Genomic DNA, 225,307 nt, shown 5'->3' with positions numbered 1-225,307 from the left:
GCGCACAAGGCTCCAGGCAAGTGCTGATCTATGCCACATGGAAAGGCCGCCTGTGCCCGTCAGTGCATCCGAAATCCTCCTTTGGCAACTTTAACCAACACTGACCAGCTGAGAAACTAAGAGTCTTTCTATTCTTTCTTTGGGATTGTCCTTCCTTCTTTTTCCATTCTTGCAGCATGCTTTCTTCGGCCGCCTTGCAGGTACGCCATGTTTGAGATCTTGCCAATTTTCAATGAAAGTCTGTGGACTGCAATGGCCATTCCAAAACCTACAGTCGTCTTTCCTGGAAGTACTTCACCCTTGGTTTCGAGTTGTGCTTCGGAACACCCCGCCTCTCCTCAATGTCGCTGTTTTGACTGACTCTTAAATATTTCTTAAATATAGAATCTCTAGATACTGTATGTGATGGAATGCATTCTTCTCAAGGTTCTCCGTTACGTGCTTCAGACGCTTAACTTTCTGTTGTCAGTCTCGGCATTAGTAATAATCTTTTTTTTCTTATGTAACACTGAATAATATAGAATGAGTCCCAAACTTTTACACAGGGCCTTTTTCCTTTTTTTTTATTATGCTGAAAAAAAAAATCTTGGTTTAAAATTTGAACGAAGGCATCATGTTTAACTGGTTATGGTTTAGAGGTCAGAAAACATGCCAATTGGACCTGGGGTGCCCAAACTTTTGCATCCCACTGTAACAGTTGCGAGACACTTTGTCTGAAAATCTTAGATTTTGTTCATTTGTCTTAAAAAAGGGTTTTTAAAATTATTAAAATTAACATCAACAGAAATACCATTCACTTCATTGGTGAGGGTGAATTTATATGTTTTGATTAAAATAAAATTCCCAAAAAATTCTAATGTATAACAAAAGAAATCTAGAAAAAAAAAAAAAAAAAAAAAAAAGAACCGTGGATGCAATGGGGGGCCGCGAGCCCTAGTTTGGGAACCCCTGCTGTGGCAAACTGAAACACGAGGACCGTAACAAGCTATTTTAACTATTTGCACGGCACACTTTAAACTTTCTCCTTCCCCTCGGGGCCGGCTTTGAAGACCGTAAAACCTCGCAAGCGTGCCATTTATCTCTCCACGGCATGGACCCTGCCATTAGAGTTACACCTGCACCACGGACACAGAGGTGTTTTTTCTTCATCTACGTCTTAATTTTAAATAAATATATCCTAATTAACACAGCAGCTATTCATATTTCTGTGACACCCACATGATTGCATGATAATGCGTCAGTGCAGCTCAGACAGTAGATGCTGAGCGTTCCTCCGTCAAGAAGAGCAGGGCGTCCTCCGAATCTCCACAAACATTTTTTTTTTTTTTTTGTTATTTCGAAAGTGAAAGGAAGGGTGGAAAGGGAGAGATGAAATAAAGAGAGATCAGTGGGATTGTAGGTCTTCCATCCATCCTGGATGACATCTCTGCATTCCTACGCCCTAATACACTGGAAATAGACAGTGAGTCATTGCAGTTTTCCCGTTCTGAAAAAAAGCTGGCACAGCGTATCATTAGGCTTGCCAGAGGTTTGGTGGAGTGCTGTTTACATCACACACACACAACCAGACACACACACACACACACACACACAGGAAAATAAATCCAACGGCAAATGGTTGGTGAATTTGCACCGATTCGACCAGAATGTACACAAAGATTGGACACACGTGAGAAGAAGTGAAAGGCAGCCACGATGAATTGGATAAAACATACTTTGGAGAGAATAAATTGGCCGTACTGAACCCAGATGTTTCAAAAGGTTTCCGTTTTGAATGGAATTCTGGGACTTGTAGTGTAATCCACCCAACGCAGACGATGCCATGGATTTGCACTTTAACTAAAAAGGTCATAATCCTTATTTTTCATCTATGTGGAAAATAAGACTTTAAGACTACTTCAACTGGAGGAATTCTCCAATGAAAGAGAATAGATCTTTGAAGGAAGCATCACAACTGCCCAGGAAGATCCCAAGAAGCGTTTCTCTCCTGGAGATGGTAGAGCAAGAGCTCAACTTTAGGAAACAAAAAAAAAAGCCGGGGGGGGGGGGGGGGGGGGGGGGGGGGTGCTGGGGGGGTTGAAGGGATAGCGGAATAATTGGAAGTGAGCTGAAGCCGACAGTCTTCACCTCTCAAGGCCCCGTCTCTTCCTCCGGAGATATTTCAGATTGGATGTGTAATTAGAGCTTAAAAAAAGGCCAATATCTCACGACTGTATCTCGCTCTTTGAAGGGGAAGGTTTTATCACACGAGACGCTTTTCGACTTAGCATTCTAGGAACGTGGTCCCGAAGCCTCCGACAGTGAAAGTTTTTCTCCACGCTGGGAGCAAACGCTTCCCCAGATGCACGACAGTGGCAGAAGTGACCGGGACACGTATCTGCGTCTCTCTGGGTTTCATGGATAGCAGCTGCAGAGCGGCGGCAGCCAGAGTGGCGGTGGGGGGGCGAGGCCGCTCAGACACACTTCTCAAAATCAGACATTACAAGCTCCACTGCAATGAGACGGAGATTGTGTTTTCGCAGCTCTTTCAGGCCAAACCTTTCACAACGTGTTTATTAAACCGTCAGGCATTTATCACCATGGCCGTGGCATATTTTCCAAGTCTGTGACCCCCCCAAACTTAATTAATTCAATTTTTAAGACCTCGCAATTGGGAAAGAAAACCTTTATGCCAGTCACAATTAAGTATGGTAATATTAGACTTTTTATTGTATATCAAAAGTTTATTCTTTCTAATTCTTATTTTAAAGGGTATAATTAAGAACGACGCCAAGAAGCCAGTGTGTGAGGAAGGTCATGGCTCGTGGGTGAGAGAGCATCAAGGGCCTTATGTGGCAAGAAAGGTTTTTTTAATTATATTTCAGAATGACAAAGTTAAGGACATGACTTTTTTTGTCTCAATACACAAGCAAAAATGTTTTTTTATGGACAATCGTTAGAGCTAGATGAAACCAAATAAAATAATTTGTACACTCATATCTTACAATACATACTGTAGCTTGTCACCGGGCTAGAGCAATATGCATTATGCAGGAAACTATTGCTATGGATATAGTTCAGCTACTTACAGTTAACATGAGGAAAAAAATATGCATAAAAATAAGTTATTTAAATATCAATTACATATACAGAATGTGCAACTTTAGTTAAGCATTTCATATATGTAATCAAACATTTATTTTGTTTTTTTAAGGACTGCGATAAACAAATTTTAAGTCAGAAAGTCATGTGGAACAGGTTATTCTGAGGATGATTATCAACATTTGTACATTGACTTGGCAACGGGAACTCAACACTAAAGTATCACCCGCTCACACCTTTAACTTTACATTACATTGACAAAAAAAGAAAAATGTCCTTTTAACGACATCTGAACAGAACGTAGCCAATTCCGCCTGTAAAACAGCTCGATTTACCTTCTAAAGTGCATGTACAGTGTCAGTTTAGTCATTTTTTACAAAACACGTCTTGAAAAGTTGGGTCTTTACCTTTTTTTTTTTTCTTTTTCTTTTTTTTTTAAATCGTCTCCCATTCTCACTAACACAGAGCACCACTTTGATTGAAGAGGGAAAAAAAGGCCTCAGATATCTATCGATTAAAAGAGTAAATGTATGTATGTAATGTAACACTCGTTTGTAAATCCAGGCGATATTACTTGAGTTGGATTATGGCTATCATGGACACACCTTTAAAAAGCAATGACAGAAAAAACACCAACAAAGGGTTATTGTAAAATTAGGGATGCACCGATTGAAATTCTGGACCAATACCGATGTTTAAAATAACAATCTGGCCGATAGCCGATGCCGACGTTTTCTGAGTTCCCTTGAACACAGCATCACTTAGTTTTCCGAGTTCCCATGTGAACGCAGCACCACTTACGGTTTTCCGAGTTTTTGTGAATGCAGCATCACTTCCTACTTGGAACGCTCCAGAGAGCCATGTCCACGTCTTCTAAAATCGATCACGGATGGCGTTGTTCTCTCGGACGGATATAAAAAAAATTAAATAAAAAATGCTAAAATAGGTTGCCAGCGGCCGTTAACATACGTCGGTGGCCCACCCAAGTGAAGTCTATGTGAAGGAAACACTTGATAAACATCGGCCACTGCCATCGATGAATGTCACCTTATTTGCCGATAAGCCGATGGCAGTCAGGGCGAATATCGGCTGATACCGATGCATGGCCGCTAAATCGGTCCATCCCTATGTAAGATAGTTATGTTATGAAAAGTGCACAGCAGAGACAATTTGTATAATCTCATGAGCTATGATAGGTCGACAAGAATAGCCTTTGACTCAGTATCTTATGTTGAAAAAATAAATTAAAAATCGGGTTGAATCCATAACTTCAGCTTGATGCCTGTTTTAGCTTTAGCTTGCAGAAGGTACTGACTGTGTTTGAAGAAACACGGTTTGTGTTATTAACTGAGGTGTCAATTTGGCAGAAGTTTGGACTAGTTTTAAGGAGATATATATATATATATATAAACCTTGGTTTGACATTTTGACTCTAAATGCTTCAATAATTGCACTGTAGACTACAAATGCTTGTCATATAAGTCCTGTGTATGTATACGTATTTGTATATTTAACCAGTTTGCATCATCTGCTTATTACCATCACCACTGTCTTTTTTTTCTTGACACATTCATAACAGGAAGGGTTTTGGCACATGGCGACCGGTTCAAACTCGGTCGTAAAAGGGGGGAATGCTTGATAGATGGATGCAGTGTCTTCTGTTCATAATGATAAGGCAACTTAAAATGTGATGGAATATACAAGGAAGATACTCTGCGGAATAATAAATTCAACACCTGTCGCCATTAGTGGATTAATATGGAGCTTCCTTTACACCTCGGTCGAATACGTCCTTTCAAACCTGACGTACGGAATATAGAAAATCATTGTGTTTTCCCTTCCCGTTGAGAAAATGACTGAGAATCTGCCTCAAATTAAGGCGATAAACATTCAAGAAGAAAAAAAAAAAAAGAAGAAAATCCAAACAGTATAATATCCTGACGTATAAAAACATCTTGGAAAGTAAAGAGTACGCGGTAAGGTATATTACAGAAACATGATATAAAATAAGATGTTTTAATCGCACCACAAACACGCTCACTTTAGGATTTAAAAAGTCCAAACACAAACTTTTAATGTTTTTTTTACGGTAGAGATGGATGTGGATCGTTGGGGTTTTATAGGAATGTGGGAATAAAATCACTTTGGCCAAGAAACATCCTTCGAGAAGCTCACGCCCACTTCAGCTCGGCTACCAAAGAGGGGAAACAGTGATTAACAGTCTTTCTTTTATGAAAAGGTCCAACCTAGAAAAGAATGTGCTATCTTCCGTAAAGGCAGCTCCACGTCTTGAGTTTTAAGACCCTTTGTTTGCAGATTTTCGCCAAACAGAAGCCGCCCCGCAGAGTTCAAGTCTAACAGTCTCGTATAAAAGGCATATCTCATATTCCGTATCCGTCTTCGTGGGTTGGAAACGACAACGGAAAAACGATGACTGCTCAACGCCGTAAGCATTGGTCCGGTCATAATGGATTTAGCCGATCGGCTAAAACCGATGTCCGTCTACAACTGAGCGCTGAGCAGCCTGCCCTCACTGAGAAGGCGGCGGGCGTGCCTCTCATCGTGCACGCCGGCGTCGCGCAGGCCGCTCTCCGTGAGCACCGCCACGTCGCTCAAAGAGTCGCAGCCGGCCGTCTCCAGCACCGTGGCGTACATGGGCAGGCCAATGGCGGTCAGCCAGTCGGAGACTGAGCAGACACCGCCACTCGGGGACAGGGGCTTCCGGCATATCTCCATCCGGCCACCAGAGGGGATCTGAAACACGATGGTGCAAAACAACGTTTCTTTAGAAATGTCACCCTGCTTTGACTTTGGCAAATAATTGTCACGCCAACGTGGACTTACGGCCATGCGGTGCTGCTTGCGAAGCTCCCTGACGCGGAGCTGGTCCATGGTGGATGCAACCTCCTTGACGGGCTGCTCCAGGTCCTCAGAGTAGCGCTGAACCAAGGGCTGGGGGATCCCACAGCGGCCATGCTGGAAGGTGGAGGTAAGAGAGGGGTTCAGGGCTATTGAAGACACTAAAGATGAAGAACGTGGTGGGCCGACGGGAGCTCTCCAACTCATAAGGATCTTGAAGACCTTCTACCCCTCCATTATGGGAGTTTGTTTCATATAACCAACCCCTGGCCCTATTCATCCATATGCCTGTGGGGACTAGGACTCCAGAATTTCATTGAAACTCTGGTCGGTTGGACTTCTACGAGTGTGTGTATTTCGTCTAAGTCGCTTTGCATGAAACCATCTGCTCAATAACGTAATTAAATACAATGACTGTTGAATGCATTAACACACAAACATGGACACATGTACTTTGATTTGGTTTGGATGTGCATCAAAGTCATAAAAGGGTTTCTGAAGTACTTTTGGAGTAGCAAAGTTTGGAGACGCATGCACGTGTTTCCCCATCAAAACACACACACACACACGGATACACACACATGTACAGTATATTTAATAGCCAGTCTGTAAAAATTCTTCTCATTCTCAGAGTCACTTAACCAATTACGATAAATCAAGTTTTCAAAGATCTCCACAGCAAAGGAAAACAAACTTCTCAGCATTGCTGACTGCTATCTGTTCAAGACAATAAAGCCAACTTTACAACATGTATTGATGACATTATCCCTTTAATATGCTTTGTTAATTCAAGTCTGTATAAGAACATGGCTTACGCCATTTATCGCAGAGGAGTGTTTGGACTTTATGAGCTCATTTTGGGACATTATGCCCGAGAGCCAGAGTTGAGAAGCTCGGGTCTGGTTGTTTCTAGGTGAAAAAAGCAGACTTATTTTGCAGGCCAAGATAAAGAGAGGATATTTGCCATATAATGAGGACAAGATGATAATGGCTCTCATGGAGATTGAGGCAAATCAGGGGGGAAAAAAATCCTCACAAGATATCACATGTGCATCACGAAGTCAAAACATAATTGAACGTCTCGTGATCACCGTCTGGGAGGAGGAAAGGACTAAACACCCTCTCTCCTCCTAAAATCCTGATAATCCCCCCTCTCTACACCCCCCTTTTTCTTCCCCTTTGCTTCTCCTCTCGATTTTCCTGCTCTCGCTCCCCGTCTTCAGACACCTGGAGCAGTGGCTGGTCTCCAGCAGGGAACGGTCGGGCCAGCCAAGTCGGACCGGAGGTCTGAGGGTTGGGTGGAGGTCGAAGAGAGAGGGAGGGATGGAGGGTTTGGGAAGGAATGGAGAGCGCTGTCCGCACAGCCAAACACCCTGTCTGACTGAGCGTGGACCTTTGGGGACCTCTAGCCTCGCAACGCCCATTAAGCTTGGATGCCGAAGTTTCCAGTCTTTATAGTGTATAGTCATTTAACATAGGGTTCACCTATATACAAATAGGAATTAAGGTCGAAGATAGGAGCTGTATTCCCCAACATGGTGTTATTACAGGGAGTACAACTCAGCCTTTACTTTTTCAGAATATCTGTGTGTGTGTGTGTGTGGCTGTGTGTGTGTGTGTTGTGCGGTTGTTCTGGCAGCGTCGGGGGCTCCGCCATGTTGAAGGGGCCCAGCCCGGGGTCTGGCCAGAGGCTGCGTTTTACAGCCTTGTCTGCCGTCGGTTATATTCAGCCTGTAAACGTAACAGTCTGAACCGCATCAGAGTAATACCCAGCCTCCCCCTCACCCCCCTCCCCTGCCTTCTCAGCAGGGATTGTATTTAAATAATGATACAAAAAACAAAACGCAAGGGTGATGGCAGACAAGGTATATTCAGGCATGTACATTACACAAACACACACACACACACACACACACACACACACACAAGTTCTATGAGCGTACTCTATTAATCTGTTTGCCACTGATGTTGTTGGCCTAAAGCCAGGGAGCCATTTGGATCCAAGCTCAAGTGAAATTATGACGGGGTAAAGTCAGGCATGTTACGACGCAAAACCAAAAGAAGTTGACGCCAAACAAAACACACAACCTCCGGGTGCCTCCGATGTCTTGTAACAGCAGCAGCTAAGTTTACCATGGAAAAATGACTTAATGCCTGTGTTTTGTTCTGGGTGAGCTCTGATGCGGCTTTTAATGGTTATTTCGCAGCTCATCACCAAACCACTGTTTGTGTTTGCAGTTTTTGTGCGCAGATGTTTGAGCGTGTCAAATAAAATAAACTACAATTCCTATTGGCCAATAAATTATAGTAAAGATGTGGCGTTTGGTTTCAACTGCACTGAGTAAATATTCTCACGGTGGTGGTGCATTACATATACTAGATTCAAGAGGTTTATTTGTCACATACTGTATATATACATATATGCAGTGAAATGTCATTGCAACGCACCCGGAGATTACGGACATTAAGCTATAAAAACACTAAATTGTGCATAATTGACACGATGGCTTGTGCAGGCGATCGCAAGGGGCTGCGCCACAACTGCAATTCTGGGTTCTGTAATTATATATTAGTATTGGTTGCCTGTGTTAAATATACATTGAACTCAACCTAACCTAACACTAACCTGAAGGTAACCTAAATTAACCCAAACTAACCCGCACCTGAAAGAAAACTCAAACTAACCTAAACGAACTCTAACCTGAAGGAAACCTAACCTAAACTGAACTAACCCTTACCTGAAATATACCAATAATTCCACTTTACCATTGCAGTTCTCATCCAGAGGAAAAAACACTCTATTGATCCATATTGGGAAACTTGCCCTCTGCATTTTACCCATTCTAATTATTTAGGAGTAGTGTGCAGCCATAGCACAGCGCTGGGGGACCAACTCCAGTTCTAGAGCCAATGCCTGGGTCAGGGGTATCAGCAGGGTCCAACCATAACCCTGACATGCATATCTTTTGGGATGGGAGGAAACCCGAGCACCCAGAGAAACATGGGGAGAACATGCAAACTCCTCCACTCCTCCAAGGTCCAAACCCAGAACCTTTTTGCTGTGCTAACCACTGAGCCGCCATGCCATCTAGGAAACAAGTCATGGAGTTTTTTTTCAACTTGACTGTTGACAAAAGGCAACTTACCTTATCCGAGTAGGGCTCCTCAGTCAGATCGATGCTCTCTGCCTCCAGCCTCTGTTCGAGGAGGGTGAGCAGGTCAGGGCCCATCTTGGTGTGGGAGACCTTCCTGGCGACGGCCATCTTGGTCCCCAAGTCTGACATCCAGGGTGGCAGCACCACTGGAGGGGTGCCTGATTCCTCTCCCGTGGACGACGCCGGGGAGGTGGCCCGGGGGCTGGCGGGGGTGCTGGGGATCTTGGCGGGCAAAGCTGGGACCACAGGGCCGGGGCTGCTACTGCTGCAGCGGATAACTGGGCTGACTGGGTGGGAGCAGGTGAGGGAGTGGGTGGGGGAGGGCGAGGAGGGCAGAGAGAGGGGCGGGTGGCGAAGGCCATTGGCCAGCCTCTCCTTCGACTTCTTGGCTGGAACCGGCGGAGGAACCGGTGGCTTTTTCGGGTGTGTCCGAATGATCCTCTCCCCACTAGACTCGGGGGGACTGGGAGTAGAACTGGACAGGGGCTCTGGAGGGTGGGGGGCTGGGGTGGTGGGGCAAGGTGGGCGAAGAGGAAGCTGGGAGGGCACTGGTGGCCTTGATACTCTGGGGCTCACCGGTGGGGGAGTGCGAATACGAGCTGGTGAATCACCGTCTCTATATGCCTTGATGGGGCTGCTGTGGCCCGACTGTGATCCTTCGCTGCTCGGTTTAAGCTCCACGCTGGAGTCCTTCTTCTGCGTGCCGGCCTGCTCCCACTGGAGGTCTCCCAGCGAGTGGGAGCGCTTCCAGGTGGTCTGCGAGGGGCCGTCCAGGTCCTCGCAGCTGCGGCTGGCTGGGATGGGAGAGTGATGCAGAGATTTGCGGAGCCCCAGCAGGCTGAAACCCTTGAGGGTTGGCTTGAGGAAGAAGCTCCTGGGAAACTTTGCGCGCTGGTTCTTGCTGCCTTGCTGCAGGGCCTCATTGGAAACGGTCATGGGCAAGGTGGGGTAGTCTGGGGACTGGAGGCCCGCCGAAGAACGACTGGAGCGGGAGGTCTTCCTGTTCCTGCCTGCAAAATAAACCCATTCCCAACTTATATATACACGTGCTTTAATTCAGATACAACTTCATTGATTAACTATAAAGTCTGAGATGTCACACATGGAGAGAAAGCTTTGACATGGAATAAGGGATGGGGTGGCTGGAAGTGGGCTTCAAGACCCTTGAGACAGTACCTGTGATAAATATCTAGACAAAGAAAACTGATTTGACATGAGCTGGATCTTCTGACCCCTGATCCGACCACTCTCATTAGCAGTTTTCATAAACCAGGAATATAAATATCCCAATGTAATACCACAAGAGGACAGAGCCCAACTTACCATCAATCTTCAAACTTAGGAGCAAAAATGGATGGAATAAAGTGGTGGAGCGTCGTGTCGTATGGCAGGCCAAAGATTTTGAATGGCGTGATGACAGAAAGAATATTAATTAAAATTGGAAAGTTTTTAGAAGAGTATGTTTGAGCTTGCCCATAACCAATAGAGTTCCAAGCAATTAATTCTTTTATTTGTCAGTTAGTATTGAAGATCTGCGTTTTTAATCAAAGATATTAATATTAATTTATAGGTTTGAGACAAATTGGGTTAAATATTGAGCACAAAATCAATTACACAAGTATTGGACTGAGGAAAACAGACATTTAGAAAAGAAAGCTATTTATAATGTTGCTTTGGACAGTGTCTGCTAAATGACATAATGTAATGTTGTACTTTTTGTGCAGACTAAAGCGAATTATAATTATTAATTTCCAATTGTTATACTGGACAAATTGTGTTACATTACGATTTAGAATTACTTTTATACTAAAACTGCAGTGAGGTCACCTTTAACTTCTTAAAACACTGGAATTTGATTGGTTTCATAAAGACCGAAATAACACTTAAAATCAATACCGTAATAAAATATAGCTAAAATACACAATAATTTAATTATTTTGTGATGTTTCCTTCCTTTTGTCAATCATTGACAGCTTTGCTTTGTTCACATCCTGGTGAACAGTGATTAGTAGTTATTTTCTAATCTCCCCATCGTACACTACGCAAAAAAAAAATAAAAGTTTGAAATGGATGAAAATGTCTCATAAAGAGAGGAAAAGTGTGTATGAGCAGCCACACATAAAAAAAGATTTATTGATCAGAACAGACGGTGCTGGGGTATCCGGGGCTCTACAGTGAGTCTTCTAAAAATAAAATGGGAAAACGGCGAAAGAGATCAATAGTCAAATTAACTTTCAATTCGAAATCTGAATTTATGTTCATTTGAAAGTAGAGTGTGCTTATCAATTTTGTAGGTAAACTGAAATAAGTGGCATAAAATAAACATGTGAAATGCGACACTGCAGAGCCCAGACACTGCGAGAAGAGAGCGGGATGTAAACTCCATGTTAAGCGTGGTGTGTTTAGTGGGATGGCAGGAAAAATAGACACGCAGAAAGGAAGGAGACAACAAAACCAAGCAAGCAAGGAGCACAAGTCCTTCAAGTGTGTTATTGGAGTGGTCTTTATTCCACAACTTAAAAATCTCTACTGTGGCAGATTGCAAAACCAAACTGTTTCTCGCACGCACGCACGCACGCACGCACGCACACACGCACACACGCACACACACCAGATTGATAGAAGGGAAATTGAGATAAGCTATGACAAAAAGAAGGGGTGATTCTATGAGTTATGGAGGTCTCAAAAAAAAGTTTTGAGGAAGAAAATGAAGTCTTTCACGGCTTGAATACCCCCAACAAGAAAATAAAAATCACAAATAAATGTTTTCATAATTCCTTAATCACAAAAATAGCAATTCCACAGTTACAATCTGTGCACTACAATTAAAAAAATATTTTCATCTGAGATCTTTTTTTTTTTTTTCCCTTCTTTTTTTAGGCACATTTGATTATTTGTGCAACATGGTAAATACAAGCACCCTGAGGTGACATCTGCAAATGGAAACAACGATTTTGATGGCACCGTCATTTAACCCCATAGCTACAACCTCCTGACACCACCAGCACAGCAGCAAACCAAGGCCCAAACCCCGCCCCACCCCGCCCCCTTAGCAGAAATACTCTCTGGTGGTGCTCTCCTCCCCCTGGTGTCCCGCTAAGTGTGCCTGCTCTGAAGCTGCTGGGAACCCGTGTCCGGGCAGCGAGCCACTTCCCAGCACCACAGTCCTGTGCAGGCTCTCTGCACGGGGCCCTCGCAATGCGGGGCGGACCGGGCCGATCGCACTGCGACACTGGCGACACAGAACGCCTACAGGGATAGAGAAGAGTGGCGGGAAGGGTGGAGTGAAAGGACAGAAAAAAAGATTAAGAGTAGTCGAGGTAAAGGGGCCGTGTTACTGGGTAGCACCAGAAGCTGGAAGAACAGGAAAGGGTGAAGGCAAGCAGGGTGGAGATATGTGGTCACGGTGGAGTAGCTTGACGGGTCCAGCGGAGCGACATGAGCAGGGATTTAGGTTGCTCGGGCATGGAAAGAGGATGGAGCGGGTGGAAGCCTGGACAAGGAGTAGCCGCCATAGTGCTAGGCTAGGCTAACGCTAGGCTAGGCCAGGCTATCATTACCATTTTCCAGATTCTCGTTGCTCTCGTAGCAGCCCGAGTCGCGCGGGGAATCTCCCACCAGGCCGCGGCCCTCGGACAGGAGCTTCTCTTGGGAGCCCGACAGGCCGCCGCGCTCGGGGTCGCTGCTGCCTGGAGACGGGGGGGGGGGGGGGAGAAGATTCGTTACCCAGTTTTTGAAGCTGTAAACTCCTATTAAACAGGGCTGAATCGCTGGTTCTGTTGCACTCACTGTCGTACTCCTGCAGCAGCTCCACGGCGGTGAGTAGCACGGCGCGGTGCTGTGGGTCCCGGATGTTCAGCTCGTCCAGGTCCTCCTCCTCTAGCAGCTTGAAGGTGTCCAGGTCTTCATAGCCGTTGAACAGGAAGGTGGGCATGTGCTCCTGCAGGACAATAACAAGGACTCAAAAAAAAGACTCTGGCCCTAAAAGAAAACATCCTATGGGGGAAAAAAAACGTTAACAGCATGACCAGGCCGCGGTCTTGAAACGTGATACTTTCCTGGTCAGAGTATTTACAGTAGGAGTTAGTTTGCCGAGGTGGTAGTGAGTATGTGAGCTTTAAGTTCATTATTTCCTGACCACAAATAAATACATCAGGTACAGAGAAAGCGATTTAGGAACTGCTATTAGACTCAAGGTGTCATTGTCTGTACATACTCAACGACCCCCTCTTCAGATCCTTCTATGTTCTCTCAAAATGACGAGGGTGCTCACACCAGCGATCAAAATGGAAAGACGGCTGGCGGTGAATGAATATCTTAATTTCATTTCAAATCTCTGCTGTCCAGAGACTGGAAACCCGCACATACTTAGGAGCTACTAGGGCTTCTCCTGCTTTCAGCTCATCCGTCTCTGTGTAAAATAGAATTTCCCACATAAATTGTGGGGCAAAGGAAGGATTACTGTGGAGGGCTCCATCGAAGGCTTTTTTTGAACGCAGAAGACAAAGGACACACACACCCACCCACATATCTTAGTCATTCAGGCCACAGTGGTGTATGCAAATTGGAGCCTAGAAAAACACACATGTATTCATCTATAAATATGTAATGTCAAAGTAAACTGATGCTATCATTAAATCCCTTGGATCGGGTTTGAGCGCAGACGACAGGACGTCACCCTGGCACTTTGGGAAGGAGAAATCATAGACTACGTGTCACCAGCGAGAACCATCAAACTTAGAACAGTGGATTCTAGTGTCTCCACTCAGTTTCTGTTTGGGAGAATGGAGAGCTCATCTCCGCCCTCTCCCACAACGTCTTTTGTCTTTTTGGCCGAGGCAACATCCAAACAATGTGTGGAAGCCAAAACAATGTTTAGCAGAAGATTTGAGCGAAAAGAAGGAGACGCGCTGGGTCGGACATCACGGGCGTGTGGTCAGACTTGCAGAACGTAGGACGTTCCTCGGACATCCCATTTATTCTTTTCCACTCTTAACGTGTCATTTGGTCATATTTGTTATCATGGACTTCTCAGGTTGCAGCTCATTTGCTGATTCAACCGACCACGACGGCACAAAACACAAAGTAAATGTGAGCGATTGAAGAGGCTGAAGAGGTGGATGTCACATGCGCAGCGTCAGCGGAGGCTGAATCTGTGTTTCTTGTGAACGTACGCGTCATTAGAGCTGCTGAGAAACAGCTGAGGCTACACCGTGGTTCTTATCGGTTGGAAAACAACTTATTAAATACCGTTAAAAATAACTCAAAATACATTGCAGCAGCGATATGCAAGGAGCTTAAAAAGGAATATAAACAAAAGGAAATAAATACCAGCTGAGTGTCAGTTTGGTGAGGCCCAAGTTTGACTCATTGTAATTCAACCTGCATACTGCTGAGGAGATAAGGAGGAGCGCCGTTCTTGGTGGCAAGATGTTGATTAAATGGCTACAAGTCATTAACATTGACCTGCAGCTACACCTTTCGGTAAAATATGGAGTGAAAAGAGCCTCAGCTTGTTTATCATTAAGTGTTCAATGTAGATAGGAGGTTAATTACCCACATTAAAGGGTTAGAATGTAAAAAAACAAACAAATAAATAGCAAAAATGTTTCTTCCAAGTACTAAAGGTTGCTGACACCTGGCCTAGGTCTTTAGGCTCTAAAACATTCAAAACATTCCAATTCTGTACAACAAATGTAGGCATGTACCCATGTTTATAAGTGCTTTTTGCCTGTTTATATATGTCATTTTGTGTTTTCACCCTAAGGTGATTATTAAAAGGAAACCACATTTTTTTTAATCCAAAGCGTATTTTTCATCTTCATTGGGAGTCAACTTGAGTGACTGGCATCACAATCTTTTAAATCGATCCATTCGACTGTAGCTAAAGCAACATTTGTTTTATTCTGACTGAACTTTTCCTTTGAGTGAGCCTAAATTATTAATATTTCCGTAACTAAAAACTCTTCTTTTTGGCATAAAAGCCTTCCAGGGCTGCGTCCAGTGCAACAGCATAGCGTCTGCTCCTTGTTATCCTACCTTGAGGTTGATACGCTCCAGCAGGTCCTCCACGGAGGTGGGCTTGGGGGGTCTGCCCTTCCTCCTCCTCCTCGCCGGCCTCTTGGGCTTCTCCTCCTCCTCGTTCAGCACGTCAACGTAGATGAACTTGAAGGTGCCAACCTTGTTGTTGAGCAGGCCCATCCACGTGCCCATGGGCGGCTTGCTGATGATGTCGATCACATCCCCGCGCTGGGAAGGAAAACACAGACGTCGTCAGAATGGACAGTGATGACGACCATATATGGTAAAAGGAATAAGAATTGGTGAAAATATCTGTCTGTTGCCCACAAAAAACACTTTAATTGCACTTGGAAGCTATTTGAAGGAGGCCAGCAGCTGTGATAACATTTTATTTAAAAATGAATTTAAGCTTTAAAGTTATCAAAGGCAGTCTATCTGGTCTGAATTTGATATGCTGTATGCAGAATTTGGTGGGGTCATTTTTTAAAACATCGTAGTCAGGGCCTCTACCTTCAGCTTGAGGGAGTCTGTGTCGTAGGGGCTGGGCGTGAAGTCCGTATGGACCCGGGCGCGGCCGCAGAAGGGTCCCCTGTAAGGGAGCTCCTCATCGTCGCCATCCTCAGACTTCACACTCTCCCTGTTGCTGGCAGATGAGTCCGTGGTGCTGACCGTCTGCCCACCTGCGCACACACACTTATATTCATTTTGCACTGAGATATTTAGTCCCATGAAACCACGCTGTAACTATCTGTACAAGTCAGTGGTCAGTGGGGAAAATGATGACAGCACCATCTTGTGTTCTCGGATATGCATTGCTGATCTGGTTCTATTAAAAATATTAAAGTTATACAAAATATTACAATAGCGCTCTCATACATTACTCGTAACCCTGCCATGCTTTAAGACCTTGAAAAACATCTCTCTCATATCTTGACATTGAAACAATGAAATAGTACTATACTACATTAATATCAATCTACAGTATAGGGACTATTGCCCTGGTGAATAATAACAGCCCAAAATGTATATCTCTAAGGTATGCTTTCCCTTGCCAAACTTGTGTATATCCGAATTCAAACCACAGTGCTCCTTCACAAGGGTATTTTAGATCTGGCCGTTGATCTAGCGAACGTCCACGTCCAAACACTTAGAATAACCCCCCTCCCTGACTCACTCATGGAGCTCTGGCCGCTCAGGGAGCTCCGCAGACTCTCCACTGAGCCGCCGGCCTTGAGCTTGGGCTTCTCCAGGGAGTCTGTGTCCGGCTGGGGTGACTGGGGGGAGCCGGGTGTCCCGTCTGGACTCGACTGAAGGGTGTAAGGGAGGTGGATGAAGAACGGAAATAGAGCAAGAAGAAAAAGAAAAAGAAAAACAGAAGACAGACATGGATGTTGGGGGGGGGGGGTGTGTGGAAGAGAGTGGTTGAGAAGGGGAAGAAGATAGATAGATGAAAAGAGAAATACAGGGAGGAAAGACGGGATGAGACAAGGACGGGAGTAGAAAGGGTAGGAAAAAAAGACAAAAGTCAATATATAAGTGTTTATATAACGGCACGACTCATTAACTGTTATATTTTAATGCTATGAGGCTGTTGACCACTAGGTGGCACTGTGGCCTGTAAAAATTAGAAAATTAGACCAGAGTGACCATATGGTGAGAGCTCATATTCATCCTCTCTTTCCACAATGAACAGCGCCGTGACTCACGCTCGGATATGTGGGTCACGGTACAGAGGCCACAACAATGAACGTTTGTCAAAGGTTTTGGGGAAACTTCTCGTGCGTGACACACTCCGCAGGGCGACACCGAACCGTACATTTGGACTTAGCTGATTGGTAACACACCCCCACACGCATGTTCGCAGAAAAGAACACACACACACACACACACACACAAAAAGGCAAAGTCCCAATTTCCAAAGTACGAGCTTCAGGGAGACTTTCATCACTTCATGATCTCAGCCTGTAAAACACTCCGCCCAAAAACGCTGGGCCAGGGAGCGGACAGCTGAGAGATAGAGTGTGTGTGTGTGTGTGTGTGTGTGTGTGTGTGTGTGTGTGTGTGTGTCCTGTGCGCCTGGTGTTTATTCTGTAACCAACACAAACACTCCCACCCACTCACAAGCTGAGGAGGCATCTTACAAGGAGAAACATCCTGGAGATGTTTGCACAATAGCGCAGGGTTTGATTTCCTCCACGGCTGTGCATGGGTCAATATTGAAAGGATTATAGACATAATACAAATATGTGTGTGTGTGTGTGTGTGTGTGTGTGTGTAGGTGCTCCATTTTTAATGCGGTTTCAATTTGTTTTGGGCAATGTTTTGCCGGTGAGATTTGAGTAGAACCCAAATAAAGCAATTAAAGGTGTTTGTGTGTGTGTGTGTGTGTCGGACCTGCTCGGACAGGGAGCTGCTGTACTTCTTGGACATTCGTTTCCTCATGGTCTCTTTGACAGACTTGACCTTCTTGCCCAGCGAGATGCGAGACGTGGTGGGGGACTTGACCACCTCTCGGTAGATGGCCTCCTGGTCCTTGCTCTGGCAGGGGGGCGGTGTGAGGAGGGGAAAGAGAAAGAGGGATTGAGAGGGGTGGAGGAAAGTTAGAATATATGAGATATAATGGAATGAGATGGAGAAGAACCAAGCCAATAAAGCTTTCACACTTTTCCACCGAAAGACCCCTTTAAAATACTTACGCTGGCATCTGAGCCTGCGTTGACAACATGGAGGGAGCGGTTGGATAGGTCAAATCCTCCGAAACTACAGGTCCTCTGGAGGGGTTAAATTTAAAAAAAAAAAAAAGACAAGAACCAGGTCAGATCTTGAGAGCAGCTGACTCTGAGTTGTTTCAATTCCCTACCAATGAGTAAAAAAGTCGCAAATGATTCATGCTTGGCAGCAACGTTTCCAGCAGTTTGATTTATGTCCATGAGTATATGGGGCTGTGTATGTTGAGTATGTGGTGGTATGACCTCATTTTCGGTTTCAGGACAGCCAACAGACATGGAACACAAAGCTGTTTCTTTTATTTTTTTTGTTAGTGAGCAACTGTGCAAGTTGAAGCCCAGAAGGCTGCTCTAGGCTCTGATATTGATGACTGAAATGAGGCTGTCGATGTTAACAAAGGGGTTAGGGCTTGAGAGCTTTAAGCTATGGAGGGCACATTTGGGAAAATCAGATGAGGTTACTTAATGTAGCTGAGTTCGATTTTCAAATTATGGCTTTTACATGAAATTTACCCCAAACCCCAAAGATCAGCTTGCGGTTAATAATGACCAATGTGGTGAATTATGTTTAGTCTGGGGACACGTGCATCATGTAGCTTTTAGCTGTAGTTTAATTCTGAAAGCCTTCAAGACTAATGAGTGTGGCAATAAGCAGATATATCAAAGAGCAGGGGTGGGGACATGTTTTTCAGAAAATGTATAAATATACAACTTGGAGAATACATTAAATTAGCTGTCAGAGCGCTGGGGAGGGGCAGTGCTGAGTATAAGGAAAGATTTTCTCTCTGAACATAGTTCGAGATCAATGCCAAGATTAATGCAAGCATTAATCGTCTAGGAATGGGACATGGGCATTGAACCTCTACCAACCTATGTTTGAGATCATACACAAACATCGACTTGTGCAGAAATGCACCCATGCCTTCAAACAGGCTCCTGCCTCCCAAAACACACAATGGGCCACAATGGGAATCTGCATTAATCCGTTAAAATAGGCTGAAACTCTGGTCCCATGATCGCCAGTGTCATAAGTTTCCTGTCATCATCGCATTCATGTTCATATTTCTGGAGGCGTCCACGGCTGCGTCCCAAGTCATACATTTCGGAGGGTGTAGAAGAAGAAGAAGAAGAGAGATGTTCGGTCAAAATGTCCAAAAACAACTCTGAGAATGAAAAGTGATTTTCAATGGAATGGCCATGCATCCGGAAGAATTCAACAAAAAAATAAAAAATAAACTACAACCAAAAAATAAATATATCATCGGCAACCATAGAGAGGACGAGCCAATGAAGAATAACACGAAAAGCAACGGAACGGAAATGGTGGATTGAAAAAAATATCGTTGGATGAGAGCAACCTTGTGATGTCACCGCAGGTTAGGAGCCCGGCTTCCTCAAAGCTGCAGAATAGCTCGACAATATGACGACCTGCTGCTTATTTCCTAGAGACACAAGCACAAGAACCTCCTGGCGTTTACTGAGAGAAATTAAACTCTCGCTAACAGACTGTACGCCGCCGTTTCAGCGAGAGAGTTATCACTTCTAACCAATAACCATGGTGCAATATAATGCCAGGTATGGTTGGGAAAATCGTTATAGTCAACGCTAAGACTCTCGATGTTGTTACTGCAGGTACACCTGGTGATGCTAAGACTCGTGCCATTACTGCGAAACATTCTAAGCCACATGCTATCCCGCTCTGAGGACGAGTATGTACTTCCCCTTTTCACCGGAACAACCTTTCTGGATAGTCCTGGATGTGCCTCGCAGGACTGACATTAATAAACGGCACTTGTAAGACCTTTATTGGGAGGCGAGATATTCAATCACCATCACATATTGTACTATGATAATAAAAGGCTCAAGCCAAAGGCACTGTTACGGTACCAACAGATGACATTTCTACGCCAGCTAGTTTGAGAGATAGATATTCTCTTACTAGCGATTATAAAAGTCTGGTTTTTGATTAATTGTTGCTGTCTAGCCTCAGTTTCCACTCTCTTTCACTCACTTATTACGCGAGCGAAAGATAACCCTTTCCATTCGTGACTGAGCTGGTTTGTGAGCTATTGTGCAACTTTGAAGTAAGCCGAGTTCCCCCCGCCAACACGAGGAGATGGAGGGGTCCGTCTGAACCCCAGGGGCCAAACTCACAGACTTCTGCTGGATGCGCAAGAGCACACGCTTGGTGCAGCGGTCTACGCTGGCCGCCCACTTCCTGTCCCCCTCGCGATCCTCATCCAACAGACAGCGGTGCTCAGCGCGACTAAGGGTGACTGGCCGGACCAGCTGGGCCCAGTTCAGGTGGCCGTACAGGCTCCGCTCCACCACGTAGGTGATGTTCAGCTCGCTGACCGCGGTGCGACCGCGCAGCCTGCGGGACGGGAACGCCCAGCTCCCGCCGCTGCACCCGAAGCCCTTGGACTTGGCCAGATCGCAGCGGGCGGGGGAAGTGGGCGTAGCGGACAGAGGCGACATCGGCACCTTGGCGTTGCGAGAGCGTTGGTAGAGCAGGTGCTTGGTGGAGTAGGCATAGTTGGGGTCGGGCTTGCGGTGGGTCCAGTTGCCGTAGAGCCTGCTTTGTTGCTTGGGGCTGCCCTGGGTGGCGTTCTCCAGGGACACCAGGAGGCGGGACTGGTTTGGGGGTTTGGGGCGGGGCTTGGTGAGGCCGTAGAATGCGTAGAGGCTCTCGTTGTTACTTACCCCGTGGGAGATGGAACTCAGGGCCTTCCGCATCTCTCCGCCAGTGGTGGAGCGCGACAGCTTCGCGTCGTCGTCCAGTCCGCAGCCTTCCAGCTCCGAGAAGGAGGAGCCGCTGCCGCTCACCCCGGCGGTGGAGTCTCCTGGGCCTCCGGAGCCGACGGGGGCCCTCCTGGGCGGCCGGATGAGGCCGTGGGTGCTGGAGGACTTGCTGAAGGTCTTGACCAGCTTGTGTCCCGACCAGGTGTCCAGGCTGCTGGAGGAAGGGGAGGTGGTCAGACTGTCCGTGTCCCCGTCCAGAGACAGCTGGTCCTGGGTGAGGGATGGCAGGGATGGCAGGGAGGCGTCCTGGGGCAGGGGAGGCTTCTTAAGGACCCCGGTGTACAAGGCTGCGTTGTCTTCGCAAATGGTCGACGCCTCCAGACTCAGAGAGTCTGCAAGAAAGACGAGAAAGGTGCTCAGAGAGAAGCCGTTGCTTTTAACATGATAAAAACTATTTCCCTTGTGATGGAGTGGTGATAACCAACCTTCTGAGCCATGTTTTTTGCCATCCTCCACCTTGATCAGTTTCTTCCTGACACGGCGGGTGGAGTTGACCAGCTTGTGGAGCCGTTTGAACTTCACAGAGTCCTCCGACTGCTCGTCGTCTGACTGCTCACGTGACTGGTGGAGAGAGAGCGAGAGAGAGAAAGAGAGAGCGAGGGGGCGAGCAAGAGAGAGAGAGAGAGAGAGAGAGAGAGCGTACAGTCACAACGTCCAAGGAAAAGGCAGTGATAGGATGCACCTTGCAACAAGCCATAAAACATACATAAATGAGACATTAGCTCAAGTTGGACACAAAAAATTGGAATAGATGAATGGTAGCGTCAGTTTTTTTAGGTGGCGGGTCATTAGTTAGTGAGGTGAGAACATGGATGACTTGAGCAATGGCTTTACAAGGCCACTTTCATTGTAGGTAAAACAAAACAATGGATTTGGTTAGAGAATGACACTGGATCACAGTGAATGGTCCTCAGGCGTTGTTACCCCCTGTGTTTCCCACAGAGGAAATGAAGGTCAACTTGTCATGTCTTAGTGTCCAATACGTTAACCTCAGGAATGGGGGGGAAAAAAAAAAAAAAAAAGTTGCGGTGCAGCGGAGTGGGAAAGAGGGGAAATAATGATGCCATCAACAGCTTCATTAGTTTTGCATCACTCACACATGCTCATCTTTCTCCCAAACATGGACCGCAACCCACATTGTCCCAGTTTTTCCACGTAAACACACACACACACACACACACACACACACACACACACACAAAAGAAAAACCTGCATGACAACATTTACCGGTAACACTGAGGCTTTACTGTGTAATGTAATGAGTGTGTGTGTGTGTGTGTGTGTGTGTGTTTGTGGTGGCGGCTCCCTATGGCCACCATGATGATGATGATGATGATGATGATGGTGCTGATGATCCCAGCTTTGGCAGCGGGTGAGCGTAGCGGGGACCGCGGTCCTCACGATGGAGCTCAACATGTTTCTATTTCCCACTGGTTTCCAGGGAAACAACGCTGGCTCCGGTCCCGCCCCGTCCGTTCCCTCAGCAAGGTCAAATACACTTCTACAAACTAACGCAGTACAGAAAATACTGTACACACTTATGCAGGCTTGTATGCAAGATATTGTACCAACTCTATGATAATGATGATAGTTAGACACTGTAATAATATACTGTAGAAATAACAGTCATTTATACCTACACCTCAATTTTTGACTGTATTATTGTTTACATATTTATTTATGTTGTACAGTTTCTCCATTTATATTTTATACCCACAGCCATACTAGTAACCATGCTGCCAATTAGCCTCAGCCACTGCCTTTTAACCACATTTTGTATATTCCGTTTTTTTTTGTAGATTTGGCTATTTTTGTTTTCTTCAGACTGTTAACCTTCTTTTATACTTCTGCTACTGACTTCTTATACACACACACACCAAATGGAACTCTGCAGCTCTCATGCATCTGTGTATTGTGCCGCTCTAACTTAATAAGGAGGAGGTTGCTTTCTCGCTGCTGTTGGGGTTAGACGACAAGCGCCCCACACACACACACACACACACACACACACACACACACACACACACACACACACACACACACACACACACACACACACACACACACACACACACACACACACACACACACACACACACACACACACACACACACACACCTTGAGGTTCACTATTGGTGGTTGGTTCACCCTGATTTCCACACTGGTGATGCGTTGACCAAATCACTGCCGGATCACCGCCCCTGAGTGTGTGGGGGCTCGAGCAGGAAATTTCCCATAAATCAAGGTACCGTCCTGCACCCCCCGAGTCAGGGCTGCTCACTCGACACCATCTTTCTGTCATCGAAGTGGCCAAGCTGACCGAACGACCCTCGCCGTTGGCTGCTGCCAGCCTGTTGGCTTGTACGCACAACCACAGGACCGGGCCCCGAAAAGCAGCCATAACTCTACTGTCTGTCTGCCTGTCTGTCTGCCCTCCCCCAACTGGCTCCAGCTCTCGCTTCCATCACTTTTCCATTCATCCCTGGAAAGACAACGGAGTGCATTGGCTGTAGAGAATGCGGCGTAATAACAGGTCTGTGTCGGACAACATTGAGAGAAGAGACGGGAGGGAGACTGCAAAATGAGCCAGGCCGCCAAGCACCTTGGATCCTCTTGAGCGTTCATTATGTTCTTGAAAAGGCAGAAGGAGAAGCAGTGTTGTCTCCCATGAAGTCACCAAGACCGATTATGTGACTTAAGCCTTGAGGGATGACGGCAGGGAAACAAAAAAGTCACATTAGAAAATCCTGTGTTATTTTGCTTGCCCCAGCAAAATCTCCCAACACAATGGAAACAGTGAGCAGGACGGAGAGAAAAGAGAAAAAAAGGAGAAGGACGAAAGAAAGAAAGCCCCCTCTTTCCTTTACACCATGTGAAAGAAAGGAAACGGCTATTAAAAAAGGACAGGGAAGGGGAAAATAGAAGGAGACAATGGCATATAGGTCTCGAGTAAGACCATCCATGCAAATAACCAGAGAGAGAATCTATCTCAAACACACCTCTTCACCTTTGCATAGAAAGAAAAAAGGAATAGAGCATTGGTGGCCAACCTGCAGCCAATGGACAATGAAAAATAATAATTAATTCACAATAACAAAAATACAATATTTTTTCTTAAATGTAGTTTTTATTCATGAATTTCCTTTATTATATTGGTCAAATAAGATAATGAACAAATTCCAATTTTTGCCTATTTTGGGATACTTTGTGGCTGCGGGCCGCACAGTATAAAAGAGATATTCCCTGTAGAGCGAGAGGGGGAAAAAACCCACAATATATGAATCAAACAGCACTGAAAGGCTGCAGTTAGTGGCAATGTCACAGCAAAATAATTTAAAAAAAAGAAAAACTTGAACGCCATATTCACCCTTCAGACTCAAAGCGCTTCAGTAATCATAGCCTCACTCTTGGACGTAGCAGCGCAGCTCAAAGGAGCGTACGACATCCAGTACAACTCTTTCACACCAACGTACCGACATTCAAACCCCAACTGCAACAATAAACTTCTTAAATCCACCCGTTACTCACCGCTTCCGGTACCCGCGACAGCAAAGCGATTTTCCCTGCGTCGACCTCCTGCCAGCTATCATAAGCTGCTTTGGCGTATCCATAGCACACGATGCAAAATAAAATCAATTCCCAGCACGAAAACACACGCGCGCATGCTGTAAGACAGGGATGCAGTGGAAGAGACGCTGAGGAATGAGGCTGGCTTTGGAAGTGCCGGGCAGCCAAGCGCCACGGAGAAAAGGCGTGTTGTGCCGCGAGAACAATCCCTGCGTTTGAGCCCCTCTGACCCTGCCCTGGCCCCCACATCTCTAATGGCCGGCCCTGGAATGTGGGCTCTGATCGCCAGGGGAAGACAGACGGGAGAGAGAGACAGGATAGAGGGGTGGAAGGGGGGGTAGACGGCCAGCAAACACATAAAGCATTCAAAGACAAGTGCAACCACAGCCTGGATACATGTTGTGTATTGTAAATCCGCCAACTCACATGTGAGCGTGTGGAAAAATATTAAAATATGATGCTTTGATGCGGAGGGGATGGCCGAGGATGCGGCTGTGCATGTGAACGCACACTTGTGCGACTAACAAACTATTTGAAGTCGGGAACGGCCTGGGTCCATTCATCAGAACAGACTGTTTTGGACACTTAGGACAGGGGTTATTTGCAGAAGATCCCCCTTCTCCTCCTCCATGGGCTCCCAGGGGCCTGGGGCTAGTGAGCGGTCTTTGTCTTACCTCTCTCCCCCATTTCCGTCCAGCAGTACGTCTGTGTGTGTGTGTGTGTGTGCATGCACGACTGCAGCACTCTAAACACAAGCTTCAATTTCTCTGAAAACGAATCCTTTCCAGTCATCTGTGCATCCTGTCTTTCGCTGTCAATGTGTCTCTATCTGATTCACTTCCAGAGGACAGAATGGGCTTCTGCTGATTGAAGGGGTAAACCAGCACTCCAGCACTTATAACATATACCACATTAAAACAGCCTACCTAATATTGTGTAGGTTACCCTTGTCCCGCCAAAACAGCTCTGACCTGTTGAGGCATGGACTCTACAAGACCTCTGAAGGTGTCCTGTGGTATCCAGCACATCCCACAGAAGCTTGAGCAGATTGAGATTTGGGGAATTTGGAGGCCAAGTCAACACCTTGAACTCTTTGTCATGTCCCTCAAATCATTCCTGAACAATTCTTGCAGTGTGGCAGGGCGCATTATTCTGCTGAAAGAGGCCACACCACTGCCATCAGGGAATACCGTTGCCATGATGGGGTGAGCTTGGTCCGCAACAATGTTTAGGGAGGTGGTACGTGTCAAAGTAACATCAACATGAATGCCAGGACCCAAAGTTTCCAAGTAGATCAGCGCCCAGAGCATCACACTGCCTCCATCAGCTTGCCCCTTTCCTATAGTGCATCCTGATTCCAGCTCTTCCCCAGGTAAACTATGCACATGTACCTGGCCATCCCCATGATGTAGAAGAAAACATGTTCATCAGACCAGACCACCTTCTTCCATTGCTCCATGATCCAGTTCTGACGCTCACGTGCCCATTGTCGGTGCTTTTGGCGGTAGACAGGGGTCAGCATGGCCACTCAGACCAGTGCGTGGCTACACAGCCCCATCACAGCAAGCTGCGATGCACTGTGTGTTCTCACACCTTTCTATCACAGCAGCATTAACTTTTTCAGCAATTTGTGCTACAGTAGCTCTTCTGTGGGATTGGATGAGACGGACTAGACTTTTCTCCCCCTGCGCATCAATGAGCCTTTGGCGCCCATGACCCTGTCGCCGATTCACCAGTTGTCCTCCTTGAACAACTTTTGGTAAGTACTAACCACTGCATACCGCGAACACCCACCAAGACCTGCTGTTGTGGAGATGCTCTGACCCAGTCGTCTAGCCATCACAATTTGGCCCCTGTCAAAGATGCTCAGATCCTTATGTTTGCCTATTTTTCCTGCTTCCAACACATCAACTTCAACAACTGACTGTTCACTTGCTGCCATGATGAGTGCCATTGGAATGAGATGATCAATGTTATTCACATCACCTGTCAGTGGTTTTAATGTTGTGGCTGATTGGTGTATAATGTAATAAGTTAAGCAAGAACATTTTTCTGGACTGTATATAAGCCATTGAAATATATATTTTTAAATCAACGCAGATTTTCAGGATAAAAACCACATAGGAGAAAATCCAAAAGTACGAATTTGTACTTTGCAAATCAGACATTTCCATATCAATTTCCGCCATCGTGATAAAACTGGATGCCCTCTGAGTGAATCTTTAAGCCGGGCGCTCAAGGCAGCGCGATCTAACCTCCTCTTGCTGGAACTACAAGCAGATAAATTAAGTGTGTGTGTTTGCATGTAGCGGTTATGGTTCAAATGCCAGAGATTGTTTTTGGAAGATGTCACAGCCCCTGGGCGGCTCAGAGGAAAAGGGTTTGTTAAGCATGGGATTAGTGGTTTCGCATTTCCCAAAGGATACACGTGAAATGCATACGCACGGCATAATTACGGGGGAAAGTTGGTACTTTAGTGTCGGGACAAAAACTGAAGGCACTTCTTCCTGGAAGTCAGCGTGAAGTTCGTATCACATGCAATGTCTGAAGAGATTCCCCCACATCCAGGATAAATAAAAAAAATCGAATTAAGAACATCCAACTTTTAAAGCAAAACAGCTCACAGCATCGCTGCCCGAGATCTAGTCCACAACACTGAAGTATCTTCAAAAAGTAACTTAACTCTTTATCAGATAAATACTGGAATGGTAGGGACTTCCTTGTCTGCAGAATACACCACAACAAGGCATGGACCACTTCAGTAGTATCTGCTGTAAGACATCTCCACCAACACCTCAGACTGAAATAGCTGGGTGGAGGTCCCATTCATCCCATGGTCTGCTTAGCAACCAAAAACTGACAAATGGGAAAAGGCTTCAGCTAAATGCCCATTAGCTATTTCCCAGCCAATTATGACCTCTGTCCACGGAGGATTTAACACTGGATGCCAAAGACCGTATTTTTCCATCGGGGAACAAAGATTGAAAGGGAGGTTGACGGCACCATAAAGCCTTGTCATGGTAAACTTATGAAGCTGGCCCCAGAAGAACCAGTCGCAGTGACACCCGGCCCACCCAGGTGTCACCCACCTGTCCCAGCCAGGAAAACGGTGACCTGGGTGGGGGGCTGGGGCTCCAGTCGGGCCCGTTTGCCTGACATCCATACAGCATACACCCATGTGATCACCCAAATCAACAGACTTGTAGATCCAGACACATTTGGCATCGAGCAAACATTTGGACACAAGATAGAAAATGCCACAGAGCAGCAGATGAAGAGATGAAGACCTGGGGAGGAGAGACACATAGGAGAAAGGACAGCCGGGTAGCAAAAAGGGGGCCGGTTGACTGTGGTTATGGAAATTTCTGGAGCGTATTTAAGCAACAAAGCTCCAAAAACGTCTGATTTGACCTCACATAACCACAGAGTGCGCGCACGCACACGCACACGCACACACACACACACACACACACAAACAACAAAAGGCAGCTCTTCTGGACCATGTCCTATGGGATGATTATGATTGGTGGGCCGGGTCACAAAAAAAAAAAAGGTGAGAGCGAGGTCAAGGTGGAGGTGAGAGGGGGGCGGATCAGGGGAGGGAAGGGGGGTTACTTACGTTGCAGTTCGAGGACTGGTTTAGATTGGGCGAGGATCCGTCAGTCCACTCTGCAGTGTCAGTACTGCTGGACTGTCTGCTGCGCTCATACTCCTTCAGCTACATGGAGAACGACAGTTTAGAGACGGGGGGTGGACGACACTCTCACCCGGCCAGCCAGATAGCGCACACACACTTAGGTAAAGACTGGACACAAACTGACCAGACAGTACAGTCACCATAGGAGTGCATTTACTCAGCGAGTAGACACACGCTGAAGCAGAGAGACACATTCATATAAAGACAAAAGTACCACACACACACACACACACACACACACACACACACACACACACACACACACACACACACACACACACACACACACACACACACACACACACACACACACACACACACACACACACAGAGAGAGAAAGTGTCGAGAAGAACTGTAACGATTAATAGGACGACACTGGTCAGTGAGATACAGAGACATCACAAAACGAACACCACGTTAAGTCAACACGACTGTCTACAAAGGCCGGGAAGTGATTCCAGAGTCTTGGTGGTTTCAGTGGCTGTCATTCCAAAGTGCAATGGGGGAAAAAAAATAAAATAAAAATTAAAAAAATTAACGATGTCGTGATCAATCAAGGCCAGAGATCTGATAGGTAAAAGGGAGCTGAGCGATAATCAATGTCTGCCTTGTGGAGAGAGGCCATCGAGACATGCTACCCTTTAGCATGACGTTAAACAAAAGGGATAGGGAAAGGGGAATGAAAGAAAGAAATGTGAAAAATTAAAGAAAGAAAATAAACAATGAAAGGGGGAGAGCAAAATAGAAAAAGAAGACCAAAGAACCAAAATGTCCACCAAATCAACATGAGCGCAGCGGAACACTGACAGCCAGCAGAGGGCGCTAGTGAGTTACCATGTTCCCCACACACACACACACACACACACACACACACACACACACACACACACACACACACACACACACACTTTCCAAGTACCCACCCCTTCCTCTACTCCACAAAAGCCCTGGAACACTCTGGAGTGTGTGTGCGAGCACGTGTGTGTGTTCGTGTGTGTGTGAGAGCCAAAGTTCAAATGTGATGGGGTGGAGAGGCAGCATGGAAGTTAATCAGGGTGAGTCATATTAGTAAGCCACAATTACGGTGTGGGGGAGACATCTGAAAAAGGATGTCTGTAAGTGTGTGTGTGTGTGTCTCTGTGTGTGTGTGTGTGTGTGTGTGTGTGTGTGTGTGTGTGTGTGTGTGTGTGTGTGTGTGTGTGTGTGTGTGGGGGGGTTAGTTAAGGAGGCATTTCCTAACCCGAGCAAGCGCTTCCTCCACCGTGATCATCTTCTCCTTGACCATCATCATCAGCTGGATGCGCTCCTCGTCGCTCATGGTGATCTCGCTGGCCACGTAACCAATGTCCTCTCCTGGACACAATATTACATCATATTGCCTTATTATGATAGATGATATATTATAATAAAGTGGACCCAGTTTCCATCTTCTCATCTTAAACTTCACAATATGTCTTGTTGTGTTTGACAGCACAATTAAAAGGGCCCCACCAGGTTAGAGTCAAATGTCATTTTTTGTGATATTCTGCATTTGTTAGTTCCATGTTAAAACCATGGCACTTCAGCCGTTTCAAATTGAATTAACAAATAAAAAATTTGGCAAAATGTGTTACCCGAATTGTCATCGGGACGTTAATCACCATATTGTTAGACATTTCCAAAACCTCAACACAGAGTCAACATTAAAAATCGAATAATTAGCTGTTAGCGGTCTCAGAATTGACACCGAGATGGCCCTTTAAGGGATAAAAATCAAAGCTTCTAGGTAGCTATTTGAGAAGCACGCTGCTGCTGCTGCTTGACAATCATGAGAGGAATCATTAGAGCTGTGGGCTCATTGATTCAGGGGGAATGAGGGACAATTTGGAACTGGAAACTGGAAGCAATTTTCAATAACAGGCCGTACAACAGAACCATACCAGATATCAATAGTTGTACCCCAAAAAACATCATGACAGAATGTTACCACCCTACCTTTGGAGGACTGGCGCACGACAGGTTTGTGCTGGGACTTGCGGAAGTTCTGCCAGAAGGATTTGTTCTTCTTCTTGTTGTCCCATTTTCCTGAACAGAGAGAAACACATTGAGGAAAAAGGAAGATCTGATTCAATAATGAAGGAGCCTGAGAAGCCATGACCATCTCTTGTGTTGTCGCTCTGTTGTCATTGGGAATCTTACATACATATATACATACATGCATAAATATATATATTTATTTATTTAACCTAACCCCCCAAAAAGAGTCCTTTGGTTGCTTTCACACCCTACAAAAGGAACCGTGGAGGTGATGCAGCTCAGGAGGGTGTGGACACCCAAAGTGCGACCCCAAGTTCCTCCAGTGGAAAGAGGTCTAAGCTCCTGAAACTAAGTTCCTGGTTTGTGAAATGGACACGGGGCTCGTGAATCCTACGTGAAAGAGTGGAATTGGAGCTAAGATTTGTAGGACAGTAGGGACTGGACTGGGCTCTCTCTGGAGATGCCACAAGCATGCCTGAGGTTTGGCTCTGACTCACTCGGTTTAAAGATTTAAGATTGACGTCAGTGCCGGTTCCCAAACTTGAGTAAAAATTGTGACGTGCTAGTATTTATTTTCTTATTTCCTGTGCCAGATATGCACATAATGCAAGGGGACTTCCACTAGTACTCACTGGTTTTTTTCCCCCCCAAATAATTTGGTGTTATTGCTTTGCCTTCACACTCAAATGTCACCGTTTTCAGTCACATTGTTAACGATAACTTCCACTAAAAACAATAAAGGAAACATAATCAAAAGCAAAACTTCGAAACATACCTGATCCGTCTTCAGAGCTGGACTTGTGCAGGGGCATTCTGAGAAAAGAAAATGTCAAATTATTGAGAGGTGAGGAACCATTAGGACCACATTGAAAGATGGCGTGTCCTGGTACGTTTCACATAATCACACAATGGACTGGGAAAACACGTTGAAGGTACACCATGTGATGTGTTTTGGGGGTTTTTAAGGGCTCAGTTCTGCACTTTCACCACCAGGGGTCAGTGGTGGCTTTTGTGACAGCGAGCCGAGCTGAGGAGAAGTCTGCGAGAAGAGCGGAGGAGAGGAGGAGAGGAGTGAGGAGAAAGTGGGGAAGGGAGAAAGTGAAGAGACGCAAAAAAAAATAAAAAATAAAGGATGGAGGAAGAGGATGAGGCAAACACAAAAGGAGAGGATGAGTTTGAGGAAGAGCGGTGGGAGCCTGGGAGGGAGCAGGGGGTGAAGGGGAAGTCAACTGGATGAGCCACGTACATACAGCATGAGGAGCAGGGGGAGGGAAACTATGTCAGGGAGGAAAAGAGGCGTGGATTAAAAGAGATGGAGGAGAAGGAGGGAGGGATAGAAAGTAAAAAACCACAGGGCAGACTCAGCCCGTTTGTGCTTCAACTTCTCTCCGCAGGACTGGGAAGTTGCCAGGGAAGACAGAAAAGTGTGATGGAAAATAACTGGTTTAAAAAAATAAAAAATAAAACATTGTATGGACATGAATGGCCAAAATAAAATGGCGACGGGAGCCACACAACTTTTTCTACAGCGACGAACATAAAATATAGCACCCCCCCTAACATAATATATACAGCCCCTCCATCTATAGAAGACCAAAAACCACATCAGTGCCTTGTTCCGCTTCCTGTATTCAAACGAAAAGACAGTTCATGTTCTTACTGGTTCCTGAACACGTCAGGAAAAGAGAGAGAGACTGAACTACGAGACCCTTGGAGGAAAGCCATCTTTAAAACACACACACACACACACACACACACACACACACACACACACACACACACACACACACACACACACACACACACACACACACACACACACACACACACACACACACACACACACACGTTTGAACCCCTATGCACATTGAGACGAGTGTGTGACGAGATCAAAACAGGATTGAACAGGTCGCTTGTGCACATTCCCTCAGACGTGACAAGCTCTCTCTCTACGATGGGAAATCACTGTGGAGCCGAAAGCCCGGTTGCCATGGCGACATAATGAAATGCTAATTGTATGGAGGCCTGTATGGTTGAGGGGCCCCCACCTCTATGCTAGGCTAGTGCCAAGGCTAATGCTCATAGGAATCGAATCACTCAATGGGTCTCCTTCTGTGGAAAACGTTGCCCCCTGCTCCACGCTCTATAAATTAACCTCCCGTGCAGCGACGCCACACACACACACACACACACACACACACACACACACACACACACACACACACACACACACACACACACACACACACACACACACACACACACACACACACACACACACTTTGCCTGGCAACTTAATTGGTTTAGCCTTAAATCAGTGGCATGCCTTTCTATTTCAGCTCTGTTCCTCGCACCGAATAGAATGGACTAACTCTATTAGCCCTGCTTAACACAACGGAAGAAATAAACGCTCCTACTGTAGGATGACCTGTACTAGGGAACTAGGTGCCCACACGGGGTGTGTGTGTGTGTATGTGTGTACTAGTATGACAATGGTACCTCCTAAAACTCTCCTCTCTGGCCAGGGTGTGTTGCGTAATTAAGCCGTTCCTCCCTTAATGAGCATACGTTAGGCTGTGGGTGTGTAAAATACATACTCTACAATGGCCATCATGTGGTTTTCTGGAAACACTAAAAGTCAAACTGTAAGCACAAGCACACACTGAAACACACCCAAACCAAAGAGCAAAAACCACAATGAAAAGAAATCAATCAATGGAAGGAAGTGCTGCTGTAGGGCTTCAGGAGAGAGCGCGATGACCTAATAACTTCATTACATAAGCGGCGTCATGTGAGGCTGCACGGACAGTCTTCAGCAGAAATGGCCGGAGATTCTCCTGCTTGACAGTTGGGGTGTGTGTGTGTGTGTGTGGGGGGCACATTGTGTGTGACTAATACACACACACAATGTACCGTGAGTGTGTGTGCGTGCGTCTGCGTGGTTATGAGGCCGACCACCTGGAGTGAGGCGGACCCCGCCGCTTTCCGGTTTGGGACAATGAAAGCCAGCAACCCCTCGTGTGACGGAGGGTCCAGACCACAGGAAGAGCTCTCTCTTGACCCCTCCCCCATGCAAGATAAGTTAAAGGTCAGAGGTCACAGGGACATCCTTGACGGGGAAAAGTGATGCAGGAAAACACACACTGCGCACACACACATTGGTACACACCCCATGTACCGTAAACACTAGAGAACATTTCCATGAGGGCGGAGCAGCTTGACTTCAGATACTGCTGACTGAGCGTTATTTACCAATTTTAATTTTCCAACACGGTACTGTCGTCCCAAACAGAATCACAGGCATCGACATTGACAGAAAGACAAGAAATTGTTAGAAATTATAGGCAACCTGCAGTAGCTGATACATTGAGTTAGTTAATGTTTTTCAACTGCACCAGACATTTTTGGCAAATAACTGATTTTAGTTCAAATGTCAAGCTCGTGTAAAAATGACTAAATCTGTCACCATGTGTGGTTCGGAAATATGTCATTGCCATTTCATTTGAAAAACTAGGGAGTTTTGGTCTGATACGCTTTATTGTACCAAAAAGATCAATGGAATTGACCTCAGTTAGATTCTGTAACATGGACTTTGAACCCATGAGCACATGTGAAATCGACTAATAATTGATAATGTGTCAAATCCCCTATTATAATTAATATAAAGTTAAACTTAAATCAAAGTTTCTTCCACATTCTTAAGTCCTAAATGCACATTCATTCTTTCCAAAGCAAGTAATAGAACTGGATGGAAAGATTTATTCTTCCGTGCGTGTTGGTGGTAGTGAAGGGCATAAACCTGTTGCCCCTCTGTCCCTCTCTAAAAATGACCACCAATCACTCCCCTTCTAAAACAGGAAGCACTAAACCTGAACCCTCCCCTTATCGTTCCTCCTCTGTCATTGTATTCCCCTGTTGCCCCTTAAACGCTGTGCATCATGGGAGCTGTGGCCACTTCCTCCCCCCAAAAAAAGGGGGGGTATTGTCAAGAGGTGATGATGGGAGCGCGCGCGTGCGTGTGTATGTGTGTGTGTGCGTGTTTTGTGTGTGCGTGTGGCGGCGTCTTGTGTTTGTGCAATGTGTTTGAAGAACGGGGGCCAGAGGCCTGTGCAGAGAGAAAGGGGGTGTCAGTGCGTCTGCACATGATAAATCACTATACCTGAAATCTCTGTTCGCTGGCGTGGAAAGTGCACAACAGAGACTGTGAGAGAACAGTGAGCGCAGAGAACAGAGAGAACGAGCAGAAAGCTAGAGAAGCAAAAGGAAGAAGAGAATATCTATGAGCAAAAGAGGGGACTGGTCGCACTGTGAAAAAGGAGAAAGAGTCCCAAGTTGAAGAGGAAGTAGAGATAAACCTAATTGGGGAAGAGATGATTTTAGAAGTCAGAGTGGAGTTTGAGGACAATAGAGCAGTGGTTCTCAACCTGGGGTCAGGGACCAGCGCCAGAGGTCCTTCAAGAGGTTCCAGGGGTGAGATTATCATGTATTTAATATGCCATTATTTCATTTATAAGACATGAGAGAATGTACAATAATGAGTGTTTTGATGCTAGATTCACTGTTATCTCCCTAACGATAGTAGACAGGTGTGAAAGTTTGGAATAAATAATATCTTGGGCCCGTGGCCGACTGCATATCAAATTGGTCCTTGGCGTGAAAAAGGTTGAGAAACACTGCAGTCGAGACTTCAAATTGCCACATGAGGCACCGCACGAGAGTCCTCTCCCAAAAAAAGGGAATCATTGACAAGGGACAAGAGACAGAGCAGTAACAGGAGGCCCTGCGAGGACCCTGCCCCCCAACCGGTCCCCAGCCTTCTCCGAATTGGCCGGGAGATGTCATTTTACATTTTGGCATCTGGTTCCTATCACCGCTCTGCTTTTGTCGAGAGAAGAGATCATGTCTGTGGTATGTGCTTCCCGAGCTGCACGTGGCCCTCACATGAACATGACAATTCCACAATGGTGGGGTGAATGATGTAGAATCATTAACAAAAAAATAAATAAATAAATAACAAGAAAATGACAGTGACAGTAATGAAGTGGAGTTATCTCGTAAAATTCCTGAAAAGTCATAGACGATGGCATTCGACTTTGGCATCCCACTGTAGTCTAGTATTTACAAATTGTTATGATTCCTCAATTTGGTATTTTAAACCAGTCTAAGAAATCTGGCAATAATTAGAATGTGCATTGAGTGCATCCAAATTGTTAAAGTTTCCAAAGTTCAATGTCATTTGATTGCTCTTCTGCAATTGGTAGAAATGTATTATTATATTATGAGTTTATACTATGATAGTGGCATAAAATGAATAAAATAAGACAAAATGTTAATTGTTGAATTGAAAATTGCAATTATATGTATGACAATTACATTTACTTTAGACTAATTAGTTCAGAATACAAAACTGTATCACAATATCTTAATATCTGGATGAACGAACCACTGGAAGTCAATAAACCATGACATTTAAATATTGCCCAGCCCGATTATGAGCGCATGTGAAAAGCCAAAGTAATCACACACCCACAACCACCCACACAGTGTCCCGGGCTTTTATTTGAAATTTGACTTGATTTTATATCCAAAACCAAATCAAAACGCTCTTTAAATCTTAAATCAAACTTCCGTCTGGGTGCCAATGCTCCTCAAAAGCAATAGATCTAAAATAAAAACAGGTGAAGCAAGAGAAAAAAAAAAATCCACCCCAATTCTGAGTTAGCTTTAAGTTTAACACAATGAGTGATCCAGAACAGTAATCAGAATGATTACTGAATTACTGATCAGAATGAGTAATCGATTTTTATTTGAGTACAGGTTTTTATTTGAGGAAATACGGTATTCCTGAACTTAGCTCAGAGGCACCGGCGAAAGAGGCTCCCTGCCCTCGGTCCGTCTCATCCTGCTCTTTCATTTATGCCTCTTAACTGTAATCATTTGGTCGTCGGCAGCCCCCAAGCGGACACAAAGGCAGGAAGGAAGTGCTAAACAGAGGATGGCGGCCTAAGCCGCCGGGTCAGCCGCAGGAAGCACTCAGCGAGCTCGCTTTGACTCTGGGTCGTAAGGCGATCAGATATACCCTGATGATATAATATATTTTATTGTATATATACACACAACCCTTTTTATCCCCAATTCAAAAAGATGTTACATCCAGTCTGGAAAGGAATTGCTGCCCAAAATCTTAAAACAAGAATTTTACAGATGTGTGACAAAGGGCCAAGGATGGGTTAATACCAACAAGCGTGTGTTCAATTCAGTTAACTTGTTATGCCAAGTGCCCATTCTTTTTTTTATGTTGGGTGGGCGTTTTATTTGGGAGCTTTGCCTTCAAGTAGAGAAACAAAATGTGTTCTAGGTTCAAGTCGCATGAAGTAGCTCGGTGCTATGGGCAAATGTTTCTACTTCACACAGTTTCCCAGAGGGAAATAACAGACTTTCTGTCCGAGCGAATGTCTTTCAATCACACGAGCTGTCCCTGTTGAAGGATAAACCTTTCTCCAGACTCCGACTGTACGGCTCAAACTGAAAGTCTTGATTCATGGCCCCTCCATGCGAGTGCGTGCGCACTTTAGTGAACACTCAGTGGGCAGCGTTCAGTCGAGTGATATTTCATGACTCCTTGGCAGCGCCAACACGGGTCGGAATCAACAGATGACAAAGTGACTTACTTTCTGTCCGTCTCCGGCGTCGACACCTCGCTGCTGAAGCCTAATGACTCCTGTGGGCACAAGAAAGAAGGAAGGGTCTCAGACTGACATCCAATACAAAGTGTGTGACAACCAATACTGACATGCTTTGTACGTAGATTTCATTCACATGGACTACATTTACACACGGCAGTTTCAAGAGAGGGATACACACTGAACATGTAATTTTTCCCTTTCTTTATTTGTGAAGTACCGAGGCTGGTTCTGATTGGTGCACAAGTTGGCATTTCCTTGAATTATATCTAGCTCTTTCAAAATGAGCCTTAAAGTAGCTTGTTTTTCAACCATGCATTTTCTAAACGCATTCACTACTTTCATTCATTGGACCACCAAATCAAATAAGTCGAGCCAAGCTGTGTGGCTGTGGGCTCTTTTAGTGCTGGAGTTTATAGGTTTGTATCTCGATGCAAAAGGGACAAGTTAATGCCAGAAAATATGACGTCACTGACCCATAGAAAGTTGCTTTAACTTCACTTTAATCGAGTCAAAGTTCTCACCTGTATCTCCGAGCGAAGTTGAAGGGAGTTTATACTGGGATCCAGTTTTTCCTGGACAAAAAAGGAGGCAAGGAGAGGGAGGGGTCAGCGATTGAGGTCGCAGATTTAAATGCCACGAGGAAATATATGTTGTGAATACAACAATGGAGGGAGAAAAGGTTGACATGCACACTTTAATAGGAAAACAGGCCAGTTGACAAGTGAAACACAGTACAAATGGCCGTTTGTGGGAAAGACCTTCCAGCAGGTTCATGGAGACACACCTGGGCGGTAAACACAAATGGAGTGAGACCACGTGTGTGTGTGTGTGTGTGTGTGTGTGTGTGTGTTGTGTTGTTGAGATAGCTGATATATGTGAGCATGTCAGGCGATGTCGGAGATATTCCCCAAACCAGCAAGACCTGTTATGAGCGACTGCTCAGTCACAGCTGTCGAGCTGACGTTGACACGCCCCGCCCTCGTACCATATCTGCGTCACACGAGGTGGACCTGCACAATTTCTTTGGAATCCTTTAGACTCAAAAGACCAGCATGGTAGACCATATTTGAAAGGGGGAAGAAAGAGCCTATGCCTAGAAACGCAGAGGAAAAAAAACCCAACAAAAAAAAAAAAACACCGAAAAACAATGAGCAGATAATGTAAAACCTTTGGCTTTTTGAAGTCTTTTTTTCTGGCCGTCACAGAAGAGATGCAGCATGTCAAAGACACAAAGAAGGAGCGGGAAGGGGAGCTTCTTTAGTCTATGTCCTCAGCAGGTGTCCTTGTGGCCTCAGACACAGCTGTGCTCACAGTTACTTATTCAGATGTTGCCTTAGACAAAATCCTTATCAACGGCAACACGCTGGGTTGCTGATGCTCCACGTTCGAGGTGTCCTCCTTAAGAGTTACAGTGCTTTACACAAACTGAGATTTAACCAATTTCTTTGGGGCATCTGAAGTTGCAGCATTTTTAACCCTGAAGCTATTGCACTTTCATCATCATACTAATTAAAGAATGAGAAACATTAGGATGCACTAATGCTGTTATTCCTTTTTTTATATTCACCTAGATTAACCCGATTAAAAGCATCACTAGAATAACTTGAAATAACTAAATGAAAAACAAAATAACTAACTGACAGCAAATGACTTGGCTTACATGCAGCATGCTTTAGAACAATTACACAGGGCACATTTAGGACAAAGTCCATAAGGATAGTGAAATTGAAAGAGTTTTAGATGTGTTTTTTAAGCCCATTTAGAGGAAGGGCTACTTTCTGTTTGAGTTAATAAGGGGAAGACCAGAGCGATGTCTTCTGATGGGGTCGACAACTACTTTTTGTCTTTTCCCATTCACTTGCAAAAATCCTCACGTACTGATTTATTACACAACAATAATGTAAAACCCAAAGATGTGAAATTGCGATATTATCTGCTGATATTTTTTTATATGTAATAATACAATGTATAATAATGATTGTAATTGTAATAATTGAATGTATGATAACAAAATACATTTTTCAATAATAACTTAAATAAATTGAAGTTTAAATAATTAACTCAAATAACAGTTACACAAATGATTATTATCATAAAAAAAAAAAGCACTGGCTCTCTGTCCTTTATGGCATAGTACAAACACATTTATTTAACAAATATAAAATGAAAATGGTATTTTACTTTAAAATATATATATATTTATTATTTTTAAAATCCTTCATCGTAATTTGTTACTGTTGTGTTTTTGTCCGTCTTCCTAAAAACAATTCCAGGACGGATCCAGTCGGGCCCGTTGCTGTAAGACATTTTGTTGTGGTAATGTAGGAGGCCTGTTTGCACATGGCTAGAGGAAGATGATGGCGAGATGGCTATGAGAGCCAATACACTTGTGTGTTATTACATTATTCTCTTGTTGGAAGTTCCCAACAATGAGGATTCCATGCAAACGCACTAAACACTGCATGTGAAAGCCCTCAGAGATATTTCATCAACTTTATAAACATTTTGGGACTCGAGAGGTGCCAGAGCCGTTGCTTTGGGGCTGCCAGCGAACTCCATGTGTGAGGACACAAACACAGAATACGTTTTAGACTGACTTGGGGGTGAGATGTCAAAATAAAATTTTAGGGCTAAAACCCCAGCAGGGATGAATATAATGTTATAGCAGGTCTATCCCCGATGGTTCTCCACCGTCTCAGCTAGCTTACTATCGACACCGAGAATCACCTAAAATCAAATGTCCAGAGACGAATATTGACTTCATTCAAGATTTAGTTACAGGTACATTTGAAACTTGACTTCTTCTAATCATGGCTTTCTTAATCTGCTCATGCATGGCACAACCATTGGTAGGGTATAACCTTTACCAGCACTATATAATTGAAATTTCAACCGATAGTTCTTCGGAACCCAAATATGAGCCAATATTATCGGCTATCGATATATCGGTCGGGCCTGAGTATAGATACAAGAACCTCAACTCTATTAAACAAAAAAAAAAAAAAAGGGAGGGCTTTCGATTGGCTGGTCTGCCTGACTGGTCCTTAAAGTTCATGTAAAGCGGGTAACGGATAGTACAGGACATCCAAAGTACAGGATAAATGAGAGAGCAAGACTAAGTTAGCTTGTCAAGGCATTTTGAGTTTAGACTAGCTCTTGAAGAAACTGACTTTGTTGGATTATAGTGATGTAGCTGTAAAATGGTTTCTTCATGTGTCGTCACTACAACCACATATTCAGGAAAAGGAGTAGCGGTGTCAGGAACTGTCACTAGACCAGTTAACGGACTTGGCTCGTCATCTTTGCGATTGACACACTTCGGAATGACTGTTTAACGCTTGAACTTGAACCTTTCCACTTCAACTAAGCTTTGGACTCGTACTAAAATCCTCCCTCACCGAGTGACTGTTGATAGCTAAGGAGACTTAGTCAGGATTGACACACCCCGCTTTAAAGAGTTGTTGAAGAGCCAGTAGCCAGAGGGTCACAGAGAAGTGCTGAGAAGGCTAAAAGCCTCCAAATGAGCCTACACTCTGCATGTACCATAACAGTAATCAACAGCAGCTAGCTAGACGGTGCCAATGCTAGCCAGACAACCTGGCTGTTCCTAGAACATTAACTTCAGCTCCACCTAAGCCACTAGCTCGTAATTCAGCGTCCATTTCTCTGTTACATCACTCAAGCAGGCAAAGTTAAGGGGTCCGGAACTTTTCTTTGGGGTGGGGGGGTGGGGGTAATTCAAGAGATGTCGGAAGTCATGCTGAAAATTTTGTACATCCAAGGGAATTGGCAATTTCCCATAAGTCAAAGTGCAGGTAAAGTCTGTAAACTCATTAAAAAGCAAAACTCGTATTTACAGAAAGACCCACAAGACTGGGGTTTGTATGGCGTTCATCCACACGGCACTGCCGTGCACAGGCAAAATCTGCGGCCGAAGCTGAATGCCTTTTCGTACGGAGGAAGAGCTTAGGCCAGACAATGAAAGAATACATCGACAGCAATCCCTTAAGTAAGCAGAGCTTTGGCAGTCAGCTCTGGCTAAACAATTGAATTGAAGAGTAGAATGCCCGTGCACACACGATAACACAAAGACGCAGAGGCGCCATGCATGGAGGTGGATGCCCATGTGTGCGCATGCGCACACGCACAAAAACAAACAGACTCAGGACACACACACACCGCCTCCATTTGCACAGATAGAGCTCCTAAGAGACAAGTACACAAAGCGGCCCTCTGTTCTTCCTACACTCCTCATCGCCTCCTTTACCTAGTCTGGCTTAGGAAGTGGGTGGGAGGGCAAGGGGAAAAAGAGACAAGGATGGGATCAGGAAAAAACAAACACCCCCCCCCAAAAGGCAGGCGCGCACGCACGCACGCACACGCACACGCACACACACACACACACACACACACACACACACACACACACACACACACCTCGAGGAGCGGTTGTGTGAGAGCTTTCCCGAGGTGACGTTGAGTTTCTCCCACAGACTTAAAGAATTGCGGCAGGCGAAGTAACGGATCAGGAGGAAGAATATTTTCTGAAGTTCAGCGGGGGGGATAGAGTTAGCGCAACTGACACATTTGCTGAAGGAGAATATCAGACTGATGAAACTGTGTTTGTTTCTGTGCGAGTGTGTGTAGCTCTGACATACACACTCCCACAGGGGGAACGCTATCCTTTGCGTGAACTTCTGAAAACCACCAGCATCAGCTGAGATACTGCCCTACTTACTCTAAATTGGCACGTGTGCATTTATACATGTCCACGGGGCTGTTTGTGCACATACAATGTTGAAGTCTGAATTTGTGTGTCTGTGTCCAACACCCTAATTGCTTGTGCGTGACTATATTTAATAAAAAGGAAAAAAAGGGGGTAGAGAGAGAAAGAGAGAGCTTTGCCTAATTAGGATGAATGTCTGGATACACACACGGAGAGCTACCCTTCGCATGAAGGCTAAACTAGGGCACCCACACACAGACACACAAAACATTTGGGATTTAAACATAAAAGACCAAACCAGCCCGTGTATCCAATCATTAATGCCCAAACTACACTTACTACAGTTATTCAATTTAAACTTCACAACAAAACCCAAAGCACATAAGGAGAAAAAGGCAATTTCTGCTGCAAAGAATGTTTTGGACATTCTTTGCAGCAGAAATTGCCTTTTTCTCAGCAATTTTAGTTCAAAACCCCATTGAAGAGCACACCAGGAGGTACGGGTACTGCAGTGGCAGTCTGCGTATGTGTGTGTGTGTGTGTGTGTGTGGTAGGACTCGGGAGAGCAGGTGGTCCGGTGGCGTATATGCCAACTGGCACGACACAGTCATGGTGTGTGTGCAGGGTTTGAGGCAGGTCGGTGGAGAAAGGACAACTCGCACTGAGGTGGTACTGTGGCACCAGGACCAACCGGAGAGGCCGGTGGTGCAAGGCCTAGCTAGCCGTTAGTGGACGAACAGGATATGAAATGAGCAATCCTGTAGATCCTGTTCACCATGAACATATCATAGAACAATACAGAGCGAGAGAATGACAGACACAGCAAAGAAAGGCAGGAAATCCTGGTTTTCTGTGGGTAGGGTTAACCACGAACCACCATGCCACCCATGAGCTGCAGTGTGACTGAGTCAATTTATGGGAAAGGCACACAGCGCAGTTACATACGCCAACACCTTGACTCCTTTGTCTCCAGAATGGGTGTGTGTGTGTGTGTGTGTGTGTGTGTGTGTTTGTGTATGTGTGTCTAGAAACCCATAAGAGGAGGCATTCCAAAGGCAAACACCCCTTGTGGATTGCCATAGTTACGTAATAAGTAAAATGCCAGAGCTCCTGACAGTCAAAGTCTACAACATTATTCGTTAAAGAAGACATGAAACTAAACTTACAAATAAACTTGTTGGGGTAGGCGAACATAGCAGCCTGGGCCAACATGGAGAACAATCTGAAAGCAACAAAGGCCGTTGTCGGTGCACACTAACTCTCTAGGCTGCTATGTAAAAACAGTCGAAAGGACAAATAAGCCAGCGAGCTGGCAGCGGTTTGCAGGGGTCCAAATCTGTACGACTGACCCACTTTGATGGATATACTTCACCAGGCCATTAGCCCAATAACAGCACGTTGCTCACTTCACATTGTGGGCAAAACACAAACACGGGAGCGTGTCCTAGCTCGCTTTCTGGTCCGCAGCTGACGGGCTTGGAAAACCATTACCCGGCATTCCAAAGGCTAGAGGATCGACCCAACGGTGGCTGATTTGTGTTCCCTGTCAAAAGTGTTTATCTTCATAAAAGGAGACTACACTAACCAGCACCTGGAGGATTTGGGTCAGAATGACAGGCGGACTGTAATCTTATAGACGGTTGTCTGTTGACCCCGCATTAACTTTTAATCCCCGGGCCACGAAATGAAATGTGCCAAAAACACAAAATTCCATAATTATATGTAATGATTTATGCATTTGATTTATGTTTTTCTAACTGCCCCATGTGTTCTTCTTCTCACCACGACTCTATGGTCTGACGGTAATAGTAATATCAAGTTTGATGCTTCCTCCAAGGCTCTTCCATCATCCAGCCAGGAGTAAAAATGCCTCATTCCTCAAAGCCAAAATTCTAAATCAAAAAATCAGTTCCTGCAGAGACTTTTATTGCAGAATTTGTTTTGTAGGGTCAACTGAGTAGAATGAAAACATGGATTACATCTTACACATTAAAGCTTTGAGTAAAGTGTGCACTGGTGCACAAGTTGATTTATTTAAGGAATTAAGGCCAGGTATCCAGAATGGAAGAAAATAATGTTCACCAAATGAAAATGGGGCTGCAAATGGGGCATTAATCAAACTATTTCCATGTTTCGCCAAATAAGTCTTTAAAACTATCACTATCTACTTATGGCGAAAAATACTGAGCCAGTCTTTGTTCATGGTGGATTTTTTTAACATGTTAAATAGCAGGGAAATTATATTAAGAATATGAATTTAATAGGGGTGTAACGGCTTCATGAAATTCACAGTTGGGTTCGATACGACAGGGGTGTCACGGTTAGATACGTTTTTGAGCAGCAAAAAAGCAGAAATGCCAGAGAAATTTCCTTAAAATTTTTAATTTATTAAAACCAACATCCTATAGTATGATCTTTTTTGACTTTGATAAAAAAAAAAAGTGATGTATTAATGTAATTATAAACAAATACAAAAAAAAGAAACTTGTGTTTTATATGGAACTCAGTGTTTTTACCTAATTTAATAAAAATCTTTTAAAAAGTTAACACGGTTGGAGCCGTGGTAAACTGAGCCTTTTGCAAACGACAAAGTGACAAAACGAAAATGTTATATTTATAACAAACTGCTTAAAATGAATTAACAATGTGTGACTGTATATATTATTTAAAGTAATGCGATTGTTTTTCCCAAACCTAACTGTGTGCACGCTGTAGGAAAAATACGTTGAACAAATACTGACGTCCACATCAAGTACTCGAGTACTCATGCCCATCCCTAACATCGTCAACAAGTCAGAATATTGGCATTATTACTATATGAATTTTTGTTTATCACATTAAAAATAATACCGGTATTATCGTGAACGCATTAGTCCAATGAATCGTTGGGTTTGTAAAGCACACTGAACCGAAAGGCTTGAACTGAACGGTGAACCGTTCAGTATGCATTTGCATATTTTTACACCCTAGAATTTAACTATACAAATTGATACTCGCCTAACTGTGCTGTGAGTTAGAAGAAAATTCTATTTACAGTTATTTAAAATGTATAGCCTCATTCTCACAGCCTTAGAATAGCCATGGAATCATTGTAAAGTTCTCTTTTATTGTCCCTCAATTCCAATTAGAATCTTTGCCTCGTTTTTTTTTTTGTCTGTGTGCCTGAACTCCGCAGCCTGTCAGTTGAAACAACACAGATGTATTTAAGCTGCCGAGCACTTAGCTTTTTGCAATACTTTCCATCGCTTACAGAAACAAGGCTCCTCTGGCAGCCGGCCATGCATACAGTGAGAGCCCAAGAGCTCTGGGGAGCTATAGGAGAACTGACTGGACTGAGCCTCGGAGACTAATCCATAGGTCTCATTCCTAAGGAGGATGTTTGTACAACCCTTTGTGTCCCCGCTACACATAACACTAACATAAAGACGCTGATGCCTAAATCCGGCGGAGATCAAACCGGAAACTGGTACCCAAGATCGCCATCGCTGAGAGAGCCTCCATCACCAGCTCTCAGTCGGTCCACGCTGAGAAGGGCCCCTTCGAAGTACAACAGCGACAGCCATCACTTAGTGAACAGAGTGGCCCCTTCAGAATAAGGAGACGTGTTGGGAAAATTAAAACAACTCCAAGGATGATGGCGGGTGTCACACTTTTTTTTTTTTTTTTTTTTTTTTTTTTTTAAACAAACTGTCAATGTTGCAAGAAGTTCTTTGAAAAAGGAAGCGACACCGAGAAAAAGAAAAACTGGAGTTTGCCTTGACCTCAAAGAGAGCTGCGGTGAAAGAGAAATATGATGACCCTTTTGATTTGTATGTTGTCATTCTGGCTGAGAAGCTCTGAGGAGGGAAGGGGTTTCTTCTGGAACCTTTTTAAAGGGCAAATCCCCAAATATGCGGTCAGCCTGGAGGCGGTCACTCCTCCCACGTTAACCTTAGGGCCCTCTCCGTGTGGAGCCCCAGTTCCCTGCAGCCCACGGTCATGTTTAACTTGACATCTGTCTTCCCCGTTAGCCTGTGCCCTGTGGACAGAGTGGCTGCGTTGACCAGGAAAGGTCTCTGCCGAGATGACTTTTGACCTCTATGGTCACATGCCTTCTGGACAGAGCTGGCCTGGAGTGACTGCTTGGTCTGTATTAAGGAGGAATGAGTGGAAGCTTGTGTGAGGGTTTAAGCTTTAACGGTCCAAAAATAAAAACGATTCAGCCATTAATATGGAGGGAGGAAAAAATATTTGACGAAAGAAAAGAGAAGGAAGACAATGACCGGAGTGTGGGGTGGTGGGGGTTAGGAGACTATCTGATAAAGCCAGCACCCTTCTGTAGCCTTTAAACAGTGACAGGTACTTCCCTAAAGGCCACGTCCCTCAGGGGCCCTGCTAGCCAAATGCCACCCTATCAGTCTGGCCCTTTAGCATTGTGACCTTCTCTAACCAGCTGTTATCGATCCCCTGAGATGTGGAGACTGGCTGGCAGCCACAGCCCTCAACACATACCTCATCAGACACGATATCCATTCCCCAGTCTCTCCATCATGCTGTATTTCGCTGTCGCTCTCTGTCCTTTGGCATCCCTTCCTCTACTTGTGCTCCCCTCTGTGTGTCTCGCTTTGGTCTTCCTCATAGTTTTGTTGCTCCAGTACTTTTCCACAGTTACTGTGCCATAGGCTTTTAGAGAGTGGATGCCAACAGTCTGGAGATGATGGAGCAAGCAAAGCTGGATGGAAATCTGTTCATCAACACCTGTCGGTGATGTGATTTAGCGACAGTAACAGCATTGGGATTTGGCAATTACCTCAATTTCGTAACACTCAGAAAAAGACAACACCTGAAAATTTCCTGACAAAAAAGTAAAAATAACTCTGCAGTGAAGGGCAATGTCTGCTGAATCGTTCTAGTTTGTGGTGGTTTGTCCTTAAAGTGCCTGTAAAGTGACTTGACTTCACCATTTTTCTGGTCCGGATTTTTTGGTCGTGGCTAAATTATGACCCAACGACGTATAGGAGGTCATGCGTTGCATGGCCCCGCCTCCAACAGTATGTAAACACCAGTTCGGAATGTCGGAAATGGAGCATCAGTGGTGAAATAAGCTAAGCTAACAGCCCGTAGTTTGGGATAAAACGCTGTTTTAGGAATAGACACCTGGAGTAAAAGGCGTCTACAGGGAAACCGTGAACTCATGCCGGGAGCATCTGCCCCCCCTTGGGGTGAGCAACTAGAGACAGGACTGGGTTCAGCAGAACATTTAAAAATGGAAGTTACTTACTCTAATGAAATTGTTAAACACGATTGGCCGTGGTTTGAGCATCTTCAGAGGACACACCCCCAGTGTGGCAGAGCAGAGAGTACTGCCTTTTTCTTTTTTTTTTACCCATGATTTTAAAACCCAATTTTATTGACATGCCAATTTTTTTTAATTATTCAAATTTGGCTGGCTGGTTAATAACGCATTGTTCTGTGGTGTGACATTTAGAACACAACTTTATTTTCACTTTACGGGTACTTAAAGCCTCCTTGTAAGATCTAAATAAGCTGCTGTGCCCAGGCATCTTTGGTTTCCTCTTATTTTCTTATACACTTTTCATACGCCCCCTGCCAGACTTTGCAGGGGGGGGGGTTACGACAGCTGCAGGTTCTCACGTTCTCCACTGCCACTTTGGCCATTCGTTTCAGCTTCTCTCTCCCATCCTCATCCTGCTGGAGTACTGTGCGCCAAGTTCAGCGTCCAGTCGGCTCCGCTCCTGCCCTCTGTTGTGCAGCCTTTAAAAATAGGCCTTGATTTGTTCTTTTTGCTTCATTCTCCCTTCTCAGAGCAAAATCCATTCAAACAAGCAACGTGCAAGGGAGACCCACATTCTGAGAAACACACAGTGTATGTGTGTGTGTGTGTGTGTTGCAGAAACAAAACAAGCACAAAAGTCATATGCAGAAGCATTTCTCTGCAGTTATGACATTCCCCTTGGCAAAAGCCTTTTCTTTCCCTAACAAACTGTGAGAAAAGTCTGTCGGCCAAAAATCATTAGGGCAAAAAGCGCCATAAGTCACCTATACGATCCTCGTCTAAGCCCTACATGCCAAAGAAATCAAAAGCACATGGCTGCCTGCACAGAGCACAAGTTCATAAGCTCCTGAGTGACTTATCCACCGTAGCCACCACCTCTGTGCTTTACCTCCCAATACAACCGAGGAATCAGCAATGACAGACAAAGAGAAAAAGATAGAGATTTAAGTTGCTGGTGCATGAATGGCACTCGGCTAGAATGAATACTTGAGGATATTTTTTCTCAAGCATGAATACTTGAGGATAATTTTTCTCAAGCACTGACCTCATAATCCCAATCACTGCTGCCTTTACTATGGGCAGCTGTTGTATTCATCCATGAAATATGGCATAAAAAGAGTAGTGTTTTATTTAGGATGGAACATTCGAAGAGCCCTGTTCAGAAGTCTAGAAATGCGAGTAATTGCAGCCTAAGCTTGTCCCTAGGGGGACAAAAAATATATAAAGTTAATTGAAACACAATATATTGTGAAAAAAAAATGTAATAAAAAAATGTTTCAGACTGTTTCAGGCAATTTATAGATTTTAATTCAATTAAGTAATTATGAAATTAATGTTCTGGGTCTTCGCTGTGTGTGCGGATGGTTCTGCATTGGCACGCTGGATTATGTGTGCCTGCACAGATCTCAGCTCGGCACCAGCAGCATTCTTTCCCACCTTCGCCTGTGTCTTGGCAACCAAACGGGGTGCCCCACTACCCTCGATCCAAGTGAAGGGATCCCCCAAACCCCCTGTGGACCCCCAGAACACAGCTGCATTCATGTCCACAGAGGGAATTCCGCTGTCTTGGAATACGCCATCGTACAATGTTCGTCCATTTCTCTGTTTTATTTTTTCCACCTTTAATTCATTTATTGGTAAACTTATTGGAATGAACACATTATAATGCTTTGAGAACATTCCTAAAATGGGGGATCTTTGCAGCGTTGCAATCATTACAAAAGGGTTTACAAGGGGGAAAAAAACAACTAAAAAAACCACACTTTGCCCCTATGTAATTGCACATATGATTTTGTGAGATGATTTTGGAACAACAAATGTCACGGCTGTCACTTTATATTACGATTAAAATCATGTAGTTAACAATGGAGTTGCCGTGGCTGTTTTCCTCTGTGTGTGTGTTTATAATCACCATGTCAAGCTCCTGGGAGACACGCCTTTTGCGTAGCTCCTCCATGCGATCGCTGACGTCGCTGAAGCAGGTGTTGTAGTACTCAGAGTACTCCTGGGCCAGGTCATCTATGTTGCCCAGGGAACCATCCTGAAGGGAGACAGAGACAGGGAAAAAGGTTAGCAAATGTAATAGCCGTACACAGTCGGTCTAACAGCAGTCATAACATTAATAAAAAAAGTCTGATCATCATGACATCAGACCTGCCTTCAATCATTTTTGTTCACAGTGACAAATCCAAAAGATCAGTCTTATTTAAAAAAAATGGAAGGAATAAAACCTGCACACAGCTCAACATTAACGCTTGCCCGGAGCAAGTAAACTCTGTGTTCGGGCAAGTGGAATGCCTCATGCAGTTCGATCGGGCAAGTGAAAAATGAATGTGATCTCATATGTAACTTTATGTGAAAATCAACTGCGCACTACAGTGTATATCGCTGAAGCAGAGCTTCTCCAGCTGAGATGCGTGCGCGAGTGGGGAGGTGCAGCACTTCAGTGAGCCAGATTAGCCAGTTCACTGAAAAGAGAAGGCTCATATGGCTGCCAAGCATTTCTTTTGACCATGAAAATGTATAAAATATTTTGTTAATATTTATTCCACTACAATTTGTTTTTTACATTATTTATAATGATTGAATGTGACTGGACTCAATTAACATCCTCTAAAGCAGATTACATAATTACAATGAAAGCAAGGCATTCAATTAAAAAAAATCCTATCCTATTGTTTTCAATAAAATTATATTCCCAATATTTTTCTTGCTCCATTGTCTTCTAACAGAGTGAAGGCCATATGAATAGTTCAGTCAGAATTCTCATTTGGCCTTGCTCACTGGAGCAACCTACCTCTAAATAGTTATTTAGGGGGGCGTGCAGGTGATACATCACCCTCAATATTCAGAACAGTAGCATTTGTACCCCCTAATAAAAACAGTTTTGTGTTTTCCTTTACAGAAATAGACATTTCAACCATAAATTGATGCAGAAAAGGCACAAATTGGTGCATAAAAATTCCCCAGACTGCGGGAAATTAAGTGTTGGACACTCAAATAAATAAATAAAAAAATAAATAAATAAAAAAATAAATCACAAAATCACTCCGCCCCTGTGCACCAAACATGGATTTCTAAAAGATGGCAGCTGTTTGGATAGAGGACACATTGTTATTAAATACTTTTTTTTATGTTTAAATATTTCAAAAACAATGTGCACGCTTCCATGCATCCGCGCGCTATCAGACGCTGAGCAGCCGCCATCAAAATATTTAATCACAATTAAATTCTAATGTCAATAATAATAATAATAATAATAATAATAATAATAATTGCTAAACAGAGAATAAATTATAAATGAATAAAAACAAATAAATATTTCGTTCCATGTCGTCCATGCTGGCATTTCACTGGTGGGTGATCGAGTAGCCACGATTGGACTATATGAAAATAGAAACAATCACCCAACCTGTATAAAATACTGTGTATATATACCTTATTTAATGTAACCAGTAATGTTACCATTTAATTGTATGTTTAGTTTTTTAATAAATTATAATAATTGTCTTGGTTGTCTTGATTGTGCCTGTTGGTTCTATGCATCTTTTAATAAACCTACATTTTCCATTTCGGATATAAATTTGGCTATTGGGCAATTAAAACATCTCAGTCTCAGTGGCTGAAAAAAGCTTAATGTCAAGCCCTGCTGCATTTGACTTTCTGGGCTGAGCCATCCAACACTTTGCTTGCTTATACTTCTTCAATCACCTACAGTGCTGAAGGGCAGGTCGGCACCAGGGACCTTGAAAAAGATAGCGGCTAACAAGGCCACTGTTGCATCAATACCATCGTCCGTTATTGATATTCTTATGAAACCCTTGCCGCTCGTAATAATGAGCATAAATGCCGTCTTCTAGAAGATCAGAAGTAGATGATAGATAGGCACCAGATATACACAGCTGCCGAGGCTGTCACTCTTGGCAGAGAGCGAGTTTGGGACTGGTGGTTGTAGAAATGTTCTTTGCAGGATAGGAAATGTTACCCTTCCAGGGTGGTAAGCTTAGGAGGTGCTTTCAAAACACTACATTTGTGTGCATGTCTGGGTGAAGCTATGCTCTACTGGGCCATAGCACCCACACACCATTAATAACCAGACTCCAACGAGAGCAACCCAAACAAACATAAAGACGTGCACACACGCACACACACAGAAGTTCAGGTCGATCTATGTGCAATACAAACATTGTTTAAAAGCCCCAAAAGGTGGTAGCTGTGTATATTTTCGGCCTTCATTCAGTCTTATCAAATCCTGCCAAAACAGTGACTTTGGTCAAACATATTCTTTGCCAGGGTTTGGTCTTTGTTAGCGCCATGTAAGGGATGCTATTTGCCTCCTTTGACATTCTACGAAGCCTAAACAAAACACTCTCTTCCGCCTTGTTATAGTTTAGACCGGCACAGTTCCTGTCTTTGTGTGGAAGACATATGCTAGGGATTGATGGAGGAAGCTCTGCCCCAAATAAGAAAGATCTTACTCAACTGGAATGCACTGTACATAATGCTGCTGCAGACAGGCCTTATCACATTTAGAAATGGCTATTCATTTGTATAACCTTTACCTATTGCACTATTAAAACCTTTGTAGATTCACCATGAACGTTCTGCAGCAATAAATATACTTTGCTATGAGCACCTTTTTTTATACAACTTGAGGTTGAGGAGTGACTCCCCAACTCTTGCCTCGGTGAAGATGCAGCAGTGATGGTTATCTGTTGAATATTCATCAGTGTTTATCTAATCTGTGCCAGGCAGACAGCAAGCATTGAGTCACTGTGCAGGGTCCAAACAGCCTCCCTCAGTCTCTCTCCCTCTCAACAGGACTCACTATCTTAGTGCCAGGCCACAGCTGAATGGAGCACTGTGGACACATCACACAAACACACACATAGACTGCACACAAATGGGTAGAGGGGTGACTTTCTGAGATCTGTCCATTTCTAGAGAGTACACACATTGGTATGCAAGTACACACATACTCACAAACTGGGTATTCAGAAACTAGACTCATTGGCGTAAAACAGAGGCGATAAATAACATTCATTCTGAGGCCTAAAAGTCCAGTTCAAATGACTTGTCTGACTGCCGTCCAGCTCCTCTGTCCTCTCTACTTGAGACGTCCAGCTATGTCCACACACATATGGTTTGAGATGACCGACGTCCCAATGGGAGCCCTGCATTCAAACACATGTTTTCCCTTTCACTCCTCACACCGCCTGAAAGCATGCTGTTATTAGAAAAATCCAGAATGTTTTAATCCTCTGTACCAATGCCAGGACTGCACTGATCTGTTCACCATATCCAAAAGAAGGCAAGGAACCCCATCCTAAGAGTACGCCCACTTCTGACTGACTAGAGACCACCCGTATTAAGGGTTCACAATTTAATGGTGGATCAGTTGGGGCCAATGGAATTTGTCTGCCGCAGCAGAAATTGTGATCTATGCTGGTTCAACCCAGGACTCCCGGTGGGAAAGCATGTGGACCTCAGCGATGCCCAGGTAAGGCATCCTGTGGGCCCCATAACTGTCCATTGGATCTGCTTACCGAGTCACAAAGTTTACGTAAATGTCTTTGAACCTGTCTGGGATTCCTCCGCAGGCGTGAGCTCATGGAGCGGCTGCACAGCTGGTTCCAGCTGGATGCGCTGAATGGAGGGGCCCCTCAAGGCATCAACACAAAACATGGACCATGAGGCACCCTGTAAAGGAATACGGCATAAATCTATACATCCATCTGTGTGTGTGTTAGAGATCCCACGTGAGAAAAAATGAAGAGTGTGTAACTGCCTTCGAGAGGAACCGATTGAGTAAGAGGGAGAATATGAAGAGGAATCACAAACGACGTTGTGTCTATGTCAGATTGATTGTGTGTTGGAAGGTGAGAGATGAAGTGTTTGTATTGTAGTGTGAATCTGCCCATAGGAGAGGGCCGGTGCGGGAGTATGTGGGGGCTGACAGCAGTCCACATGACAAACTCGGGGAGTGTGTGTGTGTGTGTGTGTGGGGGGGGGTGATTTGTGGGTTACAGACTGGGGTAAGTGTGGGGCAAGAGGACAACATCTGCTGTCTGGGATGAGGCACATAAGGGAAGAAAAAAAAATCTAGGACAATTACGTGAATGATCTGGCCCGATCAAAGTATGGGCACACCTCTTACAGAAAAACTTAAAAGAAAAAACATATACAAAACAATTAAAAGTAGCTCTTCATAATAGATTGTTTACACAAGTAAGGGAAATTCTATGAATTGAGACTGAGGGGCTGTAACTTCTCGCCCACCCCAGATGTGCACTAGACCAACACCCAATTCTGACTCAAAAGCAATTCCATACAAGAGGCAATATCTGATTTATGATTACACTACATGAATAGTATGCCAAACCCAATATTAAGTACATGCATGACACAATGGCATTTTTAATTTCCTGTTTGGAAGATTATCAACAACATTGCTGGCCACACAGTCACGCGGCGGCACGGTTCAGTAGGGGATTGTGGAAACTGCATTAACACCTAGCGACCCTACTTGCTTAATCAATTAGCCACAGAATTCCTGCCATTTTTGCCACTGTGTGGATTTGCATTCAAAGGCAAAATTTAAGCACTTAAGTAGAGGACACTGGCTACAGAAATGCAACTCAGAAACGTGCAAGCCCTGTAGTGGCGGAGGTGTGTTGCATCGAATAGAAATCCTGGATCAAACATTTGGTGCGGGAAATTGTTTTGCAGGAGTTCAAAGCTGTGCAAATAAGGATTTGTTCTTTTTGGGGCAAATCTAGTGGAACATAGTTCCTCTGTATTCCATTTCAGCCAGTCCACTGGAGGGTGATTTGTTTTACCGTCTCCTGCAGTGATCACTTTAAGTTCCATAGAACAAACAGTTTAAGTTATCAAAATATCACTTCTAGCCACTTTAGATACAGTCCATGCCAAAATATGTGGACAAACAGCTTAAGTTACCATTTCTTCCAGATGGAAATAGAGCACTCTCGGGTAAAGTTATTAAGAAATTCCACAGCAAGCATGTGGGTCAAAAATCTTGGGTGCTGACATATTGGTTCCCCTGGCGTGCTTAGAAATCGCTGCCAAGTTTCAGTGCTAATATCTCAATCGAGTTATGTAAAATTCACGTTTTCCACGGCATGCTAGATGTTACATGCCCTTTATAAAGCATGTTTGTTTGTCACACCAACAAACAGAGGCATTCCTAAATGTTAGAAAGAATTACCCACAGGCCCGGTATGTTCAGCCTGGGCAATCATTTAGGTGCACATTCCTGGCAGTACTGTTTGGCATAGTGGGGCTTGTCACGTGGGCATTCATTTGTGGAGTACATGGCAAAAGCCATTGTTACAGGCACAGCCTTGTGACTAGCCGTTCTGTAAGGGAGGAACAATGACAGCGGATGACAATAAAGTCATCCATCTGATGTAATGCAAGAATGTCACAGTACGATCACTTTCACCTGATACAAGAACTCAGGACAAGAGCTGCGGGTTGAAATTCCCCTCCCCCTCCATTGTATTCCCTTGTACTGTTGTCTCACTTGAAACAATAAAGGAAACAGAATTGTCCTGTTTCTCTCCCCGAAGATCAGTCATTGTCATTGATTCGTCAACTCAAACCCTCGCCACATGACCGCGTGTCCAGAGGTCCCCACAGATTTTATAAAAGGAAGAGTTAAATATCCCCCACTCCACCCATTCCTCTATCATTCCATCCCCTCAGGTGTCAACCTAGATCTAAGACTTACAACGGTGGACAATAGTTGCAACGATGTGCGTGCATTAGGGGGCAGGATAGGAGGCGGTTGACAACACAGGCACGACAAAAAAATCTCTGATAGGTCCTAGACCGCCTCAGAATTCTGAGAAAGCGAAACTCCGTAAAAAAAAAAAAAAAAAAAAAATCAATAAACAAAATGATTTTTGATTTTAATTTTTACTGTTGATACGGAGAACCCACCAACAGCAGGTTGATTAGTCTACACATTTTAACATCCCTACACAAAACACTGTTAACCATCACTCTACTGGTTACCATGAGAAATGGTGGCAACAGAGAAATGGAGTACGTCACAGAAAATTTTCAAGGGCTGAGTTGTAGACTTGAGTAAATTTTAGTCAAATATACCAGCCAGGGGGGAAGACTGTTGAGGAAGTGGGGGCCAGGGGCCACAGCCCACCACCTCTAAAAGGGCTTCCTGAGGATGTCTGTGGGTCTAAGGGTACAGTGCAACACAGCATTTATATAGTCCACATCCCTTATAACGATGAGCTTGATCAAGAGAGTCGGACACAACAGACATGATTTGACTATGATTAGCTGCGTATAAATATGAGTTAATGGCAGATTGGGCTTAGTCACAAACTGGCCTTAGCTTGTCTGGAAAGGACTGATGTCGACAGACTCGCATAACAAGAGTGAGTTCATTTCATCCAACCGTGGTTTCTGGACGCAATGTACGGTCATGTCTGGAGGACACATTCAAGCATTGGCTTTAGAGATTCAAACAAAGTGTACAATATAATCAGAGCTTGTCAAATGGACATGAACTCACTCAGACTCTGTAGAACACTACGTAACAGTCTGAAACAGCAGGCACGTTGAATGATGCCATATGCTCAAAATATACACCTCAGCAAACTTGAATGAGAGCATTCTATAGGTAGAGTAGAAAAGGAATACGTAGTATGACTATCAATGGTTTCGATATCTGATCCAAAAATCTAGGTTAAACAGAGGCAGAATTACAAGCTTGCAGAGCTCAAAGGCATGTCTGGAAATTCTCCTTTCAATTCTCCTTGAGGTTATGTTGTGAGAGACGTACAGATTCCACATGAAGGTGTGTGTACGTGAGCCATTGAGGAGGAGCAGTTGGGTGGACTCACCTCAAAAGCTCAATTCAGCATATGTACACACGTAAATAATGTTACACGATAAGCTGAGAGGCAAGATTCTGTTTAAATATCTGTACGGTGGCTCAGACAAACCAAATTCACATTCTCGAGCTGGAGAACTTGGGTAAACCTCATGTCTAAAAAAAATGGGTTGGGTAGTGATCAAACCCTTCTCAGACATCTGTAAAGCCGAGCTCTTGCTCTAGCACCATACGTTCCTAAACTACTTTTAAATCTTAATTAGCTTGAGGACTGTTTACTCCGTTTCAAGCACAAATAAATGACTGGCCCACTTCGGTATTCTCATTAAACACATTCCTCCTTCGACTGCTGTGTATGGTTAACCTCAGAGACGGACACTCCTCGGAATAGCACTACAGGCCACGCACTGTGACCTTTGATCTACAGCCAAACACCCCAAAATATTGTTAATGGTGCACAAGCTTATACAGATGATGTTACACAGGACACAGAATTCCTCATAACTGCACTCACACTTGAGGTACTAAAGGGTTCATGCATTTTCTCGACATGTTGAATCACATGCAGCGGAAATTGAATCATGTCAAGTCCCATGCAGTATCGAGCCGGTACCCATGTGGCTTGTCCTGATGTGTAGGTAGTATGTGTAACTTAAGGCTGAATATATCTGCACATCTCAACATTCGCACACTGGGCCCCCGGCGAAACAAAAGCCATTGAATACACGTTACATACTACAATGGCTATATATAGCTTTGCCATTTGGCCTTCAGAGAGGTAGGACATATATTGTGCTGGGGTCTTTCATTACACAAATGAAACAAAGACATGACTTTGTCAATATGATTTTTATTTGACAATATTCTAAGAAAAAAAATGATTCATATGTGGTGTGATGCAGAAAGCAATTTTGTAGAAATGAATATGGTGCATTTTAAAACGCGGCCATTGTTTTTTTTTTTTTTTTTAAATAAGTTTCAGAAATGAGTGCATTGGGGTACAAAAAAAAAAAAAAAAAAAAAAAAAAAAAAAAAAAAAAAAAAAAGGCATCTAACCACTGTACCAATTTGGCCCCCGGGGGTCAGTCCAAGGACAGAATTACACCGTTGTGGACAAATTCTTTGGTTTAAAATGTCATCATCATTTGAAGTAATCTTACAGGTTGGTCTGGTATCAGGACACCATCATGCTCCCACATGAGCATGGTCTGAAACATAAGAAAAGACTTTATGAAACGCCTGGGGGGGTTATTCAAGACAGAGAACATGCTGGCGTGCAGGCGTGACGCCAGATGTAAACATGTCAAGTCCAAAGCAAAAGACCAAGGAGATTTGAATAATTATGGCGTGAACACAAATGGCAGTATGATGCGTCATCTGGAAATAAAAAGGGCATGGCTGGCATGCCATCAGTTGACATAGGAGCACAACATGACCCTAGACCAGCTTCAATTCCAAATTGAATCGCAACTCAGAAAATCACCAATTTAAAAATGATCTGCGGAGATCATTGTTGACGTGCGCGGTTTCTAAATAGTCCTGTAAAAAGTTTGTTTGCTATTGCGATAACTAATGTACACTTTAATCAACAAACATTATTTTGCAAATTAACCGTCTGAATGATTTCATTGAGTGCTAAAACTTGATGAGATATAGTGATGAGAATATTTAAAAGATGAAAAGTCATGAATATTATACAGGTAGTAAGAGAATTCCAAAGCTTCTTACATGTCCTTCCTATGTATGATGGTATGTGCGTTTTCCAGCGGAAAGATGGCAAAGATAAGCCACGGCTGGGAGACAGCCGCATGGAAAGCAGTAAATCGGTTTAAATCCCCGGGCTGCAGAGCCAGAGGTCTCTCACACGGTGTCAGGGGAAAGGAAAGCCCCATGCCTCTCATTCACACACACATTTAGTGACAGACTAAACCAAATTAACACCTCTGTCTTTTAACACTCACGACTGGAAGTGACCACACACACACACACACACACACACACACACACACACACACACACACACACACACACACACACACACACACACACCTGATCAATCAAGTCCAGGGGGCCGCGAGATGAGGATAGATTCCCTTGCATTTTCCCAACAATACTGCATAGAAACACACTGCAAAACACACCCAAACAACAAACAAGGTTCTCTGAATAAGAAGTACAAAGCAGCTAAAAACAACCTCAACCAACTTGGCACTCACAACTAACAACTTGAATTAAAACACCAACACTAAAAAAACAAACAAACAAACAAAAAAAAACGCCTCAAGCAAACAAATCTATAAACCGAAAAGGTGGATTGGCTTTTCAAGTTTGGCAACTTGTGAAGTTGTCATCGATGCAACCTTTGAAAACAAAATTAAAGTTAAAGCACAAAAGTAGCACCCAGCAGCTGCAGCTTGCATGGAGGCCCGGCGTTGTGGCGCCATGTCCTCAGTGCCGCAAAGGGTTAATCTTTAGAAAACCCTGCAACATACCATATTGTCCCTGGATTCCAGCTTGCATTCAACTCCACCCAAATTCAAACATGAGCTCCTCTTAAAAAAAAAGAGAAAAGAAGGGGGGAAAAAAAAGACTCAAATGGCCTGAATCCTAAACCAAATGTTATGGGATTGGATTGAAAGGTTGTTTAGATAGGTTCCTGGTGTGCACGCACCAATGTGAAGGGGCCAATCAGGGGCCCACGGGGAGGGGGGGGGGGGGTCTTCCTCAATGAGTCTTATCTCAAGGGGGTCCCCGATCTGGGGTCAGCAGCCCCCTAGGGGTCCTCAGAGGAATGGCAAGGGGTCCAAATAGAAATAATAAATAAAAAGATATTTCTAGAGTTATGCATGTATTTGTATTTTTCATCCCCCCCCCCGCACAAAAAACAGTCAATCTCTGAGATGGTATTGATATTGTGACTTTTAGACAGCAAGGTTTAAGTTACATATGTGTTGACATGTAGACAGAGCTTGGTCTACCATGGGGGCCCATGGCACACAAAAAGAAAAAGTTCGGGGCCGCCCGGGTCTCCTTTCCTACCATCCCCCAAAACACCACCACACTCACCAGCATCACCATCACATCGGTCCACAGCTGGGAGAAGCTGTCCGACATGGTGGTGTCCGTGCCGGGCTCCGTGCAGGAGGCAGCGGCCCCCTGGTCCTGGTCGTGGTCCCCGTCCCCCTCCATGAGGGGTTTTTTTTTTTCTGATGATGCTGCTGCTGCTGCTAATCTGGCCCCGGGCGTCAACGCTTCAATCCTGGCGTCGGTTCTCCAGCGGCGGCGTGGTCGCAAACACTGGCCCCGACCTCATCGGACGAGTCGTGCAAAAGTTACCGGGGCTACGACTTCGGAGACGTAAAACACCAGCGGACATCGTGTTGGGATCCTCTGCGACGAATTCGTCGAACGCACAGACGCGTTGCAATGAATTTTAAAAAGTTAAAAAACAGAACAAAACACAAAAAAAACTTAAACCCCCGCGTGAGGTCATTAGAGCCGGGGTGTTCCCTCCTCTGCGGCTCAGCGGACCGAGTCCCGGCCGCGGGACCGAGGCGTTTGAGTCCGCGGCGAAAACCGAAAAACTAAACTCAAACGCGAACCCACCACACACACACACACACACACACCCGCTCGGTGTCCGAAAGAAGCCAAGTCCAAACAACGGCAACGAAGGTAACAAAAGAGGTAGAAACGAGGTGCGGAGCTCCGACCTTGTGCACGGGCAGTCACTCCTCCAGCGCCGAGCTCCCCCCTTCTCCCCGCAGCCCTCGCAACTCCTCCCAGCAAAACATTACAGCAGCACCACGTTGGCCCCGTGTCAGACGTTTGGAGATGCCTTCCCGGGACAATCTCACTTCCTCTACCAAAACTTATTCTCATGAGCTACGTCGGAAAAGCCCGGGAGATGCCAGACGAAAACTGATTTCTCGACAATATTCGGTGAAACCCGAAAAAAAAAAAAAAAAAAAAGTGCACGGGAAAATGTTTTTAAAGTGGCCTATGTTGCAAAATCTGCACAGAGAAGGAAAGAAACGAGAAACTGCGCAACAATGCTTTCTACTTATTGAAACCATTGTCAGAGGGAAGTTTATTTGTACAGCCTGTTTTCATACACGAGGTCAATTCAAAGTGACCCACATGGGACATCAAATGCATTATATAAAAAAAAAAAAAAAAAAAAAGCAAAGAACATTGAAAGCAGAGAAATAAAAAGCTAAAACCAGATTAAAAAAAGACAGTAAAATCAGAAAGGTAAAAGGTTTGAAGTGAACCTCGAACCTGCACCCACTTTGAAAGCTAGGACTCAAATCCAGCGAGAAACTCAATACGGCTGTTGCCACACACTTCAAAAAAAACAACTGACAAAAAGACATAGATACGACATTAAAGTGCCTTTTTAAAACAGGCTGATTATGCGGTGAAAAGCAGTTGCAAATCACATCATAAATACAGGCTACTATTTGCACTTCACAACACTGCGACCGCCCAGCTAATTTAAATAACAAGCGGAATAAAGAAAGAGACGAGTTGAGAAAAAGTGAGGGATGTTCCACGCGACGCGGGCATGAAATCGCGCGATTAGGCACCGACGGTCTTCGGGGCTCCACCAGCGAGCACGCCATTGTAATGAAGAAGCCCCGAGAGTGTCACCGTCTCACCCAGTTGCCAGAAACACACTCGGGAGAGAAATGCATCTAAGCGGCAACAGCTGCCAGGTCTAATGACAGATGCCAGAAGGACCAGGGAGTAAGAGACAGAGAGAGAGAGGGAGAGGGAGAGATAGCAGGAGAAAGGGAGGGGGGGGGGGGCGATAAATAAAACAGAGTTCATCCTTCAGCTTCACCTGCCGTGAACCAACTACCCTGCCGACTCCGATCAGGAATCTATTTCACGTGTCCGGACAGAACATGACGGGAAAACACAGCATAAACACCACAGTCAATGTTGGTTACATGTTTAAGCCTGACCCAAGACAGAACACAAAAGACCCCAAAGCCGTAAATAATACCCGTCGCCTAGGGCCATGACATCACTGTGCAATGTCCCACGCAGAAGCAATGTGGAATCAAATGGGATTTCAAGGCCTTTCCATTGTGCTGGACTGAAATGCAACACTGCAGAATACTCCATGATTTGACTACTTCTTTGGTGACGTTCCTAGTCTAAAAGGTCTAGCACAAGGAAAGCAAAGTTACGTATGTGTTATCATTGTGTGATGATACTGGTCAGTCCGCTATGTGTGTGTGTGTGTGTGTGTGTGTGTGTGTGTGTGCGTGCGTGCGTGCGTGCGCACGGTAGCTGCACGGTCAAGAACGACTTTCACAGGACTAGAGTGAGCGGCAGCTGCTCAACGCTATCCTGCTTACAGTGTAAACACAAAGAACACACTCGCTCGCACAAGTGCAGCTTTGTTCGCCGGCGACCCCCCTAGGCCCAGGGGTCTTCCACCGCTGACCCCTCCAACACCCCCCCCCCCCCCCCCCCCCCGAGGACCACCCCTCCCCGGGAACGTCTGCCTGTGCCCTGGGGGTGTGCGCGTGGCTGTTAACTACCCTTACGTCATCCATTGGTCCACGGCGTAAATCTTCCTCTGTGTCACACACACACACACACACACACACACACACACACACACACACACACACGCGCACACACACACACACACACACACCCTCCCCCCTTTCCAACATGGTCTGGCCCCACCTGGGGTGGCTGAAACAAAGGGTTCAGACGAGTAATCAGAGGAGGATGCAAGGAGGAAAAGCCTGTTGACTTAGTGCACACTCATCAAACACTGCTGGCGTATTGGTGTGTGTGTGTGTGTGTGTGTGGGGGGGGGGACAGAGAGATGGAGAGAGACAGAGAGAAAGCAGATCACCGTCCCTCCTCTCACACCAATTAAAAATGAAGGTGTCACGTTGTCAGACAAGGGGGAAAGTGACTAGTCAATTAGCCGCTGGCTTTGTGTATTTCCTGCAGCAGACCTCCCGCTCGCTGCACAAGACACCGGGCGCTCGTTGAAATCTGCAGAGGCCTTTTGAGTTAAACATTTTCTCCTGAGGGAGCATCTCGTTGGGAAATGCTCAGGAATGGGGGCAAAATGTGGATCGCATAAACGCGTGGAAGATACACCTGCAACCAATTGGCACTAAACGTGCACGGAACCTTGCGAGCGCATGGGATACAAGCGTCAAAATGATTTCAAGGATTTAAAAACACATGGGTCAGTTTGTGAGGAGGGAGCGATGATGTCATGAATGTCAATCTCGTACTTTTTGACTGCACCTTGGAAAGATTCAGACCTTGGTCCAAGATGTTCCACCTACTGACAGATAATTTAGGACACTCTTTCCTGCGAGCCCTTTTTCTTAGAAGCCGTCTTTTAACCCTACTTTATTTTAACCTTAAATTCTATGAGAACCCTTCAAAATCCAATGATGAATGACACTGTTCAACTCTTCCTGTTGTGTGTCTTCGCTCGTGTGAGTAGAGGCAAATGCGTCACACACGGTGGAGCCGTAAAAAACAGGCCTGGCTCACATAATCTTGCCCTCCCGCTGAGAGAGGAGCAGGGACAATCTCTTTGTGTCTCTGGAGAGTGTTAGCCCCCTACGGACCCCCGCGAGCATTCCCTGTGTACAAAAACACATTACAGGGCTCTTACATCTCTAGGGGCAGCTCACCTCCCACCTGAGTCCATTCATTATCGCACAGGCTGACAAAAAAAAGGTCTTTCCAGGCAAACACTCGGACACAAACTGCCTTTGAAGTGGAAGAACGTCCACGCACGTGCGCGCCTGGGAGGTATAGGCTAACCCGTAAACTCCAAAACTTTTCATGCCCGGACCCCCTTGTAGGTTTACGTGTTGGCTTTAGACCCACCAAAATAGGGAGGGAGATTATGCTGGATATTGGATTTTGGCCATTGTCAACAGTCTTGTGCCGTCTGGTTCCCCGGTTGTCAAACAAACTGTTAGTAAAACATGTTAAATGGAACCAAAAAATGATTTCTGTGAATTAATATGTTCCCCTTTCTCGATTTCACTCTCCTAATATTGAACTATGGGTACCAATTACTGTATACAGGATCATTATCAGTCAATTACAAAATGATTTAAATGTGCGATACTACTGGTCTTGGCAACCAAGAGCTGATGGAAGGTTGGCAGCTTGGCAACCACTTGTAAAAGTTAGTGTTGGGCCTCGGTTGGTTGACTAAAAATGCAAAAAACATATAAACGATGAACTAAAAAAGATATCGCTCCAGTGACTGTTCCTGTTAAAGATCTGTATTCATGTGTCCATCCTGCCCCCTTTTTCACCCCATATACCGACCCACCAGTGGGTCACAACCCGTTGTTTGAAAACCACAAAGTATAGCGTATAATCGTCTGTACGTCTGTACGTCTGTACACCCGGGTTGTGAGTGAAAACATCTGAGGAGCCGGTCGGCCACGTCTAAACAAAGACGGTCTAAATGAGGAGGAGAAGTCAAAGGTTTGGAGATAAGGACCTCTCCTTATCCTTACCAGTAGGCAGACAGAGGGTAAAGATAGAGGTGACCAGTGGAGCACTGGGGCCGATGGGGAGAGGAGAGATTAGGCCCCCAGTAGGGGAGAAAGTTCAATAGAGCCAAGAATAATGAACAGCAGAGGAGGAAGAGAGTCGTTAGAAAAGGAAAAAAAACAGCGGAGAAACGACAGGAGAGCAGAAAAAGAGCCATGGCAACAGAGGCAGGACGACGGCGCTCGGAGCCGCAGACCTCCCTGCCCTGATAGGGAGGTCCGAGGGAGAGCGACCTTTCTGGAGTCAGGGACGTCCAATTCCGTAAAACTAACCTGCCTTAGAGGAGGGGGGGTTTCACGAAGGTCGATAAACACCACGGCTATAGGCACAAAGGACGCCCACCCCTCCCCAGAAAAAAAACAAAAAAACAAAAACAGGCTTGTAACAGAGATGCTATTACATGATGTACACCACAACAATGAAACGCGGGAACTACCGCTCGCCTTGGGCTGGAAGACTTTCCAAATGAAAAATAAGACCTCCATTCCATTCATGCTGGATTCAAACATTTTTTTTATTGATTTCTTCCATCTGTGTTAAATGGTTTGCGACGAAAGAAACGAATTGTTGTAGAACCCTGCATCGACAGGCCAGTAAAGGCCTTGAATGGAAGTATGGAGGTCTCTCGAGCTGCCGAATCCACATCTTGCTGCTTTTATTTTCCTTTCTGAGCAGCTAATCGGGATCAAGGTTGCATTGGTATTTTACAAGCGTGCGGGTCATCGGCCGTGGCCGCCCCTCGAGATTCCCAATGAACCGTTTGCATTTGTTTTCCTTACTCATGCGAGCGGACGTGTGTATTACGACGTGCGAGGAAGGCGGCCGTCCCCGCCGCGCTTCACACGCCACTGAGTCTTGCGTGGGAGTTATCACACAAAGCCAATTAGCACAACAGCCAATTACTGTTTTCTTGCCACCCCCAACAAACTCATTAAATTAAATCAACACACTGCTCTTTCCGCGGAGAAGCGGTGCTGCGGGGAGTGGGAACGAAGACGCCCGGCATCTGATGTTTGTGTTCGGCGGGTGTTACTTTTCAAAACCTAACACCGGAATCTTCTGGAAAGTCAGACTTCAAATACTACGACATAAGAGGGAAATATTGAAAAACGTGTGTGTGTGTGTGTGTGGGTGTCGGAGATGAGGTTGCAGATAAAAAACTGGAGAGAGGCGGCAGACGAAATGAGGAAAAAAGAATGCCCTGGTTGAAAAACAAGCGGCGGGAGGAAGTGCACGCCGTCGGCAGCTGTGTGGGCCCCACAGCACACGCTATTAGGTACCGACTGAGCGGTATGTCAACATCAACAAACAGCGCAGGAGCCGCCGGTTCAGAGAGGTTGCCGGGCGCGCATGCCTCGAACCGTGCGGGGGAAACATTTAGATAAAAAAGGATTTGGGCCGGTGCTCGGGGCCGTCTGCACGAGAAGCCTTGGAGGAGAAACGAAACGCAGTCATAATAACGAAATGTGTGGATGACTGGGACTTATGAGCTTTTATGAACCCGGAAATGGCGTTTTGTGAAGTATTATCCATGTGTACCGTTTTTGTGTTGTGTGTAATGGCGTCAAGTTTCAAGATTCACAGTTTTATGGGGGTCAAATGCTGGACAGTACAGCTGGTGTCATGTAAGCAACGAAATGTTTAGTCTTTGAGCTAGTCCCAAAGATGCAAGAATGAAGAAAAAATAGTGGGTTGAATAGGTAGAATTGTTTTTTTTTTTACAAATAAAAATATATATGCAAGATATTTTCCAATTGTTTTTTTTATAATATATTTACATAAAAGTAAGCATATTTGAATAAAATTAACGAATAAAATAAATTAAAATAAAAGTGAGGCCTGCATGAGATAATGTGATGTTTTAGCAGGAGCTGGCTGTAAGCCGGCCGTATTATCTTACCCCGCCAACACGCTCAGGCATTTCCGACTTGCCTTCACCAGTAATTATCACTGCACTCGCCAACGCACTGGTAAGCATCACTCCTTTCATGAGCAACGAGTAAAGAAACCCCTAACGCAAAAACCAAAGCATATTTCCACTAAGCCCTGGATTTCCAAATTCTCTGTGCAGTGCGAGCCCCGCCGGCCACGTGACGGGTGATAGTGTTACAGCTGTGTCTGCGTGTGCTCGCGGGTCACTGTGCATTTTTTAAAGTGTGTGTGTGTGTGTGTGTGTGTGTGTGTGTGTCCCTGCGAGCATGTGAATTGAGATGGGAGGGCGTCGTAATCAGGCGAAACCGAGAGGACAGATGTTGTTTTGGACATGAGCGAGCTCCCAGAGGTATGAGCAGCGGCGTGTGAAATGTCGAGATCTCGTAATGAGCACATTTTTGTGCGTTCGAGCTCTGTCGGTGGGTTTGTGCACGTCTGCGAGTGGGCGAGCACGGTGGTGAAACGAAGCAATGAGGTATCTGCAAAATACCGATGTGTTGGCATTGTTCAACTGCAAAAACATTTTCTGTGTTTTCACCTTAAGGGAGTCTGGGAACATGCACGATATGCTAAAGGGTGAGATGTGTGATGGCCTCTGTGTGCTTGTGAGTCCACAGGTGCAGATGGCAGAGATGTGCTGGTCCCACCGTGCCGTGCGGGGGGTGGGGGTGGGGGGGTACTGAGGCTAGACTGGCAGCTGCGTTGGCATCAGGACGGTGGCGCCAGGCAGACAGCGCCTCAGTTAACTTCGAGCCATAAGTCAGCCTGGCCTCACACTGCCAATTTCACAACTCAGAAAACACCATATTTGTCATTTAATCTTCCAATTTGATCATATTTTGGTCTCTAAGCACAGTACTGGGTGACTTTTTGAAATTGATTTCTAATTCTTAATTATTTTTGATTAAAGTGATCAAAATTTTTCCTGGAGCTCGATGTTAGTACATTGCTGCAAGCTATTTATTGCCACTGTAAACCTTTTAAATGTTACTTTATAATTAATGCAAGATATTTTGTATAGTGCCTGATATTTTTATGTATTTTTTTTCCTATTTCACCTTTTTATTCGTACATATTTCTCATTCTGATGTGACACTTGCTGTTCTGTTATGCACATGAGAAATAAACTTCTTGTACTAAGAAATTAGCATTTTTTGATATTAAAACACTATAATAGCCAGACATTTTTAATTTTGATGTTTTCACTTATTTTAGGATATCATCTTTCCATTCCCTCCCAAAAAGTTAAATGGTTGCTCCCATGCCGTGCTCCAAATCTTTCAGCTGTGCAGTGGTTGGACCTACAGTAGTGGCGCCCCCTTCTGTTTGTCCCTTATAAAGACAAGTAACATAAAATGTGACTTGGCTGTTTGAACCATGTACCATGTGATGTCAAGGGAATCAAGCACATGGTTGGCTTCTGGCCTAAGGTACAGTACAGCTAAAATAGGTTAATAATAACCACGTGTGCTGAAAAAACACTGGATAATTATTGCCTGCATCCATTCTATCTGTTAATTTTATGATACCTTCCACAGGTTTAACACTCAGACACACACGTACATGCACACGCACACACACACGCACACACACACACACACCCTACTGTAACAGTGCAGTTCCGCTGCTAGATGCTTTATAGGCCTGGCAGTACTTAAATCGTTCATCCGAACACTCTCACCTGCATTCCCTTGAAAGCACAGCGATCCACAACAAGATCAAACAGGATTTGGAAACATAGCTTCGTAAACCAAAATATGTCCATATTATCTCTCTGCACCAATTTGGTATTGCGGTCGAAATCCACACCGCTAATGTGACTTGGGAAGCTGGACATAGTTGAAGAAAAAAAATGTTATGTGGATGGATACAACAAAAATGATGGATACAAAATTAATTTCTGGTTAGAGAAATGAAGAGAGAGAGAGAGAGAGAGAGAGAGAGAGAGGCGAGATGGTGGCGAAGACAGAAAAATAGGGTAGGGGAATTTCCTGTGTATATAATTACTGTGGTAATAGTGGCGTGCCAGCTCTGGAGGTGCCCACATGTCCCTGGCATCTGCACGTAAACAAGTGCACGTACACGCGGACATGCACTCGCTGACGCAAAAAAGAGTTGCCTTTTCTGCGCAAGCCCCACATCCAATCAAATAACACCACAAACCCATGTCATTCGTAATGTTACTGTACACAGAAAGGGTTTCACAGCTGCGTTCGACAACTTGGGTGTCCCTTCGACTGACACCTAGAGTTGAGATTTATTTTCGCCAGCGTTGCAAGCGGCAGACACGGCTGACATTTGGTTGTGTATTATAATAACTTGCTCTCTGGCTGCTCTGCGGTGCGGCCTTCTGTAATTACTGTCAGTATTCGCGCAGCCCTCATACATCTCATGCGTGGCCCTCGACACGTGGGCTGACACGCATAGCTGGCCATTTGTGCTTTAGCAGCAAATAAATGGTCGCATTAAAATACGTGTCGACATGCGAGGAGTGACGAGTCTAAACCCGATCCGCTGAAACAAATGCACTTCGCAAAAGTGTATGTGCAATGAAGGAGAGCTTTCCTGCACTCCACACTGACACCAGGAGAATTAAGATAGTAGGCCACATTTCCACTTATTCACTCCTGAATAGCCTCAGTCTATAGGCCATATACTGTAAGTCTTCATTGTCTTTTCAAAGACCCGGATCAAAGACCTTAGGCGGAACTTGAAGTTGGACGCTTGAACACAGTGTTTTTTATAAGAACATCACATTGATGAAAGCGGAACTGAAACTCTAAAGTTCCCAGTGAGAGAGCTGCGGTCCAGAGTTGCCAGTTGCTGACAGAGTGTACTGTACTGAGCTCGGGAGCGAGGCTGTTATATAAGACCTCCCCGTTGACCTCATTAAAGAGATTGGCCGCCGACCTTGACCCCGCCACCTCTGCTCTGATCTCTGTGAATCCGTCATTTCCTCCCAGCCTTTAGAGATGGAGAAGCGGGAACAGAGCTCCAGACCTCCAACTCTGGCATGTCTGCGGTTCATATTTTGTTAATGAACGCAGCATTAACCGAGGTCATTTGAATAGTAGGCGATTGCTACCACCATGCCCTCATACAGAGTTCATGCTTTAAAAATGTTCAAAAAATGGTAATTATTCTTTAATCTGGTGAAACCGCCATTGGAGACGACCTTGAGGAGAAGAGTTGATGACTGGCAGGCGTCCCAGCCAACCCGATTCTGCCAGGGAAGTGTCTCGCATAACAAACGCTTTGGCTGCTATTTAACCCTGTGTCTGTTCTTATTTGTATGTCTGCTTATGCATGTGTGTCTATCTGTGGGTGCATGTAGCAGAGTCTCCATCTGTGTCCATCCGTCTGTCTGTCTGCCCGTCGACACAGAGCTCAACCACACAACACACAAACATAGTGCAGGATCAGCTCAACCACTGCGGCCCTCCACTTTCACAGGAATTTCCCTCCCGATTGCGGATCCCGACTGCTTACGCCAGCAGAATAGAAGCCCGGTGGCAGCACTTCGGCCACAAAATCACAAAACAAAACAAGAAACTGGTACGTTTTCCTAATTACTAAAACAGGGGACAGCCCAGATGATGTTTTGTGAGATCTGGACTGAAGGAATGCTCACGCGGGGTTAACTAGGGTAGACTACGCCGTCCAAGGGCTTCATCTATGAGTGTTTGCTGATGCCCTTATCTTCAGACGGCTCCAAGAACTGACAATGCTAAGTGAAGACAATTATACACTAGTCCTTATCGAGCCATCAGCCTACGTCACCGTCAATCGCACCATATCTGGGTTGCGCCTGCATTTCGTCAAATGCCCCCCTGTGCCATAATTGGCTGACACAGAATCTGTGAGGCATGGAAAGGGGCGAGAGGTTACTGTGGCAATGCCCTGATGCGTGGCGTAACCCATCACCATGGATACTCCACGCCGGAAGAGTGATCATTATTGGCCTGGCTGCGGGGGGGGACTCTGGCCCAAACCGTCACTCTTCAGAGCAGATTAACACAGCTCGCCTTACTTTTGTTTTTTGGGCTACCTTCCCTATTCCTCTATCCGTCTCCTCCCTGGCCTAGTCCGTGTTTCATCGACCACAAGACATACACAATGTGATGTCAAGCCAACAGATAAACACCAGGTCAATCGGTCAGCAGTCAGTGTGCCATTAGCTTTGAGTGTTAAATAACCTTCTCCCGACACCCCGGGACGAAGGCCAGTCAGTCTCCCAGTGGTAATTAGCCTCCAATTCCCCCCTACAGCTAATACCCCCTTCCCCCAGATTGTCCAAAGATCTGTTGCTCCATTGGAGCCAGGAATATTTCCCAGCACCATAATAAAGGCAAATGGGTTTATGTCCAAGAATATATCCCCAAGATTTGGGATCGCGGAGGTAGCTTTTCAAACAGGATGTTCAAATGACGGATGTCATTTCAAGTTGGCAGGTGTCAAGTAATTGACGCGTTTCTCTTTAGTTCCACGGATCCCGAGTGTGCTAGACACCGAGAAAGTGCTGGCGGACCAAGAGGTGATGCGTCAAATTTCTCTGACAAGGTGCCAAACATGGAGGAATACGAACGAGGACCACGGTGGAGTGGCCGAGGGCAATGATGGTTTTGACGGGGAAGGTGAAGGGATGGGAGAGAAATGCAGAAATAAGGCAACCAATCCAGGCACACATACAAACACCAAGAGCCTGTGGCGACATGGCAGCAGAAAGACACGTTTACCACCTATCGATTAATCTCAAACTGTCTGTCTGTCTGTCTGTCTGTCTGTTCTTAGCTTTCAGGAGTACGCAGAACATTACGACCATGGCCAGCTTAAGATTTAGGGATGAGTCTTAAAACCCAAGTATCAGCTAATATGTGGTACCAATCTGAGCCATTAGTGTTACCGAGCAGTGTCAGTACAGTACAGACATAGACCATCGGTTTGGGGACATTGCAACATAATGGCTGACATTATAAACCATTTTTTCCATGAGAGACATTACACATGCTTCTATTTCAAAACTGCTTCTATTTGCCAGAAAAAGCAGAAAATCAAGTCGCTTATCTTTTGAATCGGACGTGTCTGATAACTGATATGGTTCTCAGTATTGGTGCCATTTTTCTGTTCTCCTGGTATTGGATTACCATCTAATATCATGTACGTATCAACCCTACTGCAGCAAATAAAGTCATCTGCATAATTTTCACTTTACTTATCTGTTCTCTCTCACTCTCTGGCAGGAGTGGATGATGTTAGACCGCTGAGTCCATTCATTTGAAAACAAAGTGTATGTGTTGGGTTTAGACGGGACCCACATCTCTGGCACAGGGCCCAGAGTCTAGGGGGATGTGGCGCAAAGCAGATGTAGGAGGACTGACGTAACCATAACAACCGCGCCACAACAACATTTTATTTACCAATCCGCTGAAGATTCCTTTCCATGAGAGAGAGGAGTTCCGAGGGCTGGGAGGTTATTTCTGTGGACGATCAATCAAAGACCACTTCCGATATATATTTTTTTACATTTTTGAATGTCTTTCTAGGGCACTCCCTGCTCCAATGCCTCAATTCCATGGTCACTTACATACAGAAAGACAAAAAAAAAAGCTCTTGTTAAAACTTGTTAGAGCTTCTTGTTAGAACTCATGACAACAGCAAAAAACACATTGTAGTTTTGTGAATGAAAAGTGGGACAGAGTGGGTAGAGAAGTACACGGAAGAACCAATGAATGTAGGGACAGGACATATTAGCAGGACAGGACAAGAGGGGAGTTTGACTCCACTACTGGAACAGCAGCGCCCCCTGGGGCCAAACCGGGATAATCCCCCCCCCGCCGTTTATCATGGAACATGGTTATTGCAAAAAATAACAGAACAAAAAACAAATTTAATCACTCTGACAAAGGTCACTAAACCATGGTTTGGAATAAAGAATATGAAAGCAATGTTTCCTCGTGAAGGATTTTCCTCATTTTGTTTGTGGAAACACTCACTGGCTATTTAAGGAACGCATCACACACTCGAATGCACTCCTGTAACCATTACTGTGCACATTAATCTTACCCTCTGCTTTCTCTCGCTCTCTGCCCTCCTCTACCTCCTCTCACACGCACTCATATTCACCTCGGCCCTTTTATGTGTTTACTAACCTTTACTTTTACAACAGCCATTAAACGGCTACCTTTAGGTGAGACAATAAACCCGGCACTGATTCAGAGAAGGAAACCAATTTGGCGTTGATTCTTGATCCCACCCTGGCATGCCATGTTTCTACTTTATGAAACAAAAGTGGGCACATGTGCAAGGACATGCACGTCACTGCACAAGTACATGCACATTACTGCCACAAGTACATGCACATTACTGCACAAGTACCAGCACATTACTGCAACAAGTAAATGCCAGTACTGCCACAAGTACATGCACATTACTGCCACCAGTACATGTACATTTGTGCCACAAGTACATGCAGATTACTGCAAAAGTACCTTCACATAACTGCCACAAGTACATGCCCATTACTACACAAGTACCTGCACATTAGTGCACAAGTACCTGCACATTACTGCCACAAGTACATGCACATTACTGCACAAGTACATGCACATAACTGCACAATTAGATGCTCATTACTGCACAAATATGCTCACTCAAATACACACAAACACACACTTAATCACTCATCAGCACATACTCATATATTTGTTCACCACACAGACGTGCACACATCCCCACTCGCTGTGTAGGATGGCTAAGGTTAGCGTGGCTGTTATTATTTTTCCATTCGTGGCTACTAGCGCAGGAAGAGGGAACCGCTCCTTTGTGGAGGCACTGGGGCTAATGTAAGAGGCGAGGAAAGAGCTGGATGGAACCCTCCTGGCCTTACCAGAGGCCTGCTGCCATTTTGTGTGTGTGTGTGTGTGTGTGTGTGTGTGTGTGTGTGTGTGTGTGTGCGTGTGTGTGTGTGTGTGGGTGAGTGTGTGTGTGTGTGTGTGTGTGGGTGTATGTGTGAGTGATTGAGTGTGGGATATAAATTCAAGTGACAACACATCCCCATGACTGGCATGTGACAATGCAGGAGATGATGCCTGTGGATATATGGAAGTTCACGCTGCTGGAGACACAGGGCACATGGGGAACATGGATGAGCATACATAGTGTACATGTACTGTATGTTGTCCCCCCTTTGGAGGAACGGAATTTGGGGAAATATGTACAAAGAGACAAAAGTGTGAAATAATATGGGCGATATATCGATATCGTATAATATCGAAATTGTGATACGACACTTAATACCGTCTTGGATGTTGTGATATAGTTAAATGTTGTCCTTGTGGCTTCGTTACTTGCCTGGGTACGGACCTTTGAATCCGCGCACTCCACCGAGTTGACTGTTTCTTATGGTCTGGCATCATGACATGCACTGTTGCCAACTTGACGACTTTGTCGCTAGATTTAGAGGCTTTTCAGACCCAACAAATGTAGCAACTTATTCAGACCATCAGGCAAAAGGTGAGAAATATATTATTTTGTAATTCATTGCCATGCATCATGCTGCTCAGAGTCATCGCTGTCCATGGCTCTTCGGCCAACAGTGCCGGTGTCTCTCCCGCTCCTCTGGGCAGTAGGTGAGGGTGTGTCGGTTGCAGTGCGCAATGACGGCATCAATTTTCAAATGAGCGCATGATGCCATCTGGCAACTTTTAACGCTAGTGCTAGCTACGGTCATTGGAAAAAAGTTGGCAAAACTGATGACATGAAACAGCGGTTTCTCGGTTGAAAAAACGATCGGCCCAATGAGCGCCGCGGGCTGGGCTAACGAGTAGCCAATCAGCGCCACGGGTAGGACTCGGGCTGTTGTCAAGCTGTGCACCGACCGGAACCAGGGAGGAGTAATATCAACAATGGCAACCCACAAGGTAGACATTGCTATTGAGGCTGTTCTAAATAAATTAAAAGCAGAAATCACTTTGAAATCCAAACAGTACATTGCTTTACTTTTTTTGCTCCGCTTCACTCTTAAAACCCCAGCAAAACCAGTATGTTGGCATGGCGGAGCACCAGTGGCGACTTAAAATCACGTTGTTTTTGCTGCTTCAGGCAGATAAGTTGGTCTCTAGTGATTGATTATGGAAAAACAAATCCCCCGCCCCCACCGAAATTGGTTTGAGTGGAAGCAACGTAGACTAAAGATGGGAACGGACTGGGAATTCTGTCTGAGATCAGGCGACTGTGTTATAGTACTGTAGTGACATTTTCTGAATTGAAGGGGATTGATAAAATGTTGCTTTTTTTCTTATCTTAACATCCTTTATGGCATCTGAGAGTGACCGTTTCACCTTTTATTTCCCCGTGTGCACGCTTACATGTCAGGGGTGTCTGGCACAGGGGAGACTCGAAATACTGCTGGTGTGGGTTGTGGGGTGTAGGGGGGGATCTGGGGGTATTGGGTTCGAGGGTTCAGTCTGGGGAAACGGTGCAGAGTGTGAGAAAATCCTCACGCCGAGCACTGGCCCGGGCTGATACAACTCCCCTGGGACTCCCCCAGCGTGGTGAGGTCACCAACCCCACCACCTCCCAACCACACACACACACACACACACACACACACACACACACACACACACACACACACACACACACACTAGAAGTTGTACATAAACCACATGACATCACTGCTGCAGAGGCCGACTAAGCCATTGCCATGTGCAACGTAAAGGGGAAAAATCGCCTTTTTTTAATGCAAACATCTTGGTCCAAATGCAGGTCGTCAGACTGTACAGCTGCTGCATTATACGCATTGTACTGTAATTTACATCATAATACTGTGAGGAACAATAATACCGTAGAAATTTAGCCAAAAGTCCAAGTCAATCATGCATTGCATTAGTGCACCCAATGCACTAATGAATACACAGCCTGCATATTACACTGTTCATTAAACCCCAGGATGCATACTTAAAAACATTGCTTTGAAAAATGGGAATCAAATGTCACCATACCCTTATAGGACATTTAGAACTTTTAGAACTTTTAGGCAACAAAAGTTTAGCCAGCCAAGTCTCTGGCTTCTGTAATCAGTGTGTAAACAACCATGCAAGCTTGTGTGTGTGTGTGTGTCCTGCTGTGCCAGAAGGGGCTCAGCATCCAGGATAGTGCGGAGGCAACGCCAGTGGTAATCAGAGCTCATTGTATACACACACACACAGTGCTATAATCAAGGAGTGTTCTTTTATAACATCTAATAGCTGTAATCTGCTCTCTCTGATACGACAGCCGACCTGAGTGGCACCCCCACCCCCACCACCACCCGAAAAAAAAAAAAAAAAAAAAGGATTTCCGCCTGGCAGGCTTTATACCTGGCCTCTAGACTCTAATGAGCTTTAAATGCCAGATTTTACTCATGTGTCATACCTAAAAATAGAGCAAAATAGAGGGGGGGTTCAGAGCCGGTTATTAGATGACAAAATATGACACAGAGGGGGTTGTGCGGGGGTGTGGATTTGAGAGAGACGGGAATTGAGCCCTTCCCCAATTGTAGCTATGAGTGGCTCCCTGAGTGCTTTTTAGAAGCACATTTCTCTCTGCAATTATATTTATTTACTGTACATCTATGCACAAATCCGCCCAGCTGCAGTGGGTGTAGACCGTATACCACCGTATATACACCGTACACACAGATCAGGATGGAAAGTCCATTTCTGACTCTGATTTCATCTGGATAGAAAAGATGCTCGGGAAAGGGAGGGGGGGGGTAGCAGCTTGTGTAGTGGCAGCAAGTGGCATCTACTGCAGTGCAAATTGGCCCACGCAATCCAAGGTAAATATGGCAGAAGTGATTTTTGAAGTGGTTTTGCCCCGTGGACATTATGCAAAACAGGTCATTCGTGACACGATCCGAACTTCATCCCATCGTCCCTCTGGTCCCACTTGACGTGAGCGCTGGATTGACGTTGCCATTAAGACGGCATGTGGTCTTTATTATGAAGTCGAGTGGCACCATCGCACCTTTTGAGTGATCCTTGACCTCTATTCTACTGTGCGATAGAGTTCGACGTCTGAAGCGGCTGGAAACATGTAGAGGACAAAGACCAGAACATTGGGACCCAAAACAGAAATGTCCCCCGGGTTATGTCCATGGAGAGGAAACTCGAACTGTGACTGAAACCACCTTCATACAATGCCGCACCAAAGGTCTCGTTCTGATGCTGTTGGAAATAAGATTTCCCAGTTTGGAAAGGACCAGTCTCCCACCCACACCCACACACCCACACACTATGCTCAGTCCTTTATGGTGCGTCAGCTCCGAACGGTCCCTCCTGACCCCTCAGGTAATCAATCAAGCTCTCGGAACAGCTGACGGCGAGGGGGCGTAAGAACAGACGGCGATAAAATAATAATAAATAAAGAAAAATAATAAAAAGTGAAAACCGGAGAGGGACGAGCTCCCGATGCTGTAGTGGAGACTCATCTGTTCCGATACGAAAGAAAGGACGGATGAATGAGAGACTTAAATGAAGATGTGTGTTAGTGTAGTAGAGAGCGAGAGCGAGAGAGCGAGAGAGAGCGAGAAAGAGAGAGAATCCTCATCTGTGGTGGATCCTGCTCACTGGGCTTGGAGAAGCCACACGTCTGAGGCGTTTCAAGGTGGTTGCGTGTATAATAAACTCCCACAGATGGCTGCAGTAAAATGTACGCTGACCCGTCCATTTGGCTGAGTGTCAGTGGAATTCATTGATATGCTAAAAACTGAACCCCCCCCCACCTCTCCCTTGACATTTCTACCCTGCTTTTTTTTTGTCCACGAGACAAGCTATGGATATGGCTACGCACCTTTCACTATTTGTTGTGATTTACATATCTGCTCAAATTACAGTTTCTTCATACGCTTCCCAGCAGCGGAAACATTGGAATGATCAAACACAGAGACAATTTTTTTTTCTTCCTGGAGGAGAGAGACAGACTCTGTCATTCTATTGCGTGACTTATTTAATGTGGACCGAGCATTCGGGGAGGGGGCGCAGACAATGTCAAGCATTCAACTTGTTGCTATTCTGTGGTGGTTTCTTTGCGCTGGTGCTGCTGGTGCTGCTGGTGCTGCTGGTGCCTCTTTTACATTGTTGAACATGATGCCTCGGTTCATTACTGAAGGAATCCCGTCGCCCTGAGCCGTGACAAACCAGCTCCCTTTCACCCAAACACACTGACGCACGCCAACACGCCATTCTCCTCTATGCTCTGATTCACTGGCTGGCCCGCATACCACCACTGCCAAATGACACTGGCTCTCTTGGACCGGGATCTGAATAGAGTAAAATGGAATATAATACAATAGAATAGATTTTCATGTCGCTCTTTCACAGTCCTTTGCTTTTTTTTTTTTCCACCAGTGCTTTCCCTACCCAACACCACCCACTGCAGCTACATCTTCCAGATGTTTCTGAGAGAGCCAACAAAATGTTCAACCATTGAGTCAAATCAGTTAATGTGTTATAGTAATACAATTTCTAGCATTGGACTGACTGCTGCAATGGCTGCCTATAGTTAGTCAGCTGTCGATTAATTGCAGTTAAAGTGGTAACCCATGAAATTATTTTGTGAAAATAAATCCCATGCTACTTTTGTAAAGCTGGCACTTAAAAGAAAATGAATAAGAAACAGCCGTTCAATGTATTTACATTATGCATGTTAGAAAAAGAGGAAAACTTTACAGTTTTGTATAGAATTCTGGGACGATAATTATTTTATGGATTTCCACTTTAACAATGTGATCGACTAAGCACTACTCATTGAGGATTTTTGGAGTTGCGAGGTACGCAGTCAGTTCAAACTGAATGAGCCTTTTTTCAAAGGCCGTCACACTAATGCTGCCACACTACCAGTGTTCTGGGTAATTCACTTCCAGGTACGTCTTCTTCCATTCAGGAATGCTTTCCTGTTTAAAGAAATCCTTTACAAAACCTTTATTTTGCATCGTACATGGGAGCAGCGATCAAGCAAGGCCACTGCAGTCTCGTCCGCGGACCACCAGCATGTATTTGTACACACATAAGCCGTTTGAGGGAAAGTGTGTACACAGCACTGTATACACACTGCGTCTTGTCAGTGCCGACCTCAATGACGTGAGGGTGTGAGACGAGCTGTGATGAGGCGACAGTGCTGACCTCAGCTTCGCTCAGACCTCCTGCGCCGTGACATCACCATTGCTTTTGCAAACCACACAGATACAGGCACCAGCACCACGAAGGTACAAGAGGAGAGAGAGAGGGAGACGGAGACAAACATACCCCAACTGCAGAGTGGGAGAGATGCTTGGATCACACATGCACATATGGCAGTGCCTGTTCCTGTGAGGATACCAAGAAAATCAACACAGCTCTTTAAATGTGAGTTATAACTGCTGCGCGTGTACACGTATGCACACACACACACACACACACACACACACACACACACACACACACGCACGCACACACACACACACACACACACACGATTCCCCATAGTTTCACATTCGCCTAACAGGAGAACCGCCGGGGCAGATGTGATGTGAGGTTATTTTCCTCTGCCTTAACATTTTAAACACACATGTGCTCATACTTTGCCACGTCCAGTGCGCCACACTAATGATGTCAACATCCACCTGCTGTCATGACGCCCTGCCTCCTCGCCCCGCCTTGGCACGACTGGAAAACAGACAGCGTCGCTGGCGTGCGAGCGCAGCAGCTGGTCGCTGCAGTTCTGACTGGTGTCTGGCAGAGTTAGGAACAAGGAGCCAATGAGAGTGAGAGAGACATCCAATCCAAGCCAAGATGTTCTCTCTTCGTAGGGTTTCTAGTTTTGGAAGGTGACTTCACATTCAGTGCCAAGTTATTGGACTGTCAAGCTGATATAGCTGAGGTGAGAGCTCCAAAAAGCCCAAAACAGACACTGAGGTAAAAAAAAACCTCTCCATTTTGTTTTGTCACCTCCTGATAATCCACTCTGGGTTCCAATATCGCTGACATTTATTCATTTTGTGTGATTGTGAGGGTGTGTGTGTGTGTTTATCAAAATGACTTGAATGTGGCTGTGTGTTAATGTGAGTCTGTTTGACCACATACAGTATGTGTGTGGTCAAACACACACATACTGTGGTGTTTTATGTGTGTGTGCTTTCAAGTCATGCATTTGTTTTCTCGCTGTGTATGTGTGTGTGTGTGTGTCAGTTGCTGCTCAATGTGTACAATGAGCAGAGGAAACACACACACAATGACATTGTGCTGTTCATATTTTTCTGCAACGCAAAAGCTAAATCGACAAGGGGGAACTTCTGGCTGGAGCCCACTGCCCTTCCTCCTATTTCCACCCCCCCCCCCGCTCCATCCGCTCCCTTGTTTCTTGTCAGCTGGTGGAGGAGATCCAGATGTGATGGGGGGAGACAGAGAGAGAGAGAGAGAGAGAGAGAGAGAGAGAGATAGAGAGATATGAGATATCCACATCCCCATGGTGATAGACTTCATTGTACAAGACTCGAGCCTTTTACACACATGCACACAAACAATTATACACACCGAACAATGGAGCTCCTCCGGAGTACAAGGCCTGATTGTGAAAATGTGTGTGCAAGTATGTGTGTGTGTGTGTGTGTGTGTGTGTGTGTGTGTGTGTGTGTGTGTGTGTGTGTGTGTGTGTGCATGTGTGTGTGTCTGGCGACAGCAGGAATCAATGAACAACATCTTGTAGGAGATGCGGTGTTGATATTTGGCCCGGGCTTATTCATCAGGGGGGGTCTCGGCCCACACCGTTGTTCCCGACCCGGTGACCAGAGACAAGCAAAAATCAATAATAATAAATATTAATCATGTGGGATTCCCTTCGTCTTTCCACCTTTCTATTCCCCTCTCTCTCCTTTCCGAAACAAATGAGTGGTGCCCTGCTGATACGTCGTCATGTACAGTAGAACCAAGAATGACCCATTTCAATGGAGGAACACGCACAACCTTCTAGACGTGAGGACGTGAAAACATGTAGAAACCTAACACACACACACACACACACACACACACACACACACACACACAGACACACACACACACACACACACACACACACACACACACACACACACACACACACACACACACACACACACACCCTGAGGTCAATGGTAGTGGTGCTAGCATCCAGGGACGCAGGAACTTGCCAACTGTACCAAACACACTTTGGCAAACTGCCCATGAAGAAGCAATCCAACACCGGACTCTCTGACCAAAACCCTTCCACTTAACAAATGAATGAGCAAACGATAGCTTCCCTCGAGAACTCCCCCCCCCTGAAAAAACAAGTTAGTATTTTACTTACTGCGAGCTAGCCCAAGTCGTTCTCTCCCTCAAAGCGTCTCGAGGTCTCAGAGTGGAACTTTTTTGGGGGGGAAAAGGCAACGGCAGCAACGGCAGCAGCGGCAGCAGCAGCAGCAACGAGCAGCGGAGGAACTGAGCCTGAGCAGAGCGGACGCACAGTGAGGGCCAGTCATCAGGGCTCCTGCTGGGACGGGGGTGGGGGTGGGGGGGGCGGGGTGGGGTTACACCGCCACGCGAGCTCGGACCAGCTCGCTATTTGGGTTTGAAAGGAAGGAAGGAAGGAGGGAAGGATCCCCTCCTCCTACTTCTCCACCTCCACCAACACATGTCTTGCTCCGGTTCTTTGTTGACAAGACCTTGTTGTCAGACTGAGACGCTTCCAATGGTTTGCTTTTCTGTCGCTCTCCTCGTCTCCCTGTTTTTTTTTTTCTCTTTAACACACTCTCTCTCTCTCTCTCTTAAACACACACACACACACACACACACACACACACACACACACACACACACACACACACACACACACACACACACACACACACACACACACACACATCGGTGTGGTTCCACTGTGAGAGAATAAGTGTTTTCCTGTTCACAATAGGGAGCTCCACCTCGCCCCACACACACACACACACACACCCATGTTGCGTGCACACACACACGGCCAGCTGTCTCACAGCAGCTCAGAGTGAAGGACTCATTTTTCTTTCATGGTCATGCAAGCAATCATAGAAGCAGAGCAGAAAATTACAGGGCTACTCAAGCTCTCTCTCTCTCTCTCTCTCTCTCTCTCTCTCTCTCTCATTTATCCCTCTCTCGTTGTGATGTCACACCATTTTTCCCTCTCGTCCTCCGGTTTTACTGAAAGGCCCTAATTCACAAATGGCCTAGATACCACACCGGACTGGAGGGGGAAAGGAAAAGAAAGAAACAGATTGAGAGAAAGGGAGAGGGAGAGAGAGAGAGAGAGAGAGTGTAACCTGATACGGCTAAAAGCAACAATTATTTGAATGACTCACTCAGCAGTTTGGGGTATTTCAACGTTAAATTTGGAGCGAGCGGACCAGAGTGAAAAACAAAAGGGGCGGTTTGGGAGACAGAGCGAGGACTCCCCGAGGCCGTGGGAGAGAGGGAAGGAAGGGAGAGAGGTTGGGAAAAGAGGGAAAGGAGCAGTGGGGGCAAAGGAGGACACGAGGTCGGGGCTGCAACGTTACCGGAGAGAGCGGCTGATTTTGCTTGTCCCTGTCCCCGGGCGCGGCCAATGGGAGACAGCCATGTTGAACGGGACGTCAACATTTCATAACGTTCGCCGTTCAACAAAACAAAGACTTGTTTGTCGTTTCAACTGTTTACCAAACAGAACTGTAGTTCTAAATAAGAGGAAAAACCGGCGGTCGAATAATTTGTGGAAAGTCGCAGCGCCCACAAAAGAAAATAAAACGCAGGAAGAGTACAAAGTTGGCCTGACTGCGGCTTCACTCCGACATGGAAACGAAGTGATGTTTCCATGTCACAGGACCTCTTCTCCAGACCAGACTGACCCGTGCCTACCGCAAAAGCCCTTATTTACAGCCTAGTGGCCAATCCGGGAAATACATGATAAAAAGAATGCAGTGGAAAATTCAAAATAGAGTAAAACAGCAAACTAACAAAAACGCAATCAGCAAGTAATAGCCAAATATAGTCCATCAACAAGTAACTAAATGGTTTTTTTAAAATCGCAAATCCCCATGGTAGTCACCCCATTGCAGAATAGATGAGTGTGTGAATGCTAGAAATGCAAATAGCATGAAGTCATCATCCAGTCCAATCATCCATCGAATGACTCTCTGCTACAATGGGAAATTTTGACGTACGTTCAAGATCTATAAAGGATCTCTCTGCGGTGCGTAGAGAAGAGAAAGATGAAAATCCGGGGCCTCAGAAATTTGGAGGCACTTTGGCGTACACACACACACACACACACACACACACACACACATACACACATGTGGTGGAACAATGAATAAAGCTTTTAATTTGGTATGGTGGACCCATATCTTTTGTATAATTACGCACAAAGTGGCCGCACCTATAATTTCCTTGAGGTACAATAATGTTATTTATATTGTTCGGCTGCATTGCTGTGCTTCTCAAAGTCCCCTACATCCTCTGTTCAATGACGACAAAAACCCGGTCGGGAATTGCTGGGAATTTTTTTGAAATTCCTGTTGGTTTTTTAGGGGATTCCAACGTTTGGTACATTCATACATCCAGCACGTGGACTGGATCTATGGCAAAGTACATTTTAAATGTTTCTAGAATAAAGATCTCCATGCAAATCTCTCTATTGAGCGTGACCCTCCATCATTATTGCTCCAAACAGATAGAGACCGAGTTCAGTGGTACGACGTGGTTCAAGGCTACAATTTGTTTTCATGGTTTGTGTGAATAGCGAACGCTTTTTTTTTTTTTTTCCCTTGAATCATCGGCATGCATGGTCAACTCAACGGAAAAGATATCAAAACATTCTCCCTTCCTTCACTTTTCATCCGTGCACCAAGGTTTTCCACAACGTCTACTGCCAAGCCAGGATTAGTAACACTGTCTCAGATCTGCTCGTCCTCGTGGTGCTGAGAGCCCAAGCATTCCGTCTGAAAGAAATGTGCTTCGCGGCTCCACCTGATCACCCCGAATGAGCCACATCCGCCAGTTGCTCCGTATCAGGCTGACCTGTGTCTCCTCCGTGTAAACTCAAACCTGCATCCTGTTTAGCCGCGCCGTTACAACATCCTCGAAAAAGGAAAGAGATGCGATGGTTTGTGTAAATGTGCAGACGGGAGGAATTATAAAGAAAAAAACAACGCACAGAGACTACCTCAGAAAAAAACACTGAAGAGATGAATGTATGACTCAAGTGTGTGGAAAGGACTATTTCCTGTACGCAGAGAAATATTTATTTAAGGTTGGTAAATTCTGAACAAAATGTCTTTTAACAATAATTTCTTCACTATGTAAGTCACGGTGGGACCCAGCCTCTCCCTTTGAGTCACGCCAGCCCAGAATGAATGTAGTAAAAGCCTCACACTGCACACATTAATGCTCAGATGATGTCTTTTTGGGAGTTAATTTATTACATTATTACATGTTTATTACATGTATGCACACACACACACACACACACATAACGTCACTGTGAAATGCAAGCCTCATTAAATTAAAAAGGCAAAGTCAGAGTGTTTGTTTCATTTGAGTGGATGGGAAATGTTGACGTGAGAGACAAAATTGATGTAAAAATAGAAGAATGAAGAATGAATTTCAGTCAAATTGGTTTTCATCCAACATCCAAGTTACACACACACACACACACACACACACACACACACACACACACACACACACACACACACACACACACACACACACACACACACACACACACACACACACACACACACACACACACACACAAAGCCATAAAATATTCCTTTTTATTGTAGACATCTGTGCAATAAAAAGCCTCCTTATTGGCAGACGGTCTCCGATAGCCCATTCCTGCTAGAGGCTGACTGAGTGGGTCCTACTGGACCAGCCGTGTGTGTGCGTGCACGTGTGTGTGCGTGCACGTGTGGGTCAGTCCGCTCAGAGAAGGAGTAGAGACGGCACCAAGCCTGTGACGGGGGAGTGGACCAATGAATTTGAAGCTTAATTGGAAGACGCTCAACTGGAAGTTTGCATCAGGTGCTGCAGAACGTTAACACATAATGACCTCAGGAATGTATGTGCTTAATGCAGCGCTATTTATTGACATGATTCACTTCAGATGTCAAAGTGTTCTGCCTCGTATGTCCTTGCGCTTTAGAATAAGTGATTGATGGAGGCTCTCCTTCCATTTTTCCATTCCCCCTGCTCTCTCTCTCTCTCTCTCTCTCTCTCTCTCATACAAACACGTGTAAAAAGAATATGAAAGAACACCCATCTAATCCTCAGAATCACTTAAAGGATTTTAAATGGGACATTCAATTACTGTGAGCAGGCAACACCGTTCCTCTTTTTTCTTCTTTTACTTTCTTTCACTCCTGAGGGAAACAAGCTACCTGCGGACACAAATTATCGCCGAACAAGAGCACTTGTCTTAAGTCTTATCGCCCGCTAGCCAAAGCTGCAAGAACAAGGCAGCGTGTGTGTATGTGTGTGTGTATGTGTGTGTGTGTGTCTCTGTCTGTGTGTGAGTGAGTGAGTGAGTGTGTGTGAGTGTGTGAGTGAGTTTGTGTGAGTGCGTGGGTGTGCATGAGTAAGTGTGTGTATGCCTCGGCGGGATATACACAAGTGTATTTCTTATACTTCCAATACTTCCCAACCCTCTGTGTGTGACACTGCTGAAGACATTGCACATCCTCAGCCAGGCCAGACAAGACTTTCCAAGTCAGTGTTCAGGCCAAAATATTGTCGGAACTGAGACAGAGTGACGTAGCTATAGCCAAGTCATCCCAAAAATACAAATTGTTAGACTCACATTTCTCACAAAAATAAAAAAAAAATCATCAGTCATGGCGGCAATTAACAAATTGTCCAACAAAGCATCATGACACTCTAGTCCATTGATTTTGTTCTGCCCTCCGCATTGGGCGGATATTTCACAGAAAAAACAATGGCAGCAGTTCAAGTCTATTCAGAGATGTTTACTCGGCCCTCTGGGGGGGCTCCATGCTGGGATGGATTACTCAACACAGGGATTGGGGACATCTGTGTAACAAACTTCCTGCCACTGGACCAACACGCACACGCACACGTGCGCACACACACAGACACACACACACACACACGTGCGCACACACACAGACACACACACACACACACACACACACACACACACACACACACACACACACACACACACACACACACAAGCATGCACGCACACACATATGCACGCACGCACGCACACCACACACACAAATAAAAGTATATATTTTTTTAAAAGTTTGCCAGGATCATCTGCCGGCAAAGACCAGGAATTAAGCGTTAAGAGAACGAGTGCACCGATGAGAGATGAAGCCGAAGAGACGATGGGCTCACACCTGGGGATACACACACATGTGAACACACACATAAACCTGCTGCAATTTTAAACACATAGCAGGTATTTTTCTGACAGCTCAAGCGTGTCTGCAAAAAAAAAAAAAAAAAAAAGGAATTTGACAGCGTTCATGAATTTTAAACCAGTGGCCGTTGAGGAATTTAGCGAGGACATCATATTTAAAGCAATTTATATGCAAATGTGTAACAAGTGGCAGTGCACAGGGGATTGGAGAAGAATTAGCACACGCTCATTGACTTGAACTGACCTGCTCAACAAATATAGACTCTCGCTAACAAGCTTCCAACTTCACTCACACACACATACCATCATGCATGGACATAAACACAAGCACACACGTGCACAGGCACGAGCACATGGCCTACACACACAGAGACATGCAGATATGAACACACACACACACACACACACACACACACGCAGACATGCACACATACACAAACCAACCTCTCTTTTCACAGGAACTGATTTTTTGACCACTAGATGGTAGCAGAGCTCTGGTCTGTACACCCCCCCCCCCCCCCCCAGACACACACACACACACACACACACACACACACAAAGACGCACACACCCTGGCAGAGAAGCCAGAATTGGGAGAGAGCGTGATGAAAGACCACAGTAAAAAGCAGACAACCAGACTTTACCACAGCGCAGCCAGGACACAAAGTTAGAGACGCACACAGCAGGACTAGGCTTCCCACTCACAGAGTCCCACTACATACCACAGTGCACAGCTCCAAAAATGCACAAGCAACGCACATACCCCTTCCTTTAAGGGATGGGTTATTTTTTGCCGATCAAGGCCAATAGATGAGACGTTTGGTTTTGGGAGGGGGTTCTTGTTCTTCAATTAGCCAAACCTCCTGGTTTGGCTAATTGGCTCGAGATCTAACTGAGGAGCCAGGCTACATGGATAGCGTATTTACATTAACCATGTTGCAGTGCTTGTGTTGAGTAATGAAAAGGAGACGTGCAGGAGGGGAGGTCTGAGGAGATTGCACCCATGGGCTATGGAAGCCATCGGGCCACGGCCCTCTCACGTTTATCTGTGACATAGGGGGAATTTATTAGCAGGGTCTGCGCTGCAAAGGTGCAGTGTAACGTAGGGCTCAAAGTCCCGAAGTGGTTTAGACCAAAAATAATTCATCCAGTTGGGGTGAGAGTACGCAACTACTGACCCACAAAACCACAAGAGTGAACTGGCTTGTGAGAGTTCTCTAAACAAACACACTGTGGAGCAGCATTCACGAGTAAAGGGAGAGGGTAACCAAGGCCAGTGCTGCCGAGAATTCATTATGGGAGGTTCCCGCAATAATGGGAACAACCAATGCATCCTCCATCCATACTCCCCCATGTTGCGTCCAATCCAGGCTTCCATGAAATCAAACACTCAAAGATCATAGCCCAGGAGAAACATGATGGGAAGAGCAGTCAGAAGGCCTCATCCAACATCTCTTACCCCACAGTACAGACTTTGCCAGATACGTTATCTCCCGCCCTGATAACTGACATTGATATATCCCTGGGCGCAGGCGCTTGAAATCACCATTACTGGCACCATCATTATCATCACCCTCAGCCTCTGTCTGTCCTCCAGCTCTCTCCCGCGTCGCAAAGCTCAGGATTTTGAGGGGAATTCTTTGGGGGCCAAGAAAGGCCAGCCCACAGCAGCAGCCGATCTCCCAGTAAGAGAGAGAGAGAGAGAGAGAGAGAGAGAGCTGGTGATTGCTTGTGATTACAGTGCTGTAACCCACCCCCACTCCCTCTCCCCTACATCCCCCTCCGGGTTCATCCAGTTCGAGGGTCTCGCTATGAGGAAAGCTCTCCGGACTCCCAGTCATTAATGAGGAGAGACATGAAGCCGGAGAGCGGAGCCACCAGGGATGTGCCGACACATCTCCTTCACCTTGACGCTGTCTGAAGGTCGCACCTCGCAGTAAAGTAGGGCCCTGGGAAGCGAGAGCCGCGAGAATAGAGGGTTTCTGAAATAGAAAGATCTTTCTGCGTGAAGGAACCCTAAATCCCCCTGTTTAAAGCTGAAAGTTATTGAATGCTCCCTGAACTGTGAGTGCAAGAAAGTGTGTGTGCGAGAGAGAGAGAGAGAAAGAGAGACAGATACAGAAAGTAGAAACAGGAAATGCGTAACTGGCCTTGTATTGCCCCAGCAATACAACCCATTGCTTTTGACCATAACACACACACACACACACACACACACACACACACACACACGCACACACACACACACACACACACACGCACACACACGCACACACTAGCCAAAAGCTGTTACTTGTTACAATGCCATCGCGACTGACATGGACAGAATGCTCCAGATACACCTGGAGCTGTCCACTCTGTCCGGTCCCATCATCTATCAATACTGACTATGTCAGCTGCGAGCCCAAATCAAATGGCGACAAATGAAAGTCATGAGACGCCGAACCCAACACGGTTATCAGATTTAAATTTGGTTCACTTCAAGGGGAAGCCATGTGCCCTGATCCAATTGAATTGTATGCAATATGCCTACATCCAAATGATCACATTTTGAAAACATGCACCATCTTAACTCGATAGCTTTATAGGCGAGGGTGTGTTGCCCTGGAGGTATTTGGAGGTGAGATATCCTCGTGTATGTAACGTGTTTGATCCGTGAGCGTGGGTGGTATCATGCGCTGGCAAATTGCTGCTGTTGTCCCACGGTAGTTTATTCATTTCTGTCACTCAACGCGCAGTCAAGTAAGAGACGGCTGCCTGTGGCACTTGCTAAATTTACCCCGCGCTACCTCTGAGGGGATGCCTGTGATCTCTCTCTCTCTCTCTCTCTCTCTCTCTCTCTCTCTCTCGTCTCTCTCTCTCCTGCAGGCTGTTTAGGTAGGGTGATATTGAGCTGCCGGTGGAGAGGCTACAGGTCGTTGATGGCTGTGTGTGTGTGTGTGTGTGTGTGTGTGTGTGTGTGTGTGTGTGTGTGTGTGTGTGTGTGTGTGTGTGTGTGTGTGTGTGTGTGTGTGGTCCTAGGGGTGGCAGCCTAGCCAGCCGTGTGTAATTAAAAGAGCATAAAGACGGATCACGCTCTTTCACCGTTCAGGACGCCCGCGGGCTGAATCCACCACATCACCGCGATTTACCGTCGAGCGTCACCGGGCTGATTGATTCACACCTCCTCTGATTTTGTTGTGGATTTTGACGAAGCTTGCGGAAAAGTCATTGAGAATTCCCCTTGAGTAATATGTGCGTTGTCGAAAGTGAAACAAAAGAGACGAAAACTAGGGCTGTCAGATAAATAATTGCGATTAACACTCTTATTAAAGCTTGTTAAACCTGAACAAACCTTATCAAAAAGATAAGGTTCAATTCACATTGAACATTAGAACATGACAATTGGGAAACACAGTTCATTTGTCTAAGTCCAACAGATAGGAATGCACCAATGGTTTAAATCTCGATCACGTAGTAATGGTGACAGCCCTGAGAAATCCACTGTAAAGCACAGAATTTGACATTAAGAGATTTACAGTCCTCAGCACAGGAGGCATAAAAGTTATTTCAGCGCTGGATCCGGTGCAAACCCGCTCATTTGCATCTTGATGCAACGCATTGAATGAATTACCACTTCTGCACAAGTCGGAGAAGACAATTTTATCAGTAGTAGGTCTCAATTTAGTGATTGAGTTTCTCTTTGCGGGGGAGTAGATGAGGGGTTGTTTTTTTTTACACCGCAGAGCACTATAATGAAACAAAGGTTCAACAATTCAATTCACGCCTTCGTCTCTCTGGCTGCGTTCTCGTTGCAAATCTGATTACCTACTCCCACCACGAGCGCTACGAGCGAAAATATCCGCACTCGCTGCGAACCCGCGCTCCGCAGCTGCGAGTGGAGGAGGACGGAGCCGGAGGACGACGCCCCAAAACTCCTCAGAGGCCGAGAAAAAACCCCGGGTAAGACACAGTTCATCTCCCGGAAAACGCTGACTCCGCCAAAGACGCCGGAGAAGCACTTCCTGGCTGTCAGCAGCTGAAAGCAGTACGTGAGGATCCTCCAGGCCAGAGAGGGGGATTGTTATATTGAATAATTAGGGTGCACCGCAGCTAACGCTTAATTTGTACATTTTTGTATTTCGAAACCACGGACCCAGGTCCGGAGGGCTATTTGATTCGAGCCGCAGGAGAACCGGTTATTGGGCTCCACTGGGGTGTGACTGACATTTGGTTTTCTGTTGCACAGCTGATGGTTTAGAACTCATACAGGTCCAAAAATCACTGGAAAACTACAACTGAGAAAAGAGGTTCATGGTTTCAATTGGTTTTGGGCTATAAAAATTATACCATCATTTCAAATTTTAATAGGATTGTGAGGTTGAAATTGTAGACCTGTGTGATATAGAGATCTAGATTCTTTAGAACTGAGCAAAATCGCTGATTTATAATTCTGTGATTATGTGTTGATGGCATTGATTCAGGACTTAAAAGTTAATACCATGTTTAATACCATAGGACATTCCTCACTTTTTCAAATCAAATAAATATCCTGTTTAAAATGAACTCTGAGAGGAGCCGTTAGACGTCAGATCCAAATTCATAAATCTGTGGGTGTCAGCTTCCCGGCGGTGCCAAAACGAATTATATCCAAGGATGTATAATCAATGTATATTTATGAGCTTAACGCGATAGGCATTTAAAATAATCAATATTTACCGCCTTACTGATAACCAAGGCTGCTTGGTTATGGCGGTTCAGCCCTACCCTTGAGACGCCTGTTGGAGGCTTTGTGTCTCAAAGCACGCACACACACACACACACACACACACACACACACACACACACACACACACACACACACACACACACACACACACACACACACACACACGCACACACACGGCTGCTTTCTTACATGTATATCCCAATATACACATGCAAATACAAAATCCCACATTTACTTTGTATATGTACGTGCAAGCACTTTGACAAAGACACACACACACACACACACACACACACACACACACACACACACACACACACACACACACACACACACACACACACACACACACACACACACACACACACACACACACACACCTCAGTACCGCCGTGTCGGGGACCTCATTACCGCCTCAGGTTCCAATCTCGCTGAATTCCCAGCACGACCAGCCCAGACAATGGCCACGCATGGGGTTACACTTACAAAAAACTGGCATTTACATTTTCCAACACAGGGGTGGAGTGTGTGTGTGTGTGTGGGGGGGATGGGTTAAATTTGAGGTTCATGACAGAGTGTGTAGCGGCGGTGAGTGATATCACTGGATCAGTGGAAGAATCGACCCCACGTGCCTACCAGTGCATCTCAATTTTGCATGGAGAAAGTCTATTCTCAGATGGGAGTCAAAACCTTGTTTTTGGCCCTGTGAAAAGACCTCGTCCAGGTTCACGTCATAGAAGGCGGGATGGTTCTTTTCCAAATTAAAGCTGGCCTGAGCCGAGCCCCCCTCCTGCTCTGCCTCCCCTCCAGTCGCAGTTCTCCTTGGCTGCCTTTAATTACAGATAGAGGGATAATCCAACGGGAGCGACGGAGGGCGAGACCGCCAGAAATACGAGGAGCAGCAGCAGCACAGCAGCAGCGGCAGCAGCAGCAGTCGCAGCAGCAGCAGTCGCAGCAGCAGCAGCGGCGGTGCGGCTAATGGGGTGGTGGCCATGGTGGTAAACAGGGAGCGGGAATCAGCCACCTGTGAGGGGCGCTGGGGGCAGCATCGCCCAGAGGTTCGGCGTGGGCGTGACAGGGGTGAAGTGTCCAAAAAACAGCACACTTCAATAGTGATGGATGGCCCTGTCCAAACACAAAATGGAACCGAAAACAGGTCCGGGGACGTCTTGAGATGAGATTCTGGGGGTGAGTGGGTGAGACCGCTTCCGTTTATTTTTTTAAAGATATTTTTTAGGCATTTTCATGATTTATTCTACAGTGACAGTGCGGGGAGAAAGAGAAGGCAGACAGATAGAAGGACATGCAGGGCCTCAGCATTGAAAATGGTGCGGAGAGCATTTCCCATTATTGTAAGCTCTCTGTCCTTTTATATCACCGCGGCTCCTCTTCCTAACCTTCTCAAGGTTAGTTGACAAGAATTACTTCATTGCAAAGCCGTGAGTTTGCTGTAATAAAAAAAAGAAATAAATAAACAAAGAATACATAAAAAAAAGAGAATATATATATATATATATATATATATATAAAAATGTGAGTTACGAGGAGCGAGCTTCAGGTACGCCGCCGCTAGTTGGCGTGGCGAGCAAATCCGGCCAGCATCACGGGCTGGAACGGATTAATGGCATTTCAATTCATTTCAATGGGGAAAATTGACTTGCTATACGAGCAGATTGAAATACGAGCTCTGTCACAGAATTAATTAACCTCGTAAGTCAAACTACCACAGTGTGTGTGTGTGTGTATATATATATATATATATATATATATATATATATATATATATATATACACACTGTATGTGGCAGGATGTTTCCCGACAAGCCCTGGAGCAACCCAGAAATTGGCCCAGAAATTCCAATTAATAAAGATTAGCTCTCTTTCTCGCAGACCTCATTCTCCTCCTTAATTAAAAGGAGAAGATAAAATAGGAATTTGGCGGGCTGCGACTATCAGAAAATATCCCCAGGAATTCCGACACAAAGCGCGGCTCGGCGCTCACATGAAAGGCTGCGGCTAATGCATATTTAATGCCGAGGGGAAATAGCTTAGATCAGTTCCTTAAAGCGGGGAAACTTTAAAAATATATATTCTCGCCGTAGTCCTCCTCGCACTGCTTATATGGACGGATATGCGTGTGTGTGTGTGTTTGTGGACAGGGGTGTGTGTTACACTGTGTTACGCCTGTTAAGTCTACAGGGACTTAGTCCGGCTGTCCAATCATGCATGTAGAAATCCAACCCAGATTCACACACACACACACACACACGCATACTTGTGCTGGTATCAAAGTGAGTTCTGAGTAATACACCTGGTAAGTGAGGACCCATGTCTCTGGTGCACCTCTAAACCAAAAAATAGTAAATTCGGTCCTCACAAGTATAGTAAGACAGACAGACAGACAGACAGACAGACAGACAGACAGACAGACAGACAGACAGACAGACAGACAGACAGACAGACAGACAGACAGACAGACAGACAGACAGACAGACAGACAGACAGACAGACAGACAGACACACACACACACACACACACACACACACACACACACACACACGCTTATCTTGAGGCATAACCATTGCTAGTTTCACTTAGTGTAGTAGGGTTCTATTACAGTGAGTGAAAGAGGGAGAGAGAGAGAGAGAGAGAGAGAGAGAGAAAAGGTGGAACATTGTTAATTTGTGTTTATTGAGGATGATTTTCTCAAAATGTAACTTGTATTTTATCTAGTGTTTAGTGTAGTGACACTAAAATCGAAGCGTCTTGTCACGGGGATGAAGTTGAATAATTTTTAATAATAAGTACACTGACATCCACGGTGGAAGTGTAATATCCCTTCAAATCAGTAGGTAAATGTGTGCCATCAAGTAAATTACAACTTTCCCAATAAGGGAAAAACTGCCATTCCATATGCAGTATGTGTATGTGTTCTCCCCTCATGCCTTTCTGTCGCTTCCTTTCCCTTCCGTCCCTTTAATCTGCCCTCCTTTATTTTTGACAAATGGGTTGCCATGACAACAAGGGTGTAAGAAGCCAGTCTGAAATGTGGAAGGGGGAAGGAAGGATGGATGGAGGAGGGTGAGGGGTAGAGCTCAAATACAGAAATGTTTCTTCCATTACATTTGGGGTCAAACTGGATGTGGCAACCGCTCTGTGATAGAGCGATCGGTCATATTACCCTTCTGTTATTATCCAGATATGCAGTATCTACACATAACAGTACTTCGATTTACAGTATGTAGACATAAAGTTCCTATACATACAGTATCTAATAATACAGTACCTATACGGCATGTAGATATGCAGAACCTAGATATATAGTATCTAGATACAACAGTAGTGATATATGCAGTACCTAAATATACGGTATCTAGATACAACAGTATCTACACAAGTTGCACCTAGATATACAGTAGCTAGACATGCAATAAATAGATATGCAGTATCTAGACATACAGTCCCAAGATAGACAGTTTGTAGATATGCAGCAGCTAAATATGCAATATACAGACATACATTACCCAGATATACAGTATGTGGATAAACAGCATCTAGATATACAGTACTTGGATAAACAGTAACTAGATATACAGTATCTGATCCTGTTTGATTGATGTAGTTCATATGATGCCAGTGTCAGGTTACTGAAGCCAGGCTTTGAGCGTTTGGTTCCACACACAGTCTTCTATATAATTCAGACCAAGGTGCACCTGCACCGGAGCCTCCCTGGCAGGTGTCTCTCTTTACCCCTGGGGCAGTTATCAAGATACATGGCTGAATATCTGCTGGTGGGTGGGGGTGGGTGTGGGGGGTGTTTAGGTGCACGTGTGTGGATGGCATGTACATGCAACACCAACCCACACACAGACCTGCATCCACCCTCCTCAACACATCAAGGCGTCCAATCCACCACAGTGGCTTTTACCCCTGAGAGGGTAAATGAAACTCAACTGCAACACACCACCCGACCCCAAAAGAAGATGGAGATGATGCAACCCCACAGATCATTTCCCAAACCTTCACCTTCCATTTGAGTAAGATTGAGAAAAGCACGTCGTCACTGTCAAGAAACGATGTTCATGCAAATCGAAGTAGAAATCCGCCTCAGGATCCAACCTGACAGTCGCAACGAAATGAGCTGAATATGAGTCAGAAAAACGTATTATTTATTGATACAACCCTCATAAACCTTAATTGTTCATGAAGTTAGCGCAGAGATTTGTCACTCACACAAAAACTGACACTTTGCATTTCCTTTCACTAGAGACTCAATCCCAATCGGAGTTCCACCAACGGCAGTTTCATAATTCAAAATTAGAAACTCGTTAGTAAAGTAAAATGATGACCTAATTTCATCTGGGTTGGACTTGGGGGTCATTGGGTGCATGTGTGTGTGTGTGTGTGTGTGTGTCTGTGTGTGCACAAAAATCTTGATTGAGAATATTGTAGATAATGAATGAATAATGGATTGTCTAAAATGTACTCCATGGGGACAGTGATTATGAGACAAGAATAGCGGCTGAAATGGCTGCGTGGTGTGCGGAATTTTTCTCATAAATTGGAGGCATTTGAACTGCACATATACAATAATAACATTTGACATTTGTAGCTCGGTAGTAGCTGAATATATAAAGAAAATGTTACGAAATCAAATTACTTCAACAAGCTGAAGAATGTACAAAGAAATTGAGAACCAAAGTTAGTGCTTCCAGACATGAAATGCGGGGAGTAAAAAAGGCACATAATGAATAATAAATAAAAACAGCATATCATCACTTTTACAGCTTAATGAGGGAAAAACAAATATCAGAGTAAATACAGATGTTCTCGGCTTTTGCATATGGAGTGATTTATTTTTGTTTTTTAGCATGTAGTTGTTTTAACTCCAGGGTTACAGGGTTCCCATTGTCATTTGCGTAGCCAGATCTGCTCTAGACATCCCTGCTCTAGACATCCCTGATGGCATTTTGCACAACTTACTCTTGTGGACAACTGAACGCATTACATTTTTATCCTTGTGGCTGTCAAGACAAAGCTAATTAAATGAATTTGTTCAGCTTGATTGATGTGATAGAACAATGAAAGATGATCAAACATTGGTTAATTATGAGCATCCCAAATATGTGTGTGTGTGTGTGCGCATGTACACAAGTGTGTACATGCCTAATAGCATCAGAAGGGTCAAATGAATTCCACGACGACGACTATAACAAACAATAATACGTTCCTCTGCTTTCAAAATTGGATTATGCAAATAGGTTTGCTGGCGAACTAAATTAATTAGGAAAGTCACTTTTATTTTAATTGTAAACATTAAAACCTAAGCCTTGAGGCAAACTGTTAATGCTAAATTATGTGAAACTGGAACATGGTAAATGCAGTGAATAGCGGCAAATGTGCTTCATGTCGAACCAGATACTGTTCAACGTGATTTAAAGAGAGACAGAATGTCAACAAAATAATTTGTGAGTGTGTGTGTGTGTGTGTGTGTGTGTGTGTGTGTGCATGTGTGTGTGTTTGCTTTACTATACTTTTGAGGACTGGTCTTCGAATTGACATTTTTTTTGGTTTAGAAATGCACCAGGAACCTCACTAACCAAGTGCATGGTCGGATCTCACTTTGATACCAGTACAAGAATGTGTGTGTCTGTGTGTGTGTGTGTGTGTGTGTGTGTGTGTGTGTGTTTGTGTATGTGTGTGCGTGTGTGTGTGTGTGTGTGTGTGTTTGGTGGGGGGTACATGGTAAAATTCGAGTTACGTTTTAGGAGTCAGTTAGTCGGTCTATTTGAAAGAATTTTTTTTCCTAGGACATATTGTGTGTTATCACCGGGTGCGTTGCATTACATTTCACTGCATATATGTATGAAAGTATGTATATGTATGTGACGAATAAACCTCTTGAATCTTGAATCTTGATTGATAATTGAGTGTATTCTAGTGTGTGTGTGTGTGTGTGTGTGTGTGTGTGTGTATGTGTGTGTGTGTGCGCTTAAGCCGTAATGAGAGTCTGTGTGAAGCTGGTTCATCTGCAGGGCCAGACTGGACGCGACGTTATTGATCTTCCCCATCAGAGGGACGACTGGGGCCAGATAATGACGAGCCCATCCACTCTCTCTCCCCCCATCTCACTCTCTCTCTCTCTCTCTCTCTCTCTTTCTGTCGCCACTCGATCTTTCTGCACCTCTGGATTGTAGAAATCACAATATCAAAGTTCACGGCTGGAACTGCATTCACAGTTTGTTGAGAATAAAAATATGTTTCAATGTGTTGCCAGTGTTGTTCTCTCTCTCTCTTTTAACTCATAATTTCTATGCCTTCACTATGTCTGTGTCCTTGTGTGTGTGTGTGTGTGTGTGTGTGTGTGTGTGTGTGTGTGTGTGTGTTTTCATGTATTCATTAACGCCGGTAAAGCGAAAGAACCCTGAAGTACATCCTGAACGAGGAAAAAAAAAATAAATAATGTAACTGCTTGAAGACAAATAAATGTGTATCACTGAAAAGGTATCACAGCTTCTTCGTAGCTGTGTTTTCTATTTAGGTATTTTTTCGGTGGGTTTTATCGAGGTTGCCGTCACGCCGCACTGAGGTGCAGCTCGGCGTTTCAGAACACTCCTCGGCTTCAAAGCGCCAGACGGCGTTTTATGTGGGCATCAGGGAAACTACTAACAAACCCTTTTATGTCTAATACACACTAAGCAACTTCTACAGAAACACCCATGCACACCTTCTCATGTCCCTGCCCCTTCCACACCCATACATGCTGAACGGATTATCCCACATTAGCGGCACAAAAATCCACACTGGGCGCAAACAACACCGTAAAACGACTGCAGCATGTTTAATGAAAGTGAAACAAAAAGAGTGTAAAAAATAAAAAAACGGTCGGTTAAAAAAAAAAGTCTGGGTGGTAGATAGCCATTGATGAGGTTAACGGGCGCTTCAAATGAAATATAATTTGCTTATGAGCTGAGAAACCCACCCCGTCCCCCTGGTGGGTGGTACCTTCAGACAGCAGACACCTGGGGCTAATGGGCCGCTGCCCCACCGCAGCACCGGCAGCGGCAGCGGCACCCTGAGAGCTCGGATAAAAGGGAGAACGGAGGCGGTGGGGGGGGGGGGGGGCCCATCAAAGACCCCAGCGGGAGCACCTGCCAACTGACATGGCCATCGCTCATACACACACACACACACACACACACACACACACACACACACACACACACACACACACACACACACACACACACACGCACTACAAACACATGCACATGCAGGACCTTGACGCCAAACCCGGGGAGGGAAAGGATCATGGCTCAAGGTGACTAATCGATGCATTGACTGCCGTATTGACCCGCTAATAAATCATTTCAAGACTTCAGGAAGTCTCGCATCAAAGTCCGCTTTGTGCCCGAGAAGGAAGCCTCAACTAAGCTCTTGGTTAAGAAAGGGTCATTTTCATATGTCCCTGAATCCCCCCCCTTCCCCCGAAGTGACACAGACATCAGGCTAGTGATGAGGAACCGGTAATGGTCATTTGTCAGCGCCGTCACTCGTCTGTTGACAACGTGCCGTGACATCCCCCCCATCGCCCCCATCACCGACATCGCCCGCCACAGCCGACTGCTGTTCTAATGCGCCCATCATGTCTGCTTCATGCTTGGCTGGACAATCATTAGTCGCTGGCATCTAATGATGATTGGGGTGAATAACGGGAATAATTGTTTGCCGGGTGACCAATTACTTACTGGGCGTCGTGTGTGACACTCAACCCCCTTGACTCAAGTCAAGGGGGTTGAGTGGGAGTAGGTGGGTGTGGGTGGTAGGACTGGGGGGGGCGAGGGTCATTTCTTTTTTTAAAGGAAAAGTGTTGTCATGTGAACACCCTAAGCTGCGAGTAAAGATCAAGGAGGGGAAGAAAGAGACAGACGAGGAGCGCCCAGGCCAGTCAAAGATGCTGGTCAACAAGTGCAAAGCAAAGAGGGTCGAAAGAAATACTGCCGAACTCCTGGAGACACTCGACAGGGGCACTCCAGGCAGGGTCCAGTCTTTGATGTCGGTGAGAAGGAACTAAGGTCTTTCTTTTTCGATTGAACCCAACTCAAACCGCGTAGGCTGTCATGACCAAGTCATATGTCTCAGAGTCTCCACACTTGTCTGTGATCATTCAACCTCCACAATGGACTCTTTGGCCGATGAATGTTCTGTCCAAAAGTATTTACTTTACTAGCTGTAAAACTGCATCATGCATTATTACCTCGATTCATCCCTTTTGGTGGCATCACACCAGCCATGTGCCACCACATATTATGTGTCTATTTTGTGACAAACACACTAACCAAATTCCAAGCCCGGTTTAGCAACGATCAGAGATAATCTGGAGCGGTGGGGGTCCAAGGTAGACATGATGTAATCGCCATGTAATCCCTTATGTGTGAGTAGAAGACTCACACATAAGGGAGACTGTTCCACATATCCGCCCCACCCTCACCACTGTCAGGATCCACCCAGCTTCTGCAGGAGGACTTGGAGCAGCTGCATTTCTCCACCACCACCAGCATCAGGACTCCACGGGGGGAAGCTCCGTCCAAACACTTTTCCTAAAGTTCTCATTTGGGATCATTTTACTTCAACATTCTATGGAGCCCGAATGCCAAAACCACTAATTCATGTTCATTAAATGGTAAACTGATGAACTGATGTAAATATCACTGTCTTGCATTATTCTACTAAATCTGGTGACAAATCACAAAGGAAACCTACTACATAACCTTCTCCTACTACAAGTACAAACTCCCCCCTGTAGTCTCCATATACCATCTATCCTCCGTTATTGCTGTGTGGATTATTTTACCCAAATTATTCCACTCGGAGGAGGACTGTCACAGTGCAAAACAAGTCCCCACTCCCTGGCAGTAAAAAGCTGAAATTAAAGCACTTGCGAGCTTCTCTGGTGCTGAAGCACAGCCAAAGATCCACTATAGAGCTACTAGGGCCCTTATCTGGTCACCGCCATTACGGCAACTAAAAGGCCGCTCTCCTCAGGAATACAGTGGCAGCATTTGAGCAGAAAATGACCAATCGTAAGTGAATATCCTCACGCTCATAAATAAATAATTTACCTGGATTCATTATGAGTAGGGGTTGGGGGGGTGGGTGGGGGGTGTGTGTGTGCGCCTGTAGAAGTATGTCCTTGGGGAGTGGAGCCGTGTTTTTACAGGAAGTAATCTTGTGTGGAAATGGAATATGCATGAGCTCCATCTTGCACTTAAAACAAAGCCCGATGCCTCCCCATCGCCAGCCCGGGAGGATCTAAAACTGGAATAGCATTTAATAAAGCCAGAAATATCACATGCATAAACATAAAGTATTATTATGACTGAGGGGCTTCATTCTCAAACGAGATAGCTGCCATTAAGGTGCTTACATTAACAAGATGACTGCTGCCGTGCGAGTAAAGGTTTGCCAGCAAATGTTATTCAAGATCTTGAGCCCTTGATGCAAAAGCAGATGTTTCGGAGGCAGTTTTATGATCTGTTTGTTTGTTTGCTTTGTAATAAAAAAAGAAATAACCACCAGGTATTGTTACAGAATACATTGTATTTGGATTCAAATTCCGTTGGTTTACACAAATCAAGAGACGTAATATTTGTGCCTCTGACAAACTTGCCACCCAGCCCCAATTCCTGGGAAAGTCAAATGTTTCACTGGCACCACTGGAGTTCTCCTTGGGACAAATTCCCTGTATTAAAAAAAAAATGTAATCCGTCTTCGTTATCACAACATGCCGTACAAAGCCAGACAGCTCCCATTGATTTGATTAATACAAGAAAACAACTTCATGTTTGATGCCAAATCCAATGCGCCGGATCGCCGCATCTCTTTCATCCATGCAGAGGGTGAGGGCCGTTTCTTTCGCCCATTTTTTTGGAGAAGCTTACTTTTTGAGTTCATGTTCTTTCGGTTGGTTAATTATCTTTACTTTCATACATTGCAAGTCACCAGAGTGCGGGAATCAAAGACAAAGAAATTCAATTTTGGACTCAAGAAGGACCCTGGGTTTGGAAAGCCTTGAGGATCTCAAGGTTTGGTGTGTAAAACCGTTTTGAGTGTTTGTTGTTTTTGAGCCTCCTATGAAAGTGAATGGCTTTTGAGGCGTCCACTAGAACGTAGTAAAACCACACCAGAAGCACTCGACAGAGAGGGTGTCTGCGGCCTTGGTGCTCTGGATAACACGGATGGGACACGAGGGCCATTGTACCCGCCTGAACGATACATTCTCAAGACCGTCTGCGGCTTATCCCCGTTCAATTCCCCCCACCTCTCTCCGTCACACACAAACACCGAAGGACCTCGGCAATTACCCCTGAAATAACCTCCTTGATTGATATCTCAATTACTCCACGCCATTCTTGTGTGTTATCTTGTCTCGCACACAAACACACACACACACACACACACACACTCCTCGTCCCCATTCTTGGTAGAGGAATGAGGTCACCTTGTTTTTTCCCCTCACAAGGTTTGGATCCCGGGGGCTTTGTCTCCCTTTGGTTTCCTTCTGTCTCTACCACGGCTCCACAAGGACAACTTTGTGGACAACACACGTGAACAGTGGTATTAGGGTATCACTGTAGAAGTCCACCCGACGCGTTGACCCAGCGTACGGGCGCGGTACCGCGTGCAGTAAGTGCTGCTTCCTATCAGATCCACTGCTGGAGCTCCACTGGCCAAATCAACCGGACGGAGCTGTGTGGATGCGTGCAGGACTTCTCTATTTCATTCTATCTGTAGCAATAGAAACAACACTAGACTAGAGACAAAAAAATAAATAAAATAGAGATAAAACTACATAGAAATGTTTTCGTTAAGAGTGCAATCAATCAAGCTGTCCAGTGGAAAAATAAAGCCCTGGGAAGGCTGTGTCCCTCTTTATTATGAACTTCTCTTCGGACAATCGCTTCTACTCCAACTAGTGTTGGGTCGTTCATGAACAATCGGATTCATTTGAACGGCTCTTTTGTAGGAATGAAGGGAACCGAGTCTCACTGGGTGATGAGCCCTTCTTTTGTCGCCAAGATTTACAGTTTCATGGTTGTCTCCTGTTGCCGGCCAATGTTCCCTAATCCAAATCCGCCTCCATGTAAGAGACAGCCTATGCTCCTCCCTCCCTGGGAGGTGCCATGGTTGAAAAGGAGCGCACCCACTGTCACGACAGCTTCACAAAGCGAAGGCACAAACGCACTGGTCTGACTGTGAGGTATTATTTTACCATCATGTTTTAGGTGTGAAAAATACATTTTGGCAGACTACTATAAACATTGTTTTTTAAACCTTTTAACTTTTTTTTATTTATTTTTTATTTTTTTCATAAATATAAAGATACTGAAACCGTACCATTACTGGGCCCCAAAACCGTGATACATACCGAACCGTGAGCCCACTGTACCCACTTTGCATCCCACATCATGGAAAGAGGTTTTTTTTCCCTTCATTTTGTTTTATTTTATCACCAATGTCTGTGTAGATTGGAAATGTATCCTCCCATTTCCAACTCTGTGTTTATGTGAACATCAGCTTTACACAAAATATTATTCTTGTTCTCGTCGAGACTTCCCGAGATGAGGGGAAAACCCTGGGTGTTGAGGCATGCGGGAGAACACCAAGCCCCCAGGCTGTCGTGATAGAGGGAGCGGTGGATGCAGCGGCAAGAAGGAGGGTATCCTGATATACACTGTATGTGTGTGTGGGAGTAGCCAGTGGATTTAAGGCTGAACTAGACATTTCTAGGACTGAATCCCCTCAAGTGGACAATACAGGGAGATATTGGTGATTTATTCTTACCTGACCAGGGGAGACCAGTCAGCGAGCGGCGACCAAGACAGGGTCCAGGTGGGGACAAAGCCGGGCAGAGACATAGAGGGAAAGAAAGAAAGAAAGAAAGAAAGAAAGAAAGGAAGATGAAAAAGACGATAAAGTTGGTGAATAGTGTCTCGGGACAGATGCACCGAACCCCACTTCATCAACTCCTCCAACATCCATCCATTAAGACAATTAGCCGATCATTAGCATCAACAACTCAAGCTGGTTTTGCTTAGTGCTGGTGTTGGGTGCGAGGCATAAGACGCTAATGATGCTTGGAATTGCTAATTGATTTGACTTAATTGTGGCAATTACTCTGTAGCGAGGTGTGTCAATATTCTGCCTCTAAAACAGCATTGTCCGTGCATATCACTATGTGTGTGTGTGTGTGTGTGTGTGTGTGTGTGTGTGTGTGTGTGAGAGAGAGAGAGCTCAGTGTATGTTAAACTACTATGACGGTCACTGATTCAGAGCGGCAGACTGTATGTTTGCGACCTCTGCTCTTGATATCCTTCGACAATAAAGAGAAAAACTAAGATGGAGATGGGGGCTGGATGCATCGGGAGGTCCTAATGTATACTGTTTGTTAGATGGTGCATAGCCACACTGAGTTGCACTGAGAAAAAAAAAAGAATAGAAAATACTATATATATATATATATATATATATATATATAACAACCTGCCACCTAATACCACAAAAGGTGTTCTATTCAACTGATAGTCTTTCATTTCTCATTTGTGTTGCTGAGGTAAATTGCCAGAGGCCTTTTTTTCACTGTTAAATCTAATAATTAGGTTCTGTCAGTGTCGGTGGGCTTCAATTCTGAAAAAAAACCAAAACGAACGAGAACTCCCATTTAATTGGCTGAGTCCTGCAGCACCAGTGCTGTCCAGGCCGTTTAATAACACTCCTTATTCACCGTCCGCACTGAGACGCTGTGTTGAGGCCGGATATGTGTTCTCATTACACTGTGACACAGAACACGCTAGTACAAGCTGAAAAAAACGACAAGTTTATCTTATTTTATGTGTGTAGGGGAGGAATTCTCACAATTCACAAAAAATAAACACAATCACACACACACACACACACACACACACACACACACACACACACACACACACACACACACACACACACACACACACACACACACACACACACACACACACACACACACACACACACACCGTATTTCCTAAAATAGTGACCGGGGTCTTTATTCACCTCAACCGCAGAAGGAACCAGGCCTTTATTGGAAGCAGGGTTATATGAGAGGCAGGCTTTTATATTTAATTCCCTCTATTTAATAAGTATACTTGATCATATTTTAGTATGAATTTTAAATCAAATTTCCATCTGGATGCCATGTCATGCTAACACATGCATGGTGGAAAAAAAAGAGAGCTAGTAGCTACCCTAGAAGTCACACTTGTGGTGTTAGCCGACGGGGAAATGACAGTTTTCCCAGTTCGTCTCGGACGTACCACTTCCTGCTTGGAGTGCTTGAGAGCTGCAGCGCAGAGAGGGGCATCTGCTCAAAGAAGCAATCTACGATCTGCTACCAACAGTAGGAAGTGGAGTAAATTAATCTACAATAAAAACACACTTTTTATTTGCTTTGTTTGGGAGAGGGGAGAGGCGCTCCGCAGGAGAACAGAACCGCAGCTCCTATCAGTATTTCTCCGTTCTGCATTTGAGGCAGGCTTGTATCTGTTCGTGTGGACCACGCCCCCGGCATTCAGAAGAGGCACGGTTTTTATTTGACTTCATATTTAAGAAAATACATATATATATATATATATATATATATATGTACATATATATATACCCACATACACACACACACACAGTATATATACACAGTTTACACACACACACAGACACACACACACACACACACACACACACACACACACACACACACACACACACACACACACACACACACACACACACACACACACACACATTTATATACATACAAACATATACACATTGAATCTTGAATATATATATACTGTATATATTTATATATAAATAAAATATATAGAAGTGGAAAACTATTCATATATACAACGATCCACAATATAGTATATATAACATACAATATTAATATAATACACCATTATATTATACACAATATAATAAATAGCAATAAATAATGTATTACTTGTGTTTAGTGATTGATATGATTTAAATCATTTTTTTTTACAATATTTTATTTAGCATTTAAAAGTATAAATGTACAGTGTGTAGGTATGTATGTAGATAGATCTAATCTTCCTCTAAATCTATCTATTGAAAAATAAATAATTTTTCTGAAAATAATTGATTACAGCTAAAACCTGTCAACCGGCTAGCGTACAGCATTCTCATAGTGTACACATTTCCATATCAAAGGAAGGACAAGACAACAAGACACAGGTCCACAGTTTAAAGCGAATATGGATTCAAAACGAAAATCTTCTCGATGGAGGCAGATTTCCAGCTGTAGACTCCAACACCAGGTCAAAGGTAGGAGGGGATGGTCTGGGTTGCCAGTTTGAGAAGGACAGAATTGACGCACTGGAACGTAACTCCTGTCCCATCTCTAATGATTTGCTGTATTTTGGCAGACAGCAGCAGAGTAAAATGTATCGCCACTCTCGCCCTGTCACGCCGTGTAGACTCCTATAAATTGCAGCCGCTACACGAGCCCCCGAGGGCCAAAGTGGCTGATAATAAATTCTCTGGCATTAACATAAAGATCAAGCCATGAGGTCAACTGTTCAGGCTTGTCTCTCCACCAGGGCTCTCAAAGCTGTCAAGAAACCTGCCCTGGTTTATAGCCTGAACCCGCCCTCCTCTCAAGATGACACACACACACACACACACACACACACCCCTTCAATGTCTGTCATTATAATAATATTCCTATTTAAATGCATGGGCTGCTACTTTCCTACAGGCCCTTTTGTGACGCAGGGCTTCCACGTGGACAGATGTGTAGAATAGTGTTTTCCTTTTTGCATAAATCCCACATAGGTTTCCATGAAGAGTTAAGAAAGCTTTTCAGCAGATGATTCTGGAAAAGGGATGACCTCTTAATGTGGAAGAAAACATTATACACCAGCACATACTTGGCTGATAGTCAACATGGTCAGCCTGCTACTCCCTGTTGAAATGTTTCCATTTTTATCTCCCTTTTTGACCCGCGCTGGTCCTATCTTGACAAAAGACACTTGTTGTTTTAATACTAACCGTAGTTATTTATAGTCATTTATTTTCCCCAAAACAATCGGATATGACTATGTTTCTCGGGCTAAAATGTTTGGAGATGTTTTGGAGCTCACAGTGAGGTACCGGTGTCTTGCCAGAGCTGAAACTCTGCTTTCGGGCTCCTCCTCGCCAATCGTGCTTCAAGTTTAAGCCCTCTAGTGGGATAACTTCAATCGCTTCTGCAGCTGGGGAAGACTTGAAAAGCAATAGCTTTTTCCTTTTCAAGAGAGAAAGAAAGCTGCGAAAAACCAGGGAATGACAGGCGCTTGGACAGCGCTTCTTCCTCGAGACCTGTTGGAAACCTGCCTGCGACTGAGGTGCCATCAACATGAGAACACCGGCTGAAAGAGTTGTTTGTTATGTATGGAGACGACGATGACAGATGGGATGAGGGGCAAAATGAAAGCGGGGTTACATAATCACGCGGATGTTGTGGGGCACGAGAAAGTGACGGTTCATTATCGGCCATCTTTATTGGATCAAACAAATCACTCTTGTCCACCACCGATTATAGTGTTGCATTGTGACGGAACAATGTTGTTGTTGTTCTCTTTTAAAAGACCATCTTAAGCCCTATGACCATATTCGCAAGCTGTCCAAAGGAGAGCATATGCTAGCCACATGGTGTATGGAATAGGGCAAAAACAGTATTTTACTCGGAACAAAGGCCTTAAAGGCTAAGACATAGCCAAAGTGTCAAAGAATGAGGTAAACCAATGACAAAGTAATCGCTGTGAACAAAACACACAGGCTTCCGACGCTCTGAACGGTCGGTTTTCAAAAGCTTTTTCAGCTCGTCACAGATTTCTTTATATGGTCATCTGCTCCATCCGTTCCACTGTGCGTTCCTCCAAACGAAACCCATTTAAAAAGTGTGTTTTTATTGTAGATGTATTTATTTATTTATTTATTTTATTTTATTTTTTGCGACGTTTACATGAAACAAAAAATCCCTGCGTCTGAGAGTCCGCAAGCTTGGAGCACGGCAACCAAAGTCTGAACCAACTTTTAAATTATGACTTAGATCTAATATGAGTGAAGATTCAACTGTATTGCTTATTGCTTCAAACTTGTTCAGAAAACGATTTTATTGGACTGATAAGGTGAAATCAGTGAAGGTTTACAGAGTAAATAAAACACAGCCTGGAGTAAAACTCAAACCCCGAACTTGTGTTCAAACCCAGTTGGCACAGAACTAGGGGCTTGGCTGCTCATTCACAATTAAAGCTAGTTTAGAGGCATGTCACAATGGCTCGAATGCATAATCAGAGTGGTTTTTTTTCAGCAAAAAACTTCAAAAACCTGTTTTTGGGTCCTGTGCTGGTGTATATGTTTAGGGGTCCTAATAGGTCCTAAATATGACCTATTCATATTTCATTGTTATGGAACAGAAACACTATTTTGAAAACTCTATAACCGGTTAATATGTTTTCTGAGCAGACTTTCCTTACATCTGCAACACTAAAGCCTTTATTTCAGTTGAAATAATCCACAATTCATAGCGCTGTTACATTTAGAACAGGGACACCAGGGGAAGGCCGGAAATCTATCAGTCGGTTTAAGAATGACAGGTTTGGGGAGGAATGCTAGAGCGGAAATGTTAAAAATACTGGTTCTACTGGGAACCAATGGTATAGATGATATAGATAGTTCCCATAATGGAGGCCACTCAAAAATGATGTACAGGGGAAAAAGGTTGTCTTCTTGCGTTGGTTATCATCCGTGCCACATATCACCTTCTCTGCGGGTTTCTTCATAGGCACTCTTGTATCCCAAAGGCAGGAAACAGAACACTTAAGTGTTGTGTTGTGTTAAAATCCAACGGCAAACATCCTATCCATACCTCTGGGCCCACTAACAGGTCACTCCACACAGTGTGAGGTTGTTTAATTGATGTGTTGTTTTGGAGGACAAAGAAAACAAGATCTCAAGTCACAATTAATCAGACCAGTAACTCAATGGTCGCATGACATTCCCAAAAGAGAACAGCAGGAAAAGTACTTCCTGAAATAGCGGCAGTACGCCAAAATAAATCAAAATCATAGTCTGCTCTGACTTTTAAGAGTGTGTCTTAACGGAGTAAAGAGACCAACGCATTTACACTTGTATATCTAAATAATTCCCCCCATTGTTAAAGGGAGAACAATGTCCCCTCGCATGATGGGGTGGAGCGCTGCGCCGGTCTGGCGCCGCTGGGCATCTCTCACCTTTGCCCTACGCCATGACAGTTTGTGGTCGGACATATGGCCGAGCTGGCAGACGCTGTACCTGCGGGTTTGGGGGGAGCAAGGGCACTGCCAACCATGATGCAACCACCACCCCGCCCGTCTGCCCGCCCGCCCGCCTGCGGTCGCATCGGCGGCGAGGAGACCCCCGCAGGATGATGAACTGAGCCGGGGTTTGGCGAGGGAAATGCATGGTGGGACGAGGTCGTCACAGTGACCTTCACACCTTGCACCTTGCTGCCTTGCAGGTGACACGCGGCTGGAAAAACAACCAAGCAAAAGGCGAGCAGCTACAATTGCAATAACCTGATGGAAAGATTCCTTGGGAGGGTTCCTTTTACATGACAACGGCATGGCAAACTGTCAAACCGCAGTGCAGATAAGGCGTTACACATTTTGAGTTTTACAACTTGCTGGCTCTGGTATTAACCTCGCGGTCAGAGGGAATACTTGAGAACAGGCGTGGCACTGCCTTGCAGTACTACGGGATGCGTGCACGTAGACACACGCTTCCTCCACAAGAAGGTCCGTCCATCCATCATCGTCTCAAGCTCGCTCCACTCATGACAAGTGATGGATGGATGTGTGGAAGTTTGCATGGGTAACGAGGTGTGATCGCAGCTGCATGCGTTTTTGTGTGTGTGAGCATGGAACTAAGTGAGTGTGTGTGCGCATGTGTGTGTGTGGTAGCATTTGCTGTTGGTGGTCAATAACAAATTATGGGCATAAGGATATTAACAAGTCTTCCCTTTCGCATTCTTCAAGGTGTTTGCTATGACTTCTAGATTGATTTTCTATATATACATATCTACTAGCGCTTGGTGATACAACCTTATAATATGCATATCGTCTGGGATTGTGGTTATTGTCACAATATAGTTAAATGTTGTCTTTCACTCTGCCTGACAGTAAAGTAATGTAATATTCTGAGGCTGTTCTAGCTGTTTTAACAATACCTGTTCATAATATCCAAAAGGCATCTCCTAGATATTGTTACATTATATAGAGAGAGAAATATCCCTATATACATTTTTGCAAATATAGCTAGCCCCTTCATCTACGCAACATTTGTTTTAATATCACATCACTGCTGCTATAGCGGCCGCAATGCACTTTGAAAATGAGCATCCCCTTTGAAAACAATGGCAAACTCTTCATATTGTGACTGCATTGTTGTCTGTCTGTATACTGACTAAATGTGATTCACAGACTGACGCATCATGGACACTCCCATTGTTCCTCTCTTTCAACAACAATTTATAATAATTAGTCTCCATTTTCCCCAGAAGCACGATTACCGGCATGCAGCTTTGGGGCGGAGGGAAGCAGTTGGAGATGAGCCGGAGGAAGACAAGGCCCATCATGTTCTGCCTGTAACACTGACACATCAAAGAAGGTGGCGCAGGCACAAAAAAAAGACCAAAAAAAACCCAAAACCCCTCAGACTGATCTGCAGCCCCAGCTCGTCTGCAGAAGTCTCACGCACATAAAAGAGAGAACTTGCACAACTTGCACTCCCACACACATCCAAACATACATGCCCATACCCTCAAAAAAGAAAAATGCCGGTGTGTGCATATCCAATGGCATCAGATTTGATCAACACAGCTTTGATCAGAGAGTTTTCATCTAATTTGGCGCGGCACACTTTCAAACCGACTTCAGCGTTTTTCCGCCGCAGTGGGGTGCATCGCTCTCGGATTTTTAAGTGTGTTCATTTAGGGGCTACACATTCCACGCTTGGTTCAATATGATTCCTTGAGGTTCTTCAAACGCATTCGAGAAGCGTTTTCAGTGAATAGTTCTTCCCTCACTAGTCTACCGACATGTTCCATTCTAATTGCTCTTCATAGAGCTCAACAGCGACCGCCCACTTTTAGAACGGCTCTATTTCCCGAAGAGAAATTGACCTTTGACGTTTGAGAAAATCATTATATATAGAGTTTTAACTACGAGATGAATCGTGACCATAAAACATTTGATTCGGTGCAAAAAAAAAATTGAAAACAGAAAAAAGGCAAAAGTACAAGACTGTGTACATAGTTGTTTTAAGACAGAAGAAGCTACTCGTCCCATAAACCATTGTGATATCTTTCCAATGAGTTACAACCTCACAACAGTTTAGTGAGCTTCTTCCTGAATATAACTTTTGTCGGGGGGCTATTTTAGATCGGGGGCTATTCATAAAACATTCAAGGCTGAAGACCTGGATGCCCATCCCTAACAACGCCACTGTCGCCTACGTTCTATTACCGTACATATACAAAAAACTTGGTGTTGCCTCTATTGTGGTGCCCCTGTTCAACAGCTCACTAATGTTCCCTCAACACATTCTGGAGGATCAGGCTGGAGAGGGTGATAATGCTGAGTGATAAAACCTTTGGAAAACAAAAAAGGAGCTTAATAAGGAGGGTACAGTCACAAAATGAAGAAGGAGAATGCATAATGGATCTTCCAACATCCCTCCATTCATCACATTGAGATTGAGGTGGAGGAGAGTTCATGTACTGATAGTTAGGATTACTCTTTTATTAGTGAAGGGGGTGAGTAGAATCCTTGTACCTAAAGCCTACATCTCATTACATTGTATCATATATATATATTATCATTAGTCTATTTGTGTTCTTGTGTTGTGAAATGAGTGGCCCGAGTTTCGAGATTCAAGAGGTTAATTCGTCACATACATATACATACTTTCATACATATATGCAGTGAAACGTAATGCAACGCACCCGGTGATTACACACAATATGCCCTAGACAGAACACAGTAGCTACCTACAGAGCAAATGTACATGAATCTATTTCTGTCGAGATCTTTTCTCGACAGAAATAGATTCATGTACATTCATGTACAGGAAGCTGAACATGCATATTGCATTTTTTGTGTGGGCTTGTGACTGGCAACATGTGATTCCGACAAGATGTGTGGTTGATCATTCTTGTGAAATGAGTCAGTGTTCCTGCCTGCTGCTCTTTTTCTTACTCACACAGTGAGATTGCCAAAATCTCACCCATTGGTCTAAGTGTTACTGGTGAACAGCCCACACACACACACACACACACACACACACACACACACACACACACACACACACACACACACACACACACACACACACACACACACACACACACACACACACACAGCAAGAGGCGTGTTTCCAAACGAGCTCCGACTTGCTTCACCCACTGCTGTGTCAAAAAAAGTAGCTCAATTTGGTGATAAAAATGCATTTGAACGCTGATTTGAGCAACAACTTCATCTGTATATTCAAAAAATATATAATGTTATATATTAAAGAATACATTTAAATATATTGAGGGACTCATATAGGAGCAGATTATAAAAAGCTCTATTTGTGATTTATTAATTACGACAAAGCACAGCATGGACTCAAAAAAGAAAAAAGAAACACTTAAAAAACACTGCAAATATAAATAAAATGCAGAAAGGACATATGAAGGGCAACAAATATCCACAAAGTAATCATTACAGTACAACGGATTCCCTATGCATTTAGAACAGATGGTGAAGATCTTCACTGACATCTTGTCAGAATAACATGTTGCCAGTCACAAGCCCACACAAAAAATGCAATATGCATGTTCAGCTTCATCTTTTCTCGACAGAAATAGATTCATGTACATTTGCTCTGCACAACAAATCAACCATGAAAAGGTAATTCTACATAATTATTCAGTCCTACTCCTCTCACGACATTTCAGTGAGCATTTAACGGTCAAGTGTGCTGGGAGGATAATGCAAGTAACTTTATTTCAATGGCACCTATCGAGAACAAAGTGAGTCACAAAGTGCTTCACAAGAAAGAAAAAGGTAATAACATAAAGAAGCTGGTCTGAACAGATAGGTCTTTTCTAGGGATTTTAAAGGTTTTTTCTTCCTGAGTTTAGCAGCACCTCATCACCTTTGCTTTTTAATATATGTATCTGTATCTAATGAAGTGTAAGGCAACGATGATATACAGGTGGTGAAGTAAGACGACGCTGATGCATGACAGAAAGCTGCGTGGCTCTGATGTCTGACAGAAAAACACCCACACACACGTACGGCCCGTGATTGACAGGCGGGCAGTCCTTTCCAATACCTGCAGCCTCCCCTAAACCGCGAGTCGCTGGAAACAGTTCCGTCCTAAATGAGACACCACCATCGATGATCGGGCAACGCTGGAATGCTTGTTATTCACCCGCCTTGCGTGAGACAAAAAAACCAAACATTTCATCATGACGGCCCATCAAAGGGATGCGCAGACCTCGGGACCAGCCAAACCCTCAAACACACAGTTGATATAAGAAAACAAGCTGTAATTAAAGTGCCTGACACATTCGGCGCTTGTCAGAAGATGCACGGCTCGCCCCCCTCGCCAACCCTAGCGCATGGAGCGTTCTAAAAATGTCTGCGGGAACAGGCTGGGAGACCTGTCGAGCGATTCTGAGAGTGGACGGAGCCAGAACAGCCCCGGGACGCTTTCAGGTCGACTTTACTGGTGGGAACAAAGACGGGCAGTAACAACAGGAGAGCAGGAGCAGCCAGATGATGAGTCAGACAAGTGGGTTTTTTGTTGTTTTTATATTTGGCTCTGCGAGAAAACACAGCACACGAGTCCGTGCAAAATACAAAAATAAAAATGTGATATTTGCTTGCGTCCGGATCAGGACCCTTTGCTTGTGGTGTCTGTGCCCCCCCGATGCCTTTGGAAAGTGAGTCAGGGGTTAAAGAAAGCATCTCCGATAAACTGTGACAGCTGGAGGGCAGCAATGATGTGAAGGTAAATGTGTTGTAAAATGCGAGAGCTTGTAGAATAGCATGTGAAATCTGAACTTGTATATCGAAATTCTCACTCACACTCACATAAAATATCCACACACCTGTGCTCTGAATTTGAAGTGGAAAAAAAAAAAATCACAAATGTGTTGATATTTGGATGAAGGGATGCGTGAATTGGGTGAACCAATCAGAAATCCGAAGACAAAACACTCTTTTGCGCTGCTTTTCCCCGATGGCACACCAAGCCAGGGTAAGTTTCTTCCAAAAGCTTCGTTTTAGTAGATTAGTCCTGTGATTTACGCCCACTTAACTACTTTCAAAGTCATCAGATCGCTGTACTGTTCACACTACACAACTTTCTGTCTTGTGATCAGGAATCTGGGAGTCTTGTGGTTTGCACACTACATGACTGATCGGTGACAGGGGGTCACACTTTACAAGATCACCAGGAGGAATCCCCGACGAGCCTGTCGGGTCTCCAAACTACGTTTTGTCACGAAAACACACGTGAGAAGTGACACTGGAAATGACGCGATACCAAGCAGGATTGCAGGACAGGGTTATTTATTTTTTATTAGATTCTTGAGTGTGTTTATTTACTCCTTAATCACGGTATAATCTACCAAATCCAAGCTTTTGGAAGAAACTTACCCTGGCTTGGTGCGCCATAGTGGACCTTACTTCGCAGACATGGAGGACAGCAGAGCAAAAGAGCCCTTCGTCTTCTGATTGGTTCTGTAGTTTTGAATGGAATTCTGGGACTTTAGGATTGCCATTTCAAAGATAAGATTGCAGGGTAGGGTGGAGGTTAGATTGCCAAAGTGAAGGTCCATCATCACAACTGCGTGTGAGCAGAGTTTGAAAGGGAGATTTCCACATACTTCATAAATAAATCAATAAAATCCCGTTCCATTAGGGCGGCTATTACACACAGGCCTTTGATTTATGTGACACGGCTCGATCCATGTGTGCATGTAAACAGCCACACAGCGACTGTGCACGAAAAAAATAAATAAATAAATAAATAAATAAATAAAATCAATGCCTTTAAGCCGTTTAGAAGAACTCGGTTGAGTAAATAATTGGTGAGTGTGTGTTTCAGTTTGCCTGTCCGTGCAAGCGGGCTCTCACTTCAAGGGCAAACGGAGCCGCTCTGAGGTTTGCTGACTCACCTGACAATGTAACGCCAGAGCTCCATCAGACCCGTGGGGACTCAAAGACGTGTAGGTAGACATACAGAAGATAAAAGCCTTGACTTGATGCAAGACCAGACCATTCGAAGGCATGACGGCACAAAAAACCCCCCAAAAAAACCAAAAAAAACCTATCAATATACCAGAATGAGAATGGAAAGAGAGGATGGGGAGAGAGAGGGCAAACAGACTGATAAAGTAGGGATGTGGTTATTACAGAGGGCAGTCGGTGCCTGAAGGCTCGAGACCTTTTTATTATTGTGAAGGACGCTTGTTGACGTACAACTCTGCACGGCAGCAGTGCATCCTGGGACAGAGGTGACGCAAGGCTGACTGAAGAGAGAAGCAAATATCGGTAAAAGGGGTCATGAAAGAACGCCCAAGTCCGGACGACCATATTAACCAATTGGTTTAGCTCCGTTTTGCCATCGCACTCTTCCTTCAATTTAACACAACAATTAAGAATGTTACGGCTACTGGAACTCACATATGTTTAACGTGGTAAAATGTTGAGAACATACTTTTTCTCCCATACAAGCAGTCATTCATGCTTCACGCACAGCAGCACTGCAGATACTTTCTTTTTCATCTCCTTAAGATCTCGAAGACCCACTTATAATCACAACTCTGGGAGTAAGGCGCGAGACGGAAACATTTGAGCCACTGCTAAAACTCTAAAACACCAAAACACAACTCAGGCTGACTCATGTCTTCCTGGGTTCCGTTCATGATACCATTTTAATTTCTGACAAACCCCTAAATAACTGATTGGAAACCAGGGGCGCCTTTGATTATTATTTCACAGCGTCGTGAAGATCATTTTAAAGAAAACAAGCGCAACCATTTTTCCTCTCGTCTCAAAGTTGCACCTCTGATCTTTCGTCCCAAAGATGATGACTAGCCCAGATTTCTCCAAAGAGGAGGACTTCTCTTTTAGAGGCCATAACAACGAGCAAAGAGAATGACTGATAACAAAGAATGACAAATTGCGCACATTCTTATACACAGCTGGGCTGAGAGGCCTATGAGTGAAGAGACTTTTTTTTTTCCTTTGAAATAACCTCCAGCACTGAGGTGTTCCTTCTTTTGTTCTGCTATTGACTGACAACATTAGAAGTCACCCATAATCCCTCAAAACAAAGTTTCTTAAACTATGTGATTAACGCGATATGCTACTCGGTCATGACGACAGCTAAGCAACGGATATAATTACTTAACAATACTCAATACAATCCCAATTGAGTGTGCCTCACCTCCATAATGTAGATTAAATTATTATACAATTCATAAGGAATCGCATGGCAGCGGGAATCTCATCCATAAAAAGATGAACTATATCAAAGGTGACGTAGACTGCTGGGACCAGTACACTTTTTTGTTGCCGGTACCTTCTTTGATCCTAAACTGGACCAGGACCGGGGGGCGGGGGCATTCCGGAGGTATTTTAAGGATTCCTCATGCATTCCTCTCTCCATTGAGCCTGCCACTCCCAGGAACGCCGCTCACCTCATTACATTTCTGTAGGCGTTTTCCATGAAAAAAAAAAATGGCGTGGGCTGTGTAGCAGTAATTATCCTAATAACTATAATAACCCCAGGTGAACAAATGGTGTATATAATTGTGTAATGATGATAGGTGTCTGCCAAAGAAAAGAATCGCTCTTCCATGGCATGGCATGATATGAAAAAAAGGGTGATGAAAACTACAAATCGTGCAGCAAATAAAAAGCCAAGGAAAAGGAAAAATAAAGCGACAGTGACGTTCCCTCCCTGCCTCCCCGGCATGAGTACATCCGACAGCACGTTGCATGACGCAGCAACTTCTCCAACCTACAGTACAGCCGAGCCCTGCGCTGAAAACGGAGCGCTTCATTTCCCCGCGTTGGGCGCGGTACACGTGTAATATAAACACCAATCAAGGCTCACCGGCAAACACAAATAAGAGGTAATTTGAGGCATTCTGTCCATCCGGGTCGCCTGGGAACAGCTTTGGAAGGGAGGTATTGTCTTCGACTCAGGTGAACTCATAGGAACTTAGGAACGGTCTGCTAATGTGACGTATCGATATCTGATGGATTTGACAGTTTACAAACTACCCAAGGTGAGTCGAGCGTGCTTCCCTTACTTGTACAGAGCTTCAAGGTCCCTGTGTCAGGGAAGGATTCTCATTTAGACATAGGCCTGGGCAATAATGGCAAAGTCAAATATCACATCCTCAGATACTGATTATTTGACCATATTTTGGGGATGACAACTGATACTGAAATAAGACATTGACACACAAGAAATATTTGAGAAACGATTTTTCGCAATGATGACATTATGAACGTGGAGGTAGAGGCGCTGTTTAGAGCTCCAACCAAAACCGCTCCAACCAAAATCCGAGACGATATCTAGTCTCACGTCACGATATCAATATTGCACAGATTTATCACCAAGCCCTGGACCTTTTGACTCCAAAAAAAACAAAAGCTCCCAGGAGATACCTTGTTAAGGAGGCGCGTGGTTGGCGAGCGTACGATCGATAAAGATGTGCGTGAGACCCTCTCCCCGCGTACAGCCTTGGTAACCTTGGTTTTACGGCTCGTGGGGGTTTTACAACAGTATGACTGAGCCCGCTCTCACTCCGTGGTCCCGCTGCTCTCCACAGGCTGATGGTGCTTAGCCGGGCAAAACCAGCCAGGGAGATAATGGCCGGCAGGGGAGAGATCTCTGTGAGAGGGCTCTTCAGGGGAGGAGAAAATGGGGGAGAATTGGCTGAGTGGGGGGAGTTGATGATATAACGCTGCAGCGGCTGTGTGACTATGGATTTAACAGTTAATAGGCACAGTCTGTTAACTTCTTTCTGGATCCAAATCTGTGCTTGAACCTCCAAGATGGGTTTCGTGCGGAAAGGTTTCTTTCTCTACACCCACAGCCATATGAGCACACCCACATTTATACTTGTTTTTGGTACACATGGGGGCCGCAGATTTGGGATGACCCTTTCGAAAGGTCCCTAATCGTATGAAAGAAATTCAAGAATACCAATTATAACTGGCAAATGTGCATGCCTCAAAGCTAAAATGCACACTGGCCCATGAATGCCCAGAATGACTCTCTGGCAAATGAGGGGGCGTGGTTAAGCCAGTCCGCAGGTGACGGTACTTCCTGCTGCGGTGCAGCCGTACCAGGTCTGCCTGATCAGTCTCTTCAGTGCTGATTGGTCAGACCCTGCTGGGAGAGTTTTCTTATGAATGCTTTATCTAGCAGTGGGTACCGCGTGGTGCAGGATGGTGACAGCCTGCGGATCAGACCGCAACCGTGCAGAAACGGATTATTCCTTTTATTTTATGTTCTCGTTTTGGCCAGCAAGCCTTTTTGTTTATGATCAATAATAAAACTCTCTCTGTGTCGGCGCCCCGCTGCCAGAAAGACTCCCTCCCTAAACCCGTGGGTAGAGACCCGCACAAATACATAGGCACACACATACACACACTAATCATATCTTACATTGACAGTGTTACTTTTAAAAGTCAAAAAAGAGAACAAAATAAGCAATACTTCCACCATCTCAGAAAACCTACATCTCCGTGTATCTCTATCAGTCACTTTCAGTCACAACTTGAATAACCACCGCAGCCTACCTCCTACTTTTCTCCATGGTGGAGAAACAACATCTCCAGCAAATTGCAGGGACTTTTGTTTTAATAAGTTCCCCGGGCGGCCGACAGTCTATAAACTGTCTGACATTTCGACCCAACGGAGCTTACCAAGTATATGGGGAGACGATCTCTTATATCAAATGAATGAAATAAACTATTACCCTATAATTTTTCAGGCCTTCCCGTGACATTCCATCTCCCCTCGTGCCCGCTGCTTTTTGAAAACAAGTCCCTACGAGTACACTTAATGTGCTGTTTCGGTTCTCCGCCTGTTGTGACGTAGCTAAATGATTTCTGGGCAGAGAGTTTCAAGTTGAGGAGAGATCGGATCCCACTGAGGGTAAAGTAAGAGGTATTTTTTTCTCATAAAAATTGTGGTTGACATCAGTTTTTTTTGGGGGGGCCGACCGCGGATTACTGAAAACCGCTACCCGGGGCTTAATGCTGATGTTTCCACAAAGAAGGGAAAAGATAGGCACTAATTCAGGTTTTGGGGTTCATTGACTCCCTGGTTTAGCATTCATTGGATATTTATTAATAAAGTACAGATGTGAGTATTTCGAAAGATGTATGTGGTGTGAGAAGGTGTGTGTGTGTGTGTGTGTGTGTGTGTGTGTGGTGGTTACATTTTGTGTTTTGCAGTTATTACAAACTCAGATAATTCAAACTGACAAACTAAGATGTTTTATGTAAAATACCATGGAAATATACTGTGCTAAGTGAGCTTGGATAATAGTTTTCCAAACTGTGTCAGTCCCCAAACTGTCAAGCGGTTTGCATGTATTTCTCCTCTCTAATGATTTTGGTAAAAATCTCACAATATCTTGTTAGATTTCTTGGCATCCCTTGTTTTTTGCTCCAAAATGTATTGAAATAGCTCGATCCCAGCCCCTTCCATAGCCACTCTGTACTAGAACTGCAGTAATAGATGGACAACACAATCAATGTCCATCTATTAATCAATCAATGAATGAATGAATTCATGCATTTATTTATTAATTTATTAATGTAAGGACACGTTGTTCTAGGTATTTTCCATTGGCTGAAACAGAATTTCTCTCAATTCAGCTTTAATTATCTGGGTTTCTATAAAAACTACAGTAAAACTGCAATGAAAACTGCGACCTGGCAGGGCTGCGGAGAGCGTCCCTGGGTGCCTTTCGGGGCCCCTGGGGGGCCACTTGCTGTTGTGGGTTGTGGGTTGGGATGCAGGGAGCGGCTGTTGGCATTTGCTCCTGCTGCGTGGCGTCTTTGCGGCAGGTGCCCCGGAGCGTGCTGGCGTCGGCGAAGGGGGGGGGGGGGCGCTAACATCCGGGGGCCCTGCGCTAAGCACACTTGGCTACGTGGATGGGCGCTCGGCTTCTTTGGGGGTCGGGAGGGGTCTTCTGTGGCTGCAGGGCGGGGTGCTTGGGGCTTTCCTGCAGCTGTGGAGTGTCTATGCAGCTGCGGGACTCAGGCGTTGCTTCGGGGCCCTTTACAAGTCCTGTACACTCGATGTTTATGTTTTTCCATGTACATGTTGTTGTTTGGTTCTATGTTTATTTGCCTCATCCGTGGTGATTCTCCCCCTCTTGGAGTAGTGATGAGTGGTTTATAGACCCAAACATGGTAAACTAGTCCACCAAAGAGGGGGGTTGGTAGCGGCTCTGTGCAACAAAAAACTGTGCTCTTGTCATCCGACAGGTCATCCACAGGACAGAGTTGTTGCAGCAGTTCTTGATGATTAAAGAATGAATAAAGAGTTACATTGCAGGTTGAGAAGTTGAACTCCACTTGCAGACTAACTCTGTCCTAGATGCAATGGCACAAATACTCTGTTGTATGCCCAGCATGCTGACAGCACACAAAAAAAACAAGAAAAAAAACAAAAAAACGGCAGTGCCCATTTCCAGCTCCAATTTGTCAACCACTCTCTGCCATTACAGACTTGGCTCTGTGAAGCACCATTTTAACGGTTTCTCCACAGCGAGTACAGAAAGATCGCACAGAATGGACATTATCGGGTTTCCCTCACAGGTAACACGCTTTATGTCGGAGCATCTGCAACAGTTTTTTTTTTTTAAAGGCCACAGATGGCCATCTCTCAAAAGACATGCTTTCCAGGTGACATGACCATCTGCCTCTTACACCGGTCTGCCGGAACTTTATCTCAAATATATTCAAATGGAATGGAACAATTGAAAAACAAGCACACAAATAAATTAACGTCTGCCTAGGTGAGCTCAAATAGACTATTTTGCAATTTTCAATAATTTGTCAATAGTTTTCTTGCCACTTTCAGTAGACATACTGTAGGTGCATTATCAAACCCTTGAATGTATTTATTGTTATTTATTTATTTTTGACGGACAAGGAAGGTCAGACAAATGGCAACCTCCACTTGGTAGCATAATGTTTAAGTATCTATTCCGACAAGGTGACAGCGGCGGAAGGGGGAGAAAAGAATACGCGAAATATATAAATAAATCTATTCCCTTTATGAATGTTCCCTCGCTTCGCCCGCCACCCGATTCAACAGACATCTGCGCTCCGGTAACAATGTGCCCGAGGTGGTGAAGTGGCGGGGGTACAAGGACAAGGTCGGCTGAGGTGAGAGGCCAGGCGGTGGAACCTGAAAGAGGCCGGTTTGGTGGCAGCTTGAGGGAGAGAGAGAGAGAAAGAGAGAGAGAGAGAGAGAGAGAGAGAGAGAGAGAGAGAGAGAGAGAGAGAGAGAGAGAGAGAGACGGGCTTAGTCAAGGCCGTCCTGACGGTCCGCCAATGCTCTCCATTTGGACGCAAATTCAAAGGGTCCATTATGTGCGTCTAAGACCTCGGGTTCGTTTGTTCATTAATAGTACTTGCATTGGTTACAATTTAGGAGATGGTATTACCGTGTCTAAAAAAACAACCACAATTACCAGGAGCTCATGAATAGTAAGCAGGACCATGCCACGGGTGGCTGCCAAACTCATTAAAATCATAATGCATGTGTGTATTACCTATTCTCGAGGGACGTACTACACTACTATACGAACGTAAAAGAAAGAGAATTTCTGGATCAAAACTCTCGGGGGTAGAGTTCTAAAGCTAAAAAAAAAATGCAATAACGCTGGAAAGAGTAGAAGGCGAAAGTCCCCGTGTGGAATCGCTTTGAAAAGTTTGACAACTGTGAGGCTCCAGTGCAAGTGCAAAAAAACCCCAAAAAAAACAAAAAAAAAACATGCTCGTCAGAAGCCAAGTCTTCGGTTGTGTCCCAGATTCTCTGCTGCCCCTCGGGCAGTGGCGCTGACATCTCCCACTGTTTCTTCCATAGGGTTTCATAATCTTCAATTAGCACGGCTTTGCTGCTATGTAGGCAGGACAGACGAAATGTCAGCCAGGGAAGAAGCAAGGGATTGGGAGACAGAAAGAGAGAGACAGAACGAGAGAGAGAGAGAGGGAGAGAGAGAGAGAGACCAACGCTCAGAGCTGCAAAAAGGGTCCTTTTCTCTTTTACTTTAAGTGTTGTTGCATCTTTGAGGCAGGTTTTGTCCCCATTGTCATCTTGGATGAAAGGGATGAAGAGAGGGGAGGAGGAGAGAGGGGGAAGGCGATGGGGACTGGAAAGCAACGCTGGGAGCTGACGTCATGTGTCTTGGTTGCTCAGACTCCTGCTGACACACACACACACACACACACACACACACACACACACACACACACACTCTAATTGGTGGCCAATCAAGAAGTATGTGTTTGTGTGTGGTGTGTGTGCACATTGTGGTGTGTGTGTGTGTGTATGGTGTGCGTGAGTGTCCCTCCACAGAGTTAAACTCTCACGAGAATTTGTACGAGGACCCTTCAGCTTAATAGCCTCCCTGAGCAGGCTAGGCTTGATGCACACACACAAATACACTCACAAACGCGTATTCACATAGCAATACTCGCCACTCCAAGATGCCAATACAGTTAGTGTGAGCAAACGGCCGTGCTTAATTTCTCCCCTATAGAAGCGTACATGTAAAATTCATGGGGCAATACTGTACTATCTGTCACACACTTTTGCATGTTCTGTCCAAAGCTCCAGTTAGAGAATCCTGCATACGAAATGGGGACCTCAGTTTGGTTCTCAGCAGTGGCCCAGTGGAGCATGTTGAAGCGCTCACTCTGATAGTGCGCACGCACGCACGCACACACGCACGCACGCACGCACGCACGCACGCACGCACGCACGCACGCACGCACGCACGCACGCACGCACACACACACACACACAAGCCGAGGAAACATGAGCAATTACCATCATGCAGACAGACAGAGCCTCACATTGATTTCTCAGACTTTATATTTTGGTTAATAGCACAACAATCAATCACCGCCATCTTACATTCGGTAAGTACTAATTGTGCAGAAGGTGAAAATGACTAGATGTGCGAATAAGGGGCTGCGCATGGGACGTCTGTGGTGTGACTTATTGACCAGCTCTGTCTGCTCCCGTGCTGCCATTTTGGCTTCCAGTGTAATTACAGCCTCGCCGGGCGATCTGCGCCATCGACCCGGCCTCTTTCAAACAAACGACTCCCTCCAGGCCGGGAGCGGCGTGACCGGCCGTGAAAACAGGCTCAAACTGCGAGAGACTGCAGACAAAGGCGTCGGCCTCCACTGCGTAGACACACAGGGGCGCACTCTCCGCAGTCGTGCCTGCTTGCATTCGCCTTTGAAATAGGAATACACACAACTACACACTGGATTCTCACACACAACAACCTCATACCCAGCAGAGAGGGGAGCGCACACTATAAAAAAGTTCCAGACAAGACATAACACTAGGATAAGGAGACCTTAGAACAGGATGCAGATATTGGTTTTGTGTCCCTGGGTATCAAATATCTATCAAATTCACAAATATGTTGGAGAAAAACTATATTGAAATGCTGATGACCCAGATATTACAGCATACATATTAAGAGAGCTTAATTATTTTTTTGCATAATGTTGACTTGAGCCGACTGATATAGTGTCTCCTATCTCGGTACAAGAATCTATACATGCATGACTATGAAGACTAAAGACTACATGACAATGTTCCCCCAGATGCAGCTCTGTATGCGGATGTTTGTTGTGTATAAATAAGGCATTCATCCTTTCCTACATCCACCGTACTCGCATGTATGTTATGTTCAAAAATGCAGGTCTTATGTAAATAAACAAACATCTCTAATGTATGTTCTACCATTGGGAAAACCGGCGGATCGCTCGAATCCACGCGAGTGCATCGTAATAAAAACGTGAACGGGATGAAGCTCATTCCCTGTGTTAGCCCTGGAAGAAGGCACAACACATGGTATGGCTCCATATTTAGTCTGACTAATTAAAGGAAACCTGACCTAAGGTATGTGCTGCTCTGCTTGTCCAGATCATTGCCTGGGCTTTTAGACGCTTTGTATACCACCTTGTGCACACGCGCACACATGCACACACACACACACACACACACACACACACACACACACACACACACACACACACACACACACACACACACACACAGTTCCCTCTCAATTCAATTAACTCCCCTTGTCCATGTTTCACCATCCCTCCATCTCCCTCTGTCAGTCTGTCTTGTGCTCCCCTCTTCGCCAATCTCCCTCCCCCAACCTTACAATGATATTTCCCTCGCTCAATACTTGTGGGAGGGCGGCTTTGCAAAGCAGAATTAATCTACATGTAAAATGTCAGCAGGTCGGTCGGCACGGAGGGATAGAGATTTAAACCCGAGGAAGAGGAGGGACAGTAATTCCTCATCACCCATTTATTCCCACTGTCGCACGGACTGAAGCGTAGCTATGAATTTAAAGTCACATATGAGTCATGCAGGGAGAGGGACTCCTGGACTCGGTATTAAAGACGGTGAAGAAAGGAGTGAAAAGGGAGCTGCGGTATCGGGGGCTAAATCCTTGCCCTACAACACATTAGTTGTCAGATTTTATCGGTGAAACAGCGAGCTTTGTTGAGTCTTTGATAGAGGGATGTTCTCGGTACTGTAGCCTCCGCATTAAACCTTAAATCCAGCCAGACAAAATGTTTTTCCTCTTCTCGCCCTATTTCTTTCTCTGTGTCGCACTCACACTCACACACACACACACACACACAAACACACACACCTCAATTGTAGACCTTTCTGTCTGGTTCCTGCCGAGTTTGGAGTGTGTTCCAGCCTTGGAGGGGGAGAACATCTTCCCCTGGCAGGGCGAGCCTGACAGGGCACCTCGCACAGCGTTCCTAATGAGCTGAGCTCAGAACGCTCCGCCTTGTCTCTCTGTCAGCAGGTACGACAGGAGAGAAAGGAGCTGACAGCACAAAGTGTGATGTGCCTGCTCCTCTCAGCCCTGACAGCATAAGGGCCTGAATACTTGATACAACACCCCAAATGGATGTAGGATTTCTAAACTCACATGGTAGGCTGGCGAACACTCACCAGCCTTAGTTTCCTTCCTTCTTACTCTCAATGTGGTAATTTGCATAAGCAACGCAAGGAAGTAACACAATCTGAGCCCCTCAGGAAAAGAGAATACTATTAGGTATGCAGTATTGAAATTTCCAACCCCAAACTTATTTAAAATTGAATAATATAGGTATGCAAACATACTTAAAGGAAATTACACAGCGTAAGTGGTTCTAGTTCTGAGCATATTCCAGGAAATTCAAACGGAGATGAAAAAAAACCTGCAGAGCGCAATACAATATACCCCGGATATTTTGTGTTTATTGTGTCTTTTTTGTAAACCTCCTTTCCTAGTTCTAGATAATTGTGGGATCTTTAATACTGCACCAGGCAGCGGTTTCTATGGTTCATGGTTAAATTCTCCATGGATTTGTGTTTTTAATGGCCCACAACATATTTAGCCTCTTATAAATACACCAGACTGGGAGAGCGGACAAAACATGTCCTCAAATAGCCGTCAATCAAATGAACTATAGGCCCAAAACCCAAAATAGATGCACATAATAGTATAAAGTCGGTGAGAACTACTTCGTCTGCACAGATATACACACACTTTGAGCTAATGGAGGATGAACCATAAAATGAAAATCATTTAATCTGAGAAGTCATTCTGCATTAAAGCCCATTGTTGCGTAATAAATGGATTCGACAAGAATTCCTGGAGCCAGACATTGTGGTCACCAGCGCTCCAGTGGAAACGCTCACATCACACAGGAGCCGAAATAACCAGCACACAGTCAGCACATACTGGGAGAAGGATAAATGAGGATTCAGAAGTAAAAAAAAAAACGAAACAAAACAAAGCAGAAAAAACTGTTTCCAAGAAAATGGACGACAGAGGAACAAAAAAAACAAAAAAAAAAACGCCTTGTTGCAATTTCCCCCCGCCAAACGATCACTATCGGTATACCCGGCTGGAAAAGTTGCATTTCCACACCTCTGTAGATTGAATCCCTCTCCCGTTACAAATTACTTCGAGAGAGAAAGCGAGAGATAGAGACGGAGAGAGAGAGAGAAGGTCCAGGGAGAACCACATAATAACACGGTGGCCTGCTTGTCAGATGGATGCCCACGTCTGTCTAGACCACGACGATGTCGTCACTCGCAGAACGTTCCCAAGAGCCTCTGCTGCCTGGGACACATAACCGCAGCGACCACACGGTATATTAGGACTTTATACCTTGTCAATGAGCCTCGCCGGCTCCCTGTTTCGATATACGTTGGAGAGGACTCCATTTAATTTGCTTCCTGGTAATGTCGATGGACTTGGGCGATCCCTGTACAACTCCACCTCCATATTAAAGAAACCAAGCCATATGCCTGAAGTATCTACGACCATACTGATGTGGGCATAAAAAAGGTTTGCAAAATGGATTATTAAACCCGTAAAATCGTCTGCAAGCTCCCCACGCAGAACTCCGCCGTTCCACAATAGAGCTGGTGTTTTATGACCACAATTAAGCAGATAAGACATCGGAGGACGGCGGTGTTTAGGTGTCAGCGGGGATTTAGGAGATGAGGATCTCTGGCTGGGAGAAACATGACTTCAAAGTAGTCAGAATCAATGATGCTGTTTGCCTATTGATCCTCCGCCCCCATCCCCAGCTCCACCACCACTACCCCTCTCTCTCTCCGGGGGAAGAATGCATCAATAGCGCTCAGCTTTGGGCTAGAGAGGGAATTACCTCTTGGCTTTAATCTAAGACTGTTAACTTAATTTAAAGCCCACCCCCCCGGTAATGGAAATGCATAGTATTCATTGAGCTGTTTGGGGGAATCCAAGCACACATGAAGGCTAAGTTTAAGCGGCACAGATCCCCCCCACCCCTAAAATCAACAAAAATGTATAATGGGTTTTGTTAGGTGAAAACCTACAGGGATAAGTGAGCAAATGAGAAAAAAAACAATTGAAAAAAAGGTCATGTTAGTCTCATTCTCATAGAGCTCAGTCAGGTGTCGATGATAATAAACTGCCAAGCCTCCTGGCAGGGGGCTTTTTATCTACCTTCTATCTACCTATCCTCCACTAGGCCACGACCAGGACGCCCAAGCTCTTCTAAAACCAAATATTCTGCATGTGAGGCTAACAGAGGAATCATCAAATCCCCAGGCCCTGTGGAGGTAGCTCGTCAACGCTACTACGGACTTTCCTGAGACGCAAAGGAATCAAACAGGGTAATTGCCACACCACTTTGGACACCGTCTTCTTCATTTTCGGTAGATCCAGTTGGCACTCCATCTGTTCATCATCAGCATTTCAACGAGTATACACGGAACTTCCTCTGCATATGTTACAGATAACCACGGAAGCGATAACAAAGGCTATATTTCATGAGGTTGCCCGCACTGTTCACAGCAGCCTCTCGAAGAATTTCAGCTGGCATCAAAAATAGGCTAGTGCAAACAAACAATTTTCATATTTGTGGGAATATCCCAACAAATTCCAGTGGTTGATAACACTCAATCATGCAACATTCAATTCTGGTGTCGAGAAAAAAAAAAAAAATCCACTTTATTTTAAGTCTCATAATCATGGCTCTATTAGTGGTCCGTCGGCAGCGCGGGGGAGGAGCAGACCACAGCGGAATAGTGTGTGACTGTGCACTGGAGGCTGAGGGGACTCTAATACTGTAATAGCAGCTATCAGGACCAGGCTGGATGGCAGCCCGCTGCCTCCTTCTCTCCTATCGATCACGCTGGGAGCTCTGCGACGGTCGGGAACAGCGGTTTGTTCCAGGAGCCTCCCATTGAATCTGGATGGAAACAGCTCCTTCTCCCCCGGGGTAACAGGAGAGAGGGAAGTAAACAGAGTACAGTGTAAAGGGTTAAGGCTATGTAATGGAAAACAGACGTGACTGCAGCAACGGCCGCTGTTATTAGTGTGGATAGTAGGGGGCGGTGTGATGTTGTCCAAAGAGATGACATTTGGGGGGGAACAGTCCACCGTGAAGGTGTGAAATTGCCACAGGACACATTGACACAGACGTTTCCTTTCAAATGGAATGGAAAGGAATGGGGACATTTCGAAAGATTTCCCTTGAAATTGAACGTGATTTGAAAGGCCAAGTGGTGCTGCACATTAAAACCTAGTTTGAATTCATTTTCTCCTTCATGAAAAAAAAAAAAAAAAACGCCGAAATCACAGGCCTGTTAAATCGTCGGTTCGAGACATCGAACAATAGAGAATGGGCAGCGTGTTGTATCTGACGAGTTGGCCTAAAGTCTGACACCTGCACCTGACATGATGCAGAGCTAAGCATTCGTCAGTCAGTGGGATCACATCTTCTTTCTAGAGGCGGTGTAGAGGCGATATCTGCGTTAGCGAACAGGGACAGTTTGGAAAGAGCCACACAAATGACAGTGGTGGAGTACACACCTACATCTGACAAAATAATGCTCAACATAGATGAACCGTCTTAATCCCCCTTGAGATTAACCAAGTTACTTCCAATGTCAAACGGCATCCAAATTTTGCCCAAATCCAATTACCTAACATGCTCTCTATAACACACGTTATATGCCACATTCAACCACAAAAAACGTCGGGAATTTTAGAAATAACAAATAACAATACTCGATTGGAAATGGAGTATCCAACTCCGAATGAGCGCTGAAAACGGATCCCATTTCTCATCAGGAAGTGTTGTCCTCAGGACCTTTTTGTAGACAGCCACATCTCCCCCCACCCTCTCGCCCTCCATCCCTCTGTCTGCCGCATTCGCTCTCCTTTCAAGCTGGCTGGCAAAATGAGTATATAAAAATCTGTTTCAGGGCCTAGTACCTCTTGTAGGCTTCCATCTCTTTACAGCCTTTCCAGCTGCCAGCCACTGATAACAAAAGCCATTGGCTCCTGAAGAGCACACTTCACTGCCACAGCCAATGGCTGTCATCCACTGCGCCGCCACCTCATTACCATAACAAAGGGTGTTTATCTGCAAGATTTTCCTCAAATTACAAATACCTCTTTCTCTCCTGTCGCTGTCGCCCATCTAAAGAGGGCCTCGAGGTCTTCCCTAATTTAATATTTACATTCCAATAGTGCTGTGTGCTCATTTGATCTCCACAATTTTGTCAGTTTGGACAGGCGTCGGATATAAAACAGAATGGCGATGTCTGATGAAGGGTGCTTTCACTGGAGTCAGATCAAATGTGTTGTTATATCTCCAGACATGGCTTCAGAATACATGATTACCGGACTATTTTTAGCGATGCATAGAAATACTGAAAACCATCACAAAGAAGGTTTTCATGTTTCACACGTCTAAACGTCTGACAATCTTCCTGCAGTCACAGTGATCGTTTCAAGGGGACGCACACCAGTGGGCTTTATATGTCGCACTTGAACAAGTTTCCCGCTCGGGCACTCGTGATATTTAACGCAGTATGGCACGGTGCATTAGTCCACTGTGGGTCTGTGGGGAAATCACGGTGCCAACCCGGCACCACCACCACTGCAAACATGAAACAGGGGTGCCAAACCATGATGCGGGGAGGTGATCGATCACTCAGTTGATGCCTAGCGTGGTTTTCTGCTTCCATCCGTGTGTGTGTGTGAGGTTTAACACCACATTCCCCAGTCTGGAGACGGCCCTGTGTGCCAGAGCAAACCGCAGCCATCTGCGACAAAAGTAAATAATTTCAACACGGACGTGGTCATGTGAATCGCAAGTCGAGAGCTGCAGACGTGCACACACAGGCGACCTACCCACGCAAGCATACAAATACCAACGCACACCAACGCACATAAATCACATAATATCTCTCTCTCCCTCCCCCCTTCTCTCTCTCTCTCTCTCTCGCTCTCTCTCTCTCTCTCTCTCCCTCTCTCTCTCGCCCACCCCCGCTCCCCCTCCCTCTTTCTTTTATCGCCCGCCTTCGCCACAGATCACAGTGGGCTTTGATGTCGCCTTTGCACACGTGTAAACAACCGTCAGTCGAAGAACAAAAAAAAAAAGTGAAATAGATGCCCCGTCTTGCGCTCCCCTTCCCAGTATGGAAGAAGCTATAGGTAAGATTACGTATCCCCCACAAGAACACCTTTCTTTATATTCTCCCCTTCACACAATTTTCAACAGAAATGTTTTGGCCATTTTTGACGTTAGTGTAAAGCCACATTAGACAGCTCTATCGCTATCCAAGCCAACCATAAATGGAAGGACACGCCTGACAGTGGCGTCAGGTGGTGGAGGTCGAAGTTAAGAGGCTTAGCGGGCTGTCATGTCCACCACAGGCCGCCGGGACCTGACACACGCACCGACACGTCCTCCACCGCGCTGCTCTTGGAGATCTCAGGAATGACTTGTCACACACGTGGCTTTGTCCGTAAACCCCTGTGATTAGGTTTTTTTCTGTTAAGCAGGGCTGTCGGAGTCGAAGGTTTCAGTAATTTAATATTGGAATTTGGAGTTGGCCGCTACAGTCGCTTGTTTATCGGAAAAATTCTGCCTGGCATAAAACCTGACACATTGCGTGCATTGTGCGTGTCCATACCCTGACTGAATGGCCGAGGGGGAAAGTGACTTAATAAAGGTCGCATGGTGGCATGGTGACGTCTAACTAACTCACGATCCTCCGGCTGTGAGCGTGTTTGTGTTTTTTTACACAAAAATTAGATAACCCAGAGCGAGTCGATGACGAGTGGTTAAGAAGCCTCTCCGAGGAGTCCACTCCTCGTACAGAATAAATGTTGGCAGAAGGAGAGAGAGAGAGAGAGAGAGAGAGAGACGGAGAAAGAGAGAAGTGGAGGAAGAGGCAGATAGCGAGATATTGAGAGCGGAGGAGAAAACACAAAGTGAAACTGAAATCTAATGTTGTGCAGCTATTTGCGACTGTGGCTTTGGAGCAGAGAAACCGATTGTTAAATGTCGCTGTTTTGGGTTGAACTTTGGCTGAGCCGTGAAATTTCCCTGCGAGGGCTCGATTTTATATGGCGCTCTCGGACGATTAATTTCTCAGGCCCAATGGCAAAATGCGGATACCGCAGAAAGCCGCAGTGTGACCAATGAGAGAATTAACTTTTCATTATTTCTTTTTTTTTTTTTTCATATATAGGATCCCAGAGAAACTGAAGTGGGATGAAAAATGGTGCTGTTTGAGATCAGCTGCAGTGAGAGATCGTTCGTCCAGTTTAAAAATATGCAAATCTTTTTTTTCCCATGAAGGTTAATTGTTTCGCTAAACATGGTATTATTTGACAGCGCCTGCACCGAGCGAAGAAGAAATCAATTCAAAAAGGTCAGTCGCTTTAATGAAACAGTACTCTCCGATACTCAAATGAAAATGCTCATTTTGCACTCGTGAATTACCCCACTTCCCTAAATGGGGGAAAAAACAAGCGGTTTCCCCGCAGCTGTGATCCTAACCTTCATTACCGACCATTTGATATGCTGGGGATGATCAGTACAAAACAACATCATGCAAAATGGATGAACGCCGCTCCAGCTGTTTGCTTTAATTTTACGTTGAAAACTCGCTGGATAATTGATGACTGATGGGTCTTATGGGAGAACGGAGAGACATGAGCTGAAACTCTAACTTAAATATTTAGAGGAATTCACGGCACTTCCTACTTCCTGGTGGTCACTGAGAAAATAGAAGAAGCCAGCGGAGATTTACGACTGCCGCAACTGGACCGTTGACTTCTCCATCCTGGTGTTCAGTGTGAGATGTTGAAACGCTGGAAACCCTTTAGCTGGCTCTACCAGCGGACCTTAGGGTGCCAGGGATGCCTGCAGAGCTGCGGTTTTGCTACTTAATTATTTACCTTTGTAGCCTTTGGATTTCTCTGTAATTTCTTAAACGCATTATGCATTTTTTATGAGATGATTTGGAATATTTGTCGTTGTTGACTTATCAAATGTGTCTGGTGGACTTTTGGGATGGCGTGATTGACGGGTTTGGACTCATGAGTCTTCCCCCACCACGGTCCCACCCCCTATCTGATACAGGTCAGATTGGATAGCTCAGAATGTGGGCTTTCAACGTCATGTACTGCAGGAAATCCAGCAAATTGGAAAGCCCAGAATCTAAAAAGCACTTCTCTGCGGTCTCTCTATCACAACTGGTCCCTGCCTTGGAAGCCAATGACACCAATCAAGAAAAGCATTTTGAGCTTACCTCCGTGTTTGGTGTCTGTCCTATGCTAAACCTCAAATCCTTCACCATGAACATAAGTGTTTTATATGAGAAGAATAAGTGCGCGTGCATGCGCACACACACACACACACACACACACACACACACACACACACACACACACACACACACACACACACACACACACACACACACACACACACACACACACACACACACACACACACACACACACACACACTCCTGTCCTGTAAACCCAATGGACAAAAGACCAGAATTTAAAATGTGTAAATTCAGAATGGCCATATTCTGGCTATGTTAGATAGATTAGTTTACTGAACTTTGAAGATGGACACATGGCCTTGCAGGAAAAACATCAACTTCATCGCTAATGTCTTGACTTATCGAAACATGTCGAAATATGCCTGTATCCTGTATAGGAAGTGTGCATGGACTATACTAGAGATTTATCACAGTGAAAAGAAATGGCGAGAATCCGTTTAAAAAGGCAGTGAAATTGACAACTTTTCAATCATAGATTATGAGGAGACATGTTCTTATTGGGCTACCAGGCTAGCTGTCACTATGCTTGCACACTCAGACTCAGAGACTAGGTATCAATGCATCAACACAAAGTTATACTCATTCCTAACAATAAAGACACAACACATTGTCATGATAGGCCAAAGTCGGGTAATGAACTCAAAAAGGTTTGTTGTGCAAACTTCCTGCACCAGTACGATACAGGGAATATTCAATTATGTGCATCTCCAACCCCATGATGTCCCCAAATAAATTTGTATTAGAGTGTTGAAACTTTAACGTATAGAAGAGTGAGTCTGTGTATGTGTGTGTGTGTGTGTGTGTGTGTGTGTGTGTGTGTGTGTGTGTGTGTGTGTGTGTGTGTGTGTGTGTGTGTGTGTGGTTTTGGTGTGTGCTCCTATCCATATGCTGCTATGTGAGCATGTGATGGTGAATGGCGGAGAGGACGGCAGAGGTCAAGCGTCTGGCTGAGAATAAGAGACGCAGGGCCATGCTCCTGCAGAGAGGTGTCCACAACGTGACCTTTTCATATTTGCTGGACACGTGCGTGCGTGTTTCATTTTGCTTTTTCCAAGCGTCTTCATCTAAAACTTGTTTCAGATGGTTTGTGTTGTTCTTGACGCCATAAATTAAGGAAAGCGTCTTTGGAGGAGAGCCTAATGGATCTTTCTAAAAGTTTTAGTATTAGTAGAGTTTGATATTTGGATCAATTTCCTTTCATAACTGATGGCCAGCATATAGCTCTCCATCTGTCATTCTACACAGCAATTAGAGCCAGACTTCAGACAATGATTGAGGGATATATAACTACTTCGCTATGCGATTAAATGCACTACCTAAGGGGGGCAGACTATTAATCTCCCTATAGACCTGACCTAGATCTGATCTATAGGGGACAGATTCACAGCACCACTTGATCAAGTAGTGGGTTAGAATGTTATACCTCCTTATAGCACCATATTAATTTACGTTCTTAAAATGACACAAAGCATTCAGTCAGTGGCTCATAATGTGAATATTCGAACAGATACAGCTTGTAAACAGTGTTTCGAGGACAGCCGTAATCTTCAAGAAAAAGTGACCTTTTCCTGGCTACCACCTTAGCCGATCTGTTGCACGTTCAACCTGTCAGACTGTAGCAGCTGTCAGCACATAAAAGCTTGCTGGCTTAACTCAGGGCTTCCCAAACCTTTTTATGGCCAGACCCCTTGGCAGACTAGCTCTGGCTGAGCACCCCGCCCTCCACCCCTGGCCAAAAAAAGCTGTACACGCTTCATCTGCCTATAATGAACTGCAATGTGGTTTAACATTCAATTGGGATCTTTCTGATAAAAAAACTGCAAAATTAACAACAGAATGAAAGTAAATCATTATTGAGGTTGAGCATTACATACAGTAATACACGGGATCTAGTGTGAAATACCAAGTGCTGATCATTTGGCAGCTAACTTCACACACTTGTCCCTACACTTAGGCAGTGCCTTCATAAATGTCCTTAAACCCACCTCCAACTGGCTTAACTGGCTGCCACGCCGCAGTTTGTAAAAAAAAAATGCAAAAACAAATAAAGAATACAAAAAAATATATCTATAAAATAAATGTTTGTACATAAAATGTTTGAGAACATGAATAAGATGAAGAAATAGAAATGCAGACCCTGTGAACCCCAGTTCGGGGTTCACTGACTACTGAGTTCTTCTTCTACTACCCCAGTTATACTTTTGGCCAAGACAACTACACCCTGTGGAGGCTATCAGGAGGGACCGGATTACAGACCTAAAGAATACCCACAATCCACTGTACAATGGAAGGTAAACTACTGTACATGGCTCAGAAGAAGGGGATTCATTTGGATCGCTTTCTGGCTTTGTCCTTTTAGTCAGGATGACTGCTCAACTATTACTACGCAGCCACCTTTACTGCAGGAGTGGTTTTCATTGGGCAGCTAATTGAAGAGGCTATCTGGGAGTAACTTAGCTCCGTACAGCCTCCCAGTTTGGGGCTTCAATCGTGCTTTTAGTTGACAGAGGTTAATCCTGAGAGGAGAAGCTTAAAAGCTAACAAAGGGATAATTAGAGACATTGGGCTCCCTAATATTCGCTGTAACATTAATTATAATGAGGTTAAGTCATATCAACATTAGTCTACAATAACGATTCAACTCCCCATTGCAGTGCAGGTGCTGAAGACCCAAAATAAAGAAAATCTCTATTGCCTTTTTCAGGGGGAATTTGAAGCGTAAACCATAACCGTATCAATTAAAATGGTGGTCCATTAGTGGGGAATCGTAAAACTGGCAACGATAGGAGCGTTGATCAATGCTATTGACGAGCTGCATTATCAGAAACCTGTATATAATCTATTGATTCAGTGTATAGCAAAAGCTCCTTAATCAATCCTTTGCATTCCTTCTTTCTAACTCAACACACATACGTAAAGAAGAGACAGAGTGTGTCAACCAGGGAGGGGAAAAGCCAAAAAGAAGTCCATGCAGCACGTCTGGGGATAAAGAAAGGAGCGAGACCGTGTCCGGGCTGAGTTGAAAAATGACTAGGTGTTCAGAATGATTCCACACTTACCACCCCACCGCTTCACAGACCCCCTGCGGAAAAACATCCACTTACCTGCGAGAGGAGGAGACAAGAAAATCAATGACCAGACACTCAATTGTATCACAACTTAGCTTAGTGCTCCTTTGCCCCCCCCCTTCCCGCTCCATTTTCCATGGTTGATGTATATACAACTTTATAGCTTCACAACATCCCCTGCAGCTTCTTGTTGAGTTCCTAACTCAGAGGAAAGTGGAGTTGATTCGGCAAAGGGTAAAAAGGGAGTGTAACGCAACACTCATTTAGTGGAACACAACAAAGTATGATTGGTGTTGCCAGTTTTTGCCCTCTGGTCTAAAACCAAATAAGCTCTTCTTCTGTTACAATCTAGTGGTAGAGTAGAGTAGAAGTCCTGAATATTGTCCTTAAATAAATATATGATACAGCCTCGGTGTAGAGCTCTCCAGTCTGCAGTGTCTCTGCAGCCCTGTCACTGCAGTAGAACGGGAACAAAGACAAACAAGGCGACAGCAGACAACCTTTGTTGGCTGTGGATTCATCATTGGCCGCATCTGTCAGATCTGTCTGACCCCTAAAATGGAAAGTCAATGGGCTGAGACCCTGACCTGGTCACACTATCAACACCTGCACACATACATACAAATGCACAAACACACACATGGCTACTCCACAACACTGCAAACTAATACAGGCACCTCAAAGATGGGTGTTTCCTCACACGTGAAACGGTCAAATTCGGAAACCACAGTGTGTCGACTTCTAAATACAAGCTTACGACCAGATTGGAATACTAGTGCGATTGCCCTTTCCAAACTAATACCACACACTGGTTGTGGATGTAACTTCAAATATTTTCTCGCTAAAGCACAAATTCAAATAAAGTAGGTTTGAAGTTGACAGGCATGGACAAAAAAGTGATTCCTCATCTCTCTCCACTACTCCTTTGGCGGAAAACACGTCCATTTGCACACAATTCCAGGAAGTGGGAATCCCTCGGGATAATTTGCTCAAAACGGGGAGAGAGCATATATCACAGTAATAGGAAAAGTTAAGCATTGTCTGATATATGACTCTTGGAAGCACAGGGCTGACAATTAAAAAAAAAAAAAAAAAAAAAAAAAGAAAAGCTTCAAAGGGAACTTTCCTTTTTATTCCTGTTGGATTTTCCATTTTCCACCCTGGCTGCCAAGCTGCGGCTGTATAGTAGCAACCACAGTGCCGGCGGAAAATAATTGGCCCTTTGGATTAGGAAGGCACCTTCCATAACAAATGTGACATTCACAGCAATTAGTGCACTGATAAATAGCACAATCTCTGCAGAGCAGCGCCCTGCTGCACCGAGGAGAGCGAGACTAACAGGGGTTTTGATACTCGGGCCTGCTAAATGTAAATTAACACAGGGAAGCATGCTGACAAATGAGAGCAAACATCGATAAATTGTTCAAGTGTTATTTGATATGGAGGTGGGTGTGTGTGTGTGTGTGTGTGTGTATGTGTATGTGTATGTGTGTGTGTGTGTGTGTGTGTGTGTGTGTGTGTGTGTGTGTGTGTGTTAGTTCTCAGCGGGGTTGAGTGTTGAGCGTCCAAGCCTAGCATGAGGCCTTGCTTCCCTCCCTGAGTGACTCATCTCTGCATAGCTGATCAATAATTAACCAGGGGACACGCTCTAATGAGGGCGATAATATGCTGTTAGTAGGATAACACCTCAGCCAGAGCTACTGGACCACCACTAATCATCACACCATTACTATTTGTCACTTGGTAGAATTTCACACTCTCTCAGCACTTGTTTGGCGATTACAGCGCCTGTCAGTCTTTACCTCACAATCTTTTAATTAAGCATTCCTTGCATCTAAAGGTGGTGGTGGTGGTTAACCCCCCCCCACCTCTCAATTTCCCTCGTGCTGTCACTTTCTCTAACAACCATGCGATTTTATTGTATCTTTTGGTTTGTAACACTGGTCACGTCAGGTCAGCAGATACCTCTGCAGGAAGTGGACAGCCGCGTATCTATCGACGGTACAAACTCGGCAACTGCACCGGGGCCCATCACCATCACGCCACGCCACTGGAGGTGGAAGTTAATGGAAACCTTTTTTAAATTTTTTTAACCTAGGCTGTATTTTTTGATCATTGGGACTTAACTGACTCAGAATAATACTGAGAGAATCGGTCAATCACAACCATGTTCTTGGTGAAACGGCCATATTCTTAAGTATGTTGCTCACAGACACGTCACAGACACAGAGAAAACAATATGGAGCCTTGGCCTCTAGGGGTGACCTCAGGAACCGTTTGTTCACCTTCTCTCATTTTCCCACTTAAGCTCCCTCCCTTTCTGGAACTTCCCATCCACAGTCTTCCTTTGCTGCACTCTGAACGCAGATTGCTGAAAGTGCGGGAAATCCTCGCAGCAGCACATCAATACATCTCCAGATGTTATATGACACGTGCGGTAAGAACCATTTCTGAGGCCATTCATCAGTGGCAGGGGAGATACCCGCCACCGCCCACCCTCCTTAAACCTCTCCTCCCCCAGCCGACAGGTCTTAATAAGACCTATTAATCAGCGGCCTCGTCTAGGAAAGGCCAGACTGTAATTCACCCGAGAGAGTCTAATGCCTCACGATGTCTCCATCTTGGACAATGAGAGAGTGCGCCCTGTCTCCATGTAACACATGCGCTTCAGCACATATCAACATGTGCAGGGATGGTCCAAGTGAGTCCACTCAGTAGTTCAGGACAATAGATGCCGAAATGTAAAGTCTAGTCTTTTCTGCCCCTGATTAGGCACAGACGCAGATGATATTCAGGTGATAAATGTGTGACTGTGGTGACGTTAATGACGGAAAGCAGAAGGCAAGTACTGATAACCAACTAGACTGTTCTGGTCTATCTGTCTGCATCGCCATATCCTCCTTTCAATACCGACTCTCTAAGGGCCTATTAGGAGAGAGGACAAAGAGATGACTGCATCTCTAACAAGGGAGGTTATCTGGTTGAGAGTGTTTCTTCGGGGCTGGGAACATAGTGCGCAGGCGCGCACACACACACACACACACACACACACACACACACACACACACACACACACACACACACACACACACACACACACACACACACACACACACACACACACACACACACACACACACACACACAGACAGACAGACAGACAGACAGACAGACAGACAGACAGACAGACACCTATTTGCTGTAAGATACAAACAAACATACAGTGTATCAGAAGCAGTCACACACATATACACCAGAGTTCATCTTGAGCGAAAATAATCTCCCTCTCACTTGCAGTAAAGCCAGGACCTTGCTTTTCTGAAGAAACCTCAGGCTTTCTTAGTGCCATCTGCTACACCCATACCTTCCCACCATCAGGCTGACTGGGGGCCAGTTGGCAAAGATTCTAAAGATAGCGAGACTGGAGAGAGGCCTGGCAATAGAACAATAGAGGAACTCGACAGCCAAGTTACAACTAACATGAAAATCTGCTCCAAGTGAAGAATTTTCTTCAGAGTAAAACTTCATAAGCTTCCTACAGAGGTGCATTGGTTTATATTGCTGGAAACACTCATCCCTCTGGGCTTTTGTGCATTTTTGACTGTACTGAGTACAACTGCCAAAAGAGGAATCATCACGCCTGTGTGACAGAGCGAGACTGGCTACTTGATTTTTTTCTTTAAAGTAACCATGTACAGTATATTGCATTACAACAGAGCAGCCGCAAAGTGAAAACATAGGAACCATTATTGGAAAATGAAGGAGCTGATTCGCTATTCATATTTCACCTTGATATACACCCGCCCTCCATCAGCAGCCTTCATGCACGAAGTACAACTGAATCACGCCACAGCTATGACTATGAATCAGGCTAGAAGAATCTCATTTAGAGGCCGTCACGTCCAACCAAACATTATGGCTTTGCTGAGTAGAGGGCAGACAGACTGATCCGGGCGGGAGTCCATATCGTACAAGAACAACAATGGATTACATTTTCCAAGCATGCTCAATTCCCAGAGGAGTGTCTTCTAAAGACAGCCGGTTAGGCCATCAATAATTAAAAGAGATGTAATTCCCATTAGCCAAGGGAGTAAGCACATAAATATTTTATGTGCTCCTGTGTCCCTCCCCCTCTCCTCATATCCCCCCCCCCACCCCTTCACTTTCCTGATGGCTTCTCTTCTCTCATCCTTCATCACTCTCTCTCCTCCTCTGTCTTTCTCCTCGTGGTTCCTGTTCACACTAAGCTCTTTGCTTCCTCTAAGCTCCTCGACTCTAACTTCCGCCCTTTGGGCAACAGTGTCAGGGGAGGTACACTATTATACTGATGATAATAGTCCCATTGGGGAGGTTGGACAAGTTGAGCAAGGATAAGGAGGTCAATGAGTCCAACCCAGAGAGATAGAGGTGTAGGATTTACAGCCCCTGTGTCACAATATGGGTTAGCCTCTATGGGCGGTACTTTCCCTATTTACAGCCTCAGCCAGGCAACGATAACGCCTGCCGTCAATTAGTGTGACCAAATCAAAAGCTAGTCTAGTACACATGTATTGGGGTTCGTGTGTACATTCAACTCATGGGAGATCAACGAGTAAATTAAAGAGGAGGATGTCCCCTGTGTGGCTTTTGGTGTAAAAGAGCAAACAATAACACAAAAAGAGTGGGGGTGGGGGAAGAGTTTCTCCATTTCTGCTTGATATATACTATATTATGTAGAGGGATGTAGAGTGGGAGGCTGAAATTGAAACAGCCTTCTAGAGCTGTTGCTCCATCAGTCACCAGAAGCACCTCATAAATCCAACCCCAACACACACACACACACACACACACACACACACACACACACACACACACACACACACACACACACACACACACACACACACACACACACACACACACACACATGCACACACACACTTCAGTCTTACTTCATCCACCACTTCTGTCTGCTTGGTGGCTTCCCTCTGGAATGGCCACCGTGTGGCTGCAGTGCCATCACAGCGCCAGCCGCAGAGCTACCATTCATCCGTCTCCGGGATGATGCTACCTATGCACTGGCCATACAGACAGCCCCCAGGCCATGGCAAGTAAAGGGGCATCAGGGGAGGTTTTGGAGAGGATACACAGAGCGCCCCCAGACCCAACAGCAGATTACTGCTGCTGTTGTGGGACGCACAGGAATTGCATTGACAGCCTTCACCAACTTCATCAACAACAATTTGTCGACAAATAGGATCCTGTAAGAAACAACTCAACCAGCCCATTTGGTCAACAGGCCAACAGTGGTAATGTACTACAGTTTCTGTGAATGCTGTTGTTATCGTTTTGAGTACTAACTAGGAACTAGAGTAGTAGGTGGAGGCATGTTGTGCTAGGCTTGCTAAACATCCTGTGCCTGTAGATGCAATTGAAGTGTGCAAGCACATTTCATTTGTATGACCCACATGGTTGACAGGACAACACCTATGCATGTCGGCGGAATTTATTAATCAGCTCAGCAATGCGGGGTTCCATGGCCTTTGCCTGGGACAGTCAACCTTGTGGAATCATAATCTCCGATCCAGTAGGTTACTGAGTTTCAAGTAAGCGTGGCGCTGGTATATTAATAGTAACGCACGGATAATCTGGGGCACCCAGTGAGTTAGGGTGCAAGGTTATCAAAATCAAGAGCAGGGGGTAAAGAGATGGGTATTAAGCAGTGGGGTGGAAGCCAAATATAATACTAGCAGAACCAAAGAGACTTAGTATTTTGATGCAGCAAGAACAACAGCCGATTCTCCAGCTTTACAGATTCTACAGGCAGAATACAAAACATAAATTAACCCCTCTCTCTCTTTCAGTGAGCAAGAAAAAAGAAAGCAAGTAAACCACAGGATTAAGGAGAACAACCGAAAAAACAAACGAAAAAAATAATGAGCACACCGCTCTCCAGGCTCTGTGGTCGTGGGCATGCCTCACCCACACAGATCGAACTTGCTGGACGATCTGTGTGCATTCCAGGCAAATACCACGCAATCCCATGCAGCAAAAGCGTGTATTGTGGAAAAACCTTACGTACTCTCTAGTGTTTCCAGATGCTGTATTCACGCCAGCAACTCCAGCTCGAAAAAATAGGTGGGATAAGGTGGGTGCCATAAGAACCATGTACAGTACTTCAAACTAGTTCAATGATGAGCAACGCACAAATACGACAGCAATGATTTTTCCTTTTAATTCGATTAAAAAAAACGTTTGTGCGTTATTAAACCATCAAAACTCTCGTCTGCAAACAGGACCAACCATCTCCAAAGCCTGGCCACTACACAAAGGCATCCACTGCGTTTTCAAAATTTCATTCTGGTGTTTGGAACCAAAAAGCCTCCGGCTGGAGCAGCTCTTTGGGCAACGCTGCGTTCCATCCATCACTTTGCAAAGGAGCGTGCGCTTCATCAATCTGTCCGTCTGTGGCACCTCCCAAACAGCCCACCTTTGCTAGGCTCTGGGCGTTCTGTCCCAGAAGCCAGGACTCCACATGGGCTCTCACTCCGTCTCCCGCTACACTCTTTCTGTTCCGCAAAGCCGCTTTGAAGTGAGCGTGTAACAATCACTCACTTCCCCAAGGTTCTTGTGAGTGCAATTAAGAGACTACTGTACACGCCCGTTCCACATCGAGACCCAGGTTGCCCTCCTGATACAATCTTCAATCTTCAACTTGGGAACTCCTCTAGTTGTCTTTTTGAAGTCTAGTTGCTTCTCTTAATATTACTACACACAGGTGCGGTGTTATGTTGTTTTATTCCTCAAGTAGATAACAATATGGTAATATTTTCATTTTGACTTCACTTTTCTCTGGTGCTCTAGATAGATAGGGATTGAAAAATGGCTTCAAATAAAAGCAAACAAACAAACAAAACCAACTAAAAAACAACACAACAGCTTGCAATAGATGAAGTGCGGATGTTCCTTTTTCAGTTTCTACCCAAAGGACAGTGATGGAGGCTATAGATAAGTACTTCAATTGGAGGAGAGGTCTGGGGATTGGTGGGTCCATGGTTGCTGGAAGAGCAAGTAGAGATTTTGGGGAGGGAAAGTGGAGGTCCTCACGGGGTCTCTACCCTGTTGAGTATTAATGATTTGCAATGCAGCATTCTCCTCTTATATGGAGCGTAATGGGGTCTGTATGGCTTCTAACACCAGATCACACACACAAACACACGCTTTGTCGGATGAAGAACACTGTGGATTCTGCGTCGGTGAGAGAAGGTCAGTTAACTGGGACTGATCTGCTGTCAGGGAGAACTAGAGCTTGACACTTGAGCTCACCATACCTCCACTTGACAGATACCGACAGCGCTAACGGCTGCTTTCAGAAGGCTGTCATAATGGATAAAGCCTTTTAAGTGTTGGTTTCACTCAAAGTTAAGGAAGGTGGACCAGTTTAAGATGTTTTTTTTGGGCGACATAGAATAATCATCAATTTTACTTCATACATTTCAGCAACCTATACAGTAAAAATGCTATGATTAACCAATAACAAGAGGATGGCACTAAAAAGTACAGGTGTGGCCTGTGCGTCCAACCAGTAGAGTGCACTGTGGAGACAAGATGTTGTTATAGAAGGGTAAGTTGTTAGGAAACGTGAACTGTTATTTTATATTTTCTCACAGATTCCCCCTTTGTGCAGTGAAATGTCTTAAACAAACGGCTGATTCAAAGAGTTATTTAATATTATCATATGATTACTCACAGTGTCACCAAATCATTATCTCAGTGATGAGGTAAAAGCAAGACAACAGGAGATTTTTTCAAGCACGCGAAGGCCTACTGTTTGTATAGCACAGGAGTAGTGCTCAATTCTGTGTCCCTCTAGGATGAGTTCCGTCAGGTAAGTGCTGTGTTGTCTGGAAGTAATCTTTTCTTGTTCTCGCAGAGGAAATTAAATACTTCTGCTAAAAGAGGCTGACTGCACAGTAGCATTCTGTCTTTCTCTCAGCTCCAATGGCTTGGCAGACACTCTATACCATATGTCTTGTAAGTTGTGTGTGGTGCAAATATGGGGTATGGTGGTAGGCGAGGTGGTGGCGGCGGGGCGCGTGGGGCAACTTAAGACTTTCACTGCACGGCAGCAGTGCAGATGGAAACTCTTACTACACCCAACTCAGCCTACCAAAGGCTTGAAGCAGTTATACTGAGATTGGACTGCACAGCCAACTAGGATTGTATCATATCATCATCATCATCATCCTCCTCATCATCAGTAAGAACAGACCCATAAGAAAGTGAATGAGTGTGAGGTTTTTATTTGTGTGCTGGGATGAGTGTCTGGGCCCCATTTGAAGAACCACACAGAGGCAAATCGAGATTTAGCCCATTTAATAGTCCACACACACACAATGCATTGCCCTTGACCATTTTCCTGATGTTAGCTCACATTTCTGGCATTTTAATATTGACTATTTTCTCTCATTTTTTCAAAAATACTTAATTTTACAGTATTTTGTATTTGTTTGTATTTGCCGTTGCTATCATCAGGAAAATGGCCTTGGGTAATGTAAAATGTATGTGCTGACTAGTAAAGAGGGCGAGAACTAGATTTGACATCGGTATGGTCCTTTAACTGTGAGCCCTCCATGTCCTGTGCAGAACTCTGCATTAGGCCGGAGATTTTCATCTCGCCAGCCGTGACCACACACCCACACCAGCACCCAGAATCCCGGATGAATGCCGTCTTTGCATTCAAATGGAGGAATTAGGGAGTGGGCAGCAGGAGCCCTCCGCTCACCCTCCATCTTTTACTTCCCGCTCCCCCTCGCTTCATCCGTCCAAGAGAGGGCCACTGACAGCTGCAGCCCTCCGACGACAGATGATTTGTGCAACGAGTTAATTCAGGCTCCCGCTCCCATCGCTGTCTCTTTAAAAGCCATTGTCAGAGCGATGAGAGCTTGATTTTCTTTTTGGAGGCAGTGGTAAGCGACAGGTTTATCGCACTGCAGTCAGGAGAGTGCGTAGGCATAAAACGGGATTAATGACTCACACCATGGCAAACTCACACTTTGGGACAGATAATTACACACAACTCATGTAAAAAATCTGCAGTTCCGTGCACATTCAAAACTTTGCTCAAATCACCCCATCTATCAACACAATCTTGTTCTGTTCATTTTTCTGAACTTGAACCATTCTTGTTGTTCTTACCACAATGTTCATCAACGCCTCTACAATATCCATTACTAATCATTCTTTCTTAAATATTTACTTTGTGTATATATTATGAAACCAACCCAAAAAAGAAAAAAAAAGAAACCACCCCTAGTCAAAATGTATAATCAAATTGTCAGTATTGAAGTGTTTGTCAAAAAATAGAATCATATTTGATTATATCTCCCAGCCATAACTGAGCCATTCATAAACATAAAGCAACATTTTTAATGTGCGGACTTGTCACTAAAAACACTACACCACCAAAATAACGTTTATTCCCAGCATAGCCTAGGCTCTCGTTCTGTAGCAAAATAATGCAGTGAAGATGTAAGTGGGGGCTAGTCCACTGAGATAGCCACCCGAACAATAAAATACCTTACTGGCAAAGCCGCGCTGAATGACCCATTTTAATTGTGCGTGTACTAATCTATCCCACAGCAAAAAGTGCTGTGGTTCCATCCAGCCCTCTTCCTCTGAGGCTCAGCACTGTATTGTGTGGGTGTGTGGGGTCTCGCAGATCAGCAATATTGTTTCTGTGGGGGTGGAAAGGGCTTATGGAGAGATGTGTGCCCTCAGGTTGGCGCTAAAATACAGTGTATCAGTTGCCCTTCATTGGATGATCATCAATGTCTTTCCCGATGCAAAATCTAGGATAACTAGTGCTGGACTTTGAGGATGCACCCCCTCTGAATTCTAAATGTGAGGGCGGTATGGTGGTTTTGTACAAACTGAACTTTTAAACAGATTCAGACATGCTCAGTTGCAGGCTAATGGGTCATGTTGTTTTTGGCTAATCTCTGAAAACGGCTGGTTGGGTCTGACTGAATAGAGAGGGTCTGACTCTCCTATTTGCAGGGGCTTGACTCCCAACCCAGCTTTAAACCCAGAACCCTGGGTGGTGGCAGGATAGCTACAAGCCTACTGAGATTCCTATAAACATTAGCATGGACTATAAAGATACAGCATCCCTGAGCAGTAAATCTACACATTAACTGAGAACACACACCAATCAGCCACAAAACTAAAACCACAACCAATAATCACTAATATAGTGTAGCTCCCCCTTGTGCTGCCAAAAAAGCTCTGACCCATCAGCGTCAGACACCACAAGACACCTTCAGGGGTCTTGTGGAGTCCATGCCTCAAGATGTTAGCAGCAGATCCTTTGGATCGGGATTGTTGTTCCAGCACATCCCGAAGATGCTCGATCAGAGCAGACCCTAACCCCGGCCATCCACATGATGTAGAAGAAAACGTGATTCATCAGACCAGGCCACCTTCTTCCATTGCGCCATTGTCCAGTTCTGACGCTCACGTGCCCAGTGGACAACAAGAGCACTCTGACCGGTCTGCGGATACGCAGCCCCATGCGCACCAAGCTGTATGCACTCTGTGTTCTGACACCTACATCTTTTGGTAGGTACAAGGCATACTGGACACACCCCACAAGACCTGCTGTTTTGGAGATGCTCTGACCCAGTCGTCTAGCCATCACAATGTGGCCCTTGTCAAAGCCACTCAGATCCTTACGCTTGCCCATTTTTCCTGCTTCCAACTCATCAACTTCAAGAGCTGACTGTTCACTTGCTGCCTGATATATCCCACCCCTTGACAACTGCCATTGGAATGAGAGGAGCAATGTTATTCACTTCACAGTGGTCAGTGGTTTTAATGCTATGGCTGATCGGTGTATACACTACTCTCTTCAAGTTTCCAAAGGCAGATGGCAAACTGGGAAGATAAATCGAAGCAAGTATTTGATCCCTTACTGAGTTCATCTGTTTGATCTCACTCACATGATATGGCTCGTAAATTATATTTTGCATTGACTCATGAAGACACGACCTTGGCCATACACAGTAAATCTGTCTCTCGCTATGCGTCACTGTCTCTAGGCAGAACAGACTGTATAACATGCATACTGCATTACCTTAGGTGAAATACAGTGGCGAATCATCATTCTGCTCCTTTAATAGGCTTAATAGGACCTTTGAACCATTTGTAAAACCAATAGAATTCTCACAGCCTATATGTATCATTGCCTCAGGTGGCTACTGACATTTGGCATCCCACATTTATCTTGCTCTGGTAAAAGGTCATGATTGTAGCAGGTCCAATAATGAGTCACGTGCAGGACAGATCAAAGTTCACACCCATACTAAAAAAGGTCAAGTGACAGGCCAGGCTGGCCTGCGGGCTACCTGTTGCCAGTCAATCACCAATGGCCACATGACAGCAGTATCGATAGACATCTTTGCTGCAGAATTATGAGCATTCACAACTCACAACTAGCATTCACTGGATTTCCATTCATTCAATATATTAACACCTTCTTTTCTTTCCAGATGCAGACTAGCTCCACGGCAAGAGCGGGAAGAGGTTACGTGTTGCCACATGCCAAAGGCGAGAGAAAGCAAGATGGTGCCCTGACATGCAGACGAACTCTGACACATCCAGCGGGGCTTCTTTCAAGCCCATGGCATTATGGCTTTCATCTGATTTTGTTTTAAATGCTTGGAATGGGCTTAATTCTCTGACACCTATTAATCAAGCGTGTCATAATAAACACATTTGGCGGTCATCATTTTGCCAAGGCTCTGGGGCGTTGACGGGGGCGCCCCGTTGAGCTGTGGTTAGGATTGTTCCTGGGAGCAGAATACATTAGCCAGAATACATAATAATGCCAAGGCTATGCAAACCATGAACACATAAATGAATTGCATTTTGCTCTTTACTCATCTTGTTTGAGGAGAAAAAAAAGAGCTTGAACTCAGTCCATTTACCAACTGCTGCTATAGAACTCTCTCACACACACACAAAGATGATGTACTATCAAAATTACTGTCTGAAAATCAATATACATTCTTCTGCCATCTATTTAAGGAAAATAAAACATTTTTGATATGCTATTCCCCAGCTAGTGAGGGCCCATGCGGCCCTTCATCCAGTGTTGGTATTAAGAGATAAGGAACAGACCAGTTCACACTGATGAGCACTGCTAAAGTCCCACTGGGTCTGCTGGCAGTGCAATCCTCACACCAGGTCTCGTCAACACAGATCCTTTGTGGGGAGCAGAGATTGAAAGTAAAGATGAAGCAAGGTGGAGTAAAAGCAAGGGCAGGGATCAGGTTGTTCAGGTAATGACAATGTATCGCTCACGTTCGGGCTTCTGATACAATTCCCATACTCCCAAAACCATGTGGAAGAGTACTGTGTTTCCAGACCTCTACTAGAAGGTTTTAATCGATGCTTGGCACTTTCTGGAACAGGCAACACTTCACAAAAAACTCTTTAAAAACCTACAATAGTACGACAAGTGTCTATTTCCATAAATGACATCTCCCTGTGGGAACTGTGGCCCGACTGTGGTCAAATGATTTCAAATGTATTTATTAGGATAAAGTCCTTGAGCTGTACCATCTTGTTTAGGAGGTCCCAACATGTATCAAAACACTACATACAACAAAGGTCTGACCAGAATAATGGAAAAAGTAAGTGGATCACCAAATCCATAGTCAGGTATATTGTAATCATCAGCTATAAATAGTAGGAATACAGTACAGTAACCTTCATTGATGACGAAAGCAAGTAGAGGGCACAGAGTTAGGTTTCAGTCGCATTTCCTCGACCGGTGTTTCTTGAATACTTTGTGTGCATATTGGACAAAGCAAAAGTCATCTCCATCCTTAAGCTTTGTTTTTCAACAGTGAACTGTCCGGCCATCCTCTGAAGTCAAGAGACACCTGTTTGAATCTGCAAGCGGAACTCTCAAGTTTCAACCTGCTGCCAAACTACAGATGAAACCAAGCCGTTCGGAACCAAAGAGAAAGAGCGGTGGCGGGTCGTTGCAAGTTACTGTATACAGTATACTGAAGGTCCCAAGAGAAAACATGAGGCCTGTCAATACAGATGTTGAAGCAATGACAGATTTGATGGACCATGTAGCAAAAAATGGCCTAAACCCTTTTTACTATTCTAAATCCCATTATTGGTCAGACATCCAAATCCTATATGTTTCATTTCAACTACAAATGGCCTGGAAATCACTATCTGAGCTCATTAAACAACCTCATTACAGCTCGTTAATCAAATCTGTGTGATTAAAACAAATCTAGCAGGAATCGGAGGTCCTCTTTAACACGGTACAATCTATTCCCCCAGCAGCGGTAGCAGCAGCTGTCTGTTTGGTAAACCAATACACAGACCCGTGATTGAGTAAATCTCATTGGAAGAGGGAAATATTGTCTCATTGAGATTTACTGGCAGGCCATCGGTCAGGGGGGGTGTGTGAGCGCCTCACATACAGAGCAGCGAACATGCAAGTTAATTTGTGTGCATTTGTGTTTCAATTGTGTTATAAGTGTTGACAATCATTTTAATGCTTAACCAAAATAAAAGCTTGTCAGGCAATTCTATTAAGAACTGTTTGTTCTTTTGCAGCCTTTTAATAATCATTTACACGGAAACATTTACCTCTAAAATACAGACAATGGAGCCAAACCACACACCCAGTCTAACTGGTTATAATTAAGTCTGATTTGGGGTGTGATTTTCTGCATTCTTACATGCTAAGCCTCTACGCACCACTGGTTCTTAGGTTTGGGAGCGGTCGATTTTCAGGTGTGTGGCGGTCTGTGGTGTGTTGAATAAACATTTTTCAGCCAAATATGCACTCGAGGCAAGATGTTGTGGGGTAGCAAAGTGGATTCAAATCATTCAGAATGGGGACATTCCAGCTACCTCATATTGCGCAATGGACAAGCAAAATATCATAATATGATGGGCCTAGAGTATATAACTTGCAGTAATACTATACACTGATCAGCCACAACATTAAACCAACATTAAACACCACTGACAGGTGAAGTGAATAACATGGATGATCTGGTTCCAATGGCACCTGTCAAGAGGTGGGATATATTAAGCAGCAAGTGAACAGTCAGTTCTTGAAGATGATGTGTTGGAAGCAGGAAAAATGGGCAAGTGTAAGGATCTGAGTGGCTTTGACAAGGCCAAATTGTGATGGCTAGACGACTGGGTCAGAGCACCTCCAAAATGCATATGGGGCTGCATAGCCGCAGACCAGTCAGCCCATGCTGACTGGTCTGGTCCGCTATCGTCCACTGCTGATAGCGGCTACAATGGAGACGTCAGAACTGGACCATGGAGCAATGGAAGAAGGTGGCCTGGTCTGATGAACACGTTTTCTTCTACATCATCTGGATGGCTAGGGTTAGGGTCCAATCCGATCGAGCATCCGTGGCATGGGCTGGAACAACAAGCCCGATCCATGGGGGCCCCACCGAGCAACTTACGGGATTTAAGAATCTGCTGCTGACGTCTTGGTGCCAGATACCACAGGACACCTTCAGAGGTCTTGTGGAGGCCATGCCTCGACGGGTCACAGCTGTTTTGGTGGCACGAGGGGGAGCTACACAATATTAGTGGTGGTTTTAGTGTTGTGGTAAGTACAGTATATGTATATTACTATACATACTTTATAATGATATTATCCAAAAAGCACCTCAGGGAGATAGGCAGCATGGTATTCATTCAACATTTGTACCCATGTTCCACAGGCCATGTAGAGGAAATAAAATAGTAAGTGGTAAATATGAACTTCTTCATTCCAAATAACTCAGCCATTTTATCCGGCTGATGCCCAACAGTCATCCACCAGACTTATCTGTCTGGCAGGGGGTTCTCCCTCATTACAACCTGATGGGAAACATCAACTCTCACCTTCGTCAGCGGCTGCCTCTCTGTGCTTCTGCATCTGTTGCAGCCCTTAGAGGCAGATGTTCCAACGAGGAGAGGCAGGCGGCAGATAGAGATAGGCAGGTGGTGACGGAGGAGGTGGAGACGTGGAGGTGTAGTGGAAGCGGGTTCCAACCCCCTCCTGCCCGCATCCTTCTCCAGCCAATTACTCCTCTCTCTAACCAAAGGCGATAGTAATGTGTCCCCACCAGCCATTTTTGTGGGTTCTCATCAGCCTCTGTCTCCCACGTTTTAAAAACAATAAAAAGAGGAGGGGGGAGTCTGTCGATACTGAGCACACAAGGAGCTGTGATTTGTCTTTCAACAGCTTCAAATTAAAATAAGAGAACCAAACAATAGAGGTGTAGGACGCACTATTCATCAGTCTTTTTCTTGCTCGAGGCCAGTTTTAGCCAACCTTCAGAACATAAGTTGTTCTCTTCCGCACTAGCTTGAAAAAAATATATATATAAAAAAGACCTATTTCAATTAATCAGCTCTTTCACGCCGTTCATGATAGTCTTTTAATGAATTCTTAAAGCATCCTCACGGGCGATACCTCACCGGGCTTTGAAAGTGGACTCTGGTCGTGCGGCCGTATCTAACTGCTGTTATGGAGAATAATGATGAATGTGCGTGGCGTCATTAATCTTGGTCAGGTGTTTATGGGGCGTCTGTGTGCGTTCCCTTTCACATCACGCACCCACAGAGCCAGGTGGTGACCAGACACCGCAAGGTCAGGACCAAAGGTCAGAGGAGCGAGGAGAAGGCCGGCAGTAATGAGTGATGCGACCACACACACACACCCACACCCACACACACACACACACACACACACAGATATAGAGTTCCATGCTCATACACAACGGAAACATAATGGGATTCATTCAGAATTCATTTTATAAAAATGAATTCTGAATGAATCCCATTATGTTATTATGTTTCAGAACATACACACATTCATTTTAGAGAACTATTCTTTATTCTTGTCCACTGTCCAAAATCGGGGTTTTGGGAAACAAAATGTAAAAAAAAAAAAAAAACTAAAAACAAAACATAGATCAAATGTTTGCTCAGTAATATTACCCAAAGGTTAGAGATAACTTATTTACTACTATTTACGCATTTTTGGGCCATGGCCTATTGATGAAGGGAAAAAAAGTATTTAAAGCCAGACACAGCAATATTGGGAGATGAGTCACATTTGGAAGGTGCAAAGCTGTAGAAATGCTTCAACATACAGTTTGGGTTAAACAGAGACTTGACTCCTATAAGCTGGTTCTTAATACACCATTTATAGCCTGAATTGCAGCCATGGCTAGTTTATTCCAGTGCTGGGATGCAGATACGATTACATTCCCCATGGTTGGTGTGTGTGCCAGAAGCAGATCTAGCTTTGCTAGTGCTACAGTAATCATGCAAATCCCTGTGCAAGACGTGACAGCACTGCTGGTGTAGGGGCTGTCATCTGATATGTTATATCGTTGAAGGAAGAGGGAAAAAGGCCTCCACGTTAAAACTTTGAAGGCGCTTCTGCATTGATGCCGAACTCGACATTTGCAATCGTCTCGTATTGGGCGTTGTTTCAAAAAGCACCGCTCCCTATCCTCAAGCTGGAACGGGGAATATGTGTGCATGAACACACACACACACACACACACACACACACACACACACACACACACACACACACACTAAGAACCTTGCTCCTTCAAAGATAACGGGCGCGGCTTTAATACGCGATGGTTCCCAGCTGATGATTTGCAGGGTAAATCGGTCTGAGTGATCCTCACCAGCGACCCGGTTCTGTCTGCCTTCCGCCGCATTCTTTAATTCTCTTTTTGTTAATAAGCCAGCTCCTCTCCGAGCCCCACAGCTACTCCAGGCTGATATGTAATCCCAAAATGAACTCTCTATCACCTCCAATACAGCCACAGGGAAAATAGTACCGCCGAGTTGAAGGCAACAGGAGTGTGCCAGGGCCGCCCGCTCAGCCAATCAGGGCGCGAGTTTCACTGCGGTGAATAGATGCCTTCTGGGAGACGGAGGAAGTGCCAAAAGGCTCGAGCATACTGTTGTCTCCCTTGTCCAAGATAACGTATCTTCTGCCAAGCTGACGATGATGTGAGCCAGAATACTTGATTTGATATGGCATCATACAACAGAAGCAGCATGCAGCCTTGTGTAGATGAGAACTTTGTCGCTAAGAAAACACATGAGCGAAGCAGTCTAATTGTAACCGCAAAGACATGCATCGTGTCAAATTATTCAATGTTATTGTGTGTGCTTTGGAACAAAAACCACAACCTGGCGTGTTATGTTATGCATCTACAGTGCAGTCCTATTCAAGACTCCTGATGGAGTGTTGGTAGCCTCTACTGAGGGGACAAAGAAAGAAGGCAAGGTGAACAACCAGACAGGTGGATAAAGGAAAATAAACAAACAAGTGCTTTACAATGAGATCATAAAGGCAGTCTTTTGTGTATGCTGAACACCTCTCTTTTAAAGACGAAACCCAGATGGCTGTTCGCTCTTTGCTGAAGCAGACTCCGAGTGAGAGAAGTTACAGCTCTGTGCCCCGCAACCACCTGGTTTGATGCATTCTGAATGCTAACTAACCAGACATGTGACAGCAGGAATACACAATCCGCAGTGCTGGGTATTCCTCTACCACGGGGGGAAGACGACCAAAGAGAGGACAGGATGGGAATAGAGACATTGGGACCTAACTGTGGCTTTTATCTACAGAAATTCAACACATTCGGCTTTTGCTTTTGTCTCTACCCTTGGACGTTTCCGTGGTTCCATCTCCGAGCACATCCGACCATCTCTGTATTATCGCTCTCTTGCTTCATATTATCCTTTGCTTCCTCCTCTCGTCCCCCTCTTCCTGTCTGGTTGGCAGTCCAGCCACAGCTCTCCCTACAGATTAGCTTTATCTTATGGACACTCAATCACATTAGGCTTAGCTTGCGACCTTTGGCCTATCCACTTCACTGTAATGGATCGAGCCGAGCTCCAGGCGGAGAGGACAAAGCACAGCTGTAGCACTCTGTCTCCTTGGTCTCACAATTACAATGTCTTGGTTGTCGTTTGAAACCCACTTTGACCTTGTCTTTGTCTTGACCACTGTTCGGTCAGGAATGAATTAAAAAAACGAATCATGATTCAGCCCTATTTGGCTTTCAAGAATAGAATGCCAATTAAATGGTATTTTTAGCCAGTTCAATTCTTTGGTCATCAAAGGCTAGATTTCTGTTTTGTCAACCTGCTGTTTTGGAACAAGTTAAACATTTTGTGCATCCTCATATCCAATTAAAGTGATCCTAATGAGAGGAAAAGACCCCGGACGCTCGTACTGTACGCCACCAAATGATTCCAATTAAAGATCAACGCTCGACAGCAACAAATTACTCAGATGCAAGCACCCAAGACCGTTTCCTGGATTAAATGTGGGCATGGTCATGCATTATTATTTTCCTCTGCGCTGATCTCATTTAATTTGCGCGGGGGGGGGGGACACGCTCGCATCTAGCACGCGTGTGCTCTCTGTCAAGACATAAACCCAAGGCTCAACTTGTTTTTCACGCTCGGCTTGGCAGCAGCTGTTCTCAGATGTTGAGGAAATCAAACCTCCCTCTGGAGATGATGGGGGAAGATGTAAACTGCGCTGTAATGCCATCTTCTTGTTTAACAGTGCTAGGACCAAGCCTGTGATATTGGGCATGATTTAATTCCTTCTCACGCATGCAGCTAGACGAAAGTCAGTTCAAAAGGAATTTGTTCACTCAGGGCCTTGGTCACGCTCCCGGGAAGTAGGTTTGGGACGCCTGAATTTTCCAATAGGATGTTGTCTGACAGGGCTCCAGACCAACTTTTTAAATTGGTGGCGCCTAACTTTTTCATTTACATGCACCAGCACATCATTTAGGTCCACCCAAAATGTTTCAGGTCAGGATAAGGCATCTTAGGACCGGGGACAGGGGCGACAGGTGGAACACTTACCTCCACCGATTATGTCAGGTGCACAGCTTTTTCCTTGACGCAAAAATAATCAATAGTTCTAGGGTTGTGCATCTCTCCCTTATAAGACAATCCGACATTCATTTTCCATTATGAATGGAAATAAGCAAATTCTATAAAAGTGGTATTCCTTCCCTTCAAATGGATATATTTCATAAAAGACCAGTAAATCCCAAGTATTTTGTTCCTTTACGGCATTTCGATAAAATAATATCTGTTTGTAATATATCTGATATAGAAGAATTGAATATAATATTGTTAGTTAGAGTTAATTATCAGGACAGTGGATCCAAATTGCGTAATGAAGGGGTCTCTAGTCCACCGTCCAACCAAAACAAAATGATTATTTTGAAAGTAACATGACTTCAGATCAGTGAGTCTTCCGCAGCAGCTTTGTTTATACTAAAGTAGAATTAGGGCCATCGGGTTCATGGTACGATCCAGGGGTCCGCGTATCGATGTAGTCACATCTTTAACGTTAAAACCAGTTTCCGATTCGTATCGGTGCATCATTACACCCTCGAATAGTTCTCTTCATTTTGAATTAGGCTGTGTTTTAAGGTTGTGATATCACTCCCCATTTCCCTCGCTCGCGCGCAAGGAATGTGGGAGGAGTGCAGGGCGCTGGCTCACACATTCATACCCAGAGACATGCACAGCACATGTGCAAGAGCTGTCGTACTCGTCGATTTAATGTTAAGATGCACCAATTCATTCATAAATAAACAGCACAGAGTCTTAAATATTTGTTATCCAAAGGTCCAAAGGCTCCATGAAATGATCATGTTACAGTACGCTGTTGAAGACATCCATGAACTTGAAGGCATTATTTGTGGATTTTCGTCTAGATGCGAGCACGAGTTTACAATTTATTTTTGTAGTTGTAATTTTACCCATTTAAAAACCAAAATAATGCTGTCTACCCTATAAGAATACTCTGTGTGGCTGGTCATTAGACATAAATGGAAAATGGGATCAATTTATACATTTAGTGGTTTGAGCTTTTGTTATTATTGTTTTTTTAGGTTTGTTCCAAGGTCGACATGGTTTGTGAGAATTATTCGTCACTATAGTTTTGGTACCTCCCGAGCACCATCGTCGGTTAAGCCATGAAGCCCATTTTCATCTCTGAATTTCATTCCTGGTCATGTCTGAACCTATCCCAAATATGACGTTCTCATTTCTGACAGCTTTAAAGGTGCTTTTGTTCCTATGTCACCTCGTCAGGTTTGTAGAATTGGCCGCCTTATTCTTAGGCTGTCAGTTAGAGTGCTGGAGCTTTGCGTGTGTGTGTGTGTGTGTGTGTGTGTGTGTGTGTGTGTGTGTGTGTGTGTGGGTGTGTGTGTGTGTGTTGATTTACAAGTACCAGACTGGACTAGGCAGCCAAGAGGTAATGGTGTTTGTCAGGAGGTGCAAGGTTGCAGTGATGGGTGTGAGGAATTTGTCTCACCGCCGAAGAAAGAGGGGGTGAGAGGGGGCGACTGCTTCCACGAGTATGAAATTGAAGAAATGTAAGAAGGAAAACAGACATATAAAAATGAGCTGTTTTGTTGGAAGAGTTTTATTCTCTGTGTACCACCAGTCTATGAAATTACCCCTTTGGGCTGCAGTACATAAAAATAAAAGCCCTTGTTCACCCTCGGTTGTTAAAATTGGCCTTTTTCAGCAGGTCGTTTATCGTCCACCTCCTCTATCCCTATTGGCTAAATGATTGAAGTTGATTTAAAGGCTGAATCCTATACTTAAATTAAATGACATGATTTGTTTGAGGTGACGTCTTGTATGGCGTGAATAGTAAAGTTGGGCTAATGGTGCCGTTTGAGTGGGGACAGAACAGCTTATTTAAAGGCCTCATATTTTGGTGGCATTAACAGCCACTGTGGGCTAGCGTGGTAACGAATAAAGACTGGATTTCCAATGAGAGCCTATAGGTCTTGCTCCAAACACCTACTTTGACCGTCTAGTCACACGTGCATTGGGAAAATATGCATAATTTAGAGTCAAATAGTCTTTGGGGTCATGTTCTTATGTGAGTTATATAAATTACTTGGACTTACCCCTGGAGATTAGTGTATTTTAAAATACACGTCAAAATACAAATATACAATGCTAGATAAGATTGACCAAAACAACAGCAAGCCTAACATCAGCAACAGGGGTTTACTTCTTAATTCTTTCAAACGTATTCCCGCAGATAGATCTCTAGCCAAGTCCCCCATCTCTTCCCTCAGCGGACCATTTGTACTCGAGGCCATTGGTGTTAGCCAGCTCTTGAATTAATGTCAGTCAGTCCATTCATAAAAAATAAAACAAAGGTCCATATGTCTTTCTGCACAGGAGGAGTAAACGAAACAAGACAGGAATAAATGAGTGGAGAACTAATTGACTGGTTTCATGGGAGCACAATGTGCAAGTGCACAGCTAGTGGATGTAGGTTAGAGGGACAAGCTAAGTGGCTCATTAATGGAAATCTGCAGCCTCATCTGTCAAGTCTTGCTTCCCATTTGTGCTCTGTGTGCGTGTGTGTGTGTGTGTGTGTGTGTGTGTGTGCGTGCGTGCGTGTGGTTGGGTGAGTTCTAGCTAGCTATTTGAGGGGGTGGTTGAGAGAGTGAAGGAGAAAGTGTCCCCATTACGCACGGTGCTTGTTTCGTTCCATAAGGGCACGGAGCAAAATAAAATAATCTATATCTAAAATAAAAACACACGGTTCTAGTGCGCTGATGACGCCTGGGTTGGTACTGTCGGAGCGTGTGCGCCCCATCACTGGCGCGCTGCAGGCACCGTTGGAGAGGCACCAACAGCGTCCTGGTGGCTCAACCAGATAGATAGATTTGCCATATAGGCAAAACGCCTGCAGCGACCCGGGTTAGAATCCAGCCTGTGATGATCACTCACTGATGATTTCTTTTTCCTGGGTGCAATTTTGGCCACCTAGAATATGTCGCCTATAGGAAGTGCCGCCACCGGGGTGGGTGGAGGGCTACAGTATGTTTTGCCTGCATAGGTTAGTGCCAATATGTTCCCATATTTGAGCTCTTTCAGTTATTAACATTATTATCCAATTATTAACAATCATCACAATTTTATCACATAATCATCAAATTCACTTCATGTTTTTCTTCTTCTTACATCAGCCGCAACATAACTCGTATCCATACACTTGTGGTTCTGCTGATATCATGATGTACATACAGTATAATACGTATCACTTATTTTTGGGTATTTTGCCCGAAACACACCGGAAACACGTTGGTTGTGCCTTCCTTGTTAGTATCTCAGAGTGAGCCCCAAGTGAAAGGTGTCATGTCGGAATCAATCACAGCAGTGGCACTACGGCTTTGCAGATTCCACAGGGATAACTTATAGGCTCACAAGCCCACACTCTGGGATTTGGTGTGCCGGAGCTTTCACTGTCACAATATTGATTTTGAAATAATTACCCTGGCTGCTTAGTGATTCCTCCCATGTTCTCCAGGATGCTAGCTGCCACAGTGCATGCCACCGCAGTCAACTCACTTCGTCTCTGATTAGAAATACACCAAATATAATCTGCGAGAGAGCTGTCTGTCGAGCAACACAGAAGGTGAGTTCTCCCCCTCCTGCAGCGAAAGCTAAAGGAGAAGCTGGTAAGTAATTACCATCAAGGCTGGTGGGTTATTATGCAGACTGTGACTGACATCTACAAGCCCTGCAACCTCCAAATGAACCCCCCTTTGAAGAGATACAAATAACGTGGAAAATACTTAAACCCACAAACACCTTAGTCCTTGTTGCTTTTCAGCAGTCAACACCGTTTCAGGTTCTTCCCGTAGGTGTAATTAATGTGTGTACAGCGCTGCGCTGCTGTACACTGGACACAGTCTGTATAGAATTGCACGTGTAGCCCCCATAAGATAAATCATTTTGAGCATTTACTGAGGCTCACATTGCATCGGCAAACAATTTTATGATGCAGTTGGGACATTTAGAGGTTATGCTATCCATTAGAGCTGCCCTTTGTCATTACTGCCAAAAGAGATGTATATACATATATATATATATATATATACACACACACACACACACACACACACACACAAACACACACACACAGTATACATGTATAAAATCACGGGAAATCTTGGAAAACATTAAAGCACTGTTATACCAGGATGCTTTATGGTTTGGCATTCCTGGCACATAATCTACGTTCATAGAATTTCATGAAGTACCCCTGCAGCACATCTTGTGAAATTGCTTCAAAGGCCTTAATATGTGGGTTTCATGTCGAGTTTAAATGTGCCAACAGGGCAGGATGATATGACCTATCACTACTGCCACGCTGTAATGGACAAATTACGGTTCTGTAAGGAAGGTCCAAATCCCAGACACTGCTGTGTTACTGCCTCAATTAGAGATGGAGGCCGTCCCTAATTGTAACCCCATTCCACAAGAACCAATATGAAATGTGTGTTTCCTTAACATCAGTAACTTAGGGAACAGCTGGCCATGAAGCGAAGAAGAAGTGACAAATAGGTGCCAAGATGCCAAGATGCCAAGATGACGCCTCAAAGTAATGAGACAGAATGTAATTATCAGATTAGTGAGTGTTAGATTTGGACAAGGGGCGAAGAGAAAACTGAGACATTACCACACAAATGGGTTTGAAATCTCACTTAATTCCACCATTGGTGCTCCAAATTAATCTTGAAATTTAGAGAATTTAGTACTTTGCCAATTTCATAATTGTACATTTTCTAATTACATAAGTTTGACTCAAACAGTTACTAATGACTGCCCCTATAGTGACTGCCAAAATATTTTATGATAAATTCTAACATTACAGTGGCATTATAGACCATGTGACTGAGTGCGCTGTGTTATCTAAATATAGAACTTATTTCAATTGTTATTTTAATTGGTGAGCTCTTTATCACACATGTTAACACTGGCGCATCTAGTAATCAGAGTGTAGAAGAGCCAGTGAATTTGCCACACTCGCAGTACTGTTTCAGACCCACACAGAAGTATTGTTGCCTAGTCAGGAATACCGCACTCCATGACTTTAAATTACACTTGGCAGATGAAGTCAATTGCAAAAATGTTCATTTGCAATTAACAAGCCCCTCTGAACATTGCACCGTGACCAAGGATTAAATTAACAATGACTCAGAGCTCAGCAGGTCGGGAGGAGAATTAATTTTTTAGGTTATGCAAATGGTCGTGTGGTAGTCCAATGATTAAGCAACAAAATCCTCCTGTGCAGGCACAACGCATTGTGAATAATCACATGCACTTATTGCAAAGAAAGATTTTATATTCATTCCTAATCCCTAATTCACCTATGTATCTCACTATCGTACTTATCTATCCATGAATTTACTGAGCTGTGTGAGGTCCAATTACTCATTCCATCCATGTCAAAACTGTCATCACATGTTTCATTTTTATTTGCCATAATTGCACCATATTTACGACAACAAACCTATTAAAAGTTTTCTGTACACCAGCCAGTCTATTCAGAACAACAATGGTTTATGTTTAGCCTCTGCCAACTTGTCTGGCAAGATCCAGTGCTCTCCAGTGTATTATAATTAAATCACCATGTTGCCTTGAATAAGAGCACAATCGCTGTGTTCCCCAAACAGCAGCTCTTAGGACTAAACTGAATGATATCTATTCGTCCTAATCAGTCCTGCATTGGAGTTGCACCACCTCTGCTGCCACAGCAACTCACCCTTGCTACGCTGATCCCCTGCAGCGAAACAAAGACACAAATATCAGATCACTGCCTCTTACCAGCTAAAGGCTAAGTCACTACTCACTGAACCCTAAACTGGACCCTTCTGTTGTATTGTATTAGGACTTAGCTATGGCGGCTGGTGGGTTGCCCAAACCATTAAAATCTGTGGTATACGGCGAATCAGAGCCTTTGATGGTTCAGTGCATAAATCACGCTAGCCTTCAAAGTATGGATCAGTCCACTCAGGGATTCATTCTAAAATCCATTTATTGCACAGACAGGTATTGGACAGGCACTATGAAGAGTTATGGGTCCAACGTAGGGCCCGGCTAGTCAGGAGCCCGATAGCCACCAGTCTGCGCTTGAGCTGATTAATGGCAATCAATACTCAATTATTGGCTATGGAAAAGCATTTTGCCATGTCATGGCCCTTGCTTAGCCCAAGGGTAATACCGGAGGAATCCGCTCTTTGTCCTTGAGGGTCATGGATTATTCTTTGCATATTCTGTGGTAAACCACTGCTTAGTGCGCTCTGCGTGACCTTACATCAGGGCCGTCTGTTCTGTAGGGGCAGAAATGTGCTCTCTGTCATGGAAGTGCAACAGAAATGAGAACCCTGCAATCCAGATCTGCAGACTTCTCTGGATGCCAGAGGTTTATCTCATAAGACATGATTTTTTTCCATTAATGGTTGGAAGTCATTCAGCGTTCCCAGATCTTTCCCACATTAGAGATCTGGTCAGTTTACCACAAAGAAGTCAAAAATGTCTATTAGAAATGTAGATCCAGATGCTGGTACACAGTGCATCGGTGCAGCCTTACAAGCCTCCTTGTAATATGCTAGTCATGCAAAGTCAGACTTGGGATGTAAAGCAGGAAAGCGTTAATTGGCCAGAAAGCGGTGTGTTTACTGCTGTGGACTGGTGGAAACTGTAACACTGCTAGGCTTGTTTAAAAATAATACATTGTAATATCTGAGAGTGCTAATATACCTGCATTGTAATGAGTCGCTCATCAGTTTGTGTCCATCCATCACTGTACAGATCTCCATTCATCACTGTAAAGGCTGGTCTGGTCACCAGCCATACTAAAATAGCCTGGGTGATGCCATAAATCAGACATCTAATGGGCACAAGCTGGTGTGTGCATATGAACATGTGGTTGATACTGTCACTAAGGAATCGTCAGTGGATTTTTAGAGAGCGGAGATACGAGCTAATGAAGACATCAGAGTGCAGAGCTGGCTGCGGTGCACAACATAATGATGATGGTAATTCTGGTGTGGTCTGATATCCTCCAGCAATTAATAATTCCTCAACTAGACAAACCACCGGGCTCGTAACAGTTGTGAGGCAGTCTAAATGAGATGCATTAGCTTGGTAGAGCTTTCATCCCATAGGATTTAATTAGAGCCAAAGACGCTCCCATAAACACAGGCACACATTAGCCTTGCACACCTTTGCAATAACCAAACATATCACCTGAAAACAATAAACCAAACTCAAGGCACCCTAAAAAATCCGCATAAGTTTATTATTCAATCAAACCAGACAACGTGCACAGTTACAATACGGACTAAAACGGGAGAAAAAAATTGTCTTCAGGATAAAAAGCAACAGTAAGAGTAAAGCTAATGTGCTCCCAGCCAGGTCTTGAGGAACTTAGATTTCAGAACTTATATTTGAACATGATAGTATGCCAGTTGGAGTCATTTCAACCCAATTTTAGGTCAAAGTGGCGAGATTACTGCTATTAATATCCAGGGCCGTTCATCACCCCGCCTAAACATGCATTGGGAGCAATTGACTGGAGCACCCAGTCAGTGGCACTTTATCTATCAAATATACCACTTCCAGTATAGAGTTGGTAAAGAGGTGTTTCAAAAAACAGTCCATAATCTTGGGAGGAGCTTAGATATAGTCAGGCTTTAATCAACATGGTAAGGAAAGGCGGGGATGTCAGAAACTGCTCCGCTTTTGTCCAGAGCGACTTACTATACACACACCGATGGACGCAGCCATCAGAAGCAATTATGGTTAGGTGTCTTGCTCAAGGACACTAGTATGCTCAAGGCATACTAGCATTTAGAATCGTAAGGGAAATCTACAGTCTAAAGAAATTCACGGTCGCATTTACTGTGATAAAATAGAGTGCTCAAAAGGAAAAATTAAACGTCCATATATTTTCAGGCTTGTTGAAAAGGCAGTCATGCAAAACAAGTGATCTGGGGCAAGAGCAGCAATCAGCAGATGCATAAAGACAAGTAGTGCGGTGGGAGATAGATAAAGCTCAGCTAACTCAATTACACTGGATGGTATCGCCCCATTTCCCACCCGGGGAGGATATACATAAAGCATATGAGTGAAGACACATATACAATAGGCAGCCAGGCAGGGGCGGGCACACACACACACACACACACACACACACACACACACACACACACATACACACACACACACACACACACACACACACACACACACACACACACACACACAGTGTCTGGATGTGACACTTCATCTGTCTCACTGCACTTTTAGTCCCTTGGAGAAACTGAGTGAGAATAAAGCCGTGGTTCATGATTAAATCATTTCAAATTCACTTTGCCCAGAAGCACTGAGATAGGATTCACGACAATAAAACCCATATTAAATGCCCCTTTTTCTGGCACGGCAAAAAAAAACAAAAAGTCAAGTCATCAGTGACCTCCACCACTGTTATCTCATTTTGTAATGCTTTAAAAGTGTGATACTCTGTAACCGACAGCTCGGGTTTCCTTTAGCTGAATCAGAACAGAGGATGGAGCGGTTTTTTGCGTGTTGCATATTCTTTGGTTCAAAGCCGATGCTTTAGCCCAAAGCAATCAAATGAATATCTAGTTTCCACCGATGCTACATCCTTTTACATAACAAGCTTCTCATTACTCTGTTTACTTCCGACAACTGGACAACGCAGGAAACATATACAGCAAATAAGGTCAGGGTAGCGTGCACGTCCACCAGGTGTCTTCTGGCCCGATTTACACCACCCCACTGCTGCTGGGAGACCTCTCTTCACAGGTGCCTCCTCCTGCATGCATAAGCATTAATGTGGCCGACTGCATCTTGCAGGCCGATAGCAAATCAATATCGAAGTAAGCCACGGTTCACACCGACTATAGATGTAATTCCACAACCGCCAAAGCTAACCGTTGCTTTGCGAGTTAGGGAACGTTGCCTCCATACTAATACTGCTTCCAATTTATCACACCGCAGGCAAACAAATCAGGCTGAAGCTCAGACGTATCAAAACGTTGCTGATAGGACTGATATGGAGCGGATACTGTAGGGCTTCACAGCATCTTGTTCAAAGCGACCTACAGCGACGTGGCACGGATTCCTCCACACGCAGCGGAGATTAGGGGGTGTTGAGACACATCTGGACGGTGACGTAAAGCGTAAAGAGATTGAAAAAAACTAAAACATGGAATATCTTCAAGCCAGGACGGTGAGTAAACAGGAAATAATTCTTTGCTCAGTGCGATTCCCATAAATGAAGGCATGTCATGTTTGGCAAAGAGGAAATTCTGCCTAATTGAACAAAAACACGGTCAAAAAAACCCGTCTATCTCTCTTTCTTTTTCTTGTGTTTGCACACAAGCTTGTTTTGGACCCAAATATTGTTTTGGCTTCTATTATGATTCACCCCCAGAGTGGAACGTTAGAATGCCGACTGATTTTGAAGCGGCTGAAAACTGTGACTGCATCCCCCTAATTATTACAGATCTGTCCTATTCACTATATCAGGGTGAAATCCGAATAACGCCAAATAAAGAGGCATTGATCGACTCGCCATGCGGGCCGCTTGCCGAATGTCCGGGAGTCTACGATTTGGACGACATCCAAACAAGTGCACAGCAGAAGACACATCTGGAGCCACTTCAGTGACAACGGTCTCCACGGAAAAGCCAGGCCACTCGAGGCTCCTTTCACTAGATTGGGAGCTTAAAAAAGCTTGAAACAGAATGAATTTGGTTCTATTCTCAAAATGAGATGTTTGATTTTCACACCCCATTTTAATTGGCGAGAACTGCTTGTGCATGTATCATTTTTGGGATCATCGGTTCATTTAGTATATTGTCTATTTAAAATGTGCAGCCAACTGTGGACAGAGCTGGAATATTCTGAATAAAGGAATTTGCTTTAGTAATGGATTGTGTAGGTTTTCACTAATACTGCCATGACTGTTGACCAAACTGACAGTCTATGTTCTCCTCTTAACAAAAATGGCAGAGCATGTCCATTAACCAAAGGACCATTTGTTTTACAGCCTTACTCAGGAAAAAAGGAGGGCTTGCTAATTCCCTGCATAGTTTGCGTCTTTTTCTCAGGTGCCCGCCACAGTGGAATTAGTGTTGGCACCTGACCTTGTTTTAGTTAAAAAATAAAGGCAGTCGTCTTTGTAAGGGCTCTTTATCTTTAAGCCGAGCTGCCGGAAAACAAGACGGGCTATTTCTTTTCAACAAAAAAAAAAAAGACTGAAAATAAAGTGCTCAGGTCAGCCCAAAAAGCCTTGAGCAAATATAACAGAGAACTGACACTCTGTCACACAGGAACTTGAAAAACATCTAGAAGTCTGACTTCCCCCGTGGTCATGGCAGGAAAGTGAATTTGTTTACAGAGCAGCACTGCGTGTCGGGCGTTGTGAGCGGGGTCATGGGCGGGGTCACGGGTGGATTTAAGCGGCACTATGTAAATGACCTAACCTATAAGATTTCAGTTTACACTAATCTGCCTGTTCCACGGCTGCTCATTAACAAAGAGCCTCTGTCAGCAGGTTTCCTGACAGGGACAGACACAGTAAAGTAAATGACAGACAGAGAGAGAGAGAGAGAGAGAGAGAGGTTTTTCTCTGTCATTTACTTGACTGTCTGAGGGAGGGAGCGGTAGAAACAATAGCGCAGATGAGCTTGCAATTCGAGGTAATGGAGATAAATAAGTGACCCTTGTTAATCTGTTCATTCTAAGCTGCACTGTAATTACAACGAGGGAATTTTTTTTTGTTTTGCGAATGAATTAAACTCAAAAACAAAACAAAGAGCATGGACGTGTATAATTAATGCAAATTATTCCTCGATTGCGGAAGGCAGTGCTCTCAGGGTGAAGCTTATGCTGCGTAATTTGACATTTAGGGACAAAATCCACAAGTCATCTGTGCCGTTGGGTCTAGAGATCAGTTGCGTTAAAAAAATAAAATAAAAAATAGGCTTGTCTGTCCTGCGTGACCTGCCACCCCGTCCGTGACCCACAGTGCTTTGGGAAGCTCCGGTCGACCTCAATGCCGAGAGGTTCGTGTATTCACGGAGAGGCGGAGTCAGGAGGACGGTAACAAACACGAACCACGTACAGAGATGGAAAGGTATGGAGAACATCTCAGCCTGGTGCACTGGTTTGAATGGACCAGAGGCGACTGGGAGCGCTGGTATGAAATATATATATATGTCAGTGTGTCTCTTACCTTTAAAGTGGAAACACCATTCCAATCGTGGCCAACACCGAAAAAGGAGAAAAAGACAGAAATAACAACATTAGTCCGTTGCTAATTGATATATTGAACATATCATGGGCTTCACAATCATGAACTTTTAGTTGACTCTTATCTCACAATCAAAGGAAGAACCTCATGAAGAAGAAATGCAATCAGTAGCATGCCTAATGTGCATGCCTAACCCCAAAATGCGGGTAGACAATTATGGTTCCTCAAATCCCCTGAAATGATTGAGATCAACGCAAATAACTGTGATGGAGTGGTTATGAAATAACTGTGACAGCTTTACTGAAGTCATCAAATTGCAATCACACCTTTTAAACCCCACACCGACTCACACAGATAGTTGGGTATTAATAACAGGGCGCTGGTCAGAGCTGAGAGGCTCCTGGTGGCAGCAAGCACACCACACTTCGCCTGGAGCCTTTTTTCTTCACCTTTGAGGAGCCCTGATGAACGATCCCCATCGACCTATGACCTTTGGTAGTGGGATCCTGCGACACCCGTTTAGAAGTGCATTAGCAGCTGGGAGCTTCCCGCTCCGGCATTCAGGAATTGGCTGAGTCAGGATATTCCTTAAGGACATGCCTGAGACTGGCCCTTCAGGATTGAATGACCGCTAGTCCTCATCTATAGTAATACAAAGCCCCCCGGGGCCTGGTTCTTATGGAACATGCTGAATATAGCCCGCATATCCACACGCCCACTACAGAACTCAACAAGAGCCGACCTATTTACGGTTGGCCTTAGTTTGCACTTCCATGTCACAATCTCATAGTAAGGATCGTGGTATAGAAAGGAAGGTCCCTGGCCTGTCAGGACCCAATATCAGCCTTTGGCCTCCTCTCCCACTGCCTGTCGACAGAAGCCCTCGTCTCTGTCACTATGATTACTTGAGAAGGCATGTCGGTGACAGCCGTCCCTGGACCATTTGTCCACAGGATCACAGGGTGTCCCGCCATGAGAAGCACACAGCCGTGTGCCGACATGTCACCTTGGCAACCCTTTAAAGTCACACAACACATGCCGCAACCCTTGGACAAAAGGGAGGAAATGCCAAAATTGACATTCCATAATGAGCTGCCTATAAGTGTGGCAGGGGGCCACCATTGAGGGACGTGAGAGGCTGTCAACATAAATAGCAGCACTTTTTTCAACACGGCATCCACACCTGCGTAAGAAAATGCCCTGGGGGAAGATGGGGCATCTCTCAGACGCTGAAAGGTTCTCGACAACCTCGGAACATGGCACATTATTTTATACTCCACTTGCAGTTGATGGTACTAACGAGTGACTGCAGGGGGATGTGTAGTGGGATGCCATGTAACAACACTATGTATATTTGAAGTGTAAGGCGCCTGATAACGTCATCATTGATGACGTGCGACAATTGTATTAGCCTATTAGCTATTGTTTAGAACCCCCTGTAAAGTAGGGTTGAGTGATATATCAATATAATGACAATATGATATGAGGTGAGATATGGTCTGGTTATCGTAATATTGTGATATAGTTAAAAGTTTGCGTCACAGTAAAGTAATGTAGTTTTCTAAACTGAAGATGAACTGAAGATGTTCTAACCAACACCTCTAGATGCCTGGTGATAATATCCACGTAACTAATGATTGTTTCTTAAATAGTAATTGCATGGAGAGTTCTTATAAAAACACCAATAGTCACCCCCAAAATATCGTTAAATAATCTATATTGAGGTATTGGCCAAATATACATTCGACCAACTGACATTCTCGGACCATGTTGCCGCCGCCTCTCGGTCGTGCCGCTTCGCACTATTCAACATCCGAAAAGTCAGGCCGTACCTGACTCAATATGCCACTCAACTGCTGGTACAAACCTTGGTGATTTCCCGCCTCAAGTACTGCAACGCTCTCTTAACAGGCTTGCCGAGTTGTGTGGTGAAGCCACTGCAATTAATACAGAATGGGGTGGTGCGACTGGTGTTCAACCAGCCAAAGAGGGCACACGTTACTCCGCTGCTCATCGAGCTCCACTGGTTACCTGTAGCCGCTCGCATCAAGTTCAAGTCTCTGATGCTTGCCTACAGAGTGATTGCTGGGAATGCTCCCACCTACTTAAATGCTCTTGTAAGAGCACAGGTTACCCCCCGGATGTTGCGTTCGTCAAATGAGCGTCGCCTGGCTCTGCCGGCTGCACAACCACGGCAATCCAGGCTATTCTCATTTGTAGTTCCACGTTGGTGGAACGAGCTGCCGAAAACCACCAGAGCAGGGGCCTCCCTCTCTGTGTTTAAGAAGCACTTGAAGACCCAGCTCTTCAGAGAGCACCTCCTCTCCTAACTTACAATTACTTAGCACTACTTAGCGGTATTTATTTATTGTTACACTAATGTTTCTGTTAAGATGTAGCTTGAATGTTGTTCTCCCTTATAAGTCACTTTGGATAAAAGTGTCTGCTAAATGACTAAATGTTAATGTAAATATCATGATATCTGATTTTATCGTCCAGCCCTACTCCAAAGCATGGGTTGTGGAATAAATAGCCCATACGTGACCATAAGGAACAAGATGAACACACAAGATTAAAGAGGGTACTGAATTCTCTGTCTTTCTCATGTTATTCTAACTAAATGTGGAATTTTCACCAAAGCTGAAGTGTCACTGTTTGTGCCAACACCATGTCTGCCACATAGATGTGACAGCTGTCTTTTTTTTACGGGTTAACCCCCGCCCCAACCCCCACCCCCCACCCTCTCACAAACCCGAACGCACAGCACATCTGCTACGGGCCTCTGTGAAAAGCATTGTCACACTTCTGCATGTGTTTCACATCCCGGGGCTGAGTTTCCATCTTGGGGGGTGGGAGGGTGGTGCTGACTCAATGGGAAGTGGGCCTGAAGGGAGTCCACACGGCCTCCTACTTGGAAGTCTGACTTTGAAAACACGGAAATGTAAACTGCACCAGAACTGAACCACTGAAAACCGCAGAAGAGCTGGGGGTTTTGTAGAATAGCGTACAGCTGAACTCCTGCAGTGAGAGTGCACATGTTTCTGGACGATTTCGACCGGACGCTCTGACAAACCCTGAAGCCTGACACATTCGGAGTGGGCGGCTTCAAGATGATTTCAAAAGGCCTCAAGGGGCAGAACAGACCGTTAAATGGCAGTGAGCCGCCTGGATTCTCAACCAGCGTTCGCAGCGATGCCGGCCGGATCCAGACCGCTGAGAGCTGCAGCGATACGGAGGAGGTGTGACAGCCGTGAAGAAGCATTAAAATAACAATGTGCGCTCTGCCCTTCCCTTTCTACCTTCATAATACCTCCATAACAACGACCACAGAAACAAAATTTGGAATAAAATACACACGTAAATGTTGATTAGATCAGACTATCCATCTTTTTCAGATTTAGCCCAAATAAACATTGTTATCAAAACAGTCCTTATCTATGTCAGCATTGCTCGAGGGTGCGCGCGTGCGTGTCAGTGAGGTGGTGTGGGAAGGTCTTCATTGAGTGGGTTCCTTCAACTTGTGTAAGCATTAGGTCTTGTGTGATTGGAGTAAACATGACAGTCACTGTTGAGTCTCAGCCTCTGAGGAGAGAACGCCAGTGCACGGCAACAACAAAAAGCCTCTTCCCAAGTGAAGAGGGTTCATTATCAATACCCTGATGAAGATTACAGGAGCAGCCTTGCGCTAATCAGCAATAAGAACACTTGAGCTGCAAATGCATGCACTCTTATTATGATTTTGCAGCATAACAATCACAGGAATGGTGTTGGGCTTTGATTTCTATCCAAATAAACATGTTTAAGGAATGAGATGGTACATCTGCCCTAGATTTGTCTGAGAGAGGCGGAACTAGACTTCTCTTCTCTGTGATGCAAAACAAAGTATGGCGGATGATTAGAAGAGAGTAGAAGGGATGGTGTGTGTGTGTGTGTGTGTGTGTGTGCGTGTATGAATGCTTTTGCAGTCGTTTGTGTGTGTCCGAGCATCTTTCCCAATCAAAGCTGAATGAAAATAGATGACCGAAGAAAGAGAGTCAACATTCTCACAGACGTGTCCTCCATTCTCCTCCTCAATATCACATCCACACGAGCTTAAACTGTCCCGTTTCAAGCAGAATGTAAAATATGAATGGCCACTTTGCATAACAAAAGCCATAAGCTCTGGCTGTGGGATTCCTGCATCACAATGACGACCGTCTCCCGTACATAATTGCCACCGTTTACTTCCACTGTTGGATTGCACTGAACTTCCCAAACTCGCTGTCAGAGGTTGGAAAATATTAGCAAACTAATGCAATCTGCTGTCTCTGCTACTTTTCACATGGCCTTCCTGTCACAGAAGTCTCCCAGCTGGTAATTCAAGCCATCGGCGGCAGCTTTGGGGCCGGCTTTGACCACGTGTGACTGAAAAATGGGTTGGCTTGGAGAACTCGGGACGGGGGTGGCCTGGGATAGGGGAGGTTTCGGGGGGGTGGCCCTATGGCATGCAACTGTTCCATAAATGGAGAGGACCGGGAGCGGAGCCGCACTGGCCGTTAGGAGGAGAAGCTTGTGCTCAAGGTCCATTGTTCTGGGATGACAGCGCGTTCTCTGGGTAATTTCTCTTCCCGGACACGGCCGAGGCTAAGTGACCATAACAAAGACCTGGATCACAATACGGTCATCCTGAGAGGGGCTCACTGCCAAGCTTTCCAATGCATGGATGGCATACATTTCCTTATTGGTCATGTTAACTGCTGTATGGATAATGCATGCGGCCCAGCTGCTCAGAGAGTTATGCCCTATACTTAGGGGTCCTGTTCTTGCTCAGACCACAACTGGCAAAAAATAATTTGCCCTTATGGTGATTTGAGGAGCTATAAATATATATGTGTGTCCACCAAATGGCAGAATGTCAATTAAAAAGGACTGGACAGCAACACTTTGCGTTGTACATAAATTAATCATCTTAATCTTCACGTTATGCTCGGCCTTATAATTGAATGAATCATATTTTTTTAAATGGAGAATTATAGCAATTGTCACTGACTCACACAGAAATGAGTATGGAACAGATTATATATCACAATTTACTGTAATGCTGACCTCGTATTTGTGTGTGGTAAATTTCAAAGTAGATCCAATTATGAAATGACAGCTTATTTCAAGAACGAACACACACAATACCCTGTGATAGTAGTAATGTAGTGATGGGTACCGTTTACAACCTTTCTGTACCCAAGGAGGAAACGTACCTTATCGTCTTATTTAATCTCAACTGATGTCTTACTGTCCTCATGTCTTGCTCCATCTCAACTGTCTGTGGACAGATTCCACTCGTCCATTTGTCCTTCTCTAATCTGCCTTTCTGTGTGGTTGGCTCTCTATACTGTTATTTTCTGTCTATCGGTGTGACTTTATGGCATCCTGGCAGTCCTGTTTGGCCATGTTTCAATCTGTAGTCCCTCTAAATTAAAATTAGTTGAATTTGGGCCATGGATGTTTGGTGATAGAGAGAGGATTCCTGACGCATGATCTCTGGACCCGAGCCCGGGCGTGGACGCTCTTTCAGTCCATTAGTTCATTGTTCAGCTGCTGTGTGTGTCAGAGGTGGATGACATCAGCACTAAACTGTCCAAGCACAGTGTACAGAGGTGATTTACCGGATTAACAATACTTCCCCTGTCACCAATGGCTGTAGCCATCACACGCTAGGGGCCGATTATCAGTCTGTTGTCACTTGTCTGCGAAATGTTGCCCAAGAGCATCCAAATGCTATTTCAAGCGGAAGGTATGTGTGAGAGTGGGACTGAATTTTGGCTCACATATTTATTTGGTGTATTCAAAATCAGCACCAAATTTCAACTTAAAATAAGAGGCATCATGCCTTCCTCAGGAAACCCCTTGAACTGAATATGTTCATGCTGTTATCTTTAGGTGAGGCAAAACAATTTCAAATCTGTCACTTTTGCGGTAACATAAGGAATGGTTATCAGTGAAAGTCATACCCGCCCTTCTGATATCCTCCTTCACACCGTCACCCTGAGCCAAGGTCAACTCAGAAACTGAGGCCGGAGACATCTGAGACATGCAGAGGCTATGGCTCCCAAACCCAGAAGACCCACGCTTGCATTTTGAGAAAACAAAAAAAGTGCACGGGAACGAGAGAACAGACCCTGCATTTCCACATTGGGCTGAGAAAAGTCCTTCCTCTGGGGAGAAATCCCAATAGCCATTAAAACAAACATGGGTCTGGTTTGGCACGGCGGTGCCATGAAGATCTGCTGACATTGAAATGTGTGGTTTGCTGTTCGCCCTCGTCAGATGACGCTCAAGAACAAGATCCCAGAATGAACATCTCAATTATTAACCGCGGACAACCTCTGATACTGAGAGTGAGCTGCATGGGACGTTTTGGGAATCCCTCATGGGTGACACGCGAACAAGACGAACAAGAAGTGCAATTTGATTGATGTGAAGTAAAAGTTTTTTTTGGTTGATTGGGCAAAAAGCATATCTTCATCTACAGCAGTGATCCCTAACCTGAGGGGCCAGACCCCAACAAGGGGCCGGTAAAGATGGCAGCGGGTTTGTGAGGCCTTGGACAATTTGAGGAATACGTTTCCTAATAGTACAATATGGTTCAAAAATCTATGAGTGTTCCATCTCAAACATAGAGACAAGATCCATGACTATATGTTATAATGTATTGTATGCTATAAAAACCTCACTACCATGCAAATGGAACCAATTCAGCCAAAAACGACCACCGATGGATTGCATCTTTTAAATAGGGGGTCTAAGATTGAATCAGGTTTGATTAAAAGTCCATGAAAAGCAACAATAAATGTGTTCTGCCTTTGTCACAACACAGAAAAATGTGCTATTAACCACCCAGCCAAATTTGAATGATTAAAAAAATCGGCAAGCAAATAAACTGGTGTTTCAAAATCATGGGAAAAAAAACGGTACGCGCAGTGTTGGAGACCGAGCTGCTTTGTACATTCTGGCATCCAGGAAAAATGCATTTGCGGGACAAAGGCTCCATGAGCGAGACAACCACTGATGCTGATGTGCTCTACTCTTCTACACTGTAGTGTTAGTGGAGGAGCAATGTCAAGTATGACCGCTCTACGTCATCCAGTCATGACTTAGGCCGCCCAAAAAATCCGCACCACAAAAATGGTGAGAAACAGTTTCACAGTCTAACTCCACAATTCAGTACAGCATCTCGGAATTAACTTTACAGGGACTTTAAGGGGATTCTGAGGAAAGAAGGTTGGGAAACCTTGAACTTGAGGACAGCACAATAAAGTATAAGACACTTTTCTGGCCCTTTCTCAGTTATCATTTGGTCCAATAGTTTCGGCCCACAAGAAATTTGGGCATGAGAATAAATGTACAGTCACAATCTACAGTAATTGCAGCCAAGTTCCCATGAATGGCTCAACATGTAGCAACGCATCACGTGATTAACACTTAATGAATAGTGCAATTGACCCCGATATCTGCGGGGGTCAAAAAGGAGCAATTAGTGAAGCGGTGAACTCTACCCCCTCATATGGAGCATGTCCAGACTGATCCACTAATGATGGGCTTGACTAGGGGGCTGCTGCCAATCTGGACAGAACAACAAAGCTCCGGGTCGTCACAACACTGGATCAAATACCTATACATATCAAACTTGTTTTTGTTGTTTATAAACAAAAATAAAAAGTTTTGTAGTTTTCTGTTGCTATAATTTGCTAAAAAGCTTCCTAATCTCGGTTGGTGTCATTCATTTTAATTAGCAAAAGTAAGTAACTCAAAGAAACCCCTAACCGCCAATATGATTCCATATTTCAGATCAAATTAATAACATGACAGCGACTATCAAAGGGGCCTGTAGTGAAGCACACTTTTGAAATGCATTTTGTTTTGTTTTTTTGGTTTTTTTTTTTTAATGCCTGACCTGTCATAGCAGGATTTCAGGATTTGCCTCTATTAGTATTTGTCCCGGGGGCTTAACTGTTACACTGCATGTGTACATAGCGGAGGAGGCCTAGAGATTATGAGAATAATCTCCAATGTCTGTTGTCGGCCTGTCCTTTATGTGTCAGTTGTACAGTTGAGCATAAATTACGCACGCACACACACACACACACACACACACACACACACACACAGACCAACGGTTGGCGTTCGAATGCAGCAGCACCTATTAATGTTTTGTAAACACTGAGCGTATTAGAAGTGGCAAACCACATGAGAGAAAAGCAGATGTACGAATGGCCAGCTGTGTATTTTCAAAGCACCGTGTGCGATGCGCTCGCAGTGTGTATATTTGTACCTGGCGTGTTTGTGTTTGTGCGGGTGCATTTGAGGAATGTGCTAACTGCCAGGTAATTAGGGTTCAGATGGAGGTATGCAAGGCCGCGGGGGGGGGCAGACAGCCACTCGGCGGGCTTTATTACGGCATGTTCCCCTGCCAGGCACAGCCACTACAAAAGCTCTCAGGTAGGGACACATCGACGGTCCTGTGGGCTCCATGATCAAAGCTCTCAGCGCAGCCCTGCCCTGATGGCTTTGGAAATGGAGCGATTAGTGCTTGGGGGGCAGGTGTGTGTGTGTGGGTCACGGGTGGTTTCTTCTGCTGAGTTCCATACACAGTGCAGGCAGCAGCTTCAGACAAGGTAATTATACGCACTCTAATTGTCTATCTTTTCCTGAAACACGCGCACGACGTCTTCCTGCATCCAACGTTACGTCCCTCAAACCCCGAGCAAGACTCTAGAGGGACTGCACGGTGCGCCGAACGGGTCATGGCAGGAGCCGGACGGCAGCGACCTGGAGCAGAATTTGCTTCCGGTCCCGTTGGTTGCGTTGGGGTTTCCCTGGCGAAGTGGGAAATCCTCTGCCAAGCGACAGCCCCCTCTGAGTACACTTCCCCTCACTACAAGTCTGCGACCCACTAGCTGTGATTAATGGAGTTCAGCTCAGCCCAGCGCTCCGCTAGGAACGACCTCGTTGCTCATTTTTAACGGCGTCTTCATACGAAGAGGGGATTATTTCATCCGTTTAACGCAGAGAGCCTGTCGTGTCAGAGAGCGGAGGGGGGCTCGTAAAACGGGAACAAGAATGTTGCCTCGTCACGTTGGGAGGAGAGTCGCTCCCGTGAACGCAGACATCTATTTCTGTCCGTGTCATTTGTGCACACATGTACTCTATTCGCACGCACGCACGCACGCACGCACGCACACACACAGGCCTATAAAAGTACAGCTTAAAAATACAGCTTAACCTTCACGCAGCATTATAATTTTCATAAATAACACCTTACGTGACTGGTGTTTAACCAGGGAGCTGCAGAGAGATGTGACGTCTATGGAGAAAATAAACCTCTCAAAGAATTCTAGCATTATGCAACAACATCTACCTCCCCAGCAAAAAGCTAGTCAATTGCAGACTGTAAAACCAGCATAGCATCCAATATTAAAATACCCAACTATTTGTCTCCATGGTTACTATTGCCAGGGACCTTTTAGTGTCTGACCCTTTTCAAGGAGATGGGTCAGAGTGATTAGTAGACAGCCCATAGTACATCTCCAGATTCTCCACGACAAAGAACTGTGTGTGTGTGTGAGTATGTGTGTGTGTTTGTGTGTGTGTGTGTATTTCCATGAGACAATATTTCGATCTTGTGCTCGCCGTCTGGACGGTGACACAGGCAGATGCTTGGACCTGCTCTCTTCACCCTCCATCATGTGGGGGCATCGCTTCATTTACCTCCTCTTCCAGGACAAGGGAGGTGTCGCCTCACTGTACGTTGCTGTCCCGGTCGCTTCTGCTTCAGTAGCGTTGGGGAATCTTCAGCTTACTAAACACGGTCACTGGATGAAGCTATGGATGCCTATTGAACTTGACAATGGCGGTGAGAGATGGTGATAGGCTTGCAACGGTGTATGAAAATCTATTCTGCACTCGCCGCTGCCTTCACAGTGTACGACTCGGTGCAGTGAAGCATAGAAGACGACCGAGGATGCAAATGCTCTCATTAAAAAAAACAACAGCGGCACAGAGGCCAGGCTAAGACACTGTCTTTATTTCCAAATGTATCACTCAGTATGGAGATAGAATGTCTGCGCTTCTCTTGAAGTGAAAAATCCCCATTTGCAGCTGTGTGACCTATTCACCTTTTACTAACAAATAAGTAATGAGTGCCCATTCAAGGGCTCATTGTCCATTTTAGAGGGGGCTGCATATTTGATATTGATGACCAGGTATCAACACTAATCGTATCCCCAGCATGAAGTCACATGGACCGGCTGTCTATGCGAGCTGGTGAATCCTTGGACAGGAATAGCACTTAATTTGTATCCGACATGGATGTGTGTCATTGGGACCTGTTCCATCTCATGCGTGGAAAATGAAATAGGCCCGGTCACGGCAATAGCCTGCTTTATTTAAAGCAGTGGCCGTGGCTCCGTGGAGAAAGAGCTACACATATAGCTCTCATGTGTTGTTTAAATTCAGTTCATATCTCCAAGGCCACAAGGAGCAATGTCAATACTGCCAAGAAGGATGTATTCAGCCTTTCAACAGGAATTCAACGTGTAAATGTTAAAGACGGACCAAAGTCATAAATCATCCTTCACATTCAGCGACAATCTTTAACAATTTGTAAATGACAGATGACCTATGACTTATGTTGACTATAGTTTTAGCCATAATGGCTGTCAATCATCAGAGGCGGCCTCCTAATGGGATGGTTTGTCCTGATTGGCTGTATGTACATGAGTAGCTGATGAGAATGAGGAGGAACTAGGAGGTGCCCTTTAAAAAAAAAAAAAATTAAAAATCAACCTTTTATATACAAGTTATTTTTCCAAAATAAAGAGACAAAATGCAGGATGAGCAAAGCTATAAGTGATGGTTGGAAATATTGGTGTTTCAATTTCGGTATTCAGTGGTTTCGGTCACTCATCTTCTCATGATAGTGATTGTGAGAGCGCTGTGTGAAGTTTCACTAACTCTGCGCCGCTGTGTGAAATGTCAACTTCTACTCACAGGGGTTCACGTGTCCTTGGAGCGAAAGCAGCTTAGAAAGCTGGCAGATCATGTGAGAGAGCAGGGTAGGCGTGAGAGCTTATTGCCCCCTTCCATCTGAAATGGGAAGGCCAGCTGCAAACACGGCATGAATGCTTCTTTCCCCCATTTGCGCACTCTCCCTGGAGAAGCGCAGTCACGTCCGTCAGTCTGTCTGAGCTGAGTGGACGTACCCACACAACCTCAAAACCCATTCCCGCAAAGAGGTATCACTTTGCGGCGATAATTTGTTAAGATGGTGAGCACCGTGTGGGAAAATCTTCAAACTCGCTTCCTTTTCAAGATACTGTTTTTGGAATGAGGAGAACATATCTCTCAGGTGATGGTTTTTTTTCCCCCTTTTCAGGAATGTTTTAAACACAGCTGGGGAAGTGCTCAACGCGCTCAAACGTGAATTCAGGCGCCAGAGGGTTATCCAAAATGTACAATTTGACACGACGCGAACCCAGAGGGGTGTGTGTGTGGTCCACTCCCTCCTGTTGGCTCAGATCACCGTCGTGGCCGAACTTAATGATTTCAGTCTGATCGGTCAAAGAAGGGGCTGCTCTCTAGGTAGAACACTGGAAGAAAAAACTTTGTGTTTTCTAAGAACCAAAACACAGGTCAGAATTTGTACGTCCATTCAACCGATAAGCATATTTTCCACTTCTATTTAGCACTCCCAACAAGCCTGCCCTTTAAATCGTGGATGTAAAATACAGCTTCACTTCCTAATAGACTTTCTCCGCCCTTGCAGGACAATAACAATAACCCGGGACAATACCCGCTCCTTGAATTCTTTATGACTTCCCTTTACGGGCTCTTGATTATGTCTTTAAGGAGGCTTTAATAACAGCTAGGCAAACAGAGCTTTCAGCAGGAACCATGAAAAACTCTCCCTCCTGATGGCAAAATGCCAAGTCAATAGCATGGGCGATGGAAAAGGAGAACACTGGTGGAAGTGCAGTATATACTTAGTCTAAAGCTTGTGAAAGCTTTGGGTGGATTGGCTGGGTGGGTGGGGGGCACTACCTTACTTGATAATGGTCATTACATGAATTTAATGAGAGGACTATCTATTTTAAATGTTAGAAAAAAAATAGGCACATAACGCATAAAAATATGTAGTAGAATTTTATAATAGCATCCATGAAAACAGCTGGTTCACTGTTATTCTCCAGAAAGTCTTATTTTTTACCTGGAAAGCAAGAATGTATTAACTTCAAAGACAAAGGCGTAGGAAGTATTGCCGTGCTATACGTTATAAGTATAGAATATATACTATACCTTATAATGCATAGGGTGATTTGAATAGAAAAACACATCTGAGTTATTTCAGTTTGTAAATTATAGCTGGTTCCATTAGAAACAATCCTTATTGAGACTATTCTCCAGAAAAAAATAAATGAATTGTTCACAACAGGACTTGGCAGTTGTCCAGTCTAGCCCGAGGGGCCTCGGCAGCCAGACCGACTCCTTTTTTTTTTCCTCAGGTTGTTCATCTTGGGTTATTCGCCGTGGGGCCAACAAGAGAATATGTTCAACACACAAAAAAAGCTAATTTCCTGCGAGATGAGAGCGCCGGCATATTAATCATGATTAGGACCGCCGGAAAGGGAAGTGGGGTGAATGTACGGCATTTAAGGTGATGAACTTCTCTTTTTCACTATTAAAAGGAAGTCAATATCGGATTCAATTAAAATATCGCCTTTCTTCCTGTGCCGTGACCCCCCCCTTTATAGAAAATATTACAGCTCTTTACATCTGCCGAGCTTCACGCCGACCCCACTCCAGTCCCCGCTGATTGTCAGACGACGGCCTTGAACATCCTCACCTGCTTCTCTGTCACTCAAATATTCACCCCATGCCACCGTCCGACTACGACTATTTGCAAACCCCACTCTCCCTCTGTGCATGACACTTGGGTTTCATCGGCAACCTATCGGCACAGTGCTGGACACTTGCCTCCCGGGTCCGTTTTCAATGGACGGAAATTGGGACTGGACAACAGAGCACCAGCGAAAGGACATGCAGCTCTATCAGCATGCGCGCAGACAATAGCGAAGCTCCCCGCGTCCAGCCCCCAACTTCCTCCTGACACACAGCACTAACAATGAGGCGCTATTATGACTGAGCGCTGCAGCTGTTTCCAACACCCATCATGGACCTCCGAGCTCAAATTGAGGACGTGAATTTAGATCATGTGCAAAGGTAGCAAGTGGTAGTAAAGGCAGAATTTGCAAATTGCCACATTAACACTGATCAAATCTCTACGTAGAATCCCTGCAGTTTCCTTCCTTGTGTTTCTGTGGCAGATATTGTGCTTATATCCAAATACAAATAGAACAATAACAACACAAGTAGCATCACTTAATATATTGGACAAACCTAAAAATGATTTTTAAGTATGACCTCAAGTCAGTGAATAGACCTAAGCCGCCCTAAGCATTTTAAGGCCAACATTTTTATTTCCCCCATGCAATTAAAAGTTTTCTCTTTTAGGACTGTTTAAGAAATACTAGAAAGAAAGGAGCAGGTCTTCGCGATTCAGACTTTCCCTTTTTTATCAACAAGCTTTGCGTCAGCCACATGATAGTATTTCTCCTGGCAGAATTGTAAACAGCAATGAAAAATCAAGCACCGCTTTCCCAGCGCCGGTTATTGTTCCCCAAAGAGAGCTCCTGAAATGCCATAACCCACAGCACAAGTGTTTGTTTATATCAGGAGAAATAATACCCTCTCTTAGACAAGGGGTCTCTGTGCCATGAAGCACTGGGAGGGTCTGGGGGTATTTATTACACCCAGCCGAGCCATTGTAGCAAAGTGTTGGATAATCGCTCATCTCAGAAGGAAGGGGGCATTCAGCGAGAACTCTAATGTGATGCAAGTGTTTGCGGCTCAAGCACAATCAATGGTGACCCCTCCGTGGCTGCAGAACGGGACACAATGTTTGATGGTAAGCATTTCTCAATTGAAAGCACAAAGCTCAGTGCCACAGTTTATGATGGGCATCCCTTCGCAGATAGACACTGCAACTCAGTGTCATCGCTCGGGTTCTGCCCTCGATGCCTTCCGGGCCGTGAGGGGTGATATCTAGTCTCCAGAGGAGCCAGAGCCAAGCTTTCTACTGACCAATCGGAGGTCGCCTGGTCACTGTTCCATCACTGAGCTCTCACACTGGGCTCACTCCTCCTGGGGAGAAAAGAACTGGGCTGGAGCCAAATCAAAACTACAGGGCTTGTGGGGACGGACGGATGGATGGACGAACAGACACGCACGCACACACGCACACACACACACACACAGACCTTGACCTGCTCGTTCCACATCCGAAGTCGCCAAATACTTTGGCTCCAAATAAATGCAGCCTTCAAAGGGAGAAACGGTTTAACTCTCTGGAATCAACACTTTACCACAGCCCCGAGTTAGCAGATAATCCCTTGCAAATCCTAAATCTCTGCAGGGTTCCAATACGAGGGAAACAGCGGAAGTGGCGTAAATTCAAAGACCGACAACTGTATCGACTTAAAAATGAATCCTTAACTTGGGGGTCCTTGGATTGTGTCGGTTCAACGTTTGGGATCATATGACGTGGCTGGCTTCAATCTGGGCAGTTGTAATTGTGAGTCAGTGATAGTTCTTGATCACTTCATGGAATACTGGTTCAAGAAAGTGCCAAAACTGAATAAATACAAATAATACAAGGCAGAAAGGCTGTTATGCGCGCACGCACGCACACACGCACGCACACACACACACACACACACACACACGCACACACACACACACACACACAGACCAGTGAGTTGGTGAAACCTCTCTCAGTTGGCAGGGCATATGATACACATACACTGACAGAAAGGTCGCTATCAGGCCTGCGAAGACAAGAGGCACTCTCAGTTTGGATCCGTCCATGGCCACAACAGCCAACCCATCTGGGCGCTCCTCATTTACAGCCCTTGCAATCGATAGCCCATTCATCACAGCAATCCTTTGCTCACGGGTTTGGTCCTTCCACCCACGCTGAATGCCGAATGGCGAGGCAAGGGCCCTGGACAGGTGAGGTCAGTGTAGATTAATAGTCTTCACGTAAATCCCCCCCCCCCCCCCCCCCTCCCTACAGGAAACAGAGCGAGGGGCCTTCCTCAGCATCTCCTCCCTGTTCTACTGCTTATTGATCCACAGCAGCTTGAGTGCAATCGCTTACCATGACAGCACCCGATCACTCTTACACAAACACACACAAACTCACATGATGGTAATGGGAATCTCCACAGGCCTGACAAACAATATAAACAGTAGGGTTCGGTTTTTAACCTTCACTTAAAGGTGATCAGTGCGATATGTCCGAGAAGATGAACTGTAACTAAAGTGCAGGTTGACTTTACCCACAATGATGACCATGACCCCACCTGAAGGCACCCTTTGTGCCATGTGACCTACTGTTATGGTCAAGTCAGAGGCCCATCATAGGGCCCCTTCAATATCTCACCTTATTAGTGTAGGGTGGCCTGGCGAGGTTGATGCCATCTCTGATGAGTTTATCCCTGATCATGATTTTCAGCTTCAGCTTGGGGTAGATCACCAGCTCTCTGCGGTGGCCAAGGGTCAGGTTCCTCTGGGCGCCCAGGTATCCACCGTTGCGCACCAGCCTGTCAAGGGTGGGTTCGGTCCAGGACTTGGAGCCTCGGAGTTTGGACTCGTACTGGTCCACCATGTGACTGGTGTACATCTCCGAGGCGGAGGGCATGGGCTCCAGGGTGAAGTACAGCCCGCTGGCCGTGTCTCTGTCCTCATCCTTTAGCCGCTTCACCGCGTCGTGGATCCTCTGTCTGTGGTGCGGGATGTAGACCCCGATGGCGTCCAGGTCCGGGTCTCCTATTTGCTTGCAGACTTCCAGATCATCGTAACCGTTATCCACAAAGGACTCCACGTACTGGGCCAGCTGGAGGGTCTTCAGCCACTCGTACACGATGACGGGTCCGTTACTGCTCATTTTCTGGGGTCCACTTGGGATGGTTTTACGCACGGTGCAATACGGATCACTTTCCCATGCGCCCTTAAAATGGGATTACACGCGTGTCATCGGGTTGGTTGGCACTTTAAGCACTTGGCTGGATGTCCTGGCACAGTCCTGGAAGATAAACTGAATTCATTTTGGATCATCCAAAATGAAAAGCTGGTCCGCCGTCCCAGATGTTAGTCAATCGGAAGCTGATCGATCCAAACACACATGACAGTATTAGCTGTCAAATGAAGATCTTGCCAGTTTAGATCAGTGACAATAACCAGAACAACAATCGGGTTGATCCACTACAGTAGCCCCGTAAACAGCAACTTAACCGGATCCTTGCTGTGAATCAGCTGGATTCTCCATTTACGCGCGGTGGTTACGCTGCGCCTCGTCAACGCTTCTCCCCACGCTGTCCGCGCTCCACGAAGCGGCTGTGGGTTAGATTACAAGGTGCTGAATAAGAAAAGAAAAAACGCCCTACTGATTTCCAGACGGACATAAAAATCTGGGGGGTAACTCGGCCGCCGTCCGTCGCACTGCTCCGTCTTGGCGTCGCTCAAGCCGGCGCACATCTCCAAGCGCCACCACGCCCCCAAATCCAAGCGCACGGGTTCGAGAGGAAAAAAAAAACAAAAAAAAAAAAAACAGCGATGGATCCTTTTTCCAGAGCTCGTCGGAGTCTCCGGGTACAGCTTCCCCGCAGCGTGTCTGTCCGAAGTTGTTGTTCTTTAAAGAGGAAGAGGAAGCCGGAGACCCGAGCTGTCACGCCGCAGGTTCGGAGTCCTGCTCGCACACTGAGCTCCTCCACTCACCCCGGCGCCGTCTCTCAGCGCGCACTGGCGCCCTCTGTGGAGGGAGCGGGGCACTGCAGGCGGCGGCTCTTTCTGGGGAGTGAGGGCGAACAAGATCGTTTATGTCCGTTTCATTCAGGGGTCACTGTGTTAGCGGCACAATGGATGGACGTTGGCTTCAGCTATGCTGTGACCAGAATACTGTAATGTTTTGCTGTAAACTTTGTTTTCCACCATCACACACACTAAATGTATTTGTGTTTTTTTAATATATATCCACGTGTACAATGTCCTACTTTTTGTGGCCGTGTGAATTGTTGATACAGGTTTATTGATCATTTTTATGTTTGATTTGTGTTGCCAGATTTAACTATTGCTAGCTAATTGGTATATTTTACATTGACTTGTCTATTGCTGATAAAGACAGCATGGATCCATCCAATTTTATTTCAAGATTCAAGATTCAAGAGGTTTATTCGTCACATACATATACATACTTTCATACATATATGCAGTGAAATGTAATGCAACGCACCCGGTGATAACACACAATATGTCCTCGGAAAAATTTCTTTCTAATAGACCAACTAACTGACTCCTAAAACGTAATACAGTAAGTTGAATACTTATAGAATAAAGTAAAAATATATAGAATAAAATAAAATGAAAATAAAATACAATAAAATAAAATGAGATAAACTGGAATAGATAGAAGGAATATGCTTATGTATATGGAATAGGCAATTATGTAAATACAGATATGTGCTTAAAGTGGCACGTGAATAGTGTGAGGTAGTGTTAGGAATAATACAGCACAGTATACAACAGTACGGCGCAGCAATACGGCATCACGAACAACTCTGAAGTGACACAGTATGCGGTACAGTATGCTACATATAGTACAGAAGGTAGTGGAGCCTATGTGTGTGGCTCAGTTAGGACCCCTGGTGAGGTCAGCATTGACAGTTCTTATGGCTTGCGGGAAAAAACTCAGTCTCAGTCTCTCTGTTCTCGCTGTGTGACTGTGGAGGCGCTTGCCCGACCGCAGCAGCTGGAACAGTCAGATTATTGGGGTGATGAGGATCCTTCATGATCCTACGGGCTCGGCTACTACACCTCCTGGTGTATAAGTCCTGCAGGGAGGGGAGGGTAGTTCCTGTGGTACGTTCAGCTGAACCACCACCCTCTGCAGGGCCCGCCTGTCCTGGGCAGTAGTTCCCAAACCAGGCAGTGATGTTGCCTGTCAGGATGCTCTCCCGGCTCCACAGTAGAAGGAGTTGAGGATCCTCACCAAGACCCGGAATTTCCTCAGCTGCCTGAGGTGGTAGAGACGCTACCTCGCCTTCCTCACCAGAGTGTCTGTCTGTAAAGTCCATGTTAAGTCCTCTGTGATGTGGACTACCAGGTACTTGAAGCTGCTCACCCTGTCGACAAAAATCCCGTTAATCACCAAGGGCACGTGCGTCCTCAATTGTGATTCTCGCCTAAAGTCCACAATCAGCTCCTTAGTTTTGCCACCTCCTTCAGCCACCTCCTCGCGGTAGGCCTTCTCGTCGCAGTCGGTGATCAGGCCCACGACAACAGTGTCATCAGCGTATTGGGGATGGTAGCTCAGGAGGTAGAGCTGGTGGTCTAGTGATCCAAAGTTTGCTGGTTGGATCCCAGGATCCTCCTGCTAGCATGCTGTAGTGTCCTTGAGCAAGACACTTAACCCCTAATTGCTCCTGATGGCTGCGTCCGTCAGTGTTTGAACAATTGTAAGTCGCTTTGGATAAAAGCGTCTGCTAAATGACTAAATGTAAATGTAAATCAGCAAACTTGATGATGGTGTTGGAGCTGGACTTGGCCACACAGTCATGTGTGTACAGGGAGTACAGTAGGGGGCTGAGGACGCAGCCCTGGGGGGGATCCTGTGTTCAGGGTGAGGGAGTGACAACTTATGTATGCTTAAAATAGTATACTTAAATACAGTTGTGGCAGTTTGTCAGGGAGCTCCGGCATAGACGACGGGGGCTGTAAGCACCAGTTTATTTTAGAGACTGGGGTAGTTGGAATTGTCCAGGAGGAGATGCATGTGTCATGATTGGGCTCCTATCCTGTGTGTGTGTGTGTGTGTGTGTGTGTGTGTGTGTGGGATGGAGCGTTTACCTGCCGCTCGTTAGACCAACCAACAATTATACAGCCACCCTGATCCCAATGACCTAGACCCAGGTCAGGTGTGGCTTGCCAAAACCACATACCTTACCCCAAACTGAGGCCAGGAATAATATCTGGCCAAAGCCTACACTCCCCCCCCCGCAACCAAGCAGAGAACAAAAATGAAGAAAAAATAAATAAATAAATAAATAAATAAATAAATAAATAAATGCTTAAAACAGACTCTGAAACTGGGTTGCTGTACCTAAACGACAGACTCGATTCCTATAGCTTAATTAATATAAACACCAGGCTCTGACACAGGGTTCCCTTATCTTAAGCAAACAAATGTCCAATTTTTTTTTAACTGATCAGCTCCCAGAGGACCTGGTTCCCTGGAGCAGAACGGTCGCCCGGCATCCGTCCCCCCGGGCTGTTGTGCTGGCTGGTGAAGGCGTGGCCGGACTTGGCGGTTGCGGGGGCTGCTTGGAGGGGTGGCCTGGCTGCTGGGCTGCTGGATGGTCCCGGCCGTGGCTGCTGGGCGGAGGAGCTAGCTGCAAGGGGTTACCTATGGTGGTTGCTGCGGCCGCTTCTCCCCCGGTCCTCCGCCGGACACCCTGGGTGCTGCTCCTGTCAGTTGGGGGAGGGTTGGTGCTGGGGCCTCCCGTTGACCCGCTGGTGACTCCAGGGCGTCTTCGGACGGCCCCTCTGTGTCCCTTGAGTGTGAGAGTCCCTGTTCAGGTGCCAGTGCGGCAGTTTCGCCTGCTACACACCACCCAAGTGACGTGCTCTGGGACCTCCGGCACAGAAACACAGAAGACGGGGGTTGTAAACATCAGTTTATTGTAAAGAGTGGGCTTGTTGGAATTATCCTAGGAGCAGATAGCATGTGTCATGACAGGGCTCCCATCCTCTGTCTGTCTGTGTGTGTGTGTTTTACCTGCTGCTCATTAGACCAACCAACAAGCAACTGGTTTGCAGCCACACTGATCCCAATTACCTAGATCCAGGTCAGGTGTGGCTGCTCAACCCACCCCATCCCCACACCACAGCAGTATATTGCAGAATTGAAATGCATGGATTCATTTTAGATTATAGATATAAAACCACATTAACGTGACAGACCAGCAAAAACATTAAGGTTTTGTACAATTTTGGCCATTTCAAATTACATTTACATTTAGTCATTTAGCAGACGCTTTTATCCAAAGCGACTTACAATTATTCAAACACTGACGGACGCAGCCATCAGGAGCAATTAGGGGTTAAGTGTCTTGCTCAAGGACACTACAGCATGTTAGCAGGAGGAGCCTGGGATAGAACCAGCGACCTTTGGATCACTAGACGACCAGCTCTACCTCCTCAGCTACCACCCCCATATGCGAAAATGCGAAATCCCATATTTGATATTTATCCCATAATTTATTTAGCGGGAATTTCTAATTATATACATTATTAATGATAAGTCCTTATCAATTATTTAAAAAAAAATTCTAATTATATTTATTTAATTTTTTGCCTCTTCTATATGCTGTTCGAAGATCGAAGAAACATGAACAAAAAGGAACCCCCAAGTAAAAGAATCGGAGAAAGGGAAAGGGAAAGCCTGGGTTTCAGTCCCGGGTCAAATGACCCGGCAATAGACACGGGTTTTAATCGGCTCCACCTCCGATCGGCTCTGATGTGAACAGGACACCCGGGTTGATCCGCTAATTTAGGTCCATTTACCTGGACGATGCGACGCCTGTTGAAGTTCCGGACGTTGGCTTGTTAAAGGATAGGAATATCTGTCTATCATTCCATCATTTGATATCCCATTTAGAATCCAAAATCAAACTCAGAAGTTATTGAATTTTTTTCCGCATGGAGGACCATGAAATGTTTTGAGTGTGGGGATCGCACCGTGAGGAGTGCAGTGGAGAACCCCCACGCTCCCCACTGGGCTCCCAGTCACTCCAGAGAGCGGCCCCCAAAGGACCAGACCATAATCCAGGCTGCTTCTACTGTAGTGGTGAGTCGTTCAGGAACGATCCGATTCTTTTGAAAGGCTCAAAATACTTTTTTTTTTTTTTTTAAGTTTTACGTCACTGTTTGTTTAAGTCGTTGTCTCCTCTACTTGTTTGTTCCTAATCACACTTGAGCTACCACACTTTTCCGACGTGTTTGAGACGTTGAACGCGACACAACAGAAAAAAAACCTGCATTTCTCCTGGCAATGGGAAAGGTGTCAATCGCCTATTTTCAAATTTTGGTGAAAAAACAATATAAGTAAAATTTAGCTTTTAAATGGAGTTCTGGGAATTGTAGTGTAATCCACCCAACACAGACAATGTTATGGAGTTATACTTAAACCGGGGGGGGAAAAAACTTTGAAAAGAGATATTTTGGTAAGTTGGTACTTTTCCCATTTCACCACTAGCTGCACAGCATCAAGATAAACAGAATAGTTCTACAACATTGTTCTGTTTGTCCTATTTCCTATTGATTTTTCCAACAGACATTGACAAACCCTTTTATTGACTGACAATTCATATATTTTATCCTATATTTTTGGTTTGCAGTTGTGCCTCACACTTCCATACAACTAGGGTGCCATCATCACTATGAAATAACTTTGGACACACACACACACACACACACAGGCGCTGCCAGAATAAGAGCCATCCGCTGCGTCCAAATAGATGTCAGCGTCATCATCAGTGCTGATGTGTGCTCTATCAAATGCGAGCTGACAGCTTGTTAGGGGTCAGTTTGATACCAGCACCGTCTTGGCTCTGGCTGGAAGTGATTGGACTTAGCCCATTATGACACATGGCAAGCATGGAGAAACAAACACACCGATTGTGGAGGAAGGGGAAGAGTGGGAAATCATAGCCAACGGTGTGGAAAACATCCTGAAGCCTACCTGTCAAATAACGGAAAGAGGTTTTGAAACAAATCACCACCAAACATAAACCCAAAAATTGTGTCAGCTTTGAACCACAACATTAGACTTTTTCCCCTACCTGTACTTCAAATGGCGCAGGTGATCTGTGGATCGTTGCATGAAATGTCTGAAATTAATTGATACAAATATTCACAGAAAATGTGAAATAATTCATTTAAGTGTTAAAGTACACAATGTCTACTATATGGCCCACTTAGTTGCTTTAAACTTATTTGTTTTTTTTTCTGTGCTTTTCTCATCAAAACATTAATTACCGTAACGCAATACGCTGACAGTGCAAAAATGGATACTCCATCATTATACTCCTTCACTACTCTTTCAATTGTCATGTTTTCATTCAAAAATATGACGTACTAAATTGCTTCGGTAATGTAGGTACATTACAGATGTGGGCAATGAGGCAATACATTTTTTGATAAGAAAAGCAGAGAAAAACACTACAAATAATATAGTAAAAAAAAAACCAATCAATTCATTATTTCACATTCTCTGTGACTATGTGTGTATATTCATTTGGGACATGCTTTATCGTGGTTTCGTAAGCATGACCCAGGTAAGACAAACGGGGACACAAATCAAAGAACATAACAGTCATATTGGCCTCTGCTCTCAGCCCCTGCTACATCAACCACCCATATTCAATAGTGACACCACAGCCCAAAAACAAAGCTTAATTGTTCTTCGTACTAAATGGCCAACTGTTAGTTTGACATCGGACATGTTCCGACCAAGTATAATACCAGCACTAATCTGTTACCCCAGGTTCTGCAGAGGTGGCAGGTTAGACCAGGGGAGGAAGGGAGGGTGACAGATGGAAAAAGGAGGACTGGTGCAATCTACACCGGGTGAAGAAGAAGCCACATTTAAAAAAATTATTATAATAATCGTCTTTTAAATTTTGTATGAAAACATAATTGGGTCCAAGTGGAATTTCCCTTGAATAAAACGAGTGGCAATACCTTCAAATTATGTATTTCACTCCATTTGTAGCCAAAATAATGGTATTCAAAATAATGTATTCATTGGGAGTACACATCTATTTCTCAGGTAAAATGTTTTTAAAATGCATGCTGGGATATTTGGGTCTAGCAGTTAGCCAGGTCACCAACCAATACAGCCTCGATATTTTGGAGAGAAAGAATGGATCCGGGAATTTTAGGCATTTTTGTTTCATTCAGTTTGGAACAGCACCTCAACCTGAAAGATGATGTCAAGTGAGCACACACAAAACATTTTTGCATTTTTTTTCTAAATATCAAGTAGTAAGAATTCATTTAAATGTTTTTCATTTTAGCAAATTCCAGATTCCAGATTCCTCACTAATTTGAATGACTTGTCAAGGTGGATATTTTTTGCAGCGGGGTGCACGGTGCCAGGAATGCAATGTTTCCACTCTGCTGCCTTGGCCTTGGTGAGCGACCAGCAGGCAGTGGGAGAAGAGGGAGGTAGTAGCCTACCTCCATATTATTATTACTGCATATTTAGTATTTAGGTTTCACCTGGTACGCAGTAATTGCCAAGAATGGTGGACCACGCCAAAAACAATGGAAACAGCATATACTGTAGAGGAGCACATGCCTAACAGAAATACAATGGCTATTTCTGATAAAGTGCCAGCTAAAAAGTATCAAATATGGGATTTAAAAAATTAAAGAATCTTACACATTACCACTTTAAAGGAGCGAATGTGGCATCAGCCCCATACTTGAATAACTTTCATTTAATTAAAAGGATGAAAACGCAAAACAATGGTTATTGCCGGTAAATGTAATATAGATATAAGAGTCTACATAAATATGTATATGTAAATTATGTAAAGGCTGCTTTGACTGCTTTGGAAAGGGAAAAAGAGCGACTGAAGAGGAAGGAGGAATAAAATATGCTCAGTTTAGATGCAGCCAGAGGGGGAGACGAAATAGATGGAGCCAAGCAGACAAATTTCAGTTCTGATGACAGCCTTTTGCTATGGTAATCGCCTTCCTTTAGTGCTTCCTCTTTCTCACCTCCCATGAAAGAATTTGGTGGATTATTATTATTTTTTTTTCAAGTGTAAAAATGTAAGGGTCTTTTCTTTGGCTTCAGGCTTTAAGGTTAAAACCCTCCAGACCTCAATTTTGAAACCCTTTGAAGCAGAGAATGTGTCCCGTCACCCTATATGCAGACGCACCACGGAGGTCGTGCATTGTTGGTTCCTGGGTCGAGGCTTGCGCTTGCATTCCGTCATATTGGGGGGATGTAAAAGCAAACTGCGTGACACAAACCACAGGTTAACAATGCAATGAGCATTGTGGTGCAGATATGACTGGGGCCTGACACGGGTTCAATCACATTTATAAACCAAGCAATGGAAGTTAACTGGCTTCATTGGTGTCAAGCAAAAACATCTCATAATGTCAAAACCTGGTAACAGCCGGACACGCCCGATAACTAGGGTTGGGTATTGCTTGAAGATATTTGACACTGGTACGACCTCAGCACAAAAGTTTTTACACTTATTTGGTTAAAAATTACATTTTCTTTATACCACAAATGATGCACTGCTTTGAAATTGAAACTGCCTCTCCATAGCTTTTTTTTTTAAATTCCTCTTAACAAAAACATGACACTCACATGACACATTCACTGTGTAAAGACGTAGTTGGACTTTTTAATTTGAAGCCAAAAAGATTAACAATTTAGGAATGTAATTTCTTACTCTATAGTATTTAAATCAGTCTGGTCAATACCTTAAACACTTTGAAAGCCAGCCCTTCTGACAACTAATTATGCATGAATCTTATCATCATTATCTGTTGAAATTGACACCAAAAAAGGTTGCTCGGCAGTTATAATGACGCCATCGTCCAGGTTGAGAGTTTAAAGACGTCTGACAAGTCATATTAACAACTCAACCATCCAGTCATCTTTCCCCTCATTTGTCTTTCTCTGTCTCTCTCTCTCTCTCTCTCTTCGTCTCTTGTTACCGAACCTCCAACAACCCACTTCTGTGCACCAGGAGCCTTCCGGACCAAAGACAACGCTGCAGGAGAGCGAGCGAGAGAGAGAGCCTTGTGATTGCTGCATATCATATGTGGCTTCATCTGGAATGGCTGACATCAGCTGGCCTCTGCCCAAGGCTCTTGGCTGACTCAACTCATTTCATGAGACAAGTTTTCGCATTTGAGACAAGAGTCCACGGTTTGCAGGTTAAAACTTGAGGGGAAAAACAGACGGAAAATTGAAAAGGTTAATAAAAGATTGAGTTTGAATAATGTGATCAAGTTAAGTAGTTTCATTATGAAGTGGGGGGAGAAAAAATAGCTGGGTGCTATGTCTTTTTTGTCATCTTTTACTGTCAGGGGGTGCAATTAAAAGACAGAGAATGAGCTACCGGTACTTAGACTAGAAAATATAAATAAAGAGTGAGTGTTCTCCCGGAGGCACCCCAAGAAACGTTTCCCCCTGAAGACATTTTGAACAAAGAATAGGAAAGAGCCCTGATCTGTCTTTATGCTCTTTTAATTACACATGGCTGCCTGGGCTTTGGTACCCAGAGGGCAGAGGTGTAACACACACACACACACACACACACACACACACACACACACACACACACACACACACACACACACACACACACACACACACACACACACACACACACACACACACACACACACACACACACACACACCTCTTTCACCGGTGGCTCAATATCACCCTACCCAAACACCTTGTAACCTCCCCGAGGGGCTTGGGGGGCACATTGGGGTTAATAGAGGGGTGTGTGTTTAGGTATATAATCCACCAGGCACCTGTCAATCACTGGGAATGACAGGATCCATCAGTACGCAAACCTGGTGGTCAGACCTGTTAGTCTGCGTTAGCGTTCCCACCAACCCATGGAAGCCGACTGATGCTGTCAATCAAGTCGCGGGATGAGATAGATGTTTGAGTTTGGTCTCGACAGTTCTCAACTTTTCCGATCCAATCAGTGGTGTGACGCAGCGACAGACGGATCCCCAATCATTACGGGAGCAGTAATTACCTTCAGCGGAACGGACAGGATGACGGAGTACAGCCTTCTCTCCCAATAACACCATGTCTTCCAACACTTGCTGGCTTTTCCAGCACTCCTTCAAGATTGTTGGGGGACTTGAGCAGCAAATGAGTAGTGGAGGCAGGTGAAAGGAAAGTGCAGCGCGGCAACGTAAAATGCAAAAATGCCCAAGATTGATGGCAGATCTGAGGCTGTTCAAACTCGCTCTGCATAAATTCAACGCCTTTCGCATCTTGTTTTATCCTCCCATAGCCATCCACACTGGAGGGGAGCGAGGACATTAATTGGCAAGTGCTGTTCAGAACAGGATGCATATTGAAAGAGCGAGTTTGTGGGCCAACATAATAAATTGACTTTTACAAATTGGAACGGTTGAGGTTTGAAGTTTGTGTCCCTTGACACTATACTTGTAAGTGACTTGACTGACAAGACGAAAAGTGGTTGAAGGCCAACCATAGGGAGACACCTCAACGACAGCTTCAGCTATTCAGGTAAATAAACTAGATTCCTTGAAAGGATAGGGTCACTATTTTTCCAACCCAGGCCTTATTTAAATGTTGGTTCACATCAAAATAACTGTTTATTGTACAACCTCGCTAAACGCTTTACTATTGAAAAACGTCCCACTCTGCTGTCTAACGACTGGTGGATGGACAGGCAAGAGGACTCAATAGCACGAATCAAGACAGGAACTTTGATAAAAGAAAACAGTATTTACTCGAACAGGATCAGTACACAGGTACAAGTCAGTCAGCGGCGCAAACAATCCGACAGGAAGTAGACAAGGCAAGATGATTCGGTGGTCAGTAGATAGGGCAAACAATACGGCAGGGAGAAGGCAAAGGCAAGTTTCAGGAAATGGAGCAGGGAATCAGAAATACCAGGAGCACAGGAAAATGGGGAGAAACGCTGGAATTCTTGACACATGGTACAAAGACCAGCTGGCACAGAGAGAGGGGAACAAGACTGAAGGTAAAAGGGGAACGGGTGAAACTAATCAGGGCAGGGGAGACAATAACAGGCGGCAAACAACAAAACCAGGAAGTGAAGACACTCGGAAGCAGGGCAGGACATCACATGGTGCAACTTCTCACTGTGCTGATACGCAGTTAAATGGACATACATTTAAGCCTTAAAAAACATTCACGCCTTTGCATTATAGTCATGCATTTCTTATTGTATATTTTGAACATGATTTTACGGTAATATCACATTTCATCCAAAACTACATTCCACAATTTCTGCAGTACTTCCAAAGTATAAAATTGGCTGGTAGGTTGTCAGTAGGAAGCGACAACTTCCTGTTTCTCGTCTTACTTCAGCACAGATGTAGCAAAAAGAGCCCATTTTGAAGTCCCAAATCAATGAAACCTGACACATCTGATGAAATGCATCGTTTGCGACAATTTCATTTTGCTCTATAACATATAAAGACTGTGATTATATTGTGAATTTCCCGTTTTCGACAAGGAGATTTAAGATGTTTTGCAAGGCTCGAAACTTTCCCCTTTTAGACTGCATTTAAGCATAATTGGATGGAGCTGCAGAGCAGTACGTTTATCAATAGTAAATTGTTCAGCGAGGTTGTGCTATGAACAGTTATAAATGATGAGAACCAACATTTGAATAAGGCCTAGGTTGAAAGATGGTAAACCTTCACTGGAACTGATTCACAATGTCTTCAACCATTACATGTTGTCTTTGTTGAAGATCCAACAGGCATAGCTGCAACACTGGAGCCACAGGTCGAATTTAGCGGGGAAAACACTATTTCTATCAACCAATCAAACTATCAAAGAACCTCAGCTCTGTGGTCCGAGGTTGTTTTTGTTGAAACCCAGGCTGCACTGATAGATTGTCCGAAGCAATCAGCCAATAGGGCCGCTGTTATTGTCTGTGTTTTTTTTAATAACACCCATCTAACCTGTGACCTGTTCGGAGATGTGGAGGCAGTGCTGGAGAGCTCTGGTGGCTCAGAGGGCATCTATGCACCCAGACCCCCTTCAAATCACAGATACTAAGACGTTCTACTCTACTTTTTTCCAAGTTGTTCCTTTGTAAACAGTTAAATACAGATGTCTGGTATTGTTTCAGGCTTGGGTGCACGTAGCAGCTCACAGCTGCACAAAGTTTAAAGCACAAGCAAATTGGTTTTGACTCTACTCCTCTCACATTCGCCACCGCTGGTCCCCAATTCTCTTTCCTCTCACATGCAAACACACAAACACAACCTGCAACCAGTACAAAGAAAACCCAACCCCTCACACACCTGTTGGTCTAAGGCCCTCTAAGGCTGAAGGCCCATAAACACATACATCATTTCTCCATTTGCAAAGACCAAACGCAAAGGCCTTGGCGCTTGGGCAAAATCAAAACAATACAGACAGGCAGAACAGAACAGTTTTCCTGTGTTTTTATTTTACATGATTTTATTTTAATTTGTTTCCTACTTGTATGAAACAATATGTTTAAACACAATTTAATTACTGTAAGGGACTGTTGCTTTCCGCTTTGGATCGGAACAGTGGAGTGGGAGCGAGGAGCCTTATTGCTTTTGTTATTGAAAAACTGACGTCAGTGATGTGTGGATGTCATGGAGCCCCCGCACTCACAGAGAAGATTAATAAAATATTTATTTGGGGCAGCTCCGACATGCCAGCATCCAAGTTTGATCCAGATTGTTCCATTGTGGAATAACTGAGTAAAAAAATAATAAAAAATGTTAATTATCGCCCAACGCACATGCGCAAATGACGGCACTCAAAAGTCACATGATAGCATTGCAGTCTACCTCACCAAGATGGCAGAACATGCAGATGATGTCAGAACTTTATGAATGGTCATGGGTTCGACGAACCCACAGACAGTCTGAATAACATTTGTATCCGGGGCAGTTCCAACATGGCTTTGTTCGAGTTTCATCCAGATCGGCGGTTCAGTACTGTGGATGGAGTTTGTGATCAATTGCCATCTCACCACCTCCAAATGTGGTCTGAGCGATCGGCTCTCAGTGCAACCTCAATGCGTCTTTGGTGCATATACATCTATACTTAGAGCTGTCCACTTGTGATCGGATCACCCAAGACGCATGTTAATGCCAGGTTTAAACAGGGCCTAAGAGTGAGACCTGAGACTAACAAGAGCTGTTATTGAGTTTGTCTGAAATATGAATGCCTCCTCTGCCCTCAGCTTCCCCTCATTCTTCCATCCTCTACACTGCCCCCCAGTTCCCCTCGGCTGCCTTTTATTACAGATTGGTGGATAATCCAATGATGATCCACAGAGGTCTAGATCGAGCCAGACTTGTGGATGGTTGACACGAGGTATTAGGTGAAGGCAATCTGGGCCGGCCACATCGCCCAGTGATCTACGCACTGTCTTAAAGGACAATGGCACCCACAGGTATAGGTCTTAACCGCTAGAGCAAGCAGCTAGCTGAGAGACGAGCCTTCAGGTTAACACTTAGGGGATCCATAAAAAAAGACTGTCACTGTTGAGCAAAGATCAATTGCTGAAGATCTGTAATCAAATATTACAATGAAAATCTAACAAAGCATGTTTATTCTGTATGGACCCTGTGTGTGTGTCACACACATACAAAAGATGAGGCTGGATTAGAATGGGTGAAATATTACCTTTAGATATACCGGTACATCTCATAAAATTAGAATATCATGAAAAAGTTCATTATTTTTTGTCACTCGTTTCAGAAAGTGGCACCCATATATTATATAGATTCATTACACGTAGAGTGAAATATTTCAAGCCTTTATTTCTTGAAATTTTGATGGTTGTGGCTATAGATAATGAAAACCTAAATTTCAGTGTCTCAGAAAATTTGAATATTGTGAAAAAGTACAATATTAGAAAGTCATGGTGTCACACCCTAATCAGCTAATGAACTCAAAACGGATGCAAAGGTTTCCTGAGCCTTTAAATGGTCTCTCAGTCTGGGTCAGTAGGCTACACAATCATGGGGAAGACTGCTGACTTGACACATGTCCAGAAGACAGTCATTGACACGCTCCACAAGGAGGCTAAGCCACAAAATGCTAAAGAAGCTGGTTGTTCACAGAGCGCTGTATCCCAGCATATTCATAGAATGTTGAGTGGAAGAAAAAGTGCTACAGCAAAAGGGATAACCGCAGCCTTGAGAGGACTGTCAAGCAAAATCCATTCAAGAATTTGGGGGAGCTTCACAAGGAGTGGGCTGAGGCTGGAGTCAGCGCATCAAGAGCCACTACGCAGACAAATCCTAGGCATGGGCTACAAATGTCGCATTCCTCGTGTCAAGCCACTCCTGAACCAGAGACAACGTCAGAAGCGTCTTACCTGGGCCGTGGAGAAAAAGAACTGGACTGTTGCTCAGTGGTCCAAAGTCCTCTTTTCAGATGAAAGTAAATTTTGCATGTCATTTGGAAATCAAGGTCCCAGAGTCTGGAGGAAACGTGGAGAGGCACAGAATCCACATTGCTTGAAGTCCAGTGTGAAGTTTCCACAGTCAGTGATGATTTGGGCTGCCATGTCATCTGCTGGTGTTGGCCCACTGTGTTTTCTGAAGTCCACAGTCAACACAGTCATCTACCAGGACATTTTAGAGCACTTCATGCTTCTTTCTGCTGACAAGCTTTATGGAGATGCTGATTTCATTTTCCAGCAGGACTTGGCACCTGCCCACACTGCCAAAAGGAAAAAAAGCTGGTTCAATGACCATGGTGTTACTGTGCTTGATTGGCCAGCAAACTTGCCTGATCTGAACCCCATAGAGAATCTATGGGGTATTGTCAAGAGGAAGATGAGAGACACCAGACCCAACAATGCAGATGACCTGAAGGCTGCTAACAAAGCAACCTGGTCTTCTGTCACACCTGAGCAGTGCCACAGTCTGATCGCCTCCACGCCACGCCGCACTGATGCAGTAATTCATGCAAAAGGAGGCCCAACCAAGTATTAAGTTCATAGAAATGAACATATTTTTCAGAAGCCTGACATTTCTGTTTAAAATATCCTTTTTTTTATTGATATTATTTAATATTCTAATTTTCTGAAACACTGAATTTTGGGTTTTCCTTATCTATAGATACAATCATCAAAATTTCAAGAAATAAAGGCAAAAAAGATTTTAATCTATGTGTAATGAATCTATATAATATATGGGTTTCACTTTCTGAAATGAGTGACAAAAAATATTGAACTTTTTCATGATATTCAAATTTTATGAGATGTACCTGTAATGTCCACAGTGTACTTGTGACAAAGTTTTGACCATTATTCTTGTTCTATTATTATATTATTATTCTAATTCTTGTCCTAATATTTCAAACTGACATTGAACCACGCTGTCATTATGTGACATGACATGACAACAAAAAATGATTGAAATAAAATGGACTATTGAACACAAGGAGGAACGGCTATATTAATCTCTGGAGTGTCATAGGAAAGACAGATGTAATGGATACGGCTCCATTTTTCATTAGGGGTCGTTACGGGTGACAGTGATTAGGGCGAATGGGTGTTCCATCATACGGCCAAAGCTATTTCCCCAAAACGACAAATCAATCAGAGATAATGCTTGACATAAAAAAATTGCTCTGAGGACAACATAATCTATACAGGCAAACTGCCAAGCTGACTTCCTAATAAAAGTGCAGATAAAGAAGAAATACTATACATGCCAATTATTGAAATTACTTTAATTCAGAGAGAAGAAGTTTCTCATTATTTGACGACCATTCCATTCCATTCCATCATCCTCTATGTAACAGACGGAGGTATTAAACTGTAAATCAGGTATATTCAACCAGGACCTACAGGCGGTAAACCTGCTGTGGCAGTTTCACCTGCCACACACCACCCTGGTGGCTATTTCAGGGAACTCCGGTACAGAGACACAGACAACGGGGTTGTAGACACCAGTTTATTGTAGAGATTCAAGATTCAAGAGGTTTATTTGTCACATACATGTACATACTTCCATACATATATGCAGTGAAATGTCAATGCAATCCACAATATGTTCTAGACTCAACCCAATAGCTACCTAATTTTTACTTAACTAACTAACTGAAACTAACTGATTCCTAAAATGTAATGCAGTAAGTAAATAGAATAATTTGGAATCAAATAAAATTAAATAACTCAAAAGTAATACAGGGTGGGGGTACAAAATATAAATAAAGGGAATAGACTTATGTCTATGGGATAGGCTATTATATATATACAGATATGTGCATTAAAGTGGCATGTGAATAAAGTCAGGTTGTGTGTGTGGAGATACACAGTACAGTATACAACACTACGGCACAGAAAAACCGAACAGAACAGAAATGTAGCACAGTATGCAGTAACCCAGAACAGTGATAAAGCATGCAGTACAGTAAGTTAAATACAGTGCAGTAAGGCAGTGGGGCCTATGTGAGTGTCTCAGGGAGGACCCCTCGTAAGTTCAGCGTTGACATTTCTTATGGCTTGCGGGAAGAAACTCCGTCTCAGTCTCTCTGTTCTCGCTGTGTGGCTGCGGAGGCGCTTGCCTGACCACAGCAGCTGGAACAGTCCGTTGTTGGGGTGGTGAGGATCCTTCATGATCCTGGGGGCTTTGCTACTACACCTCCTGGTGTAAGTCCTGCAGGGAGGGAAGGGAAGTTCCAATGGTACCTCCAGCTGAACGCACCACCCTCTGCAGGGCCTGCCTATCCTGAAGAGTACAGTTCCAAAACCAGGCAACGATGTTGCCTGTCAGGATGCTCTCCACTGCTCGAGAGTAGAAGGACTTGAGGATCCTCACCGAGACCTGGAATTTCTTAAGCTGCCTGAGGTGGTAAAGACACTGGCTTGCCTTTCTCACCAGAGTGTCTGTCTGTAAAGTCCATGTTAGGACCTCCATGATGTGGACTACCAGGTACTTGAAGCTGCTCACCCTGATGACAGAAGTCCCATTAATCACCAACGGCGCATGGGTCCTCAGTTGTAATCCACTCCTTAAGTCCACAATCAGCTCTTTAGTTTTGCTGACGTCCAGGAGGAGGCTGTTGTCCTGGCACCAGAGTGTCAGGTCAGTCAACTCCTCAAGGTAGGCCTTCTCATCGTCTTTAGTGATCAGGCCCACTACGACGGTGTCGTCAGCAAACTTGATGGTGTTGGAGCTGGACCTGGCCACACAGTCTTGTGTGTACAGGGAGTACAATAGGAGGCTGGGCCCGCACCCTGGGGGGATCCTGTGTTCAGATTGAGGGAGCTGGACATGTGCCTCCCCACCCTAACCACCTGGGGCCTGGCTGTGAGGAAGTCCAGGATCCAAGCACACAGCGGAGTGTTCAGTCTTAGCTCCTTCAGCTTGACAGCCAGTCTGGTGGGGACTATGGTATTGAAAGCTGAACTATAATTGATGAACAGCAATCTTACTGGTGGCACGGTGGCGCAGTGCATTACACTGCTGCCTCACAGCAAGAAGGTCCTGGGTTGATTCCCACCTGGGGCGCTGTTGGCACCGTGCTCCGGCGGGTTATCTCCCAAATAGGAGCCTTTCTGTGTGGAGTTTGCATGTTCTCCCCGTGCTCACATGGGGTTTCCTCCACCTCACATCAGTTAGGACCCCCCTCAAAAACATGCACACATCATCCAAAGCATGTGCATGTGCGTGCAAGCATGTGTTGTAGTGTGGTGTGTTGTGTGACAAATAAAGACTGTTTCTTCTTCAAAGGCCCCCTTCCGGTCATCCAGGTGCGTGAGTGTGGTGTACCTGGGAGACCGCATGCTGCGTGGATTTGCGTGGATTTGTTCTGCCAGTAAGCGAACTGCAGCGGGACCAAGGTGGGGGGGGAGGTGCAGATGTAATCCTTAATCATCCAGCAGCCTGGTTGCTGGGCTGCTGGATGGTCTTGCAGTGTCTGCTGGGTGGAGGAGCTAGCTGCTGGCAGTTACCCTTGGTGGTTGCTGCGGATGCTTCTACTCCGGTCCTTCCCCAGACACCCTGGGCAGCCTGCTGCTGCTGCCAGTCGGGAGAGAGTTGGTGCTGAGGCTACCCGTTGACCCACTGATGGCTCCAGGGCGTCTTTGGACGGCCCTTCTGTGTCCCTTCCCCGGGCTGGAGAGTCCCTGTTCAGGCGCCACTGGGGCAGTTTTGGCTGCCACACGCAACCCAAGTGGTATTTTCAATGACTTCTAGCACAGAGACAGAGATGATGGAGTTGAAAAAACACAGCTTATTGTAGAGAGTGGCTAGGTGGAGTAAGCTCGGGAGCAGATGGACATGTGTCATGACGAGGGCTCCTCTCCTGTGTGTGTGTGAGGATGGGGGTTTTTACCTGTTGCTCGTTAGACCAACCAACGAGCAACAGGTTTGCAGCCACACTGATCCTGCGCCCCACTTATCCAGACTGGTGTGGCTGCTCAAACCACACTACACCTGCACATAAGGATATCCAGCCATGCTCAAAAATCCAAACTTTCAAGCCATCAACCCAGCAATCAACAACTAAAAATATAGACTGAAAAAGAGATAGAAGAGAAGAGAAGCCCAATGCATTCCTTACAGTCAATCAGTGGACTGGTTAAGTATAATAGTATTAAGTATTCATTCACAACATTCTTTACATAACTCTTTTAAGTCCTCAAAAAAACATCAACACATAGCCAAACCAAATGTATTCATCTGATGACTTAAGGTGTAAAATATCAGGATTTCTGCTCAAGTAAGTAAGTAATGCCTCCACTTCAAAGAGCCCAAGGGACCTGAATTCATACTAGGTGCATGTACAAGCAGCACATCAGAACCTCAAGTCAAGTCAAATCAAGTCACACTTTATTTATAAAGCGCATTACATACCAGGGCAACACAATGCGCTTTACAAAGGAATACAAAACCGGAACCGCAGAAGTCATTCAGGTTAGAGACGGTTAAGTTGAGGTATAAGGTTAGAGATGTTTAATTTTAGCTATAAGGTAAGCGAGGGTTAAGTTTAGGTATAAGGTTAGAAGTAGCCACAACACCAGCAACACAGACAGACAGACAGTCATAGACTGTAGTGAACAGCAAGGTTTTTAACCTGCTTTTAAAAGTATTCAGTGTGGGGGCCTCTCTCAGGTCCCTCGGTAGGGTGTTCCATTTACTTAGGGCATAGATACAGAAGGCAGCCTCTCCTGCTTTAGAGTTGGTACGAGGGATAGTTAAAAGACCACTGCCTGTGGACCAGAGAGTTCCGACTGGTTGATGTATAATTAGCATTTATTTTATATACTGAGGTGCACGGCCATTTATAGCTTTATATACAAGTAGCAGAATCTTAAAATCAATTCTAGTTTTGACAGGAAGCCATTGTAGAGATCTAAGAACAGGTGTCATGTGTTCAAACTTTTTTATCCCAGTGAGAACGCGTGCAGCTGCATTTTGGATTAACTGTAGCTGCTGCACCGCTGATTTCAGGAGGCTGGTGAATGGGTCATTACAGTAGTCCAATCTACTCGTTATGAATGCATGGATTAATTTTAATTTTACACTTTTGACAGGAAGCCTCTTAATTTTGAAATGTTTTTTAGATGGTAGAAGGCTGATTTTTGGCTTCATTCTTGCTCTCCAGGAACAGAGAACTAAGATGAGCTGCAATTTTCTGTCTTTGAGCCTTTGCACCAAAGATGAATACTTCTGTTTTGTCTTTGTTCAGTTGTAAAAAGTTGTGAAATCCATGCATTAATATCATTAATACACTGAGTGGGGGAGTGTATGTGTATGTATGGGGAGTACGTCATCAGGAGATAGGGATATGTACAGTTGTGAATCATCTGCATAATTATGATAATTTATTTTGTGTTTCTTTACAATATGTGCAAGCAGACGCATATAGAGGTTAAATAATAATGGTCCCAGAATCGAACTTTGGGGCACTCCACATACAATATCCACTTTGTTTGACACAAAATCTCCAATGAACACAAATAAGTGTCTGTCCTGTAGGTAGATTCTGAACCAATTTAGAACCGGGTCAGATAGGCCAACCCATTTATGTAATCTCGTTTATAAAATTTGATGGTCAACAGTGTCGAAGGCAGCACTGAGATCCAGGAGCAGAAGAACAGGTTGTTTTTTTGCATCAGTGTTTATGTGTAGATCGTGCAGAACTTTAATAAATGCTGTTTCTGTGCTATGGTGAGGTCGAAAGCCAGATTGATAGGTCTCTAAAAGGCTGTTTGAGGCTAGACAGTTGTCAAGCTGAAGGTAAACTGTTTTTTCAAGGATTTTGCTGAGGAACGGCAGGTTGGAAATGGGCCTGTACTTGGCAATAACTGTTGCATCGAGATTGCTCTTCTTCAGGAGTGGTTTAATGACAGCTGTTTTAAATGCTGTAGGAAACATACCTGATTGAAGAGAACCATTTAAAATTTCTAATACCTCATGTGCTGGGCAGTTAAAAACTGTTTTAAAAAATGTTGTAGGGAAGGGGTCCAGGCAGCAGGTGGAGACCTGAGCTGACCAACAATATCATCCAGTCTTTTTATGTCTAAGGGGACGAAATTTGACATGGCAGCAGTCACATTACTGGGGAACTGAAGGGTAGGTTTCTGGATGTTGAGGCACAAATATTCTGTCTGATAGCTATAATTTTGTTACTGAAGAATGTAGCGAACTCCTCACATTTTTCAGTGGAGAGCATCTCTGACGGGGTCGTGGATGGTGGATTAATAAGTCGATCAACAGTGAAGAAGAGCACTTTACTATTGTTGAGGTTTTCATTAATGATTTTAGAGAAGAAAGTCTGGCCTGTTTAATTTCTATATTATATCAATTGAGTCAATCCTTGTAAATTTCATGATGAACCTGAAGATTTGTCTTTCTCCATTTTCGTTCTGCCTGGCGACACTCTCTCTTAAGCTGCCTAATAACTGCTCCATTTCTCCAGGGGGCTTTTTGTTTTTCTATGTTTTTAGTTGCAATTTAGGTGCAATCTTATCAATGATATTTTGTATTTTAGAGTTGAAGTTGTTCACAGGATCCTCAGTTGACGATGCCATGAACAGCGGTAACTCATTTACAATTATCTTCAAGGTCTTAGTGGTATTAGTGTTAATGATACATTTTTTAATTGTTTGGGTACCCCTCTGTTGTACAGGAAGAGCAGACACGTCAAAGAAAATGCAACAGAGATCTGAAATAGCAACATCCATGACATAGGGTACAGTAATATTTAGTCCTTTTGATATGACCAAGTCACAACACAACACCTTGTTGGTAACTCACTCTGAGCTACCATAACGATTAACTGTGGATGACTCCACCCACAGGTACAGGTTAAGAAGTAAGACACAGAGACTTGCAGGGAGAGTCCGTGCAGGCAGGGTTTTTTATCAATTAAACAACAAAAAGGCTCGCTGGCCAACAACAACATAAATAATATTAGACTGTGTTGACTGGTCTGTCGTCAGTAGCGATCTGGTCAGACTCAGTCTCTGCACCAAGCTTTCACCATCACTCCCTGTATGAGGAGGTAGTCGTGGAGGATGCCCACCGCCCACTTGATAGCCAGACACTCCTTCTCTACGATGCTGTACCTCGTCTCCTGCTCTGAGAGCTTTCGGCCAATGTACAGAACCGGCCGGTCGGCCCCCTTCATCTGCTGGGACAACACTGCCCCAAGCCCTTTGTCCGACGTATCAGTATGCAAGTAGAAAGGGAGTGAAAAGTTTGGTGTAAACAACACTGGCTTCCCATAGAGAGCTGCTTTTACTTCCACGAACAGCTGGCACACCCCTTCGAGTTAAATTAGACAAAGGTCAGGTCTGAAAAGTCGGCTACAAACCTCCTATCATACCCGTCCGGTCCTAAGAACTGCTTCACCTTTTTTGTCTTGGGCCTCGGGACTGTTCGCAACCACGGCTATATTATCTATCTGGAGTCGGACCAGTCCTCCACCTGGGTGGTACCCCAGATACCGTACCTCCGATATGGCAGGGACCGTATTTTTATCCCTGGGGAGGTCTCCTCGTGGTGGTCTATTAGGGACATGCGACCTGGAGAAGATGTCAGGGAACTGCTGCTTTAAGGCCAAAACACATCTGCGCTCTCCCCTGGTGAGAGATGGTTACTGGAAAGGACCAGGGTGGGATCGGTCGCTTATGGAAGCTCCAGCTCCAACTCATCCCGCTGATCACCACGATGGCTAGAGACACGGACGCTCATTCCCTCAATTCCTTTAGGAGGTTAAGGTAATAAATCTGAGTCGCCCCTACCGTCTTAGCGCTGAACCTCCCCAACCCGCCGTGCAACCACAAAGGGCCCTTGCCACTTCGCAAGTCATTTGGAGCTGGATGTAGAGGGCAACACTAACACCTCGTCTCCCCGTGCAAATAGCCTGAGCAGAGTCCATGTGTCATATAACTGGCGCTGACGTTCCTGGACCTGGAGTAAATTCTCCCGTGTGGCACGGTGGCGCAGTGCATTGCACTGCTGCCTCACAGCAAGAAGGTCCTGGGTTCGATTCCCGCCTGGGGCGCTGTTGGCACCGTGCTCCGGCGGGTTATCTCCCAAATAGGAGCCTTTCTGTGTGGAGTTTGCATGTTCTCCCCGTGTTCACATGGGGTTTCCTCCACCTCACGTCAGTAAGGACCCCCACCAAAAACATGCACCCATCATCGTCTGACCAGCGATGGACACTTATCACCTGGTCCCCGGGCGCGTCCACGTATGCTGCCCACTGCTCCTGGCTGTGCCCCCGGAGGAAGGACAAGCCAGGATGGGTCAAAAGCAGAGGAGCCATTTCACCGGCCACCATCAAGCATGTGCATGTGTGTGTGTGTGCAAGCATGTGTTGTGGAGTGTCGTGTGACGATTAAAGACTGTTTCTTCTTCTTTTTCTTTCAAGCGCACCCAGTACGTGTAGCTTTGCTCGCAAGTCCATCACGTACTGAACCTCATTCTTACGATGAACTGACCAGGTCTAATGACCTGAAACAGTGCCTGTGCCAAACTTTTGGTCGTAATGCTGCCTAACGGCACTGCCTCGGGGTACCGGGTTGCATAATCCACTAGGACTAACACAAAATGACACCCGTGACCACTGCGGTGGAAGGGCCCCAATGAAGTTCATACCGAGTCTTTCCAATAGAGCCTCGACTAGAGGGATGACTGACTAACTGGCACTTGGCGCACCACCTACACACATCTTCCCAAATGCTCGGCCAATCAAAGCAGGCCACTATCTGTTGTAGTATTTTCTCATGTCTGAGGTGACCAGCCATCCTGTGATGGTGAGCCGCCTGGAAAAGCATTTCCCAGTGGCTTTTCAGAACCAACAGCTGGGTTATTTCCTCTCCTAATGTTACGGTTGAGTGAGAGCATCCCCTAAGCGTACCAATTCAGCTGATGAATATGATCAAATGTAACAGCATTTTAGAGCTTGAGTGTATGAACTGTATAAGGCCACACTGGTGTATCATGAAAATATTGACGTTAATGAATGTGAATGCCAGCAACATTCTCCAGCATTTAGTGGGAGGCATTAAGAGGGGCATCATCATCAGACATTGAACAAAACAAAAAAGCACTGGGCGTAACGGGGACACTCGCTCACACTCGCTCCCTCCCTCTTGCTCAGTCACCCTCTTACCCCCACCCCAAAGTGTCCTCCTTTTTGGTGTTATGGAAATGGCCACCCTAGAACACACACTCATCAAGTGGTGGCAAACAATAGTGAGTGTAAGTACTCCTCCTCAAGTCAGAGAGGTCAACGTTAAGTTAAACTCCACTCTACATACTGTACAACAAACATCTTTCCTATAAACAAGGTTTACGACTCAAAGCAAGCCATTTCACAAGGCAGATAAGGAAATCTGTTTTCTCCGTCAGGAGTATTAATAATTGTTTGACAAACAATTTTTTTGTCTGTCTTTTTATTTTTCATTTAAACTGAAAATACGGCTCCCGTTCCAGATGTGGAAACGTGGCCTGCAGCACTTAACATCTCACCACAAGTTTGGTGTGTTTGTGACTGTCGCCATCCATATCTCAGATGGATGGATGGATGGATAGATCATTTAAAAAATGGCCAGTTAACTTTAAAATGTAGGAAAATGTTTGGCGTAGATAGTTAGATCCATTAGATTGGCCTATTTAATTCAAATAAAGCATATCCCATGCCTTAAAAGACAATTTCAAGGAGAGGGATAGCTATTTACAGCAAATAAGAAGCTCTATGTGGCAGTCGATAAGATATGGTATATAAGATATTTTGAAAACTGGTTGCCCAACAAAACATTGATCATGTCAACAATAGCCCCTACCCACTGCACCAAATGCAATTTGGATTCAGGGCTAATCACTCAACAGAAACAGCTACATGCTACTTCATAGAAGTTTAAGTTTTTTTACGGAAAGCATTGTTATTAATGTTAATTAATAATTAATCATAACAACTTTTCAAAATTGATAATTATAAATCGAACCCCCTATGTTTATGAACTGGTGTCTCGCAGGGCTCTATACTGGGCCCAATCCTGTTCAGTGTTTAAATTAATGACCTGCCTTCTGTGTGTGGACAGTGATATATTATGGTGCTTTCACACATGCACTGAAACCCTGAAACTATCCCAGGGAGCTGTATGTGGGAACACAAATGTCTGAATCAGTTGGATCGGACATCAAACTGACTTTACCCAGCAAGCAAGTGGGCATGCCACGTGTTGATGACGCCTATCATGCGACTGCCGCATGATAGAGACGGCATCAACACGCCCACTCACCGAGGGTGAAGAAGGGCTGAGCGTAGCCTCTTCATACTCCTTTCTGCTCTCCTTTATATTCTTTTCCACTCTTTTGTTTATATTGCGCATACGTCAACATACATGGAGTATCAACGCAAAAAAGTCACAATACCGATAAGTCTGTAGCCTTTGGGTGTGCTGTAAAACTCTGCAGTGTCACTGATCATGTCCTGCCTCCTGCATGCTCTACCCAGGCTCCTCCTCCTCCAGAGTATTTCCAGTAGGTGTGAACGTGTCGGACAGGGACGATGTCACGTGCGAAAGGGCAACTCCAGACAATGTCTGGACCTGATTATATGGACATTGTCCGGAGTTCATGTGTGAAGGCAGCTTTAATGTATGCTGACGATAGTTATATTTACTCACAGTAAAACTGCAGAAGAGGTTGCAATCAAGCTAATCAAGCTATCAAGCTGAACATTTCGCAAGTGAATGTGTCGAAAACAGTTCCTATGTTTTTCTCCAAAGGCCACAGCATAGCTGTAGAGCGATATATTCTCATCTGAGGAGAGAGACTATAAGTTGTCTCAGAATACAAATATTTAGGAGTACACATAGATTCAAACCTCAGCCTCAAAACCCCCATAAAAATAGTCTGTAATAAAGTAAAGTTCAGTTTGGCAAATTTCAGATTTACCAGAAACTTTGTATCTACTGAGGCAGCTACTGTAAGATACTTACACTTAATGGTTCTCTCCCACATCACCGATTGTGTGATTATGTAAGTTGGTCTAATACACACTCTACAGCCTTAAAACCACTGAAATCATTATTACCATTATTATTACAAACAAGTACTTACAACTTCAGACAAGAAGCCATTCTGCTTTCATCATTGCCATATTCTAAAGAAGTATAATCTGCTTAGCTGGGAAAACCTCAAATACAAAATGTCTGGCTAGTTTATAAGATTATGCATGGTTTAGCAACTCCTCCTCTGTCTGGCTTCATCAACTTCAAATCTACCGCAAACAGAACTACTAGAGGTGCAGCTAGGGGCAACGGCACAATCCCACTCAGAAAAACTGCTTGTAGCCAGGCCGTTTTTCCTTCAGAGCATCAGATCAATGGAATTCAGTACCACAATCAATTAGAGCATTCCCATCCTGTTATTCATTTAAATGTAATGTTAAGAAGTGGCGTATTGAAACACTGATGCTGTTTTTATCCACCTTTAACATGACTGTACTCATATTGTACCGGTTTTATCTACTATTGGATTTTGTCCACTCATGCTTAACTGTATTGTATACTATATGCTTTTCATCACACTGTAGTATATTTTTAGATATTGTACATATTTGTGGTGTGATATACTGTAATACAATATTGTGGCAAAACCGCCACTAAATTTTATTATTTTTAGGATGCCTAACAACATCAAACAAAGGGACTGCCAATGGAAACCAGCCTTTAGACGAAGTTGAGTACATTTACATTTGTTTGAATGTTGATTCATGTACATTGTCCCTTTTCAAATAAATAAAAAAGAAAGAAATATAAAAGATGCACACGCAAACACGTGGAATCATGTGCAAATGGAGCAAATCCCCTTCAAGTCTATTGAGACCGGATTATAAAAGAGAAAAGTATATAGTCAACGGATTTAGAGGAACGTGCATAATACTAAGTGCAAACACACATTCTGTTATTCTACAGACACTAAAAACTGGTAATACTTGCCATACAATGGAATAACCGAGTTATTTTTGCATTATGTTTATAATACAGTATTGTAAATAATGAACATTACAGCTATAATGGACTATAATGGGACTACAATCAAAATTGTCTGTAGAACTGATTTGAAATTTTTATTCTCTTACCCTTTTACAGCCTTTATGTCCCTAAAGAAATGGAGATTCTCTCTATATTGTATATCTCTATGAATATTTACTCAAAAAGTATTTGGTACCGAATGTCTGTGGATACCATAACCTGTATGTGTCAAAACCCAATTCCGGATTCAGGCCCTCGCAAATGTTGATCCGGCGCACATTCTAATCTATGTTGTCTTTTAATTCAGGCTTTTAATTCATTCGCCAATATGAAGAGCAATCCATTTGTGTTAACATCCAATCCTCTGCAGTTAGTAAAGGGACTGGAGTCAATATCTTCAAATACATATACAGGACAATATGCTTATTTAATCAAACCATTTTCATTCACTAGTGTCGACTTAGATGAGACAGACTAGGACTATAAATATACTTCTGCGTCTATCTGGTTCTGATATTCAGTCTGGCATTTAGATGAGAGGTCATGATTCTTTTCTGTTTAATATGCAAAATATCGAATATCTTGCAACACAAAAGATACAGTGGACTTCATCTTCTTTGGTAAAAACAATATTAAAAAAGTGAATGACAATGACTCACTACAAATGGGCTCACATTGATCTCACACCCCTTCAATTTAAAAATCCTTATACTATATACCTTATACTATATACCTATACCTTATCCTCATAATATTGTATTGGAATGCATGGGCACCTGACCAGTAAAGGCCAAGATTTAACACACCGATGTACACAGCATTTCAATTAGTCCAATTGAGACGGTGAGCGACAAAATGCTAAATTCAGGGTTGAGGTTACGCCTAAGACTGACTTTGGCAACAACAAAAACAAAAGTAATTTACATGCAAATGATACCGCCGGTATCTGCCATAATTGTCATCTGGACTGCTCATTTGAAAAGAAGTGTGCGGTGCGACGGCAGCCCCTTGACAGTGGAGACAGGAATTGGGTAAACAAAGAGAAATGTCGAAGTAAATTGTAGGACGCTGGGTTTATCATATTCCATAATTGCTTTTCAAACACCAGACTCGCTGTTTAGCTTGACATTTTAGTCAGACCATAATTGCTTTAATACACTTTGTACACTATGTCTAATTGTCAACGCTTGATTAAAGGGATAAATCTGGTGTTGTTTTGTGTTTTTGTAACTGTAAACCTAGTGTACGAAAACACCTGAAACCCAAAAATTCTCTAATACTCGATTCTATTCTAAATTGTTAGAATTGTAGGCTAAAAGGATTAAACACCTCACCACACCTCACACCTCACCTATTTTCATCTTTTAAATAAGGCACATTTTATGACAGCAAATTGGTTATTTTAATAAGGAGTATTTTTTTGGTATGTTGGTGTACACTGTAGGCGGCTTCAAACGGAACTACTTTGAACAGTTTAATGGAACTTTCAAGACAACAATTTTGTGGCTCGGGCTGGAAGGAATATAATTGGAAGGACAAGAATTATGGAAAGCAAACAGAACACAGGAAGTAAACAGTTTCCTAATAAATAAGCCGGTATTGAGTTTAATTATACTGTACCTGTAACTTCTACAAATGGTGCTTGGATTGTAATTAGGTGACCATCAACCATACCTGGAAAGAAAAAATACCAGGCCTTTGTTGAAAGCAATTTTAGTAAGGTGAATGATTGACATGTGACAAGTTTGTATAAAAGAAAAATGTTAACATGCAGTTGCCATCGAGTGTTTTAATGTAATAAGCTATGACTACTACGCAAACATGGGTGTGTGTAGGTAAGACAAATGAAATAACTAGAATTTGTGTTGGGTAGACAAGCTCAATATGTTTTCCTCTATGGTGTGTTGCACAGATACAAATTTGAGTGTAGTCATCATTGGCCAATGACATAATCAAATGGCCTGAAAAGCGGCGGTACCTTACAGTAAGCGCACCTTTGTTGGCACAGACAACAATAATACAGAGTGCTAATCGTCCGATATTGATTTTTAAGGCGCTTTAGCAGAGAAATTTCTCACCATTCTCTTGTTCTAAAGCACTCCTTCTCCTCCTCCTACTGCTGCTGTAGATGGCTGGTGGTGTAGTCAGCGAACCTCCCTTTCTTTTTCCGCTTCCTTGTGGGGGTGCTGGGTTCAGGGCTGTTCTGCTCCAGGAGACTGGGAGACTGGAAAGCAGAGGCAAGGCTATTTCTAATGAGCAGCACTGAGCTTTGGGATCATCCACAAAAACACTCACTGTAAACATCTCAGCTTCTCTTACCTTTGTTTTTTAGTGTATGAAGCTGGACTTAACTGTTGAAAGCATCTTCTTATAGCACAATATGTAGCAGATACCTATGCCATTCCTTTAATGTATCTTGAACCGACTTGGATTAATCTGGTGTTGAATTAGCTCTACTGTGAATATACAAACACATCTCCTTTATGTGCTGATTGGACTCCATGTAGAAGGTGCATATTTTAGTTTATAATCTATTCTTGGATTTTTTGATTACATTTAGATATATACTATACAGTAGTATATTTTCGTGCATAGATGTAACCATACATGTGTATTATGTCTGCTGCTCATTATAAATGCATGAACATTTTGACTTTGATTAATTTTCCTTTATTTGTATTGTTCTTTATTATTATTATTATTATTATTATTATTATTATTATTATTATTAGTACTACAACTATCTATCCACAGAGTGAAATCCTTGTACCTGTACTAATCTATTACAATAAATGGGATAGAGTTATTGTGATTTCTTTTAAAGGAACGGTTATTTGTATTGGAGATATTGAGTAACTTTTTCTATTTCCTGGCCAATTAAAATTCTATTTGTATTGTATTTGTATTTTACAAATACTTTAAAGATTGTTGATATTTGGTATCACCCAACTGCTTTGTTTCCCTCAGTATTTATTGCATTATAATTTCAAAGCAAAATAAAGTGTCGGAGAAAAAAGTATTATATTCATGTTTTTGTCATTTCTGGGATAAATGGAGCACTATTTCAATGCACCCAAGACAAGATGATGAACCAAAAGGAGGATTTGGAAGCAGGAAATGACGTAGCCTCTCTCTATTTGCATAGCTGCATTGAGTAAAGCATTGCTCAACTACTGACTGATGAAAAGGCTGTTTTAGGTTTCTCACCGTTTTTATCTGCCCGTTCAAGTCCCACCTCTGCATCTCTTTGAATTGAGGAGTTTGGGCAGAGGAACAGTGTATACCCATAAAGTACCCATAGCATGCAGTAACAAGTCAGTTTAGACAACTTTGTTTGCTTTGAGACCAACGGTGCTACTGTTTTTCTAATGTTTGCAAAAGTCTCCATGATGGTGTCTGCCAAGTGGCCAAACTGTTAAAGTCAGTTTGAGCACAAAAAGCATCTTCTTCTTGTTGAAGTCTAAAAAACGGGTTCCCTTCATTTATAACTTATAATAAACCCTAAAAAGTTTAAGAATAATTGAACATCAAACTCTCAATATTGAGACATCTTTGAGGAAGTTCTACCTGTTCAATCCCAAAAAGTCAAGGGAAAGTGTCAAAACTGATAAGTAATGTAACCTAGACTGTGTATTGTGTAAATGAAAGAAGAAAGCTAGAAGAAGGAGAGAAGAAGAGAGAGCTCCAGGGGGAGTTGCATCAGAGTTATGGAGGAGATAAGCCCATTCCTCTCATCAAAAGCTGTTCACTTAGATCCGCATCTTCAGCCAACCAAAGAATCCACGTCAACTGATCAAAGGAGCTGGAGCCGCCATGACATCCACGCGCCATGGAACCACAGAAGAAAGTATGAGTTATAAGTATTTGCATTTCAACGGTGTCGCTCGTTACTTTAGTTTAAGCTCCAGTTTAAAGAAGAGATAATCTTTGCCCACTCTTTGTCTAAAGCTACAGAAAGCTCTAGATTGAATACTGCACATGAAGCTGAAATTGCATGGAAAATTTGTTTGGTTATGCAAATGGTTCATGCATTAAACCACGCGGGTATATCTCAAGATATGACTTTGCGATAACCGTCTCTGCCTGGAGCAAAGTTCAGGAAGTAACAAACATATTTTTCTGATATATCAGCTAAGTTCATGCAATGTGAGTCAGAAGACCGGTCAGGTTGGAGTCGAAGTAGATATCTCTAGCTACAATCTGACCTTCACCACACACGCATGCAGGGCCGCTGCCTGAAAATCGACAGCCCTGAAATGTTGGGCATAGACAAGCACAGACCATAGAGTGTTACAGGCTACAGTATGTATAGAATACAGCATATGTTCCTATTAACATTTTGTCACCTTTAGAATTAGCACATACCAGGGCCAGTACAATGTGTTCTTTCCAGCGGGAGTAAAAACGTGAAGCATCATCTTGTTAAAAAAGGGTATTTGCTACACTCATCACAGTATGTCCCATCTTTAATTATAGATTTACGTAAAAGAGAGAGAGGCATCTCGGGGAGATAAAGGAAGGCCGCATGCTGTGCTGGCTGTCTTTGAGAGAGAACTTTTCCCCGGCGCCATGGTAACATTTTTCTGTCATTTAATTATCAAATAACCATCGGAAAGCCCCGTGTTGATACACCCCTCACTCCTGTGCACTGCCGTGATGCCTGGTCTGCACCACGCTTCCAGGAATTCTACTTTAATTATGCATAACTGAGTTAGCCTTATTTCTATTGAAGTGTAATGTTTTTATTTTAAAGAGAAAAGTGTTTATATATATATATATATATATATACACATACACACACAGTATGGGTGTGTGTGCATACTGTATGTACGTATGTTGTAAAATTATTAGTATTATTGCTATGAGTATATACTATACTAGTGTATAGTCTGTTATTCTTATTATATTATATATCATTATTATCGTCATTATATTGTTATATGTTATTATATGTAATTTATTATAATGTATTACTATTTTTATTTTATTGATTACAGTATAAATTATAATACTAATAATAATAACAATAATAACATTCATGACAAATAATTACAATCAAATAATTATAGCATTAATAAATAATAAGCTTACTACTAGTACTAAAAGCAATTATAATAATAATTATATCAAATGGAGTAAAGAACAGGCTGACTTGGTGGATTTAGCTTTGAGTAAAAATCAGCATTTATAAATAGTTATAATAAATACATAGAGTAGCTTTTAAATAAATAGCTACAGTATAAATATGGAGTCCATCTGTGTGACAACATGACCCTCATTGTATCCTCACATTAGTACTGTTCTCAAGCTGAAAGGTAAAAATGGCAAGGAATGATTTCTGTGGTCTACAGTACAAAACACCTGTTTTACCTGGAAAATATAACTTGAAAAAAAAAGCTGCAAGAAAGTGAATATTTTTAATAGCAATATTAGCATGTTAAAACTCAATGAACAAAGAACTTAAAGTAGGCAGTCGGTGCAGAGGTCTCCACCGGGTCGCCAAAAGCCACGGGGGCCAACACATTCATTAGTCAGTGACATGCAACCAAATGCAGCGATGCGTGCAGTGCAGACAGGCACAATGGCTCTTTGCCTTCCCAGGGCAGGTTGTTATGCGGCCATGTAAAAAAATATGAAAAATATGAAAGAAAAAAATAAATGTGACACTAAGGCGTCGTGGCATGTGTCAGCTGGTCCAGCCAAAGCGCAATCATACAACAGAGAAGTGTTCCCAAAAAGACTAAAATTTCCAATCTGCAGTAAAATCCAGAATAATTGGAATAGCAAATGTAGAGCAGTCCTGTATCATATATAACACCGTCCGGCATTTGCTTTTTAAATTATCTCAACACCTTCTAGTACACACAAATAAGACGCTGATGAACTAGAATTAGAAGAAATAAAATATTTTCCACACCCAACGTAGTGTTTGTGTTGCTCCTGATATTGAGTGCATCTAGCACCGCAACCTACTGGAGCATGGCGAGCTTTCACTCAATAGATCTCCCACAGGGAAGCACACCACACAGGAGCTGTCTCACCATCTTTCCTGCCTTCTTTTTCTCTCTGCCTCCCCCTTCATCCTCGGGTTGGGCCTTCCGCTCAAAATTCCAAAATCTCAGCCCTGATCCCCTGACGTCCAAGCCAACCGTCTCTTGCCTCAATAAAATTACCAGTGCTCATAACTTTGAGACTGTCTTCATCTCATTGTGCCGTACTCCGATTTCAACAGAGGTTTTAAGAATGAAGCTCTGTGTGGTTTGCGTCACACAAGCCTAATGGATTTGGATTTACGATATTTACCTTTGCTTTCGATACTTACTGTGAGTGCATTTAAAACCATTTTAATGTGTGACTTCACCTTTTACTTAAGTCATATTTTAGCAAGGTAAGCTGTTAAACTTTTTCCATCCCTGGACATCAGTGCAGCAGAAACTGAGCGCTGGGGGAAGGAAGAAGACTAAAGAGAAAGGGACATGAACCTCTTTCCTCTGAACCCGTGAGTTAAGCCTGTCAGATGTAGGGAATCACCAAACGTCTCATCCCAAGATAAACCGAGCTACAGACATCTCAATCTGTGTGTTTGACCCCAGATCTGAGAAACATCGATACTACAAAAGAACTTAGCAGAATGCACAATGAAAGCGGGGAACGGAAAAATTGTGGTTGAACAGCAGGCTCACTGATAACCGTTTTTTGTAAGATAAATTGTCTGGAAATGTCACTGTCTTCTTCATTTGACTGTGCAAATGTAGAATGGGATTTAGTGACTCAGGACCTTGAAATCACTAGATTACCTCAACCATTCTAATTTAAATGTAGCCTCAAGCAGAGTGCAGGCTAATTTCCTGGTCTGTCGAAATTAATGGAAAAGATCGTTTGCACAATGGGAGAAAACACACACACTGTACACGTGCACGCTTGGGAAAGGCACAGGGCATACATTATCCTTTAACTGAACTCAAAATGGGGCCAAAAAGTAGAGTGATCTTATAACAGAAATTAAAACTAGGTTAGATCCATTAGAACAGGGCGTGAGAGTAAAAATATGTAGTCTCTGAGACTCCGAGCATCACACTCAAGCTAGAGAGTAGCAAAGTAGTAATCCACCCAACAAAGACAATTTTATGAACGGGACAAAAATGTCACAATATAAAAAATATAAATACAACAATACAAAAAAAAACATGTAACAATCGTTCAGTCGTTTGAATTGCAGAATTACAATCCACGAGAAATTCTTGATGTCCTCTACAGGGCCGCTTATAGATTACTTCACCCTTTTCACACCTACAATATTCAATCAAAACAAATCAGCCAGGCAGGGCATCCAATCATTAGCGAAGCGCAGAGTAATACCCATCAAATGCCTTTGGGAGGTAAACAAATGGACACCAGATAATTAAAAGCACCTCTCTAGGTTAGACAGTGTTTTGGTGCTCTTCAAATTTAAACTGTTCATTAAAAGAGAAATGACTACCACTGAGCTGTAGTTTACATGGTTTATCAGTATGATGATAGCTATGCATGTAGCAGGAGGATTGGAAAAAAGGTAACTGAACCCAGCATCATAACATGGGCTGTGGACTGCAAATCTTTTGCCTGAAGAATTTCAAATGAACATGAGCATGAATAAACCTAAAAGAAATTCTCATTTTCACCGCGCTAAGCACTGTGTAACCACCTACGTCGTACAGCATTTTGAACACTAGACTGGGTTAAGCAAAATGGATGAAAGGTTCACTCATCAGGAAAATAAGGGGCTGAGATCAGACCCTGGACTCCTCACCGGGCCTCCTCTGTGCCTCTGCATCTGTTGCCGTCTGAGAGACAGCTGTACCTATGGGGAGCGGAGGAAGGCTGTGGAGCCTCCCCTCCCCCCGACCCCCTCTGCTCCTCCTCTCTACACCCTTTAATTTATCAATCCATCCATCTTCCAAACCCACATGATGCAGACCCCTGTACTCCATATCGGTAGTAATAGCCGCCCACCACCCTCCCACCACCTGGCTCACCAAACCGAAGCCTCACTTTCCACCTTGTTACTTCCCATTTAGTTCATGAATACATTTTGGACAAGGATGAGGGCTTTCTTTCATTTTAAGCAAACGTGGTGACAGCTGTTGGTGTTCGCAACACGGGTGTAGCTGGGCAACCCTGAGAGCGGGACACATGGAGCTGGAAAAAGGGGTCGCTCTGTCCACTACACCTACACTGTGACATCTGTATACAGAGTGCATGAGTGCAGGTCTGGCTTTTCCCAGTCAAGTAATCCAACCTTTGGGTAGAGCCACAACTTAGTTTTCAATGGTGTAACTCGTAATGCAAATCAGAAGTCCCAGATCAGATCGATGTCAGTGGGGAAGAATCAACTGCTGTCTGGCTGTGACGCGGGGTCAGATGATCTCACTGGTGGTCAATTTGTGCTCATATGCATCATTGGGTAAAGCCAAGTCAAACTGTGTTCAGGCGTTTGGCCATCTGGGTATGACCTCTGCTTAGAGGGGAGCGTGGCACCGCCCCCACAAATATATATTTTATCATCTAGTCTTTGGGACGCAATGAATGAAGAACAGCATTTGCTTTGAGATGTATCGAAAACGGCAAGCTATCACGCACACAGTCTGCTTTCTCTCATTAGCAGGGGACGTGGGAAAGTGAGTGGGGTTTAAAGATATTGACATTAATTCCCCATAGTCCTCGGCTGATTGTAATGGGGTAAATTGGTACCTCAAGGATGCTCAGGCTCTTCCTGTCTGCGCAGAGATCCAAGTTCATTAATTTGGGTTTTGTTCACGGCCGAGTCCAGTTCCTCACTCCACTGTGGGATGTAATCCTGAAATTAACTCTCTATCAACTCCACCACTTTGAGAAGGAAATGAGAAGACAGGAAGAGGCTAAGTGCTCTGGGAATCACACACACACACACACACACACACACACACACACACACACACACACACACACACACACACACACACACACACACACACACACACACACACACACACACACACACACACACACACACACACACACACACACAGAGAGAGAAAGAAAGAAAATCATGTATCGTTGAGAGATCCAATCTCTTTGGGACAGCTCTACAAAGCCAAAACAGAAAGGATAAAAGGTGAAGAGGGTGTGTGTGTGTGTGTGTGTTTGAGAACGAGTAAGAAACAGGGGTGAGAGAGAGGAGAAACGAGTAAAGTAAAGTAAAGAGAAAAGACAAATAAGAAATAACTTAGAAAGTTGTAGAGACAGACAGCAGAGGAGATAGAGAGACAAATAAAACAGGAAGCAGATACAGAGGCAAAGGGAGAGAAACGCAGAAAGACAACAATAGGAGAGGAACACAAGATATTTATTTTAAGGGAAAAAGACATGAAAGGAGGAACAGGTGCTGGTGGCATACAAAGTCAAATACCAAATAGTCAGATCCTATGCAAAATGTTACTGTCTAAATGTAATGTCTAACCCTAAGTTTAATAAAATAACATTTGCATATATTTGACTTTGCATTTCCTTTGAATGCAATGCATGCTGTATAAATGAAGTATATATTAATGTAAACACAGGTGGAATGCCTGTCCATGTGCATCAGAAGAGAGAGATAATAAGGTGACTATTTATGAGGAGCAACAGTGACATCTACATAATGCATCATGACACACCATTATGGAGTCTTGGGTAGCCTGGGTACTCTTGAATCCAATGCCACAACATTTCTCGTGGATAACTTGATATTGATAGTTTTGAATGATATTTTGACGATGACTATTGGTGCTTTTATTAGATATTTCCACAATCATTAGTAATATGGTTAGAGGCACTGATAAGAACAGCTAGAACCCTCTATGTAGTTCAGAAAATGACATTACAGTAAGTTAATGCAGCCTTTACACAACATTTAACTCTCTCACATAAACCAAAATCCCTGACGAAATCTAGTCCGGTATCACATCATCTATTATATCTGTGTATCAACCGAACCCTAGTTACAAAGGACAAAGACAGCGGAGAGGCGGTGTGTGTGTGTGTGTGTGTGTGTGTGTGTGTGTGTGTGTGTGTGTGTGTGTGTGTGTGTATGCATGATAGCAGGGGTAACACAGAGGGAAGGAAGGAAGTCGTAGGGGATAGCAGAAGAGAGCTAAAGAGGAAGCAGATAAAGAGAGATGGGGAAATGGGGCACGAGTGAAAAGTAATAAGCGACATCAGTGGCGGAGGACAGATGGGAGGAAAGGGAGCGGGGCAAATGAAACGATGAAAAGGGAGAATAATACAATGTTCTGGGTGGAGACGAACAGGGAGGGAGAGCGAGAAGGACGAGAGAGTGAATGACAGTGTGAGAGAGAGAGAGAGAGAGAGAGAGAGAGGAGGCACAGGTGAGAGACAGACAGCGAGCTGGAGCAATTACCAGGAGAAAGAGTGGAGAGTATTTCAATAAACCTGTGCGCGCTGATTTTGCCCGGCAGATACGCTTACTCCTGCCCCGCGCTCTGCATACCGATGAGCCAGATGCGCCACAACTGGAATACACAATCTATACAGACAAGGGGGGGGGGGGGGGGGAAGGCAATGGCATCAGATATTCCTCCATAGCATTGGGAGGGGTGGGGGACATCACCTATGCATGGTCCTGCCTTGAAATGAGGTGCAAGAGAGTTTGTAATTGTTTTTGTTGAATAGCGTTTTCTTTTATTGTCGGCTCTTGCCTGCCAACACAGAAGGAGTGGCTGAGGAACGAATGGAATGCCAATCACAGTCCGGTTTCTTGGCGATTCTGTCTGCCTGTGTGCGTCTTCCAGCCAAGAGGTTCCTGGGGACGAGCGGTAGCCCTAGTTATTGGATTAGTACGAGAAGATATTATCCACCTTTGATCTGGTCTCAAACCAAACACTTGGGTCACCCTGTCAGAGGGATCAAACTTTCAAAACCTGTTGACACCCGACCCCCACATTGTTCTCACCATGTCCTACCTTGAAATGGTAAAGCAGTGGCACCTCTGCTAGTCTGGCTTGGCCTGAAATGGGAAGGACCAGGATCATCACACACTGAGGGGATTTAATCAAGACTACAGTGCTACAGTCCATTCATGATGTTGTCAGCGAGTGTGCGTTTTGTGGAAAATGTAGCTATACTGTATGTCCACGCCTCAATACAGTATAACTCCATATACTGCCACACTCACTGGCATTCTCCTTTTTCCCCACTTTCCAATGACCATCTACCTCACATTGCTTTCGCAAACTGATCCTCAAAAACAGACTTCTGAATAATGAAGCACTTTGAAACGTTGCACACAATTTTATCAAAAAAAGAGTCAATATTGATAGATGGACTAATCGGGTCCAAATCTTTTATGTTACTGTGTAAAGAAAGCTAGCGAGCTAGCAGAAACTACTTCATTGTTGTTCATTGCCATGGTTGTAACCGTTTTTATCAGCGTGGTGTTTTGGATATACTGTTAAGTGAACATTCCATTGGACAGTCGTCACCACCTGGGAATTGAAGCTAAGGCTGAACACTATGGCAGGACTGCAGTAGCTAGTCAGCATTAATGCCTAATTTTTCCCTCCATGCAGTGTGTCTCCGTTGCTTGTCTCCCCACTTCTGTTCGCTAGCCTTAGCCTGGGGCCTTTAATATGTACATTAGCGCTAATAACTGAGTATTGATCATAACAAATCAGCTGCCTCTGCGCTAACACCAGTGTCAGTCCTGCTGGGCAAGTAGGTTGGAGGGGAAAAAAGTCCCAATAAATTCCATATTACAGCATACACAGGAAAGGCCCAGGCCATTAGTTTATGTCTAAATGATGAATGGCCACTACAGGGAGGACTGTGGGGACCACAGAGATCGCTTAGCATCTTGACAATGGGTGCAGGTCACCGCGCTACCTCTACAGTGATTAAAGTGAGCCATGCGAGGTTAAGCAGATAGGTCTTCCCAAGAGAGAAAAGTGAAGTTAAGCAAAATTAGCCAGGTGTATGCAATTATGAGAGAAGACATCAATAGCTCCCACTTAGATTCCAGCACAGTTCCCAGCCTAGCTTGTAGCTAATGTGTAGACACATTGAAGGCCCAAATAGCACTCATCTCTGAGCACGGGATTGGAAAGGTGGACTCCTGACCTTACGGTTACGAGCTCAAGCCCTGTCGAAGACCAATCCTATAATGTGTAAAGTGTGAAGCCGAAGACTGATGAAAATAGCTTTGGTGCTGGGCAAACATTTATTGAAAAAATAACAGCTGATGGGAAAAACAAACAAACATCAAAACTGTCCAAGGTCCGACAGGGGAGGAAGAGAGCAGGCAAATGAAACTACTTTCATTCAAGTTCAAAAGCACGGAGACGGGACAGGAAATTCAAAACGTAATAGTCTATTTCAGGCAATTTTCTGACTACATCTGCTGTCCCTGTGAATTGCTGGGCTACTGATACATAAAACATCAACCATCAACAATTGAGGTGACAAGAATAAATGTTGCTTTACTGTGCTTGAAAATGAAAGGTGCTCAAGAGTCTCCAAGCGTTTGGGTGTTAAGCAAAACTGAAACAAAGGTATTTCCTCCTTCACGCCGACAGGAAAGGCAAATAATGGTACAATTAGTTGGATTGTAAACAAAATGAATGCTTCCATAACAAGCGTGCTATTTCACCCATTTCCATGTGTGCATTACATGGTGGTGTGCTACAGCTAACAATAGTGTGGTGACTAGGGAAAGTTGGACCAGTGCCGATGTCATGACCACTCCCTAAATAGGATCTATTTTTGTAGCTGCCTCAGTGTTATGCTAATGCACATTAGATGCTGCTTAAATGCATATAGCCAAGCCTCCATGCAAAAATATTTAGACTCCACACACACACACACACACACACACACACACACACACACACACACACACACACACACACACACACACACACACACACACACACACACACACACACACACACACACACACACACACACACACACACACTCACACACACACACACACACACACACACACACACACTCACACACACACACTCTTGTCTCCATTGTCTATTGCAGCTATTTTGAGGGTAACTGATCTTCACCCTACTACGATTAGAAAACAGTGAATTTCTGTTGTGGTCTGGCCATTGAGAGGAGCCAGGGTCTAGCTGAGTCCCATTAGTGTGTCTGCCTTAGTCAGCAATGCCTCCAGAGCACTTTTTCCCAGTCACGCACCGACAACCCACTGACTGAAATGAATAGTGAATAAATAGCCCCAACTGGTTGTCTTGTCTGCCCCTCAAGAACATGGAAATACACAAACCCCTGATTGCATGAGGGGGAGAAAATAGTAGACTGGCAAATAAAAACCTCCTCTAAAATCAGTTTTTTTGCCAAACCAGCCATGAAAAATTTGTGCTTGAATAGACACATTCCTTGGTTTACCTACCCTATTATTATTATACGTTTCTGGATGTGTGTGGGTGATTGTGATTGTGCGTGTGTGGTGATCAAAGCGTGTTAAGTATGTGAAGGAACAGAATGTCTTATCCACGATAGGCCTCACCCACTGTACTTCACTTTTCTCCTTCGGTTGCCTTTGCTTAAGTGAGTCTATTAGAAGAAAATAATCATTTCAGGAAGAAAAATAACTTGACAAATGGTAAAATTATTGGGAGGAGCACAAGTCATACCTTGAATTTCCATTTTGAGAGACTGATGGCTAACGGGAAGAAACTACTCAGATGAGAACCTAACACGGATAACTCTAATGACTCTAATGGGGAAAAACAGAAACATTGGGCTCCTGTCGTAGATTTAATAAAAGTCTCTCGTTGCAAGAGTTTGGTCAACAATGTTCTTGATTTCCAGAAATCCAAATGAAGGACTGCTGTTCTGATCTTCTGACTTTTGATGGGTGTTTTAAGAAATTGCATCACTTTCAGGTGTTTTTGATGGATTTATCAACCCATTATGGTCTACATGTATATGCCTGCTGTATTAATGGTTTATTGTATTTGCAAACTTCAGAATAGGTAAACACAGTTGGAATACCCTTAGTTGGAAGGGTAGCAATAAGCAAGTAAGTGTCTCTTGAGAAGGTTTGTGCTCAGCTGTTCAAAGAGAACACTAAATATTCAATACATAACACCTGGGCTATGCAGAATAAGCTGCAGTCAGACGTAACTTTCAGTCCTCACACCCGTCCCTGTTATTCTGTGCAATATTGAACCAAACTTTCCAAATAGGATTTTTTTTTCTTTAACTAATTTGAAGCAAGATATTCGACAGAGAAAATTGGAAATTGAAAACGAACAACATGTGCACTCACATACAGATACATGCACACTTGATCTTTAAATCTTTTCTTTGTGTATTCCCAGTAGCGCACAGGACTCACATTCTGGTTTTCTGGCTCCTTGCCTGTGTATTTACTGCCGAGAGACAAATGGTCTCCGGGCATCGAGTGACTTTAATAAGCCTTAGGGGGTCTGTGAGCAACACATTTAAAGGTTTATTTCAATACTGCTCCCCAAGGGGTGACAGCGGAGCAAAGAAGGCACTCTGATTCCTAATGGAAGGTTTCATAAAAGGAGGGAGGCAGGCGGCATGGTTGACAAGCACGGCACACAAAAGGGTACACGGGTGCAGAAATTATTACAAGTATGTACACTGAGGAGACAGCTGAGCAGCCTATGGAGAGAGAGGAAAGGACATATGTGCAGGTATGATTATGTCTCTACCATGAGAGGGAATCCATTGATTTTTCCTTCATTTATAAACTGTTACCAGAGGACCAGAGGTGGAAAGAAACTAGTCACAACAACTCTAGTTAGTTATAGCCACTAAAGTACCATTACAGTTGAAAACATGCTCAAGTAACTAATTTGGTTCTTCTACTTCTCCTTGAATGCATTTTTTTATAGTATTGTTGGTCATTTTCACTTTCGAAGGCTAATACAGAGTAAACATTTTAAGATCAATCACTATAGACTCTAAACAAATGGAACTAAAACGAAGGGACATTTTAAAATATGTCAATTCCAAAGGCAATTAAAGCAAAGCATTTCTGTGTCTATACTTATACGCCGCAGTTTGGATAACTGTCCAATCGCCACTATGGCATGCACAGAAATGACTGTTGTGGAAGTCACAACGGCTGAAGATGAAAGACAGTCTAGCCATGCGCTTTCAAATAGTTTGTAATATAGCCCACTCTCTGCAATAAACTGTGTGTTTGTGCCGGAGGTGTCTGTTCAGGGGCCACTGTGGCAGTTTGGCCTGCCACATGCCATCTGAGGGGTGTTTTCAGGGACCTCCGGCACAGAGACACAGATGACAGGGTTTCAAACACACCGTTTATTGCAGAGAGTGGGCGAGGTGGAATAAGCCCAGGAGCAGATGGACACGTCTCGTGACAAGGGCTCCTCTCCTGTGTGTGGGGATGGGCCTTTGAGCTGTTGCTCGTTTGACCAACCAACAGGTATGCAGCCACACTGATCCCAGGCCTCAATTACCTAGACCCAGGACAGGTGTGGCTGCTCAAACCACACCAACCCCACACCACATAGTCCTTGTCAAATTTTGGGATCATTTTTGTCTTGTTAAATGAAGGAATCCGCTCACAAGTCTTCAGAAGTGTTTAATGTACGTAATCATATATATTTTTGAAGATTTACGTAGCCAAAGTATAATTGGCTTATTAATTCATTGTGTTTGTGTAGGTTTTCTAACCCCCCAAACATGTAGGGCCAAAAGGTACTCAATAAGTAACTAATTGAAGTAAGTAAAATACTTACTGTATACACTCTTACAGTAATTGAGTAATTTTCCTCCTTACTATTTCTACATTTTCACACCCATAAATGCAGTACTCTGAGCTTCCTCTGATCATTATTAAGCATATTAAGCATGAAGCATACATTATTGATAAATCATATATTCCTGCTTAAAGGAGTCTCATCATTATTGAGTGGTGCTTGATGAAGCCAGACCATCCTGTCCTGAATGAGTATTAAAAAACAAGTGACTGCAATGCTGTTGTTGTTGTTGTTTGAAACAGAATAGAGAAAAAGCAGAGAGAGAACTACACTGCCTGCATTTGGGGGCATGGAAACAGAGTGTAGCCTGCAAGATGAACGAGAGAGATTATTCATTTGTAAATATTTGTTAAACAATATTGTAATGGACGTGCAGTTCAGAGCCCTATATATCTCCAACCTCTCAGATTTGAGAACAGGGTTCTCAGCGGAATTATCAAATCTAAGTCATGCAGGTCTATCTAAAGAGGCTTCGATACACTGTGATAACTTGCTAACTCATTCCTGCTATTTTGTAGCTCAATATTTGGAAACAATATGAAGTATTGCATCCATGGGAGGCTCCACGCCGCACGGGAGTTATGAGTAGAGTCCAAATTCAAACAATAGATATTAAAATAAAGCAAATTTATCAAAGAGTTATCTAAGAGTTGTCAGATATAAAGACAGTGACCCTTTCCAAACAATTCAATAACCCGTTTACCCAAACATGGGTTCACAGTCAAGGCTGCATTGTGTGAAATTCTGTCTCCACCCTTCTAGTTAATGGTTTTCTCGTTGCCTTCAAGCTCAAAATAAACCAAAATAAACATTCTCACTCCCCACAGTACCTCCCTGTTGCTCCACATCCTTTCCATCACACATTGTAGTTCCAGGACATGAGGTGGAGTAATCTTTTACGTTGGAAGGCAAGGGGCCAAGGTGTTTGGAGCTTTTGTCGACAAGATTAAGAAAGTGGGGGTATCAAGACTTCCTTCGAATTATACAACATTTCATTGGTCATTAAGAGTTGAGACATGATCTGGTAATGGTTTTTGACAGGGCAAAGCCTCAAAACGAATAATTTAACCCGGGCAGACAACTTTATTTTTGTGCTTCTATGTTTGCATGTGAGGACTCTATGTATGGTCAATTTCTATCAAGGTAAGTGCATGTGCATTTATCGCCTCAGCCATACACTACATGTATTCCAGAGCTGACAGATGATACAGTATCACAGCTGGCCACACACCAAATAGTCTCTTCTCTTCCTTCTCAACCACATTTATCCCCTTGTAGGGAAGGCACGGATATGCTATGATAAGATGTCAGGGTTCCGAACCAGTTGGAAGAACAAAAACATGATGTAACATGTCTTCCTGAAACAAACACATGTACATCCCAGCAGTCTCAGCATGATCACTAGTCCTTTTGTCTTTAGCCACCTTATGAGTCAGTCGCATATAAAAAAGCAATTGTAAATTACTTCAGTATCCAGTCAGACATTTTATCAATTCTATACAATAGCTAGCCCTACATGCTTTCCCTTTACTTCTGAAGCAAAACATATAGCGTCCTTCTCTCTGAGGATAATGCCGTTAGTTTAAGATAATACTGTTAGTTTCAACTCAAAGACTGGCAGACTGCACGTTGAAAAATAATGAGATTACTTGTGAAGTAATTAAGATGCTGTAGGTTTGTCTTCATCTGGCTTACTTGTCATACGTCATTCATGATACATTGTTTGGGTCAACAATGACTGCCATCTCACATCCCTCATTTAATCAATCTAATTAATTTAGCATTAGGTGTTTTGTTTAATTTGTAAGACAATGAAATTATATTAACGTATTACTGTTCAACCATATGTAACTGTCAGTAACAGACAATGTGAAAGTGGACAAATCACTAATTGATTAAACAAATTTCTGGCAGCCATTGGGAAACATTTTATATTTAAATGGCTATTTATTTATACATTCCTGTTTCAATTATACACTGGAACAAAGTGGGATTCATTTTGTTTTGAAGAATGACAAAAACAAACAAAAAAAACATTTCGATTAATTTCAACCAGTTGAGGCTCAGGTTATCAGCAAACTCGTGAACCTTTTAATGATGGTTTTAGCTCATTTTGAGTCCCATAGAGCAGCAAAAAATATACAAAAAATAAGCATTTTGAGGGCATGTTTTATGTTCATTGCAGTGCTTCGACAGTTAAAAAAAACGTGTACATATTTGCCTGTTAGCTTCCTTCCCTGGGGAGTGGCTGTATCCTCAATGTCCCTATTTGGAATTAATGAACATATCCAAACAATTTAATACTATTCAAAATAGAATTTCAGACTTTAATACAATTATGGCCTTAGTTGCTGAATTGAGTTCATACTTTTTCAGACTTTTTGAATAACCCACAGATACCCTGCAGCTGTATTCCATATTTACATTTCAACAGCAGTCTTTTCCTTTGCCTGCTTTACAGGATTGCTCTTTGAAATTCAAAAGAGTTCTGTTTCTACAATCAAAGGGAAAGTAGAAGAGAAAGCCTATTTATCTCCAGAGTAAGTGTATCGAGGGGAAATCTTCACGACAGGACATGATTGCTGTCTACACGAACGCTCGACTCCGTCTGCGCTCTATAGATGCGTAGGTGTGAGAAGGCTCAAGTCTTTCATCCCCGATGGCTGTGTAATTATTTATTTGTGAGGAAGCAGCCGATGCTGACCCTCGTCTGAGGTGTATTGATCGACTTGTGTTGGACATCATTAATGTCAGCACTGATGAAAGAGCATTTAAGACCTTGTGGTTCCCGCTCCTTTGTTTATTGGGGAGATGGGCCTTGGGATGAGCAGTAAGCAAAGCAAACACACGGCCACACCACACCTGTCCCCCGCCCTGCATTACCGGTGGTACGGGTCCAAGTGTCTAAAGCAGTCTTCCTGCTTAAATTTGTCTCAATGCTAGTGTGGGTTGTATGTGTGCGCATCGGGGCTGCAGGGTCTCCCCGTGCTCTCTGGGACTAGTTTATGCTCCTCGAGGCCATGCGTGGGTGTTTCTTGGCAGGTTACTGGCTTCTCTGGGGGGGGGGGGGGGGTCTTCTTTGGCTGCAGGGCAGGGTGCTCGGGGCTTTCCTGCGGTCGGGGAGTGTCTATACAGCTGCGGGACTCAGGAGGGGCTGCGGGGCTGTTTCCACTGCTTGGAGGCACCACGATATAATTCCGACCTCATATACCAGAACTAATTGGGATAAGTCCCGTGCACTCACTGGGGAACGAACACCCACACCCACCCACACACACACACACACACACACACACACACACACACACACACACACACACACACACACACACACACACACACACACACACACACACACACACACACACACACACACACACACACACACACACACACGCTTTGAATACTCCGCTGAACGCCCTGCTGATTACATCCCTCTCCTTTTCTCCCTCATTTACTGCCATAGCTATCACTGGAAGAGGCCACCTGCCAAATTGCTGTTCTATTTTTCCTGGACTTAGGTCATTATGTTTTGTCGATACATGTTGTCATCTCATATTTCTATGTTTACTGTATGTTTCTCCATGTTTATGTTGTTGTTTGGTTCTGTTTACTTGTCTCACCCGTGGCGATTCTCTCCTCTTGGAGTAGTAATGATGATTAGTTGTTTAAAGACCAAAACATGGTAAAATTGTTCTCCAAAGAGGGGGATTGGTGGTGGTTTTGTGTAACAAAAAAAGCTGTGCTCTTGTCATCTCACAGGCCTTCCACAGGACAGAGTTATTGCAGCAGTTCTTGATGGTTAAAAAATGAATAAAGAGTGGCATTTCAGGTTGAGAAGTTGAACTCCACTTGCAGACTAACTCTGTCCTAGATGCAATGGCACAAATACTCTGTGTTCTCTGTACATGCCAAGCATGCTGACAGCACGGTAAAAAAAAAAGGAAAAGAAGAGCGTGGCAGTTGACCGCACGCTGGATTAAGGGTTAACCAATTACCAGTAAGAGGATGGGTGGGTGTAGCAGAGTCAATCAGAAACTGCAGCATAGCCGGATGAGAGAA

The 225,307-nt window shown here is 44.4% G+C and overlaps 1 protein-coding gene across 1 annotated transcript; it reads right to left on the bottom strand.

Annotated features, from left to right (window-relative positions):
* Window positions 1-2,686: 2,686 nt before the first annotated feature.
* Window positions 2,687-179,038, bottom strand: sash1a (SAM and SH3 domain containing 1a; the record flags this gene model as incomplete). Its single annotated transcript, XM_079996981.1, has 20 exons — window positions 2,687-5,835; window positions 5,926-6,057; window positions 9,087-10,105; window positions 12,656-12,784; window positions 12,885-13,035; window positions 15,135-15,344; window positions 15,627-15,796; window positions 16,291-16,423; window positions 17,511-17,654; window positions 17,813-17,887; window positions 19,997-20,976; window positions 21,070-21,205; window positions 27,833-27,931; window positions 29,152-29,264; window positions 29,886-29,975; window positions 30,703-30,740; window positions 36,599-36,648; window positions 37,135-37,185; window positions 48,527-48,655; window positions 178,535-179,038. The coding sequence occupies 20 exons, from the start codon at window positions 179,036-179,038 to the stop codon at window positions 5,584-5,586; spliced, it is 4,605 nt and encodes a 1,534-aa protein (XP_079853107.1). The 3' UTR covers window positions 2,687-5,583.
* Between the last annotated feature and the right edge of the window lie 46,269 nt (window positions 179,039-225,307).

Source organism: Zeus faber (assembly GCF_960531495.2).
Source record: "Zeus faber genome assembly, chromosome: 2".
Taxonomy (NCBI): Eukaryota; Metazoa; Chordata; class Actinopteri; order Zeiformes; family Zeidae; genus Zeus; species Zeus faber.
The sequence above is the reverse complement of the archived record's forward strand: the minus strand, read 5'-3'. Positions and strand labels throughout refer to the sequence as shown.